General features: G+C 44.6%; 1 protein-coding gene and 1 pseudogene across 1 annotated transcript; one reads left to right on the top strand and one right to left on the bottom strand.

Moving 5' to 3' along the window:
• Positions 1 to 812: 812 nt before the first annotated feature.
• On the bottom strand, positions 813 to 241,059 carry SIL1 (SIL1 nucleotide exchange factor). The gene is made up of 10 exons (XM_010388107.2): positions 240,887 to 241,059; positions 169,858 to 169,972; positions 163,119 to 163,257; positions 96,673 to 96,781; positions 88,788 to 88,887; positions 72,975 to 73,166; positions 67,365 to 67,486; positions 5,633 to 5,729; positions 5,009 to 5,173; positions 813 to 1,296 (listed from the first exon to the last, which is right to left on the bottom strand). Exons 2-10 carry the CDS (start codon positions 169,960 to 169,962, stop codon positions 940 to 942), a joined length of 1,386 nt encoding a protein of 461 aa, XP_010386409.1. The 5' UTR covers positions 169,963 to 169,972; positions 240,887 to 241,059; the 3' UTR covers positions 813 to 939.
• A 27,568-nt stretch (positions 241,060 to 268,627) lies between these two features.
• LOC115896623 lies at positions 268,628 to 268,724 on the top strand (annotated as a pseudogene).
• Positions 268,725 to 288,358: the final 19,634 nt, after the last annotated feature.

Genomic DNA, 288,358 nt, shown 5'->3' on the forward strand with positions numbered 1-288,358 from the left:
CGGAGGGGCTGCCCGGGCCCGCAGAAGCGAGCCTCTGGCGCACTGGGAAAAGCTGAGAAACACACCAGAGTCTGAAAAGCCCAGAACCCGGGTTACCATGGCAACCTGCAGCCAGCTCCAGCCCAGCACTCCGCAAGCCTGGGTGGGGGCCGGGACTCGCCAGGCACGGCTGCTCCCACCTCTGAGGCCCCCTCCTTGGGCTTGGCCCTGTTTCTGCTTGGACACAGGAGTGGGGCACCTCTGCCCTGTCAGGTGGGCCTGCCAGCTTTCTCCCAGAGTCAGGCCCGGCCCCTTGGCCTCCAGAGTCCAGCACCTCTCAGCACCCCACCCCGGCATCCACTGCTCCAGCACCCATCACTTCAGTAGCCGTCAAGCCCATCAGCTGCCTGGGCCACCACAGCACCCCTGCGTACAGAGAGGCCTCGGGCTCCGGCCAGGTCAGCGACCTCGAAGCTGTTATGTGGGCACCGGTAGAGGGGCAGTGAAATGATTCCCCGCCTTGCCTCACAGCTGGGGGGTGCCAGCACTAGTGTGGCGCTTTCCACGTGATTTTTCTCCTTTAACGGCACTTCCTCTGACAGATGACGACACAAACTCAGAGCAATTAAGCGACTAACCAAGGTCACAGAGCTGCTGCTTGGTAAGAAGCAGCGACTTGCAACTCCTGGGCCCAGGCCCCTGCCCTGGAGCCTGTTCCTGGATGCCCTGGGCTGACCCCTGCACGTCACCAGGGCCCATTACCCAACTACTCACCTGACTCCCTGGCCACAGGGCTGTGCCCAGTCTACACAGACACACAGCAGACAGAGGACGGCCTTCAGGTTTCCATTTAATGCCCAAGCCAGCACTGCCAAGATGTCCTCCTGCCTGAGGAGCCCACCCACGCTGGCACCCCTCAGCCTCACTAGCGGCGTCCCAGTCCAGTCCTGGTGTGGGGCCTCATCTCAGCTCCTTCAGCAAGCTGTTGACAGAGCCCAGCAGCTCCCGGAAGTAGCCCTCGTCCTCACCGTCCTGCAGCTCCAGGCTGGCCAGCGCCTGGTACTCAACCTGCAGGCTGGCCAGTGTCCTGCTGAGCTGGGGGTCTTGACGGTAGTGGTCCCGGCAGGTGGCCAGGAGGACGCCCAGTGTCTGCAGCACCTTTTCACGGGCATCATGCTCAGGCAGCGCCAGGAGGTGGGCTGTGATCTCGCACCAGCCCTGTTCCCGCAGGCCTGGCAGAAGGTGTACCTGGCGATACTGCTGCAGCTTCTCTGGGGACGTCTCCTGGGTCAGCTCAGCCTCCTCCTCAGCGAACATCTGCCATCCGCCACAGCCGTGGGCCAGGTAGGGTGGGGGTGGGGACAGAACACATGGGGAGCAGTTAGCTCACAACTGGCCAGCTCTGCCCTTCAGACACGAAGGCACAAGGCTGACCCCTGAGGGCCCACCTCTTCCTCCATCCCCAAGTCTGTCTGTCTATCCATTCATTCATCTACCAAGAGAAACACCTGTGTGGTGCCAGGTGCTGAAGAAACCACGATGGAGATACAGTCTTGCCCTCAAGGAGCTTAGGGTCTAGCAGGAGAATGAAAATTAACTAATTCCCAAACAGCATGATAAAGGTAATCTAAGAGTGCAGCATGGAGGCAGACAGGCTGGCTTCAAATTCCTGCTCCACCACTGACTTACTGAATGACCATGGCCGGCACTCAGCCTCCCGAGACCCAATGCCATCACCTCTTAAGTGGAGAAACTCAGCCTGTCTGTAAAGTGCAGAAGCCCAGCTTCATCAGCACAAGATAGTGGGAGCCAGCAGCCGGAAAGGCAACACCTGAACCCTAACAAGCAGGCAGGTTACCTAAAGGTCAGAGGTGGAGGGGTGGAGGGTTGGGAGGGTTGGGAGGGTTGGGACGGGGCGGAGATTTCCTGTGCAGCTGTACGAAGTGTGCCTGTGTGGAGAAAGAAGGAACGCCTGCCCTAACTCCAGGGGAGAATGAAGCACAGGGAAGATACACAAGGCAAGAGGGAAGCCCAGGAGAAGACAAGGCCACAGTGGACCACCTGGTGCTTCCTGTGGTAGCAGGAAGCCGTGGGGCTGATTGGGGCTGGCAGAGGAAGCTGAGGAGGTGTGCGATCCTGCATCCTGGGACAGCAAAGGCTGAGAGGGACCCCCTGGTTCTTTCCTACTACACCCCTCAGTCCTGCCAGCTTCGCCTCCAAAACACACCCCAATCCCGTTAGTTCCACCTTCATCCCCCGTGTCCTGCAGTCCACTGCCTCCTGCACCCCCTCTCCTCCAGCCCCCAAATCCTCACAACCTGGCATTGCGGGTGATAAAGACGAAATCAATCCCTTCCCTGAGACTGCGAGGCTCTGCAGGCTCCGCCCCCACTGTGCGCAGCCTGGACCCACTCACACCCACTCCTGTCACTCTAACTCTCCCCTGGGGCCTCTGGAGGCGCAGCTCCCACTTCCAGGTGCGCCCCCACATGGCCCCACTCACTCCATGGCTCCCTGCACACCTCACTGCCACTGGCCGGCCTCCCCCGACTGGCCTGCACTCACATGCTGCTGTGGTTTGAATGCGTTTCCCTAGTTCAAGTGTTGGAAGCTTAATTCCCACGGCAGCAGTATTGAGAGGAGCTGCCCTAGGTCGGGAGGGCAGCAGGTTCCTTATGGGAGAGCGGCTGTTATTCTAGAAAGCAAGCCCGGCCCAGCATGCTTTTTTCCACAAGTACTCTTGCCCTCCCACCTTCCACAATGTCGCCATGCAGCACAAAGGCCCCCACCAGAGGCACTCACCCAATCGTGGATTTCCCAGCCTCGTGAATCATGAGCCAAAACTGCCTTTTCTTTATACATTACCCAGTCCGGGGTATTCTGTTCAAGTAGCAGCAGACAGACTACAACACACGCTCAGGGCAATTCTCTGATAAACCTCTGCCTGAAAGCTCGTGGACGGCAGGGACTGCGGACTATTTCCCCAGCACCCGGCACAGCAGGCAGCACAGGCAGGGTCCCCCTGTGGCCCTTCAGCTCCTCAGATGCACCAGAGGCCATGGAATCCAAACCCCAGGCAGGCATCTCACCGCTGCAGAAGCCCAGGTGTTAGGGCATGGTCTCTCAGTAGAGGTCCTGTCACAGGCCAAGGCACATATGAGGACTGCCTGGGGCCTGGCAGACCCCAGCACCCTGATGGGGGTGTCACATTGCCCATGGGAATTCCACAGTCCCCGGCTGTCACGACAACGTGCTGCAGTGATCCCCCTGAGCTGCACAGTGCCCCTCCATCGTGGTGGACAGCTCATGTCCCTCCACCTTCAGGCAGCTCTGGACCCACCCCTAGTTTGGCTAGGTCTTCATTCTTTCTTAAGGGCTGCAAGAGGCTGGACTTAGTGACTCACGCCTATAATTCCAATACTTTGGGAGGCTGAGGCAGGATTGCTTGAGCCCAGAAGTTCAAGATCAGCCTGAGCAACATAGTGAGACTCTGTTTACAAAAAATTAGCCAGGCATGGTGGCATGGGCCTATAGTCACAGCTACTCAGGGGGCTGAGGTAGGAGGATCACTTGAGTCTGGGAGGCAGAGGTTGCAGTGAGCCAAGATCGCGCCACTGGGTGACAGAGAGAGACCCTGTCTCAAAAAAAAAAGAAAAAAGAAATCACAAGAACAGAGAAGCCCTGACCGCCTCAGCCTAAGTACAGTCAGTCCTAAATCTCTCTGACTGAAACTCATCTGCTGTCCGCCCTGAAAGAAGGGGCCATTTCCATACTGTTTGTAGAGAGATGCCAGTCCTCCCCTCCCCAATCATGTCAGCACCCCAAAGCTTCCAGAGGCAGGCTCCTGGGGCCGGCAGCCTCGGGGCAGCCTTGGCGAGCCTGCCTGCTGGTAGTGTGCTAGCAATGGGTCAGTGCCATAGTGCCCAGGATGCCAGGGCTGGGGGCAGCACGGACACACACCCAAGACACCAGAGAACAGAGCCCAGTTTCCCTGGGAAATGCCCAGCCAGCCTACATGTCCTTCATGTCCTTCTCCAGGCTCACTGGCCCACTCCCAGAACCTGAACTGTGCCCAGGCCTTATTAATTGGATCTGAGCACCACATGGCTGCCTGCTGTTCTAAGAAACTGGATTTCTGCAGCTTGAATAAGAGAAGAGAGAGAAACAGACCGAGAGATAAGACAGGCAGAGAGAGTCAGAGAGCTGGGGAGAGAGAGTGACAGACAGAGGCAGCCACAGCCATCCCGATACTGCCTGGGAGAGAAGGCCTGGGGGAGGCGTGTGCAGAGTGGGGGGAGGGCCAGCCTGGGAGAGAAGGCCTGGGGGAGGCGTGTGCAGAGGCGGGGGAGGGGCAGCCTGGGAGAGAAGGCCTGGAGGAGGTGTGTGCAGAGCCGGGGAAGGGCCCAGCCTCCGCCATTCAGCAGCAGTTCCAGCGGCTGCCCAGCCCTGCTCCACTAGTCGGCATGCGGCTGTTCTGGGGAGCCTGTGGCCCTAGAGGGGCAACTGAGGAAGCCCTGCCAATGCTCTCTGCAGCAACTGAATTAAGAATCCAGGCCTGGCTGGTTTTCCTTAATTACGATGCTTCTTCAAGCTTGCAAAGAGGGCCGGGCACCAAGTCTCCTCCCAAGTGGCGAACAATTGGGTCCCTGGGACTCTCAAGGGCAGCCGCTCTGAGGCGCTGCCCAGAGTCAAAGCTCCCAGAGGAGGCACCTCCAAGTTTCTAGAATCCGAAGAGTCAGTGCCATTCGAAGGCGCTCCGGGCTGCTCCACCCCCTCAGCCTTTTGTCCCTTGGGGGCCTGGTCCTGGCTGCTCCAGGGCTTGCCTCACGCTGAGTCCTCTGCCTGCACACTTGGCCGTGACCATGGCTGGCAGGGCCATCTCCCATTCATCAGCCGTCAGGTTTCAGCTAAGCCACCACATCTCACACAACATCCTCCCTGATGTCCCCAGTCTCTTCCATCTGTCTGTCCATCCATCCAGAAGCACACACAAAGCAAATGAGGAGACCGGGTGGGCCTGGGTACTCACCTTCTCCGTGACCAGGTCGTAGAGCAGCGTGACCACGCGCACGGCCAGCACCTCTGCGCCTTTCTCCTGCACCAGGCTCCTCAGGACTTGCAGCCCCCCGAGCTTCAGGAACTGCCGCTGGGCATAGGGGAAGTGGCGCAGCAGGGAGCACAGCGCAAACAGGACCTGGGGACAGAGACCCAGGGGCAGGTGAGAGGCCAAGTGAGCTGGACCTGTCCTGAGGTCCAGGGAAGGCAGACAGAGGTGCCCCAACCTAGTCCCCATTCCTCCCAGCCCCACCTAACACCTCAGTTACAGCTACACCCCAGAACCCAAGAGTGTGAGGCCAGTAGAGACTCAGACACCTTCAACATTACCAAGTGAGTAAATGGGAGGTAAACAGAGACCAAGGGTGGGAGGCCAAGAGTAGGGCCCAAGGCCACACCACAGGAGCTGCCCACAGGCCTCTAGTCACCTTGGCACACTGCCATCTGCTTTAGTTTAGTGTAACCTCTCCCCCTATGCCACCCAGCAGATGACGCTCAGGTCCCCAAGGTAACATGCACAGCCTGGACAGGAACCCTTTCCTTTCAGGCCCCACAGTTGTCCTGGGGGCCAGGCAGGAGGAAGGGCATGGAAACACACCTTCTTCTTTGCAGTGAATGGCTGCTCCGTGGCCAGGATGACCAAAAGCTTCTGCAGGGCTCCCCCTTCAACGGCCTCCACCTGGACCTTGGGGTTGCTGGGGAAGAAGCACAGGAAAGCATGACTACCGTGCCCAGCCCAGGGATCGGGTGGTCAGGGAACTGAACCTATGCCAGCCATCCTGGGCAGAAACAAGAACAATGCAGGTTCCCATGCAGGGCAAGTCAAACTCAGCTGGGGAAACAAAGACCATCTGGCACAGGCCCATGTGGGAACAGTGGCCCACAGCACAGGTGACAGGGCTGAGGGCTCCCATGCCAGCCCCGACTCCCCAGCAGCCAAGGGGCTGGAGTAGGCTGGAAGGTGAATCGTCTCTATTACTGTAAAGACATTTTGATGCCAAAGGTGCTCCTTCAGCGTCTCTCCCGTAGGAAGCCTTTCTTGGCGCTTCCCAAGCCAGTGCCAGATGTTCCTTCCTCCGTGACCCCAGGCACATCACACACTGGGGCAATTACTAATGGGTCTGTTCCCCTCTGGGTCTGCAGCCCGAAGGTCAGGGCCCCATCCCTCTCCTCTCCTGGGTCGGCACTCAGACTGCACATAGAAAATGCTTGTAGGAGAAGGCAGGAAGAAAGTGCAAGAGACAGGAGCCTCTGACTACCTAGGCAGATCCTAAAACAGAACAACCCAATGCCTCCCACTGGGCTCCCACTCAATAACAGCAGCTACTGTCAGCTTCTCTGCCCGTATTCTCAGCACTCAGCACAGAGCCCGCCATGTCACAGGTCCTGGACAGTAGGGAATGAATGAATGAATGAATGAATGAATGAATGAATGAATGAACGAACAAACGAACGAACGAACGAACGAACACGTGTACACAACCACGAACATATCAACAGAGAAACACACCGCACTAAAGTACTCAAAACCCTGAGCTGCCTCTGGAACTCCTCTCCCCACTCTGGGCTAGAGAAATAATGATGTTATTAAAACATTTCAGGCCCAGACCTCCCAGATGAAGGGATAAGGGGCCTGGCGGGGACCCCCATCAGGGCAGGGTGCCATGCAGGGGACATGGCAGGGATCCCTAGCAGGATACCCTTTTGCAGGTTCCTTGCAAGACTGCATTAGCGATTAATTAAGGAGCAAGTGGCAAGCACAGAGACCGGATGGTCAGGCCTTGGGCAGGTCAGGGCTTCCCTCTCAGCAGCCCACTTGTGAGGCCCCGAGAAGAGAGGGGACTGGGCACACAAAAGCTTGAGGCCAGCAGCAGGTGAAGGGGCCAAGCCAGCAGTCAGATGGTGGCTGTCACACCCACCCAACTAGCCCAAAAAGGACACTGCACTCTACCAAAGCCACCACATGCCTCTGGCTGCCTGCCCTTGGCATGACCACAAGCTCCTGGAGACCCAGAAAGCACCTGTTCCTCCTAACTCCCAACCTCCTGGCCAGGGGACCCTCACAGGGTCCTCGAGAGTGAGCCAGGGTATAAGGAAACAAAGACAAATCAGAAGGAGCTGGCTCCTGGTCCTAAACCCAGAAAAGACACACTGTGCCACTGTACAGGAGAGGGCCCGACACACAGCAGGCGTGCCCCCAAAGCTGGCTGAATGGAATGAAGAGAGCTCCCCGCTTTTATTCCGACCAGGAACAAGCTTCAAGGTCCAGAGCAGACGGAGCACGCTGAGCCGGTTTTCTAAAGGGAAAAGCTCCTTTGTACCACGTGTCACTCTGTAGCCTCTCAGCCAGAAAGGAAGTACAGGGTGGGTGCCAGCCCATCCCACAGCAACTCCACCCCTGTGTCTGCAGAGCTGCCTGGAGATGGGCCAGAGGCCCTGGGGAAGGGAGGCTGACAGCTCCTCTCCAGATAGGCAGGGAGGCAGGCGCTGGTGCAGGGGGGCCTGGGAGCTGAGCTGCTCCCCTGCCCCCCCAACTTGAGACAGGCAGCTGTTTCATCAAAGCATGAGCTAATTAGGGCTGTCTCTGCCATCATGTGCCTAAGGAATGTTCACCCATGACAGGAGGGTCCAGGAAGAGAAGACGACCACGCTGAGAGATTCACACAAACATCAAATGCTGCCTCCCCAAGGGGGGCTGCGAGATCTGACATCGCATCACCCTTTGGGAGCACTGCCAAGGAGTCCCATCCCTCACGGGCCCTCGGAGCAGCAGAAACAAGGCCCTCCAAAGACAGCACAAAGCTCATCACAGCACCCCATCATTGCAGCCCCAGTTAATCACCCAGGGCTGGGCCACCAAAGCCCTTCCACTTTCTGCACTGGGACCAGGGCAAAGAGAAGTCCCTTCCTCAGAAGGTAGGCTGATGTGGGCCGGGAGTCACCCACAGCCAAGCCAGCAGCAGCCAGTCCTACCCACTCTGTCTCCCTCAGGCAGCTCTTCCCACTCCATTTCGAGTAGGAGAGAAGAGAGCTCCAACATGGGATAAGTAAACCGGAGAGAAAAGAGGAACTCTGACCTTTTGTAAATTGCTGAAATCGGGTTCATAAGGCAATAAATTCATGTTTTCACCCACAGCCAAGTCCGTGGGTAGGGCAGGACCATGGCCAAACCTGGGCTGTGACAGTGCACAGCCTTGGCAGCCCTGGGTCCATGCCCTGCCTGGCCTCTTCACATGATCAGCTTAAATGAGGTGCCCACGGGACCCTGGGAACTCCGGGCCTTACCCCAGGGTTCCCACAGCTTCAGGAATTTCCTAAAAGGCCACCCTGTGAAGTGGCCTTTCAGGGCTGCCCAGGGAAGGGGTTGCAGAAACACAGCAGAGGAAGAGGGGGAAGATGAGGCCTGCGCTTCCAGCTGCTCCTCTGTCCATCCAGGCAGGGCCAGTAGAGCTGAACGTTTCCTGAGCAATCTCCCGCCATGGGCAGAATCTGCTCCCCGAAACAGACCCTCTCTCCACAGGCAGCTCCGCCTCGGGCTCTAAATGCTCACAGCCTGGGGCTGGGGGAGGCAACTACCAAAACAGCTCAGAGTGAGGCCTCTGGACCTGCAAGGGCCAGGGCCTGGAGGACCCTTGCTGGGAATTTCATGAGCAATGGCTGATGACCTTGGGCAAATTTTCACCCATGAGGCAGAGCTAGGACTACCTGTGTTAAAGACAGAATAGTTAATTAATGCCAAAATACCATAGTGCTCGCCAATGCACTGTGGCCAAAAGATAATTACAGTAGGCTTACTACACAAAGAAGTCAGACCACATTCTTGACAGCACGGCTTGATTCGGCCCGGATGCCTCGAGCACATATCACATACGCCAGCCCCATCCTCCTCCAGCCTATGGACTCTGGACCAGAGCTGCAGCCCACCCCTGGAGGGGCCAGTCCTGCTGGCTGGAAGGTAGGTATCCTGACAGTTGGGGATCTGAGTGAGTTAAGAGGGCGGGGGCCTGGCACGCCTCAAAGTGACATTAGTGGTGCTGGTGTGCTCAAAGTCAACAGAAGGATATTAAGGACGTAGCTCATCTCCGATGCGATAAATGAGAATAAACCTTGTTCAGGGCTAAGCCGGCTGGACTAAATAAATACCATTAGCACTTGGATTACTGGGATGTTCACAATCAGCAGGCAAGTCAGCTGTCTGTGTGCAGAGGGACGGCAGCAGCTGCTACTCTGTAAATCTTGCAGGGGGATGGGCTGGGGGTGGGGCGGGCTGCAAAAATGGAAGTGATTGCATTTGCAAAAACCAAAGAGTTTGGGTCAGGGTGACAGCAATTTGGGCAACAGTCAAGAGTCAGAGGTCATAGTTTAGCTAACTGAAGCTAAGCATGTGTCTGGGTGGAAGGGGACTGAAGGAGCTGACCACAGGGAGGGCAACCCAGCTCGGCCAAGGGGCCCAGGAGATTGCTGCCCAATACACACGCCGGGGCTGACTTCACCCTTGGGCTCAGGACTAGCCACATAATTTTCAGGCCCAAGTGCAATATGAAAACATGGGGCATTTTGTTCAAGAATCATCAGAAATTTCAAGACAGTGAGAACAGAGCATGAAGCCAGACACGGGCCCTTTTGAGTGTGGGGTCTTGGGCCACTGCACAGGTGTCAGGGCCAACAGGCCGTGTGCACGGAAATTCTGCTCCAGGGTCAACTGGAAGGGCTGAAAAGGAAGTCTGAATTTCTGAAAAGGAGAACAAATGGAAAAGGCAGAGCTCTAGGATGGGAGTAAGGATGAGGGTGACTAGTTAGATGGGGGCCAAGGAAATGCTAAGGTGTAACTGAAGAGAGCTTCTGTGATTGAGACTGCCAGGCCAAACCAGGACACCAGAGGCATAGCAGAGGGATGTGCTCACTCACGAGTCCTCGTGACATTTCTCAGTGCAACAAATACTCTTTTCATTCCCTTATGACAGTAAAAAACTACCATTTTTCATCTGAAATGCCTCTGAGATGATGCCATGCACTGAGGGCAGAGGGCACATCTCAGGGGTATATGGGGCCAGGCTCAATCATTCACCTGATGAAGTGCATGCTCGCCTTCTTGCCCAGAGAAAAAGATTTCCTCTGGTGGCCCCACCTTGCTTATGCCCTAATGTGTAGCCTCCATCATCTGAGAAAGCAAGAATTTGCAGGATGTGTAATCCTGAAATAGATGTGTTCAAGAGACATCTATATTTGCCTGACATCCAGGGATGAGTGGGATTAGGGAATCAATCAGTTAAGATACAAACAACTGGCCAGGAGCAGTGGCTCACGCCTGTAATCCCAGCACTTTGGGAGGCTGAGGCGGGCACATCACTTGAGATCAGGAGTCTGAGACCAGCCTGGCCAACATGGTGAAACCCCGTCTCTACTAAAAATACAAAAGTTAGCTGGTGCGGTGGCAGGCACCTGTAATCTCAGCTACTCGGGAGGCTGAGGCAGGAGAATCGCTTGAACTCAGGAGGTAGAGGTTTCAATGAGCTGAGATCATGCCACCTCACTCCAGTCTGGGCAACAAAGCAAGACTCTGTCTCAAAAAAAAAAAAAAAAAAAAAAAAGATACAATTACCGAATTAAGTTTAACAAAAAAAAAAAAAAAAAAAAAAAAACACCATACAAAGTCAAGCTTCCAGGAATAACAAAACACATGATCTGCATATCACTTGTGTGGTGGGACCTGTATGGCCTCAGGAGTTCCATCTGGACACTGGGGAAGGGCGGGGCTATCATCTAACCCCTTCATGTACAGCCCCTAACTGGAAGCCGCCCACGTAAGCAACTATGAGACACCCACCCCTCACCATAGTAACAGCAACTCACGAGAGGGTCTCTAGAACCTCTTGACAAACAGACACACACACAAGACACACACAGAGACACAATCATCTGCCCACCTTTGGGGAGATAAAGGGAACCTCAGAGGGAGGGGCAGCAAATGACCTTCCTGAAGGACATCTGGTAGCTCTCCAACATAGCCCTGCATCACAGTCACCTGGGGCAGTTTATTTCCTGAAACCATTTCAGACTAGTGACATAAAAAATTACAGAAAATAGGCCAGGTGTGGTGGCTTATGCCTATAATCTCAGCACTTTGACAAGCTAAGGCGGGAGGACTGCTTGAGTCCGGGAGTTTGAAACTAGCCTGCACAAGGTGGTAAAATCCCCGTCTCTGCAAAAGTAAAAAAAAAAATAGCCGGGCAAGGTCATATGTGCCTATAGTCCCAGCTACTCGGGAGGCTGAGGTAAGAGGATCACTTGAGCCCAGGAGGTTGAGGCTGCAGTGAGTTATGGGCAACAGAGTGAGATTCCGTCTCTCTAAAAAAAAAAAAAAAAAAAAAAATTACTGAAAAGCTGTAAGAACAGTAAATAAACTCCCACCCAGATCCACCAATTGTGGGCATTTACCACAACTCTCTGTCTCTAGTAATATTTACACAGATTTTCTTTTCCGAAATATTTGAGGGTAACTGAAGATATGAAGACCCTTTACCCCTAAACATATCAGTGTGAATGTCCTAAGAACATATAACCAAAGTACAATGATCAAAATCAGGAAACTCACACTGACACAATAATCTATAGATATTTACTTAGATTTTGCCAACTGTCCCAATAATAGTCCTTCCCACCCCCCTTTCCTCCTTGTTTCTTAAAAAAAAAAAAACTTTTTTTTTTTTTTTTTTTTTTTTTTTTTTTTTTTTGTAGATGGGGGTTCTCACAATATTGCCCAGGCTGGTCTTGAACTCCTGGCTTCAAGCAATCCTCCCGCCCCGGCTTCCTAAAGTGTTGGGATTACAGGTGTGAGCCACTGCACAGAGCCCTCTCAATAATATTCTTTTTAGAAAAATAATTTTGATCCCATGTTCGATCTGTGCCCACGCGATGTACACAGCAGCCTGTCTCCTTGGTCTCCTTTCATCTGGAACTCTTCCTTAGTCTTTGTCTTTCGTGACACTGACGTTTATGAAAAGTGCAGGCCAGTGGTAGAATGTTTTTCAGTCTGGATTTGTCCGATGTGTTCTCATGATTAGATTGAGGCTGCGGCTTTGGCAGGAATGCACAAACAGTGCTGTATCTTTCTCAGTGTATCACACAGGAGGGCAAGTGATATCCATAAGTCCCACGACTGGATGTTTTCTTTGAACACTTGGTTGTGGTGGTATCTGCCAGATTTCTCTACTATAAAAATACTATTTGTTCCCCTGAAATTAGTATTTTGTGGGGAGACACTTTAAGATATGAAGACAGCCTGCTCCTCATCAAACTTTCATGCAGTAGTTTTGGCAATCAATGACAATCCTTGATTAATTATTCCAGGTTAAGCATCATAAGTCCAAAAATCTAACATCCAAAATGCTCTAAAATCTGAAACTTTTTGGGCATCAACATGATGCTCAAAGGAAATGTTCACTGGAACATTTTGGATTTTGGATTTTTGGATCAGGGATGCTCAAGTGGTAAGTATATAATGCAAATATTCCAAAAAACAAAAAACAAACAAACAAACAAAAAAACAAAATCCAAAACACTTTTAGTCTCGAGCATCTCAGATGAGGGATGTTCAATCTGTACCACGATGTTTGTCAAATGATGATATTCAAACTCCTATCTTTATCCTTCAAACTCCTATCTTTATTCTTCTTGCTTCTATCTTTATTTGCTGGCACTCTACCTGAAAGAAGAGATTTTCCTTCTTTCCCATTTCTTCCTTCATTCATTTATTGACGTCAGCATGAATTAATAGATTCTTATTTAATCTACGGAATAGAATCAATTTCTATCATTTACTTCAATGCTACAATTATCCTTAATCACCAGGCCTTTTCATGCTGGCTTCTGTGTCTTTTTAACATGTTTCCATCACCCTTTAATATTTTCTTACCTTCCAGCACAAGATGTTCTTGTACAAGATATTGCTCTTTTCCTATGCCAGCCATGGAATCAGCCATTTCTCCAAGGAACAATTGGAGCTCTTTTTGAAAATACAGATTCCAAGCCCTACCCTTCATATACTAAATCATAATCTCAGAGAATGTGGCTCTGAAGACCTGATTTTTTCATAAATGCCACATGTGATTCCTATGTTCTGAGGATCAGCATTTGGGATAACTAGAGCCAATGCCCAACCTTTTATCCAGTACAGCATCTCTGGTAATTGGCAGCCCAGTACTTGAAGACTACATCATCAAACAAGGCAGCCTTATGCTAGTTTAAAACTCCTCCAACTGCCAGAAAAACATATTCTGACACTGAGCTGAAATCTGCTATCATGAAGCTTATACCCTCTGGTCCTATACTGTCTGGTCCTAAGTCTACCCTCGAAGAAAGAAAGGGTTTCCTGATCCTGTCCAGATGGGTCAGCCCTTCTGAAAGCTGGGAGCAGCCAGCCATCCAGAGAAAGCTCCCCTCTCACAATGTGGCCTCACGGGATTCTGCAGTCATTCTCAGGGTGACTCTTGAAACCCTCCACTTTCCTGACAATGCTCTATGGGACCCTGTTGACTTACTGACGAATCCCACAGTGGTGGTGCCCAAATCTACCCACAGGGATCCAGGCTGGACAACCCCCCACCCAGAGTCCAGTGGGCCTGGCTGCCTCTGCCCCAGGGCCATTCTGCCCCTAATGCCTCAGGCCATCTCTAGATTTTTTGGTAGCAGCCTCACAGAGCTTACAGTGGCCTCCCTAGGTCAAATCCCTAAAGGCTGCTCACATGATCTTCTGATGAGCTGGGGGTCCCCAACGTGGCTCTGAACCCAAGCACAGGGCTTCAATTTTATTCTTAATAAAGAATAAATATTGTCAGGAGGCAAAAAGCAAACTACAAATGGTATGGGTGATATGACACCATATATTTATTTCTGGGTGGTGAGATTTTTGTTTTAAACAAGGAATCTGAATTACTTATAAATTAGAAGTTTAATAACAATAAAATTTAAAATGCCACTTGGCTACCTAGACCCTTCCTCCTAGACTGTCACTATTCTGTTGGATCCTCACTGTCATGTATCTCACATGGTTATCTCTTCCTGATCAGTGCCATCTGTTCCCATGTCTTCACATGAGAACGAGAATGCAGGTTAGACAGGACAGAGTCTGCCACGAGCTCTTTGGCACATCACTACAGTGAAGGCTCTGTTGACACTGAACCATTTCTAAATAAACATTGATTAAGTCTGATTGTTCAAGCTGCTATAAATCTACATCTTTTTTTTTTTTTTTTTTTGATTCAGAGTCTCACCTCACTCTGTCACCCAGGCTGGAGTGCAGTGGCGCAATCTAAGCTCACTGCAAATTCCGCCTCCCAGAGCCTCAGCCTACCATGTAGCTGGGACTACAGGCACACACCACGACGCTCACCACCACACCCAGTTGTGTGTGTGTGTGTGTGTGTGTGTATGTGTGTGTGGTTTTTTTTTTTTTTTGTATTTTCAGTAGAGACAGGGTTTTGCCATGTTGGCCAGGCTGGTCTCGAACTCCTGGCCTCAAGTGATCTGCCCGCCTCGACCTCCCAAGTGCTGGGATTACAGGCACGAGCCACGGCACCCAGCCTCAAATCTACATCTTTATCATCATTTCTCCATCTGATCTATTAGATTATTATGAGATTCTGTCAAATGATTTCCTGAAATGCAGACTTCCTCTGTGTCTATTATACTGGCCTAATCTACCAGCCTGGCAAATCTTCTGAAAAAGAAAATTAGAATTGGGAGGGAACTTGAGAGAGTCCTCTGGGGTACTGATAATGTTACATTTCTGGATCTGGGTGGTGGTTACATGGGTGTGTCCACTTTCAATAATTCATCAAGGAGAATGTGTTAAACTTTTCTATATGGAGGGAGGGGCGAGGGAGAATTTAAGCATTAAACTAGTCCAGCAAGACCTGGTTTTATGGAACTCACACTAACTCTAAGAAATGACCTCTTTTCTTTAAAAATACTCTTAAGTCACATCTCAAAAACTTGCTCTGTTATTTTGAAAACCAGAACAGTTGCCCACTGTGTCTCCTTGCCCCTCTCCCAATCCCCATAATGCCACAAAGATTCCTGCACACAGTTTGATGATGATGTCCCTGAGTTTCTGTTTGGCATTTAATTTTTCAGACCCTGTCTAATCTGGAGAAGCCAGTGGCTCATTTACACTTTTTGTAGACTCCTGGTCTCAAGTTCCACTTAACTCTATGTTTGTTTTACTTTCTGCAGGAAGGCCATTCTCCTTGAGAGAGAAGGCAGAGGCAAACAGAATGAGAGCAAGGACAGAGATACCCTCTCTGGCATCTGCTAAATCACCTGACTGAACCAGGTGGCCTAAAGCCTTCTTTGCCATCCCTCTCACTCTCAACAGTAGCGGCACAGGTGCCTTTGCTGTTCTTAGCGTTTCCCAGGTCTCACCCATCTGGTGCTCCTGACCGTGTTCTCGGAGGTTGCATCCTTCTTCTCTATTTGCTCTTGGTTACAGGTCCCGTTTTCATCTCTAGACAAAATCTCAGCTCGAACTGTGCCCCCTGCAGCCACGTGGGTCTCTTTAGGTGGCTCCCTGTTCCCTGCAGTAATCACTCGTGACTCTATTAAGTACACTTCATTTTTCAAACTCTGAGTCATCCTTCCTTTTGAAGCTCCTGTTCAGACATCACATCTACTTTCTCCTGGACCCTCTGAAATTTACTTTCCCTAAAACTCAGAGGCAGAGAGTTTTACTTTCCCCTTTTAGCTTCTCCGAACACAGTCACTTTCTGCTGGGGTTCCCCAAACTTTTTTTTTTTTTTTAACCAGACAGATCCTTGTTGTTGCTCAGCATATAATTTCAGTGAGGCCCTTCTCCTTATTGCTTCCTTAACCTCCTGAGAGAAAACTGTCAGAAAAGAGAATTAAGAATTAAAGCAAGTGAAGAATTTATTGGTTTCTTTTTTTTTTTCTAGAAGCAGATTTCCAACTGCCCAGATATCCCGTGCACCACGTCATTTTGCTTCTGTGCCAGTTTTATGATATCAATTGAGAAAGCCTCTTCTATACCGAGGGTAAAGAGGTGACAATTACCTCAGAGTTGGTTGGTTGGTTGGTTGGTTAGGTTTTTGGTGGGCTAAAAGCCAATGACCTGGACTTTTTCTTTTTTTCTTTTTTTTTTCTCCACCAAAAAGCCCAAACCCAGAAAGCAAAAAACTAAGTGCGGCTCTGGAGTCAGAGAGACCTACGTGCAAGTCTGAGATTCTAGTGTTTTCAGCTGTGTGACAGAGGTAAGTTACTAAGCCTCTCTGGGCCTCAGTTTCTGCATTTGTAAAACCGGGATTAATAACAATAATAGTTGTCTCATGGGATTGTTGTGGGGATGAAATGTGATTTTATATACGTAAACACACACAGAGCATTAGGATAACAGCTGTTTCATCACAGTATGCCACTTAACAAAAACTATCATTTGTACTTTTCTGCTAAGACAGAATGCCAGGGTTTTCAGGCTTCTCAGAAGGGAGAGGAGCTATCTGTGTTGGGGGACAAAGAAGACCTCCCACTGAGTGGCCTTAGATTCTCATTCTCAGCTCCTCTGACTGGATAGACAAAGCCAGTACAGAAGGAATTCATGGGGGAGAAATGTAATTAACAAGCTAGAGGGAGAGACTGGGAGGAAGGATCAAAGCAGCTAATTAGAACTGGCTAAAGGGAGACCACAGGGTAGGGAACATGGAAGAAAGCGGGCTAAAGAGAATTATCTGCAGCCTCTAATTATTCAAAGAATGTCCCTGAGTAATTGTCTCAGGCAGTCTGAGGGAGGCAAGGCAGGAGTAACAAGGTTAAGCAGAAGAAAATTTAGGCTAAAACATATGGGAGATTTTTCACACACTGAGATTTATCAACTTTATTAGAGAACACAGAGGATGTTATTTTAGGTCTTCTAAACCAGCTGGTGGTATAACTATCCCCATGTCTCGTAGCTGGGGGACAGCAGAGGAGGCCAGATCCCGCAGGGGAAGAGGGGATCCAAGGAAACGGCCCAGACAATCCTTGCTCCAAGCTTATAGGCAACACACCTTGTCAACCGTCCCTTCGAGGCTCAGGAAAGAGCTTCCCTCCTCACTCAGATCTGCTCTCCCTCCAACCTCCACATCCCTCACCCTCCTTGTGTTCTGTCATAAACTCGATAAATGTGATAAATCTCACTGTGTGAAAAATCATCTCCTCAATCAGAGCCAGTGGAATCACGCAGGGCCTATTTTGCGTTTGCCACACAACTGTAGAAATGTTTATGAATGAGCCATCTCTTAATAGCAAAAGAAAAGGCAATGATCGTAGGACGGTCTATAGCTGAAAATGACAACACTGAAATACTTCGTTTACAGGATTTGGAAGTCGTATAGACTACAAATCTCTCTGCTGCGCAACATACATAACAAGTCCCCAAAATATCCTTTGTTTGCTGAGGTTTTGCTCAGATATTTAAGGTTCTGACAGTTTAAATATGGTGAACAATATGGTGAACCATCCAAATATTTTGCATCATTGGTATTTGGAAAGATCTTTAAGAACAATTAGTTCTAGTTCTGAGAGGCAAGTGCAGCACCCCGGCTCCCGGTTTTCCATGGGGGCGGATCAACATGGCCTCCTCAGCCAGCTCCATTTCGCATGGAGTCTCAGGCCCCCCACAGCATGGGTTTCCTGGGCCTGGTCACTTGGCTCACACTGTTACAGAGAAGAAAACTGAGCAGATCCACTGACTCCTCAGCCAGGCGCAGGGTTCACCAGGTCTCACTGGAGGCTGAGAAAAATACAGAACTTCCCCTAATGCAGGAACAACACTGGGACGCCTGATCCTGCTCAAGGCCCTTTGACCTGACTCACCAGATGCTCGAATGGGAACCAAAACGAAAGTGGAGACTTCCCATTCCGTGGAAATCTTTAAGAACTGGAGAAAAGTTCCAGTTACTTACAGCTTCAAGGGACAGAATGATGGATGGCTTCATTTGCGAACATGCGATTTGTCTGAGGCTCTTTGTCCAGCCAGCTGGTTGACAAATACTGATCACGCCCAGTGTGCACAGGGGCCTCAGCTAAGAATACCAGCGCTAGAGCAAAGAAAGAACATAGTTCCTGCCTCTATCAGAAGAAATTAACAGCCGACAGAGATGCACAGAGAGTCACTCTGAGAGAAGCCACTGGGTGCGAAGGTTGTCTGAAAAATGGAGGAGCTGAGCAGGAGGGCATGCTGGAAGAATGACCTTGACAAGATCAAAAGTTATTAAAATAGGAGGAAGGCTAAACTTCTGTATGTACTGCCCAACTGAAGGCAGATGAAAACCTACTTTTTTTCCCCAAAAGAAAATGTTAAGAATCACCTTCCACAGACTCTTTTAACTCTATTTCTGATAAATCATTAAAAGGCCTTCAGCTGGAATCATTCTAATGCTAAAGAAAAAGTTACACTCATAAAATAGTTAATGTCAAAATGTAAATGGTTTGTTTAAGATTCAGCAATTGTTGCTGAATCAAACACAAAATCTCTATGGCTTGAATAGCAAGGGAAACAAAAGGCTTGACGATTTAGTGCTCGTTAAAGCCTGTCTGGCTGAATTTTAGATTGCAACTTAAAAGAAAAAAACATTAAACCAGTTCAAGTGTGAACTGACATATGCACAGCAGTTTTCAGCTGCCTGCAAATGGGGCAAGGACACAGCCTGGAATGTGACTTGCACACGCCATGGCTGAGTATGGACCAATGTCCAGGGTACAAGGGCAGGGCCTGAGGGAACAAAGCCCCCACAAGAAAGCGTGGGGAAGCTGAGCCCAGGGGCCCAACAGGGGCTGAGGGTGACGCTGGGAAGAGGGCCAATCCCCATTAGCTCTTTCCTGCAGGGAGGCTGGGGGCTTGACAACAATCAAATGCTAGGCAGGGGCTCCCCTCTTGCCTGGGGATGTGGGGAAGCAACAGCTTTTTGCTCTCCCTCCCCTTTTCTGGCCTTGCTTGTCAGACACTTGCATGAGCCACAGTGGGACTCCTGCCCCTTCAAATCTCATCACAGGCCTGGTGACCCCCACAACCCTCAAGTCGGGTGTTAGAAATAGTCCTTTGTGGTAGGTTTGTGGGGTGCTGAGCAGAATCTTTGTCTACATTCTCTTGCCTACTGGGATATAAACGCTTAAAATTTCACCATCTGGGATTTACTTCTTTGAGTCTTAAAGACAATTCTGTCTTTCAGGATCCTCTATTAAAATACCATTGTCCCTGGGTTGGGAGGACGCTGTGTAAGTAGGGTGACCACATAATTTATTGTCCAAACTGGGACACTTTTAAGAAAGAGGCACCATTAATTACTGCACTGGGACAAGAAGCATAAACAGAACATATGGTCACTCTCTGTATAAGGCTTTGTGTTAAGTTCTATGGAAGATACAAAGGTGAATAAAGCGCTTTCATGGCCCCGGAACCTGGACCTTGAGCTGAGGGGCAGGAGATCCTGGGAACAGGCCAGTGCTAGGCACCCACGGAGGGAATAACGGCACTCCAGAGGGAAGTCTCATGGCGGCTTAGCAAAGACCAAGGGCTCTGGAGCCACACAGATTTGACTTTGAATCCTGGACTTCTTTCTGTACAACCCTTAAGACAGGTCAGTTAACCTGCCTCTCATAATTTGTGCCCCATAAATTATGTGGTCACCCTACTTATATAGATGAGGACCCAGCTTCCTCTGTCAAATGAGGGTTACTTCATGAGGCTCGTGAGGATTAAATGAGATACTGAATGTAACAGTACCTAGCATGTAATTTTCACTAGCATAATCAAGACTAGGCTTCCACTCAAACCCCCGTTACTGCTGTAAATGTCCCAAGTCAGAAGGTGGGGGCAAGGCAGGAAGAGAAAACCACTAAAATGGAGACTTTCCTCCAAACTAATCCTCCAAGGGCCACCACCCAGGGCTGGGCAGTGAAAGGAACGGGATCACAGCAGCTCCTGAGGAGTGGACGACCCGGCCGCCTTGCTCTCCTGGTACCCCTCCTCCTGGTCTTAGGCTTCACACACTGACCCAGCCCCTCAGCTACTGCTCCATCCTCAGCAGATGCCACCCACCGGGCTTCCTCGGGCCATTTCCCTCGGTGGCAGGGAGTGACTTTCCAAAGTGACTGAGCCCTGTCCTGATGGCCGGGTAAGGCTGTCTGGTGGGCAGTAGTACATCTTCTTGCGCCTCTTGTGACAGAAATGCCAAAAACAAACAAAACAAAAAACCCGCAGCCCCTCATTGCCATGAGAGGAGGGGATTCTGGAGGCCACCATTTGATAGCTCTCAAGTGCTTTTCAAGCATTAACTCATGCCATCCTCATGACAACTCTATGAGGCAGACACCATTACTCCCATTTTGCTCATCAACAAACTGAGTCATAGAAAGCTAAGTAATTTTCCCAAGGTCACATAGCTAATAAGTAGCAGAGTCATGCAAGTTTGAGAATAGGAGCTAAGAAAACTGGATTCCACTGGGGACACACCACAAATTACTAGCCTAATGGCCAGGAAGGAGGCCTTAACTTATCTCAATTTGACTTCTGTTATTTGTTAAGAAGCTGTGCCACTTCACCAAGGGACCTGCTGTGAGTATGGAGTGAGACAGGGCAGGTGAAATCGCTGTACAGGTGTTTACTATTATGATGCCCTGGCAATATCCTCCATCGTGTTTGAGAGCTGGACCCAGCATGGAGAAGGAGAAACCTGATACCCTGCTGTTCTTTCTTTCCTTGGGCCCTGCACACTCTGGCTCAAGGTAAAGGAGGAATTACTCTAAAGCAGTGGTTTTCCAAGTCTGATCTCTGGGCCAGTAGCACCAGCAGTATGTGGGAGCTAGTTAGAAATGCAAATTCTCAGGCCTCACCCCAGACTCACTGAATCAGAACCGTTAGGGGAGGGGCCTGGCCATATGCGTTTTAACAAGGCTTCCAGGTGCTTCTGAGGCATGCTTAATTTTGAGAACCACTAGGCTAGAGTATCCCCGGACAGATAATAACCTGGGCCTCTCTCACCCTGGTGGGAAAGTCCTGCTTCAGGGGCCTGAGGCAGGGCCCAGCATTGGCCAGAAGACCCAGGCCGTGAGGGCCACTGCCCCAAAGATGAAAAGCTCCCAATAAAACCCAGACCTCCATGGCTGCACTGATCAAAATACAATAAAGAAGAAAGTGAGAAATCTGACAAAAAGAAAACGCAGCTTCAGTGGGGGACAAAATACAACAATCTTCTGTGGGAGATGAGAAGCATAAAAGGGATGTTAGATGTTCAAAGAACCAAATGTCGCAATGACAAAAAAATACAAGAATAAAGACAAAGTGTGGCTATCAATGCCGCATGGGCCTCAGTCTAATGATGGCAGTTGCAGGGAACAGCAGCCCCCCCAGGACTAGAGCCCGCTTTCCCCCGCCCCCAACACGACAGCCTATATAAATAGAGTCTTGAGGAAAAAATTACCAGCAATTAGTCACTGAATCTGCTTGCTGGAATGAGGGGAAACTTGTGGAAAGTCACCAGAGGCTCTGGTGGGAAAAGCTCAGCTAAGGAGGCCACGCAGACAGGGCAAGAGCGAGACGATTAAGGGAGAAGGCCTGTGGGGTGTTCCTGCAACCTTTGATGCCTGCCAAGTCTTAACCTGGAAGGGAAAATGAAGGGCCTGGCCACTGGGCTATAATGAGCTCCAACCTGGGCCCATCTCCAAGTCAGAAGTCCTTTAATGTGGGCTTGGGCTGGAGGCCGGGCAGGGGAATGAGGAGGAGGAGGAGGAGTCAGCATAGAAGTCCCTGCCCTGGGTTGCGGGTACCTTGTGGGGATGAGGCAGTAGACCACAGCCTCTGACCACAGTGCCTCCACCACAGAAAGCCTGTGCCACACAGGTCCTCCCCTGGCCCCTGGGGAATATGCTTTAGAAGCAGTGACAGTAGCAGGCGTGGCGTTTCCATTCAGGAGACCTGCTGAAAATGACCCTGTTTCAGGACCAAAGTGATGAGGAGGGAGGACCTCCCTTCCCCCAATGAATTTCTCAACTCATCTCAATCGACAGAGAGGAATCTCTCAGGGTGCTGTGCTCCCCACCGCCTCTGCCTGGGCGCCCTGCCCCTGCCCATCCCCATCTTCATCTGGCCAGTTCCTACTGCAAGAACCCCCGAGACATGATCTCTTCAGAGAAACACTCGCTGACCTCCTGACCCTCACAGGGCCCCTGCTATGCATTCCTAGGGCCCTCCTTCTTTCCATCCTCTTAACAGACCTGACAAGATCAGCTTCCCTCCTAAACCATGAACTTCCTCAAGGACCTGGACTGTGCCTTGTTGCCTGTTCAGCTGTGAGCTCACTCTAGATGGTGGAGCCCAATGCCCAGCACACAATTAACAGGAGCTGCCTGCAGACACAAGGCTGGCTCTGTGCCCCCTCCCAGCTGAGACACTGAGCCCCAGCACTAGGCACGTGGATGGGTTGGGCACATGACCTCCCTCCCTTTCTGAGCACCTTGCCCACTCCAAGAGCTCATGGAATGAGACTCCACGACTGCCCTGAGTTCTGACTTCTCTCCCCCATCTCCCTGCACTTTGATTCCCTTAACCATGTGTCCTCCTCACTGCATATCCTGTCTGCTTAAGAAAAGGGATGCAACCCAGATGGCCAATAGCCCCCCTGGAGTCCCCCTCCTGGGAATGTCTGTATTTGACCACAAAGAGAAGTTTATATATATAAAACCAATAAACAAATTTTTTTTTTTTTTTTTTTTTTTTGAGACGGAGTCTCGCTCTGTCACCCAGGCTGGAGTGCAGTGGCCGGATCTCGGCTCACTGCAAGCTCCGCCTCCCGGGTTCACACCATTCTCCTGCCTCAGCCTCCCGAGTAGCTGGGACTACAGGTGCCCGCCACCTCGCCTGGCTAGTTTTTTGTATTTTTTAGTAGAGACGGGGTTTCACCAATAAACAAATTTCTAATGGTATTAATCAAATTTTAGGCAGCAGCAGAAAGAAAAAAAGATTTGGGAAGCAGGGAGTTTCACATGATTCCTGAAATCACCTCTAGCAGGAAATGCCCACCTCTGCTGTGTCTAAGATCAGCCCTGACTCAATCTTAGGATTAGGCACCGCCTGCTAGCCATGGCAGGACAGTCCACAGATATGTCCACAGGTGGCCACTGTCACCTCCTTTCAGCCTGACCTCACCTGGCTGTCCTCCTTGACAGCAGCCCTCTCTGGCTGAAGACCGGAAACTGTAGGCTAGAGCTCCTGCTTTCTTCTCTGGGACTCTAACACAGTACCAGCCCAACTTTCCATGCCTATGTCAGGTCAGCATGGTATTGGCCACTCTCCTCCTGCAATACTCCACTCTCCTCCTGCAGTACTCCACGCTCCACCAACCCCTGTTCCATCTGAGAGCCACTCACAGTCAGCTCTGCCGAGGTCCCTGATAGACTGGCTGGTGCCAAGGATCCACTGAGGAGGTGGCACAGAGCCACGCAGGGGAGCAACAACATTGGAAGAGGGCAAGGTCAAGTTGACAAATATCATATATGATGAGAAAGAACTGCATGAACCGCAGTGGCATAAGGTAGCATAACAGATGGATAATTAGATTTATTCTAAGAGCTGTAAAAGTAAGTAATTAAATAAAAATATGGAACAATGAATCTGCCACAGAGAGACACCTAACAGCCTCACAAGGGCCTTGCAGCTGGCACAAGCAGCCTGGGAAAGAAGCAGTGGGCAAGGAACCTCTAACACTACCCTGATGTTTTACGCACAATAAATTTAGCACCAGCTCGCACTGGGCACCAGGGGACAGCCTGATCTCAGAGGGAGATAATCACATCCACGGCTGCAACAGTTCTGCGCCCTGGGAGTATGGCCTCTTATCTACATCTGGAAGACAGCAGCCTGAGGTATTCTGATAAACGCCCCAGCACTGGCATGTTTGGCAAGGCCCCTGCAAAGCAAGACTAGCAGATTGTATTTATCTTTGCAGAAGCAGAGGCAGAGAGGAAGGGAGATGAAAATGTATGCACAGATGACCGGATTCACTGCCACCAACAAAGGCAGGCTGGGAGACCCAGGTTCAGGTCTCCACTCTCCTCCCAAAGGATGGTGGCAGATGGTGAGGGTACAGTTACCACATAAGAAACACAAGGCAAGCACCCAGTGTGTGCAAAGCAAAGTGTTAGGTACAGGATTTCGCCAGGGAAGCAGCTTTCCTGGACATGACATTAGCTATTTGGAAGCAAACAGATCAGTTAGAAGTTGTTTTGTATTAGTTAGGACTCTGTTTATAAGGGACCAAAATGAAATTCAGAGGAATTTGAATTCCTTTGAATTCCTTCCTCATCTATGGAAAAGAGAGTGTATTGGGTCCCATCATGAAGAGGGATGACAAAGGTAAAAGCACAGCTGGGTTCAGAGGCTTAAGTAATGTGCCAAGGCCCTCTCTCAGCCTGCACCTCTACACTTTGCTTCTCTCCAGTTTTCTTCCCGTAAACAGCCAATCCCAGCATAAAGATAACTACATCCTCCCAAATGGTATAGAATTCCAGGGAAGAGCCTGGTCAACATGGGGAAACCCTGTCTCTATAAAAATATAAAAATTAGCTGGGCGTGGCAGCGTGCACCTGTAGTCCCAGCTACTCGGGAGACTGAGGCAGGAGAATCACTTGAACCTGGGAGGGGGAGGTTACAGCGAGCCGAAATCACAGTAAGCTGAGATTGCACCATTGCACTCCAGCCTGGGCAACAAAGAGTGAAACTCAAAAAAAAAAAAAAAAAAAAAGAATTCCAGGGAAGAACTTTGATTGGTCCTGCTTGTGTGATGCGCCCACCCCTGGACCAATCACTGTCCAGAGGGAAGTGATACTGTCAGTGGCAAGTCTAGATCATATGACCTAACTGGGAAGGGAACAGGTAGGGCATAAAGATTAACAGCCTCACCACACCATGTGGCACTGGTGAGGAGATTCCCAAAGGAAAAGAAGTATTATTTTCCAAAGAGGAGAACAGAATGTGTTGAGAGACCAAAACCAACATAAATCAAGAGTCTTTATAGCCCACCACATTGTTTTATACCACCCCAGGCCAAGGTACTAGATGACAATTGACTATCTGGGACTGGAAAGGGAGGTGGCCAAGTCTATTAACAGTCTGGTTGGAGATTTGTTTGCAGAGATCCCATGTGACCTACCAGCTTGAAATGCTCCAAAGGCCCTGCTGCTTGTACTTCTAAAAGCAGCCCATCCTTGTAGACCTGCCCCTGAGACCATGCACAGGACCTTTTCGACTTCAAACAGCTCCACTTAGGAAATCTACACAGCACTAAAAGTATAGTGAGGAGTTCCCCCAGCAGCCAACTCTTTGCAGGGTTTTCTCACCAACTAACTTGAATCTTCTTCTCAGAGCACAGACCATAAAGATTAACTCCCCTGAACCTGGAAACCTCAGCACCTTTGACAGGGGGTCAAGGGCGGGGATGAGGCTCAGCCCAGATTTTCTCCCCATTCACACCAATGGTTTCACAGGATAGCTCTCTATTCCAGTATACCCCTACGTCCTGGGGAGGGAGGGAAACTCAGCATAATAGCTGCAAAAGTAGAAAACTTCCCACATCCCCAGCACCACAAAAGCTGCCACTTTGCTCAATGCCTAGCACAAAGGGCTCACAGTGGGGCTCTCCCAACAACCTGGCTTGAAGGAAAAGAGGCCCTTGGCCTTTCCTCACCTGCAGGGCCCACTGCACACTCTTCTAACACCCTCACTGGGCTCCATCCAACAGGTTCAGTCATCTCTCTGGCTAATTATCAAAGCAGCTTCCCTTCTCAAGGGTCTCCAGAAACTCAGGTCTCCTTCAGGCCACACAGATGACATCCTCCAAGAGCCCAGAATGAGCTCTGTAGGGTCCCTGGGGAGAGCTGAGACATAGGAGGCCTCATTGTTCCAAGGCCAGCTGGGGATGGGGGTTATGGGGACCTTTGGAAGCCAGATTCAGCAGGAGAATCATGAGGCTTCAGTTCCTGAGTTCTGCACATTCTTAAGTGATTCCGTTGACTTCACCAACAACCTGGGGACCACCGAAAGCAGTGGTGCTAGCCAACATCTGGTTACCCAGTTCTTTCTGCCACCACTACTTGTCCACTGAGGCCATCCCTAGAAATGCAGAAAGACAAAGCTTAGCTCCCATGTGGAGTACTTAAATGCTCTAGCCATGCCTGGTACTCAGAGCCATGTTTGAAGGTCTGGTTCAATGCAGCCATGCTGGGTCCAGGTGTAAGAACCTCAAGCTGGGCTAAAAAGCAGCTTTCCCATGGGTGGACCCTCTGTCTCAGAGCTCCTTGGGCTGGCTCTGCTGCTGCTCCACACATGCCACAATTTACTACAGCTGTTAAGAGACCCAGAGACAAGAAAGCTCCTCCCTCCCACTTTTTCCCTGCCCTTCTTCAGCACAGGCTGGAACCAAGCACCAGCTAAACCTGAAGAGAACCTCAGAAACTATGACCCTCCACAAACTGAGCTCACACAATTTTTCTTGAGCCACAAACTAATTTTTGTTAATTTCAGAGAAACAGTTCAAATAGCAACTAAACTTTTCCTTCCTTCACAACTATTAAACTTGGACAAATACCTCAAAATAGTACCTGAACCAAGAGTTTAATCCTTCTCCCCAGAGGCAAAGAGAGGACTATGTGGGTAACATGAAGGTAACCCTGGGTCCACCAAGTCCAGGACAAACGGGTCCTGGGTCCTCAGGCAAGGGGGACAAAGGGGCAGTAAGAGCAGGAGGGAGGACAACAACCCAGGGCTGAGGTCCCAGTGACAGGGGTAGAGAAGTGCTTGTTCAGTCCCAGCATGGAGCTGAGGCTGGCCACGGTATTCCTACAGTACAGCAGGAGCAACGCCTGCCTGGCCACCTGGCTGAAGGGATCTGGGCAAACTGATGAGTCCCCCCTCAAGCCCAAGCCAATTAAAGGTTATCCTTATACAATTAAAGTTTGTATAAGGATAAAGTGGCCCAGAGAGTGATCACGAATGTTAAAACAGAATTCAAAGGGCTCATGCCAGAAAACCCAACAGCAACTTCTGTGTCTTATTTTATAGTAAGTAATTTAAATAATTATAAATCATGTAAGTTCATGGTAAAGAAAAAAAAAAAAAAAACAAGCAGTATAGAAGAGTGCAAAATAGAAAGGAAAAGTCCCTGTTTCTCAGACCATCAGAGGTAAGAGCAGAGTTTTTTCTTTTTTTCTTTTTGAGACAGGGTCTCGCTCTGTCGCCCAAGCTGGAGTACAGTGGTGTGATCACAGCTCACTACATCCTTGAGTTCCCAGGCTCAAGTGATCCTCCTGTCATAGTTTCCTGTGTAGCTGGGACCAGACATATGCCACTGCACCCGACTAAATTGTTTTTTAATATAGAGCTGAGGTCTCATTATGTTCCTCTCAAACTCCTGGGCTCAAGTGATCCTCCCGCCGTGGCCTCCCATAGTGCTGGGATTACAAGTGTGAGCCACCGTGCCCAGCCTTGACTAATTTTTGTTGTTGTTATTGTAGAGACTAAGTCTCACTATATTGCCCAGGCTGGTCTCAAACTCCGGGCTCAAGTGATCCTCCTGCCTCAGCCTCCCAAAGTTCTATGACTATAGGCATGAGCCATCACGCCCAGCCCAGATTTTTATATCACATATTTAAAAATATATGTGCAATATAAATTTATATATAAATCTTTACCCATTTACTTTTTATATGAATGGATCACACTTCTACACATGCTATTTTCAATGTAGAGACCCTACTTTCCAGAAAGAAGAGGCTCCTCAGGTCTCCCCGTGCACTCCTTCATATCAAATTGAGCAGCAAACAGAAGAGAACAGGGGTGGCTGGTCATATTTTAAAAGACTACAGGATACACTAACATTCCAGAACCAAAAGCTAAATCCAAAGAGCTCCTCAGGAAAGGATGAACTAGGCTGCAACGGGGTCTCTCTCTACAGCCCAGGGAGAGAGAAGGCAGCCTTTATAAACCATTCCTTCCGGGCTCTCCTGCCTGTGGCTGTTAACTTCACCTCCCCCAGCCTGCCATCTGAGGGCCTTCATTCTTCACCATCATGCCTGTCATCACCTCTGTCCTCCCACTTTGGGCTCTGCTCTACAGCCTCCGCACTGCTCTGAAACATCACCACTGGCAGGGCTGCGCAACTGAGAACAACAGGAGATGACCTCACGGCCTTTACATTCTAATGCCAGCTCCCAATTACTTGTACTGTTGAATAATTGAAAGAGAAGAATAATCCACTCAGCTGATTTGGGAAGCCAGCCAGGCACACAGATTATCTCAGAGTGAATTATTCACACTAGGGATAATTGGGAGTTGCCCAAACTTCTATTTGTGGTTCAGGCATCATGTGGAAGAACATTCAATATGGAAAGTATGAAAGCTAGAGAGGGAAGGAGACCCTGTTTCCCGGCCTAGGTTTCCTTTATGTTGCTTGGTAAGTCAATGCCCCTCTCTCAGTCCCACTCAGAGTCAATGAGCATAATGATGATGATGATATTAACAGTAACAATATTTTAATGACAGCTCTTGCTGTATTTCCTTACAATGTGCTGTGTTCTATGCTGTGAGTTTCATGTGTGTCATCCTACATTATCACATTTAATCCTCACATGAGTCTGTGAAGCACCACTGTCTTCTTCATCTCTGAGCTGAGGAAGCTGAGGCTTAAGTTAAGTAACTTGACCAGAGGCAACAAGCTGTATGTCCATTCATAGCCCAGGATCTTACTCAAGAAGTTCTTTTGCCACCTACTTCTTACCTCTCCCACTTTTAAGTCTTCCTTACAGAAGACATAAAACTGTAAAGGATAAAAACAGCCCATTTTTAGTATAATACTGTCTACTCTCACCTTGAAATGACTGGATTTCAAGGTAAGAAAATGGCTCCCTCCTCTGAAGGGTTGGCAAGAAGCCTGTAGGAAGGGGCTGGTAAGCTGGTCAATCCGTTTCAAGAAATCCAGTGTCTGGAAGCACAAGCCACTGGCAGACTTTCAGAGGAGCTCAGTCTTCTCTCATGATCGAAAACTCAAAAACGAAACCACTGTCCTCCCCTGACACACCACCACTTCAGCCAAGAGGCAGCTACTGAGCTGGACAGCTCAGCACCGTGAGGCCAGCGCACAGGGGAAGGGCACAGGCTCTGCAAGCTGCAGTGAACACCTGCCTCAGACAAGGGTCCATGAGGTGACTGACTGTCCCTGCATGTGTGGGGTCTCCTTCCACAGTGCCTAGGACAGAGTCCCCGGATAGTAGGTGTGGTGCCAGTCTCCGGCACGGTCACCAGTGATCCCCACCAGCGATCCCAGCCTTTGTGTTGGTGCCTCCCACATTAATTGTAGCTGATCTATGTGACCAAAAGAATAAAGAGGAAGTGATGGTGTCAAATTCTAAGGTTAGGTCACAAAAAGAACTGAAGTTTCCATCTTGCTGTCCTACGTTGTTCACTCTGGGGGAAGCCATGGGGAAACCTGCATAGTCCTGTGGAGAGGCTCACCGAGAGAGAAACCAAGGCCTCTCACCAACAACTGGCATCAACCAGCCAGGCATGTCAACTGGAAGCCGATCCTCAGTCCCAGTAAACACCCTGCCTACGCTTCCAAATTCCTGACCCAAAGAAACAGAAAAATAATAATAAATTATTACTGTTGTTTTAACCCACTAAGTTTGAGAATAATTTGTTATACAACAACACATAGCTAATAAACTGGACAAGAGGGAAAATGGCTGCTTCATGCATTGTTTCCAGAAGTGACGTATCCATAGAAGAACCAGAGCTGGTATCAGGGCCAGAGGGCACTAAAGGCCCTGACTAAGCCCCTAAGGTCTTAGAACACTATATGAGAAAAAACAATGACCTTCACGGCCCAGATATCCCAGCCCTCCAGTCAAGGAAAAGCTGCAGAAAATATTCACGATGCCCATTCCTCTGCCTCCAGTCAGGATGACAGTAACAACAATACTGGAAGCTACCATTACTGAATGCTTACTAGGTGCCTGGTGCATGCTCAGTATTCTTATATTACCTTTCTCTTTTTTTTTTTTTTTTTTGAGGCAGTCTCACTCTGTCACCCAGGCTGGAATTCAATGGCACGATCTCAGCTTATGGTAACCTCTGCCTCCTGAGTAGCTGGGATTACAGGCATGCGCCACCATACCTGTCTAATTTTTTTGTATTTTTAGTAGAGATGGGGTTTCACCATTTTGGCCAGGCTGGTCTTGAACCCCTGACCTCAGGCAATCTGCCTGCCTCGGCCTCCCAAAGTGCTAGGATTACAGGCGTGAGCCACCACGCCAGCCATTACCTCCCTTATTTTTCATCGCAATCCTCAGAGGAAGCACATAGTAGGGACTCAATAAATATTTGCTGCATGAGTAAATCAACCACCATTAGGAGTTCGTCTCTGTAACTGATCTATGTCTTTTTGGTATAATTTCAACTTTCTATATTACATATTACATATTACTTTAATGTTTGAAAAGCTTACACTGAGAATATATTACTTAGAGGAAACAATACATATGAAATTAAAAATACATATTTGTAGAGCAAGCAAAGCTCTAATCACTATGTGCTATCCATCACGTTTCCCAGAGAAGTGCACCTCCATCCTGAGCTGACTCCCCGAAAGCGTCTCACAACATCCTGAGCTTCTCACACAGTTTCTCAAGAGCTACCTGGATCCACTAGAAAGCCCATTCACACAGCACCCTGTGTTGCTTAACCCTCCAGATTGTCCTCCACCTCAGAGGAAGGAAGTAGGTATGCTGCTAGCTAGTGGAAGTGGCAGGATTGCTCTACTCATCTTAGGACCAGGTGCCACAGCCAAAGACAGCCCTAGCAATGGAAAATCAGGCAGACATCACGGTCCTGAGTCTGGATAGCCACAATCTTATGATGAGAGTAGCCACAAACATGGAAAGATATGAAGCTTTCTGATTCTATAGCCTAATCTGGGGAACAATAAGCTTCCTAGTTATGGAGCACTATCACGGCCATCAGATCTAACACCCAAAATCCTGATGAGAGGAGGTGACCTTGAACTAGATACCAGGAAGAGCTTCCTACCGTGAGAGATTCAAGATAACAAGGTAGGCAGCGCTGTAGTCTGAAACCACGAAGAGTTCCTTCTGTCCTGTGAAGCAATCAAAGGAATCTTTTATTTTTTTATTTTATTTTATTTTATTTTATTTTTGACACTGGGTCTCGCTCTGTCACCCAGGCTGGAGCACAGTGGTGCAATCATAGCTCACTGCAGCCTCAAACTCTTGGACTCAAGCAATCTACCTCCCTTGGCCTCCCAAAGTGCTGGGATTACAGGTGTGAGCCACTGAGCCAAGCCAGGGGATCATTTTAAAAATGTAAATCAGATCTTGTTACTCCCTTAATTAAAAGACATCAGTGGCTTCCTGCTACCCTTAGAATAAAATCCAAATTTAGTTCACCTAGGTCTGTAGGTGCACTGCCAACTTCCCCAACCTCACCTCTTCTTAGTCTTTCTTTGGCTCACTCCATTCCAGCCACACTCACCTTCTGGCTGCTTCCTCAACTGGCCAAGCTTGTCCCTACCTCAGGACCCTTGCACTGGCTATTCCTGCTGCCTGGAAAACCCTTGGCCTAATGTACATATGGCTGACTCCATCTGTATTTGAGTTTAGGCCAGAATGACATCTCTTCAGAAAAGTCTAACTAACTCATCTAAAGAACCCTGTATCATCCTATTTTATTTTCTTCATAACACATATTACTGACTTAAAAATGCCTTACTGAGGTAAAATTCACATACCACACAATTCACCCATTTAAAGTGTACAATTCAATAGCTTTTTGTGTATTCACAGAGTTATGCAACATATCACCACAATTTTAAGGCATTTTCATTGCCTCCTCGTACCTATTAGTGCCCCCCCAGCTCTTCCTAACTCCCATTCCCTCAGTACTAGGCCCTATGGATTTTAATATTCCAGACATTCCACAGAGATGGAATCATCCAGTATGTGGTGCTTTGTGACTAGCTTTTTTCACTTCGACTTTTTAAAAAGTTTCATCCATTCATAATACGCATCAGTACTTCTTTTTATTGCTAAATATTCCATTATATGGATATGCCACATTATATTTACCCATTTCTCAGTCAACAGATATTTCGGTTGTTTCCACTTTTTGGCTGTTCTGAATATTGATGCTATGCACATGCATGTACAAGTTTTTGTGTGGAATATGGTTTCACTTCTCTTGGGTACACACCTAGCAGTGGAATTGCTGGATGACATGATAACTCTATGCTTAACCATTTGCGGAACTAGTAGTGTGTTTCAAAATGGCTGGATCAATTTACATTCCCACTAGCAGAATATGAGGGTCCCAATTTCTCCACATCCTTGTCAACACTTGTTATTATCTATCTTTTTGAGTGTACAGTGTTCTCTCATTGTGGTTTGGGTTTGCATTTTCCTGGGAGTTAATGATGTTGAGCATCATTTCATGTACTTACTGCACATGTGCATTATCTTCTCTGGACAGCTGTCCATTCAGATCCTTTGCCTATTTTTTAATTGGGTCAGCTTTTTATTGTAGAATTGTAGGAGTTTTTAATTAGGTTGTTTTCTGTTGTTGAGTTGTAAACATTCTTTATGTATTCTAGGTAAGTCCCTTACTAGATATATGATTTATACAAATTTTCTCCCATTCTGTGGTTTTCCTTTTCACTTTCTTGATGATATCTTTTGAAGCACAAAAGTATTTAATTTTGATGACCTACTGACTAAAAAATCAACCTCTGACACGTAAAAAGAAACACCTATCTGTCTTGTTCACCAACACATCCTCAGTCTAGTAAAATGCCTGGCACATAATAGGTAGTCATCACATTTTTAAATAATTTTTTTTGAGACAGGGTCTCACTCTGTCACACAGGCTGGAGTGCAGTGGCGTGATCTCACTTACTGTAGCCTCTGCCTCCCAGGCTTAAGTGATCCTCCCACCTCAGCCTCCTGAGTAGTTGGGACTACTGGCGTAAGTCACCATACCCAGCTAATTCATGTTTTTTAATGAATAAATGAATTTTTAAGGCCAGACAAGATGAGTGTTGGGATGGGCTATGAGAGAGGGTTCCTTGCCAGGATGCAGAAGTTAACATAATGATATCTGGAATCATTTCTGTCTAGAGGATCTGTAAAGAGTGAGAGAATGTGGTCTTCCACGAGAGCATGGGGGCAGTGTTAGATGCAAAACTCTCGAGAAGCGAATGGCATCACCAATAACAAACTCCCTGGTTGAAAAGCTCAGGTAGTCATCCTGTCTTTTCAGCCACCTGGGTGAGCAAAAGACAGAACAATGGCTCAGAAATGGGGACAACTCAGGCAGAAGGGCTCAGTCACATGGGGGAGGTTCTCTCCAGAATCCTCAGCATACAGCAACACCCCCAAAGGCGGCTCTAGGCTCTTGCTTTACAAAATCGCTAGGGGCCTGTGTGTCAGCATGGCTGACAGGAAGCGGCTATACTGAGGAAAAAGAGATGAAGTCAAAAGATAAAGCTGACAGATCCTCGGGTTGTTTCCACATTTTGCCTATGAACTTGCCTTTTCTATAGCCTTTGCCAAGGACGATGAAATAAGTCTGAAGAGCTGAATGTCCAAGCCAGAGTGCTTCATCAAAGCACCTCAGGGATCCTAGACTTGACTGCCAAGGGGAAACATTTCAGTCAGGCAAACAGGTTGGAGGTGTGGTATGGGTGCTTAAGGTTGGCTAAGTGCTAAAAACGTGGACAGTTTGGACAACCAGTCTATGAGTCCCATGGCAGGGAAGGAGGTAACCTAAGAGACAAGCAGGGGTCCAAAAGAGGTCTGGAAACTCATCAGTTGCAGCATCAAGAAAGGTATTCAAAGGCAAGGGCCCTTGTCCTTCCATCCTGGACTTCCACTGTGTCACCTTTCATGAGGGAAAGGAAGGAGGGCAGTGAGTTTTAAAGGCACACGCACGCACACACACATATATGGAGTTGCCTCTGGGAAGGTAAATAAATATTCATGAACAGCTCAGTGTATGAAAAGCAAGGACAGAGGATGAAAAATGGTGCCAATTAGAAAGAAAGGGTGGTATCTATTTTTAAAGTGGCTGAATAAACAATAAAGGATTGCTTGCTAAAAATACTGTGCTTGACCCCCTCCCCAATGGCAGAGTCCCTCTCCTATGCTTGGTGACAACAGGCAAAATCTCCTCCCAGTGTGGCAGGTCTAATGCTGCCATGGCAGCCTCGCGTTCTTATCAGAGGTTCACCCTGGGCCAGGTATGGTGGCTCTCACCTGTAATCTCAGCACTTTGGGAGGCCAAGGCAGGCAGATCACTTGAGGTCAGGGATTTGAGACCAGCCTGGCCAACATGCAGAAACCCCATCTCTACTAAAAATACAAAAATTTGCTGGGTGTGGTGGTGCATACTTGTAATCCTAGCTACTTGGGAGGCTGAGGCAGAAAAATCGCTTGAACCCAGGTGGCAGAGGTTGCAGTGAGCCGAGATCACGTCACTGCCCTCTAGCCTGGACAACAGTGTGAAACTCTGTCTCAAAAAAAAAAAAAAAAAAAAGGTTCACCCTGGGTGCCTGTCTCCAGTAAGAAGGAGATTTCTTGTGAGAAGCATTCGGGGTCTGGGGCCACAAGCTGAAAATGGCATTCATGCCTCAGAGGTGACTCAGGTTCTCAACAGTCCCCAAAAGATCCCCTGGTGAGAGGCGGCAAGTGAATGGAGGACTCCACTGGAGAATCCAACTACAGAGGCACCAGAACCAATGTAACAAAAAAGGAGGGGAAAGTCCCCAAATTATCCTCCCCAGAGTCCAGATCATACGGGAGTATTTCATGAGAGTCATTTCATGGGACTAGTGAGGCACTGAAATCAAGTTTCTTATCCTCTGCCCACTCCTGATACACATGCACCAGGATATTTCCCCCGGGATTAGATCTGACCGATGGCACATGAAAATAAAGGCAAGGAGTAAAGCTCAGTATGATTCATGGACAGAGAAAACAACAGGAACCCAAATTGTATGTGGGCCAGTGGCGGGCAGGGACTGCAGAGTTCCTGTTCTGTCCCAGATGCGCAAATCTCACTCAAGTCAGTCCTGTAGGAAAAGCGCTTGCTCTCCCACGCTCACGCCTGCTCTCGCGTGCTCTCAATCTCTCTTTCTTTTTTTTTCCTCTCTCTCAGCATTTATCACCACTTGGCACCACACTGTGCTTAAAAGTCTGGCTTTGAAGTCACGCTGCCTGGGTTCATGTCTTGACTCTGACACAGTCTAGCTGGGCGAGACTAGGTAAGTACTTAACCTCCCCAAGCCTCAGTTTCTCCACACATAAAATGGAAATAGTAATTGTCTTTACTCCATAATAGTACTTACTTGGCCAGATGCAATGAGAACATGTAGTGACTCTCGTAGCTCGGTGCCTGACATGTTGTAGGTACTCTTTTTTCTAAACATTCTTCATGTCTTGGTCTAGATGCTAAACATTTTGAGGGCAGTAACCATGCCAAATGCATCTTCCTATCCGCTAGGAGTGTAACAGAGTTGAAATTCATTAACTTTTGTCAAACGAGCTGGCTTCCCTGAGCATGTTTGCCATGGGCAACAAGCCCAGCTGGCAAATGCATTTGTCCAGTTCATGGGCCCCAGTTGTTCTCATTACCTCAAGATTAATCCTCCCAACCACCAGCAAGGTGTGCAGGGTGGGCAGCATCTGCCCCTCCCTCCATTAGGAAAAGGTGAGAATAAACTGGAAAACAGCCAGCCATGGGCAGTATTTGGAGCTCCTCAGAGCGATGCCCTATCGATTTTTAAGTGTCACTATTAATAACAACAACAACTGGCAGTGATACAACATTTTTCTTTCAAGACAATCAGAGCATTTTATAGGGACAATTTCATCTATCTCTCCATGGCTCCAGGAGGAGTAGGAGAATATTCCCCACTTACAGTAAAGGGCAGGAGAGGCCAAGGGGTTTGGCCAAGGTCACTGTACAAATCAGTGGGATGCCTGTGCTCCTGGTCTCTGGGGCCCTCTGCATCCCTGGATGGCATCTCCTTATGACAGAACTTCCCTAGCATAGTTCTTTTCCGATGTTTAGCAAAGTTAACCTTCTACCAAAACACCCATGGGTGGAGGGTGGCATCAAGCACTATTCCAAAAAGCATCCTCTTGGTGGGAAGCCCTTAGACATGACCACTCCTTGGCTTAGTCTTCCTCTTCCTGTGTGCCATCAAGAATCACACCTGGCCGGGCACAGTGGCTCATGCCTGTAATCCCAGCACTTTGGGAGGCTGAGGCAGGTGGATCACGAGGTCAGGGGTTCGAAACCAGCCTGACCAACATGGTGAAACCCCATCTTTACTAAAAATACAAAAATTAACTGGGCGTGGTGGCGCACACCTGTAATCCCAGCTACTCTGGAGGCTGAGACAGGAGAACTGCTTGAATCCAGGAGGCGGAGGTTGCAGTGAGCCAAAATTATGCCACTGCACTCCAGTCTGGGCGATAGAGCGAGACTCCATCTCAAAAAAAAAAAAAAAAAAAAGAATCACACCTACCAGTCAGGTGTGGTGGCTCATGCCTGTAATCCCAGCACTTTGGGAGGCTGAGGCAGGCAGATCACCTGAGTTCAGGAGTTTGAGGCCAGCCTGGGCAACATAGTGAAACCCCATCTCTGCTAAAAATACAAAAATTAGCCAGGCACAGTGGCATGCACGTATTAGTCCCAGCAACTCAGAGGGGCTGAAGCATGAGAATCGCTTGAACCCAGAAAGCAGAGGGTGCAGTGAGCCAAGATCATGCCACTTCACTCTATCCTGGGTGACAGAGTGAGACATTGTCTCAAAAAAAAAAAAAAAAAAAAAAAAAATTCACACCTACCTAGTAGTCCAGAGGCTGGAGTGCCACACAAAGGAAGGCAGGGCAAGGACAGGTCCATTCTTACCCATGAGGCACACAGATGTGTGTCCAAGGAGATTCCTGTCCAACCACCCACTCTACCCTGCCCGGACTCCCATGCTCCACCCCTCCCCAACACAGAACTCTACTCCCAAGAGTGAGGCCTGGCAGAAACTATGAACATGAATGACAGTGATGCCCAAGCAGACAGAGACAGTCTCTGTGAGACACATGCCAAGTGAGCATCCCTCCCCTCCCAGAGATGGATCCTAACCACCCCTAGACAAGAGCTTCCTCTGCTGGAAACAGCTCATCCAGCCATCTCCATGATACAAACCCTGCCCACAGCTCTGGGCATCAGGCAGATAGGTGGGACAGGGGGCCACAAGTAGTGTGTGTCATCCTGAAGGCTAAAATCAAAGCTTCCTCTCACACTGGGCTATGTCAGGGGATTAGCAAAGGCAGCTATAATGCGCCCCTGGTGCAGAGGATAGGTTCCAATCAAGATCTGAAAAATCAAAGGCTGAGAAGGGCACTGAATAAGCTCTCCTGCACCTTATATAACCAGCAGGCTCAAGTGTCTGGTCTGTCCTCTTGTCACTGAATACAGCAGCTGCACTTGCAGGACTTCAGGAGAAACAGCAGTCAAGGCAGATGAGAGGTAATGTCCAGGCTCAAGTACAAAACAGGAATGAACTCCTTAGAACTTGGATGCCAAGGACTACTTAGTCTCAGGCAGGACTGATACTATACCACCAACCCTCCCTCATGTTTTTTGTTTTTTGTTTTTGTTTTTTTGTTTGTTTGTTTTGTTTTTTGAGACAGAGTCTCGCTCTGGAGACTCTGTCACCCAGGCTGGAGTGCAGAGGGGTGATCTTGGCTCACTGCAACCTGTGCCTCCCAGGTTCAAGTGATTCTCCTGCCTCAGCCTCCCAAGCAGCTGGGACTACAGGCATGTGCCACCATGCCTGGCTAATTTTTGTATTGTTAGTAGAGATGGGGTTTTGCCATGTTGGCCAGGCTGGTCTCGAACTCCCGATCTCAGGTGATCCATCCACCTTAGCCTCCCAAAGTGCTGGGATTACGGGCGTGAGCCACCACACCGAGTCTCTTATGCATTCTTGAGGCTTGTGAGCTCTAGCGAATCAGACATAGCCTCCCAAGTGGGATTACCAACCCCTACCATCCCCTTATACCCAGACAAAAGCAAGAAGGAAAATCTGAGCTCTGCTTGCTCTTGAGGGCCCAAGCTAGGGTGTGGGCAAAGGGTCCAGCTGAGGCTGAGCTGGAAAGCAGGGCGATGCCTCTGGTAAGAACAAAGGCTGTATCAGACACAGGGGGATGAGATGCTTCTCAGGCGCTATTCTTCACAAAGGGGACACCAGCAAAATAGGCAAATTAAACTCATTTGAGCCTGGCACAATGGCAGCAGTGGAAGCTACAGCCAGAGCAGCTAGAGGGGCCGAGGTAATGGCAGGACATGGCAGTGGGCACATGGAGAGAAGAGAAGCAGGGCTCAGCTCTTATCTCTACAGCACCCTAAGGGTGTGGCATGGGCCCTGGTTCACCAGCTCTGATGCAGGACTAAGAAACCTCACCTCCACCCCTTGGGGATATTTTAAGTATATTCAATTTTGAGAGTGCCAGAGTTAAGAAATGCTGTCAGGGGAGTTGTTTTTGTTTGTTTTTGGCCTCCTCTGAGAGGCTTTGCTGTACCTGTTTCCATCTAGGGAGGAGTGAGATCCCTTATGGCTCCCTCTGACCTGCCTGATTAGCAATTCCGCAGGAAAACACCTTCCATGACAAAACGAAAGTAGAATTCAAGCCACCTTCCTTCCGGCTGACTCCCATGTAAATGAGCTGCCTGCAGCCTGACTCACAGCAGCTCAAAATGGAAAAAAGAACAGAAACAAACCAGTGTAGTTCAAAGGTAATGGTGAGACTTGCCTATCACATGAAGCTTCTATGGGCCTAACCCAGCACGCTGCCAGGGACTTGGCATTGGTATACAATTCAGGAAGGAAAGAACTCAGGGCACACTTCTCAAGCCAGAAAGAACCTCGTATCTAGTGCTCTTGATTTCACAAAGAGAGACTTAAAGTCCCACAGAAGTAAAATGATACTTAAATATCAGTTCTCTGCCTGTCAACCCAAGACTGTATCCCATGTCCAGGGGTCCCTGGACATGTTTCCATCACCTCCCACCCCATGGCCATGACTAGAGATAGGTGGTAGCAGAGCCGTGGGCAGGAATGTGGGCTTCCTCAGTGCCTGGCCAGTGAAGTAAAGCCCACTGATGAAGGCAAACCCTGCAATCTCTAGCTCCACAGATGATGTTCTGTACTAACAGGCCCCCCGGCAAGGCAGCAGGGCACCCATCATCCTAACGGACTTTGTGATTAACATGGCTAGTCCACCTACAGCGCCAGGCCCTCTCCCTACCCTCCCCGTGGATTGCAGGGTCTCCACAGGCAGCAGCTACCCCAGGTGTCTGTTTGATCCAAGTATTAAAAAAGCATCCATTCACTAAAGTGAAGAGGCAGTTATTTCAAACCTATACATTATGCATCCCTGCTGGAAAGAAAAAACAGCAAAATTAAATTCTCTCTGGAAGACTTCTGCCCAGAAAGACAGAAAAGCACTCTGGAGTTGTTTTTTTGTTGTTGTTGTTGTTTTTTTTTTTTTTTTTTTTTGAGACGGAGTCTTGCTCTGTCACCCAGGCTGGAGTGCAGTGGCCAGATCTCAGCTCACTGCAAGCTCCGCCTCCCGGGTTCCCACCATTCTCCTGCCTCAGCCTCCCGAGTAGCTGGGACTACAGGCGCCCGCCAGGTCGCCCGGCTAGTTTTTTGTATTTTTAGTAGAGACGGGGTTTCACCATGTTAGCCAGGATGGTCTTGATCTCCTGACCTCGTGATCCGCCCATCTCGGCCTCCCAAAGTGCTGGGATTACAGGCTTGAGCCACCGCGCCCGGCCTGGAGTTGTACCTAGTTCCCAACTCCAAGCAGCTCTCTACTGCCCTTCCCCTGCCTCCCCTCCTGGCTGGACAGCTCCAGATGTGCCTCTGAGTTTCAATGATTCACTCTAATGATAATGCACCATCTGAACAAATCATGGACTCTGATTGATTTAGGAGGCAACTTGCACAAATACCTGTAATCTAGTTCTAATCTTGTTTGTTTCCATTCCAATTATCCTGCATCAATGGTTTAAAAATGGGAACCGTCTGGTGCATACATCCAATCCATTTTAATAGAGGATAAATCTGGGTTATTGTGACCCTTTCCTCTCCCAGGCGCGGGACAGCATCAGCCGTCTCAAGGCGCTGATTGGGCCGAATCAGCTCTAACTCTATTCAACTCTTCAAGGATTCAATTAATCATAAAGCCAATTCCATTCTAGGCTCCATCTGTCTTGCCTCCTTCGGGGACTAATAATCACTCACTGTGTGTTTTTACACACTAGTTGAACTGAAATTAAGACTGACTTCATCAAGGAACACTCAAAAAGAAAATACATTTCTTGAAGAAAAATTTCAAAGCTACTTTAAAGTTCTGTTCAGATAAAGATATTTGTAAATAAACAAAAACAATTTTAACTTCAAACTTCTTGACATTATAACATAATTCCTGCCCCCAAATCCTTGGAAAAGGGCAGTTTCTCAGAAGAATCAGAAACTCCTAACATTGGATCAGACAACACAAAGACTCAATTTGTCCTTGGGCAAAACATGGGTACCTAAAACATGTGAGGCGAAAAAAAAATTGGGTCAATTTGATATTTGATGCACTATTTTATTTATGATGCATTATTTTATTTTATTTATTTTGAGACAGGGCCTGGTTCTGTCACCCAGGCTGGAGTGCAGTGGCACGATCACAGCTCACTGAGATCTTCTTAAGTGATCCTCCCACCTCAGCCTCCCAAGTAGCCATGGTCAAACCAATTGGGCACCCAGATCTAGAAGCAAGCCTAACCTGTCAGCAGGTTTCAACAGAGAAAATGAAAACAGTTGAGCTTTTTATTTTTTATTTTAGTTTTTGAGACAGAGTTTCGCTCTTGTCACCCAGGCTAGAGTACAATGGCGTGATATCGGCTCACTGCAACCTCCAACTCCCAGGTTCAAGCAATTCTCCTGCCTCCACCTCCCAAGTAGTTGAGATTACAGGTGTGCGCCACCATGCCTGGCTAATTTTGTATTTTTAGTAGAGATGGGGCTTCACCATGTTGGCCAGGCTGGTCTCAAACTCCTGACCTCAGGTGATCTGCCCGCCTTGGCCTCCCAAACTGTTGAGATTATAGATGTGAGCCACTGTGCCCAGCCAAGCTTTTTATTATTACTTTTTACAATTGCAAAGACAAAGCATTTGGGCCCCTCCAGAGTCCAAAGCTCCTGGTGGCCATTGTACACCTAGCACAGACCTGTACACCTGGTTCTTATAAAACAGTCCCAGCACAGTGGAGGGAAGATGCTGCAGCCAAAGAGACACAGCATGTGGCTTCTTTATTGCCTTAACAGATTTTAAACTAAAATTTTGAATTACACAGACTCCCAATCAGAACTAATGACATAGGCATTCCAAACTTCACATCAAAGATGTTTTGTGAGTCATACTGGCTCTAAAAAGCCATCAGTAATCACTTTTAGACACAACAATCAAATACCTCCTTCGTTTAAACAATAAATTTTGCCTAGTAATAAGTCTAATTAATTGAAGCACTGTCATTTTTAAACGTGGGTCAATGTAAGCATTTTCCCAAAAGTTTCCACCTGAGTCATTCTACAATTATTGAAAGCAAATAAACTATCTCCTAAGATATTCAAGATACACTGTTACCAGCCTGACCAACCCAGTGAAACTCCATTTCTACAAAAAATTTTTAAATTGGCCAGGCATGGTGGTGAGTACCTGTGGTCCCAGCTATTTGGGAGGCTGAGGCAGGAGAATCACTTGAGCCCAGGAAATTAAGCTGCAGTAAGCTATGACTGCACCCCTGCACTCTAGCCTGGGTTCTCGAGAGTGAGACCCTATCTCTACCAAATAAACAAACAAAATACTTATATAGTTGAACAGAAAAAGTAAATTACAGAATGATGACTCTACAGTAAATTGCCTTTCATGTAAAAATAGCATAAAAACAATATATGGAAATCTTTATTTGAACATGGAAAAATATCTCTAGAAGAAACTGGCAACACTGGTTGCCTTGAGGCAGAGAAGCAAGGTAGCAAAGGGACACGATGAAAGGACACAGTGGAGGATACTTTTCATATCCCCTGGTGCCCTTTGAATTTTGAGCCATGTGACTGTATTACCAAATCAGAGTTGAAAACATGAAGTTTAAATTTAGGTAAGTCATCTCATAGACAGTAATCTGGACACTTAACAAAATACTACAGAGAAGTCGGACCATGTTCCACAGGGAAAACAACAATCTTATACATCCCGGCCAGCGTGGTGGCTCACACCTGTAATCTCAGCACTTTGGGAGGCCAAGGCAGGCAGATCACTTGAGGCCAGGAGTTCAAGACCAGCCTGGCCAACACAGTGAAACCCTGTTTCTACCAAAAATCTCAGAAATTATCTTAGCCATACAGTTTGAATGAACCTCTGTGTAGAGACTTCATGAACACCATCAAGATTAGCCATGGCAAGAGAAAAATGGGGCCCCCAGTGGTCACTACACATATTTAAGGGCAGATGGCAGCAACACAGGAGGGAAGGAAGAAAGAGAGGAAGGCAGGAAGGAAGGGAGAGAGATATGGAGGGAGGGAGGGGAAGAAGGCTGGGAACAAGGGCCGCACTCCTTTAGAGTGCAGGGGTGCAGTCATAGCTTACTGCAGCTTCAACTTCCTGGGCTCAAGTGATCCTCCTGCCTCAGCCTCCCAAATAGCTGGGACCACAGGTACTCACCACCATGCCTGGCCAATTTAAAAATTTTTCGTAGAGATGGGGTTTCACTGGGTTGGTCAGGCTGGTAACAGTGTATCTTGAATATCTTAGGAGATAGTTTATTTGCTTTCAATAATTGTAGAATGACTCAGGTGGAAACTTTTGGGAAAATGCTTACATTGACCCACGTTTAAAAAGGCATCTTCTAGCTTGATGAGCCCCCAACAGTTCTCTCCTTTGCAAAAGGGGAAACTGCAGCTCACTTAAGTCAAAGTTCATAGTGAGTTACAGGGCTGGAGAGGGTGGCTTTACATAAACTTTGCAGGAACGCACCACTTCTGATCCTAGGACTTCTCCAACTGCACAGGAAATGCCATCTGAAGGCCATGTCTTATCCTGAAAACTCAGAGTTTCTGACTCATCTTCTCATTCTGACTGCCAGCTGGCTCTGTGGTCTTGAACAAATCGCTGCAGCAGAGGCACTGAGTGGGAACAGAGGCTCCTCCGTTCAACCACTGATCACTGTCCATGGCTAAAGCTTTGGGAAAGGCATGCATGCAACAGGGATTTCACATTAAGGGACACAGGTAGGCACCAGGGCTTGCCTCTTCCTGCCCTCTCTTCCTGGACTGCCCAGCAAGTTCACTCCTGGTCCCATTTTTTACTTTGGCCTTTGCTTCTCTTTGAATCTTTGTATCCAACCCAATATGAGCATACACTCACCCAAGAGCTTTCCGTCTAGACAATGAGGATTGTGGAAAGATACTTGCTCAGAGCAGAGGCACCGGTGTGACCACTATGAGGGAAGATTGTTCTAGGATGCCCATAGAGATCCCAGTCTAATGTCAAACAGCAACTCTACCACAGCAGCCTTTAGTCTCAACTCCTTGCCACGAGAATCTAAATGACCAGATAACCGTAGAAGGTAACCTGGGGAGGACTGCTGGGAATTGGGCAGGTGACTTTCATTCTATTTTCCAGATGCTTTCCAGCTGGCTTTTTATTTATTTTATTTATTTTGAGACAGGGTTTCGTTCTGCTGCGCCAGGCTGGAGTCCAGTGGCATTATCATGGCTCACTGCAGCCTCTACCTCCCAGGTTCAAGGGATCCTCCCACTTCAGTCTCCTACCATGCCCAGATAATTTTGTTGTTTTTGTTAGAGATGAGATCTCACTATTTTGTCCAGGCTGGTCCCAAACTCCAGGGCTCAAGTGATCCTCTCACCTCAGGCTCACAAAGTGCTAGGATTAGAGGCATGAGCCACCACACAGGCCCCAGCTGGCTTTTCTTTTTTTCGTGACAGAGTCTTGCTCTGTCGCCCAGGCTGGAGCGCAGTGGTGCAATTTCGGCTCACTGCAATCTCCACCCCCTGGGTTCAAGCGATTCTCCTGCCTCAGCCTCCCAAGTAGCTGGGATTACAGGCACCCGTCACCACACTTGTCTAATTTTAGTATTTCTAGTACAGATGGGGTTTCGCCGTGTTGGCCAGGCTGGTCTCAAACTCCTGGCCTCAGGTGATCCACCTGCCTTGGCTTCCCAAAGTGCTGGGATTACAGGCGTTAGCCACCATGCCCGGCCCCCAGCTGGCTTTTTAAAACAGCCTTTATTCTTTCCTTTTTCCGGGTGCTCTGAAAAATGAAGACTTCATGACAGGAGTCTCTATAGCCTACCGTGTCCTGCAATTGCTAGTCAGAAAGAGTAGGAAGACCTGAGACATTCTGCTTTCTGGCATGTTGGCCAGATGCTCTGGATGGAGGCTAGGGCACCAGGGCCAGCTATAATCTTTTCCCAGCAGCCTGGCTGAAGTGGCTGTGCGACCAAGGCAACTGATTAAATGCAGAATAAAAGCTGAGAGAAAATGGGATAGAAATAAATTAGCTTTAGACCTCAAGGTTGTGTATGCAAGTGAAATGCAATGGGGGCTGGGAAGCAGCCTGAGAAGTCAGTCTTAGAGATTTTCCTGAAACAAAGGGATTATGGATTGTCCAATACAAGGAAATCCTTCTGTTCCACAGCCACATGACAGCCTCTTTTACTCAGGGCTGTTCATTCCACATTTTGCACACATTCTGAGATAACAGGATACACTGACTCCCTAAAAAAGCCCTAAGACTCCCCCAGCAGGCCTTCTACCTAGGCAGCACAGGCTGCAAGGCAGGGCTGGTCATCATCAGGGTAGAGGGTCGATATTTCCTGCCATCCTTCAATAACTGCCCTCCCCCTATCCTTGGACAGATTCTCCCCTTTAAGTAATGAACTACTGCAACAGAAGAAGAGATGCTAGGAGAGGAAACATCTAACTGATCAGAATTTAACAAACAAACTCTCAAAAGTGTTTGGCAGAAGGAGAGAAGAGAAGAAATACAACGAAGAAGGTTCCCCATCTATGTCCTTGTGACTTAAATATCACAGAGAACCCACCCAGAAGGGGCTTGATCCAAAAAATGGACCATAGCCGCAGAGTTTAGAAGCATGCTTACTCTGGTTAAATCAGGGCTATTTCTAAAAAGGCTGGTCAGAGCTCTCTTTCAGGTCTGGGCAGAAGCCTATAGGTACTGGACTCCTGATGAGGTTCACTCCAGTCAGTGCCCACCGCACACCTTCTAACGCACACGTAGATCATGGAAGGAAAGCAAGGTGCAGAACGGATGTACTGAGTCCCATCGCAATCACTACTCGACTGTGGGTGCTAGGCTGAATGAGGGAGACCTTGCCACAAATCCCACCTGCTCCCTCTCCCCATCATTACCTATACCCTCCAGATATCCAAGTCAAAAGCTTGTGTGAGTGATGAAGAAAGACTAGGAATCCCACTCAAGACCTTCAGAGAGATGGCGCTTTCTGAGAGAGTCTGCTAGCTCTTCAAACTATAGAAAGAACATGGGCTTTAACATCAATGCTTTAGGTTTGAAGTGTAACCATCCCATAAGTTAACTGCGTGCTCTTGGGCAAGGACTCTCCTCTGTAAAGCCAAAATCCTACCCCTCACTCTGGCAGTTGTTGTGAGGATTAAATAAGACAGTATATGTAAAGCTCCGGTCCCTAGGAGGCTCCTTTTCCACAGCCAGCCTTTCTCATATCCACAGCATACCTGGTCCAGGTGAGTCCAGTCCTCTCTTGGTATGCTATGCTCTTCTACATATAAGAAATACAGTCAGGCCGGGCGCGGTGGCTCAAGCCTGTAATCCCAGCACTTTGGGAGGCCGAGACGGGTGGATCACGAGGGCAGGAGATCGAGACCATCCTGGCTAACACCGTGAAACCCCGTCTCTACTAAAAAATACAAAAAACTAGCCGGGCGAGGTGGCGGGCGCCTATAGTCCCAGCTACTCGGAAGGCTGAGGCAGGAGAATGGCATAAACCTGGGAGGCAGAGCTTGCAGTGAGCTGAGATCCGGCCACTGCACTCCAGCCTGGGTGATAGAGCGAGACTCCGTCTCAAAAAAAAAAAAAAAAAAAAAAAAAAAGAAAGAAATACAGTCATTGGTAATTTTTCAGGTTATCTTTTCAAACATCAGAAAAATAAATAATCCTTGGGAGCTAAGCTACAAGGACACAAAGGACTAAGAACTATATAATGGACTTTGGGGACTCAGGGGGACGGGTGGGAAGGGGTGAGGGATAAAAGACTACACACATTGGGTATAATGTACACTGCTCTGGTGACAGGTGCACCAAAATCTCAGAAATCACCACTAAAGAACTTATCCAGGCAACCAAACACCACCTGTTCCCAAAAAACTATTGAAAAAAAATTTAGAAAATAATTTTAAAAATATAAATAAATAATCTTATGCTAAACTATTCCAGAGGCAAGAGAAAAGAGGAACTTTTTCTTTTGTAACTGAAAGCTAGCTGATGTGGAAGCTGCTAGTGGTCCCCCACAAGCTGTTCTCCCATTCTTCCACAGTAGCAGAATATTTGCTGGGCAAATAAAGCATAAAGACTACATTTCTCAGCCTCCCTTGCAGGGAGGTATGGCCAAGGCACTATGTTCTGGCCAACAGATTATAAGCAGAAGCATCATTTGACAGCTTCTGGGATCCTCCTTAAGAGATTTTTAAGTGCCCTTTACCTCCTTTTCTATGTCGCTCCTTCCACCCTGCTCCCTGGAATGCAGATCTTGCCATCTGGGATGATGAGGAAAGGGCTGTTCCTTAGAGATAGCATCCTAGTGTGACTCGAAGGAACTCAAGACCCAAGAGTCTACCCACAATACAGCTGCCACGCCAACCTGAGGCTGCTGACCTGAAGATGCTGTTTACATGGAAAAAATAAGTATCTATCCTATTATGCCATTTTCTGTCACTTCCAGAAATATGATGTCTAGGCCAAAGCCAGGCGCATCCTCGTGTAATTACCTCCCATTGAATGTAGGAATATGGCATGCTTCCAACCAATGTAATAAGGCAAAGGTGATAGGATATATATGACTATGTGTATGTGATTACTCTACATAAGACAGTAACATCTGTTTTACTGAGAAACACTCTCCCTTGCTGACTCTGAAGAAGCAGGCTGCCATGTTGTGAGCTGCTTATGCCGATAGCCATGTGGCAAGGAACTGAGGGCAGCCTCCCGCCAGCAAGAAACTAAGGCATCTAATCTGACAACCTGCAAAGAACTGAACTCTGCCAACAACCACACCAGTTTAAAAGGAAATGCTTCCCAGTCAAGCGCCGTATTAGACCCTAGCTCCAGCTGACACCTTGGACTACAGCAATGCAGAGGACCCAACAAAGTCACACTTGGACTCCTGACCTACGGAAAGTGTAATACATTAAGTGTGTATTGTTTTAAGCCACTAAGTTTGTGATAATTTGTTACACAGCAATAGATAACTAATACAATGACCAGAAACATTTATTTCAGAAATGTAAGGATGATTCACTACTAGATAATATATAAATAAATTCATCAACCTACAGAAGATATCATATTTAGTGGTAAAATATTAGAATCATTCCCTTTAAAGACAGGAAAAGGATAAGGATGCCTATTAGTATTTCAATAAATACTGTATTAAAGGTGCTAGACATTGCAATAAGAAAGAGAAATGGAGGATAAAGACGGAAAAGAAAATTATTTTTATGTTGAAATGATATGATTATCTACAAATAACATCCAAGAAAAAAATGTACATAAACTATTAGAACTAATAAGACTTCAGCACACTTGTTGGCTATAAAGTCATATACCAGCAACAAACAATTATAAAATAAAAACTTGAAAATTAACCTCTTTACAATAACAAATACTATAAGGTAATTAGGCATAACAAAAGAGATTCACTACCTATATGGAAAAAATTATGATGTTTTATTAAAAGATGTGAGACCATCTAACTGGAAAGATATATCATGTTCATGGACAGAAACACATTTTATAAATATGTTAATTCTCATAAATTAATCTATACGTTTACTGCATTCTAGCTTAAATATCCAGTGTTTTGTTGAGCCTCACAGAGTATGCCTAAAATCCATATGGAAGAGTAAAGGGCCAAGAATATCCAAGGCAATATTTAAGTTAATAAATAATAGATGTACATATTTTGGGGATACATGTAACTTTTTAATAAATTTAATTTTCGGGATACATGTACAGGACATGCAAGTTTGTTACAAAGGTAAACATGTGCCATGGTGGTTTGCTGCACCTATCAACCCATCACCTAGGTATTAAGCCCTGCATGCATTAGCTATTTATCCTGATGCTCTCCCACCTCTTGCCCCCCAGCCCACCACCCCAACAGGTTCCAGTGTGTGTTGTTCCTCTCCCTGTGTCCATGTGTTCTCATTGTTCAGCTCCCACTTATAAGTGAGAATATGTGGTATTTGGTTTTCTGCTTTTGCATTAGTTTGCTGAGGATAATGGCTTCGAGCTCCATTCGTGTTCTGCAAAGGACATGATCTTGTTCCTTTTTACAGCTGCATATGTACCACATTTTCTTTATCCAGTCTATCACTGATGGGCATTTGGGTTGATTCCATGTCTTTGCTATTGTGAATAGTGCTGTAATGAACACAGGCACAGGCATGCGTGAGATACGTGTGATATTTAATACATTCATATAATTTGTAAATATCAAATCAGTGTAATGGGATACCTATCATCTTAAATATTTGCCCTCCCCCCTTTTTTTTTTTTTGGAGACAGAGTTTTGCTCTTGTTGCCCAGGCTGGAGTGCAATGGCACGATCTCGGCTCACCACAACCTCCGCCTCCCAGGTTCAAGCTGTTCTGCCTCAGCCTCCCGAATAGCTGGGATTACAGGCATGCACCACCACGCCCAGCTAATTTTGAATTTTTAGTAGAGATAGTGTTTCTCCATGTTGGTCAGGCTGGTCTCAAACTCCTGACCTCAGGTGATCTACCCGCCTTGGCCTCCCAAAGTGTTGGGATTACAGGCGTGAGCCACCACACCCCGTCTTGTCCTTTCTTTATGCTAAAAATATTCAAATTACATTCCAGTTATTTTGAAATGTATTATACAATAGATTATTGTAAACTATAGTCACCCTACTGATCTAGCAAACAATGGGGCTGTTGTTTCTATCAAACTGTATATTTGTACATATTAACCAACCTCTCTTCATCTCCTCTTTCCCATACTTTTCCTAGCCTCTGGTTACCACCAATCTACTCTCTCTTTATGAGATCCACATTTTTATCTACTATATGTAAGTGAGAACATGTGATATTTGTCTTTCTGTACTTGGCTTATTTCACTTAACATAATGACCTCCAATTCCACCCATGTTGCTGCATATTAAAGGATTTCTTTTATTGTGTATATGTGCCACATTTTCTTTATCCATTAATCCACTGATGGGCATTTTTGTTGATTCCATATTTCAGATATTGTGAATAGTGCTGCAATGAACATGAATATACAGTGATTTCTTTGATATATTTATTTCCTTTCTTTTGGACACACACCCGGCAGAATTGCTGGATTATATGGTAGTGCTAATTTTAGTTTTTTGAGGAAACTTCATACAGTTTTCCATAGTGGCTGTACTAATTTGCATTCCTACCAACAGTGTACAAAGGTTCCCCTTTCTCTACATCCTCACCAGCATCCATTACTCCCTGTCTCTCTGATAAAAGCCATTTAAACTGGAGTGAGATGATATCTCATTGTGATTTTAATTTGCATTTATCTGATGAGTAGTGAAGCTGAGCATCTTTTCATATACCTATTGGCCACGTGTATGTCTTCTTTTGAGAAATGTCTGTTCAGATCTTTCGCTCATTTTCAATCAGATTTTTTTTTGCTATTGAGTTGCTTGAGCCCCTTATATTTTCTGTTTAGTAAACCTTTGTCAGATGGATAGTTTGCAAACATTTTATTCCATTCTGTGGGTTGTCTCTCCACTCTGTTGGTTGTTTTCTTTGCTGTGCAGAAGTTTGTTTTTTTTTTTTTTTTTGAGACAGAGTCTTACTTTGTCACCAGGCTGGAGTGCAATGGTGCAATCTCAGCTCACTGTGATCTCTACCTCCCGAGTTCAAGCAATTCTTCTGCCTCAGCCTCCTGAGTAGCTGGAACTACAGGCGTGCGCCACCACACCCAGCTAATTTTTGTATTTTCAGTAGAGACGGGGTTTCACCATGTTGGCCAGGATGGTCTTGATCTCTTGACCTTGTGATCCGCCACATTGACCTCCCAAAGTGCTGGGATTACAGGTGTGAGCCACCATGCCAGCCTGTGCAGAAGATTTTTAGCTTGATGTAATCTCTTTTGTCTATTTTTGCTTTGGTTGCCTGTGCTTTTGAGGTCTTACATAAAAAAATCTTTGCCCAGAACAATGTCCTGGAGCCTTTCCCCAATCTTTTCTTTTATTTTGAGACAATTATCTTGCTCTGTCACCACAGCTGGAGTACAGCAGCACGATCACAACTCACTATAACCTTGAACTCCAGGGCTCAAGGAATCCTCCTGCCTCAGCTTCCTGAGTAGCTGAGACTACAGGAATGCACCACTGTCCCCAGCTAGTTTCATTTTTTATAGAGAAGGGGTCTCACTCTGTTGCCCAGGCTGGTATCAAACTCCTGGCCTCAAGCGATCCTCCTGTCTTGGGCTCCCCAAAAGCTGGAATTACAGGTGTGAGCCGCCGCACCTGGCCCTCAATATTTATTCTAGTAGTTTCATAATTTCAGGTCTTAGACCTAAGTCTGTAACTCATTGATTTTTTTTGCATACAGTGAGAGATAGAGGTCCAGTTTCATTCTTCTGCATATGGTTATCCTGTTTTTACAGCACCATTTATTGAAGAGACTGTCTTTTGTCCATTGGATGTTCTTGGTGCCTTTGTTAAAAATGGGTTGGCTGTAAACATGTGGATTTACATCTGGGTTCTGTTCCACTGGTCTTTGTGTCGGTTTTTTTTTTGTGGTTTTTTTTTTTTTTTTTTTTTTTTTTTTTTGCCAATGCCATGCTGATATGGTCACTACAGCTTTGCAGGTGTTTGTTTGTTTTCTTTGAAACAGAGTGCTCTGTCGCCTAGGCTGGAGTGCAGTGGCATGATCTTGGTGCACGACAATCTCCACCTCCAGGGTTCAAGCAATTCTCCCACCTCAGCCTCCCAAATAGCTGGGACTACAGGCATGCACCACCACGCCTGGCTAATTTTTGTATTTTTAGCAGAGATGGGGTTTTACCATGTTGGCCAGACTGGTCTTGAACTCCTGACCTCAAATATCCGCCCGCCTTGGCCTCCCAAACTGCTGGGATTACAGGCATAAGCCACTGTGCCTGGCCAACTTTGTACTATATTTTGAGGTGAGGTAGTGTGACACTTCCAGCTTTGTTCTTTCTGCTGAGGATTGCTTTGGCTATTGGGGTCTTTTGTAGTTCCATGTAAATTTTAGAATTGTTGCTTTTATTTCTCTGAAGAATTTCATTGGTATTTCGATAGGGATTGCACTGAATCTGTAAACTGCTTTGGGTAGTATTATCATTTTACCAATATTAATTAGTCCTATCCATGAGCATGGAAACTTTCCATTTTTGTGTGTGTCCTGTATTAAACTGTTTTTATGCTGCTATAAAGAAATATCTGAGGCTGGGTAATTTTTACTTATTTATCGATTTATTTTGAGGCAGGGTCTTACTCTGTTACTTAGGCTGGAGGGCAGTGGTGTGATCACAGCTCACTGTGGCTTCAATCTCCCCAGGCTCCAGTGATCCTCCTGAGTAGCTAGGACCACAGGCATGCACCACCACACGTGGCAAATTTTTGTATTTTTTGTAGAGATGGGGTTTTGCCATGTTGCCCGCACTGGTCTCAAACTCTCAGGTTCAAGTCATCTGCCTGCATCAGCCTCCCAAAGTGCTGGGATTATAAGCGTGAGTCACCGTGCTCAGCTGAGGCTGGGTAATTTATAAAGAAAAGAGGTTTTATTTTGGCTCTTGGTACTCCAAGCTGTACAGAAAGCATGGTGTTGGCATCTGATTCTGGTAAGGGCCTCAGGAAGTTTAGAATCATGATATAAGGCAAAGCAGGAACAAGTGTCTCACACGGTGACAGTGGGAGAAGGGAGCCATCCCAGACTTTTAAACAACCAGATCTCATGTGAACTAACTGAGGGAGAACTCACTTATCACCAAGGAAGTGGTGCTAAACCATTCACAAGGGATCTGCCCCCTATGATTGAATTATCTCCCACCAGGCCCTACCTCTAATACTGGGAATTATCTTTCTTTTTTGTTTTTCCCTCATGAATAAAGTAGGATGCAGAGGATTACCGTTTGTTTGTTTGTTTGTTTTTGAGACAGAGTTTTGCTCTTGTTGCCCAGGCTGGAGTGCAATGGCACGATCTCAGCTCACTGCAACCTCTGTCTCCCCGGTTCAAGTGATTCTCCTGCCTCAGCCTCCAGAGTAGCTTGGATTACAGGCGCCTGCCATCATGCCCAGCTAATTTTTGTATTTTCAGTGGAGATGGGGTTTCACTATGTTGGCCAGGCTGGTCTCAAACTCCTTGCCTCAGGTGAAATGCCCACCTTGGCCTCCCAAAATGCTGGGATTACAGGCATGAGCCACTGGCCCAGCCGAGGACTACCTTTCAACATGAGATTTGGAGGGGACAAATATCCACACTATATCATATCCAATTTCAGTTTTTCCATCAGTGTTTTACAGTTTTCCTTTTATAGATCTTTCACTTCTTTTGTTAAATTGATTCCTAGGTATTCTTCGTAGCTGCTGTAAATGGAAGTGCTTTCTTTTTTTCCAGATTTGTGGGGAAAAGAACGAGAGATCAGCTTGTTACCATGTCTATATAGAAGGAAGTAGACATAAAAGACTCCATTTAGTTCTGTATTTGAGATGTTGTTAATCTGTGACCTTACCTTCAACCTTGTCTCTTGCAAGGACAAAGTTGAAGGTAAGGTCACAGATTAACAGCATCTCAAATACAGAACTAAATGGAGTCTTTTATGTCTACTTCCTTCTATATAGACATGGTAACAAGCTGATCTCTCGTTCTTTTCCCCACACAGATTGTTCACTGTCAGCATATAGAAAGGCTATTGGCTGGAAACGATGGCCAAGCCTGTAATCTCAAAGCTTTGGGAGGCCAAGGCACATTGCCCAGGATGGTCTTAAACTCTTGACCTCAAGCAATCCTCAAGGAGTTCAAGACCATTCTGGGCAACGTAATGAGACCCTATCTGTGTAAAAAAATGAAAATATTAGCCAGGCATGGTAGAGCACACCTGCAGTCCTAGCTACTGAGGCAGAGGCAGGAAGATTGTTTCAGCCCTGAGGTTACATAGGGAGCTATGACTGCGCCATTGCACTCCAGCATGGGCAGTAGAGACCCTATCTCTAAAATAATAATAAAGAATAAATGCTACTGGTTTCTGTATGTTGATTTTATATACTGCCACTTTACTGAAATCATTTATCAGTTCTAACAGTTTTTTTTTTTTTGGTGGAGTCTTTAGGTTTTTCTAAGTAGAAGATCACGTTGTTTGGAAGGCTAAGGTGGGAAGATTGCTTGAGCCCAGCAGGTCAAGACTGTAGTGCACCATGATTGCACCACAGCACTCCAGCCTGGGTGACAGAGTGAGTCTCAGAAAAAGAAAAAAGGTCACATTGTCTAAACTGTTTCTTCCTTTCCAATTTGGGTGGCCTTTATTTTTCTCTCTTGCCTAATTGCTCTGGCCAGGACTTCCAGTATTCTGTTGAATAAAAGTGATGTAAGTAGGCATCTTTGTCTTCTTCCTGATCTTGCAGGAAAAGTTTTCCATTTTGCCCTGTTCAGTACAATGGTTAGCTATGGGTCTGTCATACATGGCCTTTATTATTATGAGGCATGTTCCTTCTATAGCCAGTTTGTATCTTTATCACAAAGGGATGTTAAATTTCACTGACTGCTTTTTCAGCATCCATTGAAATGCTCATATGGTTTTTGTTCTTGATTCTGTTAATGTGACATATCACATTTATTGATTTGCACATGTTGAACCATCCTTGCATCCCTGATCCAAGGCAATTTTAAATATGAATAAGGATGAAGGTTTTGTTCTACTTGATGTCAAAACATATAAAGCTACAGTAATTAAAATAATATGAGATTGGTGCAAGGATAGAAAAAGAGAACAATGGAGCAGAATACAAACCAATACAAATAAGATAATTCAGTGTATAGTAGAGAAACCATTATATTTCACTGGGGAGAAGATACACTCTTCAGTACATAATGCCAGAACAACTAGTTGGCCACATGATACAAACTAAAATTAAATCTATATCTCACAGCATACATAAAAATAAATATTAAAATAAAAACCCATCAAACTTTATACTCTCAGAAGTTAATATAGGTGAATATCTCTATACCTCAAGGAAAGACTTCTTAAAACACACAGAGCATAAACTTCAAGAAAAAGATGGATAATTCTGACTTTCTAAAATACTTTAAAATGTCTGTAACAAATGCAACATAAGCAATGTGAAATGACCGGCCACACACAAGATTATATTTGCTATGCATATAATTGAAAAAAGACAGTATTCAGACTATATATAATTCATGAAAATACATATAAAATATATAAGTACCCAGATTATATATATAAATGCCAACTAAAAAATAAACAAAAGACTCTATGGGAAAAAACAGGCAAAAGATATTAAGAGGCAATTTAAAAAGATGGTTGTATTGAAAACACAAAAACATATGTAATCCAAACCAAAAAATCTGTATAGTATAATTCCAATTGTGTGTTTGTGTGTGGGGGGGGATACTCAATTTATATAGTAGTCAGGAAAGAGTAAATTCAAAAGAAGAATGACATACTATACCATACCCACAAATTGGCAAAAAATAGAAACTCTTAATACGAAACATTGACAAGGATATGGAGAAATAGGAACCCTCAAACACAGTATGAGTTTTTTGAAACACAGTGGTTTATTTCCACTAGCAACCACTTTGGAAAACAATTTGGCATTATCTAGTGGTACTGAAAGTGTGCATATGACCTAGCAATTCTACTTTAATGCATATATCCTAGGGACATACTTGCATATGTAACCAACATTGTGTGTAACAGCAAAAAATTGGCATCAATCTAAATGTTCCTTAACAAAGGTTTTCAAATAGTGGGATGCTAAACAGAAAATGTACACAGAGCTACATGTAACAACATAGACAACTACTAAAACAGTTTCTGTGTGTGTGTATGCAGGAGGGGGGATACAATGAAGACAGATATATATGACAAACTATAAAGAATAGATATAATAGGCCAGGAGTGATGGCTCATGGCTATAATCCTAGGACTTTAGTAGGCTAAGGCAGGCCCATTACTTGAGCTCAGGAGTTTGAGACCAGCCTGGGCAACATGGTGAAACCCTGTCTCTACAACAAATATAAAAAGTACCCAGGTGTGGTGGCACTCACCTGTAGTCCCAGCTACCTGGGGGACTGGGGCAAGAGGATTGCTTGAACCCAGGAAGTTGGGCTGCAGTGAACCGAGATTGTGCCACTGCATTCCAGCCTGGGTAACAAAAGTGAGAACCGCCTCAAAAAAAAACAAAAAAGATATGATGCACACCAAATTCAGAACAGTGGTTACCTCTGGGGGAGAACAAAGGGAAATACAAAGGATCATGAAAGGGTCATCAATGATATCTAATATCTTATTTCTTTTAAAAATCTGAAGCAAATATAACAAATTTTAGTTTATTAAATCTGGGTAGTGAGCATAAGATTTTCTGGACTCTTCTTTGAAATATTTCATATTTTTGAAATAATATAAAGAAAAAGTACTCATTGCAGAAAAGGCTTTACTAAGTATCTTATAAAGAACAGAAACCATAAAATAATAAGTATCCATTTCTTCTAAATAAATATTTTAAACTTCCGTATAGAAAAGTATCATAAATAGGGATGAAGAGAAATACACATTTGGGAAAATATTTGCAAAACAGAAGGTTAATCCCTGAAACATAAAGAGCTCTATTGTTTTCAACAATGTCCTAGGGCACAAATTGCTCCACAAATGAATCAAATCAACTTTGCCCCCTTTGAAGGAATAGTTGCTGAGGTCCCTGTTTGATATTTCTTCTGTTAGGTTTCCCAGGCTGGTCTTGAGTTCCTGGCCTCAAGCGATCCTTCCATCTCAGCCTCAGGAAGTGCTGAGATTAACAGGTGTGATTGAGTCATTGTACCTGGCCTCTGTTTTTATAACCCAATCTTTCTGTGGCTTTACTATGTTACCAGAAATGGATTATCTTCTGAATCATTGTGCATGGGATTCAGTGGATTTCCTGAATCAGAATTCACGTCTTTCATCAATTTAAAGAGGTTTAGAAAAGTATCAGCCAAACCTCTTTAAATATAGCCTATCTCATACATATTCTCTTTATTCTTCTGAAATTCATGTGAGACCTTTATATTCAAATCTTCACATTTCTTAACCTCTTTTTCATTTTTCTGTCTATGCTGCACTTTAGGTAATTTCTTCAATTCTATACTCTAGTTTACTTAATTACTCTTCAGCTGTGTCTGACCAGCTATTTACCTTGTCTACTGAATTCCTAACTGCAATTAGATTTTCACCTTCAAGAAGCTCTATTTTGTGAATCAGCCTAACTGTTCATTAACGGATGAATGGATAAAGAAAATGTGATATACATAAACAATGGAATATTATTCAGCCAGAAAAAAAATAAAGAAAAACTGCCATTTGTGACAACACAAATGAAGCTAGAGGACATTATGTTAAGTGACATAAGCCAGGCATAGAAGGACAAGTATTGCATAATCTCGCACAAATGTGGAATCTAAAAAAGTTTACCTCATAAAAGTAGAGTAGAAATGGTAGTTACCAAGGGCTGGGGTGGTTGCTGGGGCAGGGGAGTATTGAGATGTTGGTCAAAGGATACAAAATTTCAGATGGACAGGAGGATCAAGTCCAAGAGATCTATCATATAGCATGGTGACTGCAGTTAATAACAATACACTGTATTCCTAAAAAATGCCGAGGGAGGGATATTAAGTGCTCTCACCACAAAAATGATAACTGTGAGCAAGATTAGTCATTCCAGAATGTATATATATTTTATATACATGTTTTACAAAATAAATACATATAATTTTATCTGCCAGGTAAAAAAAAAATATTTTAATTTAAAAGAAGTTAATTTTTCATCATTTTCAAATCTGTCCATTGTCACTTTTGATAGCCTATTGTTTTTTGCCCATACTTTTGATAAAATCTTATTTAAGCATATTAAAATAATTATTTTATATTTTGTTTTCTGTGAATTTTACTACCTATAATTTTTTAAATTTGTATTTATTTTAAAAAACTATTAATAGAGACATATTCTCGCTTTGTTGCCCAGGTTGGTCTCAAGCTCTTGGCTTCAAGTGATCCTCCTACCTCAGCCTCCCAAAGTGCTGTGATTACAAGTGTGAGCCACTGCACCCCATCTAGCTATAGTTTTAAAAGTCTGATTATTTGTCTCTGCTGTCTTTAACTCATAGTGCCTTATTTTTCATGTGCTTTGTGATATTTTGGCTGTGAGCTCATGATCATTGGAAGATTTTTGTTTGTGGGGATGCTCTGAGGCCTGGATGTAAGTTCCTCCAAAGAGGATTTGTTTCTGCATCTACCAGTAACCTGGAAATTCTGTCAATTTCAAACTATGTTTTAAAAAAATTTTTTTCATGGAAATCTTCATGTATATACTAAAATACAGAGAATGGTATAATCATCTCCATGGACTCTGCACTCAGCTTTCAAAATTATGAAGTCATAGCTAGTACTATTTTATCTATAACCCGACTCAGCCACCTACCCACCTCCTCAGATCAAAAAATAAAGCACAATGGAGACATCCTATCTTTGGTTGTTATTGTTTTCTGAGATGGGGTCTCACTCTGTTGCCCAGGCTAGAGTGCAATGGCCTGATCATGGCTCACTGCAGCCTCAACCTCCCACGCTCAGGCAGTCCTCCCACCTCAGCCTTCTGAGTAGCTGTGACCACAGAAACATACCACCAGACCCAGCTAAATTAAAATATTTCTTTGTAGAGATGGGGTCTCCTTATGTTGCCCAGGCTGGTCTTGAACTCCTGGGCTCGAGCGATCCTCCCACTTTGGCCTCCCAAAGTGCTTTGATTATCTATCACCACGCTACCCTGAATGTGCCTGATCTCATCTGATCTTGGAGCTAAGCAAGGTTGGGCCTGGTTAGTACTTGGATGAGAGACCAAAGTGCTGGGATTACAGGCACAAGCCACTGTGCCTGGCCTGACATCCTATCTTTTACCCATAAATTTTTCAGCATGCTTCTTCTCTAAAAACGCTCTTTTTTACAAAAACAAAACAATACCATTTTCACACCAAAAATTTAATATTATCCTTAATATTACCAAATATCAAGTAATTGTTTAAAAGTTTCCAATTATCTCATGATTTTTTCTTTTTTCTTTTTTTGCAGATTGTTGATTTGGTCAAGATCTAAATATATCATAGAGCTCTGGCATGGTGGCTCACACCTGTAATACAAACACTTTGGAAGGCCAAGGTGGGAGGATCACTCAAGCCCAGGAGTTTGAGATCAACCTGGGCAACAAAGTAAGAACCTGTCTCTACAAAACAATAAAAAATAAAAACTAGTCAGGCATGGAGCATATGCCTGTAGTCTCAGCTAGATGGGAGGCTGAGGCAGGAGACTGAGTCTGCAGTGAGCCGTATTTGCACCACCGCACTCTAGGCTTCAGTGATACAGCAAGATCCTGTCTCAAAAAATAAAACAAAAAATACACACATTGTAACTATAATTGGTTGATATTCATCTTAAATATCTTTTAATTTATGGGTTTCATCCCATCTCTTTATTTTTTTCTCTTGTATCTTATTTTGTGAAAAATCCAGTAGTTTGCCCGCTCTACAGTTTTCTACAGTCTGGTCTTTGCTGATTGCAAGTCTATTATATCATTGAACATATCACCTGTCCCCAATATTTCCCTTAAATTGGAAGTCAGATCTAGAAGTATGTCCAAATTCAGATTAGATTTTCTATCAAGATTGCTTCCTATGTGGGGTTATACTGTTTTCAGAAGGCATGTCAGACTCAGTTTCCTTAGGAAACAGACTGAAGATCTGCGGGCATATTTCTCCCTTTCACTCAAAGCCAATTTGCCCTAATAATTCCTTTTGAGTGGAAGATTTTCACTTTTCTAATTATTTCATGGCCCCTAAGCTTTGTCTTTTGTCCCCTAAATTATGATTCCTGTTGAAACCAAGAGCTCACAGCCACTAGGGAATAGCAAATGTTCCCAGGTCAGCTGTCAGTTTCAGTGTTTTGTATCTCTTAGGATTTCAGCTTTCCATTACATTTGCTTTAGAATTTCTCTCACTTTCTTACAGGGCTACCACATAAAGAATATGACATTATTAAATTCCCCTGCAGTTACATAGAGCAGTGGCTCTACAGTTTATTGGCTGAATTAAGCATTTAAAGAAATGTTTAAATATTTAATACAGTATCTTCAGGTATTTGAACTAAGAGAATTTCTTGGGAAACATGCCATGTGATTGAGAAGTCTCCCAGAGCTGTTTTGCTTTGCTTCATCACTCACTATTCAAATTTTAATTACAAAAATAATACATACTCACTGGAAGAAAAATCAAACAAAATCGAAGCATAGAAAAAATTTAAAGACTCCTTGCTCTTGGTGGCTTGCTTTCTCCCACCAATTTTTGGTGACTTCAATTTTTGTGTTAGACCATTTATGTTCAAAGCAGCCGCATGAAACTTACCCACTATAAGGTGCTGTGAGCACTACAGATTTGAGTACCAGTTCCCATGCTCAAGAAGCCTTCAATTTTGTTGGGGAAATAGATGAAAGAACTGGCTTACAACAGAGAAGTAGATGTTTTAAAGAGTCAGTTTTCCCAGCACTTCGGGAGGCCAAGGTTGGCGGATCACTTGAGGTCGGGAGTTCGAGACCAGCCTGACAAACATGAAGAAACCCCATCTCTATTAAAAATACAAAATTAGCCGGGAGTGGTGGCACGCGCCTGTAATCCCAGCTACTCGAGAGGCTGAGGCAAGAGAATCACTTGGACCCAGGAGGCAGAGGTTGCAGTGAGCCAAGGTCGCGCCATTGCCCTCCAGCCAAGGCCACAAGAGTGAAACTTCGTCTCCAAAAAAAAAAAAAAAAGCGTCAGTTTAGGGGTCCAACAACAAATGCTTATAAAGATGAAGATAAAACAAAGAACTTTGTATGCTGAGAGTTATGTAGGGAAGAAATTAAGAAGGTGAGAGTACTGAAAAAATCTGAAGGCGGCCACATAGAGGATGTGGACAAGGCAGGGCACATCATCACAAAGACAAATTCAACCGAAATGCTAAAGGGACAAGTGTATTTTGCAAAGTGGTGCCTCCCTCCCCAGAATGAAGGCTTAGTTTCTGTAGTACTCAGGATAGCTGGTCAGAGTCAGAGTTCATTTTCCATTTGTCATTATTTGCCATTTGAAAAAAGTAATCGGACTTTGAATGTAGCTTAAGAGAGCTATGACTATCCAATTTCCTAGGCCAATCTCAGTTAATATGCTAATCAGTTTATCAGATGCAAAAGGCTTGAGCACCACTCCTGTCGCTATAAGAGTGTGGAAAAATTAGCTACTAGAGACAAGAGGTCAGACAAGTCCTAGAGGTCACATTTGAACTTCTATTCAAACATTGGCATCTCCAGTGTGTGACCTCATCCCAGTCTCAAACCTTCTATTTTCTGGGCCTTCAGCCAGTGGGGCTATACACTCATTTCCATGGCCTTAGATTTTAAAGGGTCAAGGTGCGGTATGTGAATCATCCATGATTACATCATTAATAATAAAAACAGCACTGTCCACTCACTGTCCAATGTTCTCTGAAAAACAATTCATTTCCAAGGTATCAATTTATTCCTTTTTCATGTATTCATTCAATAATTATTTCCTGAGCATCCACCCAATACTAGGTCCTATGCTATACATTAGAGAGATAGCAGGATAAAGATAAAAAAGGGATCTTATCCCCTAAGTACTATCTAACAAGGGATATTAACAATAAACAGGTAACTAACCAGATATATAAGTGCAAATTGAGGTGAATGCTATGAAGATCAAGAAGATTTTTTTTTTAATTTAAAAGATCTGAGAGGGATTTTGGAAATATCCAAATGAATTCATATCAATATGAATATATATTCAGTTGCAAGTAAGGGAATCATGATTAACAATGATTTTAAAAAACAAAGACATTTCATTACCTCTCATAAGAAAAATCTGGAAGTAGATGGTTCCAAAATCATGAAAGTGGCTAAACTACATCATAAATAACCCAGTTTCCTCCTCCTGTCTTTCCCCTCTATTATCCTCCTCAGCATGTTGGCTTTTTGTTCGTGTGCTTCTCACCTCACTGGTCCAAGGCAGCTGCTGCAGCTCCAAGACAGCTGCAGTTAAGGCAGGAAGAAGTAGGTAGGGTCTCCTTACTATCTTATTATAAGAACAAAATCCTTCCCAGAGGCTTCCAAGCAAATATCTCTTTATGTCTCATTGGTCAGAACTGGGTCACATGGCCATCTCTAAACTAACACACATTCATAGAGAATGGGATTTCCAGGCTTGCTTTAGACCATCCATGGTTCATTTCCTAGAACTGGAGAAGGGAACCTTCTGCCTGAACATATTGCTGCCCTCATATTATCGAGGTTCCTTAGTAGATGAAAAAGGGGGAGGCCAGGCACACTGACGCACCACCTGTAATCCCAGCCACTCAGAAAGCTGGGGCAAGAAGACTGCTTGAGCCCAGGAGTTTGAGTTGTAGTAGTCTATGTTCACACCTGTGAAGAGCCCCTGCACTCCAGCCTGGGCAACACAATGAGACCCTGTCTCTAAAAACCTTAAAAAACAGAAAAATGGGGAATGACTGTCTAGTAGACAACAATAGCAGAAATTAAAATTCACAGGACTTGTTCACCAAGTTAATGAGAAAGTGAAGCAGGAAGTAGACTCAAATATCACTCAAAAGTTTCAAGCTTGGAGAACTACAATAATCACAATGCCAAGAACAGATAAAAAGAGAATGTAGGAGGAAAAATCTAGTTTGTGAGACAATAATGAGTTCCACTTTCGTGAGTTTGAGGTGCGATGAGACAGTGTGGTAGAAATATAGGAGAAGACCGCAGGAAAAAGGCTGGACTTAAATGTAGACACTGGAGTCATCCACAGTGAGGATGGATTTGAAATCACAGGAATAGATAGGACCATTATGGGAGAAAATGAAAAGAGAGAAGGAGGACAAGGCTGGAGGAATCTTTGTGAATAGCTACAATTATTAACAGAAGATAGTTAAGATGATGATGTTGCCAAAAAAGGAAAAGGGGAGTGAGTGATTAATTATAGTCATCCCCAAATCAAGGGACTATAATGACATGGCAGCCAAGAGGTAAAGTTCCCTAAGGAAAGCAGCAGCCAACATTTTGACTACCACAAAGATGCCAATGATGACAAAGTACTCTTGAAAAATTTCAGGGATGGTACGGACAGAACCAGATTGTAGGAATAGTAGTTTCAAGTACATTAATTTAATGCTCATGTGCATTCATTTGTATTCCTTTCTGTCTACTCCTTTTTTTTTTTTTTCCGACAGGGCCTCACTTGGTCACCTAGGTTGAAGTACAATGGTATGATCATGGCTCACTGCAGCCTTGACTTTCCAAGTTCAAGCAATCCTCCCACCTCAGCCTCCCGAGTAGCATAGCTGGGACCACAGGCACATGCTACCATGCCCAGCTAATTTTTGTACTTTTTGTAGAGACGAGGTTTCACCATGTTGCCCAGGTTGGTCTTGAACCCGGCTCAAGCAATCCACCTGCCTCGGCCTCCCAAAGTGCTGGGATTATGGGCATAAGCAATCGCACCCAGGTCCAAATAGTTAAAATTAATTGGTAAACGCTCCGCAGGAAGAGTACAACTGAGGAAATTAAGAGAGCCAACAAAGCATGAGATGAGAGGGGACAAGGTTGGGGGAGGGGAACACATTCATTTTATAAAGGGATATATATAACCCAAAATCTGCCAAGGAGGTTCCAAGGAAGATGCCAAGATAAAGGGGGAAGAACAGAATCCTGTTCTGGGGATCCATTGTAAGAGTACATAATCTCACTATGACTAATGGCACATGTACATCCTTTTTTGTGCTGGGTTCAGTTCCATGACATCCTGCAAACTGTGGAAAGTTCAAAAGTCCTGCAAACATGAATGCTTATAAGCACATGTAATTGCATGATAATTCATACATGTGCAGATGAGAATATGGGTTATTAAAGAAGGATATAGGACTCCAAAGGTGACTGAGGCAGGGGCATGAGAACAGCAAAGCCAGTGTTACATGAGGCAGGCATACTAGCTACTTGATAGTTTAACTCCTGACAGCTACGAGGTAAAAGAGATATATAGGTAGCTAAGAGGAAAACAAAAGCAGGTGGCCAGTTTGCTAAGAACCAAAACCAGATTACAGAAGGCTGCCTGGCCTCTAAATTTCACAAAGCCTTTTCGAGACTCCCCTTATACAGAAACACAAATGACTTGTCTGGAACTCCAGAGACTCCTGGTAGGTCAGACTGCAGACAGACACACACAAGTGCCATCATGAGATTAAATCAGGTCACAGAAAGGCCAACGAAAGTACTGTACCTGAAGAAGGAGAAAGCAGGTTTGAGACAAAAGAAAAACCATGAACAGATGAAGCTGCTAAAAGCACCAGCACCCCTACCCCTGCGTATCTTATTATGTAAGAGCTTGACCTGCCTTATATGTGTGCAACAAACAGAGGAAAATGAACGTGTGTGACCCATATATAAATGTGAATAATATTTAAATAAACTTTATTTCAGTGACCATGTAACATTTAGGAGTCATGTCAGTTACATTTACATGAACTCTCTCTTCTTGATCTCGGAATAATTGCTTCATGTTTAACACCAGGAAATAGATCTCTTCATCCACACAAATGTATATGGAAACCTTATTAAGCAATTAACCCAAGCCGGCAAATAAATACCCTCAATGAAGCAGCAGATTAGCAATAAGAGACCGGACACAGTGGCTCACGCCTGTAAGCCCAGTACTTTGGGAGGCCAACACAGACAGATTGCTTGAGCCCAGGAGTTCGAGACTCACCTGGACAACATGGTGAAACCTTGTCTCTACAAAAATTATAAAAATTAGCCAGGTGTGGTGCCACATACCTGTAGTCCCAGCTACAGAGGTGGCTGAGGTGGAAGGATCACCTGAGCCCAGGAGGCGGAGGTTGCAGTGAGCCGAGATCGGGCCACTGTACTCCAGCCTGAGCGAAAGAATGAGACCTTGCCTCAAAAAAAAAAAAAGATTAGCACCAAGAGATACATGGTAGAATATAAGCATCTTAACAGAAGAGAAAATGAGGAGGATAAAAGTTTTTATTGTAGAAAGAAAAGAAATAAGAATTTCTATAGCAGAAACTCATAGTATAAAGGACACATGCTGATGAGGGGGATGATGTTGATACCACCTTGTCATTGACAGGTGCTTTACAACCATTTTCACAAGTCATTGTATATTATTTGACACTCACTCAACTTTATGAAATGCAGAGAACACCTATTAATGTTCCCTGTTAACAAAAGAAAAAGGTGAGGCTTAGAAAGGTTGCCCATGGGCACACAGATAGGAAATGGCAGAAACTAAACTTGAAACTAGATTGACTGTAGGTCCAGTGGTCTGCCTAATCCTCCTAAATACCCAAACATCTGGACTGACTGAGCAGTATTCTTGCCCATCAGCAGAAAACTAGAAAGAGTGTATTCCAGATACTATCCCCAGTGCTGGGACTCCATGATTCCAGAGTGCTCACTACCCCCTGAACACCCTCTTGATAAACAGCAAGCTCATCCCATCACTGTGTTGTGTGTTTGTGCACATGTGTGGCAGGTGTATACACACCTGTATACTAGAAGTGGTTAGAGGGATGCAGAACCAATACTTAAGACATGAAGAGTAAATGATGAATATCAGACTAGAGTACTGAAACCTACCTCTCCGTGTAGAAATATCCTTACCTTGCATCAGGTTCCTCTTTGCAGAAAACATTGACATTTCCACGGTGTTTGGGAGCCTGCTGTTGGCTTCCAAAAGCTCTGGCTCCATACCATGCTGTCACGGTAACAGGCCTCCAGTGAGCCATCAAAAACCCAGCTAGAACATTCTGAATACAGCAGTTTGCTTGCCACCAAAACACTAAATTGCAATATTTTATATTTATCTCTATTTAAATTTTAGTTGATGCTGCATAAATGTTAACATGGTCTTAAGCTAATACAATCACAGAAAAGTCTTAGTAACACCACACATTGGCATAGTCCCTTGGTGAGTTACGGGTCTGCAAAGCAGGCTCAATGCATGTTTCTCAAGTCACTTAATTAGTCCCCTTTAACTAGGATGTGACATGAAAATGCCACACAGTTTCCCCTCAAGAAATGTATTTCCAGAAGCAATGGCAAGGGACGTATAGGATAATTTGTTAATATTAAAGGTAGAATAAAAGTACTCGGGAATAAGGCAAAGATTTCCAAAAAGGGTCTGGAGAGAGGTTAATAATGTTGGATTTAGTTCTTTTCTGGCCTGAGAAGTAAAAAGTGAGCTTTGTAAGTTCTCAAGCCTCTAAAGTCTTATAAGGCTAAGACCCTGGATTTCCTGGACTTCCTCATGACTGAAACTGCAGCTACTAACATTAAATATGCAGATTTTCCATCTTTCCAGTGGCTGCATAGGAGATTTCCCTGGGCTTCCTGGGAGACTCAGAGTCTTGGAGGTGAGACCAAGGGAGGTGGAGTTGCCCTGGAGGCCAGAGCCTTGACTGTCAACACCACCAACACAGGGAGCCCGGGCTTGAAGATCCAGGCAGAGTGGTGATAAGAGAAACAAAGGCCGGCAGTGCCTCTCCTCACGGAACAACTCCTCCAGCTTTCCCAGCTCTGCCCTTCAACTTACTAAGAAAATATGCTGAATTCCTGTCAGAGTGAGAGAGCATCAGACTGAGATTCTGATTTAAAAAACAAGCACAGATAAAGCACAAAGGAAATCTTTTAGAAACAAAGCCTACAATGGTAAATATGTTCAGAATAGTTTTTCTCCTGTAACATCGTGACCTGCATCTAAGCATCTAATAGCCTCCACCCATGCCCTTGCAGCAAGAATCGGAATATTTGTTCCTGTTTTAAAGGCACAAATGGTCCTAAGAGCTGATTTTCAAAACTGGGAGGAACAACAGCTCCAACAGCCAATTGCAGCATGCAGACATCTTGACCTTTGCAGGCGGTGTAGAATGATGTGGTACCTACATATCTTTTGGCATCTACTCTTTTGAGATGCTACCTCCCCACTCCTCTTGCCTTATCAGTCTTCCATCACAAGCCAGACTAACTGAAATTCTCAACAATTCCCAACCTACAGAGTGCGATAACCTGACTGCATGTACATTGGTTCCAGACAACTAGGGCAAGACACATTCCTCCCTGAAAGCACCCCCTTGTTCAGGCTCATCATTTATCATCACTAGATGTAGCTTTACTGCCAAAAGATCTACTCTATCTACTCTTGTTTATCCCCCTCCCTCTCTACTATTTATAGTTGATCTAACTTTTTATGAGCTTTGAATAAAACAGAGAATGTGACCTAAGATGTGTTATTAAATGTCCATATACATAAGATGGGGGAACAGAGAGTAACAGATGGTGACAACATGGGTAAAAATTCCTATCTACTTGGAATAAGGGCAGAATCAAATTTTACTCTAGTTTCATTGAGATTACACTGAAATGTCAGTAGAACAGGCACATTCAAGTGTACCCTTCTTCCAAGCAGATCAGGCCAAGCAATTCTGGCCAATGGGATGTCCATTACACTGCTCACCTGGAAAAGGCAGCCCCCAGCACAAACGCAGCATATTCCTTCACGAGGGGCTCTGTGCTGTTCAGCCCATTGATCACCACTTGAAGACCACCAAAGGAAAGCAGGTCCTGCGCATTGTCCATCTGCAACAGAGCCACTGCTTAGTACAGCATAGCCATCAGGGAAAGGAAAGCTCTTCTTAGAGCCTTTCTTTTGGTGACTATTCAAAAACACATTAAAAAGGAATGGAAAAAGCAATAACGGCCTTTTTGACTAACTAAGAAAAGGTTTGTAAAAACCAATTTTTTAATACTGTTAAATTTGAGAACTCCTAATTCATCCAACATGATTGATGAGCACCTGCGTGGGAATCAGCGGAAATGACACCTAGCTATTGCTTATGCCAAACATGTCCTGGAAAATTCTAATATCGTAATGAGTCATAAAGCTTACTCCTAATGTACAAGCTGTTAACACAAAGAATCTGGCGTCATCAGCACCACTAAACGGTGCCATGCTTCCTGTTGATGTCCAATCCCAATGGGGACAGTGGAGGCAGATTTTTTAAGCTGATTTTAAATTAGAAGCTAGGGACTAGAAAAAGAGCCCTGTTGTTGGGAGGGGGGTTGCTGTAAGAGTGCTGGGGAGGGGAATAACAAAAGTACCTTTCTCTTGCATCTCAGGTTGACTGCATCTGAAGACATTCATGATAAAATATGCAAGAAAATCACTCTCCCAAAGGCTTTCGTCTAAGCCTGTGCTACTGGCTAGTGGCTATGTATCAGACAGTGCAGAACATTTCTATCATTACATAAAGTTCTATTCAGCAGCACTGGTCTAGGCTATCATTTAAGCACCAAATCCCCAAGTCCAGATTCTTTTTTACTCTACAGGGGATCTCATTACCCACGGTTTATTAGTACCTAGAACAAGACGACTCGCTTTCCTCAGAAAGGTCACTGGATCCTGTTTCTACATGTACCCGCTACAGTCTCCCTTGAATATATCTTTGTTGCCACAAAGTCTGCATCTTGTCCACATGCTAATCCCACTCTATCAAGAGGAAAACTCAGGAAGCTGAAGCCCAACAACAGTGGCTGCTACCCATTTTTCTCCTCCAGATTCCACAGGGCCCCTTCCCAACCTCGTCCTTGCCTCTCTGAACTAGGAGAGGACTCTGACAGGGAAATCAAGTGTGAGGATTGGTATCTGACTCTGCTAGTGTTTTGTGGTGGCCTAGCCTGTTGTTGCCACTTGAAAGATCATTCATACACATTTGGATGGAATCTCCATGAGAGCAGGGGTTTTGTCTGTCTGTCCACGCTTATAGCTCCAGGGACTAGGATGGTGCTGAGCATATGGTTAGGTGCTCAATGAATAACTGTTGCATTGATGAGTATGAATTTGATCAGAAAAGAATGTTCCTGAAATAAAGCTCCAGTGTGAATAAAAAGGCAATCTGAGGTATCTGTGCCAACAAAACGAATGGGCCTCTGGTACCACAGACATGAAGTAATGGCTAAACCAGGTTGTGAAGTAAGCATGAAGTCTGCCCTGCCATGTGGCCCCAGGCCATGGACATTTTTCTGCCCCAAACTGTTCCTATGAACAGGAATAACTGGTTGAGCCACAGCCCAGCTAACTAGGGAGACTCGGGGCTGGGTGTTCTGCTGACATAAGCACCTTCCTTCCTTCCCCACATGCTCTGATTTTACAATATAAGAATTCACTGCCTATTATTTGGTTGTCTTTCCTCTGAGTTTTCTGGATACAAAACTATGGCTCAGAATCCTGTCATACCATGCCTGGAATGGCCACTTATCAAAGCTGGTATGAGTTCCTAGCGGAGCAGCTGCCACTCGGTCAGCTCCAAAGCAACACAGCCCAGAGTCACGGACCTTCTGTTCTAGAGTCAGTTTATCTATTATTACTACAATGATAATTCAGCATGATAGAAATGCCGACATTTATATAAGCACTTCAGCCTTTTGGGGATGTTTTCTCATGATTTATTTCACTAACAGTGAGGAAGAAACGATTCATTCTGCCCAGGGCACATCAAAAGCTGGACCCTCCCTGGTGACATATAGGAGAAACCACGACCACAGCCCAGGTCCACAGCTCCCCATCTGGATCTGGGGCCAAAACTGTTCTCAGGCTGCCTTCGGGGTGGGGTGGGACAGGCAGAGATGAAGAGGAGGAGGGAGTGCAGGAGGGAACTATGTCAACACCCTGGAGGAAAGGAAAGAAGCAGGGCACTGATAAGACGATGAGAGAACAGGAAACAGCGAAGGGGAGAAATGGTGGCACATAGCTGAGGAGACACGTGGGAGAAGGCAAATATACTGCCCCAGGTAGATGGGGTGGATGGAGGCTGCTCCTCATAAATAACTCACCATCTGTTTTCCACACACAAGGTTTTGCTTTTCACATATCCTGTTTAATAATTCAAATATGGCTGTGAGGAAGCCTGGACAGACCTGGTTTGGGTCCTTGGAGCCTACAGCTCCTCAAACCACCATTCAGTGAGTCTAGAATGAGAAGGGACTGGGGAAGTTCCTGGCTAGGAAAGTGCCATCTTCCTTAGAGCTAGTACTACATCACCCCAAGCCCCCATCACAACCAGGACTCGGACCGAGTTGTGTCCTACTTAATCCCCCAGTGAAACCACAACTTAACACTGCTGCATGGCAGCTTGATGCACCAGCCCTTCCAATCAAAATACCAATGATCCAGAACATTTCTCTGCCAAAAGACAAATTTGGCTTCTGCCAGGGACTGATTTTGGGATGACCTTAGGATGGGTCTGGTGAGGTGGCCTGTGAAAGCAGAATGGGGATGTCACCTTAGGGAAGACACTGCCAAGTGACAAAGGGCCTACAAGGGAAAACAAAAAACTTTGTTGGGGCAATGCTAGCCCAAGCCTCCTGTGGACTCATGCCCTTCCAGGTATGATAAGCTCTCTGGTCATTTTGGTGTTTCATGTGCAAGAGCCCATAGTGACCTAATACCTAAAGATTCATCCCAGTATGTTAAGATGAGAAAAAATAGAAGCTATCAACATCAAAGGAGGACTGAGTTGGCAAATAACCCCTTGTATCCTTAATCCTTTAAATATCTCTAATGGAAAAACTGTTGGAGTTTTTGGTTTTTACCCTGGAGAGTAAGACTGGAAAGGGGAAAGAGAACCAAGGTTTATTTTTTTTCTCTAAGAGGATCAGAGTCCTGCTATTTGAGGCCTGAGAAAGAGTTATGAGCAGAGAAAGAAGATGAAGAAGCTGCCCCATAATTCCTGCGGACACAGTGCACACTCATCCTCTTTCACCACAGACACTGGCAAAATCCTAAAGGAAGAAAGCATGTGTTTTAGCCCAGTTTATAGAGAACAAGGGCGCTGTCGTGCATGGGAGGACATTGAGGATCTATGTCTTGACAAGGATCTCAAACAAGCCTTTGATTATGATTACACAGCCTCCTGGGCCACTGTTGTCCCTAGTCTGGATTACTGCAATAGTCTCCTATACGGTCTCTGCTTCTACCAAGCCCCCCACCTGCAGTCTAATTCTCAACACGGCAGCTGGAGGAATCCTTTTAAAAGTAAGTCACATCACGTCATTCTTCTGCTCAATATCCTTCAATAATATCCAAGTTCACTTTTTTCCATGGCCTATAGGCCCTCTATATTCTTCCTCCCATTGTCTCTCTGAGCTCCATCTACTTCTCCTCTGCCCACTCTCAGCTCCAGCTGATTCAAACACACTAGGCATGTTCCCACCACCGGGCTCCTGCACTTGCTGTTCCTCCAGCCAGAGATGCCCCTTCTCAATGCTGCCAGTTCCGATCTCACCGTAGTTTTTATATTTCTACAATATTTATCACCTACAAACATATTACTTATAATCACTTGTTTCTTATGTTTGTCTATCTGCTTCTGCTAGAAGGTTAAGCCCTAATTTTGTAGGGCTTAACTTGAGACGTATCTCAAGTGCCTAGAACAGTGCCTGGGAGTTAGCAGACACTTTATTTATTTATTGAATAAATCAGTGGCTTTTATTGGCTCCTCGTTAGCTCCACCTTTTGAGCTTAATTCAAAAGGTATCAGTTGCCTTTGAGAAACAGAGTGGCCAAAAGTTTTAGAGCACAGAGTTTAGGGTCAGACAGAGCTTACTGCAAATTCCAGCTCTACCACTCACTAGGCTGGATTATCTTGAGCAATTACATAATCTCTCTGTGCCTCATTTTCCTCGGTTACAAAATGGGATTAATAGTGGTACGTACTCATAGGGAAGCCATGGAAGTCAATGAATTAATGCGTACAGAGCACCTGAAGCAGTGCCTGGTATGTAATAACACTCAACAAATATTAGTTATTATAAGTCTGATCAGTTGCTTCCCTGCTTCAAACTCTTCAATGGTTTTTAGGATCAAGGCTAAAATCATAAAGAGCATGGTATCTCCAACCTCACCTCTCCAACCCCCAAACCTTCCCACTTCATCTGTGTTCCCCTCCAGGCCACTGTGCTCCAGTCCCAATCTTTTCCAGGCCCTCAATCTCACCAAGCTCTTCCCTGCCCTAGAATCTCTGCACATGTTGTTTCCTCTAGCTGGAATGCTCTAATCTAAGGGTTGGCAAACTTTTTCTAAAGGGCCTGGTAGTAAATATTTTTGACTTTGTGGGCCATATGGTTTCTGTCACAACTACTCAATTCTGCCATTGTAGCATAAAAACACCAATAAACAATGCATGAACAAATAGGGGTCGCTGTGCCCCAATAAAAGTTTATTTAGGAAAGGAGGTGTTGGGCCAGATTTGACCTATGGGCAGTAGTTTGCCATCTCCTGCTCTAGTACCCCCTCTTCACCCAGCCAACCCCAATCATCCTATAACACTCGGCCTAAATGTCACATCCTCTGAGAAGCCTCCTTTATTGTCCATGACTAGGCTCTAAGACATCACCCTCTGGAGCCCTCATTACAATCTTAAATTATCTCATTATTTAATTAATTTGTTCAATTTTTCATTATTCAGTTACTTCCTCTTCCAGGCTATATGCTACATACCAAGGACTATGTCTATTTTATCTCTGCGTTACCCTCAGAGGTACTAAAGAAGGTAACACTCTACATGAAAAAGAGGATGAGGTTGGCTGGCCAGGCACGGTGGCTCATGCTTATAATCCCAGCACTTTGGGAGGACAAGGTGGGTAGATCACTTGAGGTTAGGAGTTCAAGATCAGCCTGGTCAACATAGTGAAACCCTGTCTCTATCAAAAATACAAAAAATTAGCTGGGCATGGTGGTGCACGCCTGTAATCCCAGTTGCTTAGAAGGCTGAGGCAGGAGAATAGCTTGAACCCAGGAGGTGGAGGTTGCAGTGAGCCGAGATCGTGCCACTGCACTCCAGGCTGGGCGACCGAGTGAGACTCCGACTCAGACAAAAAAAGAAAAAGAGGTTGGCTCTAGCCTCGAAGACTGTATCTTACTACAAAAGACAATAAGCCTAGATTAAAAATAGTCTGTGCTCTGCGAGAGAACTAAAGATGCTGATGCTATTTTCTTAGGGCTTAGGGAGGGGGGGATTTATTTTTGGAGCTGTTAAAAGTCTGACTTATGGATGAAGAAATACAGTACCTGATGGACATAATATTCAAGATCAAAGAGCGCAGCAATCTTCTCTTCCAAACTGGAGCTGGAACTATTGAACTTGTTGATCAGCCGTACCATGATCTGCATGTCAGTCTCAATGACAACATTCAGCTCATTGAAGTCTTTCTTCAGTTCCTCAATGGGGCGGAAGAGCCGCTTTACCTCAGCCTGCCTTGCCTAAGGAGAGCAGCAAAGAGATGATTAAAATGGTTGGAGACATCTCCCCAAGATGTCTGTGGGCTACCATGGATGCCCATCCCAAAAAACTGCTGCTCCAAGACTCACAGTCTTCTCTAATCTACACTATCAAAAATACTAATACTTTCTAAGATGCCCAGAGAAGAGAGCCCTCAAAGTCTACCTATATAGGCCTCTGCTCTAAAAACACACTCAAGATGTTCCAAGGTTCACTTATTAAAGTCCGATTTCCAATGTTCAGGAAGAATAGAAAGGCTTCTTGTCACAACCACTGAGTTAAGGGGAAGTAATGCAAGTTCATCTTCAACCCCAAACCACACATCAAACAGCTGAGACCTAAGGTAGAATAACCCACACCCTGCTTCTCCACTTTTCACAAACATAGACTATCTTGGCCTTGCCCTACCCAACCCAACAACATTTTAGGGAAACTTGGACATAGAAAACTATGGGTAAGAGCTGTCAGAGCAGGAGCAATTTGCTGATGAAAATTAAATCACTGTCATTAATGTCAACCTAACCACAGGTGTACAATTTGTTCAACTGTTTGATATGGCGAAATTACTATATGTACTATACTCGAATCTCAAACAATTTTCTCTCAATCTCTCCCCACTCCACTCACATATAAAAATTTTTAAATGAAGTTACATTAGAGGTGAACAAAAGACTTTAATTAAATATTTTATACATGTGACACTGTTTTCTTCCCAATTTGAGAGGATAGTGTCTATAAAGAGAGTCTGAAAAGTCACGGTGGTTTATGTATCTGTCTTCCAAGAAAAATTAAAAGGCACAGATATTTATAAAAAGCCGGATGATGAACAGCTGTCAGCTCCAAATTGCTCATCTATTACCTATGGGTTTTTCTCCCCAGTTATAAGCACTCCATAGAAACACCAACCAAAGAAATGAATCAGCCTCTCTTAAAAAAGACCAAGCTCCTAGCGGAGCAATCACATCCATGGGGCGCCACATCCTGATTCTCTGGGCTAAAACAACATGAGATGCTCTCCCTGCACCCAGCTAGAGGTCTCTGGATGGCTGCCAAAGCCAAGCAAAGAGGTCTGGGAAGGCTGAGTCACTTTCTAGAGCTGTGAGATGATAGGCAAGTGAGCACAAGTAAGAAACTAGTGACATCTGTCTCACAAAAACTATGTGTGCCTGACTCTCAAGAAGGCCTTAAAAAAAAACTTTTTGGCCAGGCACAGTGGCTCATGCCTGTAATCCCAGCACTTTGGTAGGCTGAGGCAGGCAGACCATGAGGTCAGGAGTTCCAGACCAGCCTGACCAATATTGTAAAACCCCATCTCTACTAAAAATACAAAACTTAGCTGGGCATGGTGGCGCGCACCTGTAATCCCAGCTACTCAGGAGGCTGAGGCAGGAGAATCGCTTGAACCCAGGAGGCGGAGGCTGCAGTGAGCCAAGATTGCGCCACTGCACTCCACCCTGAGCGACAGAGCGAGACTCCATCTCAAAAAAACAAAACAAAACAAACAAACAAACAAAAACCTTTTACTTTGAAATAATTATAAATTCTCAGGAAATAACAAAAATAGTACAGAGAGTGTCATGTACCCTTCGTCCAGTTTCCCTCAATGTTAACATTTTACATAAGGATATTACAATGTCAAAATCAAGAAAAGGACACAGGTACCATACTGTTAACTAGACTAAACACCTTGTTCGGATTTCGCCAGTTTTTACATGTACTCATTTACATGTATGTGTGTGTGTGTATCATTCTACGTAATTTTACCTGAGATGTAGACTTGTATAACTACCAGAACAATCATACTAGAGAACTGTCCCACCACAATCACATAATCTACTATGTGCTACTCCTTTATAGCTATACTTTATCCTCCCATTCTATTCTCTTATGTCCCTGTGCCCTGGTTGTCACTAATTTGTTCTCCATCTTTATAATTCTGGCATTTAAAAAATGTTACATATACTGTGGCTCATGCCTGTAATCCCAGAACATTGGGAGGCCAAGGCAGGTGGACAACTTGAGCTCAGGCGTTCCAGACCAGCCTGGGCAATACATGAGACTCCATCTGTACTTATATTGTTTAAATTCTATTTTTTAAAAAAGAGAACCGGCCAGCAAAGATCAAAGGGCAGCAAATAAATGAAAGGTGGTAACTTTGGCAATGAAATTTGAATTGAATGTACATGGAGTTATAGAAGAGATGGTTGACTGTGGGAATGTTAACACTGCCACTGTTTGATAAGCTCTAGATGTGCAGACAGAGGAACTTAGCAAAGGCAAACTTACAGACACAAATTAGGAAAGTGATAAAAAGGATGAAATGAGAATGGCAAAAAACCTCACATTACAGGAACTCTCTGAGAAATTTCACAACATTAAAAGTACAAAGGGTGAAATGTTGGAGGCTCATCCATACTTAGAAAGAAGTATGATAATTAGCCAAGAGAGAAAAGATGCTTGTTCTATGTCATACTTTTTTTTGGAGTCAGGGTCTCGCTCTATTGCTCAGGTTGAAGTGCGACGGTACAATCACAGCTCACTGCAGTCTCACCCTCCTGGACTCAAGTGATCCTCCCACCTCAGCCTGAGTAGTCAGGACTACGAGCACAAGTCACACAGAAAACTAAAAAACTGGCTGGGTATGGTGGCCCACATCTGTAATGTCAGCACTCTGGGAGGCTGAGGTGGGTGGATTGCTTGAGCCAGGAGTTCGAGACCAGCCTGGGCAACATGGCGAAAACCCGTATCTACAAAAAACACAAAAATTATTTGAATTTTTTGGCCAGGCGCAATGGCTCATGCCTGTAATCTTAGCACTTTGGGGGATCGAGGCAGGCGAATCACTTGAGGCCAGGAGTTCAACAGTCTGGCCAACTAGAGAAGGTGAAACTAGAGAGAAGATGAAACCCCTTCTCTATTAAAAATACAAAAATGAGCCAGGCATGGTGGCATACACCTGTAACTTGGGAGGCTGGGGCAGAAGAATCACTTGAACCGGGGAGGCGGAGGCTGCAGTGAGCCAAGATCACACCACTGTACTCCTGTGTGGGTGACAGAGCAAGACTCTGTCTCAAAAAAAAAAAAAAAAGTATATTTTTGGTGTGGCATGGTGGCACACACCTGTAGTCCCAGCCACCCGGGAGGCTGAGGTGGGAGGATCACTTGAGCTGTAATCCTGCCATTGCACTCCAACCTGGGTGACAGAGACCCTGTGAAAGAAAGACAGAAAGACAGAAAGAAAGAAAAGAGAGAGAGAAAAGAAAGAAAGAAAGAGAGAGAGAGAAAGAAAGAGAGAGAAAGAGAAAGAAAGAAAAGAAAGAAAGAAAGAAAGAAAGAAAGAAGAAAGAAAGAAAGAAAGAAAGAAAGAAAGAAAGAAAGAAAGAAAGAAAGAAAGAAAGAAAGAAAGAAAGAAAGAGAGAGAGAGAAAGAATTTTTTATTTGTAGAAAAATACTTTTTTTATTTGTAGAAAACACAGACCATTTCTGGGCTATGTTGCCCAGGCTAGTCTCAAACTCCTAGAATCAAGTGATCCTCCCAAAGTGCTAGGAATGCAGGTGTGAGCCATTGCGCCCAGCATAATTCTAAATGTTTTAAATTATAGTGTACTAAATAAATATGAGTATTGCTTTTCCATTTCTATATATACTTAAAACCAATAGCAATGTAGTTGTTTTAACGTCTGGCAAAACAGTTTAAGGATCATGGAACAATCATAATTTTTCCCTTGATTATGTTAAGATTGTTTTGCATAGTTTCAGTGTGCACATTTTTACAATTCCATATAACATAAAATGAGGACTGCTGGTATATGATATGCAAGTATTTCCTTCCAGTAGTGTATCTTCTGATCATCTTAACAGGTATTTCACAAAACAAAACATTTTAATTTTGATGAAGTCCAATTTATCAATTTTTTCTTTTATAAATCTTGCATTTGGTGCCATGTCATAAGAACTCTTTACCTGGTCCTAGTTTCCAAAGATTTTCTATGTTTCGTTCTAAAAGTTTTTTTTCTTCTTAGTTTCACACTTTACATTTAAATCTATGATCTGTTTTGCATTAATTTTTTTAAAGGTACAAGGTTTAGGTGACAGCTCATTTTTTGCTTATGGATGCCCACTATTTGTTGAAAAGACTGTTTGTCTTCCATTGAACTACTTTTGTACCTGTCAAAAATCAATCAGGTATATTAGTGTGGGTCTGTTTCTGGGTTCTCTACTCTGTTCCATTGATCTATGATTGTTTCTCTCCACCAATACCACATTGCTTTGATTACTATAGCTATAGAGTAAGCCTTAAAATCAGGCAGTGTGTTTTCTTCCACTTACTCTTCTTTTTAAAATTTCAGCTATTCTAGTTCCTTCAACTGTCCATACAAACTTTAGAATAAGCTTATCTACAAAAAAACTTGCTGAAATTTTGACAGGAATTGCACTAAACTTATAAATTTAGAGAGTTAACATTTTTACTATGTTGAGTGTTTCGATCCATAGACACAGTATGTCACTCCATTTAATTAAGTCTTCTTTGATTTAACTCCATCATCATCTTTCACCCAACTTTTATACTTTTGAGCATATAGATCTTATATCTGTCTTGTTAGATTTATTCCTAAATATTTCATTTTTAGGGGAGCAACTGTAAATGGTACATATGCTTTTAATTTCAATTGCCAAATATTCTTTGTTAGTATGTAGAAATACAATTGATTTGTGTTGTCTGTATATTTTCTTTTTTTTTTTTTTTTTTTTGAAGTGGAGTCTCGCTCTGTCGCCCAGGCTGGAGTGCAGTGGCGCGATCTCGGCTCACTGCAACCTCTGCCTCCCGGGTTCACACCATTCTCCTGCCTCAGCCTCCCAAGTAGCTGGGACTACAGGCGCCGCCACCACGCCTGGCAAATTTTTTGTATTTTTAGTAGAGACGGGGTTTCACTGTGTTAGCCAGGATGGTCTCAATCTCCTGACCTAGTGATCCGCCCGCCTCGGCCTCCCAAAGTGCTGGGATTACAGGCGTGAGCCACTGTGCCCGGCCTTGTTGTCTGTGTATCTTGTGACATTGCTGAACTCACTTATTAATTCTAGAAGGCTTTTCTTTGGAGGCTCTTTGGGAGTTATACATTAGACAATCATGTCATCTGGAAAATGAGACAGTTTTATTTTTTCCTTTCCTTGCCTTACTGCATTGGCTATGACTGTGTTGAATGAGTGTTAAGAGTGAACACCCTTGCCTTGTTTCTGACCTCAGTGGCAAAGCATTCAGTCTTTCACTGTTAAGCATAATATTCCATGCAGACTTTTTGTAAATGCTCGTTATCAAGTAAGGTTTCTATTCCTAGGTTTCTGAGTTATCATGAATGGGTACTGAATATAGTCAAATGCTCTTTGTGTATTAAGTGACATATGATGATGTGATTTTCTTCTTTAGCCTACTGATATGGTGGGTTATACTGATTATTTTTTGCACACTGAACCAATCTTGCATTCTGGTAATAAAACCCATGTGGTTATAATGCATAATTCTTTTTACATGTTGCTGGATTTGATTGGCTAAATTTTGGTGAGGATTTTTGCTTCCATGTTCATGAGGAATGTCGCTGTGTAGTTTATTTTGTACTCTGTCTGGTTCAGGTATTAGTGTGATACTGGCCTCATAAAGTAAGTTGGGAAGTATTCCTCCCTCTTACATTTTCTGGAAGAAATTGTGGAGAATTGATGCTAATTATTTTTAAATGTTTGGTTAATACCTCCAGTGAAACTATCTGAACCTGGGGACTTATTTTATAGAAGGTTTTTCACTACAAATTCAGTTTTTTTTTTTTTTTAGTGGTTATAGGACTACTCATATTATTTCATATTGGGTAAATCTGGACAATATGCGCTTATAAAAGAGCTGGACTATTTCATGCAAGTTATCAAATTTATATGCATAGAGTTGTTCACAGTATTCTCTTACTGTATTTTCCTTTTAATGTCTACAGGATCTGTAATGATATTCCTGGTTTCATTCTTGATATGGGTAATTTTTATCTTAGTGCTTTATGTGTTTGTCAGTCTTGTGGGTTTCTTGTTTTTGTTTTTATTTTGGTTTGTTTTTTGCTTTTCAGATGAAGTCTCGCTCTGTGGCTCAGGCTGGAGTACAGTGGTACAATCTCGGCTCACTGCAGCCTCCAATTCCTGGGCTCAAGTGATTCTCCTGCCTCAGTCTCCCAAGTAGCTGGGACTACAAGCGTGCACCACCATGCCTGACTCTTTTTTGTACTTTTAGTAGAGAAGGGGTTTCACCATGTTGGCCAGGCTGGTCTCAAACTCCTGACCTCAGGTGATCTGCCCGCCTTAGCCTCCCAAAGTGCTGGGATTATAGGTGTGAGCCACCGTGCCCAGCCATGTTTGTCAGTCTTGATAGAAGTTTATCACCTTCTGGTTTCACTGATTTTTCTCTAATGTTTTTATGTTTTCAATTTCATTGATTTCTGCTCTTTATTTCCTTCCTTCTGCTTGCTCTGAGCTTGTTTTAATTATCTTTTCCTAGTTTCCTGAAGTAGGACCTTCCATTATAGGTATGAGACCTTACTTCTTCTCTAATATAAGCAAATTTCCCTTCCAGTTTTAGTTGGATCCTGCAAATTTTGATAAATTGCATTTTCATTTTTAATCAGTTCAATGTATCTTTTTTTTTAACCTCCCCTGAGATTTCCTCTTTGACTTGACTGTTTGGAGATTTTCTTCCTATCTAGGGCTTGGTTTTTAGTTTGATTCCATTATAATGAGAGAACATACTCTGCCTAATTTCAGTTCTTTTAAAATTGTTGAGATTTGATTACTCAGGATATACTCTATTTTGAAAAGTGTTTCATGGACACTTGAAAAGAATGTATATTCTGCTGTTGTAGAATGGAATGTTCCATAAATGTCAATTAAATTTTTCTGGTTGAAGGTGTTATTCAGCTCTTTGATATCTTTACTGATCTGTTGTCTAGTAGTTCTAGCAATTCTGAGAAAGGGATGTTGAAGTCCCCAACTGTAATAGTGGATTTGTCTGTTTCTTTCTTTTAGTTCTGTTAGTTTTTGCTTCAGGTATTTTTATATACAAATAAAAGCGGTACATACACATTTAGAATTACTGTATATTTTAGTGGATTGGCCCTTTTATCATTATATAAATTGCTTTTGTTCCTAATAATTTCCTTTAATCTAAAGTCAACTTTGATATTAATACAGTAACTTCTTTTTAATTAATATCTGTATGATATACTTTCTATTCTTTTACTTTCAACCTACTGTCTTTACCATTATATTTGAATTTCTTGTAGAAAGTATATTTTTAAAATTCACTTAAAAATTCATTATGAAAATCTGTTTAACTGGTATATTTAGACCAGTTATAAAACATTTTACAATTATTATATATTTATGTTTTAATGTAATATTTTTATATGTTAGAGCTTAAATCCACCATTTTATTAACTTTTTTTGTTTCCTCCCGTTTTTGTTTCTCTGTTTCCCGTTTCTCACCTTCCTGTGATAAACCAAGGTACATTTTATATTATAGAATTCCATTTTGGATTACCTATGCTTTTGAGAATAACTGTTTATATAGTTTTTAATAATGATTGTTCTAAGTATTATAATATATATAAGTAACATCATAATCATCACTGGTATCAATGTTTTATCACTTTGAGTGAAATGTAGAAACCTTACCTCCAATTATGTTTAATCCTTTCCTCCTTCTAATTGTCTTCAAAATTCCTCACTATACATTCAGAAACAGATCATGTCATAATTTTTGCTTCAACTATCAAACAATTTTAAAAACTCAAAAACATATGCATGCATGTGTCTTTATAACAGAACAATTTCTATTCCTTTGGGTATATACCCAGTAATGGGATTGCTGGGTCGAATGGTATTTCTGTCTTTAGGTCTCTGAGGAATTGCCACACTGTTTTCCATAATGGTGGAATTATTTTTGACTTTTTAACAACAGTCATTATAGTTGGTGTGAGATGGTATCTCATTGTGGTTTTGATTTGCATTTCTCTAATGATCAGTGATGTTGAGCTTTTTTTTCATACCATTGTTGTCTACATGTATGTCTTCCTTTGAAAAGTGTCTATGTCCTTTGCCCACTTTTCTTTTAGTTGTCAAATTATCCTTTATTGAAATATTTTCCTTTGTGCTTAAATAGCTGGGCATTCCACTGCACCACTGTTGATGTCATCTATGATGTCATGAAGGTGACAGCCATCAACACTGCAGCCCACAAACTGAGCAGTCCCCAGGATCTCTTTAATGGTTCCAGAGAGTTCTCTGGCTAAAGATTGGTGCCACATCTGTCAAGTAATCTTGACAATCGCATCAAAAATGGTATTTCCACTGTGTTTAACGTTTTTGTGTTTCTGTCTCTTGGCAGTTCCTTGAGGGCTTTGATGATCAGGGCAGAGGCAGAAGGTACTACCTCAATCTGGGCCTGTCTGTTCTGAATGGTCAGTTTCACTGTAATCCTCAGACCCTTCCAGTCACCGGCTGCCTTGGCGATATCATCACCAACCTTTTTTGGAGACAGACCCAGAGGGCCAATCTTGGGGGCCAGATACCAGCAATGATGCCAGTGCCAGCACAGACATGGCACCCACTTCACCCTCCGTGCACCTCAGGTATACAACTTTTTTTTTTTTTTGAGACAGAGTCTTGCTCAGTCGCCGAGGCTGGAGTGCAGTGGCGTGATCTCGGCTCACTGTAAGCTCCGCCTCCCGGGTTCACGCCATTCTCCTGCCTCAGCCTCCCGAGTAGCTGGGACTACAGGCGCCCGCCACCACGCCTGCCTAATTTTTTTTTGTATTTTTAGTAGAGACGGGGTTTCAACATGTTAGCCAGAATGGTCTCAATCTCCTGACCTCGTGATCTACCCGCCTCGGCCTCTCAAAGTGCTGGGATTACAGGCCTGAGCCACCACGCCCAGCCAGATATACAACTTTGATCTCGCGGGGGTCGAACTTCAGCAGTTTGCCCAGTTTTTAATGGGGTTGTTTTTTTCTTGTAAATCTGTTTACGTTTCTTACAGATGCTGGATATCAGACCTTTGTTGGATGCATAGTTTGCAAAAATTTTCTCCCATTCTGTAGGCTATTTATTGATAGTTTCTGTTGCTGTGCAGAAGCTCTTTAGTTTAGTTAGATCCCACTTGCTAATTTTTGCTTTTGTTGCAATTGGTTTTGGCATCTTCATCACGAAACCTTTGCCCATGCCTATGTCCTGAATGGTATTGCCTAAGTTGTCTTCCAGGGTTTTTATAGTTTTAGGTTTAAGTCTTTAATCTATCTTGAGTTCATTTTCGTATATGGTATAAGGAAGTGGTCCAGTTTCAATATTCTGTGTATGGCTAGTCAGTTATCCTAGCAAGGTTTATTGAATAGGGAATCCTTTCCCCATTGCTTGTTTTTGTCAGATTTGTCAAAATAGCAAAGACATGGAATCAACCTAAATGCCCATCAAAGACAGACTGGATAAAGAAAATGTGGTTCATATACACCACGGAATACTACACAGTCATAAAAAAAAGAATGACATCTGTCCTTTCGAGAAACATGGATGGAGCTGGAGGCCATTATTCTTACCAAACTAATGCAGATACCAAATACCACATGTTCTCACTTATAAGTGGGAGTTAAATGATGATAATGCATGGATACATAGAGGGGAACGACACACCCTGGGGCCTACTGGGTGGAGGATGGGAAGAGGGAGGGGATCAGGAAAAATAACTATTGGGTACTTGGGCTTAATACCTGAGTGATGAAATAATCTATACAACAAACCCCCATGACACAAGTTTATCTATATAACAAACCTGAACATGTACCCCCGAACTTAAAAATTAGAAAATAAATAATAAAAACTCAAGAAGAAAAAGATAGGCTGCATTTTCCCTATTTTTTATTCATTACATTGTTCTTTCTTTATTCCTGACATTTCAAGTTTCTTTCTATTATTCTTTTTTCATTCTATTTGGAGAATATCCTTTAGTCATTCTTTCAGAGTAGGTCTGCTGGTGAGAAATTTTCTTAATTTTCCTCTCTCTAAAAGTGTCTTGACTTCCCTTTCACTCCTGAAAGATATTCACGGCTATAAAATTCTGTGTGGACAGTTCATTTTTTCCCCCAGCAACTGAAAAATGTTCCACATACTTCTGGCCTCTATGGTTTCAGATAAAAAATTCACTATCGCTCAATCATTGTTCCCCTATAGTAGTGTTATTTTTTCTAGTTGCTTTGAAGATTTTTCTGTCTTTAGTTTTCCGAAGTTTAACTGTGATGTATCTTGGTGCTGATTTCTTTGAGTTTATCCTGTCTGGAGTTCACTTGGATTCACTGGATTCACTTTATGAATCTGTGAGTTTATGCCTTTCACCATATTTGGGAATTTGTTAGCCATTGTTTCTTGATTATTTTCTAGCCCCATATTCTTTCTACTGTCCATCTGGAATTCCAATGAAACAAATGTTAGATCTTTTGTTACAGTCCCACAGGTCTCTAAAGCTCTTTTATTTTTTTTTCTCCTATCTATCTTCTCTCTGTTGTTCAGACTGTAATTTTTATTTATCTGTCTTTAAGTTTACCGATTCTTTTCTCTGTCATCTCTGTTCTGCTACTGAGCCTATCTAGTGACTTTTAAAATTTTAGTTATTATATTGTTCAGTTCTATAATTCCATTTGGTTCTTTTTTCTTACCTTCTGCTTCCTTACTGAGACTTTGTTTCAAGGGTGCTCATAATTGCTTGCTGAAGCAATTTTATAATAGTTATTTTAAAATTCGTGTTAGATAATTTCAGCTTCTGAGTCATTTCAGTATTAGCATCTGTCTCAGTCTGCTCAGGCTGCTATAACAAAATATCATATACTGGGTAGCTTAAACAACATACATTTATTTCTCACAATTCTGGATGCTGGGGAAGTCCAAGATCAAGGTATGAGTCAATGTGGTTCCTGGTGAGGGTCCTCTTTCTGGCTTACAGATAATCACCTTCTAGCTGTGTTTTCACATGGTAGAGAGAGAGAGTGCTGGTCTCTCTTATTCTTCTAAGGACATTAATCCCTCTTAAGCCCAACCCTCATGACCTCACCTAAATCTAATTACCTTCCAAAGGTCCTACCTCCAAACATTACATTGCAGGGTTAGGGCTTCAACTTATGAATCTGAGGGAGACACAAACATTCAATCCATAACAGCATCTGTTGATTGTCTAATTCAAGTTGTGATATTGCTGGTTCTTGGTATGAGAAGCAATTTTTAATTATATCCTAGACATTTGGGGTATTAAGTTATGAAATTCCAGATCCTACTTAATCTTTTTCAGTAGGTAGACATCCTATTTAGGTTTAGTATACTGGTTCAGGCTTACTTGTGTGGGTCGTGGCATCAATGACAATTTAGTTTTCAGAGCATTGTAGTGCTACTCTGGTCTGCTTCCTTTGTGTGCTACCCAGAGGCCATATCTAAAAACCTGGGCAGCATTCCACACTATAGTTCAGTTCTTAAACTTCTTGTAGTATTAATTCTTGTCAGTTTCTTGTATGGGTCACTGAATGGGTGTGTCTAGGACTTCATATGCAAAATCCCTTTCTCTAGCTCCCCTCTCTCCCGAATCCCACCCTTACTCTCTAGTTGGGAAGGGAAACAGCTTCACCTGCCACCACTGGATGCTGGCCACTGGGAGTGGAAGTCTAGGTTCCTCCCTGGGCCTCTACTGACACCACTTTGGTGGGAGAATCGAGCACTGCTTCACTGCTGCTGGCCCGAGGGTAGAAGTTCACACTTCTCACTTATTCCCCTGGCTCTGCCCCAGAGAGGGAAACAGAATGCTGCCTCACACTGTCTCACTGCCTCCAAGTTGGGGGTGGAAGTACAGACTTTTCATTCACCCCAGCAGACACCGTGTCATCAGGGAGAAGTAAAAAACCATGTTGGTGCTGCCAAGCAGAGGACAGATATTCAAGTTCCCTGCTTAGCCTCTGCTGACACCACTCCAGCAGGATAAGCAGCCTGCTACTGTCAGATGGGGGATGGAAAATCAGGATCCACGCTTGGTTTCTGTTGGTAATACACCAGCAGGGGAAGCAGAGAGTATCCACTGGGCAGAGAGTGAAAAGTCAAGCTCTCTGCTCAACTCCCACTGACACCATCTTGATGGAGGAAGCAGAACACTGCCTTCTACCACTGTTTTACTGTCAGGAACAGATACGAGTTCAGGCTCTCCACTTGGCCCCGGCAATCCTGGTGGAGGAATCAGAGTACAGTTTGCTACTACCACCAAATAGGAGGCAGAAGTCCAGACTCCCCACCTCAGTTCCACTGCACTGGCACTAAGCGAGGTGGGGAGATTTTCATGATCTTTGACGGGAGGAGGACAGGTATTGTAAATAAGGTTTCTGTTCTGTTAGGATGCCCTTTGCTCAATTCTTTGTCTAGAAATAGCAGGCTTTTCTTATAACTTTTTAAAATCTGCACCAGTTGACATTTTCAGGATGTGGGATTTGCCAACACTCAGTCTAAAATATACAGAGGACAAAAAGAAAATCCAAGGAACTCACTGCCATGTCATTTCCCAAGCTCCAAGGTCCCTAGCCAGTCTGACTGTGTTTTAGAGTCTTCCTACATTTGCTTTTAGTATTATGTCCAGGGTTTTCAGTTACCCTTAGCTGGTAGAATAGGGAGAGATGAGTCTATTACATCTTGCCAAGAATAAAAAGCTTAAGAAGGCCATATCTTAAAATATAATAATTTGTAGAATACAGGCTAACAATAGCAGACATAATAAAACATAAAAGCATTAAGCAATTTGTATGGAAATAGAGGGATAAGTAGATGAGATTCAACCATAACAACCCAAATCTGCTGGGAGAGACAGCTTTTCCAAGAACCAAGGAACTCCGGGAAAGACTGATTCACTTAAACCTTAAGCTACCAGTGGATACACTGTAATTGATATTCTCCTCCCCAAAAACATCCAATTCCCAAAAACCCACTCATTTAATTAAGAGGATATGGCTGAATATCTGACAGTATTGTCTATATAAATCACAAAAGCACCATCCTGTACTTTCAAGACACCACATAGGCTAGGTTTAAAGATTAATAAACAAAAATAGGATGCTATCTGTAGCCAAGAGCTTGATATATGTAAGAAACTCCCCAACCAATTTCAAATCCATTTATTTGCCAATCCCGGCGCCAGCTCGAAGAGCACATTGGCAGTGAACTGAGTCAGTCCAGATAGGCTCCAAATGAAAGCAGAAGGACGCCAGGACTTAGCACCTCAATGATGGTGCTAACAACCTAAGTTCCACATAAGTAAGGAAAGAGTATGATAGCCAGACCTCAGAGGTGGGCAGCTGGTGCAAACGAGCTGGAGCTGGGGTCCTGCATTTGGGTGCTGATATTGGGATCCCCTTGAAGGGGAGAGGAAGTATTTTTTCTTTTTTCTTTTTTTTTTTTTTTGAGACGGAGTTTCTCTCGTCACCCAAGCTGGAGTGCAATGGCACAATCTGGGTTCACTGCAAACTCCACCTCCCGGTTTCAAGTGATTCTCCCACCTCAGCCTCTGGAGTATCCGGGATTACGACGCATGCCACCACGCCGGGCTAATTTTTGCATTTTCAGTAGAGACAGGGTTTCACCATGTTGGCCAGGCTGGTCTCAAACTCCTGACCTCAAATGATCCACTCGCCTTGCCCTCCCAAAGTGCTGCACCCGGCCGAGAGGAGTATTTTTAATTACAAAAATCTGCAACTAAAACTTTTAAGTAATCTCTTGGTTATACATTTTTAAATACTTTTATAAATATTCATACTTTTCTACACTAATTGAATTACTGGGGTGGGGAGAAATGCCATCACCTGAGAAAAGACAATCCAAACACACTCCCAGGAAAGCAAAGAGAAGAGAACAAGGTTACGTGGGTGCTCCATCCGCAGAGAAGACGCTGAATAGGAGTTTTTTAATGTTCCCATCAGTCCCACATGGAGCCGACAGTGAGTGGGAAGGAGCCAAAGCCCTGGCCAGGCCCTGTTCTAGGCACCCAGGCACTCCTCTCCTGGCCTCACCTGTACCAGGCAGAAGATGTGCTTCTCCTCAGCCCCTCGGCTAATACATCTGTGGTAGGACGCAATTGCGAGCATTGCCTTCCTTCACCCACTGATGCTGCCACTGAGCCATGTGCCCTCCCACACTACATACACTCTCCATGTAGGAGAAGTGATTTTGGTAAGATGAGTAAAGACGTGGAGACTGGGCCTGCATTTCCCACATCTTAAACAGGTAAACACCAGCTTCCTATCCCCCAAAAGGTTCATTTTCCCAGAAATATTTAGTTCTAAAGGATCAAAACAACCTATGGCTTCTTCCAGTAACACACAAGCTGTCAAAAGCCTAATGCTGTCTCTCTTAAGATATTACCTGGATTCAGGGGAAGAAATGAAGAGGTAAATAAAGGCAAACGAGTGCCAACCGCGGTAGTTCATGCCTGTAATCCTAGCACTTTGGGAGTCCAAGGTGGGCAGATCATTTGAGGTCAGGAGTTCGAGACCAACCTGGCCAACATGGTGAAACCCCCATCTCTACTAAAAACATAAAAATTAGCTCAATGTAGTGGCAGGCACCTGTAATCCCAGCTACTCAGGAGGCTGAGGCAGGAGAATCGCTTCAACCAGGGAGGTGGACCTTGCAGTGAGCCAAGATCGTACCACCACACAAACAAGGCCAACTGGGTCACACAGCGAAACTCCATCTCAAAAAAAAAAAAGGCAAATGGGGACTGTAACGAGAAGAGGGAGGGAGAATGAGAACTTAGGTCTCTAAGGCAGCCATCAGAGAAGGTTCTTTCAAAAACTGACAGGACTCAAACAGAAATACAGAGAAATGACTCCAAGAGCTCATGATCCATCTAAGAGTGAGATTTCTTCCTGGTATAGACCTGTACCTGTGAGCCCTCCCACACATTAGGGGCATGGCCAGGGGCTGTAATTCTTCACCTTTTCCTCCTCTCATTCCCTTAGCTTGTAGAGAAATTTAGAGCTGGAGGAAAACTCAGTCATCCTCTTGTTCCAGCCCTATGTTTTAAATTTAAGGAACCTGAGGCCCAGAAGAAACACATTTGCTACATGTTCAAAGGACAAGGACAAGGATTCGGGCTTCTTGCTTCCTGGGCCAGCTCCTCTTTCTTTTGGAACAAGCCTGTGTCTAATTCAAGTGTAAGTGAGGCAGAGATCTGGGCCGTAAAGTCTACTCACTCCACTCACGCCTGTGATAATGGAGAGAATGGCTACCCCTGCTCGGTGCCTCAATTTCTCCAAGCATAGGGAGCTGTTTGAAGACAAGGGATGGCAAACAGAATTCTAACCTAAACCATGACAGAAATGCTCCCAGCACTTTTTTTTAATAGTTTAAAAGGGTTTCTTATTTGTCATTAATGGTTCTTTAAATTATTTAACAACATTGTTATCCCATGTTTATTGCAAGAGTTCCCATAAAAATGATTCCATTCTCTGCAAAAACAACAAGGCCATGCTGCAGGCTTATACTCACAGGAAAAAAACATCACATACCTTGTCTTTCTTTGAACTCTCCACCTCTGCCCCCTCCTTGAATTTTGCCAGTGTGCTCTTGAGGTCCTGAGATGTGTAGGTGTTGGTGTTGATATCCAGCCTGTCCAAAGAAAACTGAGAGTAAAGAGGGAGGCATGGCTAGGCTTGGTGGCTCGCACTTGTAATCCCAGTACTCTGGGTGGCCAAGATGGAAGGATAGCAAGATCCCATCTCTACAAAAACTTTAAACATATTAGCTGGGATGTGATGGTACGTGCCTGTGGTCCCAGCTATGTGGGAAGCAGGAGGATCACTTGAGCCCAGGGGTTCGAGGCTGCGGTAAACTATGATTGTGTCACGGTACTCCCACAGCTGGGCAACAGAGTCAGACCCTGTCTCTAAAAATAAATAAGAGGGGAGCATCGTACCTCCCAAGACAGAAAATGTCCCTGGGTGAATGGCACCCTAAGGTAAGCAAAGCCAGGCCAGCTCTAACTCTGAGTGTACTATCATACCTTTGCCTTCAGTCAGCCAGAGGTCTAACAGAGTGACCTTACCTTGAAGCTAGAAGAGGAAAGACACAGCTGAAAATGGGATCATTCCATGAGAGAGGAAGAAATGGCATGGGGCAGACAGAAGCCAACCACGAACAGAGGCTCTCAGCCAGCTTCTCAAGGCAGAAATAAGCCTGGAATACCTGTGCAATGCTCCTCCCTCAGCATGCTGCCAGGGCAGGACCTCTCTGAGGGAAGTGGACTCAGACACAGGAAGTAACGTGCACCCTTATTTATTAATATATTTTTCCATGAAAGGGGACAACAGGGCCCTGAGTCCCACAGTGTGTTCCTGATCTGATTAGACAAGGCAGCCTGTCTTTACAAAAACAAGTTGGATAGATTCACACCACAAGACCAACCTCTGAGCACAAAGGAGAGGCAGGAGGTATGTCTCAACCTGACCAAGGAATGGATTTGAGATACTAAGGAGCAGAATCAAGGTCAGCCCCTTCCATGGCCAGTCTCCAAGGGCAGGAGAGAAAGAAATCAACGTGGCTATAATCTCAGGAACCTGCCAAAGACCAGAATGGTCTCCTCACAAAATTTCCTGGAGCTGATCCAAGCCACAGCTACGTGTCTTAACCAGAGAGAAGACATCCATCATGTGAGAGCAAGGTTTTACCACTAGCATTCATTTTAGTTCAATGAACAGAGGTAAGCACAAGAATGATGTGGATGAAGGGAAGAGTGGAGTGTGGACTGTGCTTAACAAGACTGTCTGCCTGGTGTTGGGTTCAGGATTCCTATATCCTGGAATGCCCACAAGATTTCAGAGGTGAGGAGGAAGGGGCTAGCGGTCTGCTCTACTCCAGGCAGGAAGAGCACATCAGTCTCATAGTCTGAGATTCCAGCAGGCCTCAGCTCTCATGTACTAAGGGCTTTCATTCTTCCTAGAGACATTTTAGGGCTCTGAGAAAAACACTCATCTTCTCTAAACCTCAGTCCTCCTAAACTAATTAATAATAGCTAGTAACTCATTTATTGAGCATTTAGCCATGTGTTAGGCAGTGTGTTAATCCCTTTAAAGTAATATTTCATCCAAATAGTTACCACAATCCTACAACGTAGGGAGAGAATCCTGAATCCCTCTCCCTACAGAGCATCATCCACTGCCAATGCATGAGGATACCACTGCTCCGCCCCACATACCCAAGAGGGAGCTACATATTCAGGAACCATAGCTTGAATACATTATCTCCTCCCTCCTGTAAGACTCGGTCAGGACTAATCCCATTATGCCGTGTATCTCTGTTTACGTCATCAGTCTCACTCTCCTAAGCCATCTCTCATCACCCATTCTCAGTCCCAACTACATACACACAAGCACGCACATGTGCACTCAAGTTCACGCACACACACAAAACAGTCATCTGGTGGTCTCACTTCATTCTTCACTATGAAAAACAGACCAAAACTTCATTTTCCCATGATCAGTTCTACAAGCTAACCTGCACCTAAGTCTATGTTTTCTACTTTCCTTCCTATTACAATGGATGAGTGTCCCTGATCCTATTAAACTTAGTTCCAGATCGCACTTGCCTTTACAAAAGCTTTAACTCCCATAATTACACCTCTCCCTCCTGCCTGCATCGTCAGTTTCTCCCTTCAGCTGGATTATTCCCATCAGTGCACCAACTCTCCTTTTACCCCACAGTCTCTTCTGGTTATCCTGCCATTTCCCTGCTCTCATTCAGAGTAATACTTTATGAACACATTGTTTTCACTCACTATCCCCACCTTTTTTACTCCTATTTATACTGCCATTTACTGTAATCTGGATTCTGTCCTCACCACTCCACTTACACTGCTAATCAAAATTGCCAATAACTGATGACCAATCCGATGGACCCTTCTTCATTCACTTCATGTTCCTCAACCACTAAGCTGCATTTGCACAGTTCACCCTCCCTTCTTAAAAAACTCTCAGTCAGGTGTGGTGGCTCATGCCTGTAATCCCAGTACTTTGGGAGGCTGAGGAGGGAGGATTGCTTGAGCCCAGGAGTTCAAGACCAGTCAGGGCAACATAGTAAGACTCTGTCTCTACAAAAAACTTGAAAATTAGCCAGGCATGGTGGTGTGTGTCTGTGGCCCCAGCTACTCAGAAGCCTGAGGTGGGAGGATTGCTTGAGCCCAGGTTGTAGTGATCCAGGATTATGCCACTGCACTCCAGCCTGGGCGACAAAGCGAAACCCTGTCGGGGAAAAAAAAAAAAAAAAAAAAAAACGCTCTCCTTTGCTGGCTTGTGACCTCACTCTCATGGCTCTTTCACTTCCTCGCTCCTTCTCCAACTCTTGCTGGTTCCTCATCTCCTACCTGAGCCACATAGCCCAGAATGCCTTGGAGTTCAGCCCTGTCAATCTTCTCCACCTCGACATCCTCCCCTAGTTACTTTAAAAACCTATCTGCCAGTGATCTCAACATTAACATCTCCAGCCCAACCTCTCCCGAGCACCAGTCAGAGTCTTGCACAACTACCTGATAGATCTGTATCTCAAATGTTTAACAAGTACTTCAAACTTATTGAATCTAAAACATGGCCCTTGATTCTTCTCCTTATAAGTCTGTCCCTCTCCCAACTTTTCTATTTCAATAAACAGTACCAACAACCACCCAGTTGCTCAAACTCCAAAATGAGGCTTTACCCTCAATCCGTGCCCCTTCCTGTATCTTCCTTCAACCTCTATGCTGAAATCATAAGCAAGTCCTCTTGAGTCTACCTCCAAATTAAATCTCCAAATTCATTCAGTCTCTGTTATGATACCCTAAACTCTGTCTCTACAAAAAACTTGAAAATTGGCCAGGCACGGTGGTATGTGCCTGTGGCCCCAGCTATTCAGAAGCCTGAGGTGGGAGGATTGCTTGAGGCCATTATGTCTTACCTGATCTACTGAAATGACATCCTAATTCTGTCTTCTTTTGTCCACTTTCAATCTCATCTCCAGACACATAGTAACTAAATCACCCTCCTACCTAAAATCTTCCAATGGCAGCTGGGCATGGTGGCTCACACCAGTAATCCCGGCACTTTGGGAGGCCGAGGTGGGCAGATCACGAGGTCAGAAGTTCAAGACCAGCCTGGCCAACATGGTGAAACCCCGTCTCTACTAAAAATACAAAAATTAGCCGGGTGTGGTGGCAGGCACCTGTAATACCAGCTACTTGGGAGGCTGAGGCAGGAGAATTGCTTGAACCCGGGAGGCGGAGGTTGCAGTGAGCTGAAATGGTGCCACTGCACTCCAGCCTGGGTAGCAGAGCAAGACACCATCTTAGGGGGGAAAAAAATCTTCCAATGGTTTTCCATTACAATTAAAGGTGAATGAAGAATATACAACATGTTCCTCAAAAGCTACATATTCTGGCCCCCACATACCTCTCCAATCTCATCTCCTATCGGTTTCCTTCCTTCTCTCTTCTCCTCTAGTCACCTTGATTGTTTTCTTGCTTCTCCTACTTGACAAAGCCTTTTCCTTGATAAAGCCTGGGACTTCCTGTTGTTTCATCTGTCTGAAATGTCCTAACTCCTAAACCTATAAACCTAACCCTTTGCATAAAGAGTTAATTATCCTTTTTGTCCATATCATCCTTGTTCTTGCCTCTGTTTCCTGAACTGAAATAAGTGCTAGTGGTAAAGCCTTGCTCCCCAATGGATGTCTTCTCTCTAGTCAAGATGCATTGCTGTGACTTGGATCAGCTCCAGGGATCTCAGTGAGGTTACCAATCTAGTCTTTGACAGGTTCCTGAGATCAGCCACATTGGTTCCTTTCCTTCCTCCCTTTGGGGCCAGTTAATTAATCCATGATTAATTCCCAGTACTTACAGGTTTTAGAACAGGGTCAGCAAACTATCAGTAATGACCAGATAATATCTTACTTATGTGCTTATGTACCTGGTTTTCTGTCCGCCAGCCTTATGGAGGCTGTTTTGTTTACTGCTGTATCCCAATGCCTGGCACATGGGCACTAAATAGGTTTCTGTGAAATAAATCAATGGAGGAAGTAAATGGCCCTGTCCTTAGCCCAACCTCTTAACCACTATGCCATACTGGACCTTGGTAAATGTTCAACCCAAGATGGCACAACTTGAATGTGGTTTTACCCTCAGTCCTCCAAACCCAGGAGGAAGAGTCAAAGAAGCTGGTTACTCCAGGGCAAAAAGAGAGATGTACTATGGAGATGTTGACAGGGATATGGACTAAAACCAGTAGAGATGGCAAAGCCTAAAGCATAAATAGCAAGTGAAAACCTGTTGCTAAGAGCCAACTGTATGCAATGAAATAAGGCAGTACTAAAGGAACTCTCTGAGACAAGCCAGAGTCAGGGTCTTCTGTCCCAGACTGTAGAGCCAGCAAGCATTGCAGCTCTAGGTAGCAATGTGGCCAGCCACACAACATAGTAGAGAGACTGCCATGAATTTTGGATCAATGGACTGTCCCCATCTCAGCCTCCTGAGTAGCTGGGACTACAGGCATAATACACACCACACACTCACACCCCCACACCCCCAGCTAATTTTTGTTTTTGGTGGTTTTGTTTGTTTGTTTGTTTGTTTTGAGACAGGGTCTGACTCTGCCACCCAGGCTGGAGTGCAGTGGTACGATCTTGACTCACTGCAACCTCTGCCTCACAGGCTCAAGTGATCCTCCCAACTCAGCCCCACGAGTAGCTGGGACTACAGGTGTGTGCCACCACCTCTGGCTAATTTTTATATGTTTTGCAGAGACACACACCCTGTTACCCAGGCTGGTCTTCAAATCCTAGGCTCCAATGATCCACAGCCTCCCAAACTGTTGGTATTACAGGTATGAACCACTGCACCCAGCCCCTAACTCAATATTCATAAGCTAAGAAAAGAATAGAGTATTTTCTTCAGAAAATAAGACTTGGATTACACGTGAGAAAAGACTTCTTAAAAGTACTTTGAGACACTGAAATTACATGGTTGTAAGAAAGGAGTAATTGTCTGACCTGGGTCACTCCAAGTATAGGCCTATCTGGAGGGATGAAGGAAGATGAAAGATCCTTCCCAATTTGGCGTGACTGAAAGGAGAACAAATGCCTCTATCTCAATATGAAGTAGAATTTTCCAACAGTGAAAACTGTGTAAATCTGAACAGGCTGTTTTGTGGGGTGAGTGCCACCTGACAAAAGTACATGTGAACCAGCTGAGTGACTTTCTGACAGGCATGTCAAAGAAAAGACTAGGGTAAGAAGTGGGTCTCTAGGACCTCCTTCTGATTACATCTAACTGCAAAATACTGGGTTTTTGTTTTAGTTTTTTTTTTTTTTTTGAGACGGAGTCTCGCTCTGTCGCCCAAGCTGGAGTGCAGTGGCCGGATCTCAGCTCACTGCAAGCTCCGCCTCCCGGGTTCACGCCATTCTCCTGCCTCAGCCTCCCGAGTAGCTGGGACTACAGGCGCCCACCACCTCGCCCGGCTAGTTTTTTGTACTTTTTAGTAGAGACGGGGTTTCACCGTGTTAGCCAGGATGGTCTCGATCTCCTGACCTTGTGATCCGCCCGCCTCAGCCTCCCAAAGTGCTGGGATTACAGGCTTGAGCCACCGCGCCCGGCCTGTTTTAGTTTTTTTTGAGACAGTCTCGCTCTGTCGCCCAGGCTGGAGTGCTGTGGCGTGATCTTGGCTCATTGCAACTTTCACCTCCCAGGATCAAGTGATTCTTCTGCCTCAGCCTTCTGAATAGCTGGGATTGCAGGCACCTGCCACCACACCCAGCTAATTTTTGTATTTTTTGTAGAGACAGTGTTTCACCATGTTGGCCAGGCTGGTCTTGAACTCCTGACCTCAGGTGATCCACCCGCCTTGGCCTCCCAAAGTGCTGGGATTACAGGTGTGAGCCACCACGTCCCACCTGCAAAATACAGTTTAAATTATAAAATCCAGCCTGGGCACAGTGGTCCACATCTGTTATCCAAGCACTTTGGGAGGCCAGGGCAGGAGGATCACTCGAGTCCAGGAGTTTAAGACCGGCCTGAGCAATAAAGTGAGATCCCGTCTCTACAAAAAAATTTTTTTAAAAATAGCCAGGCATAGTGGCACACACCTGTAGCCCCAGCCTACTCAGGAGGTTGGGGCAATGTAATTGTTTGAGCCCCGAAGTTCAAGGTTACAGTGAACTATGATCACACCACTTTACTCCAGCCTGGGCAACAGAGCAAGACCCTATCTCTAAAAAAAAAAAAAAAAAAAAAATCATCATCATCATCATCATCATCATCATCATCATCCAAGGACTGAGTAACACTAACCACACTCAATCTGTAACTAATAATTCCCAATGCTTACATGTTTTAGCACAGGGTCAGCAAACTGTCTGTAATGACCAGACACTATTTTAGGCTATGTGATCCATATGGTGTCTGTCCCAATTAATCAACTCTGTCACTGGAGCAAGAAAGCAGCCACAGACAATATGTAAACAAATAAGCATGGCTGTGTCCCATTAAAACTTTATTTATGGACACTGAAATCTGAATTTCATACATTTTCATGAGTCATGAAATATTACCTTTTGATTTTTTTCCAACCTTTAAGAAATGTAAAAACCAATTTCATTTGCAGACTGAACCAAAGGAGGGAGCAGTCCCAATAAGGCCCACAGGCCATAATTTGCTGGTCCCTGTGTTAGAAATTTCATGGCTGGTATTTCTACTGAGCTTTCAAAATGCACAATTCCAGCAACCCCTGCAACTCCATGCCTCAACCTCCCTCCCCTTCATTCAGGAAATATCAAGCAAAAGAAAGGATGCTAATTTAAGGCAACAAAAAGAAAAATAGCAACACTGAATTCTCTAAAATTGGATAATCTAACCTGGTTATTGAGGAATAAGACAACCTCTAGCCAGTGGAGAATGGCAGTAGCTTCTACTTTTATACTACAAGAAAGCCTGTTTTAATACTGACTAATGAGAGGAAAAGTTAGTCTGAATTAAAGACTTTAAAATGCAATTTTATTGTTCACCAAGGAAGTATTACTGCAAAGCAGAAGGCCTAACAGGCCTGTTTTAATGAATAGATGACTCATCTGTAATCAGCGCATTAATTGTTGGGATTCAAATGGGTGCTCTTAAAGTACTGGGAAAAATAGCTTCATTTTTAAAGCAGGTTAAGCATTCCCCCACAGCCTTTTTTAAAGTATCAATTTGCTTTGCAAACTATCTCTTTCCAAAGACTGTAGAAGTAAACCTTCATAAAACCCTGACAGATTTATCACAAATTCTATGCTATTAAATTTCAAAATAAAAAAAGCCACATGAATTTGGGCAACATTTTAAGTATTACAATACAAAATCAATGTCATCACTTAGCCTCCCAGTCCCTAAGGTTGACACTGTACCTTTTGCCTTTCAAATTATTTCGGAACTTGTCCTCAGATTGGAGTTTTGCCTCTCTTTCCCCAGTCTGAAGATTCAGCCGTATGTGGGATCCTGCAGGAACAGCCTGCCCTAAAGGCCAAGAAGAGAAAAGGCTCATGAGGTACAAGGTCCTTGGAAAGTCGCCGGGATGGCCAACAAGCCAACAGGACTTACTAGTTCATGAAGACACAACTCAGCTGTGTTCAGTTACCTCCTCAATCCACCCATCTCTCTCCTGTGAACACACACGCCACTCACACATACTCACTTAGCTAATCTATAAAGGAAATCTGTAAGGGAATGGTGTAAGATGGGCAAGAAGATTCATACTTGAATCTAGAGACCAACGTCCCCCAATTAGAACCTGCATATTTAAGCTATTCTATGTTTTCTTGAGCTAATAAAAGCTTTGTGTTATGTGCAGCAGGTAAGTGGTAGATACCTACTCATTCCTCAGGACATGCTACATTACTGTCTCTTCCATGACACTCTTCCTGCCCCTCCCCTGACAGTCAGTCCCACAGAACCCCAGACAGCCTGCCATCCCAGCAAGCTTACACCTTACCACCTGCATCTGTTTAATTAGGCTCCTTCTATGAGGCTCTCTCCTTCCTAAGCAAAGGGACTGTATTTCCTCCTTTTTTATTTCCCAGCCCTTAGGCCAGGGCTTGGCACATAAAATGTGTGGCACCTAATGTTATGAAAAGGAAGAAGGAAGAGACTGGAAGGCAAGAGGACAGAGCAAGCCAAGGAGGCAGGGAGTGGAGCCAAGAGAAACTGAAAACCTACACCCACCTATCTATGGAGTTGATCCATAGCTAGGAAAAACAAGTGTTGTGAATCGATGGGCTATTCCTATGCACTGCACAAAACTACTCAAGTATAGTTAAAAAGCAACTGTGCAGTAGCACATACTACAAGTGGAATGCTACATCCATTCATTCATTCATGAAACTGCTGTAGGGATGGAGAATTTCAGGGAGAAGACTTTTCAGGAGATGGAAGATTTGAAGTAAAGATGGTGCTTCTGACACCTGGACTTTGACTCTGCTTTCTCCTGCCAGAGGATAGCACTGCCTTGCTGGTGTTAAGTTTGATTTAAGAAACCAAATCAATTACTTTCAGAAAAAATTCCTCCCAAGGAAGCACACAGCACAAGTTCTCTCAAATAATCAGGTAAACTCAAGAACAGAAGGATAATGATATAGGCAAGTAGTCAACAGTTTTCTCAATTCTGGGAGGCCCAGAAAAAACTCTGAGTTCCACCAGTCACTCTATCCCCAATCAAGAAGACTGGGATATTGCACACCATGCTGTTTCTGTTCCTGCCACCCCACTTCTGTATGTTTTACTTTAAAAAAATGGGAAACTACATACAGTATATAGAAGTATGTGCATAATGATTTCCCTCTAACCCCAACCATTAGTTTCAAGGATAAAAAATATGTTCAGGCCAGGCATGGTGGCTCACACTTTGAGAGGCCAAAGCAGGTGGATCACCTGAGGTCAGGAGTTCAAGACCAGCCTTGGCAAATGGTGAAACCCCATCTCTACTAAAAATACAAAAATTAGCTAAATGTGGTGGCAGGAACCTGTAATCTTAGCTATACGGGAGGCTGAGGCAGGAGAACTGCTTGAATCTGAATGGCGGAGGTTGCAATGAGCCAAGATCACGCCATTGCACTCCAGCCTGGGCAACAGTGTGAGACTCTGTCTCAAAAAAAAAATGTTCAGAGTGCAGTGGAAAAATCCTTCTCTGGGGTGGCCCTCCTGATAAAGTTGGGAGTCAAATGAAGCAAAAAGTGAGTCCCAGACTAGGAATAAAGGGAATACCATAGCAAGGAAGCCCCACGTGCAAATGCACTGAAACAGAACCCAATAGGCCGCAGAAGCTGAGGAAAGACTAGGCCACAGAACTAACTGGAAGGACTGTGGGGGTTGCTGGCTTGGTACCACCAGGAAGCCTGGGTTCATCTTCCTTGGATAGGAAAATATTCATCAAACAGCTGCGGAAGATGGTTCTGGGAGGAGATGAGGCTGAATACTGGCAAGAATAACAAAGAACTAGCAACTTCTATCCTATTCCTATGATCATAGGGCAAGAGGTAATTTCTTTAGTACTAATCTAATCTCTGAATGTTTGAAGGGGAGAGGCTGCCTCACCTGGAGAGATCCCAAACTGACAAGACAATAGTCCCTTCCTGGATGTATGCTAAACACATCATCCCTGCCATCCCCCTTTACTCTACCACATTGATACCCAATCTACCTCCCAAACTGGTTGATTTTTCCTGCTATGTGTGTCTTGAATGCATACTCTTCTTTCCATCTTCCCCCACTGCTTTTGTCTGAACCATCGCCATCTCTCACCTAGACCCTATCACAGCTTTCTACCTGGCCTCCCTGATTCAATTCCCAATCAAACTGTTCTTTACAGTGACTGATTTTTCTTTTCCAAAATACCAAACCTATGTCATTCTCCTGCTTCAAACCGTTTCATGGCCTCCTACTGTTCTGAAAATAAAGATGAAAATCCTCGCCCTGGTCAATGAGGCCCTGCAGTATCTAGCCCTGGCCTGCCTCTCCAGCCTTGTCCACTCCTCATTCCTATGCTCTAGGCGCATTGGTCTTTTTCTATCCTTCTGAAAGAACCATGCTACCTCCTACCAGGGGGCCATTCCATCTGCTGTTCCCTTTGCCCAGAATCCTCTTCCCACACTCAGCCTCCATCTCCTCATCCTTCCGATCCCAGCTAAAGTCACTTCTTCTGAAAGGCATCCTCTACTTTCTCAGACTAGATTTACCTGCCTCCAAAAGATTTCACAGCACCACGAATCCTTTATACCACTTACCACCATCAGTAATTACACATTAGTTTTTTTATTTATCTGGTGAATATAAATGCTCACCATTTTATCCTCAGGGTCTATCACATGACCTAGCTTATAGTGAACTCTCAATAATCATTTGTTGGTCAGGTGAGGAGGCCCTTGCCTATAATCCCAGCATTTTGGGAGGCTGAGGCGAGGGGATCACCTGAGCCCAGGAGTTAGAGACCAGCCTGGGCAACACAATGAGACCCCATCTCTAGAAAAAAATTTAAAATTAGCTGAGTATGGTGGCTCACACCTGTAATTCCAGCACTTTGGGAGGCCAAGGCAGGTGGATCACTTGAGGCCAGGGGTTGGGCAACATAGTGAGACCCCATCTGTACAAAATAAAATAAAAAAATTAGCCAGGCACGATGGCATACTCCTATAGTCCTAGCCACTTGGAGTCTGAGGCGGGAAGATCGCCTGAGCTCAGGAGTTCAAGGCAGCAGTGGGCTATGATCACGCCACTGCACTCTAGCCTGGGCAACAGAATGAGAACTTGTCTCTAAATTTAAAAAATAATAATCATTTGTTGAGTGAAAATGTTTAAATGAAAGGGGGAATTCCTAGCTGACCTAGAGTTATATGGAAAGGCCAAGAAGGATTTTTACTAGGGCAGGTAGAGTTATAATAGTAATTAGTCATGTTAATAGTTATTTTTAGTAATAATGGTACTAATACTAGTAATATAATAAAAATAGTATTTTAAATTTTCAAACTTTTGATCAAAGTTAGAAATGGAAAAGAAAAAAGCATGTGAGTTTATAAGCTTCAGACATAATAGGTTATAATGTGCTAAGCTCGCCAAACAAGAGGCTAGGATCTTATGTGAATCAAGTTCTTCTGAGGAAAATTCCAAAATTACTCCCTTCACATAAGCCACCACAGGGGGCAAGAGTAACCACAATAGCATTAACTCAAAATACAGGTTGTGCTCATTTATAAGATACTAAACACGTCATGGCAGCAGCAGTGGCAAAAGCAACAGGAAATGCAGTATTTCAAATACTTCTCCACTGGGGAAATGTCCAAGTTAGAAAGATAGTATAATCTGACCTGCATCCTTCAAGAGCCCCTGCGACAGAAGAAAATGTACCAGAACACAAGGGAAGGGCAAATCAGAGCAAAAAGAAAACAAGATACATACAGGTAACAAGTTTGCGGGATGGAAAGCAAGGGGACAGGCAGAAAATGATGTCTGGATCCAGGAAGGCAAACAAGCCTGCAAAGCCTACAGTGTCTGTTTTCCCACCTCTGGCTCCTTCAGAGCTGATCCCAAGGCTCAGTATCCTAGCCTAGAAAACCCTGTCCATATCAAGCAAGAAGCCCTATCCATACTGAGTAAGACCACATCACGCTTGAATTTTGACTCCCACTGGGACTGTCACTGACTTCAGTCACAGGCCAGGACCCAGATAACAACTCTTGTTTTCTTGGTTGGGGGGTTATCTATGGTAGACTGCAACATTGTCACTAGTTTTCTTCCTCCCTGCTTGTCACACTCTCTGCCATGTGACCTTACAGTTCCTCCCATTGCAGAGTGTACCTTCTCACACCTTGACTTTGGATTTTGCTTATCACATGCGTTGGCCAGTGGGATGCTGACAAATGGGCCACAAACAGATGTCTGAAATGTGCTTGCATGGTTGTATTGTATTCTGCAACCATTATGAGAAGAACATCACTGCTAGCCTTCTGGTCCAAGAAGGATGAGACACTCATGGAGAAGAAACAAGTCAGGGCTTCGTGTGCACATGGTTTATTAAGGGATGCTCTCCAGTTGACAGGAAATGAGGAGGCAGGGAGGACTTTGTACCCCCACCTACGCCCTCCTGGCAGTCAGAGGCCACAAGCTACCAGAGCAGGTGGAGGCAGAAGCTCTGGGCAAAGAAGCTTTGACTCCTCAGAGGGGTCCAGGAACAGGTGGCAAGAGTAAGTCTTGAACCCCCACAGTAGCTGGGGAAGAAACACCCACTACGGGAAAAGGAGATCCCAGGGAGTCTGGGCAGGGAACCGAAAGCATCTGCTTTAATGGCTTTCTTAGAGTGTGTCCTAGTCCATTAGGGATCCTATAACAAAGTAACTTAGACTGGGTAATTTATAAACAATACAAATTTATTGCTCACCCTTCTGGAGACTAGGAAGTCCAAGATCACACCAGCAGTTTCAGTGTCTGGTGAGAGCCTGTTCCTCATAGAAGGTGCCTTCTAAGTGTTTTCACATGGTAGAAGGGGCCAGGAGGCATCCTCAAGCCTCTTCACTAATCCTATTCATGGGGTGTGGAACTCTGATGACCTCATCACCTTTTTTTTTTTTTTTTTTTTTTTGACCTCATCACCTCCCTAAAGGCCCCACCTTCTAATACCATCATATTGGGTATCAGGGGACAACCCAAATGTCCATCATTTGATAAATGAATAAACAAAAGTAGTATATCCATATATTATTCACCATTAAAAGGAGCCATAAATACTGATACATCCTACAACACTGATGAACCTTGAAAATGTTGTGCTAAGTGAAAGCCAGAGACAAAAAAACATGTATCATATGATTACTTTTACATGAAATGTGCAGAATAGACAAATCCATAGAAACAGTAGATTAATGGCTGTCAGGGGCTGCAGGAAGGAAGGAATGAGGATTGACCACTGTTGGTCTGGAGTTAGACGGTGGCAGTAATTGCACAACACTGTGGATATACTACAAAAAACCCCACCAAATTACCAAAAAAAAAGAAAAAAAATCATGGGGGAAATACTTTCAGATTATACAAATCCATCCCTTTACTATAAAACCCATTCTCAACCCTGTAATCCCAGCACTTTGGGAGGCCGAGACGGGCGGATCACGAGGTCAGGAGATCAAGACCATCCTGGCTAACATGGTGAAACCCCGTCTCTACTAAAAATACAAAAAACTAGCCGGGCGACCTGGCGGGCGCCTGTAGTCCCAGCTACTCGGGAGGCTGAGGCAGGAGAATGGCATGAACCCGGGAGGCGGAGCTTGCAGTGAGCTGAGATCTGGCCACTGCACTCCAGCCCGGGCGACAGAGCAAGACTCCGTCTCAAAAAAAAAAAAAAAAAAAAAAAAAAACCCATTGCATGCCATTAGGGGAATCCATCTGCAACAATTACCACTGTGGTAATCATCTAATGGCAATTTGCTACTTCTCTCCTTCTTTACACATTTATTAATTGGGATTTATTTCACTGCAAGAAAAAATTGTAATGCCTCTAATTATTTATATTAGTATGAACTCATGGATATTTTATTCTATGGGTCCAACACTATTATTATTTATCTTGTTGCTCAAATTGTTTCAGCCTTAGCAATCAGAAGTGCCTTTAGATTGGCTCTTATATTCCTTTGAAAAATCCTTCCTCCCCACAATCATTTTCTTTTTAAAAGTATTTGCTTACTTTCTGATTCCATAACCAGGTTCATCTTGTATTTCCCTTTCCCCAGTCCTGGAATTAGCCACTTCTCAAGAGCCCTGGTTTTTTGTTTTCTCTTTCTTTTTTTTTTTTTTAATTGGAGAACAGTGTTTAGAAGCCAAGATCTGGATGCTAGGTGTGTTCATTACTACTAGGGTGTTGGTATTTCTAAGCCCTCTCAGTAGGCGGAGCTAGAAATATGTGTGTGTGTGTAACAAAATACCTTAGACTGGGTAATTTATAAACAATACAAATTATATACACACACACATATACATACATACATTTGTGTATATATATGGTAATAAGGTTTGGCTGTGTCTCCACCCAAATTTCATCTTGAATTGTAGCTCCCCTAATTCCCACATGTCGTGGGAGCCACCTGGTAGGAGGTAATTAAATCATGGGGGTGGGTCTTTCTTGTGCTGTTCTTGTGATGGTGAATAAGCCTCATGAGCTCTGATGATTTTATAAAGGCAGTTCCCTGCACACACTCTCTTGCCTGCCGCCATGTAAAGACATGACTTTGCTACTCATTCACCTTCCACCATGACTGCAAGGCCTCACTGGCCATGTGGAGCTGTGAGTCCATTACACCTCTTTCCTCTATAAATTACCCAGTCTCAGGTATGTCTTTATTAGCAGCATGGGAACTAATATATATAGTTTAGAATACTATATTACATATATTCTAACCACATATACAAATATGGTTTAGAATAACATTCAGGGCCTCCATGTAATCATCAGTCATTAATGTTTAAGGGACATTGAGTTCACTTTCTCTAATAATCTGTGCCAAAAGTAAGAAAAGAGGACATCAACAGATGTACACATATATATACATACAGACATCTATATACATGCACATACCTATATTTCTTATGATGTTACTGTTGTGTGTGTATCTCCACACATCTGTATTTCTATATCTATTTATCTGTATTTTTTTTTAAACTACAAGTTTATACTGATACTTCAGATTCCAATGTAATACATGGGCTCATTAGTCTTCTCACTTTACTCATTTATAATTTCTTTCTCTAACACCGAGAAACCTGCTCTTATTATCTACAATATATTTTTGTTCTAGTATACAAATAAACTAGTTTCAAAACTGTTAACCCATATCCCTGTGAGAAATACATTTACCAAACTAGATTACAGCATGTACATACAGTTCTGTTTTTAGCTTTACAGTACCTGGTCAAAATACTGCTTCACAAAGTCACTTGGGTTAGTTCTTCCCTGTCCACTTCATTAAGGTTATGTTATTAATTAGTAATGCTCAGTTCATTTGTTAGTATTTGTATTCCATTTTATGGCTCCTGCCCCTCCATATCCTGGTTGGCTTAACTATTTATTTGGTGAGCCTATGAAGAGTATGTGATCTATTACTGTGGTTCTAAGAGTCAGAGCTATACAAAAAGAACAGTGTTCTGTTCTCTTACATACTTTTTTTTTTTTTTTTTTTTTTTGATAGTTACTGGTTTTTTAAGCCACCAGGCTTTGAGGTGTTTTGTTTATTGTGGCATTCATTCCAATGGTCCTGAAACAAGAAATTAAAAGTGCCCAATGTAAATAAGTTTTTTCTGAAATTATATACTTTCTTTTTTGTGTTAAAATGTCCTTCTAAAAAAATGAGATAATGATGGTAGATAGTGTGTTGTTCCCATGTTAAGGCCCTTAACTCAGCAAAATAAAAAGTTGGCCTTAGTCCTCCAAATTTTTGTTTTAAGTTTTTCTGGTCCATAAAACACCACAGCCTAGAAACCACCTCTCCATTCTACCAATCTTCCCTAGGACATTTGAGAATTATTCCCATTGTTCACTTTAAATAAAACATGAATGGTGAGGGCTGTGAAAAATGCCCCTTCTAAAAGTATTAAATACAGAAAAAGCAAACAAAACATATGGCCACTTTACAACTGCTGAAATGACAGTTTTACCTATTAACAAATTATACCTGGCTCTGTCTTTGCTCCAACTCATCCCAGTGCCCAGTGCTTAGCAACTTGTCCCTCCCGGACTCCCAGTGAAAGGGCCTCCTCAGGTGGTGCCCACAGTGAGGCTGCTGTGGAGCCTAGCTGCCCTGCTTCAACCAGGACAGGCCAACTGGAATGAATGCATGGTGCTCTTGGGGCTGCCTTGGCATTAAGAGCTTTGGTAGTTATGGGACTTCAGGAGGGATGAAAACGACGGGATGTCCTCCATAGGCTCCTGCCTGGAAACTCCCCGCTCCAGGGACTTCCAGTCATACGTGGACACAATGGCAGAAAGCCAGAGGCTGCCCCGGCTGGCCATGCCACAAGGCCTGGGACTCTGCTCCTCACTTGGCTATCTTTGTTGGCTGGCTGAATCTAGCCAAATTCCTTTATCTTTCTGAATCTTTATGCCCTTATATGTCAACTGAAAAGAATTTATCATGTCTGTTTTCCGTAATGTGCTACATTGTTGTGAAGAACAAATGAAAAAAGAACTGTGTCAGTGCTCAGAAGAAGTACAAAGTATGCCAGAAAAAGCAGTCCCCAAAACAGCCCAAAAAGGTAAATGTCAACCCGGATGAAGCAAAGACAGCTTATTTGTCAAGTCCTATAGGTAGGTGTGAAGAGTAAAAACTCCCGGTTATGCTGAGTTTCTGAAGGGCAGGAACCAATTATTTGTGCCCACAGCTCAAGCTCAGCTCCAGGCACACAGTAGGCCTCCAGAAATGTCAGCTTGAATGCCAGCTCCCTCTTCCCCAGACCAAAAGGAATACAAAAATACAGAACAGGAAGCAATGCCACTCACCTCACTGGGGCCTCCAAGCTCCTAACTAGGGCTGGTCAGAGCTGAGACTTTACAGGCCCAGTTGCCATGACTACCAAAACCCTCTCCTCCTGCTGCTTTATTCAAAACCCCCAAACAAGTCCTGGCAAGATCCCTGCCTTATACAAATGAGCATCTATCCTGTCTCCAGGACTCGAATGGAACCAGTAACAAATAACGTGCACAAACCTCTCTAGGGTGCTGATCCCTGAAACAACACTTAAAGTTACTGTGTTTTTAAGGGGACCAAAAATGGAGACCTTTCTTTTTAAATAGCAAAATACATAATGAGCCATTCTGGATCATAATTATATTTATGTATTTTTTAGAAGGACTAAACAAAGACAAACTGAGAAAAATAGGAATATTCTCCAAACGTATTTTTACTCTGAATCATAGAGAATCTAAAATCTGGGCCAGGACTTAGAAGAGTTCTCCAGCATGGCTTCCAGGCAAGGGCAGAAATCCCCAAGCTGCATGAAAGCCACTCAGAACAAAAGACTCCAGTTTTCCCCAGGGAATAGCTACCCTGACAGCTCCCACCATACCCCTCTACCACTACCCCACTACCCTCCAAAGTCTCATCCACAGCACCCTAACCCACATCTCCTTTCCAGTCCTCAAGGAAGACAAACTACAGCCAGTCACCAACCATTCTACACAACATACACAAGAGTTATGCTTTCCACAGACGAGGACTATCAATGCTACTTAGATTTCTAGTGAGAGAGGTACCTTGAACCATCATCGGGACAAGGCTCAAAGTAACCACATCTAGGACATGGTGAGCCTCTTTCCATAAGTGGCTAGTCCACAAGCATCTCCTGAGGACTGGGCAAGAGTCTGCTCTTTTCCAGGCATTCCTTCTGCCACAGCTTACCGTGTGCCCACAAAGGGCCACTGCTGTGTTTTGGCCACTGGGAAGTATACTACCGTGAACAAGACCAATGCCTGCCATTGAGAAGTATGAAGTAAACGGGGAGAGAAGTAGCAACACTTATATTTCCAAGTCCATAGAACAGCTTTCAAGCAAGCAATGAGGAACTCCATATGAAGCACCTGGAGCTCAGCATATAAAACAGGCAGACAAGAAGCAGGGAGGCCACCTGGCAGGCTGTTATAATTGTCCTAATCAGACATAATAAAGCCTGAACCAGAGGACTGGGTAGGAAATGAAGATTGAGACAGCAGTAAAGGATAGTATTTTGATCAGAAAAACTAGGCATCTTGTCGTGGCCCTGCCAGCCCTCCTACTGAGAAAAGCATCAGACTTTTAAGCACATGCAGTTACTCACTCCTTCCACCAGCCTCAGGGACCTACCACAGTCCCCGAATTTAATACACCCAGGGATGGAATAAAGAAAACTAGGGGTGAAGGGGGCCACTTTCATGTGCAGACCCATCCTGGGTGTCTCACACCTGTTTCCTAGAGAGTTGATGCCTCCGCTCCCCTTTGATCTCCACCCTCAATGTGTCCCATGATCCTCTTGGACTTAGAAGACCCAGTAAGTGAGACTAATAGGTATGGCCCAGTCCCTTAATCAGAGTACCTGGGCTTTCACATCCATGTTGGGAATCTCATCTTCAATAACCCAGCTGACTGCTCTGGTCCACTAGCTCCTGTCATTTCACTGTTTTTAAGACAAACTCCCCATGTCCCACCTGCTTCCCTCACCCCTAAAAACCTTGGACACATTCAGACTTCATTCAGTTTTCATTTACATACACATGGAAGTATGTGTTGGGGGTGAGGAGATTGAGAAAGTACCTGAGAAAATTAGAAGAGAAAGGAAATCGCCAAGAAACCAAAGGTGAGGCAGGTGTGGGTACACCACAGCATGGCTATAGCTCTTCGGGCTCTCTAATCCTACTTAGAAATTACTGAGTCAAAAATACATTTTTAAAAATTGTCACTATGGCCGGGCGTGGTGGCTCACGCCTGTAATCCCAGCACTTTGGGAGGCCGAGGCGGGCAGATCATGAGGTCAGGAGATCAAGACCATCCTGCCTAACACTGTGAAACCCCGTCTCTACTAAAAAATACAAAAAATTAGCTGGGCGCGGTGGCGGGCGCCTGTAGTCCCAGCTACTCGGGAGGCTGAGGCAGGAGAATGGCGTGAACCTGGGAGGCGGAGCTTGCAGTGAGCCGAGATCGCGCCACTGCACTCCAGCCTGGGCGACAGAGCGAGACTCCATCTCAAAAAAAAAAAAAAAAAAGTCACTATAATTGAAATTAACCCTGAGATACTGATAGTGAGCTTTACTTCATAATAAGGAAAGAAACAAATTGGCAAATTGGAAGTGAAGGAGTTAAATGTGTCTGTTTCCCAGAGGCCTTAGCACCACTACTGCTCATTTTCTGGAGAAGACTCTTGAGGATTCCAGAGTGCCTGCATTTCCCACCCAGGCACAATTTCATTAGCAGCTCATTAGCAGGAGTGGTGCAACCATTTCTGACTCTTGTTTTTCATAATATTTATTGGTTAATTGACACTCTGAATACAGGTTGACTGAGACCCAAATGAAAGTGCTAAAACCACTCATTAGTCAAATTTAAAACAGAGATTGTATTCTAAACATACCCTTTGTTCTCATTTATTTTCCTCAAACAGAAGTCATAATTTAATAAGAGGGTTAAAAAAGCAAAGTGCCAGGATATTGTGCTTCAATTTTTAATCCTTTTTTCCCCTACCCTATCAGTCCCCAGGAATCCTGACATCATAATTGGCTCTTATTTGTTCTTGTTTACAGCATCTGTTACCTCCACAGACAAACATGGTTCTATGAATTATTTCAGACCAGTATCAGCTACTACTGACCTCTACAATTTCCCTAGTGGCCCTGCCACAAAAGCCCCTCAGTTTGGATACTCCCAGCAATGAAAAGGGAAAAAAATCCACAGGGATGCCTGCAGCAAAATTCTTAGGGTAGAATTTCTCTCTAGACCAGCTCTAAAGGATGGGACTCCACATGTATTTTATTTATTGTTGGGGGGTGATGTGTGCAGGGATCAGGGAGGTGAAAATGCCAATCAGAGTGGGAGAAGAGGCAGATGGAGCAACAGGTACAGTGTAGAGATGGCAGTCATAGAAACAACTGGTCTTAAGTCCTTGTCCATCTCCCATTGGGGGGATCCCTGCCTCCTTAAACACAGGCAACTTTAACAAAACGAGGTTAGTCACCTGAGCCTCCTTTCACCTGTCAAAGTGTAAGATAATCCCAATTTTCTGCCTTTTAGCTGAAAGTTTTGGATCACTGGTATCAAGAGACCTACTAAGTAGTGTTGTGCTTTGCTTTCTTCACTTGTATTGTTGGTTTCACTAGAAGAAATTGCAGCCTTTAGCACTTGGATGACCTAGGCAATTGTTCAGCCTGGTGGTAGAGGGCAAAGACTCAGGAAGATCCGGTTCCAGGTCCAGTTCCACCACTTAATAGCTCCGAGACCTTGAGCAAATAACACCTATGACTCATCTGCAGAATGGGCATCAGTGTATCCACTTCACAGGGCTCACAGGGTTCACTGTGAGGAATAAGAGATCACACATAGGAGATGCTCAGGGCTGACACCAGAGAGTTCTCAATAATGTTCTCTGCCTGGCTCTTGCCTCTCTGTGACTTGTTCAGTTTTCCCAGCTATGAGAAAGAGACCAGCTGTGAGAAAGGACGACAGGCATGCACACCACACCCAGATAATTTTTGTATTTTTGTACAGACAGGGTTTCGCCATGTTGCCTCTCTGCTCTTGAAGAGATCACTGGCCTAGTGAGGGAAACAAATCCATAAAAATTATAATACTTGCCAAATTTTCCCCAATAGATTATATTACTCTTGAAGTCAGGACATCTTTATATTCCCTACGCTGGCTGAGCCGAGTGCTTGGTACATAGCGAATGTCCATTGTGTATATGTTCTAAAACAAAGATGAGTTTCCCAGTTATGAGAAAGATGCTCAAACTGAGTGTTAATCGGCTCTCAATACATACTCAATTGAGTTCTGCAGAGGAAAGAAAAGTACATGACTTTTTAGAATATTCATATCAGGCTGCCTCATTAAGGCTGCAAAAAATTCAATAACAACGAGGGCTGTGGGGCATCCAAAGTGACAGGGCAGCAAATAAGCTGTTTAAACTTAGCCTGCACCACATTGAAAACACCCACTATAGCTTTCCGTGGCTCAGCCAACCTGCAGGCCACCAAACCCACTTAAGATGGGTCAGTCTCTGTTCCACTCCCCAGGACATCAGAATAGAAATCAGAGACGCCATATCCAGCAGCAAAACTGAAGCAAATGTGGGGAGGATTTAAATGAGCACAACTGCCAGCTGGCAACAAGATAGAAGGGCTTCAGGTCTCCTGATAAACTCAACTCAGTCACAAACTTAAGCCAGTTTTGCAACAATGCACCAAAGAGCTTACAAAAGCAGCTACCCTTCTCTGGCTTTCTGCTCCTCAGAGGGCTGTGCTGACAGATGCCCACCCAAGCATGGGCAAGGAGGCCTGGATGTTCTGGGCCAGTGCACACAAGGTTGGTCCTCCAGCAAACCTGCTGCTGTGCACACTTCCAACAAGCACCCTGCCTCACACCTCCACCCCACCCTCACAACAGCTGATGCTGCCCCCAACTGCACCCCCATATGCCCAATCCGGGACAACTAATGGGAACTCTGCACTGTCACTTGATGAGAAACACTCTACCCACTATCCACTCCCAAGTCCTCTCCAAGTACCAAGTATTGGAACCTCTGGCCTTGGTGCTCCCTCCTATTCATGGGCAGATTCAGGCCCTACTGACTACTTGTGGTCTGGATCCCTTTTGACAGAAGTCGTCTCCAACAAGTCATCTCGCTGATATCCTCTTTCAAACCTCCATTTTAGATTTATAAAAGAGAAGGCAAATCCCTCATAACTTCAGGACCTCGGCATTCTGAGCTAGAAAGAACTTCAGGAGATCATGAGACCCAGCCCCCACTGAAAAGACAAATGTTCCCTCCTTGTACCACTGCAGTTAAGTAGAGCATCCCCCAGGACAGCTTTGTTGGCACTCTCCTTCTTACAAACCTTCAGTGGCTCCCTGCTGCCCTCCGAAGTACCAATAATACTACCTCATGGTGTTCAAGGCCTGCCTAACCTAATGAAATCCTTGCTGATATTCTCTGCCTTATCGCCCCTCATCCACAGGTACCCCATGCTCTGGCTAAACACCCTCTATGCTTTTCTTAGTCCTTAATGCCACCTCTTTCCTTGCTTTTCCCCTGTCAAATTTCAATGCTTTTTTTTTTTTTTTTTTGAGATGAAGTCTCGCTCTGCCGCCCAGGCTGGAGTACAGTGGTGCAGTCACCGCTCGCTGCAGCCTTGACCTCCCAGGCTCAAGCGACAGTTCATGTTTTAATAGGCTAGCTTGAGCAACAACTCCATGCAGTTTTATACATTATCTTCCCATTCTTTCAATCTCTAGTGCCTTGCGTATTCTTCTCCAATGACACTTCCTCTATTCATTTTCTCTTAGTCATTTGGCTTCTTGCTAATCATGAAACAGACATTTACTGACCACCTACTGTGTGCTAGGTTTTAGGAAAATTAAAAGTAAGACAAGGCCTCTCTACTCTTTTTACTTTATTTTTATTTATTATTTTTTTGAGACAGGGTCTCACTCTGTTGCCCAGGCTGGGGTACAGTGGAATGATCACGGCTCACTGCAGCCTTGACCTCCCCAGCCCGAGTGACCCTCCCACCTCAGCCTCTCTAGCACCTGGGATGACAGGCATGCACACCACACCCAGATAATTTTTGTATTTTTGTACAGACAGGGTTTCGCCATGTTGCCTCTCTGCTCTTGAAGAGATCACTGGCCTAGTGAGGGAAACAAATCCATAAAAATTATACTTGCCAAATTTTCCCCAATAGATTATATTATTCTTGAAGTCAGAACATCTTTATATTCCCTACGCTGGCTGAGCAGAGTGCTTGGTACATAGCGAATGTCCATTGTGTATATGTTCAAAACAAAGACGAGTGAGCATTATGGAAAGAAAAACAATTTCCTCTTTCTGAAATGTGGGGCAGAAGGATGCATTGTTGCAAAGATAGCCTTGAATTTGGGATCGGGGAAAATAAACTTCTTATTTTTAAATGTATTTTAATTCCACAGTATCACTCCTCAACCCACAAGGAAAATAAGAGAAAGATACAAAGACTGAGAATTGCAAAGACAGAAACAAGCAAGCAAGGCTGGAGTACAGTGGTGCTGCATGGGAGAGAATGGGAGGGAAGTGTTGTTTAGTTCTTAACTACTGCTAAACCACATGCATCAGACTTCATCATGGGCTTCAGAGTATTACCACCTTTGATAACAGGATTGATGAACTATTGGTCACAGCTCTACAACTGCTCTTTATCCTTAAACATTCAAGTATTTCCTAGTTCATCAAGCAGAAGGCGCTGGTGGTTAGGAAAGCAAGAATAAGAACAATATTACTAGAGACCAGCTGGTGAAGCCTCTGAGATTATATGTGAAAGTTTTAAGTATACAATAATATTTTTCTAAAAGGGTCCATAGGTCTCATTCATTTCTTAGAGAAAACTGGAAATCACTCTCCAAACACATATATAAACACTCATACCTTGAAGAGCCTCTGGGCCAATAATGGCAAGGCCTTGCAGCAACTGGCATCCTAATAACTGTGGGTAAGGATAAATTAGTGCAATGCTTTTGGGCATCTGGCAACATCTATCAAAACTGTAACTGTTCATTCCATCTGACCCAGCAGATGCTATGTCTAGGAATTTATCTAATAGAAATGTTCACGGAAGTGCACAATGATATATGGACAAAATGTTCACTATAGCACTCCAATAACTGTAAACAATGAGAAACAATACAAATGTCCATCAGTAAGGGATTTGTTACACAATACAGCACATCCCTTCAATGGAATATATTAGTCTTCAACAAAAAAGAGGGAGCTTTGTACTGACATAAACAAGATCACTAAACTAAGCAAAAATACATTGCACATATATGATTTCATCTTTCTTTTTAAAGAACATATGTTAATGTGGCAAAAGCAACATCGTCTAATCTACCAAATCCTCACATAAAAACAGACTCTGACTAGATAGCAAAACTAAACCCAAGAGTAACATTTCTATCAAAACCAAGTGCAAAGGTATTGGGAAGCAACAAGTTGGCTGAGAGACCCAGGAACAAGAAAACACCTAAGTAGCTGATAGGTATTCACTAAAACTTACAATGGGCCGATGGGTAACAGCAAGTGAACCTATGTCTAACAGTGGACAAGGCCAAGAAGTCTGGGGTAGGACTTCAAGGGGCCACAGCTGTCTAGCCCCCTGAACTCTCAAAATTAACCAGTGCTCCCTATCAGGACAGGGCCCCACACTGAGAAAATACGGCTAGAAGTGAAATCAAAACTGAGTAGACTTGGACGACAGAAATAAAGGAAACAGAGTCCAGATAAAACTGGAGGAGGAAAACAGAGCCAGGAAACCTCATAAAGCAAGCTGCAATGTTTTAGAACACTACTGAAAACAAGAGAAGAAAAAACTTTCTCAAGCTTGACTCAGAATGAAAAGAAACAAAAAAAAAAGAGAAGAGAAAGCACTATGAATTTAGAAAAGGTAATTAAAGTCATGCTTCTTTCTAAAAGTTCAAGAAACCTAATTTCACATAAAAATGAGCAATAGAAAGTATTATGGTACAATCCTATACAATAAAATTATAATAAAAAGAAGAAGAAAGAAAAGAATAACATCCCTACATACAATGAAAGTAAGCCAGAAAGACATGGCCACAAACATATAAAGACTGTAACTTCCTATTTCAAAATGCACTAAAGACATTTGTTAAATGATACAAGATACTCAATAACAAAAATCAGAAATGAGGTGCTAGAGGCTGTGTATGGTGGCTCACACCTGTAATCCCAGCACTTTGAGAAGCTGAGGCAGCAGGATCACTTGAGGTCAGGAATTTGAGACCAGCCTGGGCAACGAGGATTTCAGGATCAGCCCAGGTTAACATAGCAAGACCTCATCTTTACTAAAAATAAGAAAGTCAGTCAGGCATGGTGGTGCACACCTGCAGTCCCAGCTACTTGGGAGGCTGAGGTGGTAGGATCACTTGAGCCCAGGAGCTCAAGACTGCAGTGAGCTATGATAGCACCACTGCACTCCAGCCTGGGTAATAGAGCAAGATTCTGCCTCTAAAAAAAAAATTAAATAAAAAGAAATGAGGTGCTAGAATTCAATGAAGAATCAGAAATAAAAGAACAAATAATCATAACAGAAAATGCCTATAAGATAAATAGAACATGAAAAGGAGGAAAACTGGAAATGGAAAAGTAAGATGTGTAACAAACTAATAAACAACGAAGAAAGACAAAGAAGACCCAACATAAATATAAGAAACCCTAAACAAGCAAACAGAATACCAAAAGCCATGTTTCTTTTTAAAAGCTCAGGAAATCTAATTTCACATAAAAATGAGCAACAAAAAAGTATAATTCAAGAAAGCTTTCCTGAAATAAAAAAATACTTAAAACTATGTATCGAAATAATACACTGTACACCTAAGAATATTTACCAGGAATGTCCAACAGTAAGGCATATTCTAGTAAAATAATTGTATTTTAAAGGCAAAGAAAAGATCACTTGGGCATATAAGCAAAAATCAGCAAGTAACTTATAAAGAAAATTAGATTGTCATCAGCGTTTTTAACAGCAAAGCCTACTGCCAGCAGAAGATGAAATATTCAAAGAAAGAAAATGTGAGCCAAGGATTGTATATCCTCCCAAAGTGCTTTGGTATGTAAAGAACACAAAGTTAACATACAAAAACACACAGATTATTGTTTCAATGGGCTCTTCCTGAAGAATTTATTAGAAAATACATCCCAGACAACCAAAATAACTAAGACTGGTGGTAAACATTAAATATATAGTTATTTGTATAAATGACTTAAATAAGGGCTAAAAAGGAAGAAAGTATATAATGGCTATATACTCCGAGAATATACATACAACACAGCTGCTTAAGAACAATGAGAGCACACACAAAAAAATGTTTTAAGCTATTTTCAGTCATCATATCAGGGATAGTATTACTGCCATTCTGAAACTGTTGCATGCATAAAACGAGGCAGATCAAATCAGTATAATTATTACATATTCTAATTGTATAATCCCGTGTGTCCAGAATCAGGACTCTTAGTGTGGGAAAAAAAAGAGACAGATGTAACATCAAAGAGATTAAATAAAAACCCTGTCAGCCTGAATATAAATAGGAAGTATCCATTTGAATGTATGAGGAATATTATAACAAACATTTCCTATCTCTTGTCAACAGAAAAGGCCTAGAAACAATGACCAACACAGTAGTAATGAGTGACCTAATGGCCAGAATGTAGTCTTAAAACTTCTTAGAGAAATGGCTAATTCCAGTCCTGGGAAGGAAATGTACAAGATGAGCTTAGAATATCTTGTCAAACCAGATAGCAAGAAAACTATCAAAGACTATTAGAGTAACATGAAAATAACTCATTAGAAAACCTTCAACTGATCAAAAATCGAACAATTTCAACTTCAATAAAAGTAATAATTACAATGAATTAAAGCCCATAAAATATGCTTTGAATCTATGAGTTTGTAAAGGGAAAAAAAATCATCTTCATTGATCATCTTCAGAGGATCAACTCATTATCGTGAAAACTGGTAAATAAGGAAAAAGAACCAAACATTTATCCTGTCTTTCCTGTATGAATTTTACCACTGAGTAACAAAATAATATATATGGGGAAATACCTCTTTATAAAAGTAATGCAGCTAAAAATAAAAAAGAAATGATAGATTTGAGTATCATCATCTTGCAATCCCACAAAAAGAGAATCAATCAGACATTAAGCATTTCTTAATGAAAGAGCACAAAACTGCCTATAGTTTTCCCAAAGGAATGGAACCTGTGTCCGAATGAGCCTCTGGATCCAGCAGACAATTTGCAAGAAACACAGAGGTTACAGAAACATGCTAAAATGCATCATTAGTATGAAGTCAGCAAAATTTAGTCTGGGAAATGGCCTAAGCTCTTCAACAGACAATTTATAAGAAGGAAAAATAAAAAGCGGGGGGTGGGGGTGGGGAATAGATAGGTAACCTGTAGATTCAAAGAGACTTAAAGGATATAACAACTTTTCTTCAATGGGCAAGACTAAACTATAGTCTTGGGTGCAAAACTTAGTCATAAACTATTTTAAAATGCAAAGGAGCAATTATTGTAAAAATCAGGAGAGTGGTTACATTTGGTAGGAGGGAAATATTATAGTTGGAAGAACCTGCTGAAGTGTTCGGCAATGTTCTATTTCTTGACTTGGGTGTGACTTCACCTGGTAATAACTCATTAAGCTACACATTTTGTATAATTTTCTATATCTGTGTTTAACTTTACAATAAAAAGAGTTTTAAAGGAGTAGTATATATTATCTCTGGTGAAGAAACTGGACTTAGAAGGCCTTGTACTTCCTAAATTACACATTTCTATAATTAGGATTTTTTTATAGTGAGCATTCATTCCTTTTATCATTAGCAATTTTTTTTGTATGTGTCGCCCAGGCTGGAGTGCAGTGGTGTGATCTCAGCTCACTGCAACCTCTGCCTCCCCGGTTCAAGCGATTCTCTGCCTCAGCCTCCCAAGTAGCTGGGATTACAGGCACCTACCATTACGTCTGGCTAATTTTTGTATCTTTAGTAGAGACGGGGTTTCACCATCTTGGCCAGGCTGATCTTGAACTCCTGACCTCATGATCCACCTGCCTCAGCCTCCCAAAGTGCTGGGATTACAGGCATGAGCCACTGCACCTGGCCAGCAAATTTTTATTTATTTAATTTTTCTGGGATTACATGTTGCTAAAGACATGACACATTTATGGAAAAAATACACAATTCCTTTTCTAGACACAAAATAAATTACTTCAAAACTATTAAAAGTATAAAACTGTGGCATATATTTTAAAAAGAAAAGGGGGAGGTAGCTGCAAAAAACAAACCAACCATTTGGTATATTTTATTGTAGGAAGGGTCCATTTGGGCTTCTTTAAAATATGCTGTTATAATTGGGGTCTATTATAAATTATATACCTAAAACGTATTAATACATTCTAAAATGAAAAATAACTCAGAATACCAGTCATCAATAACATACACTATTCAAACACATACCAACACATCCTGCGAAATAGAGACGAATTCAACCAATCAATAGTATACTGTGAATGTAAAACCAGAAATAAATCCATACATGCATTTACAGCCAACTGATTTTTGACAAAGGTGCCACAAATACAAAATGGGGAAAGGACAGTCTCTTCAATGAATGGTATTGGCAACATGGGATACCCACACGTAAAAGAATGAAATTAGACCCTTCGTATATTTTTGCATATACCATATGCAAAATCAAATCAAAATACATCGAAGACTTACATGTAAGACCCCAAACCATGAAACTACTGGAAGAAAACACAGAAGGAAAGCTCCCTGACATTAGTCTGAGAATGACTTTTTAGATATGACCCCCAAAAGCACAGGCATCAAAAGCAAAAATAAGACAAATGGGATTACATCAAACTAAAAAGCTTCTGCACAGCAAATAAAACAATCAACAGAGTGAAGAGACAACCTATGGAATGGGAGAAAGTATTTGCAAACTGTACATCTGATAGTGATAAATACCCAAAATAAATATGGAACTCAACTCAGCAGCAAAAAAAAAACCTGATTTTTAAATAGGCAAAGGACCTAAATAGCCAATTTGCAAAAGAAGACATACAAATGACCAACAAGTATACATATAAAAAAAGATCAATATCACTAATCATCAGGGAAACACAAATTAAAATCGCAATGAGGTATCGCCTCACGCCTGTCAGAATGGTTACTACCAAAATGACAAAAGAAAAGTGTTGGCAAGGATGTACAGAAAAGAGAAGCTTTGTACACTGCGGTAGGAATGTGAATTAGAATAATCATTATGAAAAACAGTATGGAGGTTCCTTTAAAAATTAAAAATAAAACTACCATACGATCCAGCAATCCCACTACTGGGAAAATAACCATAGGAAATAAAATCAGTATGTCATAGAGATGTCTGCACTCCCATGTTTACTGCAACATTATTCACAATAGCCAAGACATGGAATCATCCTGAATCTCCATCAATGCATGAATAGAATACAGAAAATATGGAATCCTATTTAACCATAAAAAATAAGGAAATCCTGTCATTTGCAATAATAGGGTGAGCCTAGAAAAATTAGGTTAAGTGAAATAAGCCAGGCACGGAAAGACAAATACACATGATCTCCCTTACATGTGGAATCTAAAAAAGTTGATCTCATAGAAGCAGAGAGTAGAATCATAGTTAACCAGGACTAGGGTGGTTGAGGAGGTGGGATAGAGGCTGGGGAGATGTTGGTCAAAGGATACAAAGTTTCAGTTAGATAGGAGGAATAAATTCAAGAGCTCTATTGTATAACACGGTAACTATAGTTAATAATATATTGTGGCCAGGTGCAGTCGCTCATGCCTGTAATCCCGGCACTTTGGGAGACAGTAGCAGGTGGATCACCTGAGGTCAGGAGTTCGAGACCAGCCTGGCCAACATGGCAAAAATACAAAAAATTCGCCAGGCGTAGTGGTGGGCACCTATAATCTCAGCTATTTGGGAGGCTGGGGCGGAGGTTGCTGTGAGCCAAGATCACACCATTGTACTCCAGCCTGGGCAACATGAGCGAAACTCCATCTCAAAAACAAAATACATAAATAATAATGATATATTGTATTCCTGAAAAATGCCAAGAGAAAGACTGTAAAGTGTTCTCACCAAAAAAAAAAAAATGATAACTAAGTAAGGTAACGCATATGTTAATTAGCTAGATTTAGTTATTCCACAACATAGCTATACTTTAGTTTTTTTTTGTTGTTTGAGACAAGAACTCACTCTGTCACCCAGGCTGGAATGCAGTGGTACGATCACAGCTCACTGCAACCTTGAACTCTTGGACTTAAGAGATCCTCACATCTCAGCCTCCCGAGTAGCTGGGACTACAAGCATGCATCACCACACCCAGCTAATGTTTTAATTTTCTGTAGAGACAAGATCTTATTATGCTGCCCAGGCTGGTCTTGAACTCCTGGGTTCAAGCAATCCTCCTACCTCTGTCTCCCAAAGTGCTGGGATTATAGGCATGGGCCACCATGGCTGCCCTATTTATACTTTAAAACATCATGTTGTACATGGTAAATACATACAAATTTGCCTATTTTTAACAAATAATATAAATAAATAAAAATATAAACTATATATTCACAATGAAATACCCGACAAAAATTTTGCTAGGGTTAGGCTTTACAAGGAAATGGTCCAGAAGTCTGGGAACAGGGGCCTTGTGCAAATGCAAACCAGCAAACAAGATGCTGAGTTCGACCTCAATGCCTTTATTACCACATGACCTTGAACAGAGCCCTCACCTGACCAGCCAATCTGACCCTCAAGGATTGCACAGGGAAGCCAGAGTGAAAGAGGATGTGTACTTCAGGAGGATATGCTCCCACACTGGCAGTAGTTTGTGAGGTGGGAGTAGAAAGGATTAAAGAGTTTTTAAAAATAGAAATCATTTCCCTTCATCCCCTCTTGCCTTCAGAACGAAGCATCTCTCTCTCTCTCTCTCTCTCTTTTTTTTTTTTTTTTGAGACAGAGTCTGGCTCTGTCACCCAGGCTGGGGTGCAATGGTGCGATCTTGGCTCACTGCACCTCTGCCTCCCGGATTCAAGCGATTCTCCTGCCTCAACCTCCTGAGTAGCTGGGATTACAGGCACATGCCACCATGTCTAGCTGATTTTTGTATTTTTAGTAAAGACGGGGTTTCACCATGTTTGCCAGGCTGGCCTTGAACTCCTGACCTCATGATCCACCCACCTTGGCCTCCCAAAGTGCTGGGATTACAAGCATGAGCCACTGTGCCTGGCCAGCATCTCTTTTTATGAGGTTATGTTTCATCCTAAACACCCATTATGACTGAGAAGCAGAAATTACTAACCAGAGTCTGTAAGCACTATCCACAGAAACCTCTGAAACAAGAGTGTCCTAACCAACCTGGACAGGGTTCAGGGCAGTTCTGCCTGGAGGCAGATGGACAGAAGCATGACTTTTTAAAACTCCCATCCCCTAGAACTTTATATTCCCTCTGCAGCAGGAGATACCTCAAAACAAGGACATTAGTCCAAACTACTCTACAGAGGAAAAGCAATAATCCAAGGACTTTTCTGAGTATGTGGCAGCCACTGAGATGCATGAAAATGATACGTGTGCCTAGTTTTTATGTCCACTCCTACTAACTATGCAAAACTGAAACTAGTTCCTTAAAAACCAACTGCTCCTGGATGCTCTACACAGTCGCTGCCACCTCCCTGGCTCTGCAGACATCAATAACAGAGCATGTCATAGGGAATAAAACACGATCATAAGATAATGCTACATAAACGCCAGTGTGTTTATGGGGAATAAATGTCAAGGTAAAGCAAGAATATTTATTTTCTATGTTGGAGATGGCGATTCTGTGTGTCAATGCCCCATTATACTGAATTGATTTTAGTTTTGCCAAATCACTAAAATATTTCACAATCTCATTTTGGAGGCTGGGGCTGTCATAATGACAGAACCCACAATAACCTTTCACAAGGTCTACTTTCCAGGCATCTGGACTTCACAATCTTCTCCATTCTAAGGTTCCATTTTCCCAGGAAAGAGGCACAGCAGGGCATGGAAAGCTGGCAGGTTGTGATTCATTCCCAATACGATCTGCCAAGAAGGCCCATCCATGCTCTTGGCCTCTTGAAATTCCAGAGAAGCTAGACTTCAAGTCCTTCCCAAGACCCTAATGTCCTGTCATTTAGTCCCTTCTGAAAGTTGCTGAAAGTGACATAAGGGAAGCAGCTAATTTACAGTCCTATTCTTTTCATCTTGGTCAGCCAGATCTTCACAGATACCAGTTTATTTCACTTTATAATATATTAGACAAAGCAACAATACCGGAGTCAGGTCCAAGGCAGCAACTCACTCTCAGGGGTTCTGCTGACATTTATAAACTGATCCTATTTCTCTCTTGTGTTTTATGTTATCAGCTAAACCTGTCAACTTAAATTATTGCCTTGTAACAAAATCAGAGTTATCTATTATTCTGATATGTGTACATTTCTGAAGCTTTGTACCTATATCAGGTTTTGCAAGGGTAGAAAACAAGACCATAAATAAACAAATGGAAAACAGAATATGTTACCATTACTTTAGGAACAGAAGCTAAAAGTCAAATGCATTACATGGAAAGCCATAAAACAGCCGAATATATAGACCTCGGGAACAGCAAAGCTGGTACTGATATAGTCATTTGCGCTTTGCCCCATCCTGCAATCAATCTCTGGGCTACGGTACCTCAGAGTTCCTCCATTTCAAATTTGGAGGAGTAAATTTGATTATTCCTAGGGCCTGTGACAAGTGAGTGGACATATAAAAAAACTGAGGACACAATGTCAAAAAGCTCAGATTTATAGTCACTTCATTATTTCACCAGTACAGTGGACTAAGAAACTAATTCCCCTTCTATTGGTATGGCTAATGGTCACTCTTATTCAAAGACCACTGTGACCTAAACTGAGCAACAAAAGAGTCACCAGAAAGAAAGAAAAAAGCAATTCTCAGCCAGGCACAGTGGCTCACACCTATAATCCCAACACTTTGGGAGGCCAAGGCAGGCGGATCACGAGATCAGGAGATCAAGACCATCCTGGCCAACATGGTGAAACCCTGTCTCTACTAAAAATACAAAAAATCAGCAGCGCATGGGGGTGCATGCCTGTAGCCCCAGCTATTCGGGAGGCTGAGGCAGGAGATTTGTTTGAACCCAGGATGCGGAGGTTGCGGTGAGCCGAGACCACGCCACTGCACTCCAGCCTGGGCGACAGAGCAAGACTCTGTCTCAAAAAGGAAAAAGCAATTCTCCCCCAGCACCCCCGACCCTGCCCCAGGGCTAATTCTGGTTCTTTAACTATTCCCCCGCCCACATTCAATCTAAAAATGAGTTGTTTCCCAAATTTGTCTGGGATTTCATGTGGCTTAATACATAATACCTTTATGAACAAAACACAATTCCTTTTTTCGATACAAAATAAATAAATCACTTCCAAACTACAAAAAGTATAAAACCGTGACATATATCTCAATTTCCCCAACATTTTTATCCAAACCCCAAGCCAAGATTTTCTTGTTATTTTACATTTTCAGACACTTTACAGTGACCCAATCTACAACAAAACTCCATCTCCCTAAACCGCTGTTTTACAGACTGAGATTCCAGTCTCGCAACCTTGTTAATTCTCTCAGGAACTGACTGTTTAACCCCCTTAGTTTTTCCCAACATCTACTACCATACCTCTTAAGCTCAGAAACAGAGATCTCACCACACAGCAAGAACTTCCCCAAAAGCCTCCTCTTTGAGAAAACCTCAACCTGAAAGGGCAGAGTAGAGGGCACAGTTCCACACAGAGGCACCAAAACAGTCACTGGAGTGATGGGAGTTGAGAGGTATCAAAAAGACACTTGATAACCCCAACACACCCCAAATCCTACTAATCAAATCCCATTGTTACAGAGTCAGCTCTTTGGCCCAAATCTTCAGCTTACGCTAGGCCAAATCATATGCTCTGGAAGAGGAGATTGCAGCACTGGGGGGAGTGGTATACATGATTGTGCTTCCTCATCATCCTCATTCTCTCTAATACACTCCAGACAAGCTACAGCACAGAGCAAGAAGGCACCCATTCAGAGGGGAACTGGGAGATGGGATATTTAGTATGGGCCCTGAGCCACTTGTGCAATATGGATGTATTTTTCCATGCAAAATCTCACATTCACATCTCTGGGTACACAAACAAACAATATTTGGTTACTACACACTCTTCTTTGAACAATCTCACCTTGCCTAAAAATAGTTACACAGGGCCAAGCCTGGTGGCTCATACCTGTAATCCCAGCACTTCGGGTTGCCAAGGTGAGAGGATCTTTTGGGCCCAAGAGTTTGAGATCAGCCTGGGCAACATAGTGAGACCATATCTCTACCAAAAAAAAACTTTTTAAGTTACAAAGAATTATAATGGGCAGAAATTGTAATTGACAAAAAACTTCCTAATTCTCATTCCAGGTTTTGAAGGAATTAAAAAAAAAAAAAAAAAAAGGCCTTAATTTCTGGAACCAACTCTCCTGAAGCCCTCTAGACTTGACTTTTAGAATATAGGTCTTGAAAGCTAAGCATTTTCTCAGCTTATCTTTTAGATTCCACCAGACCTGCTTTCTCCTCCCCTTCCTGCTGGGGAGACGCAAAACAGCAGGAGAAGGCAAGGCAACTTGCAGAGGCCAGTTACATGACCAGTTGCGGCTTCTCTGCTCGGCCTCACAACCTGCATGTCAACTCTTCATATTCCCAGTGGATAAAGAACCACTACCACATTGCACACATCAAATGCCAGGCAACGTGAGGCAGAGACCTGGCATTATTGCCAGTGACTTTAGCTAGAAAAATCTAGCACTTTTCACCTGAAGACTTTCAATTAACAAAACTGCCAAACAATAATGATAGTCACCAAGCAGCTGTTTAAGAGATGTAGTGAGAGAGAGGGACACTGTGTTACATCAGCAGTCAATGAAGCTCGACCAGTATTGGCCATTCACTCTCTAGACCATCACCGTCCAACAGAACTTGCTGCAATAATAGAAATGTTCTATATCTATGCTGTCCATTACAGTAGCCTCTGGTCACATGTGGCTTTTGAGTACTTGAAATGTGACTAGTAATACTAAGAAACTGAATTTTAATTTTTAAAATGTTAATTTTAATTTAAATAATCACAAATAGCTAGTGACTGCCATATCAGACAGCACATAAGTAGATCTTCATTTCACACATAGTGCATCCCTGGAATATTGTGGGGGCCCAGTGAAACATCAGGTGAAAAGGAGCTTTGAGAGGCATGATGGGTAGCACAAACATGAGTGGAATCCTGGCGCCTTGCAGCAGAGGCCCCTTGGGGGACTCAAATCTGGTTTACCACACTGAGAACCTCCTGCCAGTTCCAATTCAGGAGACCCTGAGCCAAGGAGTAAACAAGAGCAGTGGCTCTCCAGAGTAGTCAGCTAGGACACCAGGGGCCCATTAGCACTGTATCTCTTCTGAGGACAAGAATTATGGGTAATTCGTTCTCTCCATAGCTAATTGTTAAAACAGATACCCAACTCCCTGAAACAAAAAAGCTCAAGGGCCATCTCCATAACTGAAAGGAAGACTGAGTATAATTCAATGCAAACATAAATAATGGATAAAAACAAGTACAGAATGTGCTGCCCTCCCAAACAATTCAAGAGAACTCTTTCAGAGATGGAGGAAGACAGGATAGAAAATAACTTACTAACAAAGGGCAAAGGGACAACGAACTGCACTGTATTTTAGTCAGGTGGCTGCAAACAGAACAAAATGGAAAGCTAAACTCTACTGAATAATGTCTTATAAGACTAAAACCAAAAGTTTAAAAAAGTAAGAAAATCACTTCACAACTATTTTATTCACACACTGCCCTTGGGAAGGGGTTTTCTCCATTTCTGAGGTTTGAAGGAATCATCTCCATTAGCAAATATGCACTGGCTACACCAACATTTTCCAATGACTTTTTTCTTCCCCACACAAAGTCAAACTTTAGAAAACCAAAAGCAAGTACTTGAAAACCTAGGATTCCTTTCTCTCACGTAGCCATAGCTATCATCTCTCAGCAAGTCTCCAAAGCCTATAGTTACACTTCTGATCTTAAACAAAATAATTTCTTACATAACTGAAAGCTACCAACTTTACTGGAGGTGGGGGGTGGCACATATTATTGTCCTTGGCAATAGACTGTGAATGATGTATTTTTCTCCATATAAAACTAAATATAAACATAAAGCTTGCTGGATACAGATTTTACCACCCATTGGACACACTAATGAAAACAGTTAAATCATTAGGTTTTTTATTAAGAAGTCAACATATGTCCATTCATTTTCACACAATGCATACAGTGTGGACACAAATGGATCGTTCTATAGAAAGAGCTGTGGGCTAATGCTGTACTGAAAGACTGAACACTGGCTAGCTAGATTATGCCAAGTCCTGGCTAGAACTTTTAATCTTAATCTGACTACTGTTCAGTCCGTGCCAAAAACCAACCTGACAGAGCAGATATTTGAGAAAGACAGCCTAAAGGACAGCCTCTTTATCTATTCTGCTAAGAGGATTCTATATTGTACTCTAGTACCAAGTTAAGACAGAAGCATACTCACTAGATTTGTCCCATAAAAGACAAACTCATATAACACTGCTTTCTTGTATGTGCTCAAATTTTGTTCAGGGTCTATTACATAAGGAACAGACTGCAAAAACCATTTCTGTCTTTTCTGAAACAAGCTTGTCATTGTCCAGTACATGGTTAATCTCTATGATAAAAATGCTTTTAGATCAATTCTTACCAGCACCAGGAAAAAGCTGCTTTCTCAGCAGACAACTGACTGCTGAGAACTATTAGCTTTTTAATTAAGTGATAATTCTGTGATTCATCATATTTCCCTTTTTCTCTTGCCTACCAGGACGTTCAGAACTATATTTAATATTTGGAACCTACAACCAAAGTAGCCAGGTTGGTTATGATATTTGTTTTCTGCCAGTCCCATACCCATAGAATTTAAATTAGTTTCAATTTATATTTAAGCAGTCTTCCATATATGTGTCTTTCACTAAAAGCTAATTAAAATCCTTCTTATTAGCAGGCAGCCCTACAAAAGAGTTGGACTACCTCACTGAGTACAGCATTAACCACTGTTATCGCAATATGGTGTCAATGTTGATTCACGTGATAAATTCCTGTCCTACGACAGATATTCAAGGGAAGGGAAGTGGGTGCAGGCAGGGCACTGGGAAGGGCAGCATGCTACGGGACACAGAGTCACCCAAGAATAATGAAGGTGAGAAAATGCCCTTTCAAAAACAATTAGATGTGGACTGCAATATAATTTTTTAAATTTATTTTTCTGAGACTGGGTCTCACTCCGTGGCCCAGGCTGTAGTGCAGTGGCACAATTATGGCTCACTGCAACTTCTGCCTTCTGGACTCAAGCCATCCTCATGCCTTAGCCTCCCAAGTAGCTGGGACTACAGGTACATGCCTCCATACCCAGCTAACAATATACATTTTAGACAGGGCAAATATTTTCTACAGACAAGAAAACATGACAAAGAGCTCAAGAAACCCTCCCTAGTTCTTGGCCCTCTACACTGTACCACACTGCTGTGCCATGAACCACTGCCATGAATGGAGCCTCCATAGACTATGTGGATGGCTACAAGAACCACAGAAGACCGGGCACGGTGGCTCACACCTGTAATCCCAGCACTTTGGAAGGCCAAGGCAGGCAGATCACCTGAGGTCAGGAGTTTGAGACCAGCCTGGCCAACATGGTGAAATCCCGTCTCTACCAAAAATACAAAAATTAGCCAGGCATGGTGGCACAAGCCTGTAATCCCAGCTACTCAGGAGGCTGAGGCATGAGAATCACTTGAACCGGAAGGCAGAAGTGGCTGAGATTGTGCCACTGCACTCCAGCCTGGGTGACAGAGCAAAACTCTGTCTTAAAAAAAAAAAAAAACACTGAGACCAGCCCAAGCCATTCTCACTGCAGCCTAGTAAATATGTACAGAGGAAGTGAGAAGACTTCTAATATATAACAGCACAAGGGGGAAGAGGGCGGAATTCTAAAAAGAAATCTAGCGTTACAAATTACCACTTGGTACTGGGCATTAGAATAGCTGCTATACACATGTCATCTTGTTTAATTTTCACAACAGTCATAGGGGGTAGGTATTCCCATTTTGCAGATGAGAATTATTTGGTTACACAACTAGTACAATTCAACAAATGTTTACCTAACACAAATTATCAGGCATTTTGTATCCTGTAACTCACAGTGGTCCCTCCTAGAGCAGCCTTCAGGCTGATGATCGAACTGAGTCTCCAACCAGGTTTGTATGGCTTCAAAAGCAGCACTTCCACTGCTCAACACAGACTCTTCTCTGTGACTGAGCCAGGGTGAGGGTATGCTGAATCTGATAGCACCTCGGGAACAACCAAATCCTGACTAGCTGTCAACACTTCCCCCGCCCACCCCAAGAAAGATGATTGAAACAAAATAGGAAAGTCTCTCCCCATGTGCTACAAGTCTTTTGATACAAAGACCAGAATCCATGTTCCAAGATAGGGCCTGGAAGCCCCTGCAAAACAGACATTATTAAAGCTCAAAAGAGAAATTGGTGGAGACTGGTAGAATAATGGATTCCCTAAAGGCTGAACAGCTCAGCCCCTTTGGCCCAAAACCCTTCTAGCATTCTTCCTGTCATTCTTGGAAGGCAGCAATCCACACTTCAATTACTTGGTGTCTTGATGAACTGCTGAACTGAATTTATCTAATGCCAGGTTAGGGCCAAGGTTGCTATGTGGGAAGCACACATGTGAAGCTTCCAATCACGTTCTTATCAATCATAATCAGTGAGATCCTGGTCAGGAAGCTGGTCATGGATTAAGCCCAACAGATCAGTCTCATCAGTCATATAGCTCCAGCCATGGAAAGTCAGTCCCTCCCAAACTACATGAACAGGAAGGCCCCAGGATACCCAGGAGACAGCAGGCCAGCTCAAAAAGCACTGAAGCAGCAGCCTTTGAGCATGGGCACTGGGCCAGGCCCTGCAGGGGCTCAAGGATTCAAATGATACCAACTGCTCCTGATTTAGGAGAAAGAATCAGGGAATAAAAGCAAGTCCATAAATTACTGTAACCTGAGGCTTGATGTGAGCTTCATGAAAGAGGGTGGAGGGGAAGGGGAATATAAGTAAGAGCACTTGCCACTGGCGGAAACTAGGGAAGTGAAAATTCAGATGTACCCTGAAGGTTGAGGACAACTTTTTTTCTTGCTTTATGTTTTCTCATCACTACAAAAATATACAAACATTATTTTTTAAAAATCAAATGTTATAGGAATATATTCTCACCCTGTAATTCCCATAATCATCATTTCTCTTCAAGGATAATAGTTAACAAGGGCACAGTTTTGATTTTTTTCTCTATATACATTTACACTTATTACTAATAATTTTTTCAGGAATGAAATCATATCATGCATACTGCTGTGCAACATGCTTCACCATCTAGCAGCATGCCGTGAATAGCATTCTGTGGCAACAAATGTACATCCCAACAGTGTCACAGTATTCCATTGCAATGGATATAAAAGAACATGGTTTTAACAGGTAAAAATGATATAGGCTAAGGGACAGGGGAGTGCAGAAGAAGAGAAGAGGAAAAGCTACAGGGTGAAAAGCAGCATTAACAAAAACAGGGTGGAAGGAAAGTCCAGGGCACAATCAGGGGAAACAGAAGCAGTCCCATGGCTAGAAAATGAAGTGAGTGTGAACAGGACCATAGTGAAAAGAAATGGGGAGGGTGTGGGGCCTCACAGTTCAGGTTGAGAAGTTGGATCTTAACTCTAACCAGTGGGAAACCACTTCAGTTTCTTCCGGGAAAAATCTTGTGACATTAGGAACAGTGGCTTTGAAACACTAATATGGTGGCCAGCAATTGTATGATGCACCGAGAGGCAGATACACCTGGCATTGGGGAAACTAGGTAGGGAGCTGTTGGCACGGCTTGGAAAGAAGTCATGGAGTGGAAACAAGAGAGGGCAGTGGGAATGGAAAAAGTGATGGGACAGAGCAATGCAAGTGACTAGGCTGGGAGAAAGGAAGGAAGGAGATGCCCAAGTTTCAAGGTGAGGTAACTGGGAGAATGCTCATGTTATGATTCAATAGGAAGAACAAATTTGGAGGGAAATTATCATAAGGCTGGTTTAGAAGACTATGGAGCACGAATGGGACAGGCAAGTATATATCAGGGGCTGAAAACATGGGATGGGGCACAGCGAGTGAGGCTGAGGCTGGAAACACAGGCTTGGACATCACCTGCATGGCATTGAGGGCTCAAGCCAGAAATCTCTGAGGCAGGAAGTGAAGACAGAAGAAACAACATTTATGACGGCTTTGATAAATGGCTACATCTTTCCAGATGAAAGAAGGAAAGGAGTCAGGAAAGAGCTAACAATGGACTCCAGCGAAACAACAGATATAGAAGCAATCTGCCGGCCGGCTTGGTGGTTCACATCTGTAATCCTAACACTTTGGGAGGCCAAAGCAGGAGAATGGCTTGAGCCCCGGAGTTTGAGACCAACTGCTCTCCTGGGCAACATAGTGAAACCCTGACTCTACAAAAAAAAAAATAATAGCTGGGTGTGGTGGTGCACACCTGTGGTCCCAGTTACTCAAGAGGCTGAGGCAGGAGGATCCCCTGAATCTGGGAGGTCAAGGCTACAGTGAGCCATGACTGCACCACTGCACTCCAGCCTGAGCAACAGAGTGAGACCATCAAAAAGAAAGAAAAAAAAGAAGCAATTTGCCAGATTTAACTTCTACATAAATGAGTTTCATTTTTTTATTTTTATTTTATTTTATTATTATTAGTTTTTGAGACAGAGTTTTGCTCTTGTTGCCCAGGGTGGAGTGCAATGGCATGATCTCAGCTCACTGCAACCTCTGCCTCCTGGGTTCAAACAATTCTCCTGCCTCAGCCTCCCAAGTAGCTGGGATTACAGGCATGCACCCAACTAATTTTTTTTGTTTTTAGTAGAGATGGGCTTTCACCATGTTGGCCAGGCTGGTCTCAAAATCCTGACCTCAAGTGAGCCCCCCGCCTCAGCCTCCCAAAGTGCTGGGATTACAGGCATAAGCCACTGCACCTGGCCATAAATGAGTTTTAAAATAATGAATTATTGGCCGGGCATTGTGGCTCACTTGCCCGGATCACGGAGGAGGGTGGATCACTTGAGGTCAGGAGTTCAAGACCAGTCTGGCCAAAGTGGTGAAAACCTGTCTCTACTAAAAATACAAAAATTAGCTGGGCATGGTGGTGAGTGCCTGTAATCCCAGCTACTTGGGAGGCTGAGGCAGGGGAATAACTTGAACCTGGGAGGTGGAGGTTGCAGTGAGTTGGGATCGTGCCATTGAACTCCAGCCTGGGTGACAAGAGTGAGACTCCATCTGAAAAAAATAATAATATTAATTTCTTTTTTAAAAAATTTTTATATAAATAGAAATGGGGTCTTGCCATGTTGCCCAGCCTGAACTCGAACTCCTGGACTCAAGCAATCCACCCACCACAGCCTCCACAAATAGTAGGATTATGGGTATGAGCCACTGCACCTAGCCAATATATTTCTTTCTTCATCCCCAACTCATACTCCACTCCTTGGACTAACAATCAGACATTAACACCAGCCCAGACCCCAGGACCCTAACTTCCACCCTCTAGGCATTACTTCATTCCTAATCCAACATCCTGTTACAATCCCATCTCTTTCCCATATGACAACAGGGTAAAGGAATCAAAGGGGTTGGTAAGTATCTTAGAAATGATAGGTGCCAAGAGGTCCATGCTGTGTGGGGAAGAGTGAGGCTACAAGGACATTGAAAGATTCTAAGAACCAAGACAGGCCTGTAATCCCAGCTACTCATGAGGCAGAGGTGGGAGAATTGCTTGAGCCCAGGAGTTTCCAGGCTGCAGTGAGCTATGATGGTGCCACTGCACCCCAGCTTGGGTGACAGAGCAAGACCCTGTCTCAAAAGATAAAAACAAGATGGCCACTGATGGGCTATAGTCCTGGCTCCCTGAGGCAAAACAATAGGCTTATGGAAATTGGGGGAGCAATCACATTGTTTTGAGGGAGCAGTCATACTGTTTTAAGTTCTGGGAGAGAAGATGATAGAGGAGGTGAGGCTGACAGGCTATGAGAGGAAAATGTCAGAAGTAGGGAAAGGTCACAGGAGAAGTGGGTATGGAACCTGGAATTTCTCAGGATATAGGAGGAACTGGGCTTAAGAGAAAACCTTCTCCCTTACACCAAGTTCTCAAACAATGGGAAGAAGAAAAAGTCTCCTCAGGGAGAGGTTACCAGACCACCCTTCCACATCCCAAGTGGCTAATGTGGCTAGCATCCAGCCACCCACCCACAGCCAGGTAGGTGCTCATCCCCTTCCTCCTCCAAACCAGCCAAGGCAGCTGGCACCCACGTCTACCATAATGTGGGTACCTCCCTGGCCCAACCCGGAACACTGCCTCTGCTCCAGGTTCTATCCTTCACCCTCTCTTTCCATGCTAAGCAATCATTAGGCCCGTGGAGCTGCTGCCACTGGAGCTCAGACTCCTCTGAAAAGATGACAGAGAATCTGACCCTCTGCTTCCTGCTGCTGTTCTGCCCACAATGATTCTTTCATTCACTTGTTCAGCAAACAGTTGCTGACTGCTGACTAGGTGCCCTTTCCTTTTTGTCATTTTCTCTGACAAATAACAGTGAAGTCAAAAATATCACGATACATTTTCAAAATCCAAATCATTCCTGGTCAGTTGACTGGCTGACAATAAAGCCTTCCTAATAAGTGGGATTTCATTCCCCATGGGAACACATGCCCTGTCCTCAAATGCCAGGGCTGAGCTCATTCTACCTGAAAAGCAGAGTGTAACTTCTGATGCCAGCTCCACTACCCCACCCAGCTCCTGTCCATCAGCTCAGTTTCTAAGAACAATTTCTAGGGCAATAATGGGAAGAGTCCTTGTGAAGAAGTCCAGTTCGCATATGCCTGGACTCCAAGCTATTCCAGCTGGACTCCCAACTAGACTACCTATACTGTGGCAGATAAGCCCAGAATCCTCCATGGCCCTTTCAAGGGAAGACTTGGCTTTGGTCAGCAGATAGTCTACAGTTTTCAGCTCCTGCAAGGTCTGCCTCTGTTGCAGAGAGCTGCTTTGCATGAAGTCATGATTGTTTAGGGCAACCTGTAACTAGTGCCTGAGCCAGGCATGGATATAAAAACCTAACCATTTTGGCCTAATTCAGGATCATCTGAAAGACAGTACTCACTTCAGAACTCCTCACTGGGATGCACAAGGCTTCATCAGGCTTGCATCAAAGTTTGACTGCTTCCTCTGCCCGATACTACTTCCTCCCCCTGCCTTTCATAGCGGTCGATCTCTAATAAACATACTGCATTCAAACCTCTATCTTAGCATCGGCTTCAGGAGAACCCAACCCACAACACTTACCAAAAGTTTTTCAAATTTGAGAAGCTGCTACACCTTGTGGGTTCTGTTTGTGGCAGAACTCCAAGCTCTAGTATATATGGTTGGAACACTGTCTTAGAAAGGAGGAGGCAGAAATAGTAAATATCCCCTCTGTGACTATGTAACATTTGAAGGACTCCTCAGAAGACCTTTTCTGAACTGAAACAGTGGGAAAAGATTTCAATTGTCCAGCACCACCCAGAAATCATAACCACATTCTCTAGTTAGCACATACTACTCACTACTCAATCACTAGTTCAGATTCTTACCCTTCCCTTGAACTTCTGACTCTCCACTCTCAGTGGAAGCCTGGCTTTCTACATCACAGAGCAAACAGAAGCTGTCAGATGGGGTCTCCCCAGCTTTCCACTAGCAAGCAGATAAAGTGCACCTTTTGAAGAACTTTACCTCTTACCCACCCTCTCTCCTGAATCTTCCACCTGTCCCTACGTACTAGAGTCTCTCATCAGCATTTATAAAGTCTTCAGTTTCTTTTTTGTTAAAAAAGACACAAAGAGTCCATCAGCAGATGAATAAACAAATTTGTCCATACAATGGTATCTCCATACAATGATATATTATTCGGCCATAAAAAGGCATGAAGTATTGATACATGCTACACCATGGGTGAACTTCAAAATTATTATGCTAAGTGAAAGAAGACAGACACAAAAAGTCATGTATGTATGACTCCATTTATAAGAAATATCCAAAATGAGTAGACTCATAAAGACAGAAAGGAGCTTTGTGGCTGTCAGATGTTAGAGAACAGGGAAATGTGGAGAAACTGCTCAGTGGGTATGGGATTTCCTTTTGAGGTGATGAAATGTTTTCGGATTAAATAGAGATGGTGATTGCACAACATAATGAATGTACTAAATACCACTAAGCTCCTCACTTTAAAATTATTAATTTTATATTACATAAATTTAACCTCAATGTCAGAAAAAGAATAAGGAAAAACTTCCCTAGACCCCTTCTGGGTAGCATCTTTTCTTATCTCCTTTCATTTTTCTTACACTGACAACTTCTCAAGGAATGTCTAGACCTCCTTACCCACCATTCACTCCAAAGTCCACTCCATACCACTCCACTCTCACCCAGTGACAACCATTGATGCTTCCTACTCCTTCCCTCCTGAGATTTCTTGGCAGCACATGACACAGGAGGCCAGTTCCTCAGTCCTAAAGTAAGTATTCTGCCCTGACTTCCTTGAGACTGCATACCTGATGAGTTCCTGCCGCTACAGCCTCTCCTTTGCCCGCTCACCCTCTTCTACCTGACTGTTAAGAGTTGAAACTTCTCAGGACGCTCTTGGTTCTCTTTTGGGGCTCGTCAGGTCTCATGTCTCCAACTGCCATCTAGATACACATACACACAAACAGGAGTGCAGAGAAATAAAACCAGAAGGACCTACTAGATAATAAAACATATTGCAAAGCCTCTGTAATTAAAATGGTTTGGTACTGGTGCATGAATAGACAGAATTATCAATGGAACCAAAAAGAATATTCAAAAACAGACCCAACTGCACACAGAAATTTAACATATAATAAGAGCAGAATCTCAAATCTATAGGGAAAGCACTTTTTTTTTTTTAGACAGAGTCTCGCTCTGTCACCCGGGCTGGAGTGCAGTAGTGTGATCATAGCTCACTGCAACCTCAAACTCTTGGGCTCAAGTGATTCTCCCACCTCAGCTTCTGAAGTAGCTAGGACTACAGGCACGCACCACCATACCTGGCTAATTTTTTTTTCTTTTTTGTAGAGACAAGAACTATGTTGCCCAGGCTGGTCTCAAATACCTAGCTTCAATCCATCTGCCTGCCTCAGCCTCCCAAAAGGCCAGGATTACAACAGGAATGAGCCACTGCACCTGGCCAAGTCAAACTTTTTAATAAGCAGTGTTGGGATAACTCAACAGACATACTGAAAAAGGTAAAAATTAACCCCATGTCTTATGCCTACATGCCAAGATAAATTCCAAACAAATTAAATCTTTAAATGTATAAAATGAAAACATACAAGTATGAAAAGAAAGCATAGGTCAACTACTCTATAATCTGGGAGTAGTAAATAACTTTCTAATTATTATTCAAAATCCAAAAGAAATAACAAAAATATTAATAAATTTGATTATGCAGAAATAAAAATAGTTTTATAAAAAATAAAGAATGCATGGAAAATATCATAAGCAAAAAAGACAAATGTCAAACTAGGTAAAGTATCTGCAATTTAATATCATAGACAAAGTGTTAATATCCCCAACATACAAAGAGCTTTTGAAAATTAAGGAGAAAAGCCAGGCGCGGTGGCTCACGCCTGTAATCCCAGCACTTTGGGAGACCGAGGCGGGTGGATCACGAGGTCAGGAGATCAAGACCATCCTGGCTAACACGGCGAAACCCTGTCTCTACTAAATTTACAAAAACTTAGCCGGACGTGGTGGCGGGCACCTGTAGTCCCAGCTACTCGGGAGGCTGAGGCAGGAGAATGGCATGAACCCGGGAGGCGGAGCTTGCAGTGAGCCGAGATCCCGCCACCACACTCCAGCCTGGGCGACAGAGCGAGACTCCCTCTCAAAAAAAAAAAAAAAAAATTAAGGAGAAAAAAGACCAAAAACACAATAGAAAAAAAAAGCACTACAGATATGAACAGGCAAGTCACAGAAAAAGAAATACTATGCTATTTAACTCTATGAAAAGATTTTCAACTTTGCTCATCACATGAGAAAGGTAAAATAAAACTACAGTAGAAAACTGCTTTCCACCTATTAGGTTGTAAGTACTTTGCAGGCGAGACTAGGGAAACGAAATTTACATATACAGCCCCTATAAAGGGGAATTTGACAACATCTAATAAAATTATAACTGCATTTACCCTCTGACCCAGAAGTCTGACTTCTAGGAAGTGACTGCAAAGATACGTTGGCAATAACCTGGATGAGCCTGGAAGTAGATTCTTTTCCAGAGCCACTAGAAAGGGACACAGGCTGGCCAACACCCTGGTTTCAGGCTGTGAGACCCTGAACAGAAGACTCAGCTAACCAGGACCTAGATTTCTGACCTCCATCAACTATGAAATAATAAATGAGACGGTGTTGGAAGCCACTAAGTTGGTGGCAATTTGCTTCACAGCTGTAATTTGCAATACAGCCCTGCAGATGGGGGAAAGGGTTCACACCAAGGCTGGAAATGGGAGTAAGTGGGCTGTGTGAGATCTTAGGCCATCTAGTCTGGCTGAAACAGCAGACAGGCAGAGCTAAGGACTTAGAATAGCTGAGGTTCTTGAGGCCAGCCCTCCTTGCCTGACCATCCAACAGGAGTATGGGAGCAGGAGGTGAAGAAAAAGGTCAAGGAGGGGCAACCCCTGGCACTGGCAGGCAGCATTGCTGGTACTGATGAAAAGCATACGATCACTAAGACTTCAGATTTACCCTAAAGAATCTATAAGTACTTCTGTTTCTTCTACTTTCCTTCTCCCTCTAGGCCTCCCCTCCCTTCCTTCCTGGACACTCAAGACTTTAAACTGGATGGCCTTGAAAAAGGTAGGAAAAAAAATTTAACAAATTTAACAAAAAGGGAGCCCATTATTTGGTAGAAATTTCTCCTTTGTAAGTTTGCCTTTTATATAAGTCTATTTCTGTAGATAAATTGAACCCAACTGTGATATTTAAATCATTTTAAGAAAGTACATTCTGTTTTACTTGCAAAAAGAGGGGACCCTTGGCCTCTTCCTTGAGACAGGAGAAATGGAAGGGGATGCAAGATACCCTGCTTATTTATCTCCAAAAGAAATCTATAGCCCCAGGCCCAGCCCAATTTTTGTGCCCAGCAGGAACAGGCCTTTGTTCAGAGAACATCACAGGTATCATGGGCACCACACCAAAAACAGAAAGCAGAACTGCTACATCTCTGGGCTCAAGACAAGGGGAACATGAAAACAACAGGAGATGGAGAGTGCCAGGCACAAGGGAAATATCTTTTATCTTACATTTTGTTGCTCCTAATGACCTTGTTCAGGCCTCAAATCAGTATGACTTCATTCTTTGGGAAGTACATTCTATGGAAGCTTTAAAATATATTATGAAGTTGCTACAGTTTAAATGTGGCCTCCAAAGTTCATGTGTTGGAAACTTAATCCTGATTGTAACAATGTTGAAAGAGGTGATTAGGTCATGAGGGCTTTGCCCTCATGAATGAATTAATGTCACTATCACAGGAGTGGGTACGTTTTCGCAAGAGTAGTTTATTAAAAAAGCAAGTCCAGTTGGGTGCAATGGCGTGCCTAGTCCTAGCTTCCCAACTACGTGGAAGGCTGAGGTGCGAGGATTTGATTGAGCCCAGGAGTTCAGCCCAGGCAACAGAGCAACACTCCGTCTCTTTTTTTTTTTCCCCCTAAAAGGCAAGTTCAGCCCCATTTTGTTCTCTCACCACATGATGCCTTTGGCCATGTATGCCACAGCAACTAGGCCCACAACAGATGCAGCTCCTCAAACTTGGATATCCCAGTCTCTAGAATTGTAAGAAATAAATCTGTGCTCTTTATAAATTACCCATTCTCAAGTATTCTGTTACAGGAGCATAAAATGTACTAAGACAGAGATAAATCAAGTTCTAACACAGGGAAAGACAGGTACTATTGAACAGGTGCTACCCACAATCCTTCAGAGCGCGGTTAGCTCCATGTCTCTTCCCACACTAACCCAGTCCATGTGTGTGAAAAGGTACTAACCTGACACTATCTCCATAAATGTCTCAGAGGACCTCCTGGCATTGTGCTGAGGGTAGAAGAGATTGGTTCTTCTCCATGATGGTTAGCGGAGGTCTTCAAAACTCCATCCCTCACCCATTATATTTTTTCTAAGGTACTTTTAAAATCCTTTCAACTCTGTATCTATAACTCACTGTGTGAGGTAGATTTTCTTTCATTTGTCCCAAATTTATTTCCCTTGGGATCACATGATGTCAGGCTCTACTGAACAGGATTTGTTGCACCAGTCCACATTCCCATTATCTTCACCCTACAAATTATCAGTGCATGGCAAAGAGAAGCTCAGTACAAATTGTGAGTAGATGAATTTTCCTTCTCTGGTTTTTCTCCACATCAAAGAATCCCATGCTTTCCCCCACTGTCTTCAAATCCACACACACTCCACATCTGTCATGGACTGAACTAGAATCAGAGATAGTGTTCCTCCTCTCAGGAAGCCAGTCCTGGATCATGTTTCAGGTTTAAACATGAAATGGGGAGGGTATCTCATAAACCAGCCCTCACCTGCAGCAGAAACAACTTCTGCCAGGAAAGTAGTAAATGAAGCTATTTATTTGCTCTTCCTGCTGATGGAGTGAACACATTGTGTTTCTGTACAACCTACCTCCAACCTGACTCTCACTTCCAAGCTGAGCCAAAGTGGAAAAGAAACAATAGGAATCACATCCCCATTGGAATGGGAAACCACTGGAAATCTCAAAAGAGAAAGGCCTAAACACAAATTCCTCACACACCTTAAGAATAAACAGGCAATACAACAGAATCCATTCGATCATTCATTAGCAAATCTTTATTGAATACCTGTTATGAGTCAAGCACAGCCCTGGGCTCTGAAGATCTAGATGTGAGCAAGACAGACCAAAATCTCTGTCCACTCAGGGCTTACATTCTAGTAGTACTTAATGTTGTTTATTATAGTCTGTTGTTGAAGAGTACTGGTCAGGTATTTACAGAATGTCCCGCCATCTGGGTTTGTCTGATGTTTTTCTCATTAGACTGGGGTCGTTGGTTTTGAGGAAGAATACCACAGAGGTAAAGGCCCCTTTGTCTCATCATACCAGAAGGTGCATCATATCCACATGACAATACTGGTGATATTACCCTGGCTTACTTGATACCCTTGATCACAGGTAGTACTTACCAGATTTCTCCATTGTAAAGTGACTATTTTTCCTTTTCCAAAATATGTTCTTTAGAAATGAGTCAGTAAGTCTAGCCCAACTGGAAAGATGTAAGCTCCACCTTCTAGAGGGGGGGAGTATCCATATATAACTAGAATTCTTTTTTTTTTTTTTTTCTTTGAGAGCATCTCACTCTGTCTCCCAGGCTGGAGTACAGTGGTGCAATCTCAGCTCGGTGCAACCTCCGCCTCCTGAGTTCAAGCAATTCTCGTGCCTCACCTCCTGAGTAGCTGAATTACAGGCGTGCACCACCATACCCAGCTAATTTTTGTATTTTTAGCAGAGATGGGGTTTCACCATGTTGGCCAGGCTGGTCTTGAACTCCTGGCCTCAAGTGATCCACCTGCCTTGGCCTCTCAAAGTGCTGGGATTACAGGCGTAAGCCACATGCCCAGCTCTATTATTGGAATTCTTCTGCAAGAAAGATCTAATTTTTGGCTGAGTGCAGTGGCTCACGCCTGTAACCCAAGCACTTTGAGAAGTGCAAAAAATACAAAATTACAAAAAATACAAAAATTAGCCATTGCAGTGGCACACACTTGTAGTTCCAGCTACACGGGGGGCTGAGGTGGGAGGACTGGTGGAACCAGGGAGGTCGAGGCTGCAGCGAGTCATGACGGTGCCACTGCACTCCAGCCGGAGCAACAGCGCAAGACCCTGTGTCAAAATTAAAAAAAAAAAAAAAATTTTTTTTTAAAGAAAGATAGATTTAACTCTTGAGAAGAGACAGAACAAGATGGTGGACTAGAAGGCTCCATCAATCATCCCTCCCACAAGAACATCAATTTAACAACCATCTGCACAAGAAAAGCACCTTCATGAAAACCAAAAATCAGGTGAGCATTCACAGTACCTCTTTCAACTCTGTGTCGCTGCAAGATGCACTGAAGAGACAGAAAAGATAGCCTCGGATTGCTAACGCCCACCCCCGAACAGTGACAGTGTGGTATGAAGAACATCTCCAGGCGCTGGCAGAGGGAGAGCACAGCAATTGTGAGGCACTGAACGCGGTGCTGTCCTATTAGAGCAGATAGAAAAAATGGACCAAACTCAGCTGACATCCATCCACGGAGGGAACATTTAAACCAGCCCACACCAAAGGGGAATCACCGATCCCAGCAGTTTAAACCTGAGTTCCCACAAACCTTGCCGCCACAGGCTAAAGTGCTCTGGGTCTCTAAGCAAACTTGAAAGCCTGTTTAGACTGCAAGGACTGCAGCTCTCAGGTGAGTCCAAGTGCTGAACTGGGCCCAAAGACAGTAGACAGTGGGTGGCAGAGGGGCGGGAAACACAGTCTCCTGAGACACTAGCCAAGGCACCTACGGGAATCCTGGCATCATCCCTCCTCTAACCCTAAGCTGCACAGCTCGCAGCTCCAAAAGAGGCCCCTCCCTTCTGCTTGAGAAGAGAGAAAAGAGTGGGGAGGACTTCATCTTGCGTCTTGAATACCAGCTCAGCCACAGCAGAATAGGGCACCAGTCAGAGTTGTGAGGCACGTGTTCTAGGCCCTAGCTCCCAGATGACATTTCTAGACACACCCTGGGCCAAAAGGGAACCTGCTGCCTTACAGGGAAGGACCCAGTTCTGGCAGCATTCATCATCTGCTAACTGAAGAGCCCTTAGACCCTGAATAACCAGCAATGATGCCCAGGTACCATGCTGAGGGCCTCGGGTAAGCCTCTGAGACAGCTCAGCCACAGGTGGGTAGAGCACCAAGCAGGCCCCTGGGGTCCCAGATTCCAGGATCTGACTCTTAGATGATATTTCTGGACCTGCCCTGGGCCAGAAGGGAGCACACTGCCCTGAAGGGTGAGTCCCAGGCCAGGCAGCATTTACCACAAGCTGACTTAAGAGCCCTTGGACCTTAAGGGTGGTAGTCTGGCAGTACTCCCCATGGGCCTGTAGTGGTGGTGGCCACAGGGTGGGGCTTCACTGCCTTTGGAAAGGGGAGGGAAGACTGCATCTTGTGGTTTAAGTGCCACCTCAGCTGCAATACCACAGAATACCAGGTAGATGTCTAAGGTTTTTTACTCTAGTCCCTGACTCCTAGGTGGCACCTCTAGACTGAGGTGCTGTCTGGGAAAGTATGTCCCACACAGCACCTGGGGGAGCTGGCTGCTCTGAAGGAAAGGATATGGGCCTGGCTGGTATTGCTACCTGCTCATTGTAGAGCCCTAGGGCCTTCAGTGAACATAGCCAATAGCCAGGGAATGGTTACAGCGTTGGAATAACCTAAAGACTCCACCAAAAAACTATTAGAACTAATAAACAAATTCAGTAAAGCTGCATTTTCGGTAAAGATACAAAATCAACATACAAAATTCAGTAAAGCTGCATTTTCGGTAAAGATACAAAATCAACATACAAAAATCAGTAGCATTTCTTTTTTGTTTTTTTTTTTTTTTGTAGACGTCTCACTCTGTTGCCCAGGCTGGAGTGCAGTGGCTTGATCTCGGCACTGCAACCTCCACCTCCCCGGTTCAAGCGATTCTCCTGCCTCAGCCTCCCGAGCAGCTGGGACTACAGGAATACGCCACCACGCCTGGCTAATTTTTGTATTTTTAGTAGAGACAGGGTTTCACCATATTGGCCAGGCTGGTCTCGAACTCCTGACCTTGTGATCCACCTGCCTTGGCCTCCCAAAGTGCTGGGATTACAGGAGAGAGCCGCCGCGCGTGGCCCTAAAAATCAGTAGCATTTCTATATGACAACAGTGAACAATCTGAAAAAGAAATTTAAAAAGTGATCTCATTTACACACATAAAATTAAATATCTAGGAATTAACCCAAGAAGTGAAAGATCTCTAGAATGAAAACTATAAAACACGGATGAATGAAATTGAAAAGGACACTAAAAAAATGGAAAGACATTCTGTGTCCATGGATTGGAAGAATCAATGTTGTTAAAATGTCCATACTACCCAAAGCAATCTATAGATTCATGCAATCCCTATCAAAATACCAATGACATTCTTCATAGAAATAGAAAAACCAATCCTAAAATTTATATGGAACCACAGAAGAACTAGAATAGCCAAAGCTATCCTTAGCAAAAAGAACAAAACTGGAAGAATCACATTACCTGACTTCAAATTATGCTACAGAGCTATGGTAACCCAAACAGCATGGTACTGGCATAAAAACAGACACATATGCCAATGGAAAGAAGAGAGAACCCAGAAACAAATACACATACCTACAGTAAACTCATTTTTGACAAAGATGCCAAGAACATACACTGGGAATAGACAATCTCTTCAATAAATGGTGCTGGGAAAACTGGATATCCACATGAAGAAGAATAAAACTAGACCCCTATCTCTCACCATATATAAAAGCAAAAATCAAATCAAAGTGGATTAAATACTTAAATCTAAGACCCCAAACTATGAAACTACTATAGGAAAACATTGGGGAAAATTTCCAGGACACTGGTCTGGGCAAAGATTTCTTGAGCAATACCACACAAGCATAAATAACCAAAGCAAAAATGAATAAATGGGATCATATCCAATTAAAAAGCTTCTGCACAGCAAAGGAAACAATCAACAAAGTGAAGAGACAACCCACAGAATGGGAGAAAATATCTGCAAACTACCCATCTGACAAGACACTAATAACCAGAATATATAAGACATATATAAGAAGCTCAAACAACTCCATAGGAAAAAAAATTTAATAATTCCATCAAAAAATGTGTAAAATACTTGAATAGACTTTTTTTACTTTTTTTTTTCTTTTTTTTTTTTTCTTTCTTGAAAGGGAGTCTCACTCTGTTGCCCAGGCTGGAGTGCAGTGGTGCAATCTCAGCTCACCACAACCTCCGCCTCCCGGGTTCAAGTGATTCTCCTGTCCCAGCTTCCTGAGTAGCTGGGATTACAGGCACCCACCACCACACCTGACTAATTTTTGTATTTTTTGTAGAGATAAGGTTTCACCATGTTGGCCAGGTTTTTCTCAAATTCCCAACCTCAAGTGATCTCCCCCTCTCGGCCTCCCAAAGTGCTGGGATTACAGGCTTGAGCCACCGCGCCCGACCCGACATTTCTTAAAAGAAGACATACAAATGCAAATGAATATGAAAAGGTGCTTAATATCACCAATCATCAGAGAAATATGCATCAAAACTACAATGAGATATCATCTCACCCCAGTTAAAATGGCTTATATCCAAAAGACAGGCAATAGCAAATGCTGGAGAGGATGTGGAGAAAAGGGAACCCTCATACACTGTTAGTGGGAATGTAAATTACTACAGCTACTACGGAGAATAATTTGGAGGTTCCTCAAAAAACTAAAAATAGAGCTACCATATGATCCAGCAATTCCACTGCTGGATATATACCCAAAACAAAAGAAATCAGTCTATCTAAGAGATATCTGTACTCCATGTTTGTAGCAGCACTGTTCACAATAGCCAACACTGGAAGCAACCTAAGTGTCCATCAACAGAGGAATGAATTTTAAAAACTGTGGTACATATACACAATGGAATACTATTCAGTCATTAAAAAAAAAAATGAGATCCTATCATTTGCAACAACATGGATGAAACTAGAGATCATTATTTTAAATGAAATAAGCCAGGCACAGAGAGACAAACATCGTATGTTCTCACTTATTCATGGGATCTAAAAATCAAAATAATTGAACCCATGGATGCAGTGGGTAGAACGATGGTTACCAGAGGCTGGGAAAGGGAGTCGGACGGGAACGGGGAGATAGGGATGGTTAATGAGTATTAAAAAAGTAGAAAGAATGAGTAAGACCTACTATTTGATAGCACAACAGGGTGACTGTAGTCAATAATAATCTAATTGTACATTTAAATAACTAAAAGAGTGTAATTGGACTGTTTATAACACAAAGGATAATTGCTTGAAGGGAAGGATACCCCATTCTCCATAATGTGATTACTATCCATTGCATGCTTGTATCAAAACATCTAGGCCGGGCGCAGTGGCTCAAGCCTGTAATCCCAGCACTTTGGGAGGCCGACACGGGCGGATCACGAGGTCAGGAGATCGAGACCATCCTGGCTAACATGGTGAAACCCCGTCTCTACTAATAAAAAAAAGAAATTAGCCGGGCGATGTGGCGGGCGCCTGTAGTCCCAGCTACTCAGGAGGCTGAGGCAGGAGAATGGCGTAAACCCGGGAGGCGGAGCTTGCAGTGAGCTGAGATCCGGCCACTGCACTCCAGCCTGGGCGACAGAGCGAGACTCCGTCTCAAAAAAAAAAAAAAAAAGAAACAAAACATCTCATGTACCTCATAAATACATACAACTATAACCTATGCACAAAAAGTAACATGAAATTTTTTAAAAGATTTAACTTCTCTCCCCTAGTCATTTATTTAAATGAGTTTAGACTCATGTACATTATTTTATAATTTTAGTTATAATCCAATACTACCTTACCTATTGTGTTGCTTTGTATCAATCCAGCTTTGGACGCTGGAAAAGAAAGAAAGTCACTTCTGAGGAAAGACTAAGGGAAGTGAGGGAGCTAGCCACAAAGTCATCCAGTAGAAGAACATTTTAGGTCCCAAGGTGTGACAGCCTGATGTGTTTAGGGAAAAACAGCAAGGCCAGAGTGACTAGAAAAGAGGGAATGTAAGGGAGAATAGCAGCAAATGAAATGACAGAGGTAACGGTGAACCGCATCATAGAGCTGTGCAGGCCAAAGAAGGAGCTAACCCTTACTTTATGTGAGAGGGAACACCAGAGGATATTTCTGAGTACAGGAAGGCATGGTAGAAGGATCACTGGCTGCTGTGTTGAGAAATGACTGCAGGTAATCAGGACAGAAGGAGGGAGACTAGTTAGATGCTACTCAATAATCCAGGTGAGAGATCATGGTGACCACAGGGGTAATGAGAAGTGGTCAAATTCTGGATACATTTTGAAGACAGAGCTGTTGGGATTGGCTGTCAGATAGAATGTGGGATCTTAGAGAAAGAAAGGGGTCAAGAATGACTGTGAGGATTTTGACCTGAAAAATTAAAGGGATAGAATAGCCATTAACTGAAGTGGGGAAAGTTGCAGGAGCTCAGTTTTAGACATGTTAAATTTAAGATGCCTATCCAAGTAAAGGTGTCCAGTAGGCAGATGGATCTGAAGTTCAGAGAAGTCTAGGTTGGAGACAAAAAACCTAGGAGTCATCAGCATACAGATGAAATGTGAAGCCATCAGACTAGATGAGTCACCAACGCTGTAAGTGTAGACAGAGAAGAGCAGAGGTTCAAGGACTGAGCCTGAGGCATTCTGGCACGTTCTGGCACTGAGAGAAATCAAGACTTTCTTACCTTCCCTTTAATCGGATACAAATATAGCAAGTTTTTTTCTCGTCCACTGTGTACCTAGTACTGCTCTGGATCCCCTAATTCTCAGGACTCTCAGAATACAACCTTAATTCTCCCTCACCTCTCTGTAATTCTCCATCCTCAATCTGTTCTGTGCTGCTGTACACCTGGTCACCATAATAAGACTGTCATTACTGCTACCACCTCTTTGCAAGCTGTGCCTCCCACCTGGAAAACCCTTTATACTCCACCTCATCAAATACCACCTTTTTCAAGCCCCAACTTATCTCCTATCTTTTCCCTTCTCTGAAATTTACCTAATTACTCTCTCAGTGAATGAGTTTTTCCACCAAAGCAACCCTAACACTCCAATGACTACCAACGTTGAACCTCTGTAATACTTGGTGTCTGTACAATCAGATATTTATCAGTTATTGACCTGTGTGGCTAGCTAACTGTATATAAACTGTGTATAAATGCTGTAGCTTCCTTGAAGAAGAAAAGCATATCTACCGTTTCTCTTCCCTCCAAAATAGCCTAGAACAAATACCTACCATATAGGAATTGCTCAATACATTGTGTGTGAATTGCTTCATGTCAATTCTGTTATTCAATCAGTCACCATGTTCCCTGAGAATAGAGACCTGTTTTGCATCTCCTCCATTTGATTCTGGGTTAGACACAGGTAGGCAGGCATTCAATAACTGCTTGCTATCAAAAGGGTTGATGACAATGTGAGGTCTCTGGGGACCTTACGATCTTGGCACAAAACAATGAGAATGTGTGTTCTGTTTTCGCTGCCCCATCTCACCTGAACCTAGCTATTTCCTGGACAAAGAAGAATAATCCAGGGAGCACATAGAGAAGAAATTCCAGGGCATCTGATGTTAATGCAGAGAGATACTCAAAATCATAGTGTTATCTAAAATGCCTGGAAGAGGTTACCTTCACTGAAATGCTGGGCAAAAAGAATCAGAAAAGACAAGCAATGCTGTGTGAATCCTAAGAACACAGAGAATACATCAAAATAAATACAAGTATATTCACTGACGAATTATTTACAACAGTGAAAAACTGGAAACCATCTAAATGCCCAACCGTAAGAATTAAGTATAATTTGGTATATTCATACACTTGAATATATTAAAGAACAGCACCTGGAAAATGTTCACTTTATGTCTAAGGCTCACTTTATACCTATGTGCTGGAGGCTCTAACTTTCAACCTCCATTTCTAAAGGGAAAGTATCTGTCTCAAAATAGTCTGTACAGTATGACTGCACTTTTGTGCAAACAACTGGAAGAACACAAGCCATGATGTTAATTTGACATCTGCACAGTGGGATTTGGGTGATTTTGTTGTTGTTGTCTCCCTTTGTGTTTTTCTGTGTTTTCCAAGTATTCTGCTTTGAAAACATATTACTTTGTTAGCAGGCAAAAAAAAAAAAAAGAGAAAGTCATTTTAAAAACAAACATATAAGAGCCAAATTCTCAACTATCTAGGCATCTGACTGCTGAAAGCCTCCTACTTCCAATATAAAATGCAAGAATCCTAAGGTCCAGCCCCCTCCTCCCATTCCTTTCCCTCCCATACCACCCAAGACAGAAAACAGGTGAAACTAAGATCAAGAGCTGTTTTTTGTTTGTTTGTTTTTTATCTTTTTTAAGACGGAGTTTTCGCTCTTGTTGCCCAGGCTACAGTGCAATGGTGCAATCTCGGCTCACCGCAACCTCCGCAGGTGAGGTCTCTGGGGACCTTACGATCTTGGCACAAAACAATGAGAATGTGTGTTCTGTTTTCGCAGTTTTAAGCAGTTCTCTTGCCTCAGCCTCCTGAGTAGCTGGGATTACAGGCATGCACCACCACACCTGGCTAATTTTGTATTTTTAGTAGAGATGGGGTTTCTCCGTGTTGGTTAGGCTGGTCTCGAACTCCCAACCTCAGGTGATCCGCCTGCCTCGGCTTCCCAAAGTGCTGGGATTACAGGTGTGAACCACTGCATCCAGCCGATCAAGAGCTTCTTAAGGGAAAGATTTCTGTCCTTTTGATCTTTGGTCTCCCACCTCAAAATTCTCAGCACCCTGTGAGGCATTAGGTGCTCAGTAAACAAGAAAGGGAAGGAAGATGTAGTGAACTTACAAGGCATAGCTACCACTACTGCAATGACATCCCCACCGAAGGTACCCCTCCACCCTGTTCTAGGTCTGATCCCTTTGCCTCCTATCTCTGAGCATTGCACAGGCCCGCCAAACAGCTCTTAGAATAAGAGTTCTGATTCTTTGTACCACAGCAAGTATTCCTCTTTTGCCTTTCCCCCCACTCCTTTCCTTCCTCCCTCTTCTTAAAAGGTGATCTTGTCTTTCAGCTAGTACAATGTGCTGCACTGAACCAGCGTGCCAGTCTGTGGAGAATCACTGAGAGAATGAATTTGAATAATAAAAGCCAGAACAAGGCGATACCTTGGAGAGAGACTTGGTGTAGTACCTTCAATTTAGAACCTCATTTCAGTGGCTAATGCAGTTATTGGAGACATTAGCCTAATTTTTGCCAGGAGAGTCCAGCAACACAGCAGTACTAAACATGAGCACAGAGGACCCTGCTCATCTCAGAGACAAAGTGTAGAGAATGAAATTAGCAGCACTGCACTTCTGGTGCAGAGGAAAGCAAATTCTCACACTCCCCTCCCCCAATTCATCACCAATCATCTTTAAAATGAAAAACACAGAAATGTGTGTGGGAGTCAGCACAAGCATGAAGTTCAAGGGAAGCCAGGACCCTGAAGAAGCTCCCAGGAGGCACTTATGGACTACGGGAAAGTTCATTTCAAAGGACATCCAATAAATGCAGCCCTACCACAGATCTTGTCATTGCCAAGCCCTATTTGCTGCAGGCCTGGGAAGGCTCCAGAACCTGCTGGCAGGTCAGTTTGTTGAGGCCAGAAATGGGAAGGAGAGCCCAAAAAGGCCAAACTGGAAGAAAGAGGCTCAGCTCTAGACACATCTACACAGACCGGGGTGGGGGTTCCTAAAACAAGTGCTTCCTATTGGCTAGGTTAAAAAGAAGCCACATCTGGTCTGGTCCAGATTTGTCCTAAGTCTCTCCCTGTGTGTCAGCCTCCACGCTGCAGGAGCCAAGCAGCTCAGGACCTTTCGCTCTGCTGTAGCTGTGAGCCTTTAAAGAGGGGAGCATGCGGCTCAGAGGTAGCAACAATAATCGTAGGTGACAGACTTGGCAGGGGCCTCCTGGCTCCTCCTAGACCATGCCAACAATCGGGCTAGCGTGGGTCTCCCTGGCTAGTGAGGCTGAAGAAGGCACTCCTTTCTCTGGTTCTAACAGGCTCGTAGGCCAGAAGTGCTCTCTCTGCCCCTGCTGGTCTCTCACTGCCTCTGATTCCCCAAAGTCCCACTCTGCTCCCTACTCTGTTATTCAGGGTCCTTTTGTCTTATCTAGAGATAGGTAAAAGGAAGACAAAGTTGAACCAAAGTCTTCATAGCCAAGGATTTTCTGGAACCTAATGCCCCTTTTCCTCTCCTCTCCCCCAGCAGAGGGCAAAGGAAAACCCAACGTTACCAGTAACTCACTTTCAACAGTATCATGGCCTCACCAGCACTAGCCTGGAGGCCTCAATGACCCTGACATATCAACATAATGACAGACACAAGGACACCTGCATATCCAGATCCTTGAGTGGGTTAGTAGGACTGCCAATCTTTTTGTCTGAATTGATTCCCAGGTAGGCTGTGGTTAAGGATTAAGGCTTAAGGCCCAGGCACTCTGCTGTGCCCTCACTGTATTTAATGCAGCAGTAGGCACATGGCAAGTACCCAAACACCTCAGAACTTGAACTCTTCCCAAGGGTCTCTCTATGAAGTCCCAGGAATGTGAGACACTGTCCTCTTTTCCTTACAGATACTAAAGGCCAACCCTAGAGAAGAAGGAAGGGCTGCTCAGAGGAAAAGCGGAAGAAATAAGAGGCTAGACAACCCAGACTCCACCCAAGAGGCACACGCAATGAGGAGAGCAGGACAGGGATAGGGGGGCAAGACTCGCCCTCCATACACACAGCCTGCCTGCCAAAATTTACTGGATGGCAGGAATCCTAGATCTGTGGGTGAGGATTGAGTCATGTTATGAATCTCCTTTTTCTAAGCAGCCTGTGAAAAAACTCCTCCATCTCAGGAAGAGAAGGTGGGGAAGAGGGGGGCGATCTGTGGGGAAGGTGGTGGTCGGCAACTGGAAGCTCAGATTTCATTCTAATGCTAGAACAGCCTCCTCAAATTACAAGGGGTGCATTCCAGAAGAAGCTAGGCAGGCCAAGGAGGCTGGACTGTGGCTGTGGATAAAGTCAAAATACCACTGACATGAAACTGTATCATCGCAGTGTTGATAATTTCCCTGGAAGAAACAAATCCTCCTATAACTATAAATCAATTGCAATTGCAGAAATCTATCAAAAAAAATTCAGCTGTTACCAGAAATTCTAAATCCTTGACACTAGAAGCATAATTAGGGGAGATTCTGAAAGGTGCCCTGAGGCAGGCCATACAAGAACAGAGTAGAAAGGAGTTATATACCCTTAGAAAGCTCATTTAGGGAATGGGCTGTGCATAATGCATGCAGGCCCCGGGAGTGCAGACACTCCCTCCCGGCGGCCTGCTCAGAGGCAGGCTGTGAGCTGCGACACTGGCAGATGGCTGCCCCGGTAGCAATCGTGCACACTCCAACGGCCGCCTCCTCCAGTCCACCCTTGAGCACAGGCTTATGTTCCCACGAGGGGTGGGGAGCACCAGCAGACATTACCCCCCAAAGAATAGTGCCTTTCCCTAGGGAAGGTAAACATTTCCATCAGAAGGCAGAAGCCGGCACAAGGCAATTTCTCTCTGTGCAAGGAAAAGGAGCCGCAAACATAAAGTTGCTCAGTCAAAAGAGACAGATGATCTCTGCAAGCGAAGCTGTGCCAAACTGTCTGTAAAGGGTTTGCACATCTATCAGCATAAGTGGCTGTGTAGGGGAGGGAGAGGCAGGAGTAGGGAAGGCCCACTCAGGGTGTAGGACTCTCAGGACTCAGAAGCCCCAGGAGAGGGGAAGCCAGTCATTTTTCTGCTAGGGCTCTAGCCTGAGCAAAGGTGCAGCAAAAAGGCTTGATTTCCAGCAGATTCTCTCTCCTCTCTCAGTTCTCCCAATCCACACTCAAGGTCTGTCCACTTCAACCTTCTGCATTCACAAGGTTTTGGGGCCGTTGGCTATTCAATCTTGAGCCAGCCACTTCTTCCCACTGGCATCCTTCACCTTTTTAAAGTCACGTGTAACTAAAAGAGAAATGGCAGTTCACTAGTCTTATGCCTAAAATAACCCATAGAAAAATATGGTTTATGAACTCCCCTGTAATACACTACATAATTCAGAGCCTAGCCATTTGTCACAGCATTGAGTAATCCACATACATCCCAAGGGTCTGACAATAAAATTCGTAAATCAATAGCAAAAAGCAGTATACCTTAGCCATTGAGTTAAAATACAAAGAACATTTTTAAGCATTGATTTTTTTAACTTAAAAAATATGGGATTCTGAGGGTAAATGCTTGTAGGGGAGTTGTGTGCTAGAATGAAAGACTCTATGCTTTCCAGAACCCCTGAAAGCTGACTTCAATGTAAAAATAAAAACTCCAAGACTCACATTCTTCCAATGATAATAATGGCTTTTTTCTACAAACCCTGCTATTAGCATGACAGGGATGGCCACATCAGTCATAAGAAAAGTACATGTACCTTTTACACTTAAGAAAAGCAAGCAAAATATCTGCTTTGTGCAAAAGCAAGGCACTTGGCAGGAAAGAAAATAATAAATTATTGCAAAGGCTTGAACTTATTTTTCTTTCCCTGGATGATCAAACAATGAGCGTAGGGGTAAGCATTACAATCCACAAACATACTGCCATAGTGATTGGTGCTTAGGTAGCAGGATAAAACAGGCAGAATTTCATTTATATTCCAAAGAACAGAGACAAGTGCCCTGATCACTCACCCCTGCAGAGAGTCCTAATGCCACATGAGTGGCCTCCTCCACAGTCGCTGTATGGCCCCGCTGCAGGATCTGATCTGGGGTGTGTGTCTGCATTGCTATCTGACCAATTATCTGCCTAGAACAGACCTTGCCTGAGGATGCCAGGTGCATCTCAGGTGTGGTACATCTACAGCAGGTGTGCAGGTGCTTAAGAGGCAGGTGTTGGGGTCCCTGAGTAAGAGCCCTCCCTCTGACATGGGAGGCAAGACTGACTCAGGTGTTACCCATTATGCTGGGGCCACAGCTATACCCTGGTGAGTTTCTCCTTTACTTAAAACGATCACTTAGACATTATTCTACTTTAGCTTTTTATTTTGAAATAATTTTAGACTTACAGAAAAGTTGCAAAAAACGAAAGAAAGAAAATACAGAGTTCCCGTATACTCTTCACCCAGATTTCTCTGCTATTAACATCTTACAAAACCATAGGACAATTATTGAAACTAAGAAATTAACATGTATACAACAGTAGTAACTAAACTACAGACTTTACTAGGGTTTCACCAGTTTTTCCACTAATGTTTTTCTCTTTTGCACAATCTAGTCCAGGTTATCACACTGTATTTCGTCGTCACGTCTCTTTTGTCTCCTCCAATCTGTGACAGTTCCTCAGTCTTTGTCTTTCGTCACCTGGATATACTTGAAAAGTGCTGGTCAGTTATTCTGCAAACTGTACCTCAATTTGGGTTCATCTGACATCCACTGATTTTTAATACAACAGAAAAAACAGCAGTTAACATTTATTGAGCTATTACTATGCACCTGGCATTACAGTAAACATTTCATGTTTACCTTATTTACTATTTAAAATAATCCTCAGAAGAATGCATTATTACTACCCCTATTTTACAGAAAGGGATAGTTCATTAATCTTTAGTGTAATTAAGTAACTTGCCCAGCTACTAGCTATAAAAGACAGAGCACAGGTGTGAACCCAGGTGGACTCACTCTAAAACATTATACTATATGCTATATTCAAGGCACGGCAGCAACAATCAAATGCCAACATACAACCTGGGCTGAGCTCTTGGCCATTGCCTCTGTGAAGAACATGTCTCACTGAAGAAAGGGCATATAGGCTTTATCTTTCTTCCAAAGGAGACGAAATATTCCAAGTTCTGCCCATACAACCAGAAGATTTTTTTTCTCTTGACAAGAAGCACCTTCCTGGATTAAGGGTAAAGAAAAGGCCATTGTTCTCCTAAGACCTCACTCTGGACTGGTGCCAGATGGAGGGAAAATAGATGAGCAGGTAGGTGTGCTCAATTCAAGAGAGTTCTATTCCAAAGCCTTTTCAAGCGTATGGAAACACAGAGGTCACAAAAAGGGAAAAAATCTCCTGGGATTGCTTTTTTTTCCCATGTTATACCCAGAAATATCCAATGATGGGCAACACAAATGGACACCTTGTCATTAGTATTAGGATCTTTGGGAAAGCTGAGGTACAAACTATTCATGTGCCACATGGTGTGTGTGTCAAGGGACAGGGCTGTGGGAGGCAGGCTGGGAAGAATTCCAGCTGCACTCTAGGATTTGTTTTTAATGCTTATGACTTTAGATCACTCAGTTCCACAGACTTGATTTTTCCCAAATCCCCTCTCTGGCAACGTTAATGTGTTTCTCCTCTAGTTCTCACTGATCAGCGAAATACGTGGCTAGAAGAATTGGCTTGGAAGTCATTTCTTTGATGCTAGCAGAATTGAGAAAATATTCCCCCAGCTACAGACCCCTCCATCTATTCATCCCTGCCACCTGCCACTCAGCTGCAGGTAGAGGCAGCTAGGAAGGTAAGGTGGCAGGGATGGCAGGGTGTGAAGGAAGGGAAAAGGGAAAGGGGCTGAGAGCATGAAAACAAGGAAAAGAGAAAAAAAAGAGTATTGTGTTCAAACGGCCACTTTAGAACAAAGACTTTCATTGATATGCATCAGCCGTGTCAGATGAAGCCAGCAAATAGGTGAAAAATGTTCAGCATTCCTTAGAACTTTTCTTCTTACTTCTCTTCACCCCACAAAGTACATCCCTCAACTTCAAAACTAAGACGGACTCCTGTAAATGAAACACTTTATCTGGGTGCCACCATTACTGCCAGCTTTGTAAAAGAGTTCTCCCCTTTGAAATCTACTGCTCTATACCTAACTCCAAGGTATCCTCAGCTAGCTACTTTGATCAAATACTGGAAGCTAATATGCTAACCATCTTTAGGGAACAATTCCTCCAGCCTCTCCATCTACAGTTTAACCCAGTGGGAATCTAAAGCCAGCTAAAAGTCCTCAAATCACACTGCACACAGGGCTGCTTACTCCACTGTGTTTAGGGACATCAGAATCAATCCCTAAGATCCATCCTAGAAACCCAAACAGGGCAGCTTGATAATTCTGTGTCTGCTTGAATAATTTCCCCCTCTCAGTGTCAAAGGCCTCCAAAATTCACATTATTTTGTTCCCATGTATACTTTAAATAAAACTGCTTTCAGATCATGACCCCGCAGATTCCATCTTAAGAAGAAAGGAAATCTGGGAAAAGCAATGGGATCTGAAGCCCCTTTACCAATGGACCACGGGCTCCAAAAGAGGCCAAGAGAAAACATAACTACTCCCTTATGGGGTATCTTGAGGACTTAATATATACAAAGCACCTAGCACAAGGGGATGTTAAAAAAAAAAAAAAAAAAAAAAAAAGTTAGTTTTCTTCCTTTCCCTACCCAACTGCTAGACTGGAATTCCTGGGTCCTATTTCCCCTCTTTTTCCTTTTTTTGGTAAGCCCCTTCCATTCTAGGATCCCCTCAGTCATTTCTTGGTCATGAGATACTAGACAACCTCCTCACCCTCTAAGAGCCTGAATGACTTGGCCAGGCGCAGTGGCTCACGTCTATAATCCTAGCACTTTGGGAGGACGAGGCTCGCGGATCACGAGGTCAGGAGTTCAAGACCAGCCTGGCCAGCATGGCGAAACCCCGTCTCTACTAAAAATGCAAAAATTAGCCAGGCATGGTGGCGGGCACCTGTAGTCCTAGCTACTCAGGAGGCTGAGGTAGGAGAATTGCTTGAGACTGGCAGGTGGAGGTTGCAGTGAGCCGAGATCACGCCACTGCACCCCAGCCTGGGTGACAAAGCGAGACTCTATCTCGGAAAAAAAAAAAAAAAGAAGAGCCTGAATGACTTGACCAAACTGGGAGATGATGGAATAGAGATTAAAAAGATGATGTTTATAATACAACATTTAGAGGGCTACTGGGGTGAGGAACAGGGGTCGTTCCTCTTTTCCCCTAAGGAAAAAGAACTTTACAAATATACCATATTACTATTCCTTAAAAACTCACCTCTGCCCAGATAAACTAATTATGGCCATAGGTAATCAAATCCGAAAACTTTTAATCCAAAGAAATGGTTCTCTTCTTCCAAACAGCTGCATTACACAAACCATAAACAAACTGTTCTGGGAATTAAAGAAATTAAACTAAAACTCAATCTTTGTTTGCCCAAATCCACATATTATGGGAAATAAGGCAAAACCAACAACTTATGAGTTTATGAATAATAACAAAACCCCCACATGAACAGAAATATAATCAGCTTGATTAGCACCCAGGCAACAAAAGGCTCACAGAGCCCCTGCACACAAGGCCGTGCTTCATGTGTGCTCTTGAGAGGCAGCCAAAAGATCAGTGGCTAGTGGGGTGCCACCCCCACCCTGCCCTGTGCACTGCCAGGGCTTCAAAGAGTTCCCTTGATGTTCCCTGTCTTCAGAAGAGGCAAGGTTGGAGCAGGTTCAGAGGAGCTTCCAAAAAGCTCTCCAGAGCTTGCCAGAAACCTGGCTTCACAAAGCCCCGCAGGCCAGATGGACAAAAGTCTCCCTCACCATACCCAGAGACTCCCACATACCAAGGGACTCCCACATACCAAGAGTCCCCAGAATGATCCGACTATCGTCCCTCAGACTCCAACCATCTCACTGTCCACCTATGCACTGCCCAGGGCTTAGATTATTCAAGAAAGTCAACAAACCTCACCCACCACAGTGTCAGGTTGTCAGATGTTAACCGGACCTTTCCTAATACTGGGTGATGCTTAGTTCTGACCTCTTGGTTGTCCAAGAACCTTCCCCACAGTAGTTCTTCCCAACTTTCCATTTCTCAAGCACCCAAATGGGTACTTCTCTTTCATCGCCCAAAGCAGAAGACCACCCTCAGCTTGGCTCAGAAAACTGAAGACATCTAAAAGGAGCTTCTTCAATTTCTGTCTATATTCCTACTACCTTTCTGTGTCCCTTTCCAGCCTCTGCTTCTAATTTCTCAGTCTCATCACATTTATAAAGCCAAGACTGTCCATCTGCTACCCAAATAACTTTGCCCCATCAGTGATCTCCTCTATGGGATTATAAATCTGTCAACACTGATTCCTTTCCCCTCTGCCTTCCAACATACACAAAACCTCTCTCCATCCAGCTCCAATGACCCCACCTCAGCAAGGCCTTTCCTTCAGTGTCCTCTGCATTCCCACTGAGCCACCTTCCTATAGGGGGTCCTCCATCACTATAAGCCCAGGTGGGCAACCTCTGTCATGCCCACCATGGTATCCCTGGCATCAAGCACTATACTTCCAGGAGTTCAACAAACGGAACCTGAAATGAACAAGTTTTCTGACATGGCTATCTCTAACTGAAATTGCCCTTTTAGTTCTCCTCTTCTACTATCAAACTCCTCAAACCCAGGAGTTTACATCATCTTTCTTCATCTCCTCATCTCCCAGCACAGCTCCTGGTTGGATTCTATGACAGACTCATCTGTTACACTTAGTTTCACACCTTTAAATCTACTGGCTTGTCAGTTCTCCTTCTGATCTCCTCCCTCCCCCTCACTGGCCCCCACCTCTGACAGAGTGGATGCCACCCACCCCCGCATCCTCATTTTTCCCTTACACATACCTGTCACTACAGACAAGCAGATATACTCTCACTTCAGGTCTCTGTTCATGTTATCCCCACCAACACCACTATTCATACTTTGTTTTCTTCTTTACCTAGTGAGGTACTATCTCTAAGTTATAGATCAATTCCTACCTCCAAGGCTCTGACAAAACTAACAGGTTCTGGGAAAGGGCCTCTCATTCAAGCTCTAGGCAAGCCCTTGAGAACTACTCCTAGCCCTGGTTAGTCTTAACCATGGAGATGCTCTGGGTTGTCTTGGCCAGTGGGGTGAGGCCAATATTAGAAAAAGAAAAAAAGAGCTACAAAGGTTCTCTGAACTAAAACAAAGTCTGTGGCATGAGGGCTGGGACTATTTTGGCAGCTAGTTTCCATCATCTCTACTTGGTCTAAGTTCTCCATCTCAGCCATTTGGGTGTCCCAATCTTTGAGAGCTGAGGCTATGCCACTCTGCTCAGCACTCCTGATTAAACCTTAGAGAGAACAGGTGGATAGAAGCAGAGGAAGGGGAGGATAAGAGCTTCAGGGTGCGCATTAAGCATACAAATGCTTGTTAGAAAGAGGATGGTCAACAGCTGCTCTCCATCACCACCCAAATGCGCAGATTGCAAACTGGACCCTGGCCTGTCCCATCCGGGTAATGAAGGCCAAAGCCAGGGCAGAGATGCTTTGGTGCCAGAGCAGAACTCAGCCAGCCGGCTGCAAAGTGGCCTCAGTCTTGGCAGTGGCTGCCATGGAGGTTGCAGGCCTTCCTGGCCTGGCCTCCACTTGCTCTCCCAGGGGGCTGTGGGATTTAGCTGCTGAGGGGCAGTGATCATTCATCCTGGGAAACTAGTGAAGAGACCTCCCTACGTGAGAAATGAGGTCGCTCTGTGATAAAGAGATCTAAACTGTCCTCATGGAGCCTCCCGGGGCCTTCCTGTATTCCAGCCCACCATCCTTTTTTCTCTCCCAGTACAGGATAATTTGAAGCCTCAGAAACTGCTCCTACAGGCCTCAAGAGACCTGGCATCCTGCCATCCTCCAAGTGGTTCTCCCTAACAAGCTTGTATTACCAAGGAGCAAAGGAGATGCTCAGAGTGGAGAATGCTTAACAAAGGTTGGGGAGGTGGAAATTATAGAGGGAGGGACCAGAAGTATAGGTAGAAGAGGAACAAATGAAGTTCTAAGGAAATCCCCAGAAGACTAGAAAGCCCTCAAAGTAAGAAGGGTAGCACTGTGCAGAAAGAAGTAGCACCAAAAGTAAGCTCTGTTGAATACTTCATCCTGAAAAGTTGCCAGAGATAGCAACTCATGTCCAAGAAGCAAGACAGACCACCCCAACATAATCAGGCTGTTTCTTCTATTTGGCCCCTGCCCCACATTTCCAGCACTGTGCTTGAGTCAGGGTGAAACATCATCCAGCAAAGACCCCTGGCTATCCCCTTCAAGTCATTACTTCCTTAACAGCAGCTAAGAAGTCCCACTGCCACACTTTGATGAGCCGCAGGGGCTTAGGCATGAAGTGTCCTGAACCAACAACCTCACTCCCACCCAATCTCATGGGCCTCACATGTGTGTGCATGTCTGTGTATGAAGGATGGGACAGAAGAGATTATACTCTTGGGGACCATGGGGAATGAGACGACACATAAGGGAGATCCCTCCAGGATCAGGGAGGGAAGGAGGGAGGGTCTGCCTGCCAACCACAGACCTGGGGAGGGGGCAGAACACACTGGGAGCTTTGCCCCTTAGTCTCACCTTCATTCCAACTGTGGTATAATAAAAAATATATGTAGTCTTTGACCCTGGTTCCTGGCTCATTGTTTGTAAAACTCTTGGAATTTTTTGAGCCATAAGAGTGTATTTTGTTATTCCTACCAAACCCCTTTCCAACAATGGGGCTCTTCTACTGATTAGATGACTCTTGGTTGGAAGTGCTAGATAGCTTCAGGATGGAGGCTGGTTGCCAGAAAGACCAACCCAGGATTACAGGGCTGGAACTTCCAGCCCCAACCCCACTCTGACCTCAGGGGAGGGAAGGAGGACTGGAGATTGAGATCAGTTATCAATGGCCAATGCTTTAATCAATCATGCCTACATAATAAAACCTCCATAATGGCCCTGAAACAACAGGATTCAGAGAGCTTCCTGAACTCCACTTCAGTATGACGGTTGGTGGACACACTGAAGTGCTAGGAGGCTCTGCACACCACTCCCTACCCCCACTCCAATATCTTGCCCCATGCATCTAACTCTTCCATTTGGCTGTTACTGAGTTGCATTTTTATAATAAGCCAATAAACATAAAGTGTTTTCCTGAGAGCCATTCTAGCAAATTATTAATGTCAAACCTGAGAAGGAGATTGTGAGAATCCCCAGTTTATACCTGGTCAGTCAGAAATACAGGTGGCCCAGAACTTGCAACTGCCATCTGAAATGGAAGCAGTCTTATGGACTTAGCCCTTTAACTTGAGGGATCTGAGACTAATTCCACGTAGACATTGGCAGATTTGCATTGAGTTGTTGCACATCCACTTGGTGTCAAAGGACTGGAGAACCACATCGCCCCTCCAAAGCTGCAAAGAGCCAAAGGCCCAGCAGAAACAGTGTCACAGAGTCACCCAGACCAGAGTCAGGTGCTCCTTCAGACAGATGTCCAGGGCCTGCAGGAAATCAGACTCCTCTCTTAAATACTTGAAACCAGAGTAGTTGGTCTACTATAAATGAGGTTTTTAAAATTCAATTCCCTCTTATTGCTCGTGCAGATCTGAAATGATCTGACCAGATGGCTGGTGCTCTATAATTCTTGGATTGCTCTCATCAGTTGTTGATGATTTGGATTTTTTTTCTTTTTCTTTTTTTTCCCCCTCATATGAACGTGTTCCTGCACAGGCTTCCTGCGTGCTCACATTGAGTGGGCTCTTTGTGCTAATGCCAATCTTTCAGAGACTCTCACAGCCGCCTGGAGTCAGATCAGGTCAATAAGGAGCCCCAGGTCTGCTCCTGGCTGGCTATGCTTCTCTGAGCCCACATGGGACCAACATGCAGCACTGGGTAATGAGCAGAACAAGGGGGCCTCTGCCAGGGCTGCCTCCTTACCTCCACTTCCCCTTCATGTCCCCAAGGAAAGGGAGGTAGCAAAGGTGTATATACATAGATATATATTTTTAAAAAGACTACGTTGCCAAGGCTGGATGCAGTGGCTATTCATGGATACCAAGGTACCAATGATGCAAACTCCTGGGCTCAAGCAATCCTCCCACCTCAGCCTCCTGAGTAGCTGGGACTACAGTCGCACGCCACCATGCCCAGAACAAAAGAATATATTTTTAAATGACAACGATAGCCACTTATTGAATATGGCCTATGTGCCAGGTCCTGTGTTGAACATTTTACATATGTTAACCTTGTTTCATTCTCACATCATCTCGGTGAAGTAGGTATTATATTTTCATCCCTATCTTCAGATGAGGAAACTAAGGTTCTGAGATTCTAAGCAACCTGAGCAAGGTCACACAGCTCAAAAAGAGAGCTGCAGGTGGAGTTGGAGATTCAGCATCATTAAATTTGATGAAGTGCCCCACACAGAACACAGGGTTAAAGAGAGAAGGCTCTGGCCTTGACATAGCATCCTTTATGCCCTCACTGAGCACAAAACACTTCCACCAGGACATCCAAAACACTTTGGTGGCTGTTTTTGTCTTTGTTCTCTGTATCCTTTGTGAGATTATGAGCTGGATAGAGGGCAGGGGTCATGTCCTTTTTGCTACACAAGAAGACAGTATGGCACAGTGGTTAGGAGCTGGGGCTTAGAGCTAGACAAATCTAGGTTTGAGTCCCAACTCTACCACTTTTTGGTTGTTTGGCTAAGTCATTCCTTCTGAGACTCAGTTGTATCTGTAAAAATGAGGATAGTTATAGCACCTGCCCTCAAAGGATGCCTGGCAGAGTCAATGCACAGTAAATGTGAGCTATTACCTATATCTCTGGCTATAGATGATGCCTGGCGCAAAGTAGGATCTCAGAAGATGCCCAGGGTGCAGGAGCCCACTGAAGTGTCTGTGACTGGCATTCTGTAATACCAACTGCACAGGTACAAAGTCCTAGTGTTCAGGAGTCCTCAGCCCCAGGACAAATTCCTGAGTTCCCTGCCCAGAACCCACAGGACCTGCCAGCAAACAGCTTTCCTCTGCTTGCTTGTGAACAGCTGATGCTGTATCCACACTCAAATGCTTGCTGTGCCTCCGTAAGGTGAGGTAGATCCCAAAATAAACCAGAAGAAAGAGACAGGAAAATCACTTCTAGGAACAAGCAGCTCCCAGTGAGGATGCTGACAGTAATAACAGGGGCAAGCAGACTTCAGGAGATTCACCTGCAGCTGTTCCAGGACTGACTGGCTGGGGTCCAATTCCTACCTGGACTGCAGGGAAGGCCCACGAAGTCATGAGTTTGTCGCCTGGTGTTTCAGGCAGCAGGCAGTCTGGAAATTTGCCTTCAAATGAGCACAGCCAAAACACGCCACAAACCCTAGTTCCCCTCTTGGGAGCCTAAGGATAACAGAGCTATGGTCCTCCCTTAAGAGTCCTGAGGGGACAGAAGGTACTGAACTGGGGACAATAAGGACAATAACTGTCCATATAAACTTGCCATTGTCTTAAAGTCCACCATCTTCCTGTGCCATGCCACTGATTCTTAGACAGGAAACACTCTGCAAATCCCTTTTGCTTGTGCTCACCCTTGCTCCTTGATCAAAGCCTCTGTTGAAGGAGGGAGGACATTTCACAAATATGCAAGTCTCTTCTTCACATCATAAGTTCCCTTCCCCATGTAAAGTCACAGGGACAGAAGCCTACATGCTCATGTACCCTCACCGGCATCCAGTGATTCCACAATGGGATTGAAGGGATGGCCAAGTGGAGAATTTACCACTGAAAATCAGAACAGATGTGTACAGAGTGATTTCTCCATGTTAGGAAGTAGGCAGAGGGCTTTGCATCTACCATGTCACTCCATACAACAGCCTCTGCAGCAGGCAGGGCAAGACACTTCCCCCATGCCACCAATGGGAAAAATCAAAGAACAGAAAGATTCTGTGACTTGCCCAAGATCCCCTAAGTAGCAAAGCTAGGATTTGAACCCCAAACTGGCTGAATCTAGTCTGTCCTCTTCACCACTAAATTGTACCTCCCCATTTACCTACCCATCCAGTTCCCAGGACTGGCTACATTCCTTTTAACCTTTAGGTAGATGTGTTGGGAAGCTCCCAGGCAGAATTCAGAATGTGGTAAATTAAGTATCATAATCCAGCTGAAGGCAAGTGCCAGCTATCCACAGACCCCTGAAAGGTCAGTTTCCTAACAGTATACGTAGAAAACATGTCAATCCTTTATTGGGGCCTCCACTGGTCTGACGCCATGACACCAGATTCTGAATCACTCCACATCAGATAACTGAGGCCAAAACAAGCCTCTCACCTAACCTCTCCTCACCAGTCCTGCTTTTGAGATGCAGTGTGGGCAAAAAATGCTCCTGGGATGGGGCAGGCATGACTGGAATCAGAGTTGCTTTGCCCTCTGAGTTACAGGGCCTCTGTGTTTGGGTGCAACTGCAGCACACCCAACCTCTGCCTGCCACCACCCACCCCTCCCCAACCTGGCTTCACTTGAGAACTGAGCCCCACTGGTCCTTAAGGACTAAAACCAGAGGCTCTCAGGGATAGGGCGTGGAAGATACGGACTATACATATCTTCCACCTCTTTCTTCTCTTTCCTTCTCTTTCTTCTTTCGGACAACTCCAAAGGAATTTTGTGCAGAAGAGTTTACCAGGGACTCTTGAGAAACTCCAAGGCAGAGGGTGATGTCAATGAAACATCAAGTTAACTGTAAAAATCAGTGCTGTACTCCAATTCTCTGGGAGTCTCTCAGAGTCCACAGCTCACTCTCGTCACACAAGCTCTGGCTATCCCTCCCCAAGGATACAGAGAGGGGCTCTTTTTAGCCATTAATAGCAGCCCCACTGCCCAGAGGGTTGGGCAAGGGGCCAGGGTCAGAACCATCAACATTGTGCAGTCTGCAACATGAACCAGGATGCTACTGGTTGAAGGGAGCTACTAACTCAGAACAGATAGGGTTGGAGTCAAGGCCACAGGACACTGACTTCCATCTGCTCCAGGAACTTGCATGGTTAAAAGTGGTACAAGAAGGCCAGGTGCGGTGGCTCACGTCTGTAATCCTAGGACTTTGGCAGGCTGAGGCAGGTGGATTGCTCAAGCTCAGGAGTTCAAGACTAGCCTGGGCAACATGGCAAAACCCAGTCTCTACAAAAAAATACAAAAATTAGCTGGGTGTGGTGGCTTGAGCCTATAGTCCCAGCTACTCTGGAGGCTGAGGCGGGAGGATCACTTGAGCCCAGGAGGCAGAGGTTGCAGTGAGCCGAGAATCTCCAGCCTGGGTGACAGAGCAAGACCCTGTCTCAAAAAAATAAAAGTGGTAAAAGCAACACTATATATATAAAATCGTGGATATAGTCCATATCTTCCACGCCCTATCCCTGAGAGCCTCTGGTTTTAGTCCTTAAAGACCAGTGGGGCTCAGTTCTCAAGTGAAGTCAGGTTGGGGAGGGGTGGGTGGTGGCAGGCAGAGGTTGGATCTGCTGAACCCAATACCTCTATTCCTAAAAGTTCCCTCTGCTCAATGCCATTAGCTCCCACCTGGCTTCCTTGGTGCTTCATCACTCTTCTGTGGCAGCAACTACCCATGTGCAAACACAGCAGGAGCAATATTGCTACCAGAAAGCTGGCTGGCACAGCAAATGCTGGCCTGCCAGCACAGCAGCAGTGGGGGCAGTGAGGACATGGTGATGAATATCGGCAAGAAGCTGATGAAACTACACTGTGGCAGCTGCCAGGGCTTGCCATCCACCTTGCCACTCCTGAGAACAGTCCCAAGTGTCAGTGTAGTAGGCTCCAGCCAAGGACAGCCAGGACTGGGAAGAGAGTGGGCCCAGGCTCTGGGGTCAATGGCATAGGGCAAGTTAGCTGGAGGACATAGGACAAGTTACCTAACCTCACTGAGCCTCAATGCTTTCATCTGATAATAATAGTTCCTATTATTGTGAAAATTGAACCAGATTACCCATACGAAGCACCTAGTACAGTACTTGAATATGGTGAAGACTCTGCAATTGTTGACTATTCTCATTATTTTAAGCCCTGGGCCCAGGCTCACGAAAGGGTTAGAATATTGTTCCTTCCGAGCATGCACTATTTAAAAACCAGGCCAGGACCAGCCCGTTTCTCGGCACAGGTTCCTTTAACAACAGAACACACCTGCCCCACACTGGCGCTCAGGACTCTCCCATGAACAATATTTCAGCAGCACTGAGCCAAGCAGCAGAGCCCAAAATAGCATTTGCAGAGCGAGGCACATGTCAGTGCCTCTCCGGTGCTTCAGAAGTGCAGGGAAAGAAAGTTTTCAATCACTTGCTCAGAAACCACAGCCACCCACCACCTGCCTTCCTTCCAGGGCACTAAGATGCTGCAATCTCTGTTCTGCTGGAAAATGAAGGTCCCTGAGCCCTGCAGCAGCAGATACCACTCTGACGGACCATGCTGTTTCCCTCCCGCAGGCCAGAGAGGAGCAGCCTGAAGGAGCAGCCCTGTGGGGACAAAGGACATACACAGTTTGAATTCAGAGTGTGTTTTGTGGGGACAGGTCTGGGCCCGATACCTGGCCGAAGGGCCTGCCACTCATGCGTCGGGTAGAACACCTCCAGGACTTCGGCGTCCAGCTCCTCCTCTGCTTTGGTTTCTTTTCTCTCTGTTTCTTTGGTGCTGCTTTTCTCCGGGTTGGTCAGGGCAAACTCCTTCTGAGAAAAGAAAACATAGGGAATGACCCACCGCAACTAGGCGCCCAGGTAAGCAGGAAAAAAAATGGCTAGGGTGGCACGTTCTTTTCCTCCATACCCCCCTCCCGAACAGCCACACACGTCTGGACACTCACAGTTCCTTTCACAAGGTCAGCCTCAGAACCAGCACATGTGAGGTGATACAGCTAAATGAATGCAGCATATTGTCCTGTGTGTATGTGGTACTTTTGAAAACACATAGGGAATGACTCTAGAAGATCCCATGGTATCTTGAACGTGTTAAGGGAACACATTAGGGACAGGGGCTGGCAAAAGGAAACAATAAAAGCCTTTCACTTTTTGACATGCCATTATACTGTTTGATGTTTAAAACTCGTACGTATTATTTTTACAATAAAAATACACATATTTAGAAAAGAAAAAAACACATACATGAATGGGAGAGTAAGGCCTCAAATGGCCACTACAGATGCACAAAAGCTGGCAGCTAAGGCCCAGCTGATTCCCAAGCATCCCAGCAGGGCGCAATCCCCCAGTGTGCCTATGAGCCACTGCAAACCATAGAGGAAGGGTGCAAGTGGGAAGGTGAGAATCCAGCTGGGCTGAGGGAGGAAGATGTTCAGGTTGGAAACCACTTCCTAAAACCTGTTTCCTTCCACCCTGTGCAGAACATAGTGGATTAATGAGATGGTGTCTCTGGAGCATTCTCAGCTCAGGAGACAGCGATGAAAGATAAATACAAAGTATTATTCATTTTGCTCTTGCCTGGACTCTCATCCTTCCCATCCCATTTTTAAACCCGTTCTTGCAAAAAAAGTAATAAGGCCTCAGGAAATTCGAACCAGAGGGTTCCAGAGCTCTGGGAAATTACATTTGGGAAAACAAGGAGGAACCCACATTAGCACATGGGGAGGTATTTCAGCCTGCCCACCTCCCCTGTCATCACTTTTTCTCTGCTTGCCAATCTCTCCCCAAGTAATAAAAAGTATATTTCTTGGAATCTTCCTGTGAGCCCAAACCCGTGCTGGGTACTTTACATAGATCTCATTTTGGTCTCCCAACAATGCTAACCACACCTGCGAGATGTTATATGCATACATCTGGAAAGTTATTTAACTTTCAAATAACACCTCGTTCTCCGCCGGGTGTGGAGGCTCATGCCTGTAATCCCAGCACTTTGAGAGGCCAAGGTGGGTGGATTGTTTGAACCCAAGAGTTCAAGACCAGCCTGGGCAACACGTCAAAACCCTATCTCTACAAAAAACACAAAAAAATTATCCAGGCATGGTGGCGCACGCCTATAGTCCCAGCTACTTGGGTGGCTGAGGCAAGAGGATCGTTAGAGCCCAGGAAGCAGAGGCTGCAGTGACCTCTGCTTATGATGATGAGGTCATAAGCATCATAAGCTTATGATGGCACCATCACACTTCAGCCTAGGTGACAGAGCAAGACCCTGTCTCCAAAAAAAAAAAAAAAAAAAAAGTGCCTTACTCTAGATAAGGATTCCCTCCTGCCTGGGTCCCTCAATGTCTGATCTTTAGTTGCCAGAGGAAAGGTTAAAATGTTAAGGTGCTGGTGATGACAATGTAGAGCCCCTCCAAGAATTTTTACAGTTTAACAAGAAATAAAGGCATGAAATTTAGATGACAGAACTTCAGGCCTTACTAAGACCAGTAAGGAAAATATCTTGGCAAGAAGAAGCTCTCAAATCTAACCACACCTGGGAGATGTTATATGCATAGTTATGAGAGGCACTGACTCCAGCATAGTGGTTAAGATGCTGAATAATTCAAATCCCAGTTTCTTGTGACTCAGGAAAGTATTTTAACTTTCTAAGTTTCAGTTTCCATATCTTCAACATGAAAATAATAACAACATCTAGCTCATAGTTAGATAAGGTACTACGTTGTAAACCACTGGCCTTGGGTACATGGTGGCTGTGTTATTACTTATAAAGGCAGTCATAGATTCCAGACTGTGTTGTGACATCCAGGAGTGACTATACAATATGGCATCATTCAAGCATGTCACCTGCGCAGCCTGGTGCCTCAAACCCCTCCTATCCCTTCAACTTAAAGTTTGCACAAATCTGAGCTCAAAAGGAAACTAGGAATAGAAGAATAGGTGTGCTTACGAGACTACAGAGAAGACACACTGGCAAGAGGCACCCTCCATTTTGAGGACATGGACATCAAGGACTTCCAACAAGCTGAGTTTCTAGAGGGCAGGCACCATGTCAGTCTCCTTCATCACCCCCATGCCTAGCACAGGGCTTAGTTTGAAACTGCTGAACAAATAGATGAATGAATGCCCCTTCCCATAGGCAGGTGTGTCTTCTGGGTGCCTTAGACTGAGGAAAGCCCAAAGCACATGAGTCTGCTGCAGGTACTCACCTCATATTCCAGAGCAAAGACCACCCTGTCTGCTAAGTACCACAGCCTATCTATATACACTAGGATCAGCCCTGGTCAGAAGCATTAGACTGCAGGACGAGGAGAAAGTCAGTAAAATTTACCTTGGAGGTGTGTCAATGAAATGTCCCAGGGGCCAGGCAGGGATGCAGGTAAATCAGTGGACCAGGTGTAAACAACAGGGAGTGGTGGGACTGTAGAAACTGGAGCCCTCCTGCCTTGACTCAGGGAAGCAGCTGCTACTCAGCTGGTCTACCACTGTCACGCAGGCATTCAACTTGAAAACAGAAATCCAGATTTTTATGTGAAATGTTCTTATTTTTAGAACACTAAGAGGGCCAAACTAAAATATCTAAGCATCAATTTGCAACCTTTTTTTAAAAAAAAAAATTTTAGTAGAGACAAGGTCTCCCTTTGTTTCCTAGGCTGATCTTGAACTCCTAGGCTTAAGCAATCCTCCCTCCTCTGCCTCCCAAAGAGCTGGGATTACAGGCATGAGCCACCATGCCCAGCCTCAATCCTTGTTTCAGTTTACCTATTAGCCGGGTAATTCCTGGCAGGCTGTAAGCAAGCAGCCAAATTCTCATCAAGAGAAGCAGAGAGGGGCAAGGGAGATGGTGATAAGAAGGTAGCACAGGAAGCCCTTCAAAATTGAGGTACGCCGATGTTCATTTAACTGCTAAGGGTTGGGAAAGCCTCTTTTTCTAGATTTCATTAACAAGATTAACAGCGTGGATTCGAGAAGGAGGGAGAGAATGAGACTGATGAACCACTGAGCTACATGCTTCAAGTCCTAAGGAGGCCAGACTCCTTTGCAACAATCCTGTCACTGTTCAAAATGTTTTTTGCACCTCCTCTAGGTATCATCTTGGAACCAGATTTTAAGACACAAACACAAAATCTGTACATTTAAAAGTACATTTTAAAGTACACCTTGATTTTTAGTGGGGATTGACACAAAATTGGTTCTGCCCTATCTGTGCTCACCCTGTTCACCAGACCTGGCTATGGGAGTCTTTAGATGCTTTGCCTAAATCACACCTAGCTATCCTCAAAGGCCAAGGGCTCAGAAGCATTGAGAGAGGTTCAATGATATGAACACACCACAGGCTGGACAGTGAGTTCAAAAGCAGAGTTCCAGAAAAGGTTTTGAGAAAAAGCAGCATCAAGAGGATGAGGTTGTAATGATAACAGCAGCTACCATTTATTAAGCCCTGATCATATGGCAGGCACCGGGGCAAGATGCCTTCCATGCCTCAATTCATCCAAGTCTCATCTGTGAAGCACATCATATTAGTCCCATAGGAGGACAGATATGGGGCTTTTCAAAATCACACTGCTCAGAAAAGCACAGCAGAGATTGAAGTCCAGACCTACCTGGCTCCAAGGCCCATACATAAGTTTTGACTCACTTCTATGATTCTTTTTTAGTCAGATGTCCTAATAAGTTGTGCCCTGAGAGCTGAGGGAATGATGCTGGGACACTGAGATCACTTTAGCATATGTACCAGCACATGCCCTTCCTTGGCAAAGACTTCCATGGGCCAGGTAAGAAACCACAGTCCCAGAGAAAGAACAAGCACAACTAGCCTCACTCTGCCTAGGCAGTGTCCTGAACAGGAGAGGGAGGCAGGCCAGCCCTTGGTCAGCCATGAAGTAAACCCCGTGCTCTGGTGCCTTCCCAGCTGGCTCCTCAGGGCTCCCTTCCATGCTGGATCATCAGCACTCTCTTCTCCCTATCACCATCATTCCAAATACCAATTTCCTCTCAAGTGACTGGCAAGAAATCCTAGCTAAGGTGTTAGCTGACAACAGCTTACCATGTCACACTTCCTTGCGCTTGTATCTGAATAAGAGATTCTTAAAAACCAAAGCCTTCAAGATCCAAGAGAATGAATGAATCTCTAATGGTGGGTTGACAGACACTGTAACAGAGACAGACTGCCAGGGCAACATTTTGGGACAGAAGCCTGCCTGACACAGCCCAAATTAAACCAGAGAAGCAGCACCCCCATACTAAAAAACAACAGCTGACATTCATTAACCATTTATTGGCCATATTGTGCCAGTTTCAATGCCAGGTGCTTTATATATAATCACATTTAATCTACACTAAAACCTTAAGAGGAAGGTACCAATCCTGTTTTACAGATTAGGAAACAAAGCTCAGAAAGGGTCAAATTGCCAAAGTGTGAGGCAAAAGGGATCTTACGAAGGGCCTGTGCTTCTTCTACAAGGCTCCACTACTTTACCTGCCTCGTTGTTCACCACCTTTTTAAAGGCCAGTAACACACAACCACAGCCCTTCAGCATCTACATGCCTCCTGAGATGTGGCATCCCAGGGAAGTACCGCAGCAAGAGCCAGGAAGGAAAGCTGGCTCCAGATCATACTGTGATACACACGGCCAGCCTTTCCTGGGTGGGCATGAACCTGCCCCAGTGCCTTTGGGGAGGACAATTCCAAGTCATCAGGAGCATTTACCTGGACTCCGGGCTCTGAAGAAAGGATCATAACCACCTCCACCCCATTTTCACTGTTCTGAAGGTGGCTGGCTGCATAATTTAGATTTTAAATGACATCAGGGCAACAATTTTTATGGTATGAGAGAAAAGATGCTTCAACTCCTACTTGTGCTTAGCACATGATAAAAGAGTATGACAAATGTATACAGCTTAGGAACAGACATAAGGATAAAAGCAGCTTCTGTTGATGAAAGTCAGTATTAACATTTTTCTGAGACTAGACTCAATAGAGCTAATATAAATGGGCCAGAATAATTATGCTCTGAAAGCTCATCTATTTGGTTGGACTATTATCCAAAAGGGACTTCCTAACTCGGTCCTTAAGTAAATTCATCAGCATGCCTTTGTTAATTGTGCATCTGCTAAAGCTCACGATGGGGAGCACGGCATCCTCATGAGCTACAAGTTGGGGAGGGGACACAGCCCTGGTCCCTCAAGGCTCTTTTCTGGGCCATTCCACTGCCAATCCATGCCAGAGACAGCCCCAACCTCATGCTGTAGCCAGTCCCATTCTCAGGGTCCCCTGGAATCCCATTCTCACTGTCCTTGAATAAGAGGCAAATAGCACCAACAGGATCTCAGAGGGCATTAAAAACTCAAAAGGATTCGTGACTCCCAACTGTATGTTTTCTCCTGCTCCACAAAGTGGGGGGAAAGGCAGAGAGGAAACAAATGATTTCAGAGAGAAGGTGGAAGCTTGCCATGAGCCAGAGGTGAACCACAGCTAAGCTGGATTGTTATTAAATTCATCACAACTGTCATTTGCACTTCAAGGACCTCCCGCTCCAGAGCTTCCAGCGCTTTATCCAACATTTAGTGGGAGCCCAGGGGTTGGGGAAGGTGGCCAGGGGAGGGTGAAACTGTCAAATAACTGACAGTGGGACCTTATCAAGGGAGAAGAAAGGGAGGGCATTAGGAGCTGGTCAAGGGCAGGCTGTTACTGGGACAAGCCAAGTAAACAGGGCCAGGAACCGTATTGTGCTGCAGCCAGGCCAAGCTCAGAGCCTTTTCGGGCATTCTCCTCCTGCCAGTGGCAATAGCAGAAGCCCTGAGCAGTGAGCTCTAGGTTAATGAAGTGTGGCCCGGAAAGAACAGGGAGCTATAGACAAAAGGAAGGAGGATGCAGAGATGGAGATGAACTGAGAAAGTACAAGGGAGAGAGGAGGAGAGGAAGAAAAAGAGTCTTACTTGGAACTGATGCCCACCACACAAGCACTCAGCTTTTGGGAAGAATCCTGACATTCACAGCTCTCACAAACTGGCTGTGTGATTTTGGCCAAGTTACCTAATGTCTCTGAGTCTTAGTCTTCTCCTCAAAAGGAGGATAAAAACTACAGCTGCCTACTTCATAGTGTTGTTGGGAGGATTAAATGAAAATAAATATAAAGCACTCACTACAAGGTTTGGTACATGGAAGATTATAATTATTAATTTATCATCATCATCTTTTCCCCAAAGGGAAACTGTGCCATAAGCTTTAAACAGAAGCCAGAAGACACAGGGATGGGGAGGAAGAAGTCTACCTACTCCATGATCCACTGCCAGCCACACTCACATAAGAAAGAAACATAAAAGCCCACCCTACTCCCACAACAGCCCTGGTGACAGGGAGGCCTTCTCAAGACCTCATCGAGGATCCCTCCCACTTGCAATAAAGACATTTACCGGGTTCTGATGACTGAGGCAGAAGGTGAAGCAGGCAGCCATCAGCAGCCCAAGCAGTAAGGCCAGAGGAGCCATCCTAGATGAAGGCAGGCTCTGGGGAGCCATAGTCAGGGACCTGCAGGTGCAAGCACAGAAAACAGAAGGTCAGTGAAAAGCTAGTGCTTGATTCCCCCGCACTGTGATTCCCGTGTTATCACTTGCTCACATGTCAGACATTTCCTGCATAGAGATATAACGAGTCTTCTACCACTTCTAGTTAATTCTGAAGCCTCTGTCTCCCATGGTGGATCCAGCCATCCAATAAGAGATATGCCCTGGCTAGAACCATACAATCAATCGGGACTCCGGCATGAGCTATCACAGCCCTGGTCCCTTCCTTCTTCATTAGAACTTGTTATCAGGTTGTGGCGGGTGGTCTTGACCTATGATAAGGAGAGAGGGAAACTAACCAACCGATCTGTGTGTGAACAAACATGGGCACAAATCCACATAAGCCTTTGTAACCACCCACTTCTAAAACACACCCATTATCCTACCTGAAGACAGATGGCATCAATATCCTCTAAGACAGCAAAGTTCAATATTCCCAAGTCACAAAACCTCTCACACCACCTTTCAAACTAGTCAAACAAATCAAAGTACAAGCCCCAGTAACTATTAAAAGGACAGGCAAAGGTGGGAGGATCCCTTGAGGCCAGAAGTTCAAGACCAGCCTACACAACACAGTGAGACCCTGTCTCCACAAAAAAAAAATTTTAAAAACAAAAAAATTAGCTAGGCACAGTGGTGTGAGCCTGTAGTCCCAGCTACATGAGAGGCTGAGGCAGGAAGACCACTTGAGCCCTAGAGGTTGAGGCTGTAGTGACCCATGACTATACCACTGCACTCCAGCCTGGGTGACAGAGTGAGACCCCAATCCTCCAAAAAAAAAATTAAAAGAATATAAGGATGGAAGGACATCCCATGTTCATGAATTAGAGACTTCATACTGTTAATAACAACACTACCCAAAGCAACATACAGATTCAGAGCAATCTCTGTTAAAATCCCAATGGAGAGGCCGGGCGCGATGGCTCAAGCCTGTAATCCCAGCACTTTGGGAGGCCGAGATGGGTGGATCACGAGGTCAGGAGATCGAGACCATCCTGGCTAACACGGTGAAACCCTGTCTCTACTAAAAAATACAAAAAACTAGCCAGGCGAGGTGGCAGGCGCCTGTAGTCCCAGCTACTTGGGAGGCTGAGGCAGGAGAATGGCATGAACCTAGGAGGCAGAGCTTGCAGTGAGCTGAGATCCGGCCACTGCACTCCAGCCTGGGCGACAGAGCGAGACTCCCTCTCAAAAAAAAAAAAAAAACCCAATGGAGAAACTCATCCTAAAACTCATATGTAATTTCAGGGGACCCAGAATAGCCAAAACAATCTCAAAAATGAAGAAAGGGCTGGGTCTGGTGGCTCACACCTATAATCCCAGCACTTTGGGAGGCCAATGGGTGGACTGCCTGAGCTCAAGAGTTCAAGACCAGCCTGGGCAACATGGCAAAACCCCATCTCGACCAAAAATAAAAAAATTTGTTGGGTGTGCTGGTACACGCCTGTAGTCCCAGCTACCCAGGAGGCTGAGGTGGGAAGACCACCCGAGTCTGGGAGGTGAAGGTTGCAGTGAGCTGAGATTGTGCCACTGCACTACAACCTGGGCGACAGAGTGAGTACCATCTAAGAAAGTAAAAGAAGTTAGAGGACTCACTCTTCCTAATTTCAAAACTTACTACAAAGCTACTGTAATCAAAGGGTGATGTTGGCATAAGGATGGACAGACCAATGGAATAAAATTGAGAGTCCAGAAATAATCTCAAATATGGTCAATTTTTGACAATGGTGCCAAGACCATTCAATGGAGAAAGGACAGTCTAACAAATGGTACGGGGACAACTGGCTATCCACATGTATAAGAGTGAAGTTGGGGCCAGGCACGGTGGCTCATGCCTGTAATCCCAGCACTTTGGGAGGCCAATGTGGGCGGATCACAAGGTCAGGAAATCGAGACCATCCTGGCTAACACAGTGAAACCCCATCTCTACTAAAAACACAAAAAATTAGCTGGGCATGGTGGCGGGCGCCTGTAGTCCCAGCTACTCAGGAGGCTGAGGCTGGAGAATGGCATGAATCTGGGAGGCAGAACTTGCAGTGAGCCGAGATTGTACCACTGCGCTCCAGCCTGGGCAACAGAGCGAGACTCCAGCTCAAAAAAATTAAAAAAATTTTTTAAAAAAGAGTAAAGTTGAACCCTTACCTTATATCATTTATAAAAACTAACTAGAAATGAATCAAAGACTTACCTTTAAGAGCTAAAAGCATAAAACTTAGAAGGAAACATAGACGTAATCTTAATGACCTTGGATTTGGCAATGGTTTCTTAAATATAACACCAAAAGCATAGGCAACAAAAGAAAAATAGATAAATTGGACTTCATCAAAATTAAAAAGCTTTTGGGTCTCAAAGGATATTATCAAAATAGTGAAAAGACAGAATGGGAGAAAATATTTGTAAATCACATGTCTGTTCGGGTATATTGTCCAGAACGTGTTGAGAATTCCTAAATCTCAATAAAAAGACAAGCATCCCAATTTAAAAATGGGCAAAGGCAGGAGTTCAAGAACAGCCTGAGCAATATAGCTAGCCATCTTCTCTAAAAAAAAAAAAAAAAAAAACTAAAAATTTAAAAAATTAGCCAGGTGTGGTGGTGTGCACCTGTAGTCCCAGCTACTTAGGAGGCTCAGGTGAGATCTCTTGAGCCCAGGCGTTTGAGGCCTCAGTGAGCTATGATAATGTCACTGTGCTCCAGCCTGGGCAACAGAGTGAGATTCTGTCACTAAAAAAAAAAAATTTTAAATAAAAATGGGCAAAGGGCTTGAATAAACATTTCTCCAAAGAAGATATACAAATGGCCAATAGAGACATGAAAAGGTTCTCAACATCATTAACCATGAGGGAAATGCAAATCAAAACCACAATGATACACCACTTCACACCCACAATGACGGCTGTAATTTTTTTTAAGTAAAATAACAAGTGTTGGTGAAGACGTGGATTAACTGGAACCCTCGTACATTGCTGGTGTAGATATAAAACAGTGCAGCCACTTGGGAATAGCTTGGTGGCTCCTCAGAAAGCTAAATATAGAATTACCATATGTCCCGGCAATTCCACTCCTAGGCATATCCCCCAAAGAATCGAAAACAGGGACTCAAACAGATATATGTACATCAATGTTTACTGCAGCATTGTTCACAATACCCAAAAGGTGGAAACAATCCAAGTGCCATCAAAAGATGAATTTTCAAAATGTGGTATACACATACAATGGAATATTATTCAGCCATAAAAGGAATGAAATTCTGATACATGCTGCAACATGGAAGCTTGAAAACATTGTCTTAAGTGAAATAAATCAGACACAAAAGCTCAGATATTGTATGATTCTGATTATACGAAATATTTAGAACAGACAAATTCATTTTGATAGAAAGTAGAAAAGCGGTTACCGAGTTAAGGAAAAGGGAAAATGGAGAGTTACTCCTTAATATTGAAGAGTTTCTATTTGGAAAAGTGAAAATATTCTAGTAAACTAGGATAGAAGTCAAGAAAACTTAATCCAAATTAGCAAATGATCTAGGAAAGAAAGGCAGAAAGAAAAACAAAATAAAACAAGCAAAACAAACCCGAAAACCTTAGGAAAATTCAGGCTGTGTCAGTATTAGCCCAGACCTTATAAGAAGTTTTAATATTATCCCCCAGCCCCAGTATACCTCATTAGGCAGTTTACTCAATTGAGGCTTAAGTGAGTTAATTACAGGGCAACACCTCTGAAGAATGTGGTGTTTACTTTTTCTCTATCCCACTCCTGCCACATTTCTCCCTGCTTCACCTTAAGAAATTGGACCTGTGGCATGATTGCAGTGGGACCTAAAGCGTGCCTGAACCCACTCTCAGAAGCCATTACCCCTCTGCACAGCCCACATCTTCTCAGTGGCCGACAGAAACTTTCCCTAAGGACATCTGCAGCCATGAAGGAAAACAGCCCTGCTGGACCGGCACTGTGCTAAAAAAGCACAGCCAAATGGAAAAGCAAAGGCTCGGGTACTAAAAATAGCTGCTACACTCACCCAGCAGCAAAAGCCTTAGCTTTCTGCCAGTTCCCCCCCTCTTTTTTTTGCCGACAAAATGGAACGGCTGAGTGCCACGAGAGCTTCCCCCAGCAACCTGGCTCCCTGGGGCACCAATCACACTGAAAGGCAGGGATTGAGTTCACAGCACCACACTAGGTTCTGGATAGGTGACTGGTCATCCCTGGGTGTGAGCAGGAGAGGGGCCAGGCTGAGTGAGGATGAGCAAGGGGCAAGGGGTCGCCACATCAGGAGGGAGAAGGCTAGGGAGGCCTAGGGAGACAGTTCCTAAGAAGGCACAACCCTAGAGCTGCCTGTACTGCTCTATACTTTTGTTAATGCTGCAGCCTTGGCAGTGGGGAAAAAAAAAAAGAAGAAAGAATAGAAGCAGGGGACTCACAGTATTATCAAGACAATGTACAATACAACAAAGATTAACCCAAAGCCACAGATGTCCCTCCCCTTCCATGAGATACTCGTGTATACACACACACACACAGACACACACACGCACACACACAGAGTTATGAGCTCCCTTCTTACAGCCGGGGATCAACAACGAAACTGGTGCTGGGGAAAAAGAAGAGGAGGAAGAGCTAAATGAGAAGGAAACAGTCAAGGGCAAAGAAGACAAACGAGCAGAAGGAGGAGGCCCAGAAGGGACTGAGGAAGAAGAGGTCAGGGGCAGCTGATGCACACACAGCAGCTTCCCCCACTCCTTGGAGTGGGAAGAGGAGTGGAGGGTGAGAGAAATGGCAGCTCCCACAGGGCTCCCAGCCGTCTCCATCTCCTGCACACACGCAAACACTGTCAGAAACATTTTCTGCCAATACTAAGGATGAGAGATGGATTCACAAGTGGATCCTTCATCTTCCCTCAATAATTCCACATGGACTGCACGCCTGACCCAGTTACTGCCTCCATATATTTTTCCACAAAACAGAGAGAGAGAATGAGAGAGAGAAAGAGAGAACAAGAACATGGAGCTGAGTTGGGCAGTGGGAGAGGGATGGGGGGATTGAGAGGACTGAGGAGAGACCTAGGTGAGGCTGGGAGAAAGGTGTGAGACAGTTCCTCAGACTTCACAGGGGCATTCAGAGAGCAAGGGCAAGTACCAACTCTGCAGCAAGCAGGCATGGAAAACAGTGTTCTTCGTCCTTTTAAGGCCTGGCCTGTAGCCACGTCACCTGGTCTTGCTCCTTACTCAAGAAGTGGCAGGCATAGTTTGCCCCGGGCTTTATGCTAAAGCTGAGGGAGAAGGGAAAAGGGGAAAGGGAAGTGGCACACAGCTATGCTTTGCCAGGATGGCCTACCATCACAAGCAGGGACAGAGGCAGCAGCAGCAGCAAAAGCCAGCTGCAGTCCCTGGCATAAGTAAAGCCAAAGTCATGGCATCCCATTGAGGCACAGTTTGGCACACCTGGCCTGATGATAGTGCCATTCCCGAACCACTTGCCATGCATAAACTCTGGGTTCACCTCATCAATGGCCCCTGCATACCCTACAAAAAAAAATCCTTCTCATCGTCCTTGACTTTCAATGGAGGACAGACCTACATCTTTATATTTATGGCCCTCTTCTGACATAAAATACCATCACTCTGTCCAGGAAAGGGGAAACTATTTCAGTGTTTCACCAGTAACTCTTTCCTTAACTATCCTTGGGCTTTGGGACAGAAGAGATAATAAGGTACTTGAGATGCCCATTTTTCTATCAAAAGTGTCCATTTGTAGGCTGTACCTCTGCTTAAACAGAGGTTGGATACACTCACCAATCTGTATTGCCAGCTTACTGCAGCCCAGAGCAGATGCTTGGGGAGCAGGTGGGATGAGGTCACTCAGTCCCCACCTCTCTCAGTGTCTCATGTCTTCCACCAATTTAGACAAGACTGGGAGTGGGGATTGGGCCCTGTATAAACAAGACATCTCTCCTTAATGTCTTTTCTCCAGAATGGAAAACAAAAGAATGGGATGAGGATGGCAAGAAGTCAATAAAGGGAGAGGGAGCGGGATTGCTGGGTCTCTGGCAGCTTCTGACACACCTAGAAGGACCCATGGGCAGTAGCTGAGTTTCAGAACCAGAGCACAGAAAGAACTGGAAAAGGTTCTAAGTGTCCTGGGCAAGCAAAGCCAACTCGGTAGACTGCCATGGAGCCCTTGGAATTCCATCTTATAAAATGCTCATGTTATTAACCTACACTGTATGTTCATGTATTTGTTTTCCCGAATCTCCTGGGAAATGTGAAAGGGCAAGAATTCCTACTTCCATTTTATAAGGAAGAAACTGAAGGAAAGAAACAAAAGAAACAAAAACACTGGGTAGTATAAACACATGGACTTAGAGTCAGACAGACCTAAGGCCAATTCTTGGCTCTGCCACTTCCTAGCTATGTGATCTTGGACACAACTTCACTAGGCCTCAGTTTCTTCACCTATAAAATAGGTGTATTAAGAATTTCTACTTCAAAGGTTGGTAGCGAGGATTAAATAAAGCAATGAATAGGAAGTACTGCGTCCAGCACCCAGCATCTAATCATCATTCCATTTTTTTATTGGTTGTTTTGTTTGTTTTTTGAGGCAGGGCCTCACTCTGTCACCCAGGCTGGAGTGCAGTGACACAATCTCGGCTCACTGCAACCTCCGACTCCCAAGCTCAAGCAATCCTTCCACCCCATCCTCCCGAGTAGCTGGGACTACTACCAAGTAGCAGGTATGGTGTGCCACCATACCTGGCTTTTTTTTATTTATTATTTTTGTAGAGATGGGGTTTCACCGTGTTGCCCAGGCTGGTCTCGAACTCCAGGGCTCAACTGATCCACGCATGTCGGCCTCCCAAAGTGTTGGGATTATAGGCCTGAGCCTCGGTGCCCAGCCAACTCCATCATTGGAATGGAAATGATGACTGCTGCCCCTGGACCCACAGCCCATCAGGGCCAGGCCAGGCAACTACTCTCCAAAGCTCCTACTCCCTGTTAGATCCACACAGTCTCCAGCTGATCCATGCCTCAAATGAGGACCAAAGCCTTTTGTTGGGTAGCTACTCCCAGGAGGTAAAGGAAATATATGTTAAAGGATGACCCTCCTGGCTGAAAAGGGAGAAACCCGAGGCAGTTTCCTGCTGAGCCCCAAGGCAGACCCAGCCCACTCAGTGCTTTTCCCAGCATATATTGGCATCCAGAGAGCCAAGCCACCAACATGCAGAACTGCCAGCTGCAGCAACAGCTGTAGGACAATCACCTGCTTTACAAACTGAAGGTTAGAGGATGAGCTCTTCCACAGACACACATTCATTACTATTTATGGGCTGCACAAACTCATATGCACACGTACAGTCACTCACCTCTACACAAACAGAAGTGCACTACCTAATTTAAGCAGACAAATATGAAGCTAAGGAAACAATGCAAAGAGGACACTGAAAGGACGCCCCTGACAAGGGAGAACAATGTGCAAAGGCTTAAGAAAAGAAATGAATTTTAAAGAATAATTTGAAGGACAAGAAAAACAAGTTTGGAGTAGTCAAGGCAAACAAGCTTTTTCCCCCTGAGACAATACTAAACAGAAAGTCAAGAGGTAGACAGCAATTAAATGGAAAGTCCTTGAATAGCAAAACAAATATGGCTTCTAACTAGTCCAGCCCCTAATTTGCTAGGTGGCTGGACTGGAACATCCCTGAGCCAGTGGCCATTTGTACAATGGGGATAATATCTCCCCCATGTTTTGAAGTCGTGCCTGGGGCCAAGCAAAGAGGGACTGCTCTCAACAAACCCAAGGCACCCAAGAAAAAAGGTTATTAGAGGAGGATGTTGGAGGGTAGAGGGTTCACAATGAATCCAAGCCTCTGCCTAACCAGAGAGCTACAAAGAGCTACAGAGAGCTACAAAATCCACTGTGCAGCCTGCAAGCGAGAACAGTGGCAGTACAGATGTTAGCCCTGCCAGAGAGCACAGGGAGCCAAGAAGGGCTCCACAGGCCCAGCTGGGAATAGACACCTGGAGGGAAGGCAACATGGGATGGGATGAAATGGAAAGAACAGTGAGGGGCATTCCTAGCCCTTTCGCTGTACTCCCAGAGGTGGAACATGACCTACTCCATTCCCACTCCAGTAGAGAAGAATACAGATCTTCAAGAAGGGAGCTAAACAAACTAGCAAAAAAAAAAAAAAAAAAAAAAAAACTGCAATCACAGAAACAAAAGATAGTGCCTCCAATGAAAATAAATCACATGACATGACCGGGCATGGTGGCTCACGCCTGTAATCCCAGCACTTTAGGAGGCCAAGGAAGGCAGATCACTTGAGGTCAGGAGCTCGAGACCAGCCTGGCCAACATGGCGAAAGCCCATCTCTACTAAAAATACAAAAAAATTAGCCGGGTATCTTGGTGCACGCCTGTAATCCCAGCTACTCGGGAGGCTGAGGCAGGAGAATTGCTTGAACCTAGGAAGCAGAGGTTGCAGTGAACAAAGATCATACCACTGCACTCTAGACGGCGACAGAGTGAGGCTCTGTCTCAAAAAAAAACAAAAAAAAAAACAAAAAAAAAAAAAACAAGAAATCACATGACAAGCAGAGTGACTGAATAAAAAGCCTAGCCTAGCCTGGCCCTCTCCAGATCTGTCCTACTTGGCCACAACTTTCAAATAATCTGAATGCTAGAAGTAAGCTTAAGGCTCAATCTTTATTTGGACTGCTGAAGACCCAGAAGACACGGCAGGCACTCAATACCTACATAGAGAACAACTGGAATTCAATGCCATTAGGCATGGAACTTATCAATGGGTCGACGAAGGCTGTGGCAACCTCATACCTGTTGAAGACGAAGAGGTAGACAGGGCTAAGGCAGGGCAAGAGTTCCAGTGCTATCAGCACAGAGGTGATAACCAAAGCAACAGGAGCAGAGTGACTGTCTTTCTAGGGAGAAACCTTAGAGAGAAAAGGACAGTAGGCCAAGCATAGTCTTCAACTCATGGCTGCAGGTTAGGAAAAGGGAGCAAGCAAGGAAATCAGAGGAGCTGTCACACATTAGTGCAGACCTACACAGGTCAAGAGAGTGGAGAATCATGAGAAAATCCAGTTGTAGGCAACAATGTCAGGAGATTAGTCACTGGATTTGGCAATGAGGCAGTCAGAGGGCCCTTCAAAAGCACTCCAAAAGGCTCAATGGGTCCACTAAATTTTGAAGATTTGAGGCCACATTTCTAAATGTGATTTTTCAACATTTCACTAGAGTCTTAATGAGAACAGAGAAAAAAAAATCCCTCCAAGGGTGCAACAGAGGGATTCTTCAATGCCACACATAAGTTCCTATGATTGATGGAGAGCTACCCCACAACACACATGACCTCAGGACAATGATGGCATCAGTCACTCCAGCAGAAGGAGGGGGCAGGGAGGTAAATTTTCCAAGAAGAAACTCCCATCAGACACAATTCTACCTTCTCTGGGCACTCAGTCATGCCTCAGACTGCCCGGAGGCTTTAGTCCTTACACTTTGTGGAACTGTAATAGTAACTGTAGCAATCGTCATGGCAGAGAAAGAGAAATACCCCAGTTCCACCCCTTCCCCCAGTATTCAAATATACTATCTGGCCATCCCAGAGGAAAATTAATTATGTCAAATAATAATTATAGTCAACATTTATAGAGAACTTTCCATGTTGCAAGCAAAGTATTAAGTTCATTTACTCTTCACAACAACCCTCTGAGGTGGTTCCAATATGCTGCTCATTTTACCCATGAGGGGACCAAAATTCAGAAAGGTTAACTAACATGCCAGAGTTCATGCGGCCACAGAGCAATAGAGTCAGAATTCAAAGCCAGTTTGGCCCCAAAAGCCATGCTCTTTCCACAGCCATGCTGTCTCTTGAGGGGTCTGTGAAATCAGCCACAGCAACTGGACTCATCATTTTATTTGTTCTGCAACAGTATAAATAAAAAGGCACATTTTGTGTCAGGACAGAAATTTTTAAATGAGCCTACTGGGGCCCTCTTGTGGAAAGACCCACCCCTACTATGTTCAAGTTTCTGCACCACACACAAACACACACCACACATACACACGAGTGCACACACACACCACACACAGGCACCTTGATTACTAAATGCCCTTGGCACAGACCAGCCAAGGCATGGGCACAGGCATTCAGGAAGAAGAAATCCCTCGACTCAGATTGCAGCCAGGCTTCCTTTGTGACTTGATCCCTTAACCTCCTATCACTCAAGCTTCCTAGCTGTACACGAAGCAAAAGCATCCCTGCTCCCCTTCATGGAGCCCAGTGCCAAGCACACACACACATATATACATACACAAACCACAACCACACACACCATGTATATACACACACCCAACTGTCTGGCAAGAACTTGACACCTCACCCCTCCATGCAGAAAATACACAAGACAGAAGTATTTCCACATGGCAGACAAAAATGGAGTCCTCTTTGGTGAATGGGGCTTGACTAAACATACCAGCAGTTGACCAGATGAATCAGAGGAATTCTAGTCTGTACTTTCCAGTAGGTCCTATACTGTAAGTTCCTAGGAAGATACAGACAAAGGGACCTACTCCTTAGACCTGATCCTTGACCCTGCCTGAGGTATTGGGAGTGATCAGCCCATGTCTGATAACAATCAAGGTTACCAGAAGCTCCATTCCCTTCCAACCCACTCCAGTGTAATAGGAAGAATGTGGGCTCTAGATTTTGAGCCAAGTCTCTCCTACTAGCTGTGTGACTTTGGGCCAGATGCTTAACCTCTACAAGTTTCAACCCCTTCATCTATAAGGGGACTTCAGAGTAACTATTTTGTAGTATGACTGTCTATATTAAATGAGATGACATAGAGCATATAGCACAGTGCCTGACACAAAATGAGGGCTCAAGAAGTTTATAGCACTCATTACTATTATTAGAGAAAATTCTGAGCAAAGAACAGGATAAACAAAAGCAGCAAGGGCTTCACCCCCATGTAGAACTGTCTTCTGTTCTGACAACCAAGCCCCTCCTTGGAGACTAGCTTCCCTGAGCCACAAGTCGGCCCACACACCTGGACTATACTCTGGGTGGTTATAGACACATTTCCATTGAAACCTTTAAGCAATGCTGGCTGGCTCCGCATCAGTGCCAGCTGACTGACATCAGACACTTCAGAGTCCAGCTTCCTGATGACTCAGGCCTGTCTCCAAATTCCTGCTGCCACTCTCCTACCTCTAAGAGAGAGTCAGGGAGAGTAGGAATAGCCAGGGCAAATGCAGCTGACCTAGACTGCTGGGACCACTGTAGACAGATGCAGCTGTCATCCAGGAAGTAAGGGTCCCAGGGTTTCTTTCTTCCCTCCCCTTTTAAAATAGAAACTGGATCTCCTGACAGTATGCGCAATGGGCTTTCTCTATAGCCTGCTCCCAAAGAACACCAAGGACTTTCACACCACAGTCAATAAGATACCACAGTTGGGGTTCGGGGGGAGGAGAGATCAGAATGCATCTTTCCTTTCCCCTGCTGTCTCTAAGCTTCCAGAAAACATCAGGACCTCTTAATGGGGCTAAAATAGGGAAGAAGGTATGATTTCCAGTCCATAGCTCTAAATGAACTATCTGCTAACTGGCAAGTACAAATTGTGTGCCATTTCTATTGCAAACATTCAGCATTCACACTCTAAAAGCAAATACCACACAAAGATAATTTCAGCATTAATGTCAGTTCCTTGAGCACACTGGGCACCATACTATGGAACAGAATATACAAAAGATATTGTCACTTGCCTCAGGTGGATGATGTCCTGTTCACATTCCGTGGATAATGTGGCCTTCCACATCTTAGTCTCAGACAGCATAATTATTAAAAAGAAAAGGCCAGGCACAGTGGCTCACACCTGTAATCCCAGCAATTTGGGAGGCTGAGGCAGGTAGATCACATGAGGTCAGGGGTTCAAGACCAGCCTGGCCAACATGATGAAACCCCATCTCTACTAAAAAATATAAAAATTAGTTGGGGCCGGGTGTGGTGGCTCACATCTGTAATCCTAAAACTTTGGGAGGCTGAGGCAGGTGGATCACCTGAGGTCAGGAGTTCAAGACCAGCCTGGCCAACATGGTTAAATCTCATCTCTACTAAAAAATACAAAAATTAGTCAAGGCTGGGTGCAGTGGTTCATGCCTATAATCCCAGAACTTTGGGAGGCCGAGGCAGGTGGATCACCTGAAGTCAGGAGTTCGAGACCAGCCTGGCCAACACAGTGAAACCCTGTCTCTACTAAAAATACAAAAAGTAGCCAGTTGTGGTGGTAGGTGCCTGTAGTCCCACCTACTGAGGAGCCTGAGGCAGGAGAATTGCTTGAACCTGGGAAGCGGAGGTTGCAGTGAGTCAAGATCTAGCCACTGCCCTTCAGCCTGGGCTATAGAGCAAGACTCCGTCTCAAAAAAAAAAAAAAAAAAAAAAAAAAAAAAAAAAAAAGACACAAATTACAACTTTGTAATAATGAGCTAGGCAATAATTAGGGTACTCCTTAAACTAATTGGGGAGCCCCAAGGAAATAGCATTTACTTACAGAAACACTTAGCAACAATATGAGGATGGGTCACCAAGCACAGGACTTGCTACTACCATGTTGGTATTGACTATGTCTTCCAGGTAAGTCGGCAACTGAAACATTTTATTTTTAACACGCCTGAGAGCCCAAGACTATTTATAATACCAGATCCTTAAAAACTTGAAAGGGAGATGAATTTTAAAATGTACACATTTACATATGTGGGCAGAAACACAAAAATCAGATGCCTCTCAACACAGCTCAGGGAGCCATAACTCACGGCTTTCACAATCCCACCTAACGCCCAGAGAAAATCCGGGCACCTTCTCCAAGGGATGGTAGGAAGCTGGGTAGGTAGCCAAGAAACAAAGAAACCTAAACTCAGCACTTGGCAGGACAATTAAGGAGCAGAGGATTTTAAATGCATTGTTTCTGACTCTAAATATGGCTACATTTATTACCAATTTGGGATCAGAAACCACATTTAGTTCTGTCATGACCACATGCTAAAAATATTAAGCAGAGTATTGCCTAGGAAACAGCAGTTCTCCCTGCTGCGGCAGCTCCACTTCAGAGCCATCTCTGCCGTGGTCACAGGGTTTCCATCCTGTGCTTTGCTGAGAGCCCAGTTACAAGCAGAACTGACACTGTCCTGCCAAGACTTCACCCGCATTTTAGAAGGCAGCAATAGGAACCAAAGCTAGAGACTGCACAACCTCCTCATCCTCTCCAGGGCTGTTTTAGGTATCAGTGAAGCTCTATTTCATAGGCATATAACTAGAATCCATCTGACTGGGAGCTCCACAGGGGGAGAGACAACTGTCTGTGTAACATACCACTGTCTCTTCATAGCCCAGCACTTTGCCTGGCACTCAAAAAACAGCCATTGATTTAATAAAATCAATAATCTAAAATGAACCCTCTGGAAGAGTACAATGGAAAATAACATTGCCATTAAAACAGGTAAAAATATGGACTGTGGTAATACATAAAAACAGGTGCTGGCCGGGCAACAGTGGTTCACACCTGTAATCCCAGCACTTTGGGAGGCCTAGGTAGGAGGATCACTTGAAGCTAGGGGTTCAAGATCAGTCTGGGCAGCAAAGTAAGACTCTGTCTCTACAAAAAAAAAAAAAAAAAATTTTTAAATTAGCAGGACATGGTGGTGCACCTATGGTCTCAACTACTCAGGAGGCTGAGGTGGCAGGATGACTTGAGCCCAGGAGTTCAGGGCTGCAGTGAGCTATGATCACACCACCGCACTCCAGGCTGGGCAATAGCAAGACCCCTATCTTTAAAAGCAGGTGCATAAAAAATTGTTGAGTGGAAGTGGAAGCAGCAGAACCTAATGGCACACATATGTAAATTACTACTTTGGAAAGAAGTGTGTGTGGCCACCTCTATGATCATATGTGAAATTAGAACTACGGAAAACTGTACTCAATGGAATCTTTCACCCTGAAATGTTACATATCTGAGAAAACACTTTAAACTACATTATTTTCAGCAAAGAACCTACTCCCTTACCAGCTAACTTGTTCTGATCTCTTGGATGGCTCAGAGGCCTTGTTCTTGTTCAGCAAATCCAAGATCAGACCATACACTCATCAGTCGAAGGAAACAGAGAACACATGGAAAAAGCCACAGTCTTAAAGTCCAACTTATCAACTTGACCCTGTCAGGGCAGCTTCCAGTCTGCATAATCAGAATGGCTGGCTGCCTAGACAGGTGGCCAAGATGGAAGTGTCAAGACAAAGTATGGAAAAGTTCACCTGGCCCAACTTCAAAGCCAGAGCTCCAAAAAGGTAGGAGCTTAACAGGCACTTACTGGCCAGCAAGGTGCCTGTTAAGAAGGGTAGCAGAACACCAATCCTTCTCAAACTCTTCACAAAAACTGAAGAGAAGGGAAACACTTCCTAATTCATTCTATGAAGTCAGCATTACCCTGAAACCAAAGCAGGACAAAGACACTATAAGAACACTCCAGACCACTATCTCTTACAATATACATGCAAAAATTCCTGAACAAAATACTAGAAAGCCAAAATTCAGCAGCATATTAAGAGAATTCTACAACATGATCAAGTATTTGTATTTTATCCCAGGAATACAAGAGTGGTTCAATATATGAAAAGTAATCAATGTAATACACCACATTAATAGAATGAAGGGAAAAAACCACATGATCATTTCAATTGATGCCAAAAAAGCAATTGACAAAATCCAATACCCTTTCATAATAAAAAATACCCAATAAACCAGGAATAGAAAAGAACATCCTCAACATAGTAAAAGGCATATATGAAAAACACACAGTTAGCATCCTATTTAATGGTGAAAGACTGAAAGCTTTTCCCCAAAGACCAAGAACACGACAAAGATACCCACTTTCACCACTTCTTTTATTAATTAATTTATTTATTTTGAGACAGACTCTCGCTCTGTCACCCAGGCTGGAGTGCAGTGGCGCGATCTCGGCTCACTGCAACCTCCGCCTCCTGGGTTCATGCCATTCTCCTGCCTTAGCCTCCCAAGTAGCTGGGACTACAGGTGCCCGCCACCACACCTGGCTAATTTTTTTTTGTATTTTTAGTAGAGATGGGGTTTCACTGTGTTAGCCAGGATGATCTCCATCTCCTGACCTCATGATCCACCCACCTCAGCCTCCCAAAGTCCTGGGATTACAGGTGTGAGCCACTGCGCCCAGCCACCCACTTCTGCCACTTCTATTCAACATAATACTGTAAGTTCTAGCCAGAGCAATAAGGTAAGAAAAGAAAAGAATAAAAAGCATCCATATTGGAAAGGAAGACATAAAACTATTCTATGTGCAGATTACATATATATATATATATATGGTTTTGTTGTTGTAGTTTTTTTTTGAGACAGAGTTTCACTCTTGTTGCCCAGGCTAGAGTGCAGTGGCGTGATCTAGGCTCACTGCAACCTCTGCCTCCTGGGTTCAAGCAATCCTCATGCCTCAGCCTCCCAAGTAGCTGGGATTACAGGCACGCACCATACGGTTAATTTTTTGTATTTTTAGTAGAGACGGGATTTCACCTTGTTGGCCAGGCTGGTCTCAAACTCCTGACCTCAGGCGATCCACCCACCTCAGCCTCCCAAAGCACTGGGATTATAGGCATAAGCCACCACGACCAACCAATGACATGATTTTATACATAGAAAACCTTCACAAATCTAGCAAAACAAAACCTGTTAGAGCTAATAAATTCAGTAAAGTTGCAGGACATAAAACGAACACTCAAAAATCAGTTGTATTTCTATATCCCAGAGATGAACGATCCAAAAACGAAACTAAGAAAGCAATTCCATTTAAAACAGCATCAAAAAGAACACTTAGAAATAAATTTTGCCAGTGAGGCAAAAGACTTTACACTGAGAACTACAAAACACTGCTAAAGAAATAAAAGAAGATCTCCATTCCAATTTTTCTGTACATACACACACACACAAATAAATAAAAAGACATTTTAGGTTCATGATTCAAAGATATGATACTGCTAAAATGATAGTATTACCCAAAGCAATATGCAGATGCAATGCAATCCCTTTCAAAATTCCAGTGGCATTTTTTGCAGAAATGGAAAAACCCATCCTAAAATTCACATGGAGTTTCAAGGGACCCTGAATACCCAAAACAATCTCAAAGCAGAAGAACAAAACTGCTGGGTACAGTGATTCATGCCTGTAATCCCAGCTACTTGGGAGGCTGAGGCAGGAGGACTGCTTGAGGCTAGCAACTCAAGGCTGCAGTGGGCTATGACAGCACCATTGCACTTTAGTCTGAGTGACAGAGCAAGATCCTGTCTCTTAAAAAAACCAAAACAAAAACCAGCAAAGTTAAGGGGAAAAAAAGAACAAAGCTGGAGAATTCACAAGTCCAATTTCAAAACTTAACATAAGGCTAATCAAAAGTGTGGTAATAATGTAAGGATAACATATAGAACAATGGAATAGGATCATGAGGCCAGAAGTAAACCCTCACATCTCTATAGTCAACTGATTTTTACAAAAGTGTTATTGACTAAACAGGGATTTTTAAAAGATGAAATATAAAAGGCTAAAACTGGCAGGGCACGGTGGCTCACACCTGTAATCCCAGCACTTTGGGAGGCTGAGGCAGGCAGATCACCTGAGGTCAGGAGTTTGAAACTAGCCTGGCCAACATGTTGAAACCTCGTCTCTACTAAAACTACAAAAATTAGCCGGGTGTGGTGGCGGGCACCTGTAGTACCAGCTACTCAGGAGGCTGAAGCACAAGAATCGCTTGAACCTGGGAGGTGGAGGTTGCAATGAGCTGAGACTGCACCACTGCACTCCATGGGCAACAGAGCAAGACTCCCACCTTGAAAAAACAAATAAACAAAAAGTTAAAACTATACAGTTCTTAGAAGAAAACATGGGCAAAACCTTCATGACCTCGGATTTGGCAAAGATTTCTTAAATATTACACCAAAATCACAGGTGCTAAAAGAAAAATAAATTGAACTTCATTAAAATATTTTTAAATTTTTGTGCAAAGGACGTGATCAAGAGAATGAAAAGACAAGGGAATGAAAACAAAATATTTGCAAATCACACATCTGATAAGGGTTTAATATCCAGAATATAGAAACAACTCCTACAACAGAAAGACAAAAACCTAATTTTAAAATAGGCAATAATCTTGAATAGACATTTCTTCAATGATGTACAAATGGCCTGGAGGCACATGAAAGATGCTCAATATCATTAGTCATCATTAGAGAAATGCCAATCAAAGCCACTTCACATCTACTAGGTGTGGTTATAATTATTAAACAAAAGGAAAATAACAAGTGTTGGTGAAGATGTGAAGAAACTGGAAACCTCATACATCACTGGTGGGAGTATAAAATGTTGCAGCTGTTATGGAAAAGTTTGGTGGCTCTTCAAAAAGCTAAACATAAAATTACCATATGACCCAGCAATTCTTTGCTTAAGTAGATACCCAAAAGATGTGAAAACAGTGACTCAAACAGATGCTTGAATGTGAATGTTCACAGCAGCATTATTCACTATATCCAAAAGATGAAAATGACTCAAACAGCCATCACAGATAAGTGGATTTTTATAAAATGTGGGTGTGGGTGTGGGTGTGGGGGTGTGTGTGTGTGTCTCCAATGGAATATTATTCAGCCACAAAAAGGAATGAAGTTCTGATACATGCTACAATATGAATGAAACCTTAAAACACTATTCTAAGTGAAATAAGCCAGACACATAAAGGACAAATATTGCTGGGTGTGGTGGCTCACTAAAGTGGGAGGATAGCTTGAGCCCAAGTGTTTGAGGCCAGCCTGGGCAACACAGAGAGACCTCCATCTCTTAAAAAATAACTAAATAAATAAAATAGAGGAGCATCATAATGACAAATTTTATGTTCTGTGTGTGTATATATATGTATACAGGTATGAGAGTGTGTGTGCGTGTATGTATATGTATATAAGAGTGTATTGTGTGTGTGTTTTGGTAGACATGGGGTCTCACTATGTCGCCCAGGGCAGTCTCAAACTTCTGGGCTCAAGTGATTGCCCCACCTTGGCCTCCCAAAGTGCTGTGATTACAGCCATGAGCTGCTGTGCCCAGCCTTATGCTGTATATATTTTATCACACTAAAAAATTAAAAAACAATGTAAGATTGCCCATGGGTTGGAAACTGTTAAAACTGGACATTTGGTACATGAATACATTATATTGCTCTTCTAAAAATTTAAGAAGTCCAGAAATGGTTGGCCTGTAATCTCAACACTTTAGGAGGCCAAGGAGAGATGATCACTTGAGCCCAGGAGTTCAAGACCAGCCTGGGCAACAAAGTGAGACCCTGTCTCTACAAAAATTTTAAAAACTCAGCCAGGTATGGTAGCATGTGCCTGTGGTCCCAGCTATTCAGAAGGCTGAGGTGGGAGAGTCATTTGGGCCCTGGGGTGGAGGCTGCAGTTAGTCATGATGGCACCACTGTACTCTAGCCTGGGTGACGCGGTGAGACTCTGTTTTAAAAAATGTTTAACAAAATAAAAATAATAAAAATAAACTTAAGTAAGAAAAAAAGGATCTTTTCTGCAGTTTTTTTTGGTAGATATTCTTTGTCAAGGTAAAGAAATCCCCTTCTTTGCCTAAACTGCTAAGAGGTTTTATCATGAATGTGTGTTAAATTTTATCAAGTGTGTTTTCTACCTCTAAGATGATCAGATAGTTTTATCTTTAACCTATTAATGTGGCTAATTTTACATACAGATTTTCTAACACGAAACCACCCTTGAAGTCTTGGGATAAGCTCAATTTGGTCAGATAATCACTTCTATTTTCTGTTGGATTTTATTTGCCATATTTTGTTGATTCTCCATGTACTCCCATAATTCTCTGTGCAACTATCGTAACAGCCACAAAACCATACTGTAAATATGAACTGCCTGAGTACATGAACTCCTTTTTCATCCACTGTTTAATCCCTAGTTAGGTCTAACACACAGCAAGCACTCGATAAAGGTATGGCTGATGAACAAATAGGTGAATAAATGGGTGAGTGGACAGATGAACAGGTGAGCAGATAAACACCTTAATCCAGAAGAGTGTCACTTGCCCTGGCAGGAGTACAGAGCAGCTCTTTTCAGGCAGGGAGACTTCCCAAGGGGTTTCTAACCACTCCAAAGAGGTATCTGCTCTGTCTGTGGACAACTCAGTTTGTCTGCAGATCTGTAAGCTGAACCCTACCCTGAGACTCTCATCTTACCACTTACCCTCATCAACAACACTCTACAGATCAGTGCCTGCCTTCACCAACAGGATACAGCCCTGGTATCACAGCACACCACACAGCTTAGATCATATGCTGGGGCTGAGGGGAAATGTGGCTTCAAACTCAGTGTTCCTCCCAATCTCAGAGTTTATTCCCAACAATCAAAATGGCCTCATCCCAACCCTGATTGGCACAGCAAGAGCCCATCCCATTAACAATTCACTGCCTCAGCAGTACAGAGGAGGAGAGCAATCAGCAAGAGAAACAGCTGAATTATTTCAGCAGCTGTAAATTATGTGTTCTCTCTTCCCCTCCTCCAAGACCATGTTCAACTGTGCCCCACACCTCCACACTGAACTTGGGTCTGTCAAGTATCTATGTCAACTACAGTAACCAAACTTAAGATCAAGAAGTAATATTAAAAAGCACTCATTAGCTGATATTTAAATAACTGTGTTTAATGTCAACAAAATCACACTTTAACTTTAAACATCCCCTAGTCTATTAGTTGCTTAATTAAATTCCTTAAGATCGTTGGACACTGGTACAGAGCACGCTGCCCTGGGGAGCCCTTCCCAGGTCCTGGCCTTGGCAGGCTGTGGAAGGGGAGGAGCCCATATCCCTGGGGAAGTGCCAGGAGAGCCCTGGTTTTCTTCTAGAGTCTCCTAATGAGGTGGTTTCTCTTCACAGCTCTGCTGGTCTCCATAGGGCAGCAAGAACATGACAAATAAATATATTCTGAGCATGGAGAAGTGCCAAACTAGGCTACAATTTATTTTTTAAAGAGAAATAAGAAAAAAAAAAAAAAAAAGCACACATAAACCCAAGAGAGTTACTTTTCCCATCTGGTATCTGTTCTCCTTAAGAGTGGTATATCACGAAACATTCAGGCATGTGTACAAGGGGATACACAATAGGATCTGTGACAGCAGGTAGGGTCAGGGGGCCCTGCAAGATGCCACCAACCAAATCCCAGCCTGCCAAGAGTCACCAGCCTGCAACTGACAGGGGTACAGCTCAGCCAACAGCAGTGTCCTAGGCTGGAACTTACAAAGGGACTCTGGGTTCCAGTGAGTGAGCTTGTGATAGGGATGCCAGTGGGACCCCAGTAAGTCTCTCCTGCCACAGTAGGCTCCATGGGGATGGCTTGCCAGCCAGCCTTCTCACCAAACCAGATTTGCTGTAAGGGGATGACATGCCAGCTACCTGCCCAGGTAAACATATCCTGGAAACAGTCTGTCTCACTAACTGCCTCCAGGCAGAGCACATTCAGCCAAGGATCAGTATGCATTAGGAGTCTACATTTTGGGCAGCAGATGCTCTGAACCCAATCCCACTGGGTCATAAATAAGAAAACATCATTCTAAGAGCAACAAGGGTGTGAGAGAGGCCAAGTGGCCATCCCTTGCCTCACCCTTACAACAAGGGCCCCAGTTCTTTCTAGTTTCCTTACAGAGCTACCAACTCACCTCTCAGTCTTACTTTTTCGTCTCTATCACTCAGCCCCTTCCTACACCTTCTATTTTGCCTAAAGGGCTTGCCTCCTGCAAAGTAGGAGGCAATTCTTTCCAATTATTCCATCCTGTCTCTCACTGCTCAGGGATTCCTGTTGTGGCAGCTCTCGTTAAAACAGCCACTGCAGCCCCTGGTAATGCCAGCGGAAAACACTGGGTAGAAGAAGCTTGGTTAATATCACAGATTCTCACCCTGAAAGGCAACCACTCCCATTAACAACTAGGCACAAACCCTGGCCTCGGAGAAGCCAGATGCTTGGGTTGTAGCTCACAAAAATGTGAAGAGCACCCATGAAAAAAAAAAAAAAACACACCCACGCCAAAGCCATTTCAACCCCAGGTGAGCAGTTAACAGCCATGCCAATCTGGAAAAATATATTTTTGGAAAAGTTTTTCACTCTTCCATAAAGGAAAGCTACCAAAAGAGCAAATATTTGTGCTCTATGAAAAGATGAATAAACCCATACTGCCTACTAGGGACCATACATCAAGTTGCCACCCCAAACACATCCAAACAGAAGATTATTCATCCTTCTACACATATTTGTTGAGACCTGCTGCAATCTAGACATGTGCCAGGTGCTGCAGATACAAATAGGGGTCCTGTCCTCCAGGAGCTTCCACACAGGCAATGAAGATAGATCGGCAACACACACTCTTAAGGAGAACAGACACCAGATGGGAAAATTGGGAATTATAGCAAACACTGAGTTGAAAAGAGCCCTGACAGAGATGACTCTGAGGCAGAAGAGAATAGACATCTCATTCAGGAGATGGGGTCAGGGAGGACTTCCTAGAAGAGGTGAGCTTTGATGACTAAAAGAGGAAAAGGAATTATAGAAACAAAGACAGTAAGAAAGGCATCCAGGCAGGGCAAGAGTGGTTTTTTAAAGGCCTGGAGGCATGAAATTAGGAACATGCATTAATTTCAACAATATATGCTAGAGCAAAGGGTTTATGGGGAGTAGCATGATTATATACAAGATCTCTTTGCCAGACAGGTTAGGTAGAGTTCAAACACATAGCTCACTGCACTGATTTGCTAAAAATCTCTCCTTTTTAGAACTTCCCCACGGTGAAGGAGAGATAAGAGAAGGGAGAAGGAAGCCCGCTACAAGCCTGGGACTTGGATAACAGAGTCACCACAGTTTGTGACCTCTGATTATGAATGCATTCCTTTGCCTGGCAGTTCAGTGGTTTGTTAACTCTTGCAAACTCTCAACTTCTATTTCACTTAATAGAAGGAGCCGGTAAACAGAATTTGATGTTGGACTGTATTATCTACCCATAGTGGCCTAAACCCCAGCGGATAACTTCAACAGAAAAGCAGCCTGAGATTTTAGGTAGTCTTCCTGCCACCTCTTCTGGGGGATATGCCTGCTGTACTCTCCTCTTGTGTGTTCCAAACTTAAGAGTCCAAAGCTGAGCTTCTGCTCTTCCTTCCACACGTCTCATCCTCCTCCAGGACTGCCTAGCTCTACTGCACATGCCGGAAACCAAAGAGCTCTCAATCCCTCCTCTCCCTTCCCTGTCTTCTATCCCCTACTCAGCCATCATCAACTACTGTCAATTTTATCTACTAAATAGGTCCCTTCCCCTGTGCTCCTGTTCTCATGCCCAAATTGCTATAGCCACTCCCCACTTCTCAGGTAACAGCAACCCTCACAAGCGGTCAATGAGGCCAGATCCAACCAGAGCAGCAAAATGAGGAAGCCAAAGGCGCATGGCTTTGATGAATCTCTTATTTTCTCAACTCAGGGTTTCTGGAATACCCAATATCCAGTCTCCTGAACCCCTCCTAAAAGCTCTCAATGAAAGCCACTTTCTTCTTCGGATGAAGACAGACAAGCAGGGAGCCCATTCAATAGCAGTAACAAGCTAGAATGTGGGCTGCAGGGAAGGTCTGGTGCTGGCATGAGTCCTCTGGAAATGTCAACACTTTGGGAGCCCAGCCCAAAGCCAGGCCTTCAATTATGGGAATTATATCTCAGGCAAGGAAAGCTTGGCTCCCCACAGCCCCACCACTCACAGCGCACGGAGACATACTACACAGCCCCTAAGGTGAAGAGGCTTCATCCCTACTCCCTCTGCCACCCTCCCTTGCCATAAGGAAAACTATTTGGTGAAAGCAGGTAGAAGGCAGCAATTTTCAGGAGGAGGATGTTGGTATTGATAATACCTTGAACATTTATTTTGCAAAATAAAGGACAAAATAGGTACTGAAGAAGAAGGAGAGATCTGACCATGCCTCCCAGCCTCAACTCAATGGAAACCTTCCCTTTACCCCATTCCCAACCATTGGCCCCCACACCAGCCTAGAAGGAATAAATATATGTTGAATGAATGAACAAATGAATGAAGAAATGAACAAACAGACTGAGGACAGAGGAAGGGGGCAACAGGAGAAAAAGAAGACCCTGCTCAAAACTATCCTTTTCATTCACTCAGGTATCTCCAAGCACCTACTGCATACTAGTGCAAGGTGCTGGGAACACACGGGCATGCATCAACCTGTGAAAGAGAAGAAAGATCGGAGAGAAAAATACACTCTATCTCTCTGGAATGGTGTCTTTGCAAATGCTACTTTCACAGCACCTCCTGTTTTTGACATTAAAGCCATGCCAAACAGCATACATGCAAACAAAAACTTCACATTTAATTGTATCCAGTACTGTGGGGCCTTGTGGTTTCTTTTCTAAGGAAAAATTCGTCCTTCATCTTCTTGATTAAAAATTTATCTAATGTGGCTTTCATTAGGTAAGTACAAGGGGAAAACACAGATTCACAGGGAGAACTTGCCCAGCAACAGGACCGTGATGAGCTCCAGCAACTGCACAGCTGGGTCCCAACCCACCACCAACGAAAGAAAATTAAAAAGCTCACAACGTGGAGCATAAGCTCCAGCCAAAAGGAATTATCTTCCCACAAGCATTTCTGTCAGATTTCTGGTTAATGGAAAAAAAAACTTTCAAAAGAGAAGGAAAGGAAACCCCAAGGATATTTAACATATAACTCAGAATTTCTATATTTTTCAAATTCCCTTGCAGGGAGAAAAGGCAAAGAAGTCTTTATTTCTCAATCCTACTTTTCAAAACTTTTCCCATTGATATAACATTGTCATAAAAAATTTCAATTTGTAGAGAGCATGGAGCAGAGGAAAGCACAGTGGTTGAGGAATTTTAAGCTGCTGCAAAGAGGCTCTGAGGTGAGAGCAGGCAGAGCTGCAGCAGAGGTGGGAGCAGCAAGCCCTGAACACCACAGGCTCGGCAATGCTGCCTTGGGCCATGGGTCTAAGATCAAACACCAGGGACTCAGGCCTGCGGCAGGCCACGCTCTCCACACAATTCTTCAGGCTCCTATGCTCAGACAGTGATTTGGAGTAAATGGTCAGGATTTAATGCAACGTCAAAGTATCCTGGGGTAAAAGATCAGCAAATTACAAATATATATCTTGATTAAATGTTTATTTAGAATGTAGACGGACTGGCCAGGCGCAGTGGCTCACACCTGTAATCCCAGCACTTTAGGAAGCCAAGGTGGGTGGATTGCTTGAGGTCAGGAATTTGAGACCAGCCTGGTCCACATGGTAAAACCCCACCTCTACTAAAAATACAAAAATTAGGCAGGCATGGTGGAGGGCACCTGTAATCCCAGCAACTCGGCAGGCCAAGGCAGGAGAATCCCTTGAACCCAGGAGGCAGAGGTTGCAGTGAGCCGAGATCATGCCCCTGCACTCCAGCCTGGGTGATAGAGTGAGACAACATCTCAAAAAAAAGAAAGAAAGAAAGAAAGAAAGAAAGAATGCAGAGGGATTACTCCATAGCCAGAGCATGAATCTGACCCTACCCTACCCTGCTTGAAACCATTCAATGGTTTTTCCAGGACCCTCAGAATAAAGGCCAAATTCCATACTCACAACCTGCCACCATCCAGCCCTGATCAACATCACCAGCTTCATCTCTTTCCTCTCCCTGTCTAGAACTGGTCTATTTTTTTTTTTTTTTTTTTTTTTTGAGACGGAGTTTCACTCTTAGTGCCCAGGCTACAGTGAGTGCAATGGTGCGATCTTAGCTCACTGCAACCTCCGCCTCCCAGGTTCAAGGGATTCTCCTGCCTCAGCCTCCCAAGTAGCTGGGATTACAGGCATGTGCCACAACGTCAGGCTAATTTTGTATTTTTAGTAGAGATGATGCTTCTCCATGTTGGTCAGGCTGGTCTCGAACTCCTCACCTTAGGTGATCCACCCACCCTGGCCTCCCAAAGTGCTGGGATTAAAGGCGTGAGCCACCATGCCCGGCCTAGAGTTGGTCTTATACAACATTTCTTACAATGCTGAAGACATCTCGTCTCCCACCTCCAGGCTTCTGCACGCGTCATTCCCTCTGCTTAGAATGTCATTTCCCCTCCTTTTTATCTGACAAATTCCTACTCATCCTAAAGGCTACAGCTTAAAAGACACTTCCCCTTTGAGGCCTTTCCCAACCCTCCCCACTAGAGCAAATTCAGAGCTGCCAGAGCACCTGTATTTCTCTGATCACAGCATTATTATACTTCCTTATATAGTTGTCCTTCTCCCCTTCCAGACCCTAAGCATCGCAAGGACAGAGATCACGTTCATTCTGCCTAACTAGCTCAAGACTTGACACAAAAGAGACGTTTAATAAATTATTGAGAGATGATTTAGAGTCTGTGTTAGACTCACTTCTCAGTTCTATCCTGGTTCACCCCCTAAGCCAGTTACACACTTGCCACCACAACACCCACTTGCCTCCACAAACCCCTCACGTTTCAGTCCTTAGTGGATGGCTCACTGAGGCCTTGACCTTAAGCATGTTCATCAGCTATCTTTTGCAGCATTTGCTATCTGATGGACACAGTGTTAAGTAACTGAAATACAGAGGTGACTATGCTCCCCCTCCTGCCTTCTAAGAGGGAAAAAAGGGGCATATAAACAAATAATCACCACATAGTATGACAAGTGTCATAACGTTGAGATATCAGAATGTTGTTAAACCATTTTTCCCAGTGCTCCTCTTTCCACAGTACCCCAAGCTAACTGCACACTGTCCTTCCTCATTCTCACAGACAGAAATCCTTCTGGTGCTCTTTCCCTGAGTGTCCAGCCCAGACCTGACTTCTCCAAGCTGGGCTCCCATTCTGTTCCAGGTTAATTCAAATTCTTTCTGACTTCTGCTTTCTTGCCTTCTTCAGTTATTTTCTCAGGCATCTCACATACATCCCTGCCTCTTTTCTTATCCTGAGCCAACTTGTCCAAACTAGTATTTCTCCATCTCCTCTCTCAACTGTCTTGGATGATAACTTGGCATTTATAAGACATCTGCATTTACACAAAATGTATGTAACAGTCTCTCTCTATAATGAAGAAGGGACTGAGCCAAAATACCAGTTTAAAAAAAGGCAAAATAAACCATCATCAACAAAGTTTTCTTCCTCTACTGCTTCCTCTTATAGATCCAAGTGCTAGGGCATCACGGCCCTCAGAAGATGTTCCCAATTCGGTTACACTTCCAGGGAGGTTACAGTGCCCTTTACTCACTAATGCCCAGGCAGTGACCCTCTGGCCTGCCCTTTCAGTCTCTCTGAATGCGAAGGCCATTCTATCCAGCCATGTGCTCATTTAATCAACATGTGCTGAGCACCCCTGTGAGCCAAGAACCATGTCTACCACAATGCTGTGTGCCCTGTACATAACACATGCTTGATTAATGTCTGTGATTGAATCACTGATAAGAAGGAAACCAGGTGAGCCTCTCCTGCCCCTTGCCCAGAATACCCCAGTGTAAAAAATATTTTGCAATATACCTGAGGTCAGAACCCCCACCCCGAAAGCCTCTTACTCATCTAAGCCTAGACCAGGGAGACCTTTACTCCAGCTAAGGAGATATTGACACAGCCCTCACATCACCAAGCCCAGTAAGCCAGAGAAACCAGTGTTGGAAAACACCTTTTTAATCAAGTGACTTGTCTCCTGTTAGTGTAGATTTAGGGGAAATTTTTCTCAAGGAACCAGAAATAAATGGAGAGGAAGAAAAGAACAGAAACTAATGAATATAGTAATTATCCCCTAAAGTTGCAAATCAGAACAATTCTTCACCCGAAGACAAGTATGAAAAACAAGATTAAAATGCTTCAGGGATGTGTTTGTGAAACAGCAGGTAACAGAACAGATAAAATGTATTTACAGTACCTCACTGGGGACACGTACCTTTTGGCTGATAGCTAACAGATACTAAATACCACTGTAAAAATAATATTCTTCTATCCCTCATTATGGAGTTACAGTTATCCATGGGAAAGCAGGAACATAAACTCTTTTGCATGGTAATTAGGAATAATTTCAGAGTTCAAGTTTATTCTTAGATGTGGGTATGAGCCAGGTTAGGCCCACTGTATTAGCCTGCTCAGGCTGCTCTAACAAAATACCAGACTCGTGGCTTCAACAATGGAAAATTTTCTCACAGTTCTGAAGGCCAGAAGTCCAAGATCAAGGTTTCAGCTAAAGACTCTCATCTTAGCTTGCAGATGGCTGTCCTCTTGCAATGACTTCACATGGCCTTTCCTCAGTGTACACACACACGTACACAAACAGAGAGCAAGAGAGAGAGAGAGACAGCGAGAAAGAGAACGGGCTCTCGAGAGAGACAGCGAGAAAGAGAACGGGCTCTCGAGTTCTCTTTAATCTCTTCTTATAGAGACACTAATCCTATGGGATCATGACCCAATCCTGATGACTTCATTCAGCCTTAAGTACTTCCTTACACCAAATACAGCCACACTTGGGATTAGGACTTCGACACATGAATTTTGGGAGACACAAGCATTCAGCTATTAATACCCCCTAAAGGGAGAGATCTGTTTCCCCAAAGACCAGCTCATATACTGATAAAAGAAAACACAAGACTAGGTAAGAGGGTGGCCTTGGGGATACCTGCAGACCATACCAGGTGACAGCCAAAGATCCCAGGGCACAGGAGGCCAAGGCAGGCATGAGGGGGAAGTGTCCCAGGTCAAATAAACTCTTTTTTTTTTTTTTTTTAAGACAGAGTCTTGCTCTGTTGCCCAGGCTGGAGGGCAGTGGCGTGATCTCAGCTCACTACAACCTCCACCTCCCAGGTTCAAGCGATTCTCCCACCTCAACCTCCCAAATAGCTGCGATTACAGGCACACACCACCATGCCCGGCTAATTTTTGTATTTTCAGTAGAGACGGGGTTTCTCCATGTTGGCCAGGCTCGGTCTTGAACTACTGCCAGGTCAAATAAACTCTTTTTTTTTTTTTTTTTTTTTTTTTTTTTTTTTTTTTTTTTGAGACGGAGTCTTGCTCTGTCGCCCGGGCTGGAGTGCAGTGGCCGGATCTCAGCTCACTGCAAGCTCCGCCTCCCAGGTTTACGCCATTCTCCTGCCTCAGCCTCCCAAGTAGCTGGGACTACAGGCGCCCGCCACCTCGCCCGGCTAGTTTTTTGTATTTTTTAGTAGAGACGGGGTTTCACCATAAAGAACTATCTTCTCCCTTTCACAGAAGATGACTAAATAATAGTAATATAAAATATATGTTTACCTAATAATAATGCTGTCTGGATACCAGGCATCAACTACATAGCTGGCACATTACCAAGTGCTGAGCAAGCAAGATTTCATTTAAATCTCATGGCAATTCAGTACAGAATATCTGATAATCATTTTTGCTTTACAGATAAGAAAATAAGTTCACATTGATGAAAGTCACTTGCCCAAGGTAACCCAGTATGGTAGGCGGAAAAATAACATCCCAAAGATATCAGGTCTTAATCTCTAGAACCTATAAATGTTACCTTATTAAAAAAGAAGCCAGGTGTGGTGGCTCACACCTGTAATCCCAGCTACTTGGAAGGCTGGAGCAGAAGGATCCCTTGAGCCCAGGAGTTGAGTCTGGCCAAGGGAGGGAATAAGAGAAAAAAAGGATCTTTGCAGATGTTATTACATTAAGGAACTTAAAATGATTATCCTGGATTATGAGCATAGGCCCTAAATCACAAGTGTCTTTATAGGAAAGGAGCTAAGGGAGATTTGACAGAGACACAGAAAAGAAGGTGATTGAGATTTGTAGACATTGGCCTTGAAGACTGGAGTATTGTGGCCACAAGCCAAGGAATATCGTCAGCCACCAGAAGCTAGAAGCAGCAAGGAAGAATAGATTTTGCCCTACAAGGTATAGAGGGAGCACAGCCCTGACAATACCTTAACTTCAGCCCAGTAATACTGATTTCAGACTTCTGGCAAAACCGTGAGAAGATAAATCTCTTGTTTTAAGCCACCAAGTTTGTGTTAATTTGTTACAGTAGCCATGGGAAACTAACACACACAGCTAGTAATGTCAGAGTCAGACTCTAAACCTGGGTCCTGTGACTCCAGGTCAGCACTCTTGAGCCCTGTGCCTTGCTCCTTTTCTATACGCAGCCTCCTTAAGTCAGACTTGTCCACTCTCTGATGGGTGACCCTGCCAAGAATTGAAGTAATCAGCACTGACAGCTCCTCTGCTGCAAAACCTTCTGATGAGCCTCTCCTTTCTCCCACCAACATCACAGCAAAAGCTTATCAGAGACTGAATTATCATCTTGATGTTCTAATTATCAGGTGTGGAGAGAAACAATCCAGAAGCTACCATCCGCATGAGGAAGTAAATCAAACTGTCTAACAAAGGTTTTCATCTAATTTTTTGTTTGTACTTCATTGTTTTTCCAATCACGGAGAAGCTCCTAACCTTTGTTGCTCTGCTCCATCCTGCCCACAATTTCTTCTTTCCCACAGAGACATGTTTGGAAGGTATCAGACCACAAGTAATTCAGTTTCCTCTCTGCCCCCTGAGGACTGCTATTCACCACTTTGACTTCCCAGGAACACGGAGAGAAGCAGTGAGCCACCTAAGTCCTCTCGAAGTTTTCAAGATGAGTGTTGGTGTGAGCAGGCTGGCCCAGAGGTGCCTCAAGTAAACCGATTCTGGAATTAACAAGCAAGCTAATAAACACATTGTCAGGACACAGGTAAAGCAACCCAAAATGCATTTTTTGAACCTATTCTGACAAGTGTGGTTCAGCTTTATTTATTTACGACACTTCAAAATGCAGGTGGGGAAACACAGCAGTATGTTTTGTAAAAATAATGATGTCTTGGTAACAGAGGACACTGTGGCTGCTGTGGCTATGAAATCTTTGCAGAGGAGCCAGTAGAACCAGTTTGGGGTTCCTGGGAGAAAAATCAGTCTGGTGGAATAGCAAAGGGGAAGACTTGGAATTTACTAATGTAATACAACAACAGTTAATTCATTGAAGTGCCCAGAGTTCTACTTTTCTTTTTGCTAGATGCTTTTCCTCTCTCTCAACCCCATGTCTTCCTTCAATCTCTCAAGGTCCTTCTAGCAACTCTCTACCTTCTTTTCTCTTGCCAAGAAGGTTCAATCTGATTTTTCATCAGTATCCCAAAACAATTATAGCTAACATTTAGAGAGTTACGATACTGGGTTCACAACAATCCTATGTCATAGGAACCATCATTATTCCCCTTTTACAGATGAGGTAGCTGAGATCAAAGAGGTTAGGCTACCTTCCCAAAGTCATAGAGCTAATTAATGGCAGAGCCAGAATTAGAAAGCAGGTCTGACTGCAAAGCCCAAGATCTTAACTATAATATCAAACTGCCTGCCTCCAAATGACACCAAATGAATGGGGAAATGTTACTAGTGTCAGCTAGAGAAGATCTAAAAGAGACGAATTACACATCTTTGGGTGAGCCTCTGAAGTGCTCAGAAAGACTCACAAAAATGTTCTTAGAATTCTGTCTAGAAAATTTCTTCCATTCCTGCATCCTCAGAGAGAATCATCTTGAAAACGCAGTTAGTCCCTAAGAATCTCTGGGGGAGGCAAATGGATCTAGAAATGACAAGCTTACCTCTTCCCCAGATGAACCAAACCCCTTGGATTTAGCAGTATCTGAAGGGAGCCCACCCCTGTTCCCTCCACCTGCCTGATCTCAGCAGGCTGCCACCAGCAAGATCCTCATTCATCCCACCATGAGGCAAACAATGGAGAGTCCCCAACTGTGGGGGAGAAAACCAAAAAGTAATGTAAAAAGAAAAGGAGTAAGAAAAGAACAAAGCTCTCTCAGTTAATGGCAGATGAGAAAAAAAGGTAAAATAATATTTTTAAAAAAGAAAAGAACAAAGCTTAAGCTCCTATTTATTATGTATCAGCAGGTTCTAATTTTTTAAGCTTCTTAAGATATTCTGGCTCCAAATTAGTTTTCTTTGCTTAGTCTTAGTTACTGCTTTAGCTTTCTTCAAATGGGCCCCTAAAGATGTTGAAAAAATGTAAATGAAAGGTCAACTGGTTCCATGGGAACTGCAGGGAGACTCCCTGACATCTTGCTCTGAAATGCTATTTTGTAACTTTATAGCATTATACTCCAGAATCAATCATGGTAAAGAATTTCCCAGTTTCCCTGGCAACAGGGCTAATGGAGGCTACAGGGGACAAGGGGAAAGAAAGATGGTACTAAGAGAGAGAAAAGAAAAAGGCCCCATCTCCTCATTTAGCAGCACATGCGCAAAACAGATTCCCAAATTCTACCCAAATCACTAGGCTCATACTGATGCCATCCAATTCCAAAGCAACATGTCACACATGACACTGTCCTTTCTGATGGAAGAAAGGCCAGCAGGATGCGAGGAGGTAAAGAACTGGGGCAGCAAAGAGAGGGGATGGAGAAGAAATGTAAACCGTAAATTAAGGCCAGAAGCCCTGCTGCTTCTCCTGCCAGGAGCTGGCAAGGAAGGACTGAATCAAGTTTCTGAAAGGTAAGACCATGAAAGGGGATTTAAAATAAATTGAGAGAAAACGGAAAAAGATCAGAGGAGAGAAGAAGAGTCTTATTGCACCAGGTTTGCAATTTGTCTGCTTTCTGAGCTGCAGCTCTGAGTACCAGATTTTTTAAGGTTTATTTTAAGAGCTCTGAGGCCTCTTGGGGAAAAAAAAAAATCACTAATTGTACCTCTTTCAAAGTTTCCCAAATTTTGCTGCAATGGAGGGTATTTGCATGAAGCAGGACAAGTTCCTTTTAGAGAAGTGCCTATTCTTTATAACACAGTTGTGCTTGTGTGTGTGTGCATGTGTAAGAGAAGAGACCTTTGGAAGCTGTTTCCCCCACAGTAGTATATTATTCCATCAGGTGCACAGGTGAAGAATACAGGGGCTGATCCACTAAATTCTTGTGAACACAAAGGTTGGCAACTGATTTTGAAGTTCTTACTCAGGATTTAAGAAAGAAGAGGAAATCAATGCAAGTCAAAATAAAAAGAGATGCAAGTATGTTTACTTTCTAAACAAAACAAAACAAAAACCCTCAACCTAAAAAAAAAAATTTCCTTTTAAAGGTAGCCTCATTAGGCATTACAGAAGTGCAGGCCGTTACCATTCCTGAAGGTCAGGAGCATCTCAGGTTTGGGGACTCCAGCTGAGGTACCATTACATGACACAGAATCAGGAATGACAGTCACAATGGGGTGGGAGAGCGTAACCGTGCATTTTACCCATCCCAATCACATTTCCACAATCACACACACACACACACACACATACACGTTACAGACTGGAGGAGTAGAAAATATGGAGCCTAACATATTACCTACAACCCTAGCCAGAAGACAGCTGTGAAAACTTCTGAAAGAAAATGTTCCTTTGAAGAACTGCAGAAACAACACAGGGGCCAGGAAACAGAGCAAGTGAAAAAAGATTAAAGGAATGAGAATCATCATTTAGCACGGAAAAGACTGAAAAGGGGCAATAAAATAAGTGAGAGGAGCCTTAATAATGATTTTTGAGCCCAAAGTTGGTTGAGAGAGTCACTCTACCAAAAAGCTGTTCTACCAAAAAGCTACCTTCTGGTAACTACTAGAACCTTCAAATCCCTGTCTTGCTGGCTTATAGCTGAAATTCTTGCATAAAAAAGGGAGCAAGGCCAGGCATGGTGGCTCATGCCTATAATCCCAACACTTTGGGAGGCTGAGGCAGACAGACCACCTGAGGTTAGGAGTTGGGGACCAGCCTAACATGGTGAAACCCCGTCTCTAAAAATGTAAAAATTAGCTGGGCGTGGTGGCACACGCCTGTAGTCCCAGCTATTCAGAAGGCTGAGACAGCAGAATTGCATGAATTCGAGAGGTGGAGGTTGCAGTGAGCCAAGATCATGCCACAGCACTCCAGCCTAGGAAACAGAGCGAGACTCCACCACAAAAAAAAAGGGGGCGGGGGGGGGCCAGGGGATGAGGGAACAAGAGTTTCACTAAAAGTGGACTTCTACATAAGTTTAAACATAAAGACTATTCTGAAAGGATAGGGGATAGTCAGTAACTAAAGCAAGTTAAGACACTGACTTTTAGAATAGTAACAAGAATAACAGGCTGCCCCCGGTGGCTCACGCCTATAATCCCAGCACTTTGGGAGGCCAAGGCGGGTGGATCACCTGAGGTCAGGAGTTCGAGACCAGCCTGACCAACATGGAGAAACCTCGTCTCTACTAAAAACACAAAATTAGCTGGGCATGGTGGCGCATGCCTGTAATCCCAGCGACTCAGGAGGCTGAGGCTGGAGAATTGCTTGAACCTGGGAGGCGGAGGTTTGCAGTGAGCTGAGATCACGCCATTGTACTCCAGCCTGGGCAACAAGAGTGAAATTCTGTCTCAAAAAAACAAGAATAACCAAATACCCTCAGTCAGCCACAAGGCCAAGTCTTTAAGGAAAATGAAGGAGAAAGCTAACAAGGCGGCTGTCCAATATCCTTCATTTGAGAGCCTTATAGTGAAGAGTCAACAATATCTAGTTCAGGTTAAAGGTGACCATGTGTTTTGAGAAAAGGAAAAAGAGAAGGCAGCTTCAGATGGGAGAAAGGAGACCCAGACATGAGTAGAGACCAGTACCTGCAGGGCTACAGCTCTCAACACACAAAGAACTGTTTTTAGGAAAGCTAATGAACCTCTTTGGCTAACCCTGTTCTAAACAATCTCTCTTTCTCATATTCATCCCTGGGATTTTATTATCTTAGGAACCAGGTCTTTGAGCACCAATAACATTTAGGACTCAAACATTTGCAAAAGTGACTGGAGTCCCACATCTTCCTTACTCCCAGGAGCTTGGAGCACTTCCCTAGAAAAGCAAAGAATTAGAATTGCTGGCCAGGTGTGTTGGCTCACGCCTGTAATCCCAGCACTTTGGGAGGCTGAGGTGGGCAGACTGAGTCCAGGAGTTTGAGACCAGACTGGGCAACATGGCGAAACCCCATCTCTACTAAAAACACAAAAATTAGCTGGGCATGGTGGCATGCTCCTGTAGTCCCCACTACTTGGGAGGCTGAGGTGGGAGGATCACCTGAGGCTGGGAAGTGGTCGCTGCAGTGAGCCAAGATCACGCCACTGCACTCCAGCCTGGGCGACAGAGAGAGAGACTGTCTCAAAAAAAAAAAGAAAGAATTAGGACTGCCTAGGCCTTACCAGGTGGGCACACCAGCACTGAGCAGTCCCCCTACAGTCTCTACAGCTCCCAAACTTACGGACCCTATGAAAGGAGAACAGTTACACTGGTCTGGGGTGTCTCACTCGCAATATTTGCCGTGGAAAACCAGGCCACTACCAGAAAGAGAAGCACTATCCCCTCTGATCTCTCCACGTCTCACCCTGCCACCCACTCACATTCTGTGAATTTGTTTCTATCTGGCCATTGTCAATTCCTATCTAATGACCTTATCTAAGAACTTAGGGAGTACTACAAAAAAAAGTCAGTAAAAAAATCAGAGTGAGATAAATTTGCTATAACCTGGTGAGCTTTTGTGTTTGTTTTATTCCAAACAAATTCACTAAAGCTTGCTTCCTTATGACAGAAATCCTAAAAATCAAAGCACAAAGCCTAGCAACCACAAACTCCCCTTTCCAATAACAAAATGCTAGGAAGAAAGAGAGCCACATAAAATGAAGGAAGGGAAAAACAGCCTCTCCACAGACTGTTAACAGGAGTGGAGGAGAACAATAGTTAATGAACAAAAAAGAAAACCATCTTGATTACATTTATTTAAGGAACAAAGCAGTAGGAACGTGAACACCTGTATACTTAGGTTCAGCGAAATAAAAGAGCACATTCTCATTCACAGCTCATTCATTCAACGAATGTTGTTTGGGCCGGGCGTGGTGGCTCACGCCTGTAATCCCAGCACTTTGGGAGGCCAAGGCGGGTGGATCATGAGATCAGGCGATCGGGACCATCCTGGCTAACACGGTGAAACCCCACGTCTACTAAAAAAATACAAAAAAACAAAATTAGCCAGGCATGGTGGCGGGCACCTCCAGCTGAGGCTGGAGGCTGAGGCAGGAGAATGGTGTGAACCTGGGAGGTGGAGCTTGCAGTGAGCGTAGATCGTGCCATTGCACTCCAGCCTCGGCGACACAGCGAGACTCCATTTCAAAAAAACAAAAAGAACACAAATGTTGTTTGATCATCTACTATATGCCAGGTACTGTTCCTAGGACTGGGAATACAGCTGTGAATGTGACAAACAGATATCGTCCCTACTGTCATGAAACTTACATTCTAGTGGAGGGAAAACAGAGTCAACAAGAAGCAGAAAAGCAACAAATATCAAGTGGTTAAGTTATGGTGACTTAAGTAGTCACTTTATACCAGATGAAAGGAAGAGCCTTTCTTGTAAGTAACAGCAGAACTGAGGTGAGAATGACAAAGAGCTCATCTAATGAAGATGAGAGAAAAATACTCTATGCAGAAGGTACAGGTAGAGCAAAGGCCCTCTGTTTAAGAAGCAGAAAGTAGGCCGGGCGCGGTGGCTCAAGCCTGTAATCCCAGCACGTTGGGAGGCCGAGACGGGCGGATGACGAGGTCACGAGATCGAGACCATCCTGGCTAACACGGTGAAACCCCGTCTCTACTAAAAAATACAAAAAACTAGCTGGGCGAGGTGGTGGCGCCTGTAGTCCCAGCTACTCGGGAGGCTGAGGCAGGAGAATGGCGTAAACCCGGGAGGCAGAGCTTGCAGTGAGCTGAGATACGGCCACTGCACTCCAGCCTGGGTGACAGAGCAAGACTCCGTCTCAAAAAAAAAAAAAAAACAAAAAAAACAAAAGAAGCAGAAAGTAAGTTACTGTGTCCAGAACACAGAAGGCAAGCAGAAGGGAGTGGGGGTGGTTAGGAGATGAAGCTGCCAAGGAAGGCAGGCAGGGATCGGAATATGAAAGGCCTTATGACCAGGGTAAGGAGTCTGGAGTTGGTCCTAAGTATGATGGTGAGCCATCAAAGGGTGTCAGGCAGCGAGGTGACATGCTCCTTAAGAAATTGAGGGAAACTGATAACTGATTCCAAGATGGAAACTGACTTTTCAGAAAAGTTATCTAACCACAGAATTTAAAACAGTTTAATTTCCCAAAAGAAATGCTTCACAGTTTTGTTTTTTGGTTTTTCGTTTTTTTCTTTTTTGAAGACAAGGTATCGCTCTGTCATTCAGGATGGAGTCAAGTGGCGCCATCTCGGCTCATTGCAACCTCTGCCTCCCAGGTTCAAGTGATTCTCCTGCCTCTGCCTCCCGAGTATCTAGGATTACAGGCGCCCGCCACCACGCCTGGCTAATTTTTCTGTTTTTGGTAGAGATGGGGTTTCACCATATTGGTCAGGCTGGTGGTGAACTCCTGGGCTCAAGTGATCCGCCCACCTCAGCCTCCCAAACTGCTGGGATTACAGGCATGAGCCAACATGCCTGGCCGCTTCACTATTTTTTAATTTATCAGTTATTAAATATGCACTAAATGAAGGGCACTGTATTAAATGTATTAAATATTGGGTTGGTGCAAAAGTAATTGTGGTTCTTGCCATTTAAAAGTAATTGCAATTATTTCATCCTCACCCAGCACTATAAGTAGATATTATCATCTCACCCATAATTCCTATAATTCATGCCTATAATCCCAGCACTTTGGGAGGCTGAGGCAGCCGGATCACTTGAGGCCAAGAGTTCAAGACCAGCCTGGCCAACAGGGTGAAACCCCGTCTCTACTAACAATACAAACATTAGCTGGGCGTGGTGGCATAAGCCTGTAATCCCAGCTACTTGGGAGGCTGAGGCACAAGAATAACTTGAGGCCGGGCGCGGTGGCTCAAGCCTGTAATCCCAGCACTTTGGGAGGCCGAGACGGGTGGATCACGAGGTCAGGAGATCGAGACCATCCTGGCTAACATGGTGAAACCCCATCTCTACTAAAAAATACAAAAAAAAAAACTAGCCGGGCGAGGTGGCAGGCGCCTGTAGTCCCAGCTTACTCGGGAGGCTGAGGCAGGAGAATGGCGTGAACCCGGGAGGCGGAGCTTGCAGTGAGCTGAGATCCGGCCACTACACTCCAGCCTGGGCGACAGAGCGAGACTCCGTCTCAAAAAAAAAAAAAAAAAAAAAAAAAAAAAAAAAAAAAAAGAATAACTTGAGCACAGGAGACAGACGTTGCAGTTAGACAAGATCCAGCCTGGGCAACAACAAGAGAATGTCTCAAAAAAAAAAAAATATATTATCACCTCCATTTTACAGATAAAGTAACCAAAGCTAAGACAGGAAGGGAAATGACTTGCCAAAGGCCACGCAACATGTACATGGTACACAGCCAGGATGGGACTCCAGGTCTCTCTGACTCAAAAGAGCCAGTGCACCGAGCTACTTTCTCTAATGACTCCATCCCTTCCCTCACAAGAGGGAAGAGAAAAAACAGTTCTTTCTGGTTACTACTCAAAGCTTCTGCCCATTGCCTTCTCTCTACTTGAAGGAGCCGCTCATCTTCCCCAGTAAGGGACACAGGTTGAGGCTTGACTCCAAATACCTTCTCCAAGAACCTTCCCTAACAAGGCAAACCCAACCCCACTGTCCCCACGTCCTTAATCGGCCTCTCTCAGCCCATAGGGTTGGGCCCATGGGTTCTCTCCCTAATGAAACTTGAGCTCTTTAAAGGCATTACAATCCTCACCATTCATTGAGCACCTACCATGTGCCAAGCACATGACCTCCATTATTTCATTTCATCCTAACTGCCCCAGGAGATGGGTATCAGTACACACTTATTCAGATGAAGAAACTAAGTCATAGAAGTAGTAAGAACAAAGTCCAAAAGCTAGTAAGGAAGAGGATTCTGGGAAGATGGTAGAGTAGAAAGCACTGAGGACTAAACTCTGATTTTATCTTGCCCAAATTCCTATCTAAAAGGTCGGGGGAGTCATGCCCTACAAACCGTAAATTCTCATCAGATGGGTTTTATTTAACCGTGTATATTGTGACTTACTTTCCAAACTGACTCTGGCATAACAAGGAAGAAAATAAAAATATTTTTCCCCAAAACATATTTCTCTGCCATATCTTGAAATGGCCCTGCAAAGCAGTCCCTTGTGGGAAAAATCCACATATTCTATAGGGAATCCCCTATCCCCTTGTTTTCCTTTCTTCCTTCCTTCCTTTCCAGATCCAGGAGATAATCAACTAAGAGTCAGGCACCCTTTTAGGCCCGATAAGAAACATTTTACAACCTGCTCTCTCTGAAGTCAGCTATCTGAGAGCTTCCTCTGCACAATAAAACTTGGTCTCCACAATCCTTTATGTTAATCTAAACATTTCCTTTCTATTGATCCCAGGTCTTCAGACAAACTCAACCGTCAACCAGAAAATGTTTAAACCTACAGCCTGGAAGCCCCCGCTTTGAGTTGTTCCGCCTTTCTAAACCAAACCAACATATTTCTTGTTTGTTTGTTTTTTGAGATGGAGTTTCGTTCTTGTTGCCCAAGCTGGAGTGCAAAGGCATGATCTCAGCTCACTGCAACCTCCACCTCCTGGGTTCAAGCAATTCTCATACCTCAGCCTCCCGAGTAGCTGGGATTACAGGCACATGCCACCACACCTGGCTAATTTTTTGTATTTTTAGTAGAAACGGGGTTTTACCATGTTAGCCAGGCTGGTCTTGAACTCCTGACCTCAGGTGATCCACCCACCTCAGCCTCCCAAAGTGCTGGGATTACAGGCCAAACCAATGTCTGTCTTTTTTATTTTTATTTTTTTTTGAGACAGGATCTCACCCTGTCACCAGGCTGGAGTGCAGTGATACGATCTCGACTTACTGCAACCTCCGCCTTCTGGGTTCAAGTGATTCTCCTGCCTCAGCCTCCCAAATAGCTGGGACTACAGGTGCGTACCCACCATGCCCAGCTCATTTTTTTTTATTATTTTTAGGTAGAGACGGGGTTTCACCATGTTAGCCAGGATGGTCTCGATCTTCTGACCTTGTGATCCACCCGCCTAGACCTCCCAAAGTGCTGGGATTACAGGCATGAGCCTCCGCACTTGGCCTGTATTTCTTAAATGTATTTGATTGATGTCTTGTGCCTCCCTGAAATATACAAAACCAAGCTGTACTCCAACCACCTTGGGCACATGTTCTCAGGACCTCCTGAGGGCTATGTCATGGGCCATGGTCACTCATATTTGGCTCAGAATAAATCTCTAAAAATACTTTACAGAGTCTAACTCTTCATCAACAGCACAGAAATCTGTCTCCCTACCTAGACAACAATTGCACTGACAGAATTTGTCTGATATAGAGTCATGTGCTGCACAACATTTCAGTCAACAACAGGCCACTTATACAACAGTAGTCTTATCAGATGACCATGGAGCTGAAACATTCCTATCACCTAGTATTTACTATAATATACTTTTTATTGTTATTTTAGAGGGTACTCATTCTGCTTATTTTTTACAAGGGGCCAGGCATAGTGGCTCATGCCTGAAATCCCAGAGCTTTAGAAGGTCAAGGCAGGAGGATCCCTTGAGGCCACAAGCTCAAGATCAGCCTGGGCAATAAGCAAGATCCTGAACTTACAAAAAAAATACAAAAATAGGCGTGGTGGTGCATACTTGTAGTCCTAGCTACTTGGAAGGGTTAGGCAGGAGGATTGCTTGAGAGGAATCTGGGGTTGCAGTGGGCTACGATCATGCCATTGCACTACAGCCTGGGCAAGGAGTGACTTGTTTTTTCTTTTTCCTGAGACGGGATCTCATTCCCATGGCCCAGGCTGGAGTGCAGTGGCATCATCACAGCTCACTGGAGCCTCAACTTTCCTGGTTCAGGTGATTTTCTCATCTCATCCTCCCAAGTAACGGGGACTACAGGCACACAGCAGCACACCTGGCAATTTTTTTTTTTTTTTTGTATTTTTAATAGAGACTACTAACATAGTTTCGCCATGTTGCCCAGGCTGATCTTGAACTCCTGGGCTCAAGTAATCCTCCCGCCTCAGCCTCCCAAAGTGCTGAAATTATAGGCATGAACCACAGTACCCAGCCAAGAAGTGGCTTTACAAGAAAAAAAAGTGAACTGTAAACCAGCCTTAAGCAGGTATTTCCAGAAGAAGGCACTATTATCATAGGAAATGATAGTTCCAAGTGTGTGATTGCCCCTGAAGACCTTCCAGTGGGACTAAATGTGTAGACAGAAGACAGTGATGTTAATGGTCCTGACCCTGTGTAGACCTAGGCTAATGTATTTGTGTCTTTATTTTTAACAAAAAAGTTTAAAAAGTAAAATTTTAAATTGTTAATAGAAAAATCCTTACAGAATAAAGTATAAAGAATATTTTTGTGCAGTTGTATAATATGCATGTGTTTAAGCTAAGTGCTATTATAAAAGAGTCAAAAGTTTTTTAAGTTTTAAAGTTTATAAAGTAAAAACATTACAGTAAGCTATGGCTACATTTATTATTGAAGAAAGAAAAAGTTTTCTATAAATGTAGCGTAGCCTAAGTGTACAGTGTTTATAAAGTCTACCGTAGTATAAAGTAACATCCTAGGCTTTCATATTCACTCACCACTCACTCACTGACTCACCCAGAGCAACTTCCAGTCCTGCAAGCTCCATTCATGGTAGGTGCACTGTAGAGGGGTACCACTTTTTATTTTTTCTCTTTTAATAGGTTGGGGTGTCATTCTGTTGCCCAGGCTGATCTTGAACTCCTAGGCTCAAGCAATCCTACCTCAGCCTCCCAAGTAGCTGGAACTCCAGGCATGTGACACCCGTGCCCAGCTACCACTTTTTATCTTTTATACTATATTTTTACTGTACCTTTTCTATGTTTAGAAATGTTTAGGTACATAAATGCCTACTATTGTGTTACAATTGTCTATAGTATTGAGTACAGTAGCAAGCTGTACAGGTTTTAGCCCAGGAGCAAGAGGCTATACAAATAAAGCTTAGATGTGTGGTAGGCTATACCATCTAGTTTTGTATAAGCACACTTTATGAGGTTTGCACAAGGACAAAATCACTTAACAACACATTTTTCAGAACTATCCCTGTTGTTAAGTGAAGTATGACTGTATTTTGGAACTCTGGAAATAACTGAAGCCTTGCAACTTCCAGGGAAAGGCCTGGATGGCAAATTGCAGTTAATGTCTATCAATTTCAATTCTTAACAAGTAGCAGCTACTTTTCCTCCACCTTCAATGGCAGGCAGTTGTGTATGTGTTCCTGGAGCAGCTTGCACATAGCTTGCACAAAAAGAACACTGTCTTCCAAATATTGGGGATCTGTGCTGATTCTGATTGCTGCTTCTGATTACAGAGGTGCAGACAAAGAAGTAGCAGAGATTGTTGCTGCTCCTCCCAGCACTGTTGCAAGCCCCTTTCCCTCAGGCTGAAGTGACTTCCTGGAGATTTAAAGGGCCAATGGTTTTTTTTCTCCCCTGATCCTTTTTCTTTTTCACCTTTTGGGAGTCAGACATCAAAGAACATTTGAGCAAGGTATGGTGACTCACACCTGTAATCCCAGCACTTTAGGAGGCCAAGACAGGCAGATCTCTTGAACCCAGGAGTTCAAGACCAGCCTAGGAAACATGGCAAACCCCATCTCTATAAAAAATTAGGTGGGCATGATGGCACATGCCTGTAGTCCCAGTTACTCTGGAGGCTGAGGTGGGAGAATCACCTGAGCCCAGGAAGTTAAGGCTGCAGTGACCTGTGATCATACCACTGCACTCCAGCCTGGGCAATGAAGACCCTGTCTCAAAACAAACAAACAAACAAACAAACAAACTGAACTTTTAAAGGCAACTACATAAGCCTGTCCAGTAGTGCATGCTTGTAGTCCCAGCTACTCAAAAGACTGGGATGGGAGGATTGCATGAGCCCAGGAGTTTCAGGGTATAGTGCATTATAATCACATCTATGAATAGCCCCAGTACTCCTGATTGGACAACATAGCAAGATCCTGCCTCTAAACAAAAATGTTTTTAAGGCATCTACACGTGTGAGAAAAATCAGAAAGACACTGCACATACCCAGGGGAAAGTGCAGGCTCAAAAGAGACCTGAGAAGACCTTAAGTTTACACCTGAGGCTGATCCTCAGCACACAAAGCCTATGACAATAAAAACCAAAACCAAAACCACAAACACTGGGAAAGGCAAAAGATCTGCTTTCCAGGGTTACCACATTATTAGATTCAAATGTCCAGTTTTGAACCCAAAACACAAGGCATACAATGAAACAGAAAAGTATGGGTGTGTGTGTGTGTGTGTGTGTGTGTGTGTGTGTATTTTTTTGAGACAGAGTCTTGCTCTGTCGCCCAGGCTGGAGTGCAATGGCACAATCTCCACTCACTGCAACCTCCACCTCCTGAGTTCAAGCGATTCTCCTGCCTCAGTCTCCTGAGTAGCTGGGACTACAGTCACACACCACCACACCTGGCTAATTTTTTGTATTTTTAGTAGAGACAGGATTTCACCATATTGGCCAAACTGGTCTCAAACTCCTGACCTCATGATCTGCCCACCTTGGCCTCCCAAAGTGCTGGTATTACAGGCATGAGCCACCACGCCCGGCCCAAGTATGGTATATTTAAGAAAAAAAAACCGGCCGGGCGCGGTGGCTCAAGCCTGTAATCCCAGCACTTTGGGAGGCCAAGACGGGCGGATCACGAGGTCAGGAGATCGAGACCATCCTGGCGAACACGGTGAAACCCCGTCTCTACTAAAAAATACAAAAAAAAACTAGCCGGGCGAGGTGGCAGGTGCCTGCAGTCCCAGCTACTCGGAGGCTGAGGCAGGAGAATGGCATAAACCCGGGAGGCGGAGCTTGCAGTGAGCTGAGAACCGGCCACTGCACTCCAGCTCGGGCAACAGAGCGAGACTCCGTCTCAAAAAAAAAAGAAAAAAAAAACCAAAAGAAACTATCCCTGAAAAGACCTAATAGCAGATCTACTAGACAAAGACTTTAAAACAACAGCCTTAAAAGTGCTCAAAGAACTAAAGGAAGGCATGGAGAAAAATCAAGAAAACAATGTTTGGAAAAAGATAAAAATATCAACAAAGATATAGACATCTTAAAAAGAAACCAAAACTTCTAGAGCTGGGAAGTACAATAACTGAAATAAAAAATTCACTAGAGGAATTCAAAGGCAGATTTGAGCAAGCAAAAGAAATAATCTGTGAACTCTTGGAGACTGGACAACGGAAATTATCCAGTCTGAGGAAAAGAAGCACAAAGATTGAAGAGAAGTGAATAGAGACTAAGGGACCTAGGGGACACAATCAACCAGACCAACATACACATTGTGAAAGTCCCAGAAAGAGAAGATAAAATAGCAGAGAGACTATTTCAAAATATAATGGCACAAAATTTCCCAAATTTGATGAAAGACATGAAAATAAACATCTGAAAAGCTCAACAAACTCCAAACAGGATGAATACAAAGAGACTCATACCAAGACACATTATAATCAAACTGTTGAAAAACAAAGGGCCAGGTGTGATGACTTAGAGCCAGGCATGGTGGCCCACGCCTGTAATTCCAGCACTTTGGGAGGCTGAGATGGGCAAACCACGAGGTCAGGAGTTCGAGACCAGCCTAGCCAACATGGCGAAACCCTGCCTCTACTAAAAATACAAAAAATTAGCTGGGCATGGTGGCAGGTGCCTGTAATCCCAGCTACTTGGGAGGCTGAGGCGGGAGAACTGCTTGAACCTGGGAGGCGGAGGTTGCAGTGAGGCAAGATCACACCACTGCACTCCAGCCCGGGAAACAGTGTAAGACTCCATCTCAAAAAAAAAAAAAAGAAAAGACAGACAAAGGCAGAATCTTGAAAGCGAGAAAAGCAACTCATTACACACAAGGATCCTCAATAAGATAAGCAGATCTTTCATCAGAAACTTTGGAGGGACCCACTCCCAAGATGGCAGCAGCAATGGCTGCCAGCTGTTGGGGTCAGAGTGAAGACAGGCAGCAAAACATCAGCTGGTCCCAGATTCACTTCTAAGTGCTGAGTGGAGTTTTTCTCTATCTTCTGTGACATTTCCAATTTTAGACAATGCCTCACATCTCTGCCCCCACTCCAGAACCCCCTGTTGCCCCCATGATACCAAAGAAGCTAGCTTGCCCTAGAATTCACCCCCAGGATGTTGCAATACCACATTTTGTTTTCTACATAATTTAAGAGACTAATGCATTAAAAAAATAGATATAGCTTATGTTTTTAGACACACAACGTGTAAGGTGCAATATCATGACATCAACAACTGAAAGGGGTGAGAAATGGAGCTGTTGAAGGAGCAGAGTATGTTACTGAAATTAAGCTATTATAAATTCAAATTACAGTGTTATAACTTCAGGATGTTAAATGTAATGCCCACGGCAACCACACAGAAAATAGCTAAAGCATATACACCAAAAAAAAATGAGGGCCAGGCGTAGTGGCTCACACCTGTAACACCAGTGCTTTGGGAGACAAAGGTGGGCAGATCACTTGAGGTCAGGAGTTTGAGACCAGCCTGGCCAACATGGTGAAACCCCGTCTCTACTAAAAATACAAAAATCAGTTGGGGGTGATGACATAAGCCTGTAATCCCAGCTACTCGGGAGGCTGAGGCAAGAGAACTGCCTAAACCCAGGAAGCAGAGGTTGCAGTGAGCCAAGATCACGCTACTACACTCCAGCCTGGGCAACAGAGTGAGACACTGTCTTAAAAATAAAAATAAATAAAAAATTTTTAAAAACCTAAAACTTATGGGACACAGCAAAAGCAATACTAAAGGAGAAATTTATAATGTTTACATTAAAAAACAGGAAAGATCAGCCGGGCGCAATGGCTCACGCCTGAAATCCCAGCACTTTGGGAGGCCAAGGCAGGCAGATCACGAGGTCAGGAGATCGAGACCATCCTGGCTAACACAGTGAAACCCTATCTCAACTAAAAATACAAAAAAAAAAAAAAAAAAATTAGCCAGGCGTGGTGGTGGGCGCCTATAGTCCCAGCTACTAGGGAGGCTGAGGCAGAAGAATGGCGTGAACCAGGGAGGCGGAGCTTGCAGGGAGCCAAGATTCCATCACTGCACTCCAGCCTGGGCGACAGAGTGAGACTCCATCCCAAAAAAAGAAAAAACAAAAACAAAAAGATCACAGACAACAACTTAACTTTATAATTTAAGGAACTGAAAAAAGAAAAGCAAACTAAACCCAAAGCTAGCAGAAGAAAGAAAATAAAAAAGATCAGAGCTAAGATCAATGATATAGAGAACAGAAAAATAGAGAAAAATCAACAAACCTAAAAGGTGGTTATGCAGAAAAGATCAACAAAATTGACAAATCTACACCTAGATGGACTTTTTTAAAAGAGGCCAGGAACAGTGGCTCACACCTATAGTCCTAGCACACTGGGAGGCCAAGATAGGATTGCTTAAACGCAAGAGTTCAAGAACAGTCTGGGCAATATGGCAAGATCACATTTCTACAAAAAATTTTAAAATTAGCCAGGCATGGTGGCACGTGCCTGTGGTCCCAGCTACTTGGGAGGCTGAGGCATGACTTGAGCCCAGGAAGTCGAGGCTACAGTGAACCATGACTGTGCCACCAAACTCCAGCATGGGCAACAGGGCAAGACCCGGTCTCAAAAAGGAAAAAGAGAGAAAGGACTCAAATTACTAAAATCAGAAATCGAAGTTGGGTCAGGCATGGTGGCACATGTGTGTAGTACCAGGTACTCAGAAGGATCCTTTGAGCCCAGGAGTTTGAGACCAGCCTGGGCAGTACAGCAAGACCCCATCTCAAAAAAAAACAAAAAAGACTGCGAGGCGAAGTGGCTCATGCCTGTAATTCCAGCACTTTGGGAGGCCAAGACAGGCAGATCACTTGAGGGCAGGAGTTTCAGACCAGCCTGGCCAACATGGCAAAACCCCATCTCTACTAAAAATACAAAAATTAGCCGGGCATAAGGATATGTGCCTGTAATCCCAGCTACTCAGGAGGCTGAGCCAGGAGAATCACTTGAACACAGGAAGCAGAGGTTGCAGTGAAGCGACATCATGTCACTGCACTCCAACCTGGATGACAGAGTAAGACTGTGTCTCAAAAAAAAAAAAAAAGAATAAAAGAAAAAAATGAAAGTGGGGATATTACCACTGATTCTACAGAAATGAAAAGGATTATAAGAGTGTAATAGGCCGGGTGCAGTGACTCACACCTGTAATCCCAGAACTTTGGGAGGCCACGGCAGGCGGATCACCTGAGGTCAGGAGTTGGAGACCAGCCCGGCCAACATGGCAAAACCCCGTCTCTACTAAAAATACAAAAATTAGCTGGCATGGTGGCACACGCCTGTAATCCCAGCTACTCAGGAGGCTGAGGCAGGAGAATCGCTTGAAGCTGGGAGGCAGAGGTTGCAGTGAGCAAGATCACACCACTGCACTCCAGCCTGGGCAACAAGAGCGAAACTCCATCTCAAAAAAAAAAGAGGGTGTACTATGAGCAGGTGTACACCAACAAGCTTGATAACCTAGATAGGGACAAATTCATAGAAACAAAATATACCAAGACTGAATCACAAACAAATAGAAATTCTGAATAGACAGACCTGTAACCAGCAAGCCAACTGACCAGTAATCAAAACTCTCCCAACAAAGCAAAGCCCTAGACCTGATGGCTTTACCAAACATTTAAAGAACTAACATCAATCCTTCTCAAACTTTTCCAAAATATTGAAGATGAAGGAATATGCCCTAATTTATTCTCTGAGGCCAGCATTACTTTGATACCAAAGCCAGACAAACACTATAAGAAAACTACAGACCGGCCAAGCACGGTGGCTCACGCCTGTAATACCAGCACTTTGGGAGGCCGAGGCAGGGGGGATCACCTGAGGTCAGGAGTTCGAGACCAGCCTGGGCAACATGGTGAAACCCCGCCTCTATTAAAAATACAAAAATCAACCAGGTGTGGTGGCACATGCCTGTGATCCCAGCTACTCAGGAGGCTGAGGCATGAGAATCACTTGAACCCGGGAGGTGGAGGTTGCAGTGAGCCACGATCATGCCATTGCACAATCTGGACAACAGAGCGAGACTCAGTCTCAAAAAGAAAAAAAAAAAAAAAAAAGAAAACTATAGACCTGTTTCCCTTATGACCTCTTTTGTGAGACAATGTCTCACTCTGTGGCCCAGGCTGGAGTGCAGTGCCACAATCATAGCTCACTGCAGCCTCAAACTCCTGGTCTCAAGCAATCCTCCTACATCGGCCTGCCAAAGTGCTGGGATTACAAGCATGAGTCACGGCACCCCGACTCTTTGCCACTTCATAACAAAGGTGGCCTTTCCTTCAGTTTCCAATAACATGTTCCTAATTTCCATCTGAGGCACCATCAGAATGGCCTTTATCATCCAGATTTCTATGAATATTCTGATCAAGACCACTTAGATAATCTCTAAGAAGACAGAGGCTTTCTCTACAGCTCTCTTCTGAACCTTCGTCAGAATCACCCTTAAGGCTCCTTTCATGGCAATGCACCTCAAAACTCTTCTAGCCTTCTATCCATCACCCAGTTCCAAAGCTGCTTCCACATTTTAGGTATCTGTTATAGCAGCACCCTACTTCTCAGAACCAATTTCTATCTTAGTCTGCTCACGCTGCTATAAAACAAAAATATTTTAGACTGGATAATTTATACATAACAGAAATTTATTGCTCACAATTCTAAAGGCTTGGAAGTCCAAGAATAAGATGCCAACAGATTCGATGTCAGGTGCGGAATCTCTGCTTCATAGATGGCACCTTCTTACTGGGTCCTCACATGCAGAAGAGGCAAGTAAGCTCCTTGGGCCTCTTTTATAAGGGCACTAATCCTATTCATGAGGGTGGAGACCTCATGACCTAATCACCTCCCAAAGGAACCACCTCGAGGGTTAGGTTTCAACATATGAATTTGGAGGGGACACACATTCAGACCATGACACTATTATTATTCCCTATTTAGAGCTGAGAAAATTAACGGGCAGGAAAGTGAAATAAATAATCCAAGGTCACACAACTTCCAAGTGGAGAAGCTTAGATTCCCTTTTTTTTTTTTTTTTTTTTTTTGAGACGGAGTCTCGCTCTGTTGCCCAGGCTGCAAGCTCTGCTCACTGCAAGCTCCGCTTCCCAGGTTCATACCATTCTCCTGCCTCAGCCTCCTGAGTAGCTGGGACTATAGGTGCCTGCCACCACAGCTGGCTAATTTTTTGTATTTTTAGTAGAGATGGGGTTTCACTGTGTTAGCCAGGATGGTCTCGATCTCCTGACCTCGTGATCTACCCACCTTGGCCTCCCAAAGTCCTGGGATTACAGGCATGAGCCACTGCACCCAGCCAAGAAGCTGAGATTCTAACTAAAGTCAGCCCCAATCCAAGCATCAAGCTCCTAACCACTATGCAGCATGGCTTTCCAGATGAATAAATGAAAGGAGCAGTGGGCAAGGCCACAGTATCACTAAAGGGTCTGGTCTAGGGTCTATACCCACCCACCATGCACTTAACACTTGGTCTGGCAGCATGTAACTCTGACCCAGTTTTCTTTATACCACAGACAACTCCTGTACCTCAGTTTTCCTGGCCACACAGTGGGAGGAACAACTCCAGCCCATTTCCGGCCCTCCTTACATTGGTTGCTGCCAAGAGAAAACATGTGCACATCTACATCAACCAGAACCGAATGTTATACAAACCGCAGGTGCTGGCTTTGCTAACTTGGCACATCACATCTCTGGCAGTTGCCAGTGTCAGTGGCTTAAGTGGTCCAAGGTGAAGGGGTAGCCCTTACCCAGCAGTGACAGCCAAGAGAGGAATGGTGACATAGCAGGTTACAAAGGACTCTGTAGCTGTCAGCCATTAACATGTGACAAGCGTGAAACCTCCAGGCCTTTTTCTGTGCAGATGGAAAGATGCCAAATGCTGGCACCCTGGGCCACCATGTCTGCTGAGTGGCCAGGTGCCCCAACAACACACTGACTACTGGCACTGAGAAAGCACATGAATCAGGAGGAACAAGGCCACACTTCAGGGGATTAGTCTCAAGATTACCATTTAGCTGACTGAAGGAAAACAACCTATTACAGTATGTTCCTTTTCTGATCTTCATTTTCACTCTCTCAACAAAATCCATCCAATGTCCAAAAGGGTGCTGCTCATTTGCAAATCATCTCACCACCAAAACCACCACCAACTCTCCAAAGGCTTCCCCTGTTTCCCAGGTAAATATGAAATGCCTTGCCATAGCTGACAAGACCTGCCCTCACCAACCCCTCCAACTTCAGTTGGCTCCTCTCACTCTCTGTGCTCCAGCCATACTTTCAGTTCCTCATACAACTCCCCACCCACCGCCTGCTTCCAGAGCCTTTGCAAATCTAGGCCCTCAGCCTGAAATTTTCCTCAACCTCATTTCACTCTGCTTGGCAAATACTTGTTTGGTCTTCACAATATTTACTCGAACATCACTTCCTCAAGGAAGCCTTCTCTGATACCCTCTTAGCCCTAGGACCAAGTCAAATCCCTCTCAAATGTTCTCAACTCTTTCTTTCAGTACACTTATTGCAAGTGTAATCTTACTAACTTTGACATATTCATCAGTACACTCTAAGAAGGAACCCTATCTGACACTGTATCTGAGGGCCTAACAGTGTCTGGAATGGAACAGATGTTCTATATACATTTGTTGACTGAAAAAATAAAATTTCAGAGAGAAGGAAAATGAAGCTGAATCCAAATCAAAGGGTTCTACTTAGAGCTATTCTCCTCCCTACATGACCTTAAGCCAAACTATTCTCTCCCCTTTCCCCTTTCTCTCCCAAATTTCTTACAGAAGTTACTTTCTGTCCTGACATTCTTTAAGCTGGTGGTAGCCATAGTGATAAGCTGGCCTACAGCCAGTAATAGTCTAAAAAGATATCACCTTGTCTGAGTGTTCCAGGCTTCCAAAATAAAAGTTCCCAGCACAGGCCCAGGCAGGCAGAAACACAAAAGCCTTTCCCCAGTAAAGACACTGAACCAAACAACCAGCACCCACTGAAAGAAATGAGTAATCCCCAGTGCAGACAGTGCCCCCCGAGTAACCCACCCAAAGGAAGAAGGGAGGAGAAGCAAGGCTACAGGGGCAGAAGCAGGCATTCTGTGCCTTGATGTGATTTTAAACCCTCTTTTACTCCTTGGATGAAGCAGAGATGTGCCCAAACACTAAATATCGAAGTCTCTCCTGATGAGGCAGCTTCAGAGGAGGACCACAGATTGTGGCTCAGAAAAGCAATATCAGCATCTAAAGAAGTTCGCATAAAGCTCTAATTAAGGCCATTTTCCCTCTACAGAAGCAGGAGGATCTTCTTCTTTTTTTTTTTTGTTTTTGGTTTTTTTTTTTTTTTGAGACGGAGTCTCGCTCTGTCACCCAGGCTGGAGTGCTGTGGCCGGATCTCAGCTCACTGCAAGCTCCGCCTCCCGGGTTCACGCCATTCTCCTGTCTCAGCCTCCCGGGTAGCTGGGACTACAGGCACCCGCCACGTCGCCCGGCTAGTTTTTTGTAGTTTTTAGTAGAGACGGGGTTTCACCGTGTTAGCCAGGATGGTCTCGATCTCCTGACCTCGTGATCCGCCCGTCTCGGCCTCCCAAAGTGCTGGGATTACAGGCTTGAGCCACCGCGCCCGGCCTGAGGATCTTCTTCTTACCCTTCTCTTCTGCAGGGTAGGCAGGTGGGGGGTGGCATGAAGGGAGGCATAAGTATTTTTTGAGCACCACTTAGTGTCAGGCATAGTGACAGGTACTTTATAGACAGGGCTATTAATAAAAAACAAACGGGAAACGAATGAGCACATACACAGATGGGTAGCTGATGCTCAGCGAGGTTAAGCAACTTGTTCAACTATTAAACGGTAAGGTCAAGGATCACACCCACAGCCAGATATGGTGGCTCACACCCATAATCCCAACACTTCAGGAGGCCGAGGTGGGAGGATCATTTGAAACCAAGAGTTCAAAACCAGCCTAAACAACACAGCAAGATCCCATCTCTACAAAAAATTAAAAGATTAGCCAGGTGTGGTGGCACATGACTCCCAGCTACTAGGAAGACTGAGGTGGGAGGATCTCTTGACCTCAGGAGGTCGAGGTTGCAGTGAACCAAGATTGTGCCACTGCATTCCAGCCTGGGCAACAGAGCGAGATCCTGTCTTTTTAAAAAAAAAAAAAAAAAAAAAGTAGGCCGGCATGGTGGCTCACACTTGTAATCCCAGCACTCTGGGAGGCCAAGGTGGGTGGATCACTTGAGGCCAGGAGTTCGAGACCAGCCTGGCCAACATGGGGAAACCTCATCTCTACTAAAAACACAAACAATTAGCCAGGCATAGTGATGTGCGCCTGTAATCCCAGCTACTCAAGAGGCTGAGGCAGGAGAATCACCTGAAACCAGGAGGCGGAGGTTGCAGTGACCCAAGATCATGCCATTGCAATCCAGCCTGGGCAACAAGGGCAAAACTCCATCTCAAAAAAAAAAAAAAAAAAGTCACACCCAGCTCTGCCTGAATCAGACTTTTTTCTCCTACCCCAATGCTGCCTTTGTGGGTCATCTACTAGCCCTACTCTGTTCCCCACCCCTTTACCACCACCTTCCTAACCAGAATTGGGAATGTAGCTCCTAGTAAGCTCTCTGGGAAAGAAAAGTCTGTCTTCCATGAGCACAACCCACCACAATTGATACGTACAAAACTGAGATGCACCACCACTTCCTAGGTTTGCAGCACTGTTTGTTGTAGGGAGCAAAATTCATCAACTGCAACTATAGGCATGAGGCTGGGTTTTCTGAAAACCCAAAATGAGACCACAGTGATGAAGTCTCTGCATTTCCCAGAACCAACAGCTCTGAGCACTAGGATGGTATTCCTGCAGTGTAGCATGCCTTAAACCAAAGGATGGTGTGCTCCATCACACCATCAGAAAGACAGTACCTGCAGGGTAGACAATCCCAGCTGAAGTCTCCATAGCTCCTCTAGTTAGGCAGAGAGGGTAGCAACTCCATACCTGAGTCATCTGCCTCTACACAGCATCTTCTGCAAGGTTAAGCATTCATTCATTGTGCTGTAGTTCAAGGTTAACCCTCCCGCCTGCACTCATTTCAGGATCTGCCTCTTATCAAAAGCTATGCCAGCTGATTATTATAGTGATAACTATTATGCCATTATAATAACATTATTGTGCTTTTTTCCTGCACTTGACATCTGTTGGCTGATAGGTTTAAACAGTACATAAGCAATAATTATGCAGTGCTCTCTCCTTTCCAACCAAGCCTCTACTGTGACTCTTAATGTTACATCCAACTGCAACAAATGCCCGGCCCGAGCAACAGTGGGAAACATGGCTCATCTGGGCTCACCCACCATGCCTCTAGTCACAGTACCAGAAACAGAGACTCAACTAGGTCCCTAATTGTTAACATGCTCCCCTGCTTTCCCAGGGATTTGGGGGAAATACCACCCAGCAAGCAATTTATTGTTTAAAACCCCCACAGGGCTGGAAGAGTTATATACAGGTCTCAGTCCTGCAGAGGGACAAGCAGTACCAAATCACAACGGCACACACCACCACAAGAGAAGAAGCACAGGAAAATGCATTCCTCCACTGGGAGTTCTCAAACAAATGATTTCCAGAGAGTCATTCTGCCTGCTTCCCCATACATAGTTCTTGGCAACTGCTGGTAAAATTGGCAAAAGAGAGAGGAGGGATAGGGCAGAGGGCTATCTCCAGGCTTCTATTTTGAAGCTGAGAAATCACTAAACTGGCTGCTCAGCCTTCTTTATAGGACCCACCAGAGGCCAAGATAGAGTCTGGAGGCCAAAGCAGAGAAGTCCCACCTCCTGTCAGCCTAAGCCCTTGCATCTACCTTTCACACTGTTGATGACAATCCAGGTAGAAAAAGATGCGAGATTCTATAACTGCAGACTATCAATATGCCTGAATTACACATTAGCCCTATAAAAGGCAACCCACAGCAAGGCTTCATTAAAAAACGATGTTAAAACAAACCCCGCCAGGGGTTTTGGCCTGTTTTGTTTTCTATCCTGTAATACATAGTTTGTTTTTTTGTTTTTAAGGCAGAGAAGGGAGTGGAAGGTTATTTGAATTTAAATGAGCAGTAAACACTATAATCTGTGTGTAAGGAGAAAAGGAACATTTAGGAGTGCCAAGTATAGGCTCTTGGGACATGTGTGGCCAGGGCAGTAGCGGCCTGGGGGGCTTTCTCCTTCAGCCTCAGCACACTGCTGTCATTTGGGAGCAGGCAAGCCAGCAGGCAAGGTCCACGCGGCACAAAGAGGCACTGTTCCCCGGGTCTAAGGAGAAGATTGCCCTCTCAGAAGGAAATCAATATGACGCAACACAGAATGAGCAGGGCCAGTCATCCACAGAAGTCACCTACCTAAGGAGGGGGTTTGAAGAGGTGTTCCTCAAGGCATGGACCACATCTGTCTCATTCATCACTGTATTCCCATGGCTAAGCAGGTCCTGACACACAATGGGTACTCAGCAAATAATGGTGGACTGAATGGTAACCAGAAAGAACTCTTAGGTTGAAAGCCGCTAGGGCTGCGCGCAGTGGCTCAAGCCTGTAATCCCAGCACTTTGGGAGGCCGAGACGGGCAGATCACGAGGTCAGGAGATCGAGACCATCCTGCCGAACATGGTGAAACCCTGCCTCTACTAAAAAAATACAAAAAAAACTAGCCGGGCAAGGTGGCGGGCGCCTGTAGTCCCAGCTACTCCGGAGGCTGAGGCATGAGAATGGCGTAAACCCGGCAGGCGGAACTCGCAGTAAGCCGAGATCTGGCAACTGCACTCCAGCCTGGGTGACAGAGCGAGACTCTGTCTCAAAAAAAAAAAAAAAAAAAAAAAGAAGAAGAAAGCCACTGACTAGAGCTAGAATCTAACTGTTCCTATTATAACCTGTGGTAACAGAAGAGCCATGGATGGCAAAGAATATATAAAGGGAGCCTAGAGAATAAAAATGAGTCTATCTCCAGCACTCCAGCACTCCAGCACTTGGTGCCTTAACAGACTGACAAGTGTATTATGGTCAGATTTCAATATAGCCCTAGAAGGACAAAGTGGGAAGGAGAGAAGGGGAAGAGGGAAGAGAGAGAAACAAGTGAGACAAAACATTTATTTAGTGCTTACCATGTACACATCTGAAAACCCCAGGGGGTTTCACAGATGAGGACACAGGAGTAGGGAGGTTGAGTAGCTCCTCTAAAGTCTCACAGCTGTTATATGGTTTAAATCTGGGTGTATCTGATGCTACGACCCAAAAGCTTTCCACCATAATTTGCTTTGTTTCCTCCAGAGGGGAGCTGGCTTTCCAGCCAACCTCTCCTATAGAGAGAGAATGCTCTTACATGTCCACATAAATCAACTTAGTCATCATGTTTCTTGGAGTTAGTTAACCGGACCTGTGACTTGATGGTCTCTTATGAATTTTAAATGCCTGAGACAGGACCCCAGGAACTGAAACCTGGATGAACTAACTAAGTTTCCAGGCCTGCAAAGCTGCACAGCAGTAAGGCCCTAAGTCATCAGCTGGTGCTTCTTTCTAGGACAAACCTCTTTGGCCCAGCACAGGTCAGGTGTGGGTTAGGAAAGAACCTAAGCATGACCTCTACATGCCCCCAAGTTCTCCTCAGAAATTACAAAGAAGTCTTCCCTACTCCATGCTGTGTCGGCAATGCACAGAATTCTATCTGAAGACTTTAAATTCTGATTTCAGTAGGACTAACAGAAGTAAAAAGAAGCAAATGAGCCTTCCCTCCATGTCCATGGTGCTCCTGCCTCCCCGGAGCATCCAGAGACCTTCCACACCCATGATGTCAGGGGCGGCAGTGTTGAAAGGGCAAGGTGATTTTCCATGTTGTATTCAGAAGAGACCAGAGGCGAGGATCAGCCAGTGCTGTTAATGGAGGTGAATACCCTGGACAAACTCAGAGACAGCTTAGGTTGTACTAGAAAACATTTTCAAGGTTGTCTGCTTATTTCACCTTCTGTATGAGTTAAAATGGGTGTTTTCAAAGCACAGGGAAGCTGGTGATTCACCCAGGTGCACAACAGTTGCTGGGAAGACCTGTGGGAAGAGGCCACCCAGCAAAGGCAGGCTGTGTATGGTGAGAAGGGTCTCTAAGGAACGCCCTACAGGCCAAGCCATATGCTGTCAGGATGTTAATCCAAACCCATCTTGCACACTTTACAATGTTTACTCTTTCTGGGATGTGGAGCATTAAATTACATCCAAGGACTACACAAGTCCTTCCAATTCTATTCCACACTTACTTCTTTGCTAAAAAGATTTGTAACCTGGAAACAAAGCCCTCTGCCTAATAGCAGCAATAACTCTCTGCAAAGAATAGGAAGTCAGACTGTCAGTTCAAACTCTCCTAAAAGGTATTGCCCCATTGGAGCTTTGGTTTAGGTTTCTCCAAAACGTGAAGAAACCTACTACTGATCCCCTTTTTCCAGAGATGACAGGCCTGTGTCACTAAGCGTTCTGAGAGGAGGGCTCAAACCAAAAGAGGAAAGAGGAATCGCCACCGCTCCATTCCTGCCCTAACTGCAATGGCCCTGGAAATGGTAAAGAATTCCAAAGAGGACTGCCTCATTGCTACAAGAACTAAGAACAAGGTACGTGAATAGGAGACAAGGCTACCTGGATTAGTCACAGCCCTACTCTGGGCTAGCAGTATGACCCTAAATGGGTCATTTAGACTCTCCAAGCCTCAATATTTTACCACCATAAAATGGGGATGTTGTGTGGCCAGGCACAGTGGCTCATTCTTGTAATCCCAGCACTTTGGGAGGTCAAGGTAGAAGGATTGCTTGAGGCCAGGAGTTCAAGACCAGCCTCAGAAACATAGCAAAACCCCATCTCTAAAAAAAAAAAATTTTTTTTAATTAGCCAGGCATGGTGGCACATGCCTATAGTCCCAGCTCAGGAGGCTGAGGTGGGAGGATACCTTGAACCCAAGATTTTGAGGCTGCAGTGAGCTACGATCACACCACTGTTACTCCCGCCTGGGTGCAAATGAGACATTGTCTCTAAAAAAGCTACAGCTAAAAAATAAATAAATGGGGATGTCATAAGAATCAGATTGAAACAGTAAAATTTGAAAACAGTAAAACATTGGACATACTTTAGGCCTGATTGTTATTCCAAAGATCCCTGCATGAGAAACCCTAGGACATTTCTAGGGAGCAGAGAGGCAAAGCTGTCACCTCTCAGAGACAGTCTACAGCGACTGGGTCCTGCTGTTTACAGAGAAATCCATACGTCAGGAGTAAAGTGAGGACAGAGTAAAATTTGAAGAGAAGACCACACGTGGGTCTGCTCAGCTACATTTAAAAAATAATAATACAGCAGGTCTCCAAATAATATTGCTTCCATCAACATCAATTCCTTATAACATTGATGAGAAAAAAATAATTGGTTCCCAGCCAGTGCCACTGTTTGTGTGGAGTCTGCTCATTCTCCCCATGTGTGTGTGGGTTTTCTCCAATTCCTCAGTCTCCTTCCACATCCCAAAGACATGCCTGTTAGGTTCATTGGTGTGTGTAAGGGGTCCAGTCTGTATGAGTATCAGGGTGTGTGAGTGTACCCTGAAATGGAACGGTGTCCTGTCCAAGGCTGGTTCCTGCCTAGCGCCCTGAGCTGCCGCGATGGGCTCTGGCCACCCGACGACACCCTGAACTAATCGGGTAGTAATTATCTCACTTGTTTTTATTAATCCTTCTTAAAGGTATGTATAGCTCACATTTATCTCAATTTTTAATATTAGAAGTGTTTTGGTCTTTATTTAGAAGTTTGGTCATGTTTCTGTAACAAGAAATATTCTGTAGGAACATAACTCTTGTTTATACCAATTAGCCTATAGTAAAATTGGTTTTGTATACATTTCACTTAAAGTCACAGTTTCCAAGAACGTATGACCAATGTCAAGTGAGGACTCACTGTATATGCATATGTTTCAAATTTGAAAAGGCACAGAAAGACATACAGTGAAAAGTAAGCCTCACTCCTCCCCCATTCTCTAGTTACCCAGGGCCTCTCACTAGAGACAAACTGCACTGCTTTCAGTTTCTCATGTATTCTTCCCGAGATATTCCAGGCAGCTAATTTCTATTAGAGATGGGGATATCGTTTGTGGCAACACTCTCAGACCTAGAAGGTGATGCCAGGCAAGTAAGCACTGCTGGGGCACTTAGGGACTATGAAAAAAATGAGACAGCCAGAGGATAAGATATTACCTTACAAAAGGTTCCATGGAGATGCAGACTTCCTTCTGGCTATTATACTGTTTTGCCCCTTGGCTGACCACATTTTTTTTTTTTTTTTTTTTTTTTTTTTTGAGACGGAGTCTCGCTCTGTCGCCCAGGCTGGAGTGCAGTGGCCGGATCTCAGCTCACTGCAAGCTCCGCCTCCCGGGTTCACGCCATTCTCCTGCCTCAGCCTCCCGAGTAGCTGGGACTACAGGCGCCCGCCACCTCGCCCGGCTAGATTTTTGTATTTTTTGGTAGAGACGGGGTTTCACCGTGTTAGCCAGGATGGTCTCGATCTCCTGACCTCATGATCCGCCCGTCTCGGCCTCCCAAAGTGCTGGGATTACAGGCTTGAGCCACCGCGCCCGGCCGGCTGACCACATTTAAGCAGTGATTCTGTACAATGTATTTCCCTTTCAGTTGTGTTTGTTCACCCAGAGCTCTTTCTCAGAGATGTCATTAACAGAAGTGGCCTCTGGGACCTCATGCTGCACCAGCCTGACCACCAGGCCCTTCAAAGTAGCCAGAAGCAGGAACAACCATCAAACCTGCCTCAGTGGAAGCTGAGCAAAAGGGCAAAAAGTGCAAAAGTTCTTGCGTCACCACCTTTCTAGAGACAAAAGTTGCTTTTCATAGCCCAGTGAAATCAGAATGTAAGGGAGGGTAAAGCCCAGACCACAGATGTTCTACAGGGCTGAACCCAAGAGACTAAGTCACTACCCACAGAAAATCATAGGACACTTTTACCCAAAGACAGACTTTCACCAAACACCCTCAAAAGTTTTCAAGCTATGTCCTCCCCTCCCCCACCTTTATTATTTTACAAGGAATTTAAATGTGTGAAAACTCCAGCCTGTACCCAAAGGATACAGATGGGTAGCCTATAGGTCAAATCTAGACCACCAATATGCTTTGGTAGTCCCCAGAGATTCTGAATATCTGGCTTCCCATATGACATGAGGAGGCCATACTCACTAGAGCCATACTCACCCATGACAACAGGCTGAGATGCAGCCACCCCTCATGGAGCACATAAGCACTTTGACACAGGCCCACCATTCTCTGTTGCCTCTCTGTTCCCAACTTGGCCCTAAAAACATGAGTTGGAGACTCCCAGCCAGTGAGTAATGTAGGAGGCTAAACCGGCAAGTACATCAGTTGACCAAATAGGAGGACTCTTGAATTCACAAACATTTATTGAACACTCTCTTTTTTTTTTTTTTTTTTTTTGAGACGGAGTCTTGCTCTGTCACCCCGGCTGGAGTGCAGTGGCCGGATCTCAGCTCACTGCAAGCTCTGCCTCCCAGGTTTACGCCATTCTCCTGCCTCAGCCTCCCGAGTAGCTGGGACTACAGGCGCCCGCCACCTCGTCCAGCTAGTTTTTTGTGTTTTTTAGTAGAGACGGGGTTTCACCGTGTTAGCCAGGATGGTCTCGATCTTCTGACCTCGTGATCTGCCCCTCTCAGCCTCCCAAAGTGCCGGGATTACAGGCTTGAGCCACCGCACCCGGCCCTCTGTTGAACACTCTCTATGTGCCAGGACTGTGCTGGAGACTGGATGCATGAAGAGGAATGACAGATGCAGTGTCTGCCCTCTAGGAAGTTCTAATCCAATTGAGTGTATAAAGTTTACTCTAAGGAATTCAATGCTTCAAAAACAAATGGTTCTGGGGATGGAGTATGTGAACTCACTGTGGCTGGGAATCAAGAAATGCTTCAGGGAAGTAGGATTTCAACAGGATTATTATCATTTCTTAAGTTTTCATGTAAACATCCATTCAACAACCATTTATGGTATCCATATTACACTCAGCATTATGCTAAGAGACACATAATAAACCACAACCCATATCCTCGAGAAGCTCATATAATAAGAGACAAACATTGTACCATAATAAAGTGTGTCGAATTCTATAATAAAGGTGTTGCAATGGGGATACAGAGGACACATCAGGTAAGGTTCACTGAAGGCGGCAGCTCTGCAGCATAAAGTAGGGAACTGGGCAGGCGCAGTAGCTCACGCCTGTAATCCCAGCACTTTGGGATGCTGAGGCAGGAGGATCATGAGGTCAGGAGCTCGAGATCAGCCTGGCCAACATGGTGAAACCCCGTCTCTACTAAAATTACAAAAATTAGCCAGCTGTGGTAGCGTGTGCCTGTAGTCCCAGCTACTTGGGAGGCTGAGGCAGGAGTATCACTGGAACCCAGGAGGCAGAGGTTGCAGTGAGCCAAGATGGCGCCACTCCACTCCAGCCTGGGCAACAGAGCAAGACTCCATTTCAAAAAAAAAAAAGGTAGGAAACGAAGGAGAGAGTACCTGGGCAAAAGAACTGGCAGAGACACAAACACGAGGCATACTCGGAGGACAACGTGTTCATCAGGAGCAAGGGGTACACATGGGTGATGGTACGGGACATATTAACTAAAGTGGTAGGATGGGTATACACTGCAATGGGCTTGGAACACCAAGACAACTTGACATATTTGGAATTTATTCAGCAACTAGTGGGTACCATTGAAGGCTTCTGATATGGTTTGAATTTGTGTCCCCACCCAAATCTCACGTCAAATTTTAATCCCCAATATTGGAGAAGGGGTCTACTGGGAGGTGACTAAATCATAGGGGCAGATTTCCCCCTCGCTGTTTTCACAAAAGTGAGTTCTCACAGGATCTGGCTGTTTAAAAATGTGCAGCACCACCCCCTTGCTCTCTTCCTCCTGCTCCAGACATGTAAGATGTGCCAGCTTCCCCTTCGCCTTCCGTCATGATGGTAAGTTTCCTGAGGCCTTCCTAGAAGCAGAAACCTGTACAGCCTGCAGAACCATGAGCTAATTAAACCTCTTTTCTTTATAAATTACCCATTCTCCGGTATTTCTTTATAACAGTATGAGAACAGACTAATATAGCTTCCAAGCATAAGTATTCTCTGATAAGCACAATATATAAGAAGACCCAAAGTGGCAGTGGTATATAGTGTCCTGGAGGAAGCAGAAGCAGGAAATAGGAAGCAAAAGCTTCTGTAATAATTTAGGAGCACAGTCACAGGAAACCGGGGAAGCAACAAGACTAGGTAAAAAAGATACTGCAGAGGCTCGCTAAAAAGACAATGGCATTTTCTTGAATGTACTAATTCCTATTGTTTACCAATTCAGATTGGCCTTCCCTCTAAATAGTGAGTTTTTTACCTTGTTTCATACAGAGAAGTAAAGTATGGTCTATAGTCATAGTGCTTGGATTTTTTTTTAAACTCAGTTTGAGATCAAAATAATGGGATTGGCTCCAGGGGCTTTTTCCTCACTCCCTGCTACATGGAGCCAGTTGTACATCTCAAAGGGAGAGAGTCAACTTGAGCACAAAATCTGGGTCAGTGTATTTGACTGTGCCTCCGTGACTTTGCACAAGGACCAGAAATGAGCATACAAATCAGAGGAAAGCAGAGACAAAAGTCAACATTCCCTTGATGAGCTAATTGCTTCATGTCTGGCTGAAGAGCAGAAAGTAAGAGATAAGGAGAACACACTACCTGAGGGACCAGGCAGGCTCTGGACTAGCCAGCCCTACCCCAATAAAATCCCCATGTCAGACACTGCCCAGGAAACAAGGCCTGCTGGCTTGAGAACCTGATGAGAGAGAACCTGAGAAAGATGAGCACTAAGCTGAGTAAGGAAGGAGATGGCAGAGAAGCAGCAAAGTTCCTTGCTACTCGCAACTTTTAGTTAGTCAGCATGAACTACCTATAACTATTGATATAAATAATATATAATACCAACCAACTAAGATGACAATGAGGTGATGGTTAAGATAAAACTTGTTTGGTCAGCATAACCTATCCTCAAACCTAGATGTGGCTCAGAAACTGGAAACTACTGTTGTCAATAATGATGACAACACAGAGCATTCACATCAGGGGTCCCAAACCCCCCATACTGGTCTGTAGCCTGGTTAGGAACCCATCCAAGAAGGTGAGCAGTGAGTGAGGGAGCAAAGCTTCATCTGTATTTACAGCTGCTCCCCATCACTTGCATTACCACCTGAGTGCGGGCTCCTGTCAGATCAGCAGCAGCATTAGATTCTCATAGGAGCACAAACCCTATTGTGAACCGCACATGCAAGGGATCTAGGTTGAACACTCCTTATGAGAATCTAATTCCTGATGATCTGTCACTGTCTCTCCATCACCCCCAGATGGTACCATCTAGTTGCAGGAAAATAAGCTCAGGGCTCCCACTAGGTCTACATTATGAAGAGTTGTATATTTCATTACATATTATAATACAATAATAATAGAAATAGGCTGGGCATCACGCTTGTAATCTCAGCACTTTGGGAGACTGAGGTGGATGGATCATCTGAGGTCAGGAGCTCAAGACCAGCCTGGTCAACATGGTGAAACCTCATCTCTACTAAAAAGACAAAAATCAGCAGGTGTGGTGGCACACATCTGTAATCTCAGCTACTCAGGAAGCTAAGGCAGGAGAATTGCTTGAACCTGGGAGGCAGAGGTTGCAGTGAGCCGAGATTGTGCCACTGCACTCCAGCCTGGGTGATGGAGTGAGACCCTGTCTCAAAAAAATAATAATAAAGTACACAATAAATATAATGCACTTGAATCATCCCCAAACCATCCCCCACATCCCCCAGTCCATGGAAAAATAGTCTTCCACGAAACTAGTCCCTGGTGCCAAAAAGGTTGGGGACTGCTATTTTACATCGTGCCAGACGAAGCACTTACCATATATAGTCTCTCAATTCTTAAGATAGCTATAAAAATACATATTACTATTCCCATTCAACAGATCATAAAACTAAGGCTTAGAGAAAGTAAGTAACTTACAATCTGACAACTAATAAGTAGATATCAGAATGTAAATCCAAGTGAGTCTGACTCCAAAGTGTGTTTAAACCACTCTGACATACACTCATTCCTTCTCTCTTTCTCTTAGAGATGTACTGAAGGTTTGTTTGGCTCACCAGATAAGGTCCACTGTTACATCTGGCCTCATTCTCTACAGAAAACACACAAGTCTGGCCCCTGAGCACTATTTGTTTCTAATACGGGGGAAGACTTCAAATTCATTTCCTCTGAGATAAGAGCAAGAGAAAACACATTTCAACATGAGTAGGAGGAAAAACAGCATAACAGCAAAAATCTTCAACCGTGAGGGTATAAGATCATGTACAAGGCAATAAGTGGAGACAGGGCCTCCTCTTTCCCGGGAGACTTTTAACTGCTAAAGCATCCTGCATCTTTTTTTTTTTTTTTTTTTTTTTTGAGACGGAGTCTCGCTCTGTCACCCTGGCTGAAGTGCAGTGGCCGGATCTCAGCTTCACTGCAAGCTCTGCCTCCCGGGTTTACGCCATTCTCCTGCCTCAGCCTCCCGAGTAGCTGGGACTACAGGCGCCCACTACCTCGCCCGGCTAGTTTTTTGTATTTTTAGTAGAGACGGGGTTTCACCATGTTAGCCAGGATGGTCTCGATCTCCTGACCTCGTGATCCGCCCGTCTCGGCCTCCCAAAGTGCTGGGATTACAGGCTTGAGCCACTGCGCCCGGCCAGCATCCTGTATCTTTAAAATGCTTTAAACAATTCTATCAACTTCTATGGCCACCCTTTGTAAGACCCCTACCTTGTGTCCCAGCTCTAACACTAGAGTCCCACTATTATGTGGGTAGCCTAAAAAAGATCCTATGATTAGGTGGCCCACTTCACTTCTCTGGGGCTCAGTTTTTGTCATCAGAAAAATAAAAACCTATCAAATGCAAAATGGAGGCACTGGACATTAACAGAACTATACGTGTATCTCCTGACTCTTCACTCATCCACAGTACCACAAACAGCCAGCCCTGATGTTGGCAAGGAAATAAAGATCTCTAGAATATCTTCCAGCCCAAAGCACCATCATTTTAGACTTTAGCAGCTGGGTCCAAGGATGGAGACTTAACTTCAAGAATACAGTCAAACCCAACTCCCCATGAGTACGAGATGGGATGTGGGGAAAAACAAGAAGCAACCTTAGGCCGGACGCAGTGGCTCACACCTATAATCCCAGCACTTTGGGAGGCCAGGGCGAGCAGATTACCTGATGTCAGGAGTTCGAGACCAGCCTGGCCAACATGGCAAAACCCCATCTCTACTACAAATACAAAAATTAGCCAGCCACGGTGGCAAGCACCTGTAATCCCAGCTGCTCAGGATGCTGAGGCACAAGAATCACTTGAACCTGGGAGGCGGAGGTTGCAGTGAGCCGAGATCACACCTGGGCAACAGTGAGACTGTCTCAACGGTGGGAGGGGGGAAGAAGCAACCTTAAATACTTATTACTAGCTGGCCCCTTAAGCTTCCAATACCCACTATCCACAGCACTCAAAGCATGACCAATCAATGTTGTCTGCATCGATTGTCCTACTTTATGTTGATTGTCCTACTTTATGTTATTCAGTGGGCTGAAGCCTGCACGTTCTAGAGTTTGGTCAGATGGCTGCTGTTCCCTTGGGAGCCTCACAGAACTAAGACTATCCCCAGAGGTAAAGAAATGTCCATTTAAAAGTCCACCGGTACAGCTGGGCATGGTGGCTCACATCTGTCATCTCAGTGCTCTAGAAGGCCAAGGTAGGGCATCACTTGAGGCCAGGAATTTAAGATCAGCCTGGGCAATGTTGCAAGCAAGACCCTATCTCTTCAAAAAAAAAAAAAAAAAATTAAATTAGCAAGGCATAGTGGTGCACACCCATGGTTCTAGCTACTTGGGAGGCTAAAGTGGGAGGATCACTTGAGCCCAGGAGCTGGAGGTTGCAATGAGCTATGATTACACCACTACACTCCAGCCTGGACAACAGAGTGAGACCCTCTTAAAAAGGGCCAGGCACAGTGGTTACGCCTGTAATCCCAGCACTTTGGGAGGCCGAGGCAGGCAGATCACGAGGTCAGTAGTTCGAGACTAGCCTGGCCAACATGGTGAAATCCCATCTCTACTAAAAATACAAAAATTAGCCAGGTATGGTGGCAGGTGCCTCTAGTCTCAGCTACTTGGGAAGTTGAGGCAGGAGAATCACTTGAACCTGGGAGGTGGAGGTTGCAGTGAGCCGAGATCACGCCACTGCACTGCAGCCTGGGCAACAGAGCAAGACACTCTCAAAAAAAAAAAAAATCCACTGGTGAGTGAGGCATGGTAGTACACGCATGCAATCCCAGCTACTCGGGAAGCTGAGGTGGAAGGATTGCTTGAGGCCAGGACTTCAAGACCAGCCTGGGTAACACAGCAAGATCCCATCTCAAAAAAAAAAAAAAAAAAAAGTCCATTGGCATCAGCTTTCCTTACCAGAACTTTAGGATGTATCTCAGATTCTTCTTCTAGTTGCTAGATCCCTTTCTCATCACAAGACTGAAGGAGCAAACTACTTGCAGAGAGGGAAGTAGCTAGCTGTGGAGATCAGTTCACTGACTACTTTGACGTTCTTCTGCCAGTGATGATAAGTGGTAACTAAAAGGAATGATCAAGAACTTCCTCAGTGACAACATGGCCTGTGAGCAGACCTCCGAAATATACCCCTCCCCATTTCTCTGTAGGTGTGAAATGTGACAAGGGCCAAATATCAGCCCCTTCCCAAAGGTTCCAATGTCCAGGCTGGGGATACCTGGGCCAACACAGCAGCCCCAGCTGTGAAGATGGAAGGCCCAAGAGGCACCAGAGAAGCAGATGGTAAATGGACCACCTCAAAATCCAAAGACTCAAAGAAAATTAAAACAATAAAGAATAAACTTGGCCAGGTGTGGTGGCTCACACCTATAATCCCAGTATTTTGGGAGGCTGAGGTAGGAGAAATGCTTGAGCCCAGGAGTTCAAGATCAGCCTGAGGTGATCAGTGAGACTGTCTCTACCAAAAAAAAAAAAAATTAGCCAGGTGCGGTGGCACATGCCTATAAGTACCAGCTACTCAGGAGGCTGAGGCAGGAGAATCACTTGAACCCAGGAGGCAGAAGTTGCCGTGAGCCAGGACAGAAGGATATCCAAATGTGGAACTTTTAGTGCCAAAAGCAGGAAGTCCAGGGCAAACCAGGACAAGTTAGTTACCCTATCCATGACCATTGCACTCTAGCCTGGGCAACAAGATCAAAACTCAGTCTCAAAAAAAAAAAAACAAAAAGAAAAAGCTTGTGGTACCAGTTGTTTCTTCTCGATAAAAAACAGGTCTTGATGACTATATTACAGAAAGAGTATCAGATAAGACCATGCATTCTCAATGAGTGCAATATTACCCTCAAAAGGGGTGAAAATTGATTCTTGGGGAAAAAATATTAGATATTACAATGGTTTGTGGCCATCGAAAGGGCCACAATACAAAAACAGATACACAATACATCTGTGGTATTAAAATTCCATTGCGGGTGGCTGGATGCGATGGCTCACGCCTGTAATCCCAGCACTTTGGGAGACTGAGGTGGGCAGATCACTTGAGGCCAGGAGTTCAAGACCAGCCTGGCCGACACGGCAAAACCCCATCTCTACTAAAAACACAAAAATTAGTTGGGCATGGTGGTGGGCGCCTACAATCCCAGCTACTCAGGAGGCTGAAGCACAAGAGTCACTTGAACCCAGGAGGCAGAGGCTACAGTGAGCAGAGATCATGCCACTGCACTCCAGCCTGGGTGACAGAGTGAGACGCCCTCTCAAAAAAAAAAAAAAAAAGGCCGGGCGCGGTGGCTCAAGCCTGTAATCCCAGCACTTTGGGAGGCCGAGACGGGCGGATCACGAGGTCAGGAGATCGAGACCATCCTGGCGAACACGGTGAAACCCCGTCTCTACTAAAAAATACAAAAAAAACTAGCCGGGCGAGGTGGCGGGCGCCTGTAGTCCCAGCTACTCGGGAGGCTGAGGCAGGAGAATGGCGTAAACCCGGGAGGCGGAGCTTGCAGTGAGCTGCGATCCCGCCACTGCACTCCAGCCTGGGTGACAGAGCAAGACTCTGTCTCAAAAAAAAAATAAAAAATAAAAAAAATAAAAATAAAAAATAAAAAAAAATTCCATTGGGGAGTAGACAATTGGGGAAAAAAAGTCTCAAAATATGATAATGAACAGAAGGTTGAAAATTAAATAAACCCAAAGGGTTGAATCTTAGATGAACCCTAAGGACAGCGTGTTCATTCATTTGTATAATGGTCATGGGTGGGGTAACTAACTTGTCCTGGTTTGCCCTGGAATTTCCTGCTTTTGGCACTAAAAGTCCCATATTTGGATATCCCTCTGTCCTGGGCAAACTGGGATGGTGGTCCAACTTTCTCATGAAAGAGATCAATGAAGGCATTCCCATTTCACAAATGAGGTGACACCAAGAAACACAGTAGTTGTCATGGATTCACAGTACTTTAGCAGCATTCCTGAGGCAAGGCTGGCTCTTTTCATCTGTCTAGTCCTACGCTGACAACTCTCTGCCCCTGACTTCCACTTTGGCAGAGAACGTTACTCATGAATTGATTATGCCACTTCCTTCTCAATACCAAAGCCAAGGGCAGTATTAGGAGGATGAGGGCAGACATGGCCAGCCAGCACAACCACACCCTTGTCTTACAGCTGCCTGGTGGAACCTGAAGGAACTACAAGTCTGGGCTGAACATAGTTTTGTTGCTACTGGATTCTGGGTAGAAATTTGCAAAAGTAAGAATGCCAGGTATAAAATCCTCACAAGCTAGGAAAATTCCATGAGGTTCTCCACATGTGTCTGAGCAGCCCAAATCTTTTACAAGGTTTTCGTCCCAAAGATGAAATCCGTTATTGCTTATGCTAGCAATCAGGGGTTACCCAAAGCCTCACTCTGAATGGCAACAGGCTATTCTCCTACTCCCCTACTCAGCAGTGAAATCTTTGGTGAAAGTAAAGGAAGAAAAGTAAAGGGCAGGCTATTCCCTCTTTAGACTATGTATAATTAAAATGCAAGGCTTTCTGCTGTAGAAGACTAAGGTTTGCAGTTTAAGGCTGACTCAGTAAAGGATCAAGTATTCATCCTTGCTCAGAAAGAGAGAAGATTAGCTCCACAGGATGGGTCTCCAAATTGACACCAAATCCAGGAGTTAGAGATGGCTGTGCTACAGAGCATGATCCAAGCACCATCTGGAGCCCCCAGAGAAAAATCCCTAGGAATAGTGACCAAGGGACTAGCATTGTTAAGAGCGTTCAGATTAGCTCTCCTGAAAAGAGGCTTACTCCAAGAGACTGGCCGACAGCCTCTGCAGCAGAACTTCACTTAGGAAAGGATAGAAAATGAATGAAGAAAGATGGGTAGAGGCTGAGCAGGTCAGAGTATGAATCCACAAACATGTGAAAAAGAATATCCACCTCTTTCGAAAAAGGTACAACTTCCTTTCAGAGACTTTTTTTTTTTTTTTGAGACAGAGTCTCTCTCTCTGTCACCCAGGCTGGAGTGCAATGGCACGATGATCTCCGCCCACTGCAACCTCTACCTCCCGGGTTCAAGTGATTCTCCTACCTCAGCCTCCCGAGTAGCTGGGATTACAGGCATGCGCCACCAAGCTCGGCTAATTTTGTATTTTTAGTAGAGACAGGGTTTCTCTCCATGGTGGTCAGGCTGGTCTTGAACTCCCAACCTCAAGTGATCCACCCACCTTGGCCTCCCAAAGTGCTGGGATTACAGGCGTGAGCCACCGTGCCCAGCCAGAGACTGTCACGTTCTTTTGAATATTCTCATTAACAGCAAATCTTCAATCTTTGAGGGTGAAAACATTTATTGCATTCCTATGTCCCAAGAGCTTTCATGGGTAATTACCTCATTTAACCACCCTTCAAAGTATTATTCCCACTTTTACGTAGTGGTACATTGAGCCCCAGAGGTGAAGTAACTTATCCAAGGTTATGTGGCTAATAAGTGGTAGACTCAGAATTAAAACTCATGTTCACCAAAAATCTGTTATTTCCACTTCAAAAGAACCGTTAACTCATCTGAAGACAAGTCAGGTGACAAGGTTGCTTACCCATGCCATTCGGGGTTAAATATATATAGGCTGTAAGCAGTGGTTCACGCCTGTAATCTCAACATTTTAGGAGGCCAAGACAGGAGAATTGCTTAAGGCTAGGAATTCGAAAACAGCCTGGACAACACAGCGAGACCCTGTCTCTACAAAAATTAAAATTACAAAATTAGCTGGGCCTAGTGGTGCACCCTTGTAGTCCCAACTACTCAGGAGGCTTTGGTGAGAGTATTACTTAAGCCCAGGAGTTCAAGCTTGCAGTGAGCTATGATTATGCCTCCACACTCCAGCCTGAGCCACAGTGTGAAACCCCATCTCAAAAAAAAAAAAAAAAAAAAAAAAATACAGTATGACTCAATATATTAAAGGAACTGATCTTTCACATGGCTCAAAAAGGTCTCTGAAAACAATTCCAGAGGTGGATTTTCAAAACTGCCTTGGACAACAGCCAAATCACTTAGGGGATGCCACCCTCAACTCCCACCACCTACACCTGCACACACCACTCTAAAGGAGAACATTCATTAGTGGATTAAGTTTCCACATGTGTGTTATTTTAAAATCCATTTTGTTACCTTTCGGTTTCACTTAATTAGCCTTTTCTCCTGCCAATGAAACACACCAGGGCTCACAGCTGGCCTCAGTAGAGAATACCTGGCCTTCAGAAAACAGCAGGGAAGTAGTAAGTGGGAATCAAAGTACTAGGCAATTTTTCATTCCTGGACTTCCACATCCCTAGTAACATTTCCATCACCTGTAAAGTGGGAGCAGAAAGTCTCTTCTATTGCCAATTTCATTAAAATAGCACATGTATTCATGAGATTAAATTCACTAAACATCTGAAAGACAGGTGAAATAAATCTGGTGTGGTAACACCATCTTAACCCGAGGGCCATGTTCTCAACTAAAACCACAGACCAAGTTCTGACCCATGTTGTACAAATATCAAGTCCAATATCGTTACACTCTGGCTCCCATCAAAATCCTACCTAATCCCCAAATCTGGCTATACTTTTATCAGAAAAGAAAAAAACTTGGGTGGGGTGAGAGCTGAAAAGACACACACGTAACAAAGTATCTTTCACAATGTCAAAAAAAAAAAACCTGTTTATAGGCCAGGCAAGGTGGCTCATGCCTGTAATCCCAACACTTTGGGAGGCCAAGGCGGACAGATCACCTGAGTTCAGGAGTTCAAGACCAGCCTGATCAACATGGAGAAACCCAGTCTCTATTAAAAATAGAAAATTAGCTGGGCATGGTGGCGCATGACTGTAATCCCAGCTACTCGGGAGGCTGAGGCAGGAGAATCGCTTGAACCTGGGAGGCGGAGGTTGCGGTGAGTCCAGATGGTGCCATTGCACTTCAGCCTGGGAAACAAGAGCCAAACTCTGCCTCAAAAAAAAATTAAAAAACTGTTTATAAACATATCAGTTTCGTCTCTTAGCAAATACGTAAGTTTTATTCTCCTCCTGTCTACTTAATTTGGGTTAACTTAACCCTCTCCCCATCTCTCAGAGCAGTTTTGTGTTTTTATTTAGGTTTACTGGGGTGGGAAAGCCAGCTGAAGCCAGGCATTTAAAAATATTAGAAAACTGATCTTACATATATAGGTAGTCAAATATTTTTAAAAGATATCAAATGGCATTCTAATTCCTACGGTGCAAAGAAAGCCCCAGCCTCACAGGTGTTAGCATTTCCTGATTCCTGGCTTTTCCCACTCAGAGCCCCATTCCAGGGGTTCATATGTCAAGTCATTCTCTCCTGACTTCTGAAGCAGGGATTTTCAAAGCCAGGATTCCGGGACTACCTGAATGAGAAGCCCCTGGGGTACAGCTGCCCACGCACCACCTTATCCGAAATCCCAGGGGATGGAGTTCAAGGCTTATGCACAAACCCCCCAGACGATCTGAGAGATAACACTAACCAAAGTCTGTAACCTCTAAAGGCAAATTTTCTAGGACAAAGAAAAACAAGCAGTAAGAGAGTGACAATAATTCCACATGGGAAGAGACACACGGGTCAACACCCAAGCCACCCCTTCGGACAGATATGGTAACTTAGGCCGGAAGAATCAAACAGACAAAGGCACTAAAAACAGGTGCGGAGCCAAAGCCAATATCGAATTTCCACGGCCTCCTCTCCTGCCAATGAAGAGGTGAATGGAGACATTCTGAGTGGGAAAGGTAAGAAAGGTGGGCCTTCGGCAGGGTGCCCCGAGCCCACTTGGACGTCCCGCTTTAGAGACACTAGTGAGGATGTGTGGGTCCCGAGAACACTGCTGCGAAGGCGCCGAGGCCGCCGGCAGGAGGAGGCCCAGGAAGCGCCCTGAACCCCCAGCCCAGCTCCAGGGCCGGGCGGCCCTCACTGCCCCTACCTTCGGCTTCCGGCAGCCGAGTGGCAGACACAACCCCCACAATTCCAGGCGGCCGCAGCGGCGACCAGCTCCCCCTGCGCAAACGCGGCGGCGACCGTCTGAGCCCGTGAGCTGGCAGCTGTTACGCCGCTCGCGGCCTCGCCCAATCGCGGGCCGACAGAACACCGCGCTGCACCCCCGACCACGCACCGAGGTGGGAGCACCGCCCCTAGCACCGCCCTCTGCATACTCTGCACGAGCTGCCCCAGTGCCCCTCCGCTGGTAGAGGGCTGAAGAGGTTCGTGCACACCTGCTTCTGCTTCCAGGCTGGAACTGCGAAGTTTCCTCGCTAATTTTCGAATAGTGTAATTTCTTTCTAGCGGAAGGACCCTCAGAAAGCAATCAGAGGGGTGCGGAGTAAAAATAAATCAAGTTCTTGTGACTCAGTTTGGGACATAAGCCGAGAGTCTCCAGAAATAAAATTTCTCGCAAATTCATGCAAAATACGACACCTGTAAGTCACTCACTTTATATACTTGTGCAAATTTTTTACAAAGACCAATAATTTAAAAAATAACATCAGGTGACCGGGCGCAGTGGCTCACACCTGTCATCCCAGCACTTTGGGAGGCCCAGGCGGGCGGATCACTTGAGGCCAGGAGTTCAAGACCAGCCTGGCCAACATGGTGAAACCCCCGTCTCTACTAAATATACAAAAATTAGCCAGGCGTGGTGGCGGGCGCCTGTAATTCCCGCTACTTGGGAGGCTGAGGCAGGAGAATCGCTTGAACCCACGAGGCAGAGGTTGCAGTGAGCTGAAATCGTGCCACTGCACTCCAGCCCGGGTGACAGAGTGAAACTCTGTCTCAAAATTTAGTAAAATAAAGGTCACTTGCAATTCTGATTTTTTTTTAAGATGGCGTCTCACTGTGTCCCCCAGGCTGGAATGCAGTGGCACAACCTTGGCTCATCGCAGCCTTGACCTCCCAGGCTCAAGGGATCCTCCCCCTCAGCCTCCAGTAGCTGGGACCACAGGAGCGTGCCACTGTTGCCAGGCTTTTTTTTTTTTTTTTTTAATGGATAGGGTCTCACTATGTTGCCCAGGCTGGTGTCAGTGCAGTTCTAATTCTGCTGTACCAGTGAATATAATATTTTCTGTGCCAGGTGCTGCATACATATTTTATTTATAATGTCCTCTGAGCAGAATGGTCATCCCCTTTTTATAAATGGGGAAGCTAAGGCTCAAAGAGGCTAAAGGAGTTACACAAAGTCATACAGTCAGGAAGTGATAGAACTGGGAGTTAAAGCTAGATTTAGGTGCCTCCAAAGTCCTATTCTCTTTCCACTGTTCCACCTTTAGACCTTGCCCTTTCCTAGACATGCTTAACCTGATGAATAAAATGACTGCCCCCTTCTCCCCTCAGAGCCCCCACACAGTGATTCCTGGTCATTCATGAGTGGAGAAAACAATAATCCAGACAGTGACCTCCCCAAAGGGCAAGTATTCCCCAATAGCAAACAGCCTATCTCTGGACTTCTTTTCCCTTTTCCATGTACTCTGGGAGCTTCTACCACTCAATTTACCTTCTTGATTATGTTTACTTCAAGCAGATGGGAAACTGACTTCACAGCCACTGAGCAAACCTTGGTTACTAGTATGGGAAAGGAGAACAAGCCCCTGGGCAGTAGTAGTTCAGTGAATAGTGCCAACTTATGAGAAAGGTCTAGATAAAACACCTGGGGCCTGATTTGAAAAGAGAACAGCTCACTTTTCCCCTGGAATACCCGCGAGACCAGTGAGAAGAACTGGGCCTAAGAATAATTCTAGTTATGTCACTGCCTAGTACCATGAGTACAGATAATAAATGTTCAACAAATATCTCACGAGTGATAAATTACAGAATGAACATATAAATTATAATAGAGACTGGCACAAGTTATAAAAAAGATATTAATAAAGTGCTACAAGAGTAAGAGCCTTAAAAATAGAATAAGCTCAAATCTTCTAATAGCATGAATAAATGAATGCTTGAGCCAAGAGAAGAGGCCAGCTGAACACAGCTGCCAGCGCTCAAAGTGGGGCCTTTCTCCTTGGGACAGATCTAACCAGCTCAGGTATGTAGTAGGAAAGGGATAGTCTATCTCCCACTGCCACCCCAGGCCCGGTCTCCAAACCTTGAAAAGCCCTGCCATGGTCTCAATGTTGGTGTCTCCCCTAAATTCATGCATTGGAACCTCATATCCAATGTGATAGTGTTAAAAGGTGGCCAGGTTGGGCTGGGCGCAGTAGCTCACGCCTGTAATCCCAGCACTCTGGTAGGCTGAGGCAGGCGGATCACAAGGTCAAGAGATCGAGACCATCTTAGCCAACTTGGTGAAACCCCGTCTCTACTAAAAATACAAAAATTAGCAGGGCATGGTGGTGCACACCTGTAGTCCCAGCTCTCAGGAGGCTGAGGCAGGAGAATCGCTTGAACCCAGCAGGTGGAGGTTGCAGTGAGCCAAGATCACACCACTGCACTCCAGCCTGGCAACAGAGCAAAACTCCATCTCAAAAAAAAAAAAAACAGGTCAGGTTGAAGGGAGCTGCCTTGCCCCTTCTGTCATGGAGGGACACAGTGATCTTCCCTTCCACCATGTGAAGCAAGGCAGCAAGGCACCATCTTTGAAATAGAGAGCAAGCCCTCACCAGCCCCTAAATCTGTTGGCACCTTGATCTTGGATTTCCCAGTCTCTAGAACAGTGAGCAGTAAATTTCTATTTGTAAATTACCCAGCCTAAGGTGTTTGTTATGGTAGTCCCAACAGACAAAACCATACCCTGACAGAACTACCTTCTCAGAGGAACTTGCTCTGAAATCAAGCCTCTTGAGCTGCTGAAGCCAGTGTGCAGGGTTGAACCTAAGCAGACAGCCTCTACTTACACAGCCTTAAGCAAAGAGGCCCACTGTAAAGGTGAGAAGTTTGAAGTCCAGTGATCACAGTGGGTGCTGGGATTTTGGTAGTCTCCTCTCTTTGTTTCCTTATATAAGTCTTGGAATTGAGCAAAAGTAAGTTTAAAATTTCCTTATGGGCCGGGCGCAGTGGCTCACGCCTGTAATCTCAGCACTTTGGGACGCTGAGGCGGACGAATCACCTGAGGTCAGGAGCTCAAGACCAGCCTGGTCAATATGACAAAATCCCGTCTCTACTAAAAAAATACAAAAATTAGCAAGCCATGGTGGTGGGCGTGTGTAATCCCAGCTATTCGGGAGGCTGAGGCAGGGAGAATTGCTTGAACCTGGGAGGTGGAGGTTGTAGTGAGCCAAGATCACATCGCTGCACTCCAACCTGGGCAACAGAGCGAGACTCTCAAAAAAAAACAAAAAATTCCTCTTAAATAAGTAAACAACAGGCTAAAAACCGTCTCTCTCTTGCAGTTCTGTTGGAGAGTTTCTAGAATCCCTCTTCCACTCTCCAGAAGAGCAAAGGAAGGCTTGGAAGGGTAGAGAGCCTGAGGAATCACCTTCAACCCAGCCACCATCAATCAAATCAAAGGAAACCACAGCACCCACCCCCAGAGCCCTGGCTAGGCAGAGATTTATAAGATCAATTTGGCCTTCCTCAACGAGCAGAATGTGTTGAGTAGATCATTTCTCCTCTGATCAGCCTTTCTCAATTAATCTCCCACAAGCCTCATACCCTATTGTGTGAAAGTATTCCTGGCTTCAGGAGTTGGCTCCCTGCTCTCTCTGGATGGGTCTCAAATGTTGAGTGGGGAGCAGGAGCCCTCACTCTGTCTCACCACTGTATTGACCTGCCTCCTCCCCTCAGCTGCTTCCTCTTCGCCCACCCAGCTTTCACCACACACCTCAGATCCTGCTGCCAGGAGTCCTTTCTGGACTGCAGACATTTTATTCACTTGAACATGAGCACCAAGCTACATGCCAGCCATTGGCTGTGGGGGTACAACTGTGAAACAGTCCTGCTGGTTCTTACCCTTGAAGAGCTTAGGGTCAAATGAGAGACACAGAAATGTAAACAGATCAAAACAGCCTGGCAAGCACCATTAAACAGAAATATTAACAGGCTAGGTGCAGTGGCTCATGCCTGTAATCCTAGCATTTTGGGAGTCCAAGGCAGGCGGATCACTTGAGCTTAGGAGTTCAAGACCAGCCTGGGCAAATGGCAAAACCCATCTCTACCAAAAATAAAATAAAGTAATTAGCTGGGCATGGTGGCACATGCCTGTGGTCCCAGCTACTCGGGAGGCTGAAGTGGGAGGATTGCTTGAGCCTGGGAGGTGGAGGTTTCAGTGAGCTAAGATCGCACCACTGTACTCCAGCCTGGGTGAGTGTGAGACCCCATCTCAAAAATTAAAATATATATATATGTGTATATATGTGTGTGTATATATATGTGTGTATATATAAACAGAGTTGTATGAATAAGCCCACTCAGTTCACACGGCTGTCTTTTCAGATCCCTTTTGTGAGTAAAGCCCTTTCACGCTCATCACCTTGTTTGTTCCAGACACCTCTGTGAGGTAGGTGGGGCAGATTTATTTCACAGACAAACAAAAACTCTTCCTACTGAACTCTTCAGAGCTGTGCTGTCCAATATGGTAGCCAGTTACCGCATGTTATTTAGATTTAATTAAAATTAGATAAACGTTAAAATACAGTTTCTTAGTTACACTAGGCACATTTCAAATGCTCAGTCCACTATAGTGGACAACAAAGATGATGGAACATTTCTATCAAAAAGCTCTATTGTGGCCGGGCACAGTGGCTCACGCCTGTAATCCCAGCACTTTGGGAGGCCGAGGCAGGCGGATCACCTGAGGTCGGGAGTTTGAGACCAGCCTGACCAACATGGAGAAACCCCGTCTCTACTAAAAATACAAAAATTAGCCAGGTGTGGTTGTGCATGCCTGTAATCCCAGCTACCTGGGAGGCTGAGGCAGGAGAATCACTTGAACCTGGGAAGCAGAGGTTGTGGCAAGCCGAGATGGCGCCGTTACACTCCAACCCAGGCAACAAGAGCAAAACTCCATCTCAGGAAAAAAAAATCTCTGTTGTATAACAGCGCTTGAGAGGTCCTGAGAGGCAGTGCTATGGCGGGGGTGTGAAGCCAGAGCACTCAGCATTCCCAGAAAAGCTAAGTCAAGCGGCGAACATGGAAGAAGCAGGAAGCTAAGGTGCATTCCAGGGGAAATCAAGAGGAACTGCTCCCGAACCAGATTCCTGCACTTCCTGGGCTGCACTCAGATGGAATGGGTTGCCGCTGCCAAGGCAGGGCAGAGACCAGATGATCTCTACTGTGGGACCCAAGCGGCACCTGAGCAGCTTCTTCCTGGCAGTCAAGAATTCTAGGTCTCTCCACCCCAAGAGGCTTCAAGGACTCCAGTAACTGTGCTTTTCTCTGTCTCTGGCTCATTTCTGAAGGCCTCAGAAGAAGAAAAGGGGGAAAAATAAAAATAAATGAAAGCATTTCCAGCCCCTGTGAAACGGATGTGAGGGTTCTAGATGGCAGCCTCCCGCCTGCTGGAAGTCTTTGGCAGCTCCAAGGGGCTTGGACCAGAAGAAGGTCAGTAAATTTAAGCTGCATTTGCTCTCAGCTAAACAAGCCTTTCGGGTTCAAAGGAAAAACACTCAAAAGAAGGGACCCAGAAGACAGACAAGATTGCAAAGTGTTCTCACCAAACAGCTTCCCACCGAGGCCAAAGCGAAGCCCCAAGAACCATGACTCTGTCTCCAGAAGTGCCTTCAACCACACACCTATTAATGTACACAGACACCTGACACCAATGCACTGCTTGCAGACACCCACAAAACCACAGAGTCACAGGAATTCATACACAGGGCAGACACAGCCACAGCCCTGTCCCAGTTATCTACTGCTGCATAAAAAAGCATCCCTAACTTGGTAGCTTAAAACAACAATAATTTATTTAGCAGTTTGGACAAGGCTTAGCAGGGAAGAGTTGACTCTGTTCCACATACTGTCAGCTGGGGTGGCCCAACTACAGGAAGATGCTCACCCTCATGGCTGGCAATTGATGCTGGCTGCAGGTTGGAACCTCAGCTGGTACTGTCAGCCAGGACACTGACAAGCGGCCCCTCCAAATAGCTACTTGGCCCCCTCACAGCTTGGTGGCTGGTTTCCAAGAATAAGCATCCCAAGAGAACATGGCATAAAAGTGCATGGTATTTTTATGATCTAGCCTCAGAAGTCAGGTAGCATCACTTCTGCGGCACTCTATTGGTTGAGTGAGTCACAAAGGTCAGCCCACATTCAAAGAGAGAGAAAGAGAACCCACCTCTCATTGAGAGGAGTATTAATACCCTATTGTAAACAGAACATGTGGGATGAGCTGTATCCTGGCAGACACTTCTGGAAAATACTGTGTGCCACAAGCCCTGGCATACACGCTTGTGAACACAGCTTACACATTCAGACTCATACACACAGCACATAGACATGTTTATATATGTAGATAAATTAAAACATTCTGCATCCACTTACATGAACACTGTCACACAAAGATATGCACATTGCTACAGGTGTATTAATTATACAACTAGACATGTATAATCAGATGTGTCAACACACACATATAGAGTAGCCTTGAAAACTCTAAGAGATCCTAAAGAAATCAGGCTGGAAGGCCAGGCACAGTGGCTCACGCCTGTAATCCTAGCACTTTGGGAGGCCGAGGCAGGCGGATCACCTGAGGTCGTGAGTTCGAGACCAGCCTGACCAACATGGTGAAACCCTGTCTCTACTAAAAATACAAAATTAGCCAGGTGTAGTGGTGCATGCCTGTAATCCTAGCTACTCAGGAGGCTGAGGCAGGAGAATCGTTTGAACCTGGGAGGCAGAGGTTGTAGTGAACCTAGATTGCACCATTGCACTCCAGCCTGGACAACAAGAGTGAAACTCCATCTCAAAAAAAAAAAAAAAAAAAAAAAAGAAAATAAATCAGGCAGGAGAAGATGGAGTATAACCTAGATGTCAGCTGTTCCCTCCCTCTCCTCTGTTTCCCTACCAAGAACAGATACCTACAAAAGTATGAGTGTGAAATGCAGAATTTACCAAAGGTATCATAGGGGTGATGGAGGAAGAAGTTAATATCACTCTCCACAAGCAAACAACTTGAAAGCCCGCAGGAACAATCCTCTCCCCACAAGTCCCTCTCCCGCCCTGTATCGCCTCCATGGATCACTTTTTACCTCCTCTTTTCCTTGCACCGCACCCTTTCAGCCTGTTCACATCTCTTCGTCACATTCTCCCTCAAGCTTCCAAATTCCTCACCCTTTTCTCATACAGAGCAGTTCAGATTTGCTTTGACCCATAATAAAGGGTTGATGTAAAGACAGACATCAGATGTAAAGGAGACAAGGCTCCCTCTCATGGGCCACTTGTTCTCTCACTCTTGTCATCTGCATCACACCCAGGTGTCTGATGGGCCAAGAGCAATTCACTCTACGTTCCAAATTTGGGAGGAGCCAGGTTGCCTGGTGACATAGTTTGGATACTTGTCCTCACCCAAATCTCACGTTGCAATGTAATCCCTAGTGTTGGAGATGGGGTCTGGTGGGAGTGTTTGGGTCATGGGGGCAGATCTCCCATGGCTTGGTGCTGTCCTCACCATAATGAGTGAGTTCTCATGAGATCTGGGTGTTTAAGTGGATAGAACCTCCCCCCGCCTTGCTCCTGCTTTTGCCATGTGGCATACCTGTTCCTGCCTCACCTTCCTCCATGAATGAAAGCTGCCTGAGGCCTCCCTGGAAGCTGAGCAGATGCCAGTGCCATGCTTGTACAGCCTGCAAAACCATGAGCCAATTAAACCTCTTTTCTTTATAAGTTACCCAACCTCAGGTATTTCTTTATAGCAATGCAAGAAAGGCCTAATACAACTAGAATAGTTCATTGTAATCCTCACCACCACCACCCTCGCCCCTGCTCAACCTGGAAGAGTCCTATAAACCAAGCCACTGCAGGGCTGTTGTAGGGCAGCCTATGTGGACCCCATCCCTGTTCCAATCTATGCCTACCCCGACACAAGAGCCAATGCTGTTTCCTTGAGCAGGGAGCTGCAGAAGGGATGGCATCTGCTGTAAGAAAATCCTGGGCATGGTGAGTGCAGTAACTGACCACACCAGCACAGTCCTCAGTGAGCAAGCCAATGATAGGAGAACCCTTCCCTCTGCTGACACTGTCTCTAATAAAGGTTTCCAAACTCCAGAGCTCTGGGAGACCACATATGGAGAATAAAGATTGCTGTGCAGCCTGTCTGAGAACATTAGATAATCGAATCCAATATAATTGTCATCAGAGAATGTGAATTTGGAATTCTGTAGCAGTTAAGACAACTTTGGAATCAGGGCCAAGTCCTGACTGCCTCTCACTAGCTAAGCAAGTCGCTCAACTCTAACCAACCTTAGAGACTAGCTTTCTTTTTTTTTTTTTTTTTTTTTTTTTTTGAGACGGAGTCTCGCTCTGTCACCCAGGCTGGAGTGCTGTGGCCGGATCTCAGCTCACTGCAAGCTCCGCCTCCCGGGTTTACGCCATTCTCCTGCCTCAGCCTCCCGAGTAGCTGGGACTACAGGAGCCCGCCATCTCGCCCGGCTAGTTTTTTGTATTTTTTTAATAGAGACGGGGTTTCACCCTGTAGGCCAGGATGGGCTCGATCTCCTGACCTCGTGATCCACCCGTCTCGGCCTCCCAAAGTGCTGGGATTACAGGCTTGAGCCACCGCGCCCGGCCGAGACTAGCTTTCTTATCTGTAAAATGGAGATGATATCAGTACTCATCTCAACTATTATCATGGAGATTAAATGAGATAATAATACAAGTAAAGCATTCAGCCTAGTGCCTGGCACACAGGAAGTTCTGAATATATCTTAGCTTTTTTTTTTTTTTTTTTTTTTTGAGATGGAGTTTCACAGTTTCACTCTTGTTGCCCAGGCTGGAGTGCAATGGTGCAATCTTGGCTCACTGCAATCTCTGCCTCCCAGGTTCAAGCAATTCCCCTGCCTCAGCCTCCCAAGTAGCTGGGATTACAAGCATGGGCCACCACGCCCGGCTAATTTTTTGTATTTAGCAAAGATAAGGTTTCACCATGTTGATCAGGCTGGTCTCAAACTCCTGACCTCAGGTGATCCACCCTCCTCAGCCTCCCAAAGTGCTGGGATTACTGGTGTGAGCCACCGCGCCCAGCTGATCTTAGCTATTATTAGTACTACTCTTTTCCATGCCTGTTGGCTACACAGACACTGTGCTAGAGACTGAGCAAAGTTAAATCACACACAAATACATGTGTGAGTACTTACAAACTCACACAGGGGATTCTGCTTTATATCCCTACTTAACATTCCAAATAATTACCTCACTCTCAGACCTACACGCACATTATACATCATGCCCAGGCTATATGGATGCTTTCATGGAAAGGTTGAAAGAAGAGGTATTCTTTGTCTACTCAGGTAGAGACAAACCCTCCCTCCAGTTAAAAGTGAGACACACAGGAAGTGAGAAGTGTGGGAATGTTTCTGGACCAGATAATTTTGGGGGCTTTTCTGGGGAAAGGAATACTGCATCTTCTGAGCTGGGGGAGGATGACAAGTTGAATATGGTTTTTCTCAGAAATGTCTTTATTACTCCACATATTGGTGCACAGAATAGGCTGACTCAGGCAACAAGAGGTTGGCCACATGCAACTAATCATTCTTATTTGTTTAGCTGTTGTGGCTTCCCATTTCCCCATGACCTCTACAGAGACGCCCAGGGTGAGAGGCATTAGCTCCAAGATCATTATGGAATTATGAGACCCATCGAACCATCATTAGAGCTACTGTTGGGAAGTAAATCTTCCTCAGCTAGGACTGGGTTGCATAGCCATAGGAACCCTGCTTCATTCTCCTAACACCTGCTCCTCAGGAACTGGCAAGGGTAAGAGCTGGGGAGTGGAGTCCAGTTGAAAGGCACTTCTCCAGGGCAGGGGATCTAAGGGCCACGGCCTTGTCCACATCTCACTCTGGGCAACAATGACAATAATAACCTAGTGTTGAGCACAACATTACCGTTAATAAAATTTGCTCACATTCCTTATGCCATTTAATTCTCACAGGAATACCATGAGATACCTGTTTTATTGCCCCTCATTAACCAAAAAGGAAACTGAAGTCCAAATGTGCTGAGAGATGCAGCATAGTGCTGGGCGCACAGCAGCCCCAAATTGGAATGTGTGGACCTAAGTGCTCCCTAAGGGTCCAAGAAGCCCTCAGCCTTGATTTAGCTCCAAATCTAATACTTTCATATTACAAATAGGTCAGATTCCACCTGCCAGAGTATGTCCACTAGTTAACAAGTTTATTGAGTTCATGTGCTGGGTGCCGTGCTACGCACTGGGAATACAATTGTGAGTGAAGAGACTGTTAAAGATTGCCTCAAATTCTTTGCCACTCCTGTCATCAGGAGATGAGGTATCTTTCGTCTCCCTTTGAATCTGGGCTAGCCTGTGATAGCTTTGACCAATAAAGTACAGAAGAGGTGATGCTATCCAGTCATGAGCCTAGTCTTTTTTTAAGACAGGGAGTTTTTAAAAACTCCCTAGGCTGGAGTGAAATGGAGTGATCTCGGCTCACTGCAACCTCCGCCTCTCAGGTTCAAGCAATTCTTCTGCCTCAGCCTCCCGAGTAGCTGGGATTACAGGCACGCACCGCCGTGCCCAGCTAATTTTTGTGTTTGTAGTAGAGATGGGTTTTCTCCAGTTGGTCAAGCTAGTCTCAAACTCCTGACCTCAAGTGATCCACCCACTTCAGCCTCCCAAAGTGCTGGGATTACAGGCGTGAGCCACCGCGCCCGGAAATGAGCCTAGTCTTTAAGAGCTTCCACTTCAGCCGGGTGCGGTGGCTCAAGCCTGTAATCCTAGAACTTTGGGATGCTGAGACGAGCGGATCGCGAGGTCAGGAGATCGAGACCATCCTGGCTAACACGGTGAAACCCCGTCTCTACTAAAAACTACAAAAAAAAAACTAGCCGGGCGAGGTGGCGGCGCCTGTAGTCCCAGCTACCTGGGAGGCTGAGGCAGGAGAATGGCGTGAACCCGGGAGGCGGAGCTTGCAGTGAGCTGAGATCAGGCCACAGCACTCCAGCCTGGGTGACAGAGCGAGACTCCGTCTCAAAAAAAAAAAAAAAGAGCTTCCACTTCAGTCCCTTGGAGCCCTTAGCCACTCTGTAATAACTCCAACTACCTTGACAGAATGTGAAAAGGGAGAGGGGCCCAGCTGAGAGCAGCTTTCCAGCCTCCTACTAAAGCACCAGACATGCGAGTGAAGCCCTCTTGGATCTTCCAAACCACATCAGCCTATAGCTAGAGTGCCACTGAGAGGCCCCCGTCAATATCACATAAGACGGAAGAACTTCTCAGCCAAACCCTTTCTGAATTCCTGACCCACAAAATTATGAGATATAACAAAATGATTGTTTCAGTTCATGGGTTGACAAACTTTTCCTATAGTCTTTCATGGGTCACATACCATCTCTGTCACATATTGTTCTTGTTTTTTGTTTCATTCGTTTTTTTGTTTTTGTTTGTTTTTTTCCCAACCCCTTAAAAACGTTTTTTTTAAAAAATTCTTAATTTGCCAGCTATACAAAAAAAAAAAAAAAAAAAAAAATGTGGGCCGGGCACGGTGGTTCATGACTGTAATCCCAACATTTTGTGAGGCCAAGGCAGGTGGATCACTTGAGGTCAGGAGTTCAAGACCAACCTGGTCAACATGGTGAAACCCCGTCTCTACCTAAAATACAAAAACTTAGCTGGGTATGGTGACGCTCATCTGTAATTCCAGCTACTCCAGAGGCTGAGGCAGGAAAATCACTTGGACCCAGGAGGCAGAGGTTGCAGTGAACCGAGATCACACCACTGCACACCAGCCTGGGCAATAGAATGAGACTCTGTCTCAAAAACAAGAAACAAAAACAGACTGTGGGCTGGATCTAGTACATGGGTCCTATTTCATCAGCCTGTTTTAAGCCATGAAGGTATAGGGTAGTTTGTAACCTAGCAATAGCTAGCCAGAACAGTCCCTTCCTTCAGGAAACTAAAATTCTGCATGTAAGACAGGCATGAAACAAAAAAATAAACAATAATTAGTAATTAATCAAATTATTACACATAAAGGAGGTAAACCAGGTGCTATGGGACTTAATGTCATTGGGGGCTCCAGGAAGCACTTCCCCCAGAAAGCAACACTTATGGTTGAGATTTGAAGGACCACTTGAAGTTTTCAGATTAAGAAAAAGAGGGAAAAGTATAGTGGCTCAGCCATTTTGGCCCAATGTGGAAACTGTTTGGATGAACGGAGGCAAGATGGCGCACTTCCGGGTTCTTCATCCCCGCCCAACTTTTCCCTCGCCCGCGAAAATCCAGCCGGCGACCCGGGAAGGTGCCGACCAACTAGGCATGCGCCAGGTGATGTCAATCTGAAGAGACCAAGATTTACCTGGTCGCACCTGTGGAACGCCCCCTGACACGCCCGTGCCCCGCCTATTGCCCTCCCACTCCTAGAAAAGCCGCTCCGGAGGCACACCACGCGCGGCCTTCCTCAGTCCTCCACTCCTGTCGGGATGTTAGGACTGCGGGAACTCCGTCCGAGAGCTGTACGGGTGACTCTGGGGGTCCCTTTTGTCGGGGGGCCAACAGACCTCTCCCTACCCACCTTCTTCCCTTGAAGCTAGGTGACCAAAATAAACTTGCAGTTTTGCTCCTACCCTTGCCTAGTCGCTGGTTCTTTTGTACCCGCTCTGGTGGTCTTAGAAAAACAAAACAGAAACTTCTTTTTTTTTTTTTTTTTTTGAGATGGAGTCTCGCTGTGTCGCCCAGGCTGGAGTGCAGTGGCGCGATCTGGGCTCACTGCAAGCTCCGCCTCCCGGGTTTACGCCATTCTCCCGCCTCAGCCTCCGAGTAGCTGAGACTACAGGCGCCCGCCACCGCGCCCGGCTAGTTTTTTGTATTTTTAGTAGAGACGGGGTTTCACCGTGTAGGCCAGGATGGTCTCGATCTCCTGACCTCGTGATCCACCCGCCTCGGCCTCCCAAAGTGCTGGGATTACAGGCTTGAGCCACCGCGCCCGGCCCCAATGTGGAAACTTCTGAAAGGCAATACTTTCTCCAGAACTCTCTACTGAATTGGCCAAGAGCCTGCATCATATTTAACTTCTTCCTCTGCCCAATTCTGCTTCTGCCTCCTTCTTTTCAAAGGTGTCGTTCCACAATAAATATCTTGAGCCCTAAACTGTCTCAGTGCCTGCCTCCAGAGAACCCAACTTGTGATGCTGGCAAAAACAAAAAGAGATTTTTTTTTTTTTTTTTTTTTTTTGAGATGGAGTCTCACTCTATTGCAAAGCTGGAGTGTAGTGGCGCGATCTCAACTCACTGCAACCTCCACCTCCCAGTTTCAAGCGATTCTCCTGCCTCAGCCTCCCAAGTAGCTGGGATTACAGGCATGCACCACCATGCCCAGCTAATTATTTTTGTATTTTTAGTAAATACAGGGTTTGACCATGTTGGTCAGGCTGGTCTAGAGCTCCTGACCTCATGATCTGCCCACCTTGGCCTCAAAAGTGCTGGAATTACAGGCGTGAGCCCAACCTTTTTTTTTTTTTTTTTTTTTTTGGAAACAGTCTTGCTCTGTCGCCCAGGCTGGAGCGCAGTGGCAGGATCTCAGCTTACTGCAGCCTCTGCCTCCTGGGGTCAACCGATTCTCCTGCCTCAGCCTCCTGAGTAGCTGGCATTACAGGCGTGCGCCACCATCCCCAGCTAATTTTGTATTTTTAGTGAGAAGAGATGGGGTTTCGCCATGTTGGCTAAGCTGGTCTCGAGTTCCTGACCTCAAGTGATCTGCCCGCCTTGGCCTCCCAAAGTGCTGGGATTATAGGCGTGAGCCACCTCGCCCCACCAAAAAGAGAATTTATTGACTCATGCACAGTTATGCATTGCTTAATGACTGGGATATATTCTGAGAAATGTGTCTTTAGGCAATTTTGTCCTTGTGCAAACATCATAAAATGTATTCACACAAACCTAGATGGTATAGCCCCGGGTCCTTAACCATGGACTGGTACCAGTCCATGGCCTGTTAGAAACCGGGCCTCACAACAGGAAGTAAGCAGCAACTGAGTGAGCAAAGCTTCATCTGTATTTACAGCCCTCCCCAATCGCTCACGTTACTGTCTGAGCTCTGCCTCTTGTCAGATCAGCGGCAGCATTAGATTCTCTTAGGAGCACGAACCATATTGTGAACTGTGCATGTGAGGGATCTAGGTTGTGTGCTCCTTATAAGCATCTAACTAATGCCTGATGATCTGAGGGGGAACGGTTTCATCCTGAAACCATCACTGGCCTCCATACTGCCACCCTACTCCCCACATCCATGGAAAAATTGTCTTCCATGCAACCACCCATGGTGCCAAAAAGGCTGGGGACCACTGGTGTAGCCTACTGCACACCTAGGCTATACAGTATAGTCTATGCTCATAGGCTACAAATCTGTACAGCGTGTTACTATACCGATTACTGTAGGCAATTGTAACACAATGGTAAGTATTTGTGTATCTAAACATATCTAAACAGAGGACCGGACGGTGGCTCACACCTGTAATCCTAGCACTTTGGGAGACTGAGGCAGGCGGATAACCTGAAGTCAGGAACTTGAGACCAGCCTGGCCAACATGGTGAAACCCTGTGTCTACTAAAAATACAAAATTAGCCTGGTGTGGTGGCACCTGCCTGTAATCCCAGTTACTCGGGAGGCTGAGGCAGGAAAATCGCCTGAGCCCAGGAGGCGGAGGTTTCAGTGAGCCGAGATTGCACCACTTCAGTCCAGTCTGGGTGACAGAGCGAGACTCCATCTCAAAAAAATATCCAAAAATACAAAAATTGGCCAGGTATGGTGGCACACACCTGTAGTTCCAGTTACTCAGGAGGCTGAGGTACAAGAATCGCTTGAACCCAGGAGGGTGATGTTGCAGTGAGCCGAGATTGCGCCACTGCACTCCAGCCTAGGTGACAGAGTGAGACTCTGTCTCAAAAAAAAAAAAAATTAAAATTAAAATTAACATATCTACACATAGAAAAGGTACAGTGAAACTACGGTAGTATAATCTTATGGGATGACCATCGCATATGTGATCCCTTGTTGACCAAAACATCATTACATGGTGCGTGACTGTAATTGAAAAGTCCACGGGTAACATCTTGAGCTTCAAGCAGAGGTGGATTTGGAGCTCCAGCTTAACATGATATACAGACTTTCAGTTCTAAAACCACAAAAGTCCCAGGCAAACTGGGACAATTAATTACTGTAGCTCCAATGTGTAAACAGGTCTCAGTGTCTCCATTTCTTGGCTCTGCTTTCAGCTGAGTTGGATAATTCAGTCTCCGGAGCTACACATAGCAAGACAGGACAGCAGCTCCAGACCCTATATTCTCTCAAGTTAGAGTCCTCAAAGAAAGGAACTAGTTTACTTCCCTCATGACTCCAAAGAATTAGAGTGGGTCTTACTGCCTCTCATTGATCTACTTGAGACATGTGTCCACTGTTTTATCTGGTTTAGTTTTTTAAATTGAGATATAATTCACATTCCATAAAATTCATCTTTTTAAAGTATGCAATGCAATAGTTTTTAATATATTCACAGTGTTGTGTGATTATCATCACTATCTAATTCCAAAATATTTCTATCACCCTAAAGAGAAGCTCTAGGCCAAGAACAGTGGCTTACGCCTGTAATCTCAGCATTTTGGAGGCTAAGGCAGGCAGATCACTTAAGCCCTGGAGTTTGAGACCAATCTGAACAACATAAGAAACCCCTTCTCTATAAAAAATACAAAAATTAGCTGGGCGTGGTGGCGAGTGCCTATGGTCCCAGCTACTCCAGAGGCTGAGGTGGGAGGAGTGCTTGAGCCTGGGAGGCAGAAATGGCAGTTAGCCATTGCACTCCACCATGGGCAACAGAGCCAAACCCTGTCTCAAAAAAAAGAAAAGAGAAACCCTATACCCAGTAACAGCCACTACCCATTCCCCCCTACTCCAGTGCCTGGCAACCACTAATCTTCTTTCTGTCTCCATAGGTTTACCTATTCTAGATATTTCATATAAATGGAATCAAATAACATATGGCCTTTTGTGTATGTCCTCTTTCACTTAGCATAATGTTTATAAGGTTCATCCATGTTGTAACATGAATCAGTACTTTATTCCTTTTTATTGCTGAATAATAGCCCATTGTATGACTACAAGAAAGGTGTACATGAACGTTCACAGCAGCATTCTGCTGCCAAGTGGTGGACAGTTGGGTTGCTTCCACTTTTTGACTATTATGAATAACGCTGCTATGAGTATTCATATACACTTGACCCTTGAACAACACACGTTTGAATTGCAAGGGTCCACTTATACACATATTTTTTTAACCAAATGCAAATTGAAATTACAGTATTCACAGGATGTGAAACCTGAGTGTATGGAGGGCTGACTTTTTGTATACTCAGGCTCTGCAGAGCCGACTGCAGGACTTGAGTCTGCGTGGATTTTAGTGTACTCAGGTGTCTGGAACCAATCCTCTGCATACACTGAGGGTTGATTATACAAGGTTACCTAGAAGTGGAATTGCTGGATCATACGGTAACTCTATGTATGTCCCCATTCTTGAACCAATCACTGTGGCCTGAGAATAGAATGGTATGAATGATTTAAACCTAAGTCATATGTTCTATTTTGTTTGTTTGTTTTTTAAAGACAGGGTCTCACTTTGTTGCTCAGGCTGGAGTGCAATGGCACAATCTTGGTTCACTGCAACCCCTTCCTCCCAGGTTCAAGCAATTCTTGTGCCTCAGCCACCTGAGTAGCTAGGATTACAGGCATGTGCCACCACACCCAGCTAATTTTTGTATATTTAGTAGAGACAAGGTTTTGCCATGTTGGCCAGGCTAGTCTCAAACTCCTGGCCTCAAGTGATCCGCCTGGCCCAGCTTCCCAAAGTGCCAGAATTACAGGCGTGAGCCACCATGCCCAGCTTACGCCACATGTTCTACTCCTGGTGCTGAGGATGGAGTTGGTTTCATTAGGACCACATGGAATGAGAAGAAAATGATGGTTCACCAGGAATAAATGGGGTACAGTTATCAGATGGAGGATGAATGGAATCTAGGCAGCAAATCTACAGATGGTCCTTGCAAATAGCTGTATTAATTGAATGCTCACTATGAGCCCGGCACTGTGTTAAGTACATGCATTATCTCATGTGACTTTACAACAACCTCATAAGATTCTGTTATTCTGTTACTCCCCTACAGATGCAGAAACTGAGCTCAGAAAAGTTGAATAAGTTGCCCAAGTTTATATAGCTGAAAATTGAGTGTTTGAACCCAGGTCTGATGCAAAGTGTCAGAGAAAAACAGATCTTGAGTTAGGCTAAAATACACCTGCTAAAGCCTCTTTTGCATCATTTGCCCAACATTTTTATAATCATCGGGGAAGAGTCTGTGTAACCAAAAATTTCCTTTCACACCAATGACAGGGAAGAACAGGTTTTTATCATGAAAAAAATCATAGTTGACATTTTTTCCCTTTAGATTTCCAAGTAAGCGTCCCAATTTTGTCAGATATCACATTATTGGCATTGAGATTAAGCAGCTATATTTCTCAGAAAGTCTCCATGCTTTTTGTCACCACTCATCTTTTTCTAACAGGCCTAGAAATTCAGCTAAATTCTACTTGTCATGAGATTAGGAAGTGCAGAACTCCACACCATGCTCATAACCTTCTCCAGATATGATTTACAAGAGCTCTTCTGTAGTCCTCATGATGAGGACCTGGGGCCAGGGATCTCTGACTCCCTACTCTCTACTCCTGTGGACCAGAACCCCAATGGTGTGAGATGGGTGGGACAGAAGATGTGAGGCAGCCAAAGAGTTGAAGAATATAAGAAGTTACATTTCATTGCCACCACCTGCCACCAATTCCGAAATGTCAGTCCTTAGAGTATCACAGGAGAATAACCTCATATTAAACTATGTACTATATTAAACTTCATACTAAGCTGCAAACTTATAGCACCACACTGACTCCTCCTTGAGAGACCCCATCCCACCACCCCCTCCTCCCTAGTACACACACATTGCCATCAAAGCAACTTGCATCCCAAACCCTTGAAAGATTTACTGCCAGAACTGCAGACAAATCAGTGAATACACGGCAGTTGATTCCAAAGACAGGATGCTCATTTGCATGAGGAGTTGCATGTCATTTGCATTATATTTGCAATCCATTTGCATATCACGTCTGCCTGTCAAAATGTACATAAATGCTTTATACTTTCACTTTTTTTATTTTCTAAAGAGGACTACGCCCCCACATCCTGCCCAGACTGTCTGGGAAAATTACTAGTTGACTATTCCCAGCTTAATTGTGAAGAGCCTCACGTGCCATACTGAGGCGATTTCAAACTGTGGAAAAGCCCCAAGGATCTCAGAAGCTAGCTTGAGAAACTTCATTCATCCATTTATTCAACACATCTTTATTGAACACTTATGATGTGCACTGTTGTTCTAGGTGCTGCAGATATATCTGTAAACAATGAGATGAAAATAGTTACAGCATTAAAAGTTAAATGCTGTCATTTCACAAAATCACTTGGCACCAACCCAATCAATAAATAATACAAGTGCAAAAAAAAAAAAAAAAAAAAGGCACTAAAATCTCCTGAAAGTGCTTGGTTATGAGGTCATCCAGGTGTTACAGACTATGCTTATGTTGTTATTATTATTTTGTTAAGATTAATCCTGGCCTGGCACGGTGACTCAGCCTATAATCCCAGCACTTTGGGAGGCTGAGGTGGGAAGATTACTTGGGCTCAGAAGTTTGAGACCAGCCTAGGCAACATGGCAAAAACCCCATCTCTACAAAAAATACAAAAATTAGCCAGGTGTGGTGGCGTGTGCCTGTAGACCCAGCTACTCTGGAGACTGAGGCAGGAGGATCACTTGAACAGGGGGGGTCAAGGCTGCAGTGAGCCATGATCCTGCCACTGCATTCCTGCCTGGGCAACAGAGCGAGACCTTGTCTCAAAAACAAAACAAAACAAAAGATTAATCCTGAAATTAAAACAAATAGTAAGCTCCTTATTTTTTTCTTTTCTTTTCTTTTTAAAATAGAAACAGGGTCTCACTATGTTGCCCAGGCTGGTGTCAAACTCCTGGGCTCAAGTGAACCTCCCACCTCGGCCTCCCAAAGTGTTGGGGTTACAGGTGTGAGCCATTGTGTCCAGCCAGTAAACTTCTTAAAGTTTACTCAAGAGACCTGAGAACCAAGGGATCCATGAACTCCAAGTTTGAGAAACACCAATTAAGGAGCCATTAAACAATTTAAATAGGGAAATAGCCTGGGTTTACATCTTAGAAAGATCACTCTGCAGCCATGTGGAGGGAACATTGGAAGGGGTGGAAGGCCAGAGGCAGATAGACCAGTAAAAGTCTTCAATAATCTAGGTGTGACTCAGATGTGGGACTGTTCACACTGTTAGCCGCATAAATCCTGTGGCCCCTTCACTGATGTCCATCTGAAATTAAGTCACACCACACACTGGGTGGCTTTGGAAGTTTTCAGTGAAAATTTGTACAGTCATGGGGGGATCATAACATACATTGTTTCCATTGAAAATTCAGCTTTGAGGTGGGCGCGGTGGTTCATGCCTGTAATCTCAGCACTTTGGGAGGTTGAGGTGGGCGGATCACTTGAGGTCAAGAGTTCGAGACCAGCCTGACCAACATGAGGAAACCCTGTCTCTACTAAAAACACAAAAATTAGCTGGGTGTGATGGTGAGCACCTATAATCCCAGCTACTTGGGAGGCTGAGGCAGGAGAATTGCTTGAACCCAGGAGGCGGAGGTTGTGGTGAGCCGAGATCATGCCATTACACTCCAGCCTGGGCAACAAGAGCAAAACTCCATCTCAAGAAAAAAAAAAGAAAGAAAGAAAATTCAGCTTTGGACATATCTCTCCAAATTCTCACACAGTCACTAATACTTCTCAGCTCTTCCTTCACCCAGCTGTCAACTGACTGTAGTCTCTTCTAGTCCCTCTTTTCTTGATCTCTTAAACCCTAGGACTCCAAATTCATCATCCCTTTATTTTGTGGGGCAATTGAGCTTCTATTCCAAAATCCCAGGATGTGCAGGAAAACAAAGGGCCCTTTGGTTCTAAGACATACCCTATGGGAGGTTACAAATAACTTTTTAAGGTCTATCCTTAAGAAAAAGCTGGTAAGGTCCTTATCAAGAGCAAAGCTCTGTAATGGAGACAAGAGATGGAGACATGGCAGAGGGAGAATCAGGAACATGGCAAGGAAAACCAGCCAGCCTAAGGCCCAAACGCAAGGGTTCAAGGGGTGGATCACAAACAGTTCTCATTAGGTCTCAGAAACACGGTTAGGGCCAGGGCGCGGTGTCTCACACCTGTAATCCCAACACTTCGGGAGGTCGAAGCAGGTAGATCACAAGGTCAGGAGATCAAGACATGGTGGTCACCCTGTCTGGCTGACATGGTGAAACCCCATCTCTACTAAAAAAATAAAAAACTTATCCAGGTGTGGTAACACGTGCCTGTAGTCCCAGCTACTTGAGAGGCAGAGGTAGGAGAATTGCTTGAACCAGGTGTAGCAGGACGAGCCGCAGACAAGAACCCCTCAGACACCGAGTTGTGGAAGGAAAGAGCTTTATTCAGCTGGGAGCATCAGCGGACTCATGTCTCCAAAAACTGAGCTCCCTGAGTGAGTAATTCCTGTCCCTCTTAAGGGCTTACAACTCTAAGGGGGTCCACGTGACACGGTCGTGATGGATTGAGCAAGCAGTGGTGCGTGACTGGGGGCTGCATGCACCGGTAATCAGAACGGAACAGAACAGGACAGGGATTTTTATAGTGCTTTTCCATACACTGTCTGGAATCTATAGATAACATAATCGGTTAGGTCAGGGTTCAATCTTTTAACTGCCAGGCCTGGAATACAGTGCCGGGCTGTCTGACTACTGATTTCACTTTTGTCTTTTCCTCAACTCCTACTTTTTCTCTGAGGCAGAAATTGGTCATAAGACAATATGAGGGGTGGTCTCCTCCTTACAGGGAGGTGGAGGTTGCAGTGAGCCAAGATCGCGCCACTGCATTCCAGCCTGGGTGACAGAGTGAGACTCCATCTCAAAAAGAAAAAAAAAAGAAAGAAAGAAAGAAAGAAACACGGTTAGAATGAATTGCCTGGTTTATGCTCAGAGGTGCCCAGACAAAGAGTCTGGTTCAAAACCCAGGGTGATACCAACATATAAAGAAAAGAAGGGTAGTGAAGCGAAGCCCAAGGGGAGGAAATGATGAGTGGGGTAGAGAGAAAGTATAGCAGAAACCAAGAGAAGAGTTTCAAGAAAGAGGGAGCCAGCAATACAAAACTCCACGGAGAGGTACAGTATGAGGAAAACTGGAGAGCAGTCATTGGGTCTAGCAATTAAGGTGACTTTCTTAGAACAGTTTTGATGAGGTCTTATTTAAGACACTGTTGATTACAGATCCAAAAGCCATTTTCCCACTCTTCTTCCTTACTTTCTGAGACCAGCTGGGTTGTGGAGACCCTAACTCACCGGCGCTAAAGGAATTAAAGACACATACACACATAGAAATACAGTGTGTGGAGTCAGGCGCGGTGGCTCACGCCTGTAATCCCAAAACTTTGGGAGGCCAAGGCGGGTGGATCAAGAGGTCAGGAGATCGAGACCATCCTCGCTAACACCGTGAAACCCCATCTCTACTAAAAATGCAAAAATTAACCGGGTGTGGTGGCGGGCGCCTGTAGTCCCAGCTACTCAGGGAGCTGAGGCGGGAGAATAGTGTGAACCCAGGAGGCGGAGCTTGCAGTGAGTCAAGATCCGCCATTGCACTCCAGCCTGGGCACAGAGCCAGACTCAAAAAAAAAGAGAAAAGAAATATAGCGTGTGGAGTGGGAAATCGGAGTTTCACAGCCTTCAGAGCTGAGAGCCTCCAACAGAGATTTACCCACATACTGTCAGCAATCCAGTGATAAGTATTGTTTTTATAGATCGTAGATTAACTAAAAGTATTCCTTGCCGGGAAACAAAGGGATGGGCCGAAATAAAGGGATGGGCTCTGGCTAGTTAACTGCAGCAGGAACAAGTCCTTAAAGCACAGATCGCTAATGCTGTCCTGGGTGGGCCAGGTGTTCCTTGCCCTCATTCCAGTAAACCGACAACCTTCCAGTGTGGGCATCATGGCCATCGCAAGCATGTCACAGTGCTGCAGAGATTTCGTTTATGGCCGGTTTGGGGGCCTGTTCCCAATACTTACTGGCAGGGACTGCCTCACATTGTAAGGCCTCAAAACTGCTAGATACTTTGCCAACACCCCTCCCCCAACCTCCTTTAAACCTAGGGGTGGACATGTGACCCAGTTCTGGATAATGAAACTTGGGAGGAAGTTTTCTGGAAGATTCTAAAAAGGATTTTCCTCCCTAAAACAATAAATATGTTCAGGGACAAAGCTTCCTTTTTTTTTCTTTTCTTTTTTTTTTTTTTCTGAGACGGAGTCTCACTCTGTCGCCCAGGCTGGAGTGCAGTGGCCGGATCTCAGCTCACTGCAAGCTCCGCCTCCCGGGTTCGCGCCATTCTCCTGCCTCAGCCTCCAGAGTAGCTGGGACTACAGGCGCCCGCCACCTCGCCCGGCTAGTTTTTTATATTTTTTAGTAGAGACGGGGTTTCACCGTGGTAGCCAGGATGGTCTTGATCTCCTGACCTCGTGATCCGCCCGTCTCGGCCTCCCAAAGTGCTGGGATTACAGGCTTGAGCCACCGCGCCCGGCTTTTTTTTTTCTCTTTTTTTGAGATGGAGTCTCCCTCTGTTGCCCAGGCTGGAGTACAGTGGCATGATCTTGACTCACTGCAACCTCTACCTCCCAAGTTCAAGCGATTATCATGCCTCGGGCTCCCAAGTAGCTGGGATTACAGGCGTGCACCACGACACTCAGCTAATTTTTTTTTTTTTTTTTTTTGAGACGGAGTCTCGCTCTGTCGCCCAGGCTGGAGTGCAGTGGCCGGATCTCAGCTCACTGCAAGCTCTGCCTCCCGGGTTTATGCCATTCTCCTGCCTCAGCCTCCCGAGTAGCTGGGACTACAGGCGCCCGCCACCTCGCCCGGCTAGTTTTTGTATTTTTTAGTAGAGACGAGGTTTCACCATGTTAGCCAGGATGGTCTCGATCTCCTGACCTCGTGATCCGCCCGTCTCGGCCTCCTGAAGTGCTGGGATTACAGGCTTGAGCCACCGCGCCCAGCCTAATTTTTGTATTTTTAGCAAGAGACGGGGTTTCACCATGTTGGCCAGGCTGGTCTCGAACTCCTGACCTCAAGTGATCTTGTTGTAACCGAGCAAGTTATAGAGAAACGCCACACTCTGAGACTAATTCAGGAGTTCTTTATTGCTGGCGACCCAGAGACGCTAGAGCTTAAAATTCTCTCGGCCCCGAAGAAGGGGCTAGATTTCTTTTTATACCTTAGTCTAAATAGGGAAGGGGGAGTCTAGTTGAAGCAATTTTACAGAAGCAGAACGGGCAAAAAGTTAAAAGATAAATAGTTACAGAAATCAGTTACAGAAATATAAACAGTTCCAGGTGCAGGGGCTTAAACTATCACAAAGAGATAAATGCAGGGGTTTTGGGTACCATCAACCAAGTGCGTTCCCAGGAGCTGCTGGTACAACTTGCCTCACTATCTTATTAGTAAGTGCATTCCTGGATGTGCTTGGAGTCAGCTTACACCAGTTATGTCCTTAAGTGGGGGGGATAAGGGGCTGCAAGTGAAGAAACCAAAATGGAGTCTGTCTGGCTCTCTCAGCTAAGAGAGAGTCAATCAGGTTAAAACAAGGTAGAGTATCACAATCTGCCCACCTCAGCCTCCCAAAGTGCTGGGATTATAGGCAGGAGACATCCCTTGCTTTTCTGCCTTGGGAGTTGCCATGTGAGCTCATGCTATTCAGAGCTGTGACAGCCATCTCAGGACTATGAAGAATAAGCCCAAGAATGGAGCAAATACTTTGAGGACAGTGAAGAGGAAATGAGAAAAGCCTGGCTATTTGATGACATTTCTGATGGCTGAATTAACCAAACCTGGACCCACCTATCTCTGGGTTTCTTGTTATATGAGATAAATAAATGTCCTTACTACTTAATTCACTGTTGGTCAATTATTCTATTATTTACAACCACAATACATGGTAGCCAGAATTACAGTTATTGAGGAGGGAATGAAAAACAAGAAAGTAAAGATACTGAGATATTCTCCAGTGGTTTCTAAATGCCAGTCAAAAAACCACCTACATTAAAATCACATGGGGCTGGACGCAGTGGTGATCAGTTTACATTCCTGTAATCCTAACACTGAGAGGCTGAGGCAGGAGGATTGCTTGAATACAGGAGTTCAAGACCAGCCTGGGCAACAAAGGGAGCCCCTGTCTCTACAAAAAATAAAAAAAAATTAATTAAAAAAACTTAGCTGGGTATGGTGGCATGTGCCTGTGGTCCCAGCTACCTGGGAAGCTGAGATGGAAGGATCACTTGAGCCCAGGAAGTTGAGGCTGCAGTGAACTGTGGTCACACCATTGCACTCCAGCCTGGGCAACAGAGCAAGATCATGTGTCAAAAAAAAGAAAAGAAAAATTACGTGGGAGCTTCTTTATGTCCTTTATTCTGATAATATTCTGATTCAGTAAATTCAGCACAGAGCCCAGGGATCTTCCTCTTTAATAAGAGCCTCAACCAGTACACCATTTTGGAAAATCATTGTCACTTTTGTTTGTTTATTTGTTTGAGACGGAGAATCTCGCTCTGTCGCCCAGGCTGGAGTGCAGTGGCGCAGTCTTGGCTCACTGCAACCTCCGCCTGCCAGGTTCAAACGATTCTCCTGCCTCAGCCTCCCAAGTAGCTGGGACTACAGGCACCTGCCACCACACCCGGCTAATTTTTTTGTTGTATTTTTAGTAGAGACAGGATTTCATTATGTTGGCCAGGCTGGTCTCAAAATCCTGACCTCGTGATCCCCCTGCCTCGGCCCCCCAAAGTGCTGGAATTACAGGCCATGAGCCACCGCTTCCAGACTTTTTTTTTTTTAATTTTTTTTTAGATGGAGTCTCACTCTTGCTGCCCAGACTGAAGTGCAATGGTGCGATCTCCGCCTCCCAGGTTCAAGCGATTCTCCTGACTCAGCCTCCCAAGTAGCTGGGATTACAGGTACCTGCCACCATGCCCAGCTATTTCTTTTTTCTTTTGTAGTTTTAGTAGAGAGGGGGTTTCACCATGTTAGCCAGGCTGGTCTTCAACTCCTGACCTCAGGTGCTAGGATTACAGGCATGAGGCACCATGCCCAGCCTATTATCCTTTTTTTTTTTTTTTTTTTTTTTTTGAGACAGGGTTTTGCTTTGTTGCCTGGGCTGGAGTGTAGTGATTCAATCATAACTTACTGCTGTCTTGAATTCCTGGGCTTAAGCAATTCTCCCACTTTAACCTCCCGAGTAGCTAGGACTACAGGTGCACACAACCATGTGCAGATAATTTAAGAAAAAAAACATTTTGTGTGTGTAAAGATGGGGGTCTTACTCTGTTGTCTCACTTTGATGGAGTCTCTAAGTCTCCAACTCCTGGCCTCAAGTGATCCTCCCACCTCGGCCTCCCAAAGGGCTGGGATTACAGGCATGAGTCACTGCATGCAGCCTCACTTCCTTATAAAACTAAATATACACCTGTCCTATGACTGGCAAATCCACCCTTAGATAGTTTACCCAAGAAAATTAAAAACATATGTCCACAAAAAGACATGCATGAGAACGTCCATAGCAACTTTTAAAAAATATAGATAGGAGCTGGGCACAGTGGATCACGCCTGTAATCTCAGCACTTTAGGAGGCCAAGGCGGGTGGATCACGAGGTCAGGAGATCGAGACCATTCTCGCTAACATGGTGAAACCTATCTCTACCAAAAATACAAAAAAAATTAGCCGGGCATGGTGGTGGACACCTGTAGTCCCAGCTACTCGGGAGGCTGAGGCAGGAAAATGGCATGAACCCGGGAGGCAGAGCTTGCAGTGAGCCAAGATCACACCACTACACTCCAGGCTGGGTGACAGAGTGAGACTCTGTCTCAAAAAAAAAAAAAAAAAAAAAAAAAAAAATACAATAAAAAATAAAAAATAAATAAAAACATAAAAATATAGATAGGGGTCTTGCTTTGGTGCACACACTGGTCTCAAACACCTGGCTTCAAGCAATCCTCCCGCTTCAGCCTCTCAAAGTGCAGGGATTACAGGTGTGAGTCACCCTGTCCAGCCCATAGCAACTTTATTTACAACAGCTAAAACTGGACACAACCTCAAATGATCATAACAGAAAGACAAAATACATTGGAGACGGGACAATCTATTATAAGGATTACCAGCCAGATGTGGTGGCTCATGCCTGTAATCCCAGCACTTAGGGAGTCTAAGGCAGGAGGATCATTTGAGGCCATGAGCCTGAGACCAGCCCTGTCTCTACAAAAAAATTTTATTTGTTTTGTTTCTTGTTTTGAGACAGAGTTCTTGCTCTGTCGCCCAGGCTGGAATGCAGTGGCGCGATCTCAGCTCACTGCAAGCTCCGCCTCCCGGGTTCATGCCATTCTCCTGCCTCAGCCTCCCGAGTAGCTGGGACTACAGGCGCCCAACAACAAGCCCGGCTGATTTTTTTGTATTTTTTAGTAGAGACAGTGTTTCACCATGTTAGCCAGGATGGTCTCTATCTCCTGACCTCGTGATCCGCCTGCCTCAGCCTCCCAAAGTGCTGGGATTACAGGCGTGAGCCACCGTGCACAGCCAACAAAAAAATTTTAAATAGACATGTGTGGTAGCACACAACTGTAGTCCTAGCTACTCAGAAGGCTGAGGTGAGAGGATTGGTTGAGCCCAAGAGTTCAAGGCTACAGTGAGCTATGATTGTGCCGCTGCATTCCAGTTTGAGCAACAAAGCAACACCCTGTCTCTTAAAAAAAAAAAAAAAAAAAGGCCAGGCACAGTGGCTTGTATCTGTAATCCCAACACTTTGGGAGGCCGAGGCAAGCAGATCACGAGGTCAGGAGATCGAGACCATCCTGGCTAACACAGTGAAACCCCGTCTCTAGTAAAAATACAAAAATTAGCTGGGTAGGCCGGGCGCGGTGGCTCAAGCCTGTAATCCCAGCACTTTGGGAGGCCGAGACGGGCGGATCACGAGGTCAGGAGATCGAGACCATCCTGGCTAACACGGTGAAACCCCGTCTCTACTAAAAACTACAAAAAACTAGCCGGGCGACGTGGCGGCGCCTGTAGTCCCAGCTACCCGGGAGGCTGAGACAGGAGAATGGCGTGAACCCGGGAGGCGGAGCTTGCAGTGAGCTGAGATCCGGCCACAGCACTCCAGCCTGGGTGACAGAGCGAGACTCCGTCTCAAAAAAAAAAAAAAAAAAAAAAAAAAAAAAAAAAAAAAATTAGCTGGGTGTGGTGGCATACACCTGTAGTCCCAGCTACTCAAGAAGCTGAGGCAGGAGAATCGTTTGAGCCTGGGAAGCAAAGGTTGCAGTGAGCCGAGATCTCACCACTGCATTCCGGTCTGGCGACACAGCGAGACCCCGTCTCCAAAATAAAAATAAAAAAAAAATAACTCCCTTTGCCAGCACATATTCTAAAATTATAAAGATACAGAGAAGATTAGCGTGGTCCCTGAGCAAGGATGACAGAAAATTTGTGAAGCATTCCATATTTTTAGGAAAGGATTACTAAGTAGCATTGAAGGCCTGATCACAACTGAAAATCAGACATTGGAGCTAGCGAACATAGTTTTTAGTTTTCTCTAGTAGCCTGAAGGCAAGAGGCAGAAACAGAGAAAACGAACCTTGTCTGATCTAACTTGTGGAAATTAGAGTAGGAGGGACAAAATGACCAGAGGCAAAGGAACTGGAGGTAGTGGTGAGAATGGAGGGAAAATGACTCCATTTGTCTGAGAGCAGTTTAGAAACATACTGTCTGGAGCTTCCCTTGTTCTGTTCCCCACACTTCTGTGCTTCATGCCTCCACCTGGACTCAAAGGTAAGAAAATCAGCTAATCCTCTTTGTACACTGGGACTCAGGCTTAAAGGAGAGAAGGTAGTAGAAGCCATAGTTTGTGTTAAAAGGAGGCTCAGCAACAGATCCAGGACAAGGCAGGGGTGCCCCTGAGATGTTGCTCTAATCTGGGAAAGAAAGGAAGGGCAGAGGCAAATCCTGACTTTGTGTGGCCACCAAGGAGGATGATGCTGCTCTGAGGGTTTGAGGAGCCATCACCTGTAATGTGTGGCAACTCATGGCCTGAAAAATTAATTGGGCTGTTCCAGATAGGAAATAAAATGGAAATTCTGTCCAAGCAGGTGTCCCACTAACTCAGCAGGAAGCTGGGAACTGATTTGTACGTTCCAACATCCTCTTCTCTCTCCCTTCTCCCTAGTCACAGCTGGTTTTACACTGCTCTCCAGGAAGGGGCATCAGAGATGTACAGTCTTACAGAGCTGGGAAAGAGGCTTCCTTGGGAGAGAAGACCAGGAAAAAAGAATGGAAATGATTGTACCATTACAACTCTAATTTCACTTCCTCTCTGTTCCTGCAGGTTCAGTAGAAGGAAAAAGAGGTAAACTAATACTTGCGAAAGGTCTACTTCATGTTGGCTGGGCATAGTGGCTCATGCCTGTAATCCTAGCACTGTGGGAGTCCGAGGTGAGTGGATCACTTGAGGTCAGGAGTTCGAGACCAGCTTGTCCAACATGGTGAAACCCTGTATGTACTAAAAATACAAAAATTAGCTGGGCGTGGTGGCCGGTGTCTGTAATCCTGGATACTTGGGAGGTTGAGGCAGGAGAATCACTTGAACATGGGAGGCAGAGGTCGCAGTGAGCTGGTATGGCACCACTGCACTCCAGCCTGGACAACAGAGCAAGACTCCATCTCAAAAAAAAAAAGGTCTACTTTGTGTCTAGCCCTATGCTGAAGACTTTCACATTAATCCTCCCAACAACTCTGGAAGTCCAAAATCGTACTCGTTCTTACACATAAGGAAAACGGAGTTTGGGGGAGCAGAAATGTCACACAGCTAGCAAGGGGCAAGCCAGGGACCCAACACAGGGCAGTCTTACTCAAACTCTGAACTTTTTCTACTCTAGTAAGCTGAGTCGTGTTTTCTGTGTGTATTAAAGATTAATTGGCCCTATGGTTAGTGTAGGCACTGCACACAGTTTGTCGAGCACTGACTTGTGGGAGAGGGCTCAATTACCCAATTCCCAGGGCACCTAGGGACACACAGACCAATGACTGAGACTGTTATTCACCAATAATAATAACAGCATCAACCATGAGATCCACCATTTCTTGAGATTTTACTAAGTGGTGAGCAACTTTTTAAGTGCTGTATATGTATTATCTAATATTTATTCTCACCATAACCCCGAGAGGGAGCCAACAATTATCCTTTCAAGAATCCATGGAACATCTGAAAAAACTGATCACATGCTAGGCCTGAAAGCACATCTCGTCAGAAACCAAAAAATCAATTTGTTAGCAGCAGAACATAGCTGAGTCATAAGTCATGTGGCATCAGAGTATATTATCAGTGGTGAATCTGTATGGGTCTGCAGCAGTGTTGATCCTTGCCTCCTCAGAGGAAATAATTTGACCAAGGGGCATAAGGCAGAAGGAGAGACTGAGGCAAGTTTTAGAGAAGAAGTGGAAGTTTATTACAAAGCTTTAGAGCAGGAATGAAACTAAGTAAAATACATTTGGGGCTGGGTGTGGGGGCTCACGCCTATAATCCCAACACTTTGGGAGGCAGAGGCGGGCAGATCACCCGAGGTCAGGAGTTTGAGACCAGCCTGGCCAACATGGTGAAACCCCATCTCTACTAAAAATACAAAATTAGTCGGTCATGGTGATGTGCGCCTGTAATCCCAGCTACTTGGGAAGCTGAGGCACAAGAATCGCTTGAACCCGGGAGGCGGAGGTTACAGTGAGCCAATATTTGGGACTCTGTCTTGAAAAAAACACAAAGGAAGTAGAGTACACTTGAGAGATCACATGCGTGGGTTTTATATGTTGTCATACTTCTGGGGTCTTGCGTTACTTCTCCCCCGATTCTTCCCTTGGGGCTTTGGGGTGGGCTGTCCGCATGAGCAGTGGCCTGCTAGCTTGGGAAGGGAGTATATGCAGTGTGCTTACTGAAGTCATAGCATGCTCGCTTGAGGCGTTCTTCCCTTACCAGTCTAGCATTTCTAGAGCAAGGTCGCATACCAGTTGAACTCCACCATTTTGCCTCTTAAAATGCATTCTTGGGCCCCCTTGCCCAACTCCTGAGATCTTACCAGAAAGCGTCTGATAGCAGTTTCAGGTGTTTTCTATATATTAGGAGACTGCCTTTCCCTGGTACTGGCTGTGACCAATTATTAGTTTAGAGGGCCAGTTAACAACTGCCTAGCCATCCCCTGATGGTCACCTGGCATTCCTGTTGTGTGCATGTTGGGAGGAACCCTCTCCTGCCCTGCTTATGCCTTACTAAGCTACCTACTGTAACACATTGACTTTCTCTAATCAAAATAGAATTCAAGGCCAGGCATGGTGGCTCATGCCTATAATCCCAGCACTTTGGGAAGTATTTCTGAGGCACACAAATCAATGCAAGGTGGAGAATGGCAAGAAGAGAGGGTGGAGGAGTGGCCAAGGTCCAGGTCATCGCAGGCACTTTATATCATGCTAAGGAGCTTAGACTTTACCCTAAGGGTTTAAGCAAGGGAGTGACACAGACATAACAGCATTTCACAATAATTCTTCTGGCAGGAATGTAGATGGTGGTGGGGATGGAAACAAAGCAGAAAGCGGAGAGATGAGTTACAAGGCTTCAGCAGCATCCAGGAAAGAGAGGAAGACAGTCTGCACTAGGGCAATAGTAATTGAAATGAAGAAAAGGAAATGGATTTGAGAAATATTTGAGATGCAAAATTGGCAGGACTTAGTGGTTGATTGGATGTGGGAGGTGAAAGTGTGGAAGGAATTATGAATGAGGCCCCTCATCACCTAGTTTTTATCCTGAGTGACTAGAGAGTATAGTAGTGGCGGCAATGTCCATCCATCTGTTTCTCAATTCATTCATACACCCAATAATGTATGCATCTGGTTAGTATTAATTAATTCATTTGTCCATTCATACATCCATGTATCCATCTATCAATACAACTATACTTTGATCAAATTCTTATGACATAACACCATGAGGAATGCATATGTAAAAAGGCACAATACTTGGCCTCACTAATTTATTCATTCATTAACTAAGCTTTTATTGATATCCTCCTATGTGCCAGATACTATTCTAGGTAATGAAGATACAGCAGTGAACAAGCAGAAAAGGTCCTGATTTTAAGGGCCTAATGTTCTAATGGGAGATACAGATAGAATGCAAAGAAATAACAATTTTTTTTTTTTTTTTTTGATACAGAGTTTCGTTCTTGTTGCCCAGGGTGAAGTGCAATGGCACTATCTCAGCTCACTGCAACCTCCGCCTCCTGGGTTCAAGCGATTCTCCTGCCTCAGCCTCCTGAGTAGCTGGGATTACAGGTGTCTGCCACCACACCCAGCTAATTTTTTGTATTTTTAGTAGAGGCGGGGTTTCACCAGGTTGGCCAGGCTGGTCTCGAACTCCTGACCTCAGGTGATCCACCAGCCTCAGCCTCCCAAATTGCTGGGATTACAGGCGTGAGCCACCGTGCCCGGCCAGAAATAACAGTTTTAGATATGAAACATATTTATAATAAAAGAAAGCAGGGCTCCTTGGAAATATGGCTGATTTTAGGTTGGGGCAGGAAATATATAATGCAAGCCTAGAGAATCTTGTAGTATCAGAAGGAAAGGAGGAGTTCAGACAAAAACACATGTTGGGAGTATGTCAAAGGGACATAGGAACCAACTGAAAGAACTACCACTGACCAAAATTGGAACCATTTGAGCAATAAAATGAAGCATTATTAGATTAAAACCCAAAGTACAAAATAAATATCCATAAGTATATATGGACATAAATGAATTAACTAAACAAATGGCAAAGAGAAAAATCTTCCTTGCAGAATTCCAAATAATTTATTTAGACACTTCTCCCTTAAGGACATGGATTACAACTCCCCACTCCTTCAGTGTAGGCTGTGAATAGTAACTTCATTCCAAAGAGTATAGGATGGGAAGAGGGAGATAAAGGACTAACTTTATAGTGTAGAAACCTGGCAAATGTAAGCTTAGGTGATCAAGCTTAAAATCAATAGTAATAAGTCATGTTGCTTGATATGATGTGATGAGAATGTCACTTTACTTCTCTGGTCTTTCTTCCAGAACTCCATGACCCTAATTCATGAGAAAAACTTAGATAAATCCCAGTCAAAGCACGTTCTACAAAATATTTGACCAATACTCCTCCCAAGTGTTAAGGTCATTAAAAATGAAAAACGTCTGACTTGCCAGACGCAGTGGCTCACACCTGTAATCCCAGCACTTTGGGAGGCCGAGGCAAGTGGATTGCTTGAGCCCAAGAGTTCAAGACTAGCCTGGACAACATGGTGAACAGCCCTGTCTCTACAAAAAATACAAAAATTAACGGGTGTGATCATGCACACCTGTAGTCCCAGCTACTTGAGAGGCTGAGGTGGGAGGATAGCTTGAGCCTGGGAGGTCGAGGTTCAGTGAGCTGTGGTTGCACCACTGCACTCCAGCCTGGGTGACAGAGTGAAACCTCGTCTCAAAAAAAAAAAAAAAGAAAAAAGAAGAAAAGTGGCTCAGAGCATGTGAGGAATGTGGGGGTCTGCAAAATTTATCAGGCACAGAGAGAGACATGAGCCTGAGACTCAGTTAATTCCCCACCCCATGCCTGGTGGAAATTGTTTAAAGGTATTTTGTTTTTCTTCTTTCCTTTAGTTTCAGATTAGCTGATAAATTATCTAAAATGTTGCCACAAGTTGCACAATGTGATCCTCACTCATTATTTTCATGTTCCTGGAATTTGTGATACAAAGAACAATGTATAGTCAATCGATAGCTTATGTTATTTTAATGAACCAATAAATTATTGGTAAACAATTTAGGAACCATCCTCTCACTTTTTTTTTTTTAACCTTTTAAAAACTCTCTTGTAATTGCTGCTAATTAGAGCATATATTCAGGGCAACTTGAACCTATGACTCTGGGCTGTGGTTTTCAACCATGGTCCAAATAAATTATCTATATTAATTTGCTTCATTTTATTATTTTAGGTCAACAGTGCTTTACTAATGTAAGATGATAATAAAGGGGGAAATTGGATGTGCAGTATGTAGGAACTCTATATTGTCTTGCCAACTTTTCTGTAAATCTAAAACTATTCTAAAATTAAAAGTTTGCCCAGGTGCCATAGCTCACACCTGTAATTCCAGCACTGTGCCCGGCCAATGAGGGAGTGTTACAGTCTCACCAATGCACCACAGTGTAGCAGTCTCTTGTTGTGAGGTATCACCTGGAGTTCTTTGATAACCCAGAGAAATAAGGAGAACAGACACAAAAGGTGAGGTTGGAGTGAAAGTTTAAAAAGCAAAAGAAGCTTGGCCAGGCATGGTGGCTCACGCCTGTAATCCCAGCACTTCGGGAGGCCAAGGTGGGCGGATCACCTGAGTTGGGGAGTTTGAGACCAGCCTGACCAACATGGAGAAATCCCGTCTCTACTAAAAATGCAAAATTAGCTGCGGGTGGTGGCGCATGCCTGTAATCCCAGCTACTCGGGAGGCTGAGGCAGAAGAATCGCTTGAACCCCGGAGGCGGAGGTTGCGGGGAGGCAGAGGCTGCAGTGAGCTGAGATCGCGCCATTGCACTTCAGCCTGGGCAATGAGCGAAACTCGGTCTCAAACAAAAAAAAGAAAGAAAGAAAGCTCTCAACAGAGGAAAGGGAACCAGAAGAGGGTTGCTGTATTTACAGTTGAATACAAAAACTTTTATAAGAAACAGATGAGGGCTTGGCATCTCATTTGCATGTGGCACGAATTTCTGGTAGCTCCACCCCATCCTCCTTGTACACATGCGGGCCCTTAGCTTGAGTTACTCTATATTGCTTTGTTCCCCTTACTGTGCATGTGTCAGAGGACAGAATTTTCCATTGCGGGCATGTGTGGGCAAGTTTCCTGTGTAGCCTTTCTTATCTATGCGGCTGTGGGAACGTCTTAGACAAGCCCCTTTGTGCAAGTTCTTTTGTTTGAAAGAATTCAACCAAGGACCCACCCTAACTGCCTGCCTGACCAGCTTCTTTCTTTCTCCTCTCTCAGGAGGATCCCTTAAGGCCAGGAGTTTGAGACCAGTCTGGGCAATATGGTGAGACCCACTTCAAAAAAAAAAAAAAGGCCGGGCGCTGTGGCTCACGCCTGTAATCCCAGCACTTTGGGAGGCCAAGGAAGGAGGGTAACAAGGTCAGGAGATCGAGACCATCCTGGCTAACACGGTGAAACCCCCCTCTCTACTAAAAATACAAAAAATTAGTCGCACGTGGTGGCAGGCACCTGTAGTCCCAGCTACTCAGGAGGCTTAGGCAGGAGAATGGCGTGAACCCGGGAGGTGGAGCTTGTAGTGAGCCGTGATCGCGCCACTGCACTCCAGCCTGGGCCCAGCCCAAGTTTATTTTTCAAAAAGCGCTTTGAAGACCAGGCACGGTGGCTCACCTTGTTTGTTCCAGACACCTCTGTGAGGTAGGTGGGGCAGATTTATTTCACAGATAAACAAAAACTCTTCTTACTGAACTCTTCAGAGCTGTGCTGTCCAATATGGTAGCCAGTTGCCGCATGTTATTTAGATTTAATTAAAATTAAATAAAAGTTAAAATACAGTTTCTTAGTTACACTAGCCACATTTCAAATGCTCAGTCCACTATACTGGACAACAAAGATGATGGAACATTTCTATCAAAAAGCTCTATTGTGGTCCGGCACAGTGGCTCACACCTGTAATCCCAGTGCTTTGGGAAGCCGAGGCAGTTGGATCACTTGAGGTCAGGAGTTCGAGCCCAGCCTGGCCAACATAGTGAAACCCCATCTCTACTAAAAATACAGAAATTAGCTGGCATGGTGGCAAATGCCTGTGATCCCAGCTACTTAGGAAGCTGAGGTACAAGAATCACTTGAACTCAGGAGCCAGAGGTTGCAATGAGCCAAGATCGTGCCACTGCATTCCAGCCTAGGCGACAGAGGGAGACTCTGTCTCAAAAACAAACAAATGCTGGGCGCGGTGGCTCATGCCTGTAATCCCAGCACTTTGAGAGGCCGAGGCGGGCGGATCACGAGGTCAGGAGATCGAGACCACCCCGGCTAACACGGTGAAACTCCGTCTCTACTAAAAATACAAAAAATTAGCCAGGCGTGGTGGTGCGCGCCTGTAGTCCCAGCTACTCGGAGACTGAGGCAGGAGAATGGCCTGAACTGGGGAGGCGGAGCTTGCAGTGAGCCCAGATGCCGCCACTGCACTCCAGCCTGGGCGACAAAGCGAGACTCCGTCTCAAAACAAACAAACAAACAAACAAACAAACAAAAGTGCTTTGAAGAAAAATAAAGCCAGCAAGTGCTGGAATGGTGCCTACCTTAACTAATGGTGGTCAAGGGAGGCCTCTCAAAAGTGATACTAGAACAGTCTGAGTGAAGTGAGAAGATGAGCCAAGGAGATATTACAAGAAAGACTTGACTGGACAGAAGGATCAGCAGATGCAACGATTTTGAGATTAGGGCATGTTTAGTGTGCTCGTGGTTAATGAGCCTGGAGCAAAGGAACTGTAGGCAAGGGCCAGATCATGTGGGGGCTTTATTTTATTTTATTAATTGTGGCAAAATACACATAACATACAATTAACTATCTTAATCACTTTTAAGTTACAGTTTTCAGCCAGGTGCAATGGCTCATGCCTATAATCCCAGTACTTTGGGAGGGCAAGTTGGGTGGATTACCTGAGGTCAGGAGTTGGAGACCAGCCTGACCAACATAGTGAAACCCCACTGCTACTAAAAAATGCAAAATTAGGCCTGGTGTGGTTGTTCACACCTGTAATCCCAGCACTTTGGGAGGCCGAGGCGGGTCACCTGAGGTGGGTCACCTGAGGTCAGGAGTTCGAGACCAGCCTGGCCAACATAATGAAACCCCGTCTCTACTAAAAATACAAAAAATTAGCTGCGCGTGGTGGCAGGCACCTGTAATCCCAGTTACTCAAGAGGTTGCGGCAGGAGAATTGCTTGAACTAGGGAGGCGGAGGTTGCAGTGAGCCAAGATCATGCCATTGCACTCCAGCCTGGGCAACAAGAGCAAAACTCCATCTCGAAAAACAAAAACAAAATACAAAATTAGCTGGGCGTGGTGACACGTGCCTGTAATCCCAGCTACTTGGGAAGCTAAGGCAAGAGAATTGGTTGAACTCGGGAGGCGGAGGTTGCAGTGAGCTCAGATCACGCCATTGTACTCCAGCCTGGGCAACAAGAGCGAAACTCTGTCTCAAAATGAATAGATAAATAAAACAAACAAACAAACATAGAAAAGGTACAGTAAAAAACAGTATTATAATCTTTTTTTTTGCGGGGGGGGGACGAAGTTTCGCTCTTGTCGCCCAGTGCAACCTCCACCTCTCAGGTTCAAGTGATTCTCCTGCCTCAGCCTCCTGAATAGCTGGGATTACAGATGCCTGCCACCATGCCTGGCTAATTTTTCTATTTTTAGTAGAGAAGGGATTTCATCATGTTGGCCAGGCTGGTCTTGAACTCCTGACTTCAAGTGATCCACCCACCTCAGCCTCCTAAAGTGTTGGGATTGCAGGCATAAGCCACTGCAACCAGCCACAGTATTATAATCTTAGGGATGACCATTGTATATCTGGTCCATTCCTGACCAACATGTCATTATGCATATACAATACTTTTTGTATGTTTTGATAGCAATGGGGTTTTGCCATGTTGCCCAGGTTGGTCTTGAACTCTTGAGCTCAAGCGATCCCCCTGCCTCAGTCTCCCAAAGTGTTGGTATTATAGACGTGAGCCACCATGCCTGCAGCTGGCCTAGATATGTTTAGATACACAGATACTTACCAGTGTGTCGTATATTCAGTATGGTGACGTGCCACACAGGTTTGTAACCTTGGAGCAGTAGGCCTAGGTAAAGCGTAGGTGTGTGGTAGTCTATCTAGGTTTTGTTTTTGTTTTTTTGAGACAAAGTCTTGGTCTGTCGCCCAGGCTGGAGTGCAGTGGCGTGATCTTTGCTCACTGCAGCCTCCAACTCCTGGGTTCAAGCAGTTCTCTTACATCAGCCTCCCAGGTAGCTGTGACTACAGGCCTGCACCACTATGACCTGCTAATTTTTGTATTTGTTTGTTTGTTTTGCTTTGTTTTGTTTTTTTGAGATGGAGTTTCACTCTTGTTGCCCAGGCTGGAGTGCAATGGCACGATCTCAGCTCACTGCAACCTCCGCCTCCTGGGTTCAAGTAATTCTACTGCCTCAGCCTCCCAAGTAGCTGGGACTATGGGCACATGCCACTGCGCCCGACTAATTTTTGTAGCTTTTTGTAGAGATGGGTTTTGCCTTGTTGACCAGGATGGTCTCAAACTCCTGACCTCAGGTGATCTGCCCACCTTGGCCTCCCAAACTGCTAGGATTACAGGTGTGAGCCCCCATGCCCAGGCCCATCTAGGTTTCTATGATGCTTGCACAATGACAAAATCACCTTACAACTCATTTCTCAGAGGGTATCTCCATTGTCAAGCAAGTCATGACTGTGTACCACAGTTGATTTAGCCATTCTCTCATTGCTGTGTATTTGGGTTATTTTCCACTTGGGGCTATTATGAGGAAGATTTCTTTGAACATGTCTTTTTGTAGATGTATGCACTCATTTATCTTCGGTAGTTACCTAGGAGTAGATTAATAGGTAATACAAAAGGTGTATGTTTAGCTTTAATAGAAACTACCATGTACCTGCCAGGTTACCTAAGTGCATGTATTGGTTTACATTCCCACCAGTAGCAGGTGAGTATTCCAGTTGCTCCATATCCTTTCCTACACTTGGTGTTGTCAGAATTTTAGCATTCTGGTTGGTATATAATGGTATCTCAATGTAGATTTAATTTGCATTTCTGAAACTGCCTTTGTAAAATTAAAACAGTAAAAGAAGTCTGACATGGCTCATTCTGTCTTGCTTCTAACCTGTAAGCTATCTGTGCTCATTCCTGAGCATAGGCCAAGCCAACTATGGGAGGAATTATAGTTGATAGTTTAACTTGAAAGCAAGGATGATAATAGTCCTTCCCTAAAACTAATCACTTCCTTACTCAGGGACCAAAAACCAGCTTTGTAAAACTAATGAAAGACCACGAGATTAGGATTATGGGAGGAGGCTGAATTCTGCTAAAATGTAGGCATAGTTTCTATAATCCCTTACTACTCAGGAATCATGTGACCAGAGGTCACAGGATTTGTGACTTCCCCAGTTGCTCCTATAGATAACGTCACTATTGTAGAATCTAAGATTGGTCTTTTGAGATATTTTTAGATATTCTGGCAAACAACTGATCCTGCCCAATCCTGAGACTCATGACTTAATGGGTCCTGTGACCCCACCCAAAGGTAGACTCAGTGCAGGAGAACTGTTTTGCATACCCCAATGATTTCATGCCCAACCAATCTGCAGCACCCATTCCCTGGCACCCTGCCCACCAAATTGTCCATCAAAACCATCATCTCCGAGTTCTTAGAGAGATTTCAGTTCTCTTGTGTGGCCTTGCATCAATTAAACTTTTTTGTTGTTGAGATAGGATCTTGCTCTGTCACCCAGGCTGGAGTGCAGTGGCACAATCTCAGCTCACTGCAGCCTCAACCTCCTAGGCCCAAGTGATCCTCCCATCTCAGCCTCCTGAGTAGCTGGGATCACAAGCACTCACCACTTTCCCAGTATTTATTTATTTATTTATTTATTTATTTATTTATTTATTTAGGTAGAGATAGGGTCTCCCTGTGTTGCCCAGGCTGGAGACTCTTTCTTTACTGCAATACCACAGTTTCAGTGAACTGGTTTTGTCTGTGCAGTGGGAAGGAAGAACTTCTTGAGTGATTACATTTCCTCAAAGAATAATAATGTTGAGTACCTTCTCTCTTTTTTTTCATGAATAAAACAGGATGCATTTTTTTTTTTTTTTTGAACATCCTTCTCATTGGACAACTTTGAGAAGAAGGCAGATAAGATTTGTCTTAACAGTGGTTTTTTTTTTTTTTTTTTTGAGACAAAGTCTCACTCTATTGCGCAGGCTAGAGTGCAGTGGCACGATCTCAGTTCACTGCAACCTCCACCTCCTGGATTCAAGCAATTTTCCTACCTCTGCCTCACCAGTAGTTGGGATTATAGGTGCCCACCACTGTGCCCGGCTAATTTTGCTATTTTTAGTAGAGACAAGGTTTTGCCATGTTGGCCAGGCTGGTCTTGAACTCCTGACCTCAGGTGATCCGCCCTCCTCCACCTCCCTAAGTGCTGGGATTACAGGTGTAAGCCACTGTACCTGGCCTTGACTTAATTTCTTTTTCTTTCTTTTTTTTTTTTTTTGAGACGTAGTTTTGCTCTTATTGCCCAGGCTGGAGTGCAATGACGCAATCTCGGCTCACTGCAACCTCCGCCTCCCACCTCCCAGGTTCAAGCGATTTTCCTGCCTTAGCCTCCAGAGTAGCTGGGATTATAGGTATGCGCCACCACACCCAGCTAGTTTTGTATTTTTAGTAGCGACAGGGTTTCACCATGTTGGTCTGGCTGGTCTCAAACTCCTGACCTCAGGTGATCCGCCTGCCTCAGCCTCCCAAAGTGCTGGGATTATAGGCGTGATCCACCTCACCTGGCTGGTAGGTGTGATTCTTGATGCCACACAGGAAGAAGACTACTCTGACTACTGAGTTGAAAATCAACTGTGAAGTAAAGTGGAAGAGGATGATGACTCAGATCAGAGTGGTAATGACAAAGTGGGTGTGAAGTGGTCAGATGCAGAATATATTTTGAAGACACTGCTTACAGAACTGACAGATTTTGTGGGGACTAAGAGAAAGAAAGGAGTCAGGGGTCAACCCCAGGTATTTGCCTTGAGCAAAAAGGTAAATGGAGATACTTCTTGGAGAGAATTGGGTCCTAAGCAGGTCCAGGGGATGGTGGGCAAGGAATCAAGAATTCTCTTTTGGACATATCAAGTTTGAGATTCCTATTAGACATACAAGTGGAGATGTCAAGTAGGCATTAGATATCTGAGTCTGGAGCTCAGAAGACAGGGTTCAAGCTAGAAATATAAATTGGGAGTTGTCAGTATTGATAGTACTTATAGATTAGTGCTGGAGAACATAACTTAGAAATGAGCATGGACAGAAGACAGCTCCCTGGGCGTTCAACACTCAGAGGATGAAGCCGTCCTCACAGGGTTAACAAGAATTCTGGACAGAAACACAGTTTAATTAAGCATTAATCAGGCTGCACTCTGACATTCTTCCTTGTAACTGAAAGTCACGTAACACTAGATACTGACCATCTGCATCCTTGTTGTTCCTATAGATAGGATTTCTTATATTAGAATCATAAGGCTACTATTTAAGAATTGCTTCAGTAGATCCTGAATTCCAGCAGAACAGCTGATACTAACTGGTTTAAAGACCCCACAGAGGAATCAAATCAGCATCAGAACAGTTTCTTCATGTCCTGTCCCATAACTTCACCCTGCACTCTTCAACCAATCCACAATCTCCATACTTTGGCCTTAACTCTTAATAACACTCCAAAACCCTTAAAAACCCTAGCCCCGGCAAGGCGCGGTGGCTCACAGCTGTAATCCCAGCACTCTGGGAGGACGAGGCAGGCGGATCACAAGGTCAGGAGATCGAGATCATCCTGGCTAACACGGTGAAACCCTGTCTCTACTAAAAAATACAAAAAATTAGCCAGGCATGGTGGCAGGTGTCTGTAGTCCCAGCTACTCTGGAAGCTGAAACAGGAGAATGGCATGAACCTGGGAGGCGGAGCTTGCAGTGAGCCAAGATTGTGCCACTGCACTCCAACCTGGGTGACAGAGCAAGACTCCATCTCAAAAATAAAAAATAAAATAAAATAAAAACCCTAGCCCCAAAGTCCTCAGGGAGATGGATTTAAGAATTCCTCCCGGCCGGGCGCGGTGGCTCAAGCCTGTAATCCCAGCACTTTGGGAGGCCGAGATGGGCGGATCATGAGGTCAGGCGATCGAGACCATCCTGGCTAACATGGTGAAACCCCGTCTCTACTAAAAAAATACAAAAAACTAGCCGGGCGAGGTGGCAGGCGTCTGTAGTCCCAGCTACACGGGAGGCTGAGGCAGGAGAATGGCGTAAACCCGGCAGGCGGAGCTTGCAGTGAGCTGAGATCCGGCCACTGCACTCCAGCCTGGGCGACAGAGCGAGATTCCATCTCAAAAAAAAAAAAAAAAAAAAAAGAATTCCTCCCATTTCCTCATTCAGTAGCCCTATGATTAAACCTCTTTCTCTGCTGCAACCTGGTGTCTCAGCATATTGACTTGCCATGTGCATCAGTCAACAGAGCTATGAAGTTATAACAACATGAAGACAGGGGAAGGAGCTGCTAGGAAAATGGGAGGAAAACCAAGGGAATGTTGGTGCCCAGGAAGCCAAGTGAAGAATGTGTTTCAAGAGGTAGGGTATGTATGATAAACTAGGTCAAATGTTGCTTAGACCTTGAATAAATGACAGATGAAAATTGAATAGATTTGGCAAGAGGCTTCAAGTTGCTTCTTTATTCAAGAGGGGAACTAAGAAAAGTGAGGAAGACAAGGGACCACCTGTATTGCTCTGGGAAAAAGCCAGAATATAATTCTTAACCAGGCTGAGGGTGAGGGTGGGGATGTTTAGAGAAAGAAGATGAAATGCTCCAGATTGTCCACATCAAATGCCTGTGTCTCAGGCAATCAGCCCAAACAAGGCAATTACTGAATCTTCTGGCTAGAAGGATCATCACTGAACAAAAGAATCTCTCATCTTCCAGGGAATACTAAACACCAAGTTTACAATCCTATCTTTACCCCTTTTATCTCAAACTTATTAGGTCCCTTGGGGGGGAGGTCACAATCCTGTCTGAAGGATCATTTGGATCTTTCTTTTTTTTTTTTTTTTTTTTTTTTTTTTTGAGGCAGTCTACTCGTCCCCGGTATGCGTGCGGATCTCCCAAAACTACTTGCCAGCTCCCGATAGTGGGGAGGGGAGGATCTTGCAAAGAGAGCCAGGGATCTCCTGCTGTGAGGGAATGCATTCGGGATTTATTCTTTCTTTCTCAGTTTATTTATGGAACCCCTACTGTGTTCTCAGTAGTCTGCAGATACTATGGAATCAGCAGAGAACAAATCAGACAAAACTCCCTGCCCTCAGGGAGCTGAGAGCCTCCAGCATCCCTGTACTTTCCTCTAGTCTCATTCTCTTTCTTCCATGCTCAGAGGCTGTACCTAAGGCTATCAGGCAGAATTGGACAGGTCCACCCATTACTGAGCCTTCAGAGGAGGTAAAAACTCTCCCTTTTAGAACAAAGTACAAAGATCAGCTCCCTTCTCAGAAGGTAAATTTTCCTCAGGGCCAAACTTGGGCTGGGAGCAGAGGCCCCACATCTGGAGTGCAATTAGTTTGGATGTCACCGCAATTACCACGTTGGCTCCAGACAAAGCCCAGTCACAATTGAGGACAGGATTTTAAATCACGACTTTCCAGAGTCTCATTAGGTAATTGATGCTGATCACATTGCTTAATGGGGACCCATAAAATGCTTGCTATTTATATTACAATGGGTAGAGAAAAGGCTCAACTAACCAGATAATTAACAGATGATATGAAGGACTAGGGCAAAGGGGTAGAAAGAGGCAAGGAGACCTGGTGAAGTTTGCCTGTCTCTGCGTTTTAACTTTTTATTGGGGACAATTCTTTGACCAGATTCAGAAGACTGTGCCCTTGTCTTCACAAAGCCCAAAGCTGCTCTTCCCAGGAGCAAGAGACGGAGATAAGAATTGTCATTTAATAGGATTTTCTACAGCTGGCTAAATCGTTTGCTAAATGAGCAGTTTTAATCGTCCTTTCTCTATCCACTAGGAGGAAGGTAAGCTCATTTCTCCTCTAGCCTGTACCCTCACCTCTCATAGCCTCACTCCCTCACCAGTTTTTAGCTGGAAAGATGGTCTGGTTGAAGGCAGAGATTGTAGCAAAACACTTTGGGCCAAGCTGAGTTCACCACATCATGAGGCTGTAAGAGTCAACCCCATTCTCCACCCTGCACACCCCACAGCACCCTTAGGGATCCATGAACACCCTCCATACGCCAGTCTCTCCAGAACAGAGGTCCCAGGGCAGGCCAACTCTCCTGATACTCACCAAGAAGGGCTATAACACTTCCCACTGCAGAAAGGGGGTGGGAATGAGATTCATTTATTTCCATTATTGAGACATAGGGCTTTTCAACAGGGAGCTTTCATTCAATCCCATAAACCAAGGCATATAAGGCATCCTCATAACCACCAGGTATTTGGAAGAGATTCTGGGGAGAAGAGGGGGATAATTTGGAGAGGGAAAAAGTCAGGCCATCTACCAACATATGGGCTGAAATTGTGGTAATAGAGTATGTACCTGTTGAGTTAGAATTCATTTTTCCCAAGATTCTGCCTCTTGATTGGCCTGGGACCTCCCCACCCCTGGATTCACTTCAGCTTGCTCCATATGGATGCCTATTCTTCCTTTCTTCTCTTCGTCCTCTTCTCTTCTCTCTCTCTCCTCTTATATGCTTTTCTCTTCTTCATTTGCACTGGAATGGAGAGATGGTATGGTGTACTGGCTAAAGGCAAGGGCTTTCTCCCCAAATTGATCTACAACTTCAACAGAATCTCTATCAAAATCTCAGCTGGTTTCCTTGCAGAAATTGACAAGCTGATCCTAAAAATTATATGGAAATGCAAGAGACCTAGAATAACCAAAACAATCTTGAAAAAGAACAAAGTTTGAGGATTAAGATTTTCTGATTTTAAACCTTACTACAAATCTATAATAATCAGGACAGTGTAGTATTGGCCTAAAGACAGACCTGTAGATCAATGGAATAGATTTGAGGTGACAAGCGGTGGGTAGCACACACCTGTAGTACCAGCTATGTGGGAAGGTGAAATGGGATGATCACTTGAGCCCAGGATTTCAAGACCAGCCTGGGTAATATAGCAAGACCTTGTCTCTATAAAATAAAATAATTTTTAAAATAATAAAAAGATGGGCAAAGGATCTGAACAGGCATTTCACTAAAGAAGATCTGCAAGGGCTGGGCACGGTGGCTCACACCTGTAATTCCAACACTTCGGGAGGCTGAGGCTGGCAGATCACAAGGTCAGGAGTTCGAGACCAGCCTGACCAACACAGTGAAACCCCATCTGTACTAAAAATACAAAAATTAGCTGGGCATGGTGGCACACACCTGTGATCCCAGCTACTCAGGAGGCTGAGGCAGGAGAATCGCTTGAACCAGGAGGCAGAGGTTGCAGTGAGCTGAGATCACACCATTGCACTCCAGCCTGGGCGATAGAGGGAGACTCCATCTCAAAAAAAAAAAAAAGAAGAAGAAGAAGATCTGCAAATGGGCAGTAAACACATAAAAAGATGATCAGGCCGGGTGCAGTGGCTCACACCTGTAATCCCAGCACTTTGGGAGGCCAAGGCAAAAAGATTGCTTGAGCCCAGGAGTTTGAAGTCAGCCTGGACAACATGGTAAGGCCTCATCTCTATAAAAAATAAATTAGCCAGATGTGGTAGCATGTGCCTGTAGTCCCAGCTATTCCGGAGGCTTCAGCCCAGGAGTTTAAGATTGCAGTAAGCTATGATCATGGCATTGCACTCCAGCCTGGTCAAAAGAGTGAGACCTTGGCCGGGCATGGTGGCTCACTCCTGTAATCCCAGAGCTTTGGGAGGCTGAGGCAGGCGGATCACATGAGGTCAGGAGTTCGAGACCAGCCTGGCCAACATGGTGAAACCCTGTCTCTACTAAAAATACAAAATTAGCCAGGAGTGGCAGCACACATCAGTAATCCCAGCTAATTGGGAGGGTGAGGCAAGAGAATCACTTGAACCCGGGAGGCGGAGGTTGCAGTGAGATGAGATCGCACCATTACACTCCAGCCTGGGCAAAAAGAGCAAAACTCCATCTTAAAAAAAAAGAAAAAGAAAAAAAGAAAAAAGAGAGAGCTTTTCTCAATAAAATTAAAATATATATATATAAACAACGTCATTAGCCATTAAGGAAATGAAAAGCAAAAACCATCAGATACCACTTCACACCACTAGAATGACTATAATTTAAAATATAAATAATAACAAGTGTTGGAGAGGATATGAAGAAATTGGAACCTTTGTAAACTGCTAGTGGTATTACAAAATGGTGCAGCTGCTTTGGAAAATAATCTGGCAGTTCCTCAAAATGTTAAACATAGAACTACCATATGGCCCAGCCAATTCTACACCTAGATATATACCCAAGGGAACTGAAAACATGTGTTCACACAAAAATTTGTACATGAATGTTCACAGCAACATTATTCAGCACAGCCAAAAAGTGGAAAACAATCCAAATGCTCATCACCTGATGAATGGATAAATACAATGTGGTATATCCACACAATGCAGTATTATTCAACAATAAAAATAAATGAAGTACTGATACATACTGCAACACAGACGAATCGTGAGAACATTATGCTAAGTAAAAGAAGGCAGTTGGCCGGTCGTGGTGGTTCGTGCCTGTAATCCCAGCACTTTGGGAGGCTGAGGCGAGCGGATTGCCTGAGCTCAGGAGTTCACGAGCAGCCTGGACAACACGGTAAAACCCCGTCTCTACTAAAATACAAAAAATTAGCCAGGTGTGGCAGCATGCGCCTGTAGTTCCAGCTATTCCAGAGGCTGAAGCAGGAGAATTGCTTGAACCTGGGAGGTGGAGGTTGCAGTGAGCCGAGATAGTGCCACTGCACTCCAGCCTGGGCGACAGAGCAAGACTCTGGCTCAAAAAAAAAAAAAAAAAAAAAAAAAAGCCAGTGGCTCACGCCTGTAATCCCAGCACTTTGGGACGCTGAGGCGGGCAGATCACTAGGTCAGGAAATCGAGACCATCCTGGCTAACACGGTGAAACCCCGTCTCTACTACAAATACAAAAATTAGCCAGGTGTGGTGGTGGGCACCTGTAGTCCCACCTGCTCGGGAGGCTGAGGCAGGAAAATGGCGTGAACCTTGGAGGCGGAGTTTGCAGTGAGCGGAGATCACACTACTGCACCCCAGTATGGGTGACAGAGTGAGACTCCCTCTCAAGAAAAAAACAAAAAGGCCAGGTAAGAAAAGCCACACATTGCATGATTCCATTTATATAAAAAGTCCACATTAGACATATCTATAGAGATGGAAAATAGATTAGTAGCTGCCTAGAGTTGGGGCAATCTGGGATTGACTACAAATGGGTATGAGGTTTCTTTCTGTGGTGATGAAAATATTCTAGGATTGGTTGTGTTGATGGTTGCAGAGCTCTGTAAATATACTAAAAACTTTAATTGTGCGCTTTAAATGGGTGAATTGTCTAGTATGTAAATTAAATCTCAGTAAAGAAACAGGCAACCCACAAAGTAACAGAAAATTCTATATGAAATTGTTACCACTAAGACGTCTAATAGTTATATTTTAAAATAATAATAATAATGGTTTTCTTAGTTTTTTTGTTTGTTTTGTTTTCTGAGACGCAGTCTCGCTCTGTCGCCAGGCTGGAGTGCAGTGGCACGATCTCGGCTCACTGCAACTTCTGCCTCCCAGGTTCAAGCAATTCTCCTGCTTCAGCCTCCGGAATAGCTGGGACTGCAGGCGCATGCCGCCATGCCCAGCTAATTTTTGTATTTTCTTTTTTTGTTGTTTTTTGAGATGGAATCTTACTCTGTCACCCAGGCTGGAGTGCAGTGGCTCAATCTCAGCTCACTGCAACCTCTGCCACCCGAGTTCAAGTGATTCTCCTGCCTCAGCCTCCCTAGTAGCTAGGATTACAGGTGCATGCCACCATGCCTGGCTAATTTTTGTATTTTTAGTAGAGATGGGGTTTTGTCATGCTGGCCAGGCTGGTCTCAAACTCCTGACCTCAAGTGATCCGCCCACCTCAGCCTCCCAAAATGCTGGGCTTACAGGTGTGAGCCACCACGCCCGGTCTATTTCCTTTTTTTTTTAGTAGAGATGGGGTTTCACCATGTTGGCCAGGATGGTCTCAATCTGTTGACCTCGTGATCCACCCACCTTGGCCTCCCAAAGTGCT

The sequence above is a fragment of the Rhinopithecus roxellana genome, chromosome 3 (assembly GCF_007565055.1).
Source record: "Rhinopithecus roxellana isolate Shanxi Qingling chromosome 3, ASM756505v1, whole genome shotgun sequence".
Classification (NCBI taxonomy): Eukaryota; Metazoa; Chordata; class Mammalia; order Primates; family Cercopithecidae; genus Rhinopithecus; species Rhinopithecus roxellana.

Bases quoted from the DNA above. Each gene is read 5' to 3' on its own strand.
- SIL1 (XM_010388107.2), bottom strand. From the start codon at position 169,962: ATGGCTCCCCAGAGCCTGCCTTCATCTAGGATGGCTCCTCTGGCCTTA. The intron at 88,888-96,672 runs GTACAGTGTCAA...TTCTTTGGACAG, and splicing joins AATAATTTGAAAGGCAAAAG to GCTGGATATCAACACCAACA. The intron at 67,487-72,974 runs GTACTGTATTTC...GCTCTGTTGCAG, and splicing joins TTGAATATTATGTCCATCAG to ATGGACAATGCGCAGGACCT.